The 249,611-nt window shown below is 49.1% G+C and overlaps 4 protein-coding genes and 1 long non-coding RNA gene across 16 annotated transcripts; 3 read left to right on the top strand and 2 right to left on the bottom strand.

The window, feature by feature from the left end:
- The first annotated feature begins 22,568 nt into the window (after positions 1-22,568).
- Positions 22,569-46,944, top strand: EIF4EBP2 (eukaryotic translation initiation factor 4E binding protein 2). Of its 6 annotated transcripts, none has more exons than XR_009522469.1 (5): positions 22,569-23,048; positions 38,181-38,366; positions 39,922-39,996; positions 42,866-44,148; positions 46,346-46,944. XR_009522469.1 is itself a non-coding variant. In XM_060034855.1 (4 exons), the coding sequence occupies exons 1-3, from the start codon at positions 22,904-22,906 to the stop codon at positions 39,951-39,953; spliced, it is 363 nt and encodes a 120-aa protein (XP_059890838.1). In that variant the 5' UTR covers positions 22,569-22,903; the 3' UTR covers positions 39,954-39,996; positions 46,346-46,708. The 6 variants fall into 6 exon arrangements, 3 of the variants coding, with proteins under 3 accessions (XP_059890838.1, XP_059890840.1, XP_059890837.1); XR_009522471.1 differs by having other exon boundaries at positions 42,866-43,638; positions 46,346-46,808; XR_009522470.1 differs by lacking the exon at positions 46,346-46,944 and having other exon boundaries at positions 42,866-42,907; positions 43,352-46,306.
- A 952-nt stretch (positions 46,945-47,896) lies between these two features.
- On the bottom strand, positions 47,897-56,312 carry NODAL (nodal growth differentiation factor). 2 transcript variants are annotated; one of them, XM_060034853.1, is made up of 4 exons: positions 56,117-56,312; positions 51,530-52,227; positions 49,520-49,685; positions 47,897-48,966 (listed from the first exon to the last, which is right to left on the bottom strand). In XM_060034853.1, exons 1-3 carry the CDS (start codon positions 56,310-56,312, stop codon positions 49,533-49,535), a joined length of 1,047 nt encoding a protein of 348 aa, XP_059890836.1. In that variant the 3' UTR covers positions 47,897-48,966; positions 49,520-49,532. The 2 variants fall into 2 exon arrangements, with proteins under 2 accessions (XP_059890836.1, XP_059890835.1); XM_060034852.1 differs by having other exon boundaries at positions 47,897-49,685.
- A 306-nt stretch (positions 56,313-56,618) lies between these two features.
- On the top strand, positions 56,619-67,553 carry LOC132439447 (uncharacterized). Its single transcript, XR_009522360.1, has 5 exons — positions 56,619-57,094; positions 59,065-59,292; positions 61,987-62,047; positions 65,306-65,458; positions 67,283-67,553. It is a non-coding gene; the product is annotated as an uncharacterized lncRNA (long non-coding RNA).
- A 19,648-nt stretch (positions 67,554-87,201) lies between these two features.
- Positions 87,202-227,982, top strand: PALD1 (phosphatase domain containing paladin 1). 6 transcript variants are annotated; one of them, XM_060034850.1, is made up of 21 exons: positions 88,421-88,680; positions 126,210-126,423; positions 129,431-129,533; positions 130,839-131,018; positions 132,107-132,271; positions 133,103-133,263; positions 133,461-133,536; positions 134,158-134,309; positions 134,678-134,777; positions 134,994-135,098; positions 137,022-137,117; positions 137,556-137,684; positions 138,183-138,299; positions 138,380-138,535; positions 138,848-139,030; positions 140,137-140,277; positions 140,512-140,583; positions 150,347-150,487; positions 166,866-167,021; positions 177,493-177,638; positions 227,891-227,982. In XM_060034850.1, exons 2-20 carry the CDS (start codon positions 126,239-126,241, stop codon positions 177,616-177,618), a joined length of 2,544 nt encoding a protein of 847 aa, XP_059890833.1. In that variant the 5' UTR covers positions 88,421-88,680; positions 126,210-126,238; the 3' UTR covers positions 177,619-177,638; positions 227,891-227,982. The 6 variants fall into 6 exon arrangements, with proteins under 6 accessions (XP_059890830.1, XP_059890831.1, XP_059890833.1 ...); XM_060034847.1 differs by lacking the exons at positions 88,421-88,680; positions 177,493-177,638; positions 227,891-227,982 and adding exons at positions 87,202-87,309; positions 168,997-172,989; XM_060034848.1 differs by lacking the exons at positions 88,421-88,680; positions 177,493-177,638; positions 227,891-227,982 and adding exons at positions 88,202-88,276; positions 168,997-172,989.
- PRF1 (perforin 1) lies at positions 207,096-211,741 on the bottom strand. Its single transcript, XM_060033743.1, has 3 exons — positions 211,655-211,741; positions 209,665-210,207; positions 207,096-208,718 (listed from the first exon to the last, which is right to left on the bottom strand). The coding sequence occupies exons 2-3, from the start codon at positions 210,201-210,203 to the stop codon at positions 207,590-207,592; spliced, it is 1,668 nt and encodes a 555-aa protein (XP_059889726.1). The 5' UTR covers positions 210,204-210,207; positions 211,655-211,741; the 3' UTR covers positions 207,096-207,589.
- Positions 227,983-249,611: the final 21,629 nt, after the last annotated feature.

Here is a 249,611-nt window from a genome sequence, read left to right as displayed (position 1 = left end):
ATCCTCTTAATCCTGTTGGACTAAGACCTCAAATCCTCAGAAGTTGTTGGCAAGAACCTCCCTCTGTTCTTTGCTATGTGGCCTTTCCATAGCACATCCCTCAACATAGCAGCTTGCTTTATCTAAGCAAGCCAGTAAGAGGGCAAGAGGGAGTGTCAGCAAGAGAGAGTGCTAGCAAGACAGAAGTCGCAGTCTTTCTTAACCTAATCCTGGAAGTGACATCTCATCATGTTTGCTGTTTTCTGTTCATTAGATGCAGGTCATTTGGTCCAGCCCACACTCAAAGGGAGGGGATTACATAGCGTATGAGTATCAGGGGGTTGGAAACATTGCGAGCCTTTTCAGAAACTGCCAACCACAGTGGGTAATACCAACATTTCTTATGAATAGAATAGAATAGAATACAACAGGGAGATTCACATGTGGTAAGGGTATTATTTAACAAAACTTTTGTTTCCATCTTATACATATGTATGAACGTACTGAGTCATGATATAAGTGTGGGATTTTTAAACTGTAAATCAATGTCAAAAATGCTTATGAGCCACTGTACTAGGTGATGGCTTGGTTCTCTCAGCATTTTTTTAAATTGAAGTATGGAAATAGAATTACAGATATAGAAAACAAACTTATGGTTACTAGGGAGTGAGGGGGTGTGGGTAGGGATAAATTGGAAGATTGGGATTGACATATACACACTGCTATATATAAAATACTATGCCCCAATAAAATTTTTAAAAATAAATAAATGAATAAATAAACTGAAATATAGTTGATTTACAATGTTGTGTTAGTTTCAGGTGTACAGTAAAGTGATTCAGTTATACATATATATATTCTTTTTCAGATTCTTTTCCATTATAGGTAATATATATGTATGTGTGTTATAGATGTCGAATGTAGTTCCCTGTGCTATAAAGTAGGTCCTTGTTGTTTATCTATTTTATATATAGTAGGGTGTATCTGTTAATCCTAAGCTCCAAATTTACCCCTTCCCTCCTTCAGCATTTCTTAAATTTCAGCTTTATAGAATTATATATGATATATAAAATTGTAAGATATTTAAAGCATACATCGTAGTGACTTGGTATAGATATACATTGTGAAAGGTTTCCCCCATCTAGTTAATTAACACATCCATTACCTCCCATATTTATTCTCTTCTTTTTTATGTGTGAGAACATTTAAGTTCAATTCTCTTAACAAGTTTTAATTTTACAATACAGTATTATCAACTAAAATCACGATGTTTTACATTAGATCCCCACCTTTCAACGTTTTGAGTCAATGTGCATAAATGTTCCGTGAACATTAGGTGAAATGATGGATGGACAGTTGGGCAAGTGGGTGGATGGATGAGTGAATAAATGGATTGATGGGTGGATTGCTATATGGGTAGATGGATAGATAGATGGATGTTTACTGCTCTTCCAAGGTGATTTATCAGGTCAAACTAGCCCAGAATAAATTCTCACTGATCCAAATTCCTATACCATTTACTGCAAGTTTGTTTGTTTGTTTGTTTGTTTTAATGTTCCTAAGGGGGCTATATTTTTTTAATTATTTAAAAATATTTTAATATTTATTTAGTTATTTGGCTGCTCAAGGTCTTAGCTGTTGCACGGGCATACGGGATCTTCGATGCAGCATGCAGGCTCCTTTTAGTTGTGGCATGTGGGTTCTTAGTTGTGGCATGCAGGATCTAGTTCCCTGACCAGGAATTGAACCCAGGCCCCCTGCACTGGGAGCACGGAGTCTTAATCACTGGACCACCAGGGAAGTCCCTTCTGCAAGTTTATATAGCACATATACTAACAACTAACATATAGAGATGTTTTATTCTGATATTTAACTAATTCTTCTAACAAATATTGTATTTCATGTACACTTTGCCCCAAGTACTGTACTAGGTGTTGTGGATACAGTATTTAGCAAAAGAAACACGGTCCCTGCTTTCCTGGAGTGTTTAATTTGGTATTAGAGACAGACACTAAAAGAACATACAGGGACTTCCCTGATGGCGCAGTGGTTAAGAATCCACCTGCCAATGCAGGGGACACGGGTTCGTGCCCCGGTCCAGGAAGATCCCACATGCCGCGGAGCGGCTGGGCCCGTAAGCCATGGCCGCTGAGCCTGCGCGTCCAGAGCCTATGCTCCGCAACGGGAGAGGCCACAACAGTGAGAGGCCCACGTACCGCAAAAAAAAAAAAAAAAGAAAGAGTTCAGCATGTCCAATGCTGTGTTTGAGATGTGGGAGACACGTCCACCGGGGTGTCAATAACAATGTCAACACCTGCCTCTGTTGGGTCGCCTCGTGCCAGACTGGGAGCCACACTTCACATACATCTTCTTACTGGCTCCAGAAAAGACCACTGTGCAGTAACTTCCAGTGTTATCTCCATTTTAAGGATGTGAAAATTGAGGACAGAGATGAAATGACTTGCCCAGAGTCACATGGCTTGTACCTGGCAGAGTCAGGGATTCAAACCCTGTCCACCAGACTCCATCCACAAGGGTGTCAATTCCCCAAGCTACCCCTGGGAATGAGTTGGGGGAGGAGGTAGAAGTTGGGGAGGGGCCTTTAAGGCCTACACCCCTACTTTATTCTCATATCCCCTCCCACAGTGCCCTCAGAGAAGACAGCACCCCCGGCAGGCTTGTCCCAACCTGTCTGTGGATTCAGATATGTCTGGGCCTGTCTGCCTGAGAGCTTTGTGGGCTGAGTCTCTGTGGGGCTATTGGCATAAGGGATCAGAGAGCCTCATGGGAAAGTGCTGCCCAGAAGGGAAGAGTACAGCAACATGCTTAGCCCAAGCACGATGGGTCACCCAGAAAAGAGGGACAGTTTAAAAATATTTTAAATAATGTTTTTTTCCCCCTAACTACAAAAATATTACTTGCCGAGTGCAGAAAATTTGCAAAACACTCACACACATACACAAAATACAATGGAAAAAAATCACCTATAACCCTATCTCTCAAAGAGAGATAACCTCTGTTATCATTTGGATGCATGCCCTTCCAGTTTCATATTTACATATATGATCACTTTGTACACATGGTTTAGAGCCCTGCTCATTTATTGCCATAGGAAGAATTCCTAGCAGTGAATTCCTAGCAATTAGGACAGAACAAGCATATATTTAAGTTTTTTAATGAAAATGCTATGACTCCTGGCAGGGCTGAGACTAAGCAAAGGTACCAAAGGTTCCCAAGATACAAAATTTAAGGAGGGCTCATGTGCCACAGCCGCAGAAAGCCAAACTCTGACAGCAGGTATTTGCAGCAAAGTAAGTGTTTATTTGCAGGATGCCCAGCAAGGGAGTGGGAGACAAGTCTCAGATCCACTCCAGCTTGGTCTTTGAGTTAGGGATGTTTTAAGGGGGAAGAACAAAGGGGCTGGGATTAATCACCTTGTGACATTTCTTAATCATGGTTTCGGGAATCAGGATGTCTCTGGTTTACAGTTCTTGGCCAGGTGGTCCATGGCTCAGGGGTCTGTGAGCTCATCTTGCCTTGGAGAAACAGCCTGAGTTTATACGTCAATGATTTCTACAACAGCAATTTTAGTACATTAACGATGTTATCGGCAGCAGCAATCTTAGTCATCTGACTCTGGTTAATGGGTGTTCAGTTAGCACAGGATTGAGGTTAGAGGGGACAAGAAAGGGATTGAGTTCAGAGGAGACAAGCAAGGGAATCAAGTTTTGGATAGAGAGATTAATCATAAACTCGGGAAGGGGACTCAGTTTTAGGGGGACTCAGTTTCAGTCAGTTCCGTAGCACTCTCTTTTGCATCCCGTGGCCAGGACTTGGTCCTGGTCACACCTAACTACAAGGGAGGCTGGAAAATGTAGTCCATGTCTGAGTGTTCATGTGCCCAGCTAAAGCTTGTGAATTTTATTGCTAAAAAGAAGGGGAAAATGGACACTGGGGAACGATTAGTGATCTCTGCCCAAGGGAGGGATTTGGGGTAGGGTTTCCTACATTTTAACAGGTAGAGATTAAGCCAAAGAAATAAATCTTGTTTTTCATGCTCAAACTACTGGGGTCCAGGAAAATATGATTTAAAGATTTTGTGTCCAGAGTCTAATTATGAAGGGTTGAGACTGACTGTGGAAGTATCCTCTACATGGCACAGGGCTGCAGACCCTACCTGCTTAGGAAGTGTTTATTGATCAACCATTCATTTATCAGCAGGCCAGGGAATCATTAATTCATCCATTCTCTTCATACTTTCTTGTAGATCAGCTTGTCTTGCCTCTGACTCCCCAGGATGTTGTTTGATGCTATCGGTTGCTATTCCAACATCCATGCCCTTCTTTTTTCTCATCAATAGAATCCACTTTTGTTTGGGGCAGCAATATGCCAACTACACACTCGCTTTCTGTGCCTCTCTTGAAACTAGGGGAGACCTTGTGTCATGGCCTGGTCAACAGTATCAGTTTCCTAGAGCTGCCATAACAAGGTACCATGGACTGGGTGGCTTAAACAATGGAAGTTTATTGTCTCACAGTTCTGGAGACTACAAGTCTGAAATCAAGTTGTCTGATTTCCAGAAGGAAATCTGGTTCCTTCTGAGGGCCGGGAGGGAAGGATCTACTTCCGTCTCTTTCCTTGGCCTGTAGATGGCCATCTTCTCCCAATGTATCTTTACATTGCCTTCCCTTTGTGCCTTCCCTCTGTGTCCAAGTTTCCCCTTTTTACAGGGACACCCTATTGGATTAGAACCCACCCTAATGACCTCATTTTAACTTGCTTGCCTCTTTAAAGATACAATCTTCAGGGAATTCCCTGGCAGTCCAGTGGTTAGGACTTTGCGCTTTCACTGCTGAGGGCTCAGGTTTGATCCCCGGTCGGTGAACGAAGATCCCACATACCAATGCAGTGCGGCCAAAAAAAAAAAAAAAAAAAGATACAATCATCAAATGAGGTCACATTCTGAGGTACTGGGAGTTAGGACTCCAACATATATTTTCCTGGGAGGACACAATTCCACTCATAACACTAATGAAATAAAAACAGAAGTCAGCTGGGGGTATTTGGGCAAGTGTTTACTTTCCTGATACAATGAGACAACTTTCTTCCTGCCTTGAATGTAAATGTAATAGCTGCAGCCTTGGGTGCCATCTTCTGACCATGACAGAGGGACCCTGAATCAACTCCAGCAACCTCAGAGTTCTGGGCATCTTATTACGTGGCTTTCATTCAGGCTTTTGAGGAGAGGTTTTTGGGGGGTTTTTTTGTTTGTTTTTTTGCGGTACGTGGGCCTCTCACTGTTGTGTCCTCTCCCGTTGCGGAGCACAGGCTCCAGACGCGCAGGCTCATCGGCCATGGCTCACGGGCCCAGCCGCTCCGCGGCATGTGGAATCTTCCCGGACTGGGGCACGAACCCGTGTCCCCTGCATCGGCAGGTGGACTCTCAACCACTGCGCCACCAGGGAAGCCCCAGAGGAGAGTTTTTTATTACCTGCAGCTGAATGCATTCTTAACTGGTCCACCATCTCCCTGGACTGTCTTTAGCTCATCTGCACTTGTTAGGGGACCTTCAGAATCTTATATAAGAACATCCCACTCATCTGTCTTCTGATGTCTTATTCTAAAGTTCTTGTAACTTCCAGAGCAACGGCAAGACACAGGCACACAGAGTCTTTACTGAAATGCCTGAGAAGCCTGGGCTTTGAAGAGACACGCTATTGGAATGCAGTGGACCTCATAGCTAAAGGCTGAGCCGGAGGAGAATTAGAAACAGGATGGTGATTGGGGTGAATGAGAAAGGGAAGTGAGAAAAGAGGCAAAAAGCAGATGGGTTTAGTAATGCTTCCTACTGAGGAGACTAGGGAAGGTGGATTTACTAGGATCGGTGAGAGGGGAGAACCTAGAGGAAGTCCCAAGGGAATTTCCTCCATTGCCTACATACAATAATGTAAAATCATAGGCTACATGAAAACTTGAGAATATCAGGTTCAGGTAGAGCAAACTCAGATGTTTCTGGGGTCCAGGCAGTAGCATGAGTGAGTGAAGTAGGCAGGTGGAGACTGGAAGGTGGTCCACCAGATGGGGCAGCGGTAAATCAGCATCCAGTCTTGATGATCTGCTCTGGGCCAAGAATTATTAAATTTGATTTTTCAAGAAAAGCTAGAAATCCACTTTTTATGTGGAAATCTCTAGGTTTTTAATGTGGAAAATTCATTAGGTGGTTTTGAACCATATGTGAGCCAAATAAAATACATCTGCGAGCTAGATGTGGTCAACCAGAGTGCCACGTCTGGTCCAGCCCTACCTCATACCGAAAGCAGTAGACCCCACTACAGTATCCTGCACAAGGGCTCCCCAAACCTCACCTTGAATGCCTCCAGTGACACAAGAGTTCATTAACAATCCACCAAATCCTACAATTCCAGACATCAACCCACATCTCTATTGCAGCATAAAAAAAGCATAAGACCGCTTCCTCCATGCATCCAATACCCTCTTCTCGTTGCCTGGTTAAAAAAAAAAAGTGCCATACAGAGACAACAGATACATCAGAATCTTTCAGGCCGTCCATATGGGACTAAGGCAGAAAAGAGAGAAACAGGTGGATGCACGTAAATACTTACGTCAGAAAACATAGGTCACTGTGACTGATTAGATATGAGGGGTGAGCAAAAGACAAATCGAGGTTGACCTTTAGTCTCTGGCTGGAGTGAGCCGAGGCTGATGGTGCCATGTCCCAAGAAAGGGCATGCAGGAGGTGGGAGAGGATTTGGAGCAGAGGTGGAGCAGCAGGCTCGATTTAGAGCAGCGGTCCCCAACCTTTTTGGTACCAGGGACTGGTTTCGTGGAAGACAGATTTTTCCATGGAAGGGGTGAGGGGGATGGTTCAGGCGGTAATGCGAGCAACGGGAAGCAGCAGATGAAGCTTCCCTCACTTGCCCGCCGCTCACCTCCTGCTGTGCGGCCCGGTTCCTAACAGGCCTCGGACCGGGGGTTGGGGACCCCTGATTTAGAGGATGTACAGTTAGCTGTGCTTGAAGGACCTCCATGTGGCAGTTAAAATCTGAGATGGGAGCTCAGCAAGGAATTGTGGGCTGAAGCTACAAGATATGGGAGCCATCGGCAGAAGCTGAAGCAGCAGGAGGGGGCGAGCTCACCTTAGGGCGATGTGGGGCGAAAAGGCAAGAGGACCAAGGGCAAAACCCGGGGAACATCAACATTTACATGAAGGGCAGTAGGTGGCAGATAGTAGATGAAGACCAAAATGGTGATGCCAGGAAGGGGCGACGAGAAATCCCTGAAATGCAAGGGAGGAGAAAGAGTTAAGAAAAAGAGAACAGTCAAATGAGGACCAAAAGTACCCACTGGATGTGGCATGGAAGCAGCTTCTGTGCAATGGCAGGATGGAGGCTCAACTGAAGTGGCCGAAGAGTGGATGCCTGGAAACGGAAGCGCGATCGGCAAGGGCAGACAACTCCTTCTAAAAGCTTGGATGGAAGAAAAGGAGGAAAACATGGCCTCAATAAACTGGGAAGGGCCTTAAGCCCTAGAGAGGGTAAACTTGGGCATATGTAATGTCTGACGCCAAAACATCAGGGGAGGCACAGAAAGTCCATTTGGAGAGACAGGAAAACACTGACCTGAACTCTGGAGCCCCTCAACCTTATTTTTATAGCATAAGATACAGCCTTCTAGATAACCCCATGTCTTAATTGGCTCAGGCAGCCATAACAAAACACCATATGCTGGGTGGCTTAAACAACATGAATTTATTTTCTCACAGTTCTAGAGGCTGGGAAGTTCAAGGTAAAGGGACCAGTCCATTTGGTTTCTGGTGAGATCTCTCTCCCTGACTAGCAGATGGCTACGTTCTCCCTGTATCCTCACATGGTGGAGACAGAGCTCTGGCATCTCTTCCTCTTTTTATCAAGGCACCAGCCCTACAGGATTAGGACACAACTCTTGTGAGCTCTTTTAACCTTAATTGCCTCCTTATAGGCCCATCTCCACATGTGATCACACGCGGGTTAAGCCTTCAGTAAATGAATTTGGAGGGAATATAATTCAGTGACCAGCATGCCATGTACTCACCTTTCTGTCTATTTCTGGAGCAAGCTATTTGACGTTTCGTGGGCCTCACTGAAACTGCCAAGCTGGAGCTCCCTCCACCTAACCACACCCTCCCTTTCTCCGCCTGTGTCTTCCCTTCTCTGACTCATAGGAAGGACATTGTTAAGAGAATTGCCTGATGGTCAAAATACAAGATGTTCTTCTGGAAGGAGGAAGGAGTCTGGAGCTTCCAAGAGAAACACCCTCATGCCAAGCCATGGGGTGGCTCGTGTGACTGTTGTATGGACACAGATCATTCCCACCAAGGATGCCCCCAAATACACCTGTAGCTTCAGTTGTCCAGCTAGGTCACAATAAAAGTGAGTTTTTAGGACTACAATATCCACTTTCCACCCAAGTCATTTTAGCCTCTAACCATTGAACAGTCCAGCCCCTGCCTATCCCTTCACTCCTTTTGACCCTGAATGTCCTATAAATCATTTATTTATTCAACACATACTTACTGAACACCTACATGTGCCAGGCACTGTGCTAGTCCCTGGGGAAATGAAGAGACCATGACAAGGTGCTTTCATGGCACTTACAATCTGGGGGTGGTGGTGGAGGGGGGGCAGTTATTAATTAAATAATCACACAGTTATAAATGTATAAGTCATGTGGAGGTGAGGCACACAATGGCACAAGAGCCTCTAACAAGGAGATCAGGCCTTGGCATCTTGGCTGATGAGAAAACTCATCTCGGTGGGATGGGAATGGTAAGGGATGAGTAGGAGTAAGCTAGGTGAATGTTAGAGAATAGGTTGGTTTTCTACGCTGCATATAGAAAATAGTAACACATTTACGCAGCTTTTTCTTTTTTAAACAACAAACTTAGCAACTTAAAAGAATACCTTTGTGGGAATTCCCTGGAGCCCCAATGGTTAGGACTCAGCACTCTCACTGCCAAGGGCCCAGTTTCAATCCCTGGTTGGGGAATTAAGATCCTGCAAGCTGCATGGTACAGCCAAAAAAAAAGAAGAACACCTTTGCTATCTCACAGTTTCTTTGGGTCAGGAGTCCTAGCATAGCTTAGCTGGGTCCTCTGCAAGGCTGTAATCAAGGTATGAGGCAGGGCTGTGTTCTCACATGGAGGCCTGACTAGGGAAGTTCAGAGGCTCTAGCGAGATGGAGTCTTACACAACACAATCACAAAAGCGACATTCTGTCACCTTTGCCATATTCTATTGGTTACAAGCAAGTCACAGGTCCCACCCTCACTCAAGGGTGTGAACACCAGGAGTTAGGGGTCATGGGGGGTCACCTTAAAGTCTGTACATCACAGAGAACAGCCAAAGGGAACAGCATGGGCAAAGGCCCTGTTATGGGAGTGAGCATGGTCCATTTGAGGAACAGAGCACAGAAAGGGAGAGGGAGATGAAGCCAGATCATGGAGGGCCTTATTCAGGATCCCAAGAGGTGTGGGATGTCATGGGTAGAAGGTGGTGGTACAAGACAGTATACGCTGACAGCCATTGCTACTCCAGGGCTTCTGAGCCTAACTCAGTCTGGAAAGATGAATGACCCCATCTAAATCCAGCCAGAAGACCTGGATGCAAGGAGCTGAATGCATCCCATGGACGCTCCATGAGGTTTGCCCTTGTTCACCCCTGAACCCAGAGCCATGGCCATACCAGCAGCTCAGCAGATATTTCTGAATGAATTAGTTAATGGAGATATGGAAGCCAGGTAGCTTGTCCAGAGCCTTCGTGGAGAATCAGATCCCCTAATCGAGTCAAGTCTTCCACCCTGAACTCGACAGCACCACCCAGTCACCACTAAAGGATTCCCAATGAAAACCCTGGGCTTCACCTAAGAGAGCGCGGAAGCTCCCGGGGCAAAAGCGCCTCTTGACTCAACGTGGCAAGCACCCAATCTGGGCTGCCAGGCTCTGTACGCTGTGTGCCTTGCCTTTGGGCTGTGCCTGGCACAGGGCGTGGCACACCATTCATTGTGGATGACAGTTTTAACAGTGCTCTCATTAAAAAATAAATAAAAAGTGCTGTCTCTGGTTGGAGCTCAAGCTATCTAAGCCAGCACATGCCGCTGGACGTGGTATGGCGTTAGTGAACTGCCCACTTTCACCCTGCAGGCGAGGGGTGACAGAGGAAACGTTATACCCATGAAGAATCTTCTACTAGATACTGAGATGGAGAGAGAAAGACAGGAACTGCAGGTGCTGACTTGTAGTAAACAGGCAGACAATAAACAGGCTTCAGCAGAGGACTTATGATACCTAAGTAACTTGGAACAAACTGTACCTCATTTTCTGAAGTCGGCAACTACAGACTTTCATTTTTTTTGCAACACCGCACCATGCGAGGCTTGCAGGATCTTAGTTCCCCGACCAAGGATTGAACCCCTACCCTCTGCAGTGAAGCATGGAGTCCTAACCACTGGACCCCAGGGAAGTTCCTACAACTTTTGTTGGTGTCACCTGACAAGGCGGAAATACCAAGACTGAAGCATGGCCTCTGCTTCAGTCAGACATGCTGCCCTCTACCCTCAGGGGCCCTGGCATCTTCTAGGACCCAGATTGATACCTAATCATCATTCCCATCTGCCAGACCTTGGCTGGGCCTGACACTTAATCCTCAGAAGAGCACTCTGTGAATGAGGGACTCCTCCTTTTATTCACATGAGAGAACACGTTCAGGCTCATGGTCACACAGCAAGCAGGTGGGAGAGCCAGCTTTTAAACCAAAGCACGTGTGAGGTCACAGCCTGTGCGCAGTGGACGGTTCCCAACGCAGTGAGAGGGTAGAGAATTTCCAGAGACACGTCAGGGGACCTCGGGCAAGTTAGCCTCTCTGAGGCTGCATCCTTATCTGTAAAACAGGCATAATAATACCCATCTTGTATGGAAGTTGGGAGTATTTGAGATAAGATCTCTACAAGGCCTAGAATAGCCCTTGATTCAGGCTCGCTGTCTATAAAAGTCATCGATGATTATTATTACCTTCTGAACACATTCTGCCTTTTATGTTCAGGAGCTCAAGAAATGGCTGCTGCTCATCCGTGCATGAGTTCAGCAGATGTGACAATAAAGAATGGGTCCCCAAGGGGCACCTTGCCCTCTTTATGATGCAGGAAGCCAGTGGGCACAAGAGGAAACACATAGGATGGCCAGCCAGAAGCTTAAGAAGTCATAACCTCTTTGAGTCTCAGCTGCTTTATCTGTGAAGTGTAAGAATAATGATATTGATAATAATAATGAAAATAATAAGCAGGCTGCCTCCATCACAGGGCTGTGGCTCAGCTTAAGTGAGATAATGGTCTGACAGTGCTTGTTAAAGTGGAAAAGTGTTATCTAAAGATCAGGAGCTATTATCCCTATGATGATACAGATGGAGAGTGGGTAGCCTCATTACAGAGGGCAGAAAGAGCCCCCCTCTGCCCCTGGGAAAGACAGAACCAGAGAGAACAGAGGTAGCAGTTATGTACAGGGGAGTTAGAAGGAATGAGTTTGGGGAGGCCCTGCTGGCTAAACACTGGAATAATAAGTTACAGAAGGAGCATCCCTGGGTTGGGGACACCCAGGCCACTTCCATTTTTTGAAACTCAAGTTATACTAATAAACATTAAAAACAAAAAACTAATAAACATTAAAATAAAACATTAAAATAAACTAATAAACTAGAAAGGGCTGCCCAAATGTGGTATATATTGCATGTTCAATCCCGGCAGCACATCGGGTATGGGTCCAGGGGTCACAATTGCATCAGCAGCTTTCAAATCACCAACTATCTAGATAACCTCATTCAGAGATAGATTCTGCTCCCAATTCCAACATGTGCATTTTTTCCTCACTACCAAGCAATTCTCCAAGACCAGCTGGGTGCCCTATAATTCTGACACTAAGTACGTGGAGATAGTGTCAGATGCCACAGGTTAAGGGCTCAGTCCTACAGGACTGCTCCCCTCCAACTTCAGATGCCAATCTCAAGTTCAGGTTGTCGCCTGTGCTTCTGACCGAGTGGCTATAGACAGGTGATTCCAATTACTGCCCCCCTCAGGTTCAGATTAATTTGCTAGAGCGGCTCACTCTAGAACTCAGAGAAACATTCTACTTACTAGACTACTTACTGGTTTACTATTAAAGGATATAACTCAGAACAGCCAGATAGGAAAGATGCTTAGGGCAAGGTATGCTTTTTCTGGGCGTACCACTCTCCTCAGATCTCCACATGTTCATCAACCTGGAAGTTCTTTGAACCTCCCCCCTTCCCCCATCCCCAATCTTTTTGGGTTTTTATGGAAGCTTCATTACATAGGCATGATTGATTAGATCATTGGCCATTGGTGACTGAACTCAATCTCCTGTCCCTTTTTCCTCCCCAGAGGTCAGAGGGGTGGAACTGAAAGTTCCAGCTCTCCAATTACTTGGTTGGTTCCACTGGTGACCAGCCCTCCTTCTTAGGTGACCTAAGGGCATTTCAAGAGTCACCTCAACATCACAAAAGACACCTTGATCACTCTCTTCACTTAGGAAATGCCAAGGGTCTTAGGAACTCAGTGCTAGGAACAGGGACTGAGAACAAATACGTATTTCCTGATATAAATCACAATATTACAAGAGCTAATACACAGCCTGTACATTTGAGGCCAGACAAGACCCTCCTAGTTCCCTACGGTAGGTTCTGGGAGAGGGAGCAGAGATATCTTTTTCCTTGAAATTCTCATCTGATCAACAGACTGTGGTATATCCATAAATGAAATACCACTCAGCCATAAGAAGGAATGGATTGCTGATATAGCAACACATTGTGCTGTATATAAAACAGTATACACAGTGTGCTTCCATTTATATAAAGTTTTAGAACAGGCAAAGCTAAGCTGTAGTGATAGGCAGTAGATCAGTGATTATCTAAGGCTGGGGCTTGGGGTGTGAGGTGACGACTACAAAGAGGGACAAGGGAACTTTGGGGTGTGAGGGAATGTTCTAGATCTTGATTGTGGTGGTATTTACAAAGATGGAAACATTTGTCAAAATTCGTCGACATGCACACTTGAAAGAGGTGCACATAAATTACACCATAACCCAGTTGATAAACACAAACGCTCACCTGAATAGGGCCACTGCAGAACTAACTGCCCGCAACTGTGTCTAATGTTTGTATCTCAGCTTCCACAAAGACTCCCGAAAGTCAATTCAACACCACGGACCACAGGCTGGTTCTGAGCCAGGCCCCAGACGATGCAAGGTGAGGAGGGGCCCAGTTCTCGCCTTTGAAGAGTTCACGGTCTTGCAGGGAACCAGATGCATAAGCAGGCAACATTCACGCACAAGGTTGGTACAAGTGACCTCAGTGTACACAGGGCACTATGGGAGCTCTGGGGGAGGGAATCAGCTCTGGCCGGAAGGAGGAAAGTCAAGGCAGGTCAACCCACACAGAGTATTAAATAGGAGTCTGGGTTAGGCAGGGAAGGGGAGGTGGGGAGGAGAGTATCACCGCAGGCAGAATGTTCACTCCCCTGAGCTGGGGGCCCTCTGTCCTGTTTACTGCTATATCTCCTCCCCTAGAAAGTACCTGACACTCAGTAGGTGCTCATTAAGGATCTGTTGAGTTAATGGACAATATAAACAAAGAGAGGGGAGCTCCCTGGCGGTACAGTGGTTAGGACTCGGCGCTTTCACTGCGGGGGCCCAGGTTCAGTCCCTGGCCGGGGAACTAAGATCTCACAAGCCATGCAGCATGGCCAAAAGAAAAAAAAAAAAAAAGCAAAGACAGGGTCTGCAAACTATGGCCCACAGGCCAAATCCAGCTGGCCACTTGCTTTTATAAATAAAGTCTTAACTGGATCCATGCTCATTTGTTTACATGTTGTCTCAGGCTGTTTTCTCACTACAACAATAAAAGTTGAAAACTTGTGACAGATACCATATGGCCTGTAACACCTAAAATATTTACTCTCCAATCTTTTATTGAAAAAGTTTGCTAACCCCTGAGCAAAGGCAAGGAGGCGAAGCTTTTAGAGTTAATCCCAAAGGCTAAGAGGAAGGAAATTAGGTAAGGTGAGAAAAACAATGCGAATGGATCCTTCATTGTCCAGTTACAAAATGTGTGTACACATTGACTTACCTTTTCTGGTGGATACATAGATTAATGCCCTTGACACCTGATCTAACTTCCTTTTGGTCTGCCTTCTTACACTGCAGAGGCTGGAAGGCTGAAAAACAGTATTTTTTATGTTCCCTTGCAGCAAAACCCCCCAGATGCATTTCGGAGGTTGGGGTTACACCAGTCAGATGCCTTCAGGGACTTCCCTGGCAGTCCAGTGGTTAAGACGCCATGCTCCCAATGCAGGGAGCATGGGTTTGATCCCTGGTTGGGGAACTAAGATCCTACATGCCGCGTGGCGCGGCAAAAAAAAAAAAAAAAAAATCAGACACCTTCACACAAGACTTGAGTGCTTACCTGAGTGTAGAAGGGAGAGAGGCAGTGTTGCTCTGGGCCTCCACTTAGCGGATATCGGTCTAGCAGACCGTGTGGCTTTGAAGCTGAAAGTGCGGCAGCAGCAGACTGATCTCTGAATGTGGCTAAGATGGGCCTGGCAGTTGTTTATTATTTCACAGGTCCCTGACTCTCAACCAGGTTGCAGCTCTCTTGCAGGATCAGTTCTGCAGGGTTCTGACAATCATTCCTGGAGGACTAGCCTTGAGCCCATTCTTCTAGGTTATCCAGTGTGTTTCAAGCACCTACTTCTCTGAATCAACCTTTTCTGTTACTGCAACTGACTCCGGATGGATATACTATTTAAACATTTGTGCTGTGCTCTTTAAAGGAAACCAGGTAGATTAATAAGCATATGTGTTTAGCTCTTCTTTCCCATTAGACCCCCCGCTAAAGTAAGAGCAGAGGAATTTTTTTAAAAAAGTATAAACCCATAAGGACTAAGAAGTCAGGAAAGGATATAGCAGTGGAAGAATGAAGGCAACAACATTTTGGAAGCTGGAAAGCAGAGGGGGAAGTGGTAAGTGACTTAGCAGAGTGGGAAAAGTGAAGGTGGAACAGCTAACAAGAAAAAGGCCAGTTCGCCATATGACCCAGCAATTCTATTCCTGGGTATATATCCGAAAACCCCAAAAACACTAATTTGAAAAGACACATGCACCCCAATATTTATACCAGCACTAATTTACAATTGCCAGGGTATGGAAGCAACCTAAGTCTCCATCAACAGATGAATGGATAAAGAAAATGTGATATATGTATAATCACCAGATGTGTATACACACACACACACACACACACACACACACACACACCACACAATGGAATACTACTCAGCCATAAAAAAGAATGAAATTTTGCCATTTGCAGCAACACAGATGGACTTGGAGATGAAATAAATCAGATGGAGAAAGACAAATACAATATGATATCACTTACACGTGGAATCTAAAAAATACGGCAAACTAGTGAATATAACAAAAAACAAACAGGGACTTCCCTGGTGGTGCAGTGGTTAAGGATCCGCCTGCCAATGCAGGGGACACAGGTTCGAGCCCTGGTCTGGGAAATCCCACATGCTGCGGAGCAACTAAGCCCGGGCACCACAACTGCTGAAGCCTGCGCTCTAGAGTCCGTGCTCTGCAACGAGAGAAGCCACCGCAATGAGAAGCCCGCGCACCGCAACGAAGAGTAGCCCCTACTCGCCACAACTAGAGAAAGCCCGCGCGCAGCAATGAAGACCCCATGCAGCCAAAAATAAATATAATTAATTAATTAATTAAAAAAGAAACAGGCTCACATACATAGAGAACAAACTAGTGGTTACCAGTGGGGAGAAAGAAGCGGGGAGGGACAAGATAGGGATAGGGGTTAAGGGGTACAAACTACTATGTAGAAAATATATAAGCTACTACAAGGAAGGAGATATATTATACAGCACAGGGAAGATAGCTAATATTTTATAATAACTATAAATGGAAAATAACCTTTAAAATTGTGAATCAGTATGCTGTACATCTGTAACATATATTATGCATCAACTATATTTCAATTTTAAAAAAAAAGAAAAAGTCCAGTTCATAGCACAGCACTCCAGGAGGGCTGATGAATCAGAGGCTCCAGGTACCTCTGTAGTCAGAGGTGCAAAGTAGGGCTGAAGAGATAAAAAAAAAACGAGTTCAAAATCTTTCAAAGGAGCAGCTGGAATCCTCCCAAATCTGCTCCACCATCCTGCCCAGCTAAGATGATGGGAGTGTCACCTTCCTCCCCAACGCCTGCAGGTGTTCAGCCTTCTAACGAGGCTGAACAATAGATGCAGCAGGTATCTGGGGACACCTGGGTCCCTGGAGACACCCCCCAGGTGTGGCCTGGGGAAGGTATACTGAAAGCAATGGAGTCAGTGAAAGTCTGCGTTCTGGATGGAGACCCCCACTCCTTGCCCTGCCCCAGCCTGGGTCTCAGAACCCGGCACACAGACTTCTACTCCCCAGGCAGGAGAATGGAGGACGCTTCTTGGGGAATATTGATCAGCAAAGACAAAACATCTGTAGGCACTGACATTTGGGGGTCCCCCAGTGAAATGGCTGGTCTGGATCTGATGATCTCACAGAGAACCTCATCCTGAGACAAGCCCTCCCACCCACTCCTCTCACGCAGAGCCTCCTCTAAGTATTTTAGCCCCTCACTAGAGGCTGACTATGGAAGGACAGCCAAAACTCATCAGGCATGTGAGGAATGCTTCTAACCTGAAAAACAGGGCCTTAAAAGCAGGTAGAGAAAGTAAACCCAAAGAAATAGAGACAATGCAGGTTGCAAAACTTCAAAGTTTTGAACTTTGAAGATATTAGATATCTTCAAAGATATTAGAACTTCAAAGAGTCTAATATCTGAGGGAGATAAAAGATACTGCATTGTGGTAGACTTATACTGGTGTCCCCCAATGAACTATAACTCCTGGTATGTAGGCTCTTGTCCTCTGCCACGTTGATTCTGGGCTTGGCCATGTGACTTGCTTTGGCCAGTGGGACGTTAACGAGTGTGGTGCAAGCCAGGGTTTATGAGTGCTTGCACACTGGGCTTCTCCTGCTAAAACACTTACAACCTTCTTGACTTTGGGCAAGTGTGGTGGTTTTAAAACATGTCCACAAATTATCTGATATGCTGTCCTTCAAAAGGTGGAGCCTAATTCCCCTCCCAAAAAATGTTGGCAGTACTTAGTGACTTAATTCTAATGATTAGAATGTAGCAGAAGTTACATTCCAAGCCTAGGTCATAAGATTCACTGTAGCTTACTCCTTGTTCCCTCTCTTGGTTCAATCACTCTGGGAGAAGCCAGCTGCCATGACATGGAGAGACACAAGCAACATTATGGAGAGGTCCATGTGCTGAGGACTGAGACCACCTGCCCCCAGCTATGTGAAAGAGCTAGGAAGCAAATCCTCTGGTCCCAGTCAAGCCAGCCTTCAGGTAATTACAGACCAGGAAACCATCTTCACTGCAACCTCATGAGAGGGTGGCTTTCCTGACCCTCAAAACCTAAGAGTTAACAAACGTTTGTTGTTTTAAGCCACAGTTTTTGGGGCAGTAATTTGTTATGCAGCAATACATAACTAATGCATCAAGTTATTCAACTTTTTTGAGCTTCAGTAAAACAGATATAATAATGGAGACTACTGCACAGGGTTGCTGTCAGAAAAATACAAAGCAGTGGTGCACATAAAGTGCTTAGAAGAGTGGGGTATTGTAGTCACTCTTGGACGTTGGTTGCTGTGGTTGCTATCGCTCAGCTGAATCTAAAAGGTGCTTTGCTAATCTACAGTGCTCCCACTTCCTTGAGTTCTTCATCTGGGAGTACATTTCCCCAGAGAATGTCAGCTTAGGAAGGAAGTTTTTGCCAAGACAATTCAAAGGGGAAAGAATAACCTTTTCAACAAATGGTGCCAGGTCAACTGGATAGCCACATGCAAAAGAGTGAACTTGGACCCCTACCTCATACCATATACAAAAATTTACTCAAAATGGAGCAAAGACCTAAAGAAGAGCCAAAACTATAGAACTCTTAGAAAGAAACATAGGCACAAATTTTTGTGACATTTGATTAAGCCAACAGTTTCTTTGATATGACACCAAATGCATAAGCAATCAAAGGAAAAAAATAAATTGGACTTCACTGAAAGTAAAAACTTCTGTGCTTCAAAGGATGCCATCAAGAAAGTGAAAAGACAACCCATAGAGTGGGATAAGTTATTTGCAAATCATGTATCTGATGAGGCTCCAGTTTTCAGAATGTACGAAGAACATTTAAAACTCAATAAAAAGACAACCTAACTAAAAAATGATCAAATGATTTGAATAGACATTCCTCCAAAGAAAATATACTTTGTAATAGTCAATAGGCACATGAAAAGATGCTCAATGTCATTAGCCATCAGGGAAATGCAGATGAAAGCCACAATGAGATAACACTTCATACCCACTAGGTTGGCTACAATCAAAAAGACAGATTATAACAAGTATTGGCAAGGATGTGGAGAAATTGGAACCCTTATACACTGCTGGCAGGAATGTAAAATGGTGCAGCCACTCCAAAAAACAGACTGGCAGTTCCCCAAATGATTGAACCCGGAGTTACAACACAACCCAGCAATTCCATCCTAGGTATATACCCAAGAGAACTGAAAACACATTCACACAAGAACTTGTACACAAATGTTCATAGCAGCATTATTCATAATAGCCAAAAAGCGGAAACACCCTAAATTTCCATCAACTGATAAATGGATAAACAAAATGTGGAATATTATTCAGCCATAAAATGATCCAAGTACTATATACATGCTACATACAGTTGAATCTTTTTTTTTCTTTCTTTTTTTAAATTTTACTTATTTAATTTTTGGCTGCGTTGGGTCTTCGTTGCTGTGAGAGGGCTTTCTCTAGTTGTGGCGAGCGGGGGCTACTCTTCTTTGCGGTGAGCGGGCTCCTCATTGCGGTGGCTTCTCTTGTTGCGGAGCACAGGCTCTAGGCAGGTGAGCTTCAGTAGTTATGGCACGTGGGCTCAGTAGTTGTGGCTCGCGGGCTGTAGAGCGCAGGCTCAGTAGTTGTGGTGTATGGGCCTGGTTGCTCTGTGACGTGGGGGATCTTCCCGGACCAGGGCTTGACCCTGTGTCCCGTGCACTGGCAGGCGGATTCCTAACCACTGAGCCATCAGGGAAGCCCCGGTTGAATCTTGAAAACATAGTAAGTGGAAGAAACCAGTCACAAAAGACCACATGTTATATGATTTAATTTATATGAAATATCCCAAATAGGGAAGTCTATACAAATAGAAAGTAGATTAATTGTTGCCTGGGCTGAGGAGTTTGCGAATAAACAGTGGGTGACTGCTAATACATACTGGGTGTCTTTTTTTGAGTGATAAAATGTTCCGGAATTAGACAGTGGTGATAGTCGCACAACTTTGTGCATGTACTACTAAAACCCACTGAATAGTATACCTTAAAAAGTTGGATTTTATGGTAGATTATTTTAATCTCAATAAAGCTGTTATCCAAAAATGGAGCAAGTTTTTAGAAAGGGTGTGAAAAATTAGCTGAGTGAGTTTTTTTAGGGTTTTCTAGAGGTGATGAAATCCATACCAGGTACATACACAAATGCATGTACATACACAACCAAATGCATTCACGCGCACATGCACGCACACACACATTAATTTCAAAAGAACACTGAAGCAATTTTGTGGTACTTTTGAAAACAGAACATGTGACTATGACACCTTTTTTTTTTTGGCCTTGCCTCCAGGCTTGCGGGATCCCAGTTCCCAGACCAGGGATCCAACCCAGGCAGTGAAAGCACCGACTCCTAACCACCGGACCACCAGGGAACTCCCTGACACCTTCTAACTGGGAAAGGAAGACACCAGAGGTCCCAAGAAGAAAATCCTAAACAATCTTTTTTTTTTTCGGCCACATGTAGTGCGGATCTTCGTTTTCTGACCAGGGTTTGAACCCATGCCCCCTGCAGTGGAAGAGTGAGCCATAACTGCTGGACTGCCAGGGAAGTCCCATATCACCATTAATTTCAATATGACTTTGCTAGAAGGCAATTATTTGCCAAACAGTTTATACACTTTACTCACGGGACTACTCGGTGAGGTAGCATCATTATCTCCATATTACAAATGAGGATCAGAGAGTGTAAGTACCTTGCCTGGGGTCACAGAGCATGTTAACGGGAGAGCTCCTTTCTCTACTCCAGGCTACCTATCAAAATGAATAAAAAAAAACAGTTGATACTCCCCATCCCTGAAACTTCAAAACTGTACCCTGGTGTCAACTTCGTTTACTTCTTCTCATTCTATACTACAACCCAACATCTATGTCCAACTTTTCCTACCTCCTTCACACTTTGCTCTGGCCAGAAATATCTCCCTGGTCTCCCTGAATGTCCCAAAATCTGTTACCAAAAAAGAGATCAAGGAGGGGTACATGTTGTAATCAGTGTACTTCGTAAGCTCTACACAGATGTAAACTAGCATTTCACCTTTTCCTTCCTCTAGGAAGTGCCTTCTCTTGACATATGCAAAGCTTTAGGATCTTTCAAGATTGAGCTCAGTCCTCTCCAACTCTGGGAACCTCCAGACTGCAGGGTAGGCAGGGGGCTTTTCCTAGATTCCTGGACATTCACCATAAAATCCCTTCCACCTCATGCCCTGGTCCAACCTGACCACCAACCACAATATTTGCTTTGCTGTATAAGTTCTTTTGTCTGTATTTTTGTTAAGAAGTAATAGCTGTTTTACCTGGGCTGAACACTGGGTATTAGTCTCAATTTCCTCATTCGTCAAATAGGAACGATGATAGCTATGTTTGTGGTACCCATGATTTTCTTTTCAATTCCATTTTGGGAATGATGTGGACAGAGGCAATGTTGACTAGAGCAACAGTTCTCAAAGCGTGGTCTGGAGATACCTGGGGGTCACTGAGACCCCTTCCAGGGACTTGTGAGTTTCCTATTTTTTCAACTACATACCTGTGTGAATCTGAGTTTTCTTCTTATACTTGAATCAACACAACAGATTGAACGCAGAAACAGATGTGAGGGTTTCCCTGGTTGCACAGTGGTTAAGAATTCGCCTGCCAATTGAGGGGACACGGGTTCGAGCCCTGAGCCAGGAAGATTCCACATGCCACAGAGCAGCTAAGTCCATGCGCCACAACTACTGAGCCTGCTCTCTAGAGCCCGCGAGCCACAACTACTGAGCCCGCATGCTGCAACTACTGAAACCCGCGCACCTAGAGCCCATGCTCTGCAACAAGAAAAGCCACCACAATGGGAAGCCTGTGCACCACAATGAAGAGTAGGCCACGCTCGCCACAACCAGCAACGAAGACCCAACACAGCCAAAAATAAATAATTAAATATATAAAAAAATCTTTAAAAAAAGACACAGATGTGAGATTGCAGCTGTTTCCTATTACGGATACATTAAAATGTTTGCCAAAATGTAAAAAAACCCCACTGTTTTCACTAATTTTTTAGGAAAATATAACTTTAAAAATAAAATATTATGTTTACGTGGGATGACATTATTTTATGAATTGGTAAACATTTAAAGATTGTTTTAGTTTCTAATAGAGTAATTATCAAGATATAATCCACACAAACAAAAGCTCTTTGGGATCCTCAATAATTTTTCAAGAATGTAAATTTTAACATCAAAAAGTTTGAGGATCCCTAGAGGAAAGAAAGTGTTACAGATTTGAATTTTCCAGGTACCTCGTGGTCTTAACCTTCCCCTGTGCTTCAGTTTCTTTTATCTCTAACACAATACTCACTCATGTGACATGGGCAGCTATTAATTTATTTTCTTAATGTTTATATGTTGCATTATGTCTGTATATAAGGACTGTCTGTGGAAGAATACACAATAAGCTCGTCCCAGTGGTTCACCTTCGAAAGGGGAATTGGGAAACTGGGAAAGGTGGCATCGTAAACCTTTCTGCTATGTTTTTTAATAAATGCATGCATTGCTTATTTTAATATTGAGCAATTAAAAGTAAAATAACACTTTTGTTTAGATGGTTTAGGAAACAGAAGTCGGCTCAAGGAAAGTAGTGTTGATTGACAATTAAAAAAAAAAACAACACGCGGGCTTCCCTGGCCGCGCAGTGGTTGAGAGTCCGCCTGCCGATGCAAGGGACACGGGTTCGTGCCTCATTCCGGGAAGATCCCACATGCCACGGAGCGGCTGGGCCCGTGAGCCATGGCCGCTGAGCCTGTGCTCTGCAACGCGAGAGGCCACAGCAGTGAGAGGCCCGCGTACCGCAAAAAACAAACAAAAAACACGCAAGTTTTCCGTGCCCACCGACGCGCTGCTGACAAACACTTGGCGTAGGTTCTGCCCGACTCGCGCCCAGCCCTCAGGGCTTAAGCCCCCGCCCATCAGCAGCCCCGCCTCGTCGCACAGCACCCGCCCCTCGTAACGTCACATCCGGCCGACCAGCTACCCCGAGCTCTGTCTGGCTCCCGCCTTCGCCCGCTTCCGGTCGTCGTCGTCGTCGCCGCTGCTGCCGCTGCTGCCGCTGCTGCTGCTGCTGCTGCTACTGCTGCTGCTGAGGCTGCTGGCGGAGGCCGGAGGAACGGGCGGCGGCGGCGGCGGCGGCTGAGAGGGCGGCGGCGGGAGCGGAGCGGGACAAGGGAACGAGAGGAAGCGAGCGAGGAGCGAGCGGAGCGCGCCGAGCCCCGCCCGCCCTTCCGCCCGCCGGAGCAGCCGAAGCAGCCCGGGCCCCCAGCCGCCGCCGCCGCCCGCCCGCCCGCCTGCCCACCCGCCGGACAAAGCCCGAGAGCCCGCGTCCAGAGCCATGTCCTCGTCCGCCGGCAACGGCCACCAGCCCAGCCAGAGCCGCGCCATCCCCACCCGCACCGTGCCCATCAGCGACGCCGCGCAGCTACCTCATGACTATTGCACCACGCCCGGGGGGACGCTCTTCTCCACCACGCCGGGAGGTGAGCGCCGGCCGCCCGCGCGGCCCTCACCCGAGCCTGGAGCCGGCTCCCGAGCGCGTCCGCGCCAGCCTCCGCGGTGTCCCCTCAGTTTCCCGCCACGATCCTTTAACTCAGGGCGTGTCCACGCTGGCCGCTCCGGCCACCCCGGCTCCGCCGCAGCCCCACCAAAGCCCCCGTGAGACAGCTTTCGGGAACCTTAACTTCGCGTTCTCTCTCGCCTGCAGCTCGATTCAGTGCGTGCCCACTCTGGGAAGTGGCTCTCCTGTAGCGAAAAAAAGCCCTTGTTCCCGCCTCGTGGCAGGTTTACGCACTCTGCCCAGTTTTCTGCCCCCTCTCCTCCTCCTCCGGGGCAAATTCGTCTACATTTGGCCCTGCACTCACTCCGCATTACCTCTGCCTCTTACATATTGTGTAGTTGTGCACATTGACGCTTGATTTTGGAGCCGTCTCCCGGGCCTTTGTAGAAAGGAAGTTGGGGAGAGTAAGTCGCTCCTGGGACGCTGCGATGACTTGTTTAGCTGCTTTTAGAACACCAGGAGAAGGCTGGAATGCGGAGTTTGGAAGCCTCGCTCAGTGTTATCCTGCTTTGACATCATTGTTTACTTTGCTGGACCAGGCCCCGCGGGTGGGGGGAGTCCCCAGGCTGGAGGAGGAGTGATAAAATAGTGCTCAAGTAATAGTGTTGAGGGTAGAGCGCTGGCAGCCTTGAGGGTAGAGTTTTGGCGGCGCCGCCTTTGGAGGTAGATCGAAGAGGGCGTTGTCAAGCAGGGCACCCTTGCTGGGGGGCTTGCTTGATCCTGGGGAAGGGGCAATGCAGAGCGGGGTTTCTGAACACTGTTTTTCAAAGTACGACCAGAAACTGTTTACAAGGAAGAACACTGGGGTAGAGGTGAAGAGCGTTGAATTAATTGGTCACGGGAAAAGGGAGCTCAAAGGTTGTCTTTCCCCTCACTGGGCTTTTCTCCAGAGGGAGGAGACTGGTCTGCGATCTTGAAGGACATTATGAAGGGAATGGTGCTTCATTTTTAACTTCGTAACTTTGCCTTTTGGTGACGGCCTCTGGCTAGAGGGTTGGGACTTTGCTGGCAGCCCCTACAGTCTGCAAGATTGCTAGCTTCGTTCTTGTGGGCTGGGCTCACCAGTTGTACTACAACCAATCCCCTGCAGTTAGGCCTGGGCGATCCTTTAATCGGTTGCACAATAGCAAGGCGGTAGAGTAAGAAGACGTTGCCAACAGGGGATAAAAATCTAGGAGAGAGCTCTACAGAGGAATCCAGCCAGGCCACTCTAGGGGTGGGGTGGCTGCCTTGGAAGACTTTTAAATGACCCAGGCAGGAGAAGTTCATCAATAAGTGTGGAGAACTGGGCTTAAGGACGTTATAACTTTGCAGAGGAGTGGAGTTTCTAGTGAGGTGGCTTACCTCATTGGAGAAACCTCCCTCCTCACCTGATCTGTTCAAGGCCAGACCCTGAACATGCTGAAATCTTCTGGCCTTTTAATCGTGAAAGATTTTGGCAGATCAGAATCTGCTCCAGATAGGGTTGTCTTGAACTTGAACTGACAGCTTTTAGGAAATGGATACTGTTTTCCAAGGTGATGGACAGAGATTTATAACTTCTTCCAGAATTCTTTGTGAATTCCGTAATGCCTGTGCTTCCAGCAGTTCAGAACTTATGTCATAGTAGCAACTGCACTCAGATATTATTTCTTTGAGGAAGGAACTAAACTTTTAGCTGTATATTAATCATTATTCCCCTGAAGGAAGAGCCACAGGGACACCCTTTTTGGCATATTTCAGACAGCCAAGCTACAATGCTTTTAAAGTAAGGGTATAGTCTTTAGGCGTACTTTAAAGATAGAAGCCTGGGGCTTCCCTGGTGGCAAAGTGGTTGAGAGTCCGCCTGCCGATGCAGGGGACACGGGTTCGTGCCCTGGTCCGGGAAGATCCCACATGCCACAGAGCGGCTGGGCCCGTGAGCCATGGCCGCTGAGCCTGCGCGTCCGGAGCCTGTGCTCCGCAACGGGAGAGGCCACAACAGTGAGAGGCCCGCGTACCACAAAAAAAAAAAAAAAGATAGAAGCCTGTCTCATAGTCTGGATTAGTTCCTACAGTGCTTGGAAAGATTCTGCCAGAAATACTGATTCATTTATCCTGCCTCTCTGTGTACATAGACACTACTTCTTTCTCAAATATCACTGACCCTGTCTCCAGATTCTACACTTCTTTTTTTAAATTAATATATTTATTGGCTGTGTTGGGTCTTTGCTGCTGCGGGAAGGCTTTCTCTAGTTGCAGTGAGCAGGGGCTACTCTTCGTTGCGGTGCACGGGCTTCTCATTGCGGTGGCTTCTCTTGCTGCGGAGCACAGGCTCTAGGCACACGGGCTTCAGTAGTTGTGGCGTGCGGGCTCTAGAGCACAGACTCAGTAGTTGTGGCGCACGGGCTTAGTTCCTCCGCAGCATGTGGGATCTTCCTGGATCAGGGCTCGAGCCCGTGTCCCCTGCATTGACAGGCGGATTCTTTTTTTTGCGGTACACGGGCCTCTCACTGTTGCGGCCTCTCCCGTTGCGGAGCACAGGCTCTGGACGCGCAGGCTCGGCAGCCATGGCTCACGGGCCTAGCCGCTCCGCGGCATGTGGGATCTTGCTGGACCAGGGCACGAACCCGTGTCCCCTGCATCGGCAGGCAGATTCTTAACCACTGTGCCACCAGGGAAGTCCCGGTTTCTACAGTTTTTAATTTCTGTTTTAAATACTTGTCATCTTAGCTCATCTCTTATATTGAGCCAATATTTATTGGTAGAGCACATTGTCATCTTTAAATTTTTAACACAAAGACTTACATAATGTGTTTATAAGATACAGCACTGTTGTGATTGGATTTAATCACTATTTTATAGCAATTAACTCAGTGCTGCCTAGATGTTCAGTACTTACTGATTTAGTTTTCCCCCCGCTTTGGAAAATTTCCAATTTTCTGATGGTTTGTTCATCTCTTTTGTTACATTTCCCTCTCTCCTCTCATGTAATTTTCCTTCCCTGAACCAGGGTTGTTATTTGGTCACCTCTAGGCACCTGAATTAATCCGGTTAGGTACCTTAAGTGAGTTTTGTGGGTCTAGCGAAGTGCTTTGCAGAAAAGGGGACTACAGACAAAAGTAGGAAATGCAGTCTTTGCTCTCAATGGTCTTAAAATCTTGGTGGGGGTTAGGGGTGGAAAAGCTTTTTAGTTCTAAAACAAAAACTTTTAAAGAGTCAAGTGCTAACTTATATATTTCAGACTTGAAAACATTTAGAAAAGCGATAGAAGGCTTGTATTGAAAAATCTATTTAGTAGGAAGGAAGGGGATTAGAGTTTTCTGTCTCAAACTTCTGGAAACTTTCTGGAGTGTCATACACATGTCAGAGCATTCCAGGATAACAGTTGATGTGCTGAATGTCCTAAATGATCAGACTGGGCAAGGACATTCACAGCACAGTGAACTTACCATCTCTCCCCACAGAGGATACAGCTTACCCTTGAAAAGGTTTCTCAAAATTGCATTCCTGTGGTTTGGAAAATGAGAGTTGGGTGAAAACATACTTGCTGTATTTCTCGTATTTTTAGAAGTGTACATTTTCTCATTATTAAGGAAGAGTAAAATTTTTGAGTAAATTCAAAAATGCCCTTGGATTTTATTTTGTTTTATCTGCCTGTGGAGGAATGGGGATGAATGACGTTCGTTTCTAACTTTGAGAAGCTGCTTCTGGCCTCAATGAAAGGTAAAGTTACTGAAGTCTCCTTCACTTTTGTGACATTAAGAAGGAACCTAATGCTTTCATTCTGTAACTGAGAGAAATTAAGTAACTTGTTAGTGTTATACAGCTAATAAATGTCAGTGGGTAGTCGCAAATTTAGTGTCCTGATACCTAGTCCAGTTTTTTCCTCTCTTGTCTTAAGATGTGTATTTTCCTAGGAAAGGAGGTTTACAAACATTTAAAAAGACTCTTCTACCTCTGGAATGCTAGCTAATGCGATTCTTTTTGTTATCTTATTTTTTTTAAGTTCTGAACTGTCTCCCTGTGGGAGGGTTGTGCTCTGGGGAGTGAGCAGAAACACAGAGACCTCTTTGAGCCTTTCTTTTTGCCTTTCTTTTCCTGCATAACATCCTCATCAGCTGTGGAAAAGTATGCTGTTGCCATAACAAGAGCACCAGAGGGGAACTAACTATGATGGTCTGAAATCTTGTTCATACTCTGTGCTTCCTCTCTGCCAGCTGGAGAGTTGCTGTGATTGATTGGTTCACTGAAGGCCATTGGAAGGGTCTGGGGATAAAGGAGAAGACAGGAAGAAGGGAAAAGAATCCACTTGGAGTGAGCCATAATAAAGTAAGAGTATTTGGGGGGAGTCCTGAGTGTTAATCTGATTCCTTTCTTGGGAGAAATGAATAGAGCTCTGTGTAGATATGGGGAAGGAAGGCCAGTTTCTCACTGTTATAAAATTTCTAATTCAATGACCTTGGGCTGAGTTTATTCTAGGCCAAAACTTCTGAACCAGCAAGAGTACTTATTTGGCTCTCTCGTTTCAGTTATTAACCAAAGGACTTCATGATTACATGTGAGAAGTGTGTGAAAAACATGTTGAAAGTTGTCCAGTCACTTTGCCTTGTGTTAGAGGAAGATGGCATTTACTTATCTCAGAGTAACAAAAATTAACATGTGTTGTCATTCCGGAGCAGATTTGGCTGTAGTCTCATATTCGTCAGCTGCCAAAGCATGTACTAGAAGATGTAGCTCAGTTTTGTGTTGGGTGCATGTTTGCTGATGAGGGACTGAATTCTGAGCCTGGGAAGGCAGCAGCCCTCAGCCGCAAGGCATATAGCAGCGTGATGTGTGGAGGGGAGTGCCTCTGCCTGCTCCACGTCAGTCACAGCCTGACGAGGGAAGACAGAGCTCGTCCAGGCTGATAGTGCACCACTCCCTTCTGCTCTCCGGAGGCCTGTGTGTGAACCGGGAAGGGTGGAACGTGATGAGTCTGTAAATTGGCACTACCAGGGTTGTTCCCTGGTGCAAAGACCTTGTGAGGACTAGAGTCTTAAAGATGATTTTATGGGAGGGGTCTTGCATGGTTTGGAGACAGTGTAAAGATTTGCAGGTCAAGTCCTTTCAATTTTTCGATATTGTCTTGAATAATATTCAGGCTTCATGGATTTGTATGGACAAAAAAATATTTTGGTGTGTGGACATGTCATAACTAATGACTAAGGAATGTAAGGTTTTTTATTTTTATATGGAATCAGCCAAAATAATTTTTGGAACTCAAATAGCTACAGTAGTAAATAACGTTGTAGGAGATGCTTCACTGCCAATCAGCAGTAAAGTAAAGGCTGTGATGAGAAAAAAAGATTTGCAGATCAGACAAGGTAAAGTTAATGTGGGAAAGCTAGTTCATCTGGTTGGAGAGGAAGAGAGCCTGAGCAGGACAGTAGTTTGTTGGTGAAGGATAGATCTTTTTCTTGGCTCCCAAGTGTTTCGGTGAACAGGTTAATGTGCGGGACTTCCCAGGTGGCGCAGTGGTTAAGAATCCGCCTGCCATTGCAGGAGACATGGGTTCGAGCCCTGATCCAGGAAGATCCCACATGCTGCGGAGCAGCTAAGCCCATGCGCCACAACTACTGAACCTGTGCTCTAGAGCCCATGAGCCACAACTACTGAGCCCACGTGCCTAGAGCCCGTGCTCCGCAACAAGAGAAGCCACCACAATGAGAAGCCCGCACACTGTGACGAAGAGTAGCCCCTGCTCGCTGCAGCTAGAGAAAGCCCTTGCGCAGCAATGAAGACACAATGCAGCCAAAAATAAATAAACAAAAGTTTTTTTTTAAAAAAAGATTTTTGCTTATCTATTTATAATAAAACAAAAGTCAGTTGAAACTTGCTGTCATTCAACTTATTGAATAGGTAAGGCCTAGGCTACCATTTTCAAATTTGTCTATCACAGAACTTTGTTTTGCAAAGATCCCTTAAAACCTGTGTTATAACACCCAGCAGCTATCTATCTGATGTGTGGCTCATTTTTAAAGGACCTCTTCACCTGATACTCAGGCTACAGTTTGAAGCCAGAAGCTCAGAAATTTATGAGTGTTTATATCTGAATAAATGATCTTTCAGATCCTTAGGACAAATGCCCCGACAAACTGAAGCTGTTCATTTCATTGAGTAGTTTTTAAAAGTAAAATCCTTAACAAGCAAGGATCAATTAACTGAAAAATACAATTCAATTCTTATAGATTCCTTGGGATTATCTATATACAAGATCACAGTTGCCTGTGCATAGAGATAGTTTTACTTCTTTCTTACCAATCTAGGTGCCCCATTTTGTTTTGTTTTTCTTGCCTAATTGCCCTGGCTAGAACTGGAACCTTTAGTACAGTGTTGAGCAAAAATGGCAAGAGAGTGACAACAGATTCCCTTGACTTGGTCTCAATATTAGGGGAAAACCTCCAGTCTTTCATCGTTAGGTAAGATGGTAGCTGTGGTTTTTCGTAGATACTCTTTATCAGATTCAGGAGGTTCCCTTTTATTCCTAGTCTGTTGAATGTTTTTATTATGAAAGGGTGTTGGGTTTTGTCAAATGCGTGCGTGCGTGTGTGTGTGTGTGTGTGTGTGTGTGTATATATATGTTGCATCTATTGGGATGATCATGTGATTTTTGTTTTTTATTCTATTGGTATGATGTATTATGTTAATTATTTGTAGATGTTGAACCAGCCTTGCATTCATGGGATAAGTGCCATTTGGTCATGGAATATAATCCTTTTTATCTATGTTGCTGAATTCAGTTTGCTAATGGTTGAGAATTTTTGCATCTATATTCATAAGGGATATTAGTCTGTATTTTTCTTGTGGTATCTTTGTCTGGTTTTAGTATCAGTGTAATACCTCATTCAATTTTAATTTTTTTAGAAATGGCCTGCTGTTTATAGCAGAAGTGAGCACTGGTGAAGATAGACCATTGCTCTCTAGGTTCTAAGAGGTACCTATCAGAAAGTTTGAGAGGCTTGTGGTTCATTTTAAGATGTCATAATTAATCCTTTGAGCTTGAGAAAGGTGCTCATCTCATTACCAGAGAATGTTTATGTTAGAGCCGGGCTGCTTTTACATTGAAATGAAACCACTCTCTGGTCTGATAAATTCCTAGAACCATTATGAAGAAGCAGCACTGAAAAAAAGTGACCTAGACCAGTGATCTCCAGTAGGCTTCTTTGCCTCTTATGAACTTTATTGATGAGTTCCTCACTATGAGTAAAAGTAGAAGACATTGATATGTATATATACATTGTTTTTATTTTTATTTTTTAAGTGCTCAAGAGAAGTGAACTTGGGAGGAAAACAAGAAGTGGGAATGAAAGCCAGGCTTGAATCTGAGTGCTTTCCCCATACCAAAGCAGTGAGCGAACCTTCATTAATTATTAGCATTACAGAGGCTGAACCACAACATCTGTGAAATCTAATCCAAAGAATTGATCCAGGATGCAGTCAACAGTCTGGCAGATCCAACCAGCATTTTCCTGGAATCAGAGCCAGGCATTTCTTGAGAAAATTTATTTCAAGATGAATGTTCAAGCCCAAACAGACGTGGACATATTTGATGTACTTCATTTTGATAGACTTAAAATCAGTCGGCATTTATTTGAGATTAGTTTGTGGTTTGTATACCACTTTGGACCTGGTACTAACTAAAAAGGTCATTTGTTTCAGATCATTTTGCAACCGAGACTCAAGAGAGCCCGATTTGCTTAGAGTACCTTGCTTATTTGTGTCGGTCTCCTGGCTCCTGTGTCACTGTGTGATCTTTCTTTGGATGCTAGTTTCTCCATCTGTAAAATGACAGCCTTCTGCCAGATGCTGTCTAAAGCCTCTTCTAAGCGCTGGACCTTCTGCATAGGAAGATGGTCATTATCAACTTCCCTTTCAGCCTAGGTTTGTGTTCTGCTATGGCAGTGTCCTACGTGATTGGGCAGGGAGCCATCCTTTGACATTAATATCTTGGAAATCTTTATTGGAGTTAATCAAAGGACCATAAGGATTGGCTTTTCACAAACCTTGGAAGTCTTCCGTTTGTCATAATTATTTAGCCATACTAAGTTATAATACACTCTGGCTCCAATTGTGCCTTTTTTTGATGTAAAAATTGTCCCTCTCATGGTTTTATTAGCATTTTAGGGATTTGCTGGTTGTACACAGTAAATGTGGTTTGGCCACCATCAACTTCCCTGGAGGATACTGGGTTAGGCAGCTTTTAGCCTCCTCTGGGTTATCTGGCATAGAGCTTTTAGGAGTCTCTCCTTTCATCCAGAGCCTCCATGAAGAACAGATGTTTAAAACTGTAGTTCATTGAAGAATGTTCTCTAACACAGTCAATCAAACACAGGCCTTGTTAATCACCCTCTTAAGCTGGAATAATAAAAAGCAAAGAAAACCACTGTATTTGTAAGTCCTTTCTGTATTTTCACTTCTTATTTTCCCTTATTATTGGGGGAGACGGGCTTGGGAGGAAAGAGGGAAAGCGGCAGACTACCTTTCTGAGTGTATTGGAAACACTTGCTGCTTGTTCATCTTGTATCTGTTTCTGATCTCTTGGTGGGCCCTTACATGAGGCATAGATGGAGAATGTCAGGAATTTCTAATGGAATACTGAGGTTACTTGCCAAGTGTTTTGTTGTTGATGTTGTTGTTTTCATTTCTAGATTTGAAGGATACCTTCTTCCTCATGGCTTTAGTGTCAGTCTGTTATGTATGTATGTATATTTGCAAATTATTTTTGAGTCATTTTTTTCCCCGATACCTTATAATGGGGTTTGCTTTTTTTTTTAACACTTTCTCTTGGTCTTAAAAAAAAATTTGATGGTGGGGGGTTCTTTAAGCAACAAATTTATTCTGTTACATTTCTGGAGGCTAGAAGTCTGAAATCATATATATTTCTTAATGGAAAATATACATAACATAAAATTGACCATTTTAACCATTTTTAAGGTACCGTTCCATGATTAAGTACATTCACATTGTTGTGCAACCATCACCACCATCCATCTCTAGGACTTCTTTCATCTTCCCAAACTGAAACTTCATACCCATTAAACAATAACTCCCCATTACCTGCCCACCTCCAGCCACTGGCAACCATCGTTCTATGTTCTGTCTCTATGAATTTGACTAGTCCAGGTCCCTCATACTCGTGGGGTCATAAAATATTTGTCTTTTGTGACTGACTTGTTTGACTTAGCAAAATGCCTTCAGTATTCATGCAATCACCCTTTTATTTTTCTTTTACATTTATTTTTTGTAACCATGAAAGTAAAGTTTAAAAGTCATATAGTATTAGGCTAATAACAAAAAGCAACATTCTCATGCCCCATCTCATCTCCAGTTCCACTCCCCAGAGAAACCATTTTAAACTCTTTCAGCCATTTCTTCTAGCGTTTACCTCTGGATTTCTGAATAACATGATTTAATGCTATTTCTCAGTTTTAGATATTAACAGTTTCCTACTGTGGAAGATGAGGATTTAAATTTAGGTAAATATTAAATACAGACGTGACGTGACTGACTCTATTGGTTTCCAGCCCAACAGCCGTTCACTCTTTTTCCATGCTACCCTACATTCCCTCATTTTTTTAAAGTGGTAGTGTGCCAAGTCCCAGAAGATGCACCCTGACTACTCTGTGGCTTCCCCAGTGTCTGGGCTGGCGGGCATCTGACCCAGTTCTGGCCTAAGGATTGTAAGCCGGAAGACCACTAGCGCTTTTCTGAGAAAGATTTTCCTCTTTGATGGCTAAAGTCCCCTGCGGGAAGCCCTATTTGACCCTACACTCTCCCTTCTTGCCTAGGATATTGTTAGGAGGGTGTAGGTTCATCTCAGCCTTCTTGGAGGGTTTTGTCACCAGCTATTCAAGCTTTTCAATTTGGGCAAGTTACTTATTATTTCTTTTTCTGAAGTGTCTATTTGCATGAGTGGATGCTTAATTCTAATTCTGGAAGCAGCCTTAGTTAAAAACAGTTTTATGGTCAGGACCCTGCAAAAGTAAAGTAACTACTACCCTGTCAGTTAACCATGTTACAGTGGACTTTGTCTAGGTGGTTTTATTTCAGGTTATACAGTTTCTTGGGTGTATATAGCTTAATATATGCATTAATTATCATTTAAACTAAGCTACTTGGTCTTGAAAGAGGCCCTTAGGCTTGAATGACCTTGTTTGTGTACTAACCATCTTCACAAGCATAATTTTGGGCCTTCTTCATTCACCCTCTTGTTCCCTGCCATTTGAAAATCACTAGTTTTTAGATCAAAAGATAGAGCCTTTTTTTCCCTCCTCTCTGTTCTCCATCAAAGGGACTCAGTTTTACTCTCATGTTTTCCTAGGAATGTAGCATTTAGAAAATGCTGGGTCAGGGTATTAGATTTATCCGAAAAAGTGGTCACCAAGGGATGAAGAATGTTTATAGATATCTAATGTTGACCTAGATCTAAAGATTCCTATTTGTTTTGAAATCCAAACATGAAGACTAAAGTAATATATGCAAGTGTTAAAAACAAAATAGAAAAAGAAAAATTGAACAGAAGCGCATAAAATGCAGAAATGCTAAGAGACTACTGCTTTTAACAGTTTCTGTTTATAGTGATTTTATTGGTTACACCACTGTTACTGTAAATAATATACGTATACCACAATTTCTTGATTTCTTAACATTGGATGATACTGTTGACTCCCTATTATGAAAATGAGGCATATAGGACACCTTCATTACTTTCTATCCTCTCATTTTCCCTCCTCTCTCCATTTACCAATTTTTGTAGATTGTTTTATTGTTTTGGGTTCTTCTGGGTAGTTACCTTTAAAACTGTAAATACTATAGTTAAACCTCTTGTGTTTCAATCTGATAGTTTTAACTCTCCACCATATGAGATTATACTATCTACCTGTCCTGCCTCTACTTCCCTGGTAGGTCTGCCTTTCCATTATTTTTTACAATATCAAGGTCTGTAATATTTACATACTCTTCCTTAACTATGATAATTCACTTTTATTATGGTTTGATTGTAAACATTGAAAGTCAATAAATAGCATATACGATACTATGAATTTTGTAACTTTTCAATATAAAACCAAGGAGTATGATGATTTTCATAGAAAAGGAAATGGAACACTCACTGGACAGAAAAAGTTTCCACTGTCAATGTCAAATAGATTCTTTTTTTAACACTCCATCAATTTATTAAAATCATGCTCCATTTTAATATTGTGTTATATGCAAGCTATGGATTTTTTTAACCTTCTTTAGGAATTTATGGTTAACTTTTCTCTAGTTAGTTGTGGATGCATTGGTTGATGTTGAATTGGGCTGACATAAATGTGGCCGGCAGTCGAAATTTGAATTATTGGAAGTTCTTGCTTCAGAAAATGTGTCTATGCACATGTATAAGAGACCCTGAATATTAGGTTTTTAATTGTCTTGGAATTCATATAATTTCACAGTAAACACAATATCTAAAAAAGGAAATATAAAGGGTTTTTTCCCCTGGCATTTTATTCATAGTCAGGTCTTAATGTTTTTCTTTTAATAGTTTTGGTTTTTGAATGTCAAATGCTTTTCAGTTACACCACAGAATCCTTAGTCACATGTTAATTCCCTTTTTTTGCTCTGTATCTGCTACAGTTAATTTTTTCAGCTTGCAGTGATCTAAAATTCAAACACTTAAAATACCGTGGTTTTGTACGCATATTTTCCCTGGCCATATTTAAGAACATTAACAGCATCAGTTAAGATCCTAGTTCTTCAGGGTGTCTTCTCTTCTGAATTGTTTATTTTGTGTGCATTTGAAACCAAATGTATCTTAAAAATCCACTAAACTATTAAAACAAGTGAGTTTATTAGTAAGGCTGAAAGAAACAAGATTAGTATACAAAAACCAATTGTGTTTCTGTATACTTTCAATAAACAATCCAAAAATGAAATAAAATAATTCCATTTAAAATAGCATAAAAATGATAAAATACATAGGTATAAATTTAACAAAAAAAGCACAAAACATATACTGTGGAAACTAGATAACATTGTTGAAAGAAAGAAGACCTATATAAATAGACAATCCATGTTCATGAATCAGAAGATTTAATGTTGTTAAGATGGCACTACTCCCCAAATTTATCTGTATATTCAGCACAATCCCCATCAAAATCCCAGCTGGCTTCTTTGCCGAAGTTGACAGGCTGACTCTAAAATTCATATATGGATCTTTAAGAGACCTAAAATAGCCCAAGCAATCTTGAAAAAGAAAAAGTTAGAAGACTCACACTTCCTGATTTCAGAAGTTGTTACAAATCAAGACCGTGTATTACTGCCATAAGGATACACATAGATCAGTGGAAGTCCAGAAATAAACCCTCACAATTACGGCCAATTGATTTTTTTTTTTTTAATTAATTAATTTTTGGCTGCATTGGGTCTTCATTGCTGCGCGCGGGCTTTCTCTAGTTGCGTCGAGCGGGGGCTACTTTTCGTTGCGGTGCACGGGCTTCTCATTGCGGTGGCTTCTCGTTGTGGAGCACGGGCTCTACGTGCGTGGCTCAGTAGTTGTGGCGCACGGGCTTAATTGCTCCACGGCGTGTGGGGTCTTCCCCGACCAAGGCTCGAACCCGTGTCCCCTGCATTGGCAGGATTCTTAACCGCTGCGCCCCCAGGGAACTCCCTACGTGAATGTTTATAGCAGCATTATTCAAAGTGGAAACAACCCAGATGTCCATCAGCTGGTTAATTGATAAAATGTGATTTATACATACAATGGAATATTATTTGGCAATACAAAGAAATTAAGTGCAGTTGATCCTTGAACAACGTGGGGGTTAATCCAAGTGTAACCTGTAGTTGGCTCTCTTCCTCCATGGATTCAACCAACACTGACCATATAGTACTGCAATACTTCCTGTTGAAAAACAGTTCAAACTTGCATTGTTCAAGGGTCAACTGTACTGATAAATGCTAAACATGAATGAATCTTAAAAACCTGCAAGTGAAAGAAGCAGTCATAAACGGACACATATTGCTTGATTGTATTTTATGAAATGTCTAGAATAGGCAAATCTATAGAGACAGAAAACAGATCAGTGGTTGCCTAGGCTGGAGAGGTTGGCAAAACGTGGGGAGGGACTGCTAAATGTATATGGGTTATCTTGGGGATGATGACAGTGTTCTAAAATAGTTTGTGATGGGAATTCCCTGGGGGTCCAGTGGTTAGGACCCGGCGCTTTCACTGCTGTGGCCCAGGTTCAATTCCTGGTCGGGGAACTAAGATCCTGAAAGCCTCATGGCACAGCCAAAAAAAAAAAAAAAAAAAAAAAAGATTGTGGTGATGATTGCACAATTCTATGAATATACTAAAAACTATTGAATTATACACTTTGAATGAATTGTACATGAATTATATCCCAAAGAAGTTAAAAAATGTATTTTATTGCCCCTGCAAAGTCACAGGAATTCTTCAAAGTTTCTCTTATATCTGACACATTTAGGTAGAATTTCTACTACTTATTTCCTACTTGGTTCAATTATAATTCTTTAATGTTTATGTTGTTGTTAATATATAATTTAGAAATAGAAAGCTTGCTTTTATCCTGTGCTTTTTTTTCACCACCTCGCCTCAGTTTCCAAGCTTAGTGTACTACAGAAGTGAGAATAATCTTGTTCCGACTTGCAACGTGAATATTAGTAAGAACATCTCACGGTGAAATCTCACCCTTCTGAAACCTAGCCATGGACAAAAGTGGAGGTGACACAACAAAATCCATCCACTAAAGCTCCTTCCCTTTGTTCATTGGAAAACCATCAGGCGCCTTCCCAGCCTACTTGCTCGTATTTTACATAGTGTTAAAATAAGCAGATCACCAGTTTCCAAACCCAACAGAGTAGATGTATCAAGTTAGAATGGGTGTAAAGGGTGTACTGTAGACTGAATTGTGCTCCCCCCCCATTCATATATTGAAGCACTGACCCCCACAATGTGATGATATTTAGAGATAGGGCCTTGGGAGGTAATTAGGTTTAGATGAAGTCCTGAGGGTGGGGCTCTCACAATAGGATTAGTGTCCCAAAAGAGACACCAGAGAGCTTGCTCCCCTCTCCCCCGTGGCAGGACACAATGAGAAAGAACTGTAAGGAAATACATTTCTGTGTAACACACCCAAAATGTGGTATTTGGTTAGGGCAACCAAACTAAGACATGGACAAAAGATGGTTCTTAGCCAAACAGTGAGGGAGGAGACAAGGAAACCATGGTGGGGAGGGCCATAAGCACAACCTGGCTATCTGAATCCTATTCAGTATAAGGAAAATACAGAGCACCAACTGAATAGGCGCTGAGACTTCCTATGTCACAACATAGTATAATAAATGAGTTTCATAATAATCAACCGGATTCATCAAGAAAGGGTTGGTTTTCAGTTTAAGGTGGTAAAAAGTTTTAAAATCTGTATTAGAAACATTTCCATCCAAAATAGTTCAAATTATTCATTTTTCGAAAATTGAACTAAGTTTTCTGCTTTCCAGAATGATTCATTCCTCATAATTTCAGCTTTTTGTTTGTTTGTTTGTTTTCTTTGGCTGCATTGGGTCTTCGTTGCTGCATGCGGGCTTTACTCTAGTTGTGGCGAGCAGGGGCTACTCTTCGTTGTGGTGCGTGCGCTTCTCATTTGCAGTGGCTTCTCTTGTTGCAGAGCACGGGCTCTAGGTGTGCGGGCTTCAGTAGTGGCACGTGGGCTCAGTAGTTGCGGCACATGGGTCCTAGAGTAAGCAGGCTTCAGTAGTTGCAGCACATAGGCTCAGCAGTTGTGGCTCGCAGGCTCAGTAGTTGTGGTGCACAGGCTTAGTTGCTCCGCGGCATGTGGGATCTTCCTGGACCTGGGATCGAACCTGTGTCCCCTGCATTGGCAGGCAGATTCTTAACCAGTGCGCCACCAGGGAAGTCCTGCCTTTTTGAATTGTTACTAAGTCTTATTTTTCAAAGCAAGGAAAGTGAAGGTAAATTTCTACTTTCCTTGTCCTAAAATTGTATTTGAAACAGGATACAAAACTTCTGTCTTCTTTAAACCCTGTTTTCCAGGAACTCGAATCATTTATGATCGAAAGTTTCTGTTGGATCGTCGCAACTCTCCCATGGCTCAGACCCCGCCCTGCCACCTGCCCAATATCCCAGGAGTCACCAGCCCCGGCACCTTAATTGAAGACTCCAAAATAGAAGTAAACAATTTGAACAACTTGAACAATCATGACAGGAAGCATGCAGTTGGTAAGAGAATGCTGGTATTAGGGACCAAGAGGGTAGCCCTGGGATTCAAATGTCAGTCTGCTGTGGGTTGAAAAAATGTTGATGCTTCACTTATAACTAATATTCAGTCATATGTCTCTAAGGTTCCCCACACTCCCCTCACCAAGGCTTATTGAATTGTTCTGAAAACCCTGAGTTCTAAACCATAACCGGATCTAATATAGGTGGGGGTTGGGGGGTGAGGAAGAATCCAAAATCAGGGAATGGTAAATCCCAAAGAGGACTCCTTGAACCTGGGCTTTGTTGGACTAAGGGTAACACACACACAGAGAAACAAAACAATTTAATAGCTCCCATTTCCATCACCCTCAAGAAACAGACCTTGCTTCTTACAAGAAGAACGTCATTTTTGTGGTGTAGAGCAGCGGTCCCCAACCTTTTTGGCACCAGGGACCAGTTTTGTGGAAGACGATTTTTCCATGGACTGGGATGGTTTTGGGATGATTCAAGTGCATTACATTTATTGTGCGCTTTATTTCTATTATTATTACACTGTAATATGTAATGAAATAATTATACAACTCAATCATAATGCAGAATCAGTGGGAGCCCTGAGCTCGTTTTCACTTGCCCCTCACTGATAGGGTTTTGATATGAGTCTGCAAGCAGTTGATTTATTATGGTCTCTGTGCAGTCAGACCTCTCTGCTAATGATAATCTGTATTTGCAGCCGCTCCCCAGAGCTAGCATCACTGCCTCAGCTCCACCTCAGATCTTCAGGCATTAGATTCTAATAAGGAGCGCGCAACCTAGATCCCTCGCATGCGCAGTTCACAGTAGGGTTCACACTCCTGTGAGAATCTAATGCTGCAGCTGATCTGACAGGAGGCAGAGCTCAGGCGGTAATGCGAGCAATGGGGAGCGGCTGTAAATAGAGATGAAGCTTCTTGCCCACAGTACCAGTCCGTGGCTGGGGGGTTGGGGACCCCTGGTGTAGGGAAAAGCAGTATGGTTTTTCACCCCGTTTTCCAGGACTGCCTATAATATTTCAGTAAATACTCCCCCATACTCACACACACACGTTTATTAATGAGTCCTCTCTGTGTCTGTGGAAATGGCCAGCTCCTGAAGTACACCTTGGATTGCACTCCATGACCCTTTTACACGAGCCAGCATTCTGCCTCCTCAAATTCCAAATGAGTTTTTAATGGACAAAGTGTCGATTCAGAGCAAGGCCAAAGTTCAGAGCCTCCAGAAGAATGTGCTGACTTGATAGATGGCCAGGTGCTCCCCAGGAGCTCCCGTTTGGTCAACCTCTGGACAAAGGGACACTCAGAAAGTTTTCACTTGTATCCTTTCCCCCAATTGCTCCTCCCTGTGGGTGATTTGACTGCCATTCTTGTTTTTCCCCCAGATTAAAAAGACTAGCCAAAGCAAAGCAGAATAGTTGTTTCAAGGCTGCAGGGAATGGGACAGTTTGAATTCCTTTTTGACCTTTGTGCAAAGGGAATTATAGTTAAGACTGTTTTTCTTTACCTCTTCATGCTTAACTTTTCCTGTTCTTCATTCTAACCAGGAGATGATGCTCAGTTTGAGATGGACATCTGACTGTCCTGCGAGGATCAGAAGAAAAGCGGCAACACTGAGACATGTGTGTACCTGATTTGGCCAATATGATCAACAATGCAGAGACAGAAGAGGCAGTACCAGCAATCCCTGCTGCAGTCTCCTGCTCCCCTGCTCCTTCTCCGGGTGCCAAAGGATGCAAAGATGAGCTGCATCTGACTATTTCTTCTCCCTATTTCCTGTTCCCCTTCCCAGTTAGACAGTTAGATTGAAGGCCCTTCACATATTTCTGTAGAACTAAGCAGCCCACAGACGAAAACAGTTAACCTCTGGTTCCCCCTTCCCCCCATTTTTTTTTAATCCCAAATCAAATATCAACCTACCAATAATTGGCTGGCTGGGAAGTCTGGGGAAGTGATATGGAGGTTTGATAGGTTCAGCATCATTCCTGTTCTTACCCCTCTGTCTCTCCTCCCTGTCTTGCTCATGTTTCAGTGCTGCAAAAGTCTGAGTTTGGGGTCTTGAAAACCCTCGGATGGAAATAGTAAACAGGAAGAGAGCTGCTTTCTCTTTTACCTTGAGGTGTTTGTCCTTGGGGGACAGAACGCTGTTTGTACATCTCTGGTAGCATTACCCTGGGGCACTGTTTGGAGGTCCACTTCCCCTCCTTCCTCTGGGAGGAATGTCTTCTGTCTTTAGTACTATAGTTCATCTTCCCATTTGTTTACTTATCACAATTGTGCAAACATTTCTTAACTCTACATCGGAAGGGGGTCTTCGGTCACCAGTTGTTCTTTTTCCTCCCCTTTTCCCACCCCTCCCTGCTTGCATCTTGTTGCTTGCAATCCTTTTGTACTCTGAGCTATCCACGTGATTTCTCCTGCTCCCAGAGCAGGTCCCGGAGGCTCTTTGGATAAGGCCCGATGTATTGGGTTGACCAAAAAGTTCGTTCTGGTTTTTCCATAAGATGTTACAGAAAAACCAGATCGAACTTTTTGGCCAACCCAATAGTCCTCTACAGGATGATACCCAGGAATGACCTCGGAAGACATTGAACTGTTTGAGTACCCAGGCTCAGTAGTCCTTGTTTTTCAGTCCAGTGAGCATTGTGCTACTTGTTGTCTGTGATTTTTGAGTTTGAAGTTGACTTTCAGAAACGCTCTTAGAAAAGAGCTGAACTTCTTTCCTCTGTGGACCTGCTTTGTTTGGCTGCTGAGATAGATAAGCATGGGCTTAAAAATGCGTTCCTTCCGCTTTTCTATCTTTCCCATGGTACTCTGAATTTCCCCGTCTTTCACTCCCTCCCTCCCTCCTTCCTTCCTTCCCTCCCTTATCTCTGCCAGGCCATTTTTCAGATGTACATCCGGGATACCTCAAGTGTCGGTATCTGATAATATCTGTCACTCCTCTTAACTGAGGAGTGACCTTTTATTTTTAAGATGAGTACAGACCTATTTTTAGATATGTTTTCAGTACAATTTTGAACAGCAACTTTTTAATTACACATCTTCCAGTGTTAGGAGGGTGAGGATTGTCCGTAGGCGAGTCTGCTGTTCCACGTCACCATCCCTCGTCTTCCCTCGTCCCTTACGAGCTCTTTCCTTCTCGCTCTAGTTTTGGGTGTGCATGTTTGGAGTTTGTAAGTGGGTGGATTGTGAAACTGGACCCTTCTGCCTTCCCTGGGTTGTTCATGGAACCTCATTCTTTTCCCTTACCCTTTGCTGCTTCATTCCCCATCCCGTTGTCCTGACTATTGACTGGCCCAGTAATCCTGGGAGAGTGACTCTCCTCATAGAAAGACAAGTAAAATAGCCACTGGTGTCCTGGGAATTTCTGGTTGGATTTGGTGCCCTGAACCCTCTTATTAAGAGATCAGATCCCAGGGTGAGAGTAACAGGCCAGTTGGCTAAGATAGAAAGCTGTTTTTCTTTTGAACTATGAAGAGACCCTGTTTGCGAATACATTTTAGACAGAAAGAAGGAAGGGTGTCTGAGGAACTTTGTTCTGTTTTCTGCTACAAAATGTGAAGAGTTCAAAAAGTGAAACCTTTTGTGATGGTTGATGTCTCTCAGGAATAAGCTGGATCTCCAGTTTTGGAGATGCTTTCAGTCTCAAAAATTGATGAATGGAAAAGTATTTTTTGTTTGCTTTTTAATGTATCTCTGTTTTGATTTTAATTAAACTCCAAATTTCACTTTACATACTCTTGGAACAACTTAAGGTGCATTGGTAATTTGCATGAGAAGCTTGCTCAGGACCTCATTGTCCCCTGGGAGCTTGATTCTTTGGGAGTGACGCTTTCATCCTCCTCGGGGCCCGGCCTGGGCATCCTCTGGAATCTGACTCCACTACAGCGAGTAGTCGGGCTGTCAGCAGAAGCACGTGCCCTTGTTTGCTCTTTACTGCTGCACATGAAAACTCGGCTTCCTCACTGAGAGACGGGGAGTGAATTTAAAACATGCCAGCTTGAGTAGTCTTAAGATGCCATGTTCCCCTTGTTTGCTCTCTTGAGGAATTGCTGCATGTGGCCCCCTAATCAGAGGCCATATTTCTAGTACTTCTTGGGAGTGTCAGCTGTATAATATAGCAGCTTCCCAATCCTTTAGCCATCTCTGTAACGACCTCCATACTGCTTGGTGCAATTCCTTCCTGGAGGCCACTGCTACTAGAGATACTTTGGCCTCCATAAATCGGCATTTCAAAGATAATTTCACAAGGCAATAGATGAACTTCCAACAGATGACACCTTTGTGCCATGCCTCATAGAATCATTTTCAGGGCAAGCCAGAATCCAGTAGGTGGTTTACTCCTGTATGTTTGGAAGGAATCTCACAGTTGAAGCCCTAAATGAATAATCTCTCTGGGCTTTTTCCTGGAAAGGGAACCCCCTTAGGGTAGCATTTGATTTAGGCGGTTCTTAAAATCTTATTGATTATTTGTACTTTTCTTCTTAGGAGAAAACCATGTTTCTGTACTTCTGGGGACAATCCATGTCGGTGAGAAATGACCTTGTCCAAATTCCAGCAGGAGACATGCATTGTCATGATTCTACCTCCTTCGTAGTGTGGTGCATTAAGTTCACCACTTCCTCATATTCTGTTGAAATAGCTATTGTGTTCTCAAGACCACAGTGTAGAGAAGCTGGCTTCTAGCTTCCAAGCCAAGAGTTTTGTCCCGCCATCTGCGTTAGTTATCTATTGCTGTTTAACACATTACCCCAAAACTTAACATCTTAAAAGAGCAAACATTATCTGTCAGTTTCTGTGGTTGGGACCTGGGAAGCAGCTTCACATGATGGGTCTGGCACAGGGTCATAGGAAGTTGCAGTCAAGATGTTAGTGGGGTCTGCAGTCACCTGGGGCTTGAGAATCCACTTCTGAGCTTTCTTTGTGGCTGTTGGCAAAATGCCTCAGTGTCTTTCTGTGTGGATCTCTTTTTAGGGCAGCATGAGTGTCCTCACAGCATGGCAGCTGGCTCCCCCTGAGCAAGTGATCCCAGAGAAAGAGGGCAAGGAGGAATCTGCAGTGCCTTTTATGACAGTCTCCGAAAGCACACGTCATCACGCCTTCCTATTCCGTTCCTTAGAAGCAAGCCACTAAGCCAGCCTACACTCAAGGGGAGGGGAGTTACAGCCCACCTACTGCATGGAGCGGTATCAAAGAATTTTGGGTGTACTTTAAAACCACCTCGCCCCCAATAGAGAATGAAACCAGGTCAACAAGAGGGGGTAGGTTTAAAGTAGATGATATACTGAGAGAGGTGTTGTTACTGAAAACAGTTCTCTTAAGATGTGCATCGACAAACAGATGAAAACCGGATTCTCTCCCCATGGCTACTGCCAGTTTTAAGAGGGGAGGCAAGAAATGGCAATTCCCAGGAGAATGTATCTATACATTTGCCTGGCGTATACTGCCAGCAGCCCAAGGTTGCTGCTTTGTAAGTCCTTGGCTTGGTATCTAAGACTCAATACTGCTTGCTCGGTATCTCCTTTAGCCAGGAATTGACAAAGCGAATTGGATCCTTCTATTTGAGCCACTCAAATGGACTTAATTGGAGTCAGGGCTGTTAAGCAAAGGGAGCAAACTTGAATTACATTTTGGGTTACTGGGCTGAGGAAAGCTAACCGTTCTGATTCAGGGTGACATAGCTGAGAGCATCCGGAAGCCAGGTCCCCACCAGAGTCGATGCTTGGCACCTGCTGTCACAAACTACACCAGCCGAAGCAGACTTGAGCCAGGTCTGTCACTCAAGAAGCCACTTCTCAATAAGTAGGGAACATCTGGGAATTAGAAATGTCTGGCTGTGCTTTATTGTTCTTTAAATCCACTGCAGGTTAACTCTGTGTGCCCACGTCATCCTGGGCTTCCTGATGGAAACGGGTTCTTAAAGAGAACCAGTGCTGTCTTCACCCTGAAGAAAAACTTAGATGAAGCTTGTCAGTTCAACACGTGTTTAGTGAATGTCTGCTATGTGTTTCTGGCACCTGTGCCAAGTTTTTAGAGATTTCAGGCATCTTAAGGATGCAAATTCTTGTTTGGATTTATGCTCCAACTCTTCCCAGCATTTTATCTATAGCCCTGCTTGCTTTAGAGTATGCTTGAATAAAAAAGCATTGCTGCTGAGGCAGCTATAAAAAAAAAGAAAGAAAAAGGTACTTCTTCCAGAATTAACGAACTCATCTTCAAAGCACCTTCAAATGAATTTTTTTCCGTCTGATTTTGAGGTGGAGTCAAAATAGGTGGTCTTTTATTTTTGCTGTTTGGGTTACCAGCTCTTTGGGTCTGTCAGACCTTAGGGGTATCATGTATCTTGGCTGCTTGCAGCCTGGGCCCTCAGCCCTTTACATTCCCCTCCAGAAGGGAGGCCCGGTGCTTTTCTCTCTGGGTCAAAACTTCCCCTTATCATGTTTCTGGACTACATGATAAGGGGAGCTATTTATTAATCTGCGAAACCCAATCTCTTAGCTGCCCATGATATCTAGGAGGGGGTAGTATTTGTTTTAAAGAAGCATTGTCAAAAAAAACAAAAAAGAAGCGTTGTTTCCTTGGGAGGGCAATTTCTGTCTGGACTTTGAAAGGGGGCGTAGTTACCACACATTACTATCCCCACCGCTTTACCTCTCTCCCAGCTTTTGATAAAAGATGACATCAGATCTTGAGGCAGTCGGGTCACAATTCTTTAGAATGCTTATACCCCAGGGGCGTTTCCTGTTCTAGTCATGTTTTTCCAGTTGAGTATTGGCGTTTCCCTGAGGCTTGCTCACGGACATGTCTGATTGAAGACTAAGGATGGTTGATACAGTCATTACTGTCACCTTTCCCACCCTCTGTAATTTACATTTCTTTCTCTGGGCTGGTCCTGGAAGTTGACACCTTTTGGCAAAGCTTAGATTTAGGAGAAGTATTTCAAGTCCCTGTTCAGATGATCTGTGGTTTCTCTTTGCTTCCTCTGCCTGCAGCCCTGGCAGACCATACTGTCTGGATCCCCAATGGAAAATAGTACTGAGATGAAACACATTCCTGGGGTATTTAAACTCTCTCTCTGCCACCTTTCTAAGAGTGGGAGGCTGGCAGAGAGATGCTGCAGTGCTTGATAATCATTTGGCCACGTTGAAATTTCCAAAGGGAGCTCTTGCCGGTGCTTAAACCCCAAATTCCTGAACACCTGAGATTGCATGAATCTAGCACAGAATATCCATTCTTGCCCCAATGTACCCCCTTCGTCTCCATCTTAATCTTTAAAACAAAACAAAAAACCCAAGCCCAGGCCAAGGGTCATTTTTACTTGAAACCAGGAGAGTAGGGGAGTAACACGAGAGATGAGGGGCAAGCTGTGTGGTGAGGCATCCTGCTCCTGGTGTGTGTTCCAATCACTGAGGACTGTGAGCCAGTGCCTTTCCTTCGCCTGGAGATGGAGCCCATCTCTTGCCACCTGGGTGAGGAGACCCTCTGCTACCCAGGGGCGAACCTTAAAGAGGGTGTCTTGGAGAGCCCAGAGGACACTCACGTTTTTCAGATGTCCATTTTAAGCATCTTTAAAATGTTTTATATATATTAAAAAAAAAAATGTTCTTCCCTGTCGTTGTGCCACCAGTGGCCCAGTTCCATCCATTCTGAATGGAAAAACAGAGACTGCCAGTACTTTCCTTAGTCTTCCCTTCGTCTCCCTTAATGTGGGTATCCCCTTACCCGGCCTGTCCATTTCACTGTCGTGGATGGAGAACAGAGGGCACCACGCAGTCCTGAGGCAGTCCTGTGTGACTCCGTGATCAGGTTTTTGTTTCTTGTTTTTCTAACTGTCCTTCCAAACCAGCTAGTGTTTGGAAATTAGGGGGAAAGTTAAATTCTCACCAACGGTTGCTGTTACACTTGAATCAATAAAGATCTTGAGTATCACCTTGGTGTTTTTAATTTTTTTTTTTTTTTAAATTTCAGGTGAAATCCTGTTGACACATTTTGGGCATCTTGCCTGGTGAGGAAGATGGGCAAAGGCAGTTGGCCACTTCATGTGTCAGTTCCTCTCAACATTTACGGAGCACTTTGTCCATCTGGCCCTGTATGTGCCAGGAGGTGATGTGTCCCTTCCCTAAGGAGCTTGGAGGTGAACACGTACATGCTGGGGCTGGATGTACCCAAGAAGGCCCTTCTTTAGGTACCAGCCTGGAGGAAGCCCAGACAACAGCTTTCCTGACGAGGGCTGCCTCTGCCTCTCAGGAGCACTTGTTAGAAATCCATCATATCTGATGTCTGAAAATAAACTAGACTCTGCTGCGTGAGCATCACATTCCTTGCTATTATTAATCCAGTGAGGCTCACATATTAGTATTGAGAGCAAGAATCCTGTCCTTTCAAGAATCCTGTGGACCATGTAAACAGGTCCACAGAACAAAACAGCATAGAGGTTTAGAGCACAGGCTTTGGAGTGAGACAGGCTTGAATTCCTTCTGTACCACTTAGTAGCAGCCACATTCTCTCCGACAGGATTCCCAGTCTCTGTAACCTTTGGTGTCCTTCTCTAAAATAGGGTTAAGTTAAGAAGTAGGTCTTACCTGGGTGACTGTGGGCTCAGGTGGGATCATGGCAGGCACTTAGCCCAGTGGCTGGTATGTCAAGAGCGCAATTGCAGCTCAGTTGGTGTGACCAGTAGAGGTGGGTCAACTGGGTCTGCTCTTCCCCAGAATGTGCAAGTTTGGGAGTGGAGCAGGCTTGTGTGATCCCTAGAAGGATGAAATAATCTCTTCAAGGGAAGATAATCTTGAAAGCCATTTCATATATCCTTTACTTTGCCCCAAAGGCAAATAGGGTATCGACTTGAAAGGCAATTTAGGATAGAGGGATAAGGCTTTTACTGCTAGTAAAAGGGGAGACTACATGATGGAGATTAACCCAACTGTGTTGCTGTGTGAGAGTCACAGCCCCTTCCCAGTTTCTGCTTTTATCTTTTCTCTACTCCTCCCTGTACCAGGCCCGCCCACTTCCCCAGCCAAGGAGAGTAATGCATCCAGTTTCCCCCAATCGGCTACTGACTTGGCACTGCTACAGGAACAGCGGAAGGAGACCTTTGCCTTCAGAGCAAGTTAAAATACCTCTGACTGAAAGCCCCTTCCTGGCCCTCAGGGTAGGGCAGGACTCAGTTCCCGCAGGCAGCATTTCCTCAGACTTAACACAGCCTGCACTAGCAGGTAGGTTCCAGAGCACGGAGCTGTGTTGTAGGCTCAGCCCCAAATACCTCTGGCCAGGCAGCAGAAGGCCCCTGCCGCTGACACACTGCACAGTGAGCTTTTAGCAGGGGTCAGCAAAACGTCCTTTCACTCCTTTGTGCCTGCGTCTTCTGCTTGATACGAGGTGGTGTCCTGTCATCAGTGGGGTTTGTTCTGTGAGTTGGTAGAGCTGCTAACTGTAAACACTCCCACAAGCTATAGCCACAAATAGCTTGACCTTTCGCTTTCCTGGCCCCAGCCATAGAAGAACAGTTGGGCACCCATTTAGTACAGAGGATGCTCTAAAGCCCTGGGATAGGATTTTTACTCCCAAGAACTTAAGTTTGGTAGTGGAAGTGGGGTTTCAAATGTCTGGTTCCAAAGGCTAAGGCCTTGACCCAAAGCTAAGAGCGCAAAGACCCCTAGATGGTATGAAGGATGGTGCCCCTGGGGCTCCAGAGACCAGAGCTCAGCTCTTGGCCCTGCCACTCCTAGCTGTAGCATCAGGCCGCTAGGCCTCACTGGGGTCTCATTTAAGAAAGAGGATGGTACAAAAATTGACCTCACAAGGCCTCCCCACCTCTACTGTTTCCTAAGTAGAGTCAAATGCAGAATCCTATTGCGATTCTGAATTGTGGGGAGGGCAGGTTATTTCCGCTCCAGGGAATGAGCAACTGGATCAGTTTTGTTGCTGAATCGGGGCATTGAGGTTTCTCAGGCCCAGGCCTGGCTCTAGCCTAGCCAACCCCTTCCTGGGCCAGGATTACTACCTTGACTCAACCAAGTCAAGTTTGAGTCCCCTCTAAACAAGTATTCCCATAGATTGGAATCATTTTTCCTAAGGTTGGAGCATTAGTCTATGGGCTTCTTAGGAAAGCAGGGTAAGTTTACTGTGGACTGACATTCCCAATAAAATGGTCCCCTCGCCTTGCCAAACAAAAAAAGTACAGCCCCTGTTTTGGCAGTGCTCAATGAGGCCAGCTGGCGAGAGAAAAGAAGAATCACAGAAAGGCACTAGGATCCGCCTGCTTTAATTTCACAAGATGAGGTTGAGCAGTGAATTACTCACCGGAGGTCACACAGCTTCTCAAGTGGCTGAGCTGCGACCATAACGCAAGTCTGCCACCCAGGGCAGTGTCTTCACCGCTATGGATAGGAAGCCCAGGGGCCTCAATAGCACGCATTGACAGACTGAGGTGAACTGTCGAGAGAGCTTTAGACTTGGATGGATTGTGCCCGCCAAAGCAGACTGACTTGGGGACGCCCCAGGGCTCCAGCTTCTGTAGTCCAACGTGGCCAGTTCTCTTGGACGAGTTCCTGCCTCGCCCTTCAAAGGCACCAGCTGGCCTAGGAGAACTATACAATGGCTTTATTGTATGTACAACTCATTAGCAGAGATCCACTCTGCGGGGGCTCCCTGACCCAGCCTGAGGCAACCAAAGCCAGTGGACTTTTTTAATTTTACATAGTGATACTTAATCTTCAGGCGGCAAGGGTGTGGGTGAGTGTATGTCAAAGGCCACTTTTGAGAATACACAAAAGTTAAATACAACCTTGTCCCACCTCAAAAATAAATGCACATATGCTCCAGCTCTTGCATACAATTTCCGGGGGATCATGGGTTGAAAAAAGTCAGCTAAAGGACTCTTGCCACTAGTGCTTTCACGTGCTACTGTCTGTTCAGCAAAGAGAAAACCCAGCAAGCCTGCTTCACAGGCTTCCTCCTCCCTCTCCTCTGTGCTCAACCAGACCCCACAGAGCCTTCAAGGACAGGGTGGCAGCCCTTCCTCCTTAGGTCTGGTGGACAGAGGGACTTTTCCCCCTCTTTGTTTCTCCTCATTGGATTAGATGGTTATCTTGTCTTCTAGGAGCTTCCCAACCTTCCAGGGTACAGGCAAATCCAACACACCTGCAGGAGCTCCTCAAAGGCACCCACATTCTTCCACAATCATGTCTTTATGATGGTCTAGAAGGACTCGGCCATTGTCCACGTACAGCATACTCAAGGGCTTGGTCTTCACTGGGGCACAGCAGGTGGAAGGGACTCGGTGGGGTTGGTACCGTTTCAGCAGACTCTGTGAAAGGGAGGACAGGGGTGTCAATTCACATCCCAGTGGTGAGGTCAGAATGGTGTCATTTCTGGGTAAAGGGTGAAAAAGTTACAGAGAGTTAAAATCAGTTTCTGGGGGCAAAAATAGAAAATTCTTTTCATAAAGGAATCAGAATGCCAATACATCATCAACTCTAATATCTAAAGGTACACGGGCCTCTCACCGCTGCGGCCTCTCCCGTTGCGGAGCAAGGCTCCGGACGCGCAGGCTCAGCGGCCATGGCTTACGGGCCCAGCCGCTCCGCGGCATGTGGGATCTTCCCAGACCAGGGCACTAACCCGTGTCTCCTGCATCGGCAGGCAGACTCTCAACCACTACGCCACCAGGGAAGCCCTAAAATAAATTTTTTTAAACAGCCTTTAAACAGAAGATTCTAAAAGCTGTATCTGGGTAGAGCAGTAGGTAACATATGTTCTCCTATTGTTCTAGTCTAGAGTGAATACCAACTTTAAAAATCTTCCAAGAAACTCCTGGTTTAGTTCCAGAAATATGAAGAAGAGAGTCATGCGGAAATTCTTGTGGGATTTGCTTTGTTTCCCAGAGAAGGGCAAACAGAGTCAACGGGAGAAAAGGTAACAAGCCCTTGGCATTCTGGAACTGGGCCCTGTCCCTGTGGTCCAGTGGTGGCTTTTCGGGTCAGTGTTAGATTTGGTGACTGGGACTATCTGGGTCTCTGGTTCCCTCTGATCGTGCTGCAGGTAGGCTGGTGGACAGAAGTGGGGCCTGGGAGAGACTCAGGAGGGCCTGTGCCCAGGACAGTTCCTCTAGGATACCAGCCCCCACCACTGCCTCCCTCTCACGAGCTCAGCTCACATTCTCCCCAGAGCCTCTGGACCCTGCCTGAGGCTTGGCATGGAGGATGTACTACAGGTCCAAGAGATTCTCAGTCTAGGCCTCATAGAGTGAAAATAAAAACACTTTGATCCCGTGTGACCTTTGAGAGCAGGTCAGGACCACCATATATAAGCTCTCTTCTCTGCTTTCTCCACCTCATTTTCCTTCCATTCCTCTCCCTCCACCACCTTCTAGACCATAGGCTGATTAGTGGCACCTGGTGGTAGCCTCTGGCTTTATTACTTCTGCAAAATGAGTGTCCAACTCCTGTTTTTAGGCAGCAGAAGTACAGTGGCTGGAACAGTAATATCTCTACCTTGGCCTCATAAACGCGGCCCCCATTGCATTAATGAGTTACAGACTTCTAGTAATGGTAAGACAACATTATACCTGTTACCTGCTAACTATTGATACTACACATGTGGTATGCATATCATCTCATGTAACCCTAGAAGTAAGGCATTGCTATCCCCATTTTACAGATGAGGAGACTGAGGCTCAGAGAGAGTAAGCAACTTGATCAATATCACATAGCTAATGAGTAGGATTCAAACCCAGGCCTGTCTATTCCCAAACTCCAAATTCTGAACTTCCTTTCCTAGAATGTCAGGGCAGTGGGAGGAACTGAGACCCTCCAGTCTACACACTCCACCCCTAATTTTTTTTAATTTATTTTATTTATTTATTTTTTTTCCACCCCTAATTTTATGACAGAAGGAAAAAGTACCAGGAAAGCAGTGTGTTCAGGGTCACCTGACAAGGCATGACTCCATGTAGGCTCTCTGAGGGTGTTATCATTGGTCATCTCTATATCCTTAACACCTGTCACAGAACCTGGCACATTGTAGGTGCTCAAATAACTGTGCATGAATGAACACACTAACCTAACAGCAAAGCCAGTGTCCTGATCTGGTAGTAAGGACAATTCTCCCCCACAGCTTACCACCTCCCCTCCCCAGGCCTTGGCATCACACCTGGATGTATGCGTGGTTGGTTGGATGGAACTCTTCCCCCACGGGGTTAGGACACTCGCCCTCACAGCGATAGGCATTGTACTGCTTGGGGTAGATGATCCAGGAGCCCCATCCGATCAGGTTGAAGTCCACCTGGAACTTGACCTTCCGACACAGTTGGTTTCTGTCCTGCAAGTGATATCGACGGTGCCTCCTGGCCCTCTCCCGGGAGAGCTGTCCCTCCTGGACCCGCCAGGAGCTCTCAGCTTCCCACAATAGGGTGGAGCCACCCAGCCGCTTCCGCTCCAGGGAGAGGTTGGAATAGAGCATGAGGAGCACATTGGTGACAGGTGATGTGGGGGGCCGCCGCCAGCACTCTCCAGCCAAACTGGACATCTGCTCCCTCAGCTCCCCAGGGTGCTTCAGCCACTTGGAGAGTGGCCTGGTCACCTCTAGGACCATGCTGCCTGAGGAAAAGGTAACCTGGGACAGAGTGACAGTGAACAGGTCCATTCGAAGACGTTCTGGGCAGTTGGGTGGGTCCTTATCTTCATTCAGCTTTGGCTGGTGGAAAATCTCAATTGAGAGTGGGACATCAGGAGTAAGGGCCACAGGGCTGGACAGCTGCAGCCGGAGCTCGGCCCATGCCAGATCCTCTTCTTGGCCCAGGAAGGAGAAGTCGAAAGCAAAGGTCCAGTTCTGCCCGTCCACCTCCACATCTGGGTGAGAAAAAAACAGAAGGAAGCAGGTGAGTGGGGGCCTCCTGCAGCCTCAGTTGGTGTAACAACCACCATAGCTCATGACTGAGCCCTTACCTTATATGAATCGTCACCCTAACCCTATGAGCTGGGCATGTTATTGAACCCATTTTAGAAATGAGGAAAATTGAGGCTCAGAGAAGTTAAATTACCTGCGTGAGGTGTCATTCTTGGAAGGTGGCAAAGCCAAGAATAAGCCCAACTGCAAAGCCCAACCTCCAAATCACTGTTCTGCTGCTCCCCCCTCAAGACACTCCAGAGAACAATTGGTAAAAATTGGATGAGTGCATCTCCTTCTCCCTTCTCCCCTCACACATGCAATCTAAGGACAAGCCCTGAGCTTTCTGACAGAAATCCTGGACTTCCACCCACCCTGTGGCCCGTTTGCCAGGCTTTGTCTTCTCATTGGAAAGGGTGGCCTGTTTTACAGCACAATGAGGTCGATTCACAGATCATAAGGGTTGGAGCTCCCAGGGAGGCATAGGCAACGGAAGCCAAAGACTGGTCACCCTTTCCCCCACCAATTCCTAAAGACAGAGGCAGACACTTCAAGAGTTCTTGGCAACCTTACAAATAGGTTTCTAAAGACATCCTAAGCTTGACTGTGCGCTGACCTTGCACTTTTCCACCCAGTAGTCTCTCCTACCTACCTGCAGGGCGCTCACCCTTTCCCACTCCAGGTCATCCACACACCAGGGCAGACACAGCAAGCACACACCCAAGACAATTAAACCCATCCTGAATGAAAAGGAATGGGGAAGCACATTCCATTCATTTTAGTTCTGGACTAATGTGGTCTGATGTCTGGGAATAGCACATATTGGTGGATGTTTCAGGTCAGCTAAAAGTGCTCTTTAACTTTTTTCAAGCCCAGTTTCATCTTTGCAGTGGGAATAGTAATGCCCTACCCTTCCCTGCATTGTCATGAGGACCCAGGGAAATGAAGATGTTCCAAGGTCTATTGCTAAATAAAAGGCAGAGGTTATTCATTAGAAATAAAAACAGTAACCCTTTGGTTCTTTGTCTCATAGAACATCTTTGGTCAGATAGTCAGTGGATTTCTCTGGGAAGTCCAGCTTGCATTAGAAGGGGGTAATTCCCAGCTTCAGCATCCTGAAGCTTCTCCCAGCCCATCCCTAGATGTTCTTTTTCACTTAATTTCCACTTCCCTTCTCATTAGCACCTGCAGGAGGCAATAACCGGCCCCTGACTAGCAACTCCCCAGAGGTGTGGGGAGGAGGCTGACACCACCCACTGCCCTTCGCAGCACCGCCCCGTGACATGTAGCAACTCTGCTACAGCTCCGCCTACACCAGGACTTAAAACACACTATCTCAAGTATCCACAAATGGCTTTTTAAAGGCATTCCAGCTCAGTGTTTAAGAGGAGGGACCCGGTGTCTCTGGTGATGGATCAAGTTCTGCCACTTGCTGCCACACTGGGCAGCCAGCTTTCTCTGGGCCTCAGTTTCCCTCTGGGTAAAAGGGAGATGGTAACAGTATCCACCTCACAGGGGTGTTGAGATTTACTGAGATAATGTGTGTAAAGTGCTTTGCCCAGCACAACCACCAAAGTGCAATAAACGGCCATCATCAACTGCCTCCTTATTATTACCCAAGTCAAAGTTAGAAATGCAGATGTCCAGGCAGTGAGGGACCTGGACAGGGGAACAAAGTCATCTGCTGCTAGGATGGCTGTGTGGATGCAGGGGCAGGGAGGAGGATACTCCTTCCTGCTGGAAGAGTCTGAGACCCCACTAGCCTACCTGCAGCCAAGGGCTCCCCAGGACACAGTGCTAAAAGGTTTTCTTAGATCTGGCTCTGGTTTATCTTAGAATAATGGGGAGGTCTAATCTTTGAGGGTCACCAATGCCTGATAAAAGCCAAGAATGCTCTCCCCAGAAAAACTGCATTTCCTACTAACACAATAAATGTGATTTGGGGGTGGTTATAAGAAAGGGGTTCATGGACACCCTGAAACCCATCCACAGACTGAATGCAGACTTGGCCACACGGGCCCCAGTGAAATCTCGACCCACTTCCAATTCTAAAGAAGGAAGGGCTCATGATCTTGGGTTCCTTGCCCCTCAAACAGGGTGTTGAGTTAGAGTCACGGACTCTGTAGAAAAAGAGGCTGAGTATGACACCGAGTTCCCACCCTACATTATTATAAATTATGAGGGTGATTACCATTAACTGCTTCCCTCATGCCAAGTGTTTTATAAGCCTTGTCTCCTTAAATCCTTCCTACCTTTATCACCATTTTGCAGATGAAGAAACTAAGGTCCAAGGTGAAGATGGTTAAACAGTGAAAGACACAAGACACGGATGCACACCTGATTTGGTTAGATTCCAACACCCATTTCCCCTTATCCTGTGCAGCTTACAAATAAACCTGAGATGGAAAGGTACCACACTCACCCAAATGAGGTAGAAAGAAAGCCGGGCACTTAATTTTTACAGACGGGGAGGAGACTAGAAAAGTCAGCAGATGTGCCAGGGACACATGGGGAATTGGGAAGCAGGGTTTGAGGGACCAGACCCAGTTTCCAAGACTGTCAAATCACCACAAACCTTCCAGAACTCTCTGGAAGGAGGGAGTGAATTGGAAAAGTGCGCCTCCCACTCTTTGCTTATCCACCTACCCCCCAACCCCAACTTTCTGGCAGGGCAGAGCACCCCAGTAATTTTCAAATTGCTCCGCCCCCCGTGTGTCCCTAGTCTGACTAGTCCCCATATGACCCTTCCGGAGACGGTCACTGGCCGTCTGACCCCAGACGCGGCTGGCCAGGGAGCTAGGAGCCCCCACCCCCAGATCACAAGGGGCCGGCGGGTGGCCGTCAAATCAGATTATCGGATGTGGATTTCGCCCGAACTCCGGGGAGGGCCGTCTGGCCCCGGCAGGCAGAGAGAGGTGCAGGCAGGCAGGGGCCACCCCGGGCGCTGGGATGTGGATTGCCGGGAGTAGAGGAGCCCCGCGGGAAGGGCTCCCTTTTCTCAACATCTACCTGCGCCCAGTGCCCAGAACGCACGCTGCCCCATCCTCGCGGCTGATACTCTCAAGGTCACCATGGGAGGGACCTCGCCCGCTCCAAATCTAGGCCCCGAGCCCGGTGTCGTCCGGGACACTGACACCTACCCAGCCTGGGCTGGATGACCCAAGCCTGCCGCAGTTCTCGACTTCGGGGCATTTCATCTCTAATCCATAATTTCTGAAACCTAATCCCTGATGTTACATGCTTGACACCCTATTTCGAACCTCAGTCTCAGCCAGAGACACTCCCAACGCCAGACCCCGGAACGCCTTCACCCTCACTCGCGAAAAGGAAAAAAAAAATTTTTTTTGACAAGACAAAATAATTGTAGCAATAATAACGACCATACATTACTATGCCTGGTTTTGTGCTAAGCGTTCTATGTGCGTTGTCCGTAGCCCTCGCCAGTCCAATAAGGGAGGCACTATTATCCCTATGCTACAGATGTGCAAACCGAGGCGCCCGGAGATTACAGTAGTTTAAGACGGCACAGATAAGCAGTGGCACAATCAGTCTTCCACCCTATAGTCCCGCGCTTTACCCACCCTAAACAAGACCGGAACGCAGAGGTCTCAGTCCGGGACACACGCCGGGTGCCACCAACCCTGTCTCCCGAGCCAAGGCAGACGCCGAGACACCGTCAGCCCCAGCCCCTGAACGTGCCCTTCAAGCGTGCGGATACGTTTTCAGTGGCACGTCTCCGGCATGGTGCCGCAGCCCCTGCCCCTCCAGCCCTCTCCTGGAGTCCCGGGCGGGAGCGCCCAAGGCGCGCCGGGGGTCCAGCCGAGCGGGGCGGGGCGGGGCGGGGCAGCCTACCTTGCGCCTGCAGGCTACGTATGATGTCCGCCCGGAGCAGCGGCTCGCGGTACAGGCTCAGCATATAAGCAAGAGGGGATGGCGACGAGGGCTGCCCCCACGTTCGAAGGGGCACCGGGGCTACCATCGTGGCGCCCGCCTGGAGGAGAGCCCACCAGACTTGCAGAAGGAACAAGAGCAGGCTGTGCGCGTGCATGGTGGGGTGGCGGGGGCCCAAGGCCAGCCTCCGTCCCTTATATCCTGGGCCTTCGCGGGCGCCCCGCCCCTGCCCTTCCTCCCTAGGGGAAGCTTTCAGGTCGGATAACACCCCCCAGCCCAGCCCCCGTCACCGGGGGTGGCCCCCAGAGGGACCACCTGCTGGGGGCGAGTGAGACCTGAGCCTGGTAGGGAGGAGACCTGAAAAACTGGAGGAGCTGTTAGGTCCAGGGACCGTCTAGTTTGCCCACCCTGGCACTCTGCTACTCCAGGCTTTTTTTCCAAGACACAGCTGGCTTGTCGCAGGCAAACTCCCAGGTCAGAAGGATGGCTTCCTTACTCTCCCCCACCTGGGGTCCCTGCCCTTTCCTCTTCCTCCAGGTTCCAAATAGATGTCTGGCTCAACCAGGAACAGATAGAGAATGAAAGCTGTGTCTCCTGGAGGCTCTCGGGCAGGGTGCAGCTCCACACTGGCCTGGGAGGCTTCAGCCCAGCCTGGCACCGTGCAGCCTTCCAGGACACTGTACAGATGGCCTCTGGGAGCAACCCCTGCCTTATACGGCAGGGCCTGTCTGGAGAGCTAGCCTCTGAAAAAAGACTGGGTACTGGGAATTGCTGGAACGAAAAAGATGAGTGCCAGACAAAGGTCCATGGGGACCTGCTTCAAATATTGAAGCTCTCTCCTGGAGAAAGCAGAGGACAGGAGCGGCCAGGAGGAATGACAGACTTCTCCACCCGAAAAGAAAGTGCTCAGAAGCTGGAGCCGAGGGCATAGCTCACGGGGTGAGTGGAGCGCCTGTGGTGGTATCAGGGTCTTCCTTCACAGGTTCACATCACCCCAGGGGTTTCAGGAAAAAGGTGTTGCCTGTGTCATCCATGTCCTGCAGTCCCTGCCTCCCCTGGCAGTTACCCTGGAGACCTGGGTTTCAGCTCAGGACCTCTCACTTTCCTCTCTCTGGGCCCTGCTTTCCTCACCTACACAAGAGTGGTCCTTGTCTGGGCTCTCTTCAGGTGCAAAGTCAGGTTGAAGCTGAAATTACCTTTAAAGAAATGTAAATCTCTGCCCCTTGTTCAGGCCCCAGCTATTTTCTGCAACACTGGAGGGCTCTTTATGCCCCCGCCCTCGCCCCCTGGTCCTTTCCTAGCCCTGACATAAACATTAGCAGCTGGCCAGCCTTTACCGAAACACTACGTGCCCTGCACACCTAGGCTTCTTCCACAGGATGCCTCCAGCTCCAGAGAACCACACGCTCAGCCCTGAGCAGGTGTTAGTGGAAGGAGGCCCAGCAGGCTCAGCTAGGAGCTCCAAACCCGTGTCCAGGTGGAAGCCGGCCCAGCCAGCAGGAAGGGGCCTTGCCTAGGAGAGATGTGGGTTGTAGACCTGTGCTGACCACGGGACCGGGACAATATGCTCAGCCAGACGACTGTTAGTTCCTTCTAAAGCTGGGGACTGTCTTGTTCATCGTGCTCTCCCTCCAGTACATATCATGGTTGGGACCCAAAGTATCTTAGCTGAGTAAATTAATCAATGAATGGTACTGTGTCTGGACTTGCCTGAAGATAAGTATCACCTGGGGTGTATGTTAAACTACTGATTCCTGAGTCCCAATCCAGGCCTTTAGCATTCGAATTTGGAGAGAGACCTTGGTAATCTACATATTTAACCAGTACCCCTGTGATTCTTATCAGACAACTTTGAGAACCTGGGTGAGCTAGGGTCTAGTTGCAGTTTGGAACCCACCTCTCTGCGTTCAGTTTCCTCATCTGTAAACCATGACTGGAGATACTTCCTTCCATGAAGATTAAATAAAACAAATGCTAAAATGCTTTGCAAGCGCTTAAAACCTGCTGTTTTTGTAAAGCCTTAAGCATACAGATTATTATGGGTGCTCCGTGGTTGTCATTCAACTTCCCTAGCCTGGGGGCTTGCAGCCTGGGGCTTGTCAGTCCCCGGCCCTCTGCATCAGACCCCTCCCCAGAGGCAGAAGGTGCCCTCACCCAGGTTATGAATATATAAGTAAAAAACAATGAGAGATTGTGGTCAGACAGAGGTATAGGGGTCAGCCTTCCCCCAAACCTACAGGTCCTAGAATCCAGGGGGTCCCTGTTTAAACAGGGGCATTCAGAACGTAGTAGTCTTATCCACCAGGATTGGGGAAAGAACAAAACAGATGATCTCCTTTCCGTGCTGGACCAGAAGCTTCTTGAAATTCAGCTTTATTCATTCTGTGTCCCTCGTACTATGTGGCATATAGTAGGAGCTCAGTAAATATTGCAATTAAAATGACATAATAATGCTTATTGAGCACCTAATGCAGTAGGCATTCTGGTAATCACTGCATTGATTTTATTATCATCCCCACTTCGGGGATGAGAAAACAGAGGCTCAGAGGGAACCTGGTAACTTGCTCAAGGCCACACATTTACAAGTGAAAACAGCCAGTATGTGAAGGATACTGCTTGTTACCCAAACCCATGCCTATAGCCTTGTGGCTTCCCCGTAGATGAGAGGGTCGACATGGGCCTTGTCCTAAGACTTAAAAAAAAAAACAACTCTCAAAGTCTTGCTTTTCCCAGGGTCCAGGAGCAGCAGACACAACTCATTTCTGATGTGTATTGGCCCAAAGCCCTGTGGGGACCTGCTCTCTGACCAGCAAGAGGGACTCTGTCAAAGCCCATTCATCACTGAACTTTCTCCAGCTGTGGCACTCTTCAGGACAGAGGCTAACAGTCATTCTTCTCATTTTTAAAAGGTACTTGTTCATACAGGATCTGTTTCCTGCAAGAAGGACCAGAAGTGCCTCTTCCCAGGAGGGGAATGACACCTTCTCGCTTCCCCTGCCCCAGACAGACTGACCGTCGGATTACCTGACCTGGGAGATAACCTTTCAGCGCCAACCCAGCTGGCTGGAGAGTGGGGAGCAAAGTCCCTCGAAGTTCTCGAATGCTTTCCATTGGGCCGATCTGGACCCGTCCTCCACGTGAGCAACGATATGCAGGGTTAAGTGCTGGGGCTCTGAGGTCAGGCTGCCGGAAGGCAGACTCTGGATCCTTCTCTGTCGATACCTGGGCATATTAGATCACTTACCATCTTGAAGCATTTGCTCCCTCAGCTGTAAAATGGAGATAAAGAATAGTATCGGGCTTCCCTGGTGGCGCAGTGGTTGAGAGTCTGCCTGCCGATGCAGGGGACACGGGTTCGTGCCCCGGTCCGGGAAGATCCCACATGGCGCGGAGCGGCTGGGCCCGTGAGCCATGGCCGCTGGGCCTGCGCGACCGGAGCCTGTGCTCTGCAACGGGAGAGGCCACAACAGTGAGAGGCCCGCGTACCGCAAAAAAAAAAAAAAAAAACAGAATAGTATCTACTTGACAAGAATGCTGTAAGCAGTAAATGTGTGTAAAGTAGTGCTTGGTCATTTGTTTATTCATTCATCGAACAAACCTGCTTATCTAGGAGTCTAAGGCAGGTTACTGGCAAGTGCTAGATTCTCAGGAAGTCAGGGCAGGAAGGCATTTCAGTTCCGCACATATTTAATGAGCATTTCCTATATCAGTGTAACACTGACTGTCTTCGCGTATATGTTAGCCTATAGAAGCCTATGTAATCCTGTTCATCCCTCCCTGAAGCTCTGTAAGGTATGAAAGGCATTTTAGAGATGGGGAAACTGAGGAACAGAGGAATTAAATAGCATCATTATTTTGAAGGTGGAGGGTGTCTGCTTTATCACGCTCCTCCCATGCCTGGCACAGCTCCTGGCACACAGGAACTCAGTAAGGATTTGTCAGGTGATTGAATGAAGTCCATATTCCTGAACAGGTTCCCAGCACACCTCTGCCTTTCACATGCCACTTCTCCATGCAGCCTCCTGCTGTTTCCTCTTAATCTCCCTGGTAAACTCCTTCTCACCTATCAAGACACAGCTTAAACACTGCCGCTTCCTCTACAAACCTGTCACTAGCTCCCTAGCAATTTGGCAGAGTCCTCTTCTAAGCAGAGTGCCGAGGAGCAGTTGTCCCAGCCCTCATGAGTAACTGCCGTCAGACTGTGAGCTCCCTAGAAGTGCGGACGACTCCTGTCTCCGAAGCCCCAGCCCCCGCTTCCTAGCTGACCATTGCTTGCTGTGATCCTCAGCTTGATGCAGTCCCGCAAGTGGCAGAGGCGGGACTAAGCACAGGCTTCTGGCTTCCACCTCCAGTACTTGGTGCCCTTCCTGTACCCCTCACTGCTGGTCTTGGAGGCCCCATCTAGGTGCCTCTACCGGGCACACGTGGCTCTCTCTGTGATCTGGAGATAGAGACCTCAGCCTTCCACTACAATCCCCTTGTACCCCAAAAGCACTCTGGCCCCATGGAAACACTCACCCTTCTGCAAAGTTCAGAGCTGTTCTGGCTCTGCCCAGAATGATTTTTACCTCCTCTTCATTCACACAAAATACACTATTTATCCCACAGAATCCAGCTCAAGGGTCTCCTCTTCCACGTGGTCTCCTTCCCCCTTCAGGCTCTGGTCCCTGGAGCCCCTGGGAGTTTTCCACCAGGAGCCTGCTGCTGGCTGGCTCTGTATTCCGCAGTGTTCAGCAAAGGGCCTGGCCTTGGTAGGTAGAGCTTGCAAATCTGCCTGCAGACCACCTTGACTGATCCACAGTGCTTTGTCTGCTCCCAACAGCGTTTTGAAAGGTTTTTATTTAAATCACCAATACTGAAAGTTCATAAGATTTTGCAGAAAATAGTTTGTTTTCATCATTTAAGAAATGGAAAGGGCTAGGCCCTCATTTTAACAAAGCGAGCATTCCCTTAAGCTGAATAGGATCTGCTTCCTTTAGGCAGGGTCTGTTCTCTAAGGAGCGGCGCAGTCCCCACCACTCCTTAACTTACTGCACCCATGTGCCTGGCCCTAAAGACAAATGAGTTTGAGACACTTGCTGTATATTGGATGAGAGTAAGACACTCTGGAATCAGTTTGGAAGTGCAGGCTCGAGATTAGCCCACCCCGTTGTCCTTCTCCAACTAACCCATGGATTGTGGGTACCTGGCCCAGGCTGGATGAAATAGAAATAATCTATTATTTAATAAGAACTTACCATGGGAGTTCCCTGGTGGTCCAGTGGGTAAGACTCTGCGCTCCTGATGCAGGGGACCCGGGATCGATCCCTGGTCAGAGAACTAGATCCCGCATGCATGCCACAGCTAAGAGTCCTCATGCCACAACTAAAAAGAAGATCCCATGTGCTGCAACTAAGACCCAGCACAGCCTAAATAAATAAATAGTTCAAGTCACTTATTGGGCTTCCTTGGTGATGCAGTGGTTAAGAATCTGCCTGCCAATTCAGGGGACACAGGTTCCAGCCCTGGTCTGGGAAGATCCCACATGCCGTGAAGCAACTAAGCCCACGAGCCACAACTACTGAGCCCACGTGCCACAACTACTGAAGCCCGTGCGCCTAGAGGCCGTGCAGAGAAGCCACTGCAGTGAGAAGCCCGTGCACCACAACGAAGAGTAGCCCCCACTCACCTCAACTAAAGAAAGCCTGTGCGCAGACCCAACCCAGTTAAAAATAAATAAAATTTAAAAAGTCAGTTATTAATAAGTACTTACCATAATGTGCTTGAATTATCTAAGTTACCCTTCCTATCACTCCCATGAAGCAGACTGGATATTTACTTCCATTTTACAGGTGTGAAAACTGAGGCTCTGTGGAGTTAAGCCCCTTGTCCAGGATGGAATGCTTGCAAACGGTAAGGCTGCGTTGGATACTCAGTCATTCTGACTCTGGAAGCCAGACTGGATATTGCCATGTCCCCACATGGTCGTTTATTACCTCCCTTACACGAGGGGCCTTTCCCCTGCCTAAATGGACCTCCTGCCCTCCATCAGGTCACCCTGTTCATTTCCCCCACAGCACTTCCCTGGTTGGAAATTAAGTTGTTTACTTTGGTACTGTTTGTTTATTTTTTGTCTGTTCCCCTTCCCCAGCACTGGGCTGTCAGCCAGACTCCTGTCTGTTCAGTTCACCACTGAACCCCCATTGCTTAGCACAGTTCTCAATTCTAGGACTCAGTACGTATATGTTGAAGGAATACATTTAACCCAGTCCCTGGACTGGGGGACACAGAGGTAAGAAGGCGGGGATAGGGGAGTCCCTTCTCCTCCAGTGGCCACCAAAAGGGTATGAGCCCCGCAGGTCACCAGCTTCCTCCGGTTTCAAGTTCTTCACTCTCCTGCGCACATGTGGGATACATAGTAGGTGCCAGTAAGCGCTCGGTACACCTGCTTTGGCTTGCGGATGTCTCGACACCAGCAAGGAAACGCCTTCCTGGCCCTTGTGGCTCCTCGTGAACAAGATTCACGTTATTGCACCTTCTGCGTGCATCGCTCACGCTGCCCTCTCGCCTCCATCCTCTCCCCTGATCCTTGCAGGAGCTGAGGGACCTGAGCAGGACTGGTCTCTCCCTCCCAGAGAGCGACTGGCCCGAGACGGTAGAACTGGTAAGGGCCAGGCCTGTCTGACTCTAAATCTCTTGCTCCCTCCAGCTCCCATGGCCAGACTCTCGTCCCAGCCCCTCCTGGGTGGAGCCGAGGCTCGACTTGTGCTTCCCACAGGGTCAGGAGGTGAAGGCTCAGCCTGCCCTGGGAAACAAACAGAGAGACCACCAGGAGGGTCCCTCTCTTCCCACCCAGAAGCTTCTCAGAGATTCCCGCAGCGCAGCCTGCCACCCCTGCCTTCGCCTTCCCACACCGCCCCCCACAATTTCCCTTCCACAGAGAGTCACTGGTCCTGGAGTTGAGGGGGAGTTTGATGACCCAGCTGAGTCTGGGACTGGGAGAAAGCTCTGTGCCTGTGTACATGCGTGCACGCATGCGTGCTGTGTGTGTGTGTGTGTGTGTGTGTGTGTGTGGAGGGCAAGGAAAAGAATCACTACTAAGAACAAACCCTTAGGGGAGTGCTTCCTGTGGGGGTAAGGAGTGCTTGGGGAGCGCTTACAGTGGACCAGGCACTGACTATGCTAAGAGGTTTATGTGCACTATTAGCTCAGTGTCTCCCCAAACTGCTTGACCACAATAATCCCCTGGGGCACTTATTAAAAGTAAAGGGAGGGCTTCCCTGGTGGTGCAGTGGTTGAGAGTCCGCCTGCCGATGCAGGGGACACGGGTTCGTGCCCCAGTCCGGGAAGATCCCACATGCCTCGGAGCGGCTGAGCCCATGAGCCATGGCCGCTGAGCCTGCACGTCCGGGGCCTGTGCTCCGCAACGGGAGAGGCCACAGCAGTGAGAGGCCTGCGTACTGCAAAAAAAAAAAAAAAAAAAAAAAAAAAAAAAAAAGTAAAGGGAGTCCCAAAACTCATAGTGTACTATTTTTAGTGCTCTTTTAAGCTCTAATAACCTCAAAAATATAAATGATAGAAACTTACAAAAACCATCCTTTGATAGTTTAATTTTTAAAATTCCTTTTACACCTATTTAGTTTTGTGAATTTTAAATAAATAATTAATTAATTTTTGGCTGCGTTGGGATTTCATTGCTGTGCGCTGTCTTTCTCTAGTTGCGGCCAGCAGGGGCTACTCTTCATTGCGATGTGCAATCTTCTCACTGCGGTGGTTTCTTTTGTTGTGGAGCATGGGCTCTAGGCACATAGGCTTCAGTAGTTGTGGCTCATGGGCTCTAGAGTGCAGGCTCAGTAGTTGTGGTGCATGGGCTTAGTTGCTCCATGACATGTGGAATCTTTCTGCACAAGGGCTCGAACCCGTGTCCCCTGCATTGGCAGGCGGATTCTTAACCACTGCGCCACCAGGGAAGTCCCTAGTTTTGTGAATTTTTAATAATACATTTTTAATTAAAATTTTTTGTTTTAGTAAACATTTGCTATTTTTAAAAAACATTAAAATTAAAATTTCATTATGCAAAATTCAAAACAGTGGATGATTGTATAAACAAATAATGGCATATATCTGTACATTGGAGTACTACCTGACAATAAAAAGGAATGCACTATTGATAAATATAGCAAGGATGAATCTTAAATAATGATGCTGAGATAAACAAGCAGACAAAAGACAGTATATACTCTATGATTCCAATCATATAAAATTCTAGAAAATGCAAACTAATGTTTGCAGACAAGCACATCAGTTGCAGAATGTGGATCAGTGGTTGTCTGGGAGGAGAGGGGAGAGGGAGGATTCAGCAGGAGAATTTGGGGGGTGAGAAATATGTTCATTATCTTTTTTTTTTTTTTTTTTGCAGTACGCGGGCCTCTCACTGCTGTGGCCTCTCCCGTTGCGGAGCACAGGCTCCGGACGCGCAGGCCCAGTGGCCATGGCCCAGCCGCTCCGCGGCACGTGGGATCCTCCTGGACCGGGGCACGAACCCACGTCCCCTGCATCGGCAGGCGGACTCTCAACCACTGCGCCACCAGGGAAGCCCTATGTTCATTATCTTGATTGTAGTGGCAGTTGTATACATGTGTCAAAGCTTACCAAAATGCACACTTTATTTGCAGCTGTTGTGTGTCAGTTATACTTTACTAAAGCTGTAAAAATGAACATAAATACAATAAACTTTTAAAATATAAGAATTACTGTCAAAAATTCATATAACTAAATAAACAAAAGAAATTTATTTATTATTTATATTTTTTATTTTTTTTATTTTCCCAAATTTCTTACCATTTAACAAAAGAAATTTAGATAAACTTTGTGTTCTTTGTAAGTTTGTAGCATTTATACTTCTGAAATAGAACTATATTTAATAGAATATTAAGTATATTCGACTAAATATTAAGTATATTCTAATAAATAGTATATTCTTCTGTACTTCTACTACAGCTTAAGAATGCACTAAACTTTAAGGACACCAAAGTCTCATAGGTCTATGGGCTCAGTAGGCCTGGAATGGGACCCAGGAATCCCTGCCCTTCTAGACAGCCTTGTCAGGTAAGATGGAAAACACAGCATCATCTCTTTCTCTTTTCTTCCCTCTCTTCTGTCTTTCCACAGACACACAAGGTAGATGCTTCTGCTGGCTTCTTTCTACAGCTGAGGAGTCTGAGGCTCGGAGAGGCTGGGCAACTTGCCGAAGGTCATGCAGTTAATTGATAGCAGGGCTGGGATTTGGGGCCAGGCAGTCTGACTCCAAAGCCTACACGTGGGGTAAGTCACTCGGGGGACTTGTATTTCCAACTCTCCCACCCCCACCCCGGCGCAAGCCCTGTGCCCTGTTAGTCATTGACCTCAGGGCTAGAGGGATCCCAGGCTGGTGCATCCCCCATTCACATCAAAGAACCCCAGACTTCAAAGGCAGCTTGAAGGGAGATGCACATACCTGGCTGGGTATGCAGGGAAGCCCTGGAGAGCTAATATGATTAACCAGAGACCCAGTGGGGCAGGAAGAGTTTTCATGAAGCAGATAACTCAGTGGAAGCAGTTTGAATCCATTCTCACCCACCATTCACCCTCAGAGCCTTTCATTCTATGGCTACTGGCAGAACCTCCAGACACCTGGGAATTGGGGGTGAGGGGAGGGCTGAGCCAAACCTGTGTCCATTTCATAGATGGAAAAACATGTTGAAAGCCAGCTGTTACCTTTGTGCCGGGCATAGTGCTGAGCGCTTTGGACACATGCCTTATGCACAGCTCTAAGGAGCTCCTTTCACACGTATTCTATAGGTACAATGATTCCCGTTTTACCGATGAGAAAACTGAGGGCTGGATTGCTTAAACACTTGCCCAGGGTCAAGCTGGTGCTAAACAGCTAAGCTGGATTGGAGTCCAAGTCTGTTTCGACCCTAATCATTCTGACTGTCTCCTCTGCTGTTTCAGAGCCAGAGGATCAGGGTTTTGAGGCTTGCAGGAGGCTGTGCTTCCTCAGCTCCAGTCTTGGCCACACTGGCTTCCCTCCCCCGGAGACCCCGGGCCCAGCCCCCTTCCCAGCCTACTCCTGGCTCTCTTCATTCTTGCCCTCCCCACTCCCACCCCAGCCCTCAGCTCCCCTTTTCCATCCTCCCTGTGGACTACACCCCTAAGAACCGTGTTCCTCCCCCACTGGTAAGAGGGTGCTGCCCTGCTGGGGAGTCCAGTCAAGGAAATTCGCAAAGAGCAGGGTGGGGAGGAGGAGAGGGTATTGGTCTGAATTAGTACCAGTTAGATTGGCATGCGGGAGGGAAGGGGGCGAGGACATCTAGGGCCTCCTCTCAGCTCAACCCAGACCAGCATGTGACCTTGGCCAAGCCACATGGCCTCGTTGAGACTCAGTTTCTGCATCTGGGATTGTCCCCAGCTCTGTCCCCAACTTGGCTATCCTGGACTTGGTGGAGATCTGAGACCAGTGAGTGGAGGTGTTTCCTAGCATTCAGGTCCTGCACATGTGGGCTTTGCAGCTTCTTCCTCCTCTGTTCATCCCAACCAGTTGCTGAAATGTTAACAAAATTTTTCCACTTAGTTCCTTGTATTGTGCTTTTCTGTGTACAGAATTAATGTATATTCACTGTAGAAAATTTACTGCATAACTGTACATAGAGGAAAAGAAAAATCCCCTCTAATTCTGCAATCCATATGTAACCGTGGTTAGCATTTTGGAGTATGTCCTTCCTATCCCCCTTCCCCCGGGGCATTTATGTGCATTTGCATCTTTTACTTAGAACAATCACACTGTGTGAACTGTTCTGTAAACTGCTTCTTTCATGTAACCTGAACATCTTTCCAGGCCAATAAGCACCCTTCACCACTATCTAAGAATAAATGTTGCTTATTTTAAGAGACCACCTCCTCCAGGAAGCCAACTGAGATTTCTGCAGTCCAATCAGCCCTCTCTCAGGACCCTTATATCATGCCCCCTATTACCCACCTCCTCTTAGACTATGAGCTTTTAGGGGACAGAAGTCTCCTCTGCACCCCTGCACTCAGTGCCATGTGTACAATAGGTGCTAATTAAGGGGGATGAAAAAGTACGTTTCTTATAGAGCTTGCTTTCCCCAGGCAGGTTGATTGTTGTCAGCGGGAGGTGACGGAGGCAAAGGAAAGGAACACTCATGGAAGCTGTGCCCTTCAGCGTGCATGCCTGCCTCTGGCTTTGCTCTCTTGTTTGTGGAGAGGAGTCCTAAAGGGATGTATGCAGGGCGGTGCCCAGTCCCGCCAGCCGCGTCAGGCCGCTGCGCCCGCCTTCTTGGGAAAGCGCTCGGAGGGCGACCCGGGCGACTCGGCCGCCAGCACGCAGAAGGAGCAGAGTTGGCTGTGGCGCCAGAAGAAACTGGAGGCGGCGGTGAGTGGCCTGGAGCCCCGTCGTGGGTCCCCAGCACGGCGGCGGCGGGGTGTCTCCTCCCCAGGCCCCGGTGGGTGTCAGCGCTGCAGGTCTTGCCCATGTGTCGCTGTGCCCACGACTTGGTGCTGCACCTCGGGCAGCTCCCCCGCCCTGGGGGTCTTGCCACTTGGTCCCGGACTGGAGCCCCGAGAAAGAGGGACCCTCTGGAGTGAGCACCCGACCTGGACGTAGCGGTCAGGGATCTGGGTCAGCTGGATGTGTTCCCCTCCCGTCTATCCTGTCCCCACCCTGGGCCTACTCTGTAAGCTGGGGCCTCAGGAGGATGTTATGGCGCAGGGCCATCTGCAGAGCCCCGACTTGGTGCCAGGCTGGCTCTGGGGTGCAGGTGGGATAGGTGGGGTGGGTGACCACCACCTTATTTTGCTCCCCAGCGCTTCTGCCCCTGGACTTACAGAGGGCAGAGCCCCCCACCCCTACCCCCAGGGGAGCCCAGTCCGCAATAGCGACTGTCACAGTTTGTCAGAGCTCACGCGCGACCCTTTGCACGGTTATCTCATTTAGTGCTCGCAGCTCTGCACGGTGGGTGCTGAGAGCTGATGTCAGTTGCTTCAGGCGAGGGCAGCCACAGGTGGAGTTCGTTACCTTGAGGCTAATGAAGGGTAAGTTTCACGCCCCTCCAAGGTCCCCAGCTCTAATTTGTATTTGTATTTTTGTGTTCTTTCCTTCAACCCCCCTGTTCCAACAGTATGAGGCTCGGGCCCCATAACATGTGATCTTTCCTGGGTACCTGGCCTCGTCTGCTGTCCCCTGACACACTGCCCAGGGTGGGGGATTGCCGGAGCCGGGCAGTGCAGGCCTGGCAGGGAGGGAAGGGCGTGCACACCCGTCCGGGGCCCACATGACCTCTGCACCATTCTTGGCTTCCCATGACTCCAAACAGCCTGCCAACCACCCGGCTCCCCGCCCCCCTAGGGAGCCACTTGGGCAGAGCCCTAGTGTAACCTTGGGCCCCGCTCTGGGGCTCAGTTTCCCTCATCAGAGAAAGGGGTGGTTGTTACAGGGGTGACTACAGAAGCCAGGGTGAAAGTGGAAGGGCAGCAGAAGAAAGAGGCTCTGGAAAGCTGCGGGGTCCTGCAGCCCTGCCTGTGTCCTCCGTGCTCTCCCACCCCCCATGCTCCGGACCAGTTCCCATCAGAGCACTCCCACCACGCCCTGTAAAGACAGCCCGTCTTTACAGCCACACACCCCAGTCCCCTTCCAGCTGCTCATCTTCTCGAATTGTCATCGATGGTGCTGCCTTCCCACACTCCCTGCCTCCTGGTCACTCTTCACTTCTGAGAGCGTCTCCCCCCCACCCACCATGGACACTGCCCTGGCTTGGGTTGTGGGACACTCATGTTGCCAAATTGCTTTAGTCCTGCCTGACCTCAAGGCAGCTTTTGACACAGTTGAAACACTCTCCTACCCCTTGACTTTGATGCCACCAAGCTTCCCTCCCACCCCACCCCCTGGCCACGCCTGCTCAGTCCTCTGTCCTCTTGGCCTCCTTCCCGTTCTCTAGTGCCCCCCACCCACTCAGCACTGATGGCTCCCTCCCCTCCCTCTACATCCTTCTTCTGGAGGGTCTTGCCCTCCTAAGGCTTAAACCCCACCCGATGCAGATGGTGCCCTGCCTTTCTCTATGTCTGAGTCCAGGACCCACATCCACCACCCACCTGGGCATCTCCCTTGGGCTCCCTCATGGGCTTCTCCAGCTCCCTTCCCATCCAGGACTGAGCTCTTCATGTGCTCCTCACGCAGTGCTCCCACTTCACTCAAGTCCCTACCTCTACTCAAGCCAGACACCCTGATTCCCTCCTCTCCCCGACATCCCAACATCCAATCCAACACTAGCCCCACCGATCCTGCTTTTAAAATCATTCTCTAGAATCCATCTGTCCCTCTCCATCTCCTCTGTCATCACCCTGGTCCCAGCCACCATTTGCTCTGCACTGGCCTCCTGGCTGGTCCCCACAATCCATTCCTCCCAGGAGCGGCAGCCGTGGGTGGGATTGCAGCATTTCCCTCGTTGAAACCCTCAGAGCTCCCCTTGCCTCGGGATCAAATGCAAGCTCCGGAAGCCCGGGCCCTGTGCCTCATGCCTCACTGCCCTCCACCTGCAGCAGGCTTCCACCTTCTTTCAGTTCCTGGAATCTGGTGAGCTTGTTCCCACCTCAGGGCCTTTGCCCTTGCCGTCCCCTCTGCCCAAATGCCCTTTCTCCCACTCTGCCTGGCAAACACCTACTAGCCTTCAAGTCTTTGCTTACATATAACCTCCTTGGAGAGACCTTCCCCCAGCACGCTGTTGGAAGGGGACCCCCTCACAGTCCCTCAGAGCATGTATTGTCAGCTGTGGTTACATCTTTGCTCGGGGGCTGTTGGTTCATGTTTGCCCCCCACCCCCAGCAGACTGTAAGTGCCACAAAGCCTGTTGGGTTTACTGTCTGTGTTGCTCTGCACCCCTGCACTGAGCGCGGTGCTAGGCACACGGAGAGCACCTGGGAAACACCTGTTGTGAAGGAGAGGAGTGCCCGGCTGCCCGGGCTCTCCTGCTGCCATCTGTCCAGCAGGTGGCCTCCCAGGGCAGAACTTCATCGGTCCTCTGACTCCAGGACAGCTCCCACTGCGACCCCACAGCCCCCAGTTGGAGATCCAAGCAGCAGGTGCAGGAGTCAGGCTCCCCTCTCACGTCTTCCTGCCCCACAGAGCCCTCTGTGCTCCGCTCTACTCTTTGAGACTTGGGGCTCCGCATCGTGGTTACGTGTACCGGCATCTCCTGCAGGGGACTAGAGGCAACTTGAAGCCGGAGGCCAGATCACACCTGTTTCTTTTTCCTTGGTGCCTGTGCAGAGCTCAGAAAACTGAATGACCAGTGGGAAAACCAAATGACTCAGTCCCGTGGAGAGGCTCTGCTCCTTATCATTAAGGCTTTGGTGCCTGATTGCTTGGGTTCTAATCCTCACTCTACTGCTTACTCGTTGTGAGCCTCTGGGCAAGTTACATAACCACTGTGTGCCTCATTTTCCTCCTCTGTAAAAGTGGGAATAGTTCCTGTCTCATAGGGTTGTTGTGAGACTAGAATGAGGAAATACACAAGTATCTAGCATGGTACCTGTGTGTAGTAAATACTCAGTGAATGACAGCTTTTACTACTGAACAATTCTTTACCCCCTATGGGAATCCCCATTCCAGATGTGGGAGAGACTGTCCGTGCTTGTGCATGGCGCGCACACACACACACACACACACACACACACACACACACGGAAAAACGCAGGAACAACACGTACCTCTCCCAGCTGTGGGCTCAGGCAGGCCAAGGTGCCTCCTTTGCCAGGACAAGGGAGGCCAGCAGATGCCCAATTGCCTTCCTGGCACTGTGTCTCCTGCATTCAGTGCCAGTGGCTTGGCAGGACAGTTGCCATGGCAGCAAGTGACCAGGCCTGCAGACAGGGACAGTGGCTGGCTTTTGCTGAGCTCTCTGTCTCTTTAGAAGGGGTGGTTTCCTGCCAAGGCACAGGCCCTCCTGCTGCCCAGACATTTAGCTGGCATGGGCAGCCTTGGCCACACCCAGAGCCCACCAGTCTCCCTACCCTGGGAACCGGGAGGCTGAGCCAGCCACTTACTCTGGGCGTTCCCTCAGAAGCCCTGGTGAGTTCAGATTGGGCCTGGCACCTCGTAGGCCTGTCTTGTTTGTTTTTGGGGTGAATGAAAGGACAAAAAATGAATTCCCTCTCACCACTTTGAAGAGTAAAATTTTGAGACATAATCTGACCTTCTCTAGAAATGGCCTGCTCATCCCACAAATATTTATTTAGTACCTACTGTGTACCAGCCATTGCTCTAGGTGGAGCCAAGATTTGAACCCAGCTAGACACCTTCCTGCTCTCAGGGAACTGACATCCTAGTAGGGGGAGAAAGAAAATAAACAAACAAACAGCCAGAACAAAGAAAGTATCAGATAGTGATGGGTGCTGTGTAGAGAATTAGGGTGACGGAATAGTGAGAGAATGAGGGACTGCTTCAGGTGGAGGCAGCAGGGAAGCCCTCTCCGAGGAGGTGGCAGGTAAGCAAAGACCTAAGTGGAAGGAAGGAAGATCTGGAGGAAGAGCATCTTAGGAAGAGGGATCAGCAAGTGCAAACACCCCAAGGAGGGACCACACCTGGCAAGTTTGAGGAACTGAAAGAAGTTAGGCTGGAACTTAGTGGGCAAACGGGCTGATGAAAATAATGCATAAAGTGCACTGATTTTAAAGTCATAATCTGATGAATTTTCACAGCTGTATTCGTCTATGTAACATAACCAGATCAAGATATAGAACATCCCCAGTGCCCCAGAAGTTTCCCTCAGGCCCCCTCCCAGTCAATGTCCCCCCTCACCCGGAGGTGACTACCATTCTGCCCTCAATCCTCATAGGCTAGTTTTACCTGTCCTAGGAGTTTGTCTAAATGATGGAATCTTACACTAAATTTTCATTTGGATCTAGCTCTTTTTGTCCATGATGTTGGTGAATTGGTAGTTCATTCATTTTAGTTGCTAGGAAGTATTTCATTAAGACACTACACCACAATTTGTTTTTGTTTTTTTGTAATAATTTTTTAATAGATTTTTTTTATTTATTTATTTTTGGCTGCGTTGGGTCTTCGTTGCTGTGCGCGGGCTTTCTCTAGTTGCGGTGCGTGGGCTTCTCATTGCGGTGGCTTCTCTTGTTGCGGAGCACGGGCTCTAGGCATGCGGACTTCAGTAGTTGTGGCACGCGGACTCAGTAGTTGTGGCTCGCGGGCTTAGTTGCTCCGCGGCATGTGGGATCTTCCCGGACCAGGGATTGAACCCATGTCCCCTGCATTGGCAGGCAGATTCTTAACCACTGCGCCACCAGCGAAGTCCCCTGTACCACAGTTTGTTTATCCATTCTTCTCTTGATGGACCTTTGAGTTGTTTACATATTTTGGGCTATTCTGAATAATGCTGCTAGGAACATTCTTGTAGACAGCATGCTCGAAAAGGTATTATACATGCGCTTTTAGGTATGTTATATACACCAGTGAAGGATCAGCAAGCTCTACCCTTTCCTTCTGCAGGTGGAGAAACAGGCCCAGAGAAGGGAATGGACTTGCCCCCAGGTTACCCAGGCAATGAGTGGGTGAGGGGGGATGCTGCTGACCATTTTTGCACCACTTGTGCTAAGCAGAAGGCCCTGGGTCCCTAGGAGGGAAGAGGAAAGAAAAGAAATTTTTTGAGCACCTACTATATTTCAGGCCCTTCACAGGTATTACATCATTTGTGCTAATCCTCAAAGAATACCACCAATTAGGCATTATTGTGCCCATTTTACAGATGGGGGGCCTAGTCTAAGAAGCATATTTATAGAGACGGAATCAGGACTCAGGCAGGCCTGTCTGATTCTAAAGCCTGACCCCTCCATGACATGCTGCCACCCAGGGGAGTGAAGGCTCCATGTGCCAGGGCTGCAAAGACCGAGGGTAGAACCTGTGGGGAAATGAGAAACTTGAGAGGCTCCTCACCTTAGCAGGTCCCCAGGCAGGATGGGAAGCAGCTGGGAGAAATAGCCTAGGTATTCTGTTTTAAACTGCTGCCAGACCCCAACTGGCCTGCATTTCCCTTCTGAGGACAGCTCAGGGTTGGGTCTGCTCAGTGGGCCTTGTGGTTAACTTGCTCTGTGACCTTGGGCTAGGCACTGCCTCTCGGTGCCTCCGGTACCTTCTAGCTCTGACCTGGGGTTGGGACTGGGGGTCTCCAGGCCTTCACTGGCCTGGCAGGTGCCCTTTGCTCCAGGGCTGCCACTGGGGAGGCTGGCGGGGAGAGGCGGCTTTGGAACTCCCAGGACCGCTCCATGGGGCTAGTGTGAGGTCTCCACCTCCCAGACAGTGGTCTTCCTACTCAGGGCTGGCACTTTGGCCACTTGGGACTTCTTGGTGAGGTCTTTTGTGTCGGGGGGAGGGGCAATTATTTTCTCCCTTCTGTGGGGTGTTTTTTAAAATTAATTTTTATTGGAGTATAGTTGCTTTACAATGTTGTGTTAGTGTCTACTGCACAGTAGAATGAATCAGCCACGCACATACATACAACCCCTCCTTTTTGGATTTCCCTCCCATTTAGGTTGGGTTTTTTTTTATTATTATTGTGGTAAAATATACATAACAAAGAACTGACCATTTTAACCACTTTTAAGTGTACAGTTCAGTGGCATTCGGTGCATTCACACTGTTGTGCAGCCATCGCCGCCATCCAGCTCTAGGACTTTGTCATCTTCCCCAAATGAAACGCCATAGCCATTAAACACTAACTTTTTGAATAGTGGTTTTTGGAGGCGGGGGTAGGAGGTTGCTGTCCCTGAGTGACCAGGGGGAAGCTGTGAGAGGAAGTAAGAGAATGTGGAACAAACTAGTGAAGGAAGGCAGGGATTTGTGGCAGAAACTGGGGCCCCTGAGCAGGGAGACTTAGCCCGCTCCCCTCCAAGACCCTGTCCTGGGCTGTCCTGATCCCCTGCTCCGGGCTCTGTATTTCCTTCCCACGGGCCTCTGGCTGCCTGCCCCAGCCCCGTCCTGGCCTCTCCCTCTCTCTCCCTACAGAATAGTGAGCATTTTTAACCGCTTCACTGCTTCACTGCCAGCAGCAGCTAGAGATTTGAAGGGGGGCGGCGACAGGCTGGGAGGTGCGCGCAGGCTGCAGAAGGAGACTTGTCTGCAGGTTTCTGAATGTCACATGTCAGATAGGTGTGAAGTCAGAGCCGGGAGACCAGATCCCTGGGGGTGGGGAGGTGCTGAGTGGTGAGAGAGAAGGGTTTCATTCTCTTCTCGACCCCCTTGGGAAAGAGCTCCCTGGGGGACCTGGAGGTGGAATAACAGTTAAGGCCTTTTCCGGTCTTGGAAGTTCTCACGGGTCTTGGAAGCTCCCACGGGGCTTTGAAAGCCCAGGGGTTGTTTAGCTGGAGAAGTCTGCAGGCAGGGTAGGAGACGGTATTTCTCAAATATTTGAAAGGAAGAAGTATGTACCTGTGCGCTGGTGGTCCCAGGGTGGTGGGGACAGGACCAGCTGGGGACTGAGGAGAGTGGCTGGGAAGTGGAGGTCAGATTCATGTTAGGAGGAGGAAGACAGTTCTGCAGAAAAGTCTCCCTAGGGGGTGAGCTCCCATCCCGGGGGGATTAAAGTCAGGTGGCACTTTGGCTGCACTCAAGGGCTCTGAGGTCAGAGGTGGCTGAGGGACGTGGGGCAAGTTCCTCAACCTCTCTGTGCCTCGGTTTCTTCATTCAAAAAGTGAGGATAGTAGCAGAATATGCTTTTCAAAACTGAGGAATGGGATTATGGATCTGAAGTCTAATACAGTCCCTGGCACTTACAAAGCACCCAGTAAAGATCGGACTACAGTGAGGAGCATTCTTGGGTGAGGTGGGGAGTTGGGTTAAATTCCCGCAAAGAGCCCCTCGGCCCTGAGGTTCCATGGAAGGAGAACCATGGGGTTCGTTCTGACAGTGCACCAGACTTGTCTGAAGTTTGTCACTTACCGCCAAATGGGCAATCTGTCCACCTATCCACCATAGATGGGGTACCTGTGTTTATGTGCAAGGCAAGAGTTATTTATCTCATTTTACAGATGGGGAGACTGAGGCCCAGAGAGTTTCCTTTAATTGCTCAGTGTAGACATGGTGAGGCAGGCTCTAGATTAGGGCTTGAATCTCCAGAAGCCTGGTCAGGGGCTCTGTCCAAACAATCCGTCTGGTCATGGCCTTTATCAAGCCCATGGCCTCCTGGTTTTCTGCTCAGTTAGAGGGGTTGCCTGACTGTCTTGATGGAAAAAAGGTGGGATGAGGGGTACCAGGCAAGGTTAAGGAAGCTTCTTTTCCCCAGGGCCTAAATGTGTACCCCCTTTCCCTGCTTTTGCCCCAGGAGGGGTCCATGCCCAGGGCTTCTTGTGGACCTGCTACAGTGAGCAGGGCACAGCAGGCTTTGGCGTCAGGAGAGCCTTCCGCAGAGGAGTGACATCACCACTCCAAGCCTCAGTGCTCTGGGATGTGGGAGTGGCACCTGCTTCTCAGGTTGGCTGAAGATAGCCAGCACAGTAATTTGGAGAAAGCCCTTTGTAATCCAAAAGCAGGCCTTGAGTCCGAGCTTGGTGTATGTAGGTACTCAGGACTTGAATTTCTTCCTTGTTTCCTCTGCCCGAGACCACCTCTTACGGTGGAAGCGGCTGTCCTGCAGCATCTGGAGGTTTGGCCTGGCCAATTATACAGGCATTTATTAAGCTCCTAGTATATGCTGTGCCCTCGGCTGGAGCACAGCAGTGAACAGTACATATTTCCCTGCCCTCCGGGAGCTCAGAGGTAACAGTACATATTTCCCTGCCTAGTGGTGGAGGGACACTCAAGCCAATGGATCATGCCAGGGGTGGCAGCCTTGAGGTATGCTATTCTGAGCTCCCTTGCAGAGAACTTGTGGCGGGATGCAGTTAGCTGACTGCCCTCAGCTGCCCCACCTTTGGGATCCACTGCTGCGTTCACACGGAGGCCACCACCTCTCTGGGCTCCTGGCCAGTGGCTGAGCCCAGCGCAGGTACTAGAGCTGGGCCACATCTGCCAGACGCAGGACTCCTCTAGTGGGCATTCTTTCTTCGGGTTTTCCGCTTGGCCTGGCTGAGATGTTCTCAGGGCTGCCCTGGGCCTGGGGCTCTTCCTCTCAACCCTCCTTCCTTCCCCATCCTTGCACAGGTGTCAGACCTGCAACATGGTGTGAAGGCTCTCCCCACTCATTCCTACCTCCTCGCCCCTTGTCTTTCACTGGCATTTCCCCCAATAAACCAACTGCACTGCTAACTTTGCCTTTCCAGAGAACATAACTGACACGCACAGTGGAGGGACACATACCCTGACCCAGGCCTGGTTATGCAGAGCATCGTCTCGCTGACCACACTTTAGATGACAGATGTCTTGCTCGGTCGCTGGAGCACAGGGGCAGGCTGAGCTTTTGTTGTGGGTAGAAAAGCAGATCTTTGAAGTCAGTCTGCCTGGTGTGAATCCCAGCTTGGCCCCTTACCAGCTGTGTGCCCTGGGGTGGGTTAGTGCATCTCCCTGAGCCTCATTTTCCTCATCTGCTAAGGAGGATAAGACGGCTCCTGCCTCATGGGGCAGGGGTGAGGCTTCAGTGAGTTAATGCATGTGAACTGTGGCACAGAGTAGACACTCAGTGTCTCCCTTCCCCTGTAGGAGGGAAGACCTTGCAGGGGAGGGGACGAGATGCCATCTCTGAATCTGTGCCTCTGGCCTCAGAAAGCACCCTGGATTTGGGGGGCTGTCTGTGCCCTTCTGAGTCTTGGCCAACACACTCTTAAGAGGAGTTGGCATCACCTGGTCCCCTGCCAGCCGCAGGTGGGAACACTACACCCTGGGCTGGGCTGGGGGCAGGCCAGAATCTTGGTACAGAAGCAGGCTGCTAAGAGTCGCATTGGCCCTTTGCAGAAGAGGGCCTTGGAGTCACTTGGACCAGTGGTTCCCAAACACCAGATACTTGACTATTGCCTTAGAACCACCCAGGGGGCTTTCCCAGGCTCCAGCCCTGGAGATTCCGGCTTAGGAGGGCTGGAGTGGAGCCTGGGAATCTGTGGTCGAATCCCTCCTGCTGGTGATTCAAATGCACACATAGGCCAGCTGGGAACAGTTGTCCAGTCCCGGCCCCAGGTTTACCCCTGACTGCCAGGACAGTGAATGCCTGTCTCAGACGGCCTGGGGAGGGGAGGCGCCGGGAGAGGCCTTCCCAGCCAGCAGGTCTTTAGCGGCCTGCAGTTTACGTGAACGTGCCTGGCGTGCCATTATGCTTCTGAGTTTGTTTTGGAAAGGAAGGGACTCTAATGAGCTGGGCTGTTTCTCTGTGGCTTTGAGCTGCTTCTGTCCATGGCTGGGTGCCTCCAAGACAACAAAGGGAATGGGGGGTGGTGTCTGTCCCTTCTGAGAAGCCTAGCTCTAGGCCATTAGGACAAAGAAGGAGACTGGGCCAGGAGTGAGTTCCTCGTCTCTGGGAACAGTCAAGCAGAGGCAGGGACCACTACCCCTCAGAGATTTCATACAGGGAATCCCTCTAGGTCTGCCAGGGTGCTCTGTCTGGCCTCTTAGACTTCATTTCTTTAAGATGTGTTTACTGCATCCATCACATTCTGATGGAGGTTGGGGTGAAATTGTGTAATGTCTGCGGGTTGCTTTAAAATACTCCAGAAAGAAAACCAAAAGAGAAAAAAAAGATAACAGTAGATGAAGCAAGAGTGGCAAAATCTTGATAATTGTCATATCTGATAATGGGTATATAGCATCGATTAAGCTATTCTCTACTTTTGTGCATATATAAAATGTTCAAAATAAAAATTAAAAATGACAGTTATTAGGAAATTCCCTGGCAGTCCAGTGCTTAGGACCCTTCGCTCTCACTGCCAAGGGCCAGGGTTCAGTCCCTGGTCTGGCAACTAAGATCCCACATGCCTCGTGGCATGGCGGAAAAAAAGAAAAAAAAGAGACAGTTATTCGAATATATCATAGATGCATAGGGTAAAAAAAGCCAACTGTACAAAAGGATGGTGAGTGGAGGGCAAGCCCAATTCCCCTCCCCAAGCTTCCTGCTTCCCCTCCCCAGGCCTCATTTATCCTCTGAGGGCTAAGCCCTCTTCCCAGCATCTTCTGTAGCCTTCCAGAGACTGACCGTGTGTATACAAGCCTATTAGTTGATTATTATTATTTAAAAGTAGATAACACATCCACATGGAACAAAATTCAAATGCACAAGAAGGTATGCAGTCACTGCATAACTTCATTTCCTGGAGGCAACTAAAATCACTGGTTTCTTCCCTGTTTTTCAGAGACATTTAATGTACAGTTTACCCTTGAACATCGCGGGGGTTAGGGGTGCCCACCTCCGTGCAGTCAAAAATCTGCATGTAATTTAATTTATAGCTGGCCCCTGGTGGTATCTCCCATTTCTGCATCCCCAGATTCAACCAACCGTGAATCTTGTAGTATTGTAGTAAAAAAAATTGCGTATAAGTCGCCCCCTGCAGTTCAAACCTGTGTTATTCAAGGGTCAACTGTATTCTGTGCATGTATGTATATATAAGCAACCTTCCACATCCAGTTTCCACATCAGCTGATACCCACTGTACGTACAGCTGATACAGCTGTACTATTATGTAAGGGACTGGAGCATCTGCAGATTTTGGTATCCATGGGCGTCCTGGAACCAATCCCCCAGTGGATATTGAGGGACTATATCTATACAGCTCCTAAAGTGCTAGAATATTAGAGACTGTCCTGGAATTTCCTCTCCTCCCTCCCACCTTCCCTCCTTCTTTTTTACCTCAGCTGCAGTTGAGTAAATAATTTTCCTCCATCATCATCAATGTATGTGAGGCCTTTCTCTTGCATTGTTCTCTTTGTTTCATTTCCCCTTCATCGCATTCCTTTTTCTCATAGGCACCCATGGTAGTGTGTTTGATCAGTGTTCTTGCATAACGCACATATCCTCATTTTTAAAAACTATGGTTATTTTTCTGTGTATGAGTGTTGTTACTTTACATCAATGGTGTTGTATGGCTAATCCAGCTCTATTAGTTTATCACAGGATACTGTGTTTTCAAGCTCGCTCCACATCTTTGCACGTGCACCTGGACTGTTGGGTGTACCTGTTGGATGGGATTCTGTGGTTGGAATCCATGTGACTTATCTATTCCCCTAGAGACAGATGCCAAGGCTGGCTCCAGTGCCCACTGTCACAGACTACACTGCCCTGACCGTCTCTGTCCATGTCCACTCCTGGAGTTTGCTCCCAGCTCTAGAGATCATTTTCCATCAGCCCACATACATCTGCCTCGTGTTTTAAAATAGCTGTATGGCATTTCCAGTTTCTAGATGTTCCAGAGTTTATCTAGCCAATCATCTCTCTGTCCACAGACTTTTCGGCTGTTTCCAATCTTTCACCATTGCAAACGAGGAATAACGTTGCACAGTTGTCAATCTGTCCGTGTGCAGGCACACCTCTAGGCTAACTTCCTAGAAATGGAATTGCTGAGGCGAAGAGTCGGCATTTGTCATGTGGATAGATACTGTCAAAAAGTGTGAGACCGCCCCTTTCCTATCCCTCTTCCTTTTTTTTCCTATCCCTCTTCTGGCACTAAGGTTCTTTGAGGCTCAAAGAGGTGGGTGACCTGGCTGGGATAACACAGCCAGTGAGTTTTGGCACCGAGACTAGAGCTCAGGAGGCTGAGCCTGTGCCAGTGATCTTTCCAAGGCACTTCGTTGGCTCCTGTGTGTCCCAAGCTTCGGGGAGTCTGGGATCTTCCCTGTAAGTCTGGGAGGTCTTGGCCTCTGCTGGAATGTTGTTGGTAAGCAAGCACTCCTCGCTGCCCACCCCTCTGGTGAGGGGTCAGCCCAGGAGCTCTGTTCCTGGGGACCAGGAACTTGCCATCTGAAGGCTTTGGGAAGGAGCTGTCAGGCCTCTGTAGCTCCCTTGATCCCCACCCCACCCCCTTTTCCCTTGCAGCATCTTCATAAATGGCGCTGTCAGAGTGAGACATCCTTGGGCGCCTGAGTAGTGTTGCTTAGATACAACTGGGCAACAGATCTGGGTTATTTAAGGGAGAAGGATAGTGGGAGGGAAGGGGTGACAGCCTGTTTATTCAGGGACGGATGGTCTTCCTGCTGCAGGGCTTGGCAGACCCCCTCTCAACACCCCCCATCCCACCCCGCCTCATTATTTTCAATGTCCAGGGCCTGGGGTTCTTCAGTGAGACCCAGCAGAAGGCCACTTGGAGCTCCTTTCTCATAGCAGTGGGGGCAGGGGATTCTCTGCACGTTATGAGAGGGGAGGGAGAGGAGGGAGGAGGTGAGGGCAGACAGGGACCCCTAGGAGGGGACCTTCTGATGATGCTAGCGGCCACAACTACTATTATGTTATTGAGCATCTTCTTGGACAGCTGTTTGTTAAGGGCTTTAAATTTGTTAGTTCATTTAATCTCAAAATCCTGTCAAAGTATGTGTGACTGTCCTCATTTTATAAGCACTTTTTAAAAATTTAATTTAATTTATTTTTTGGCCAGGCTGCGTGGCATGTGGGATCTTAGTCCCCAGACTAGGAATTGAACCCACGCCCCTTGCAGTGGAAGCGCAGAATCTCAATCACTGGACTGCCAGGGAGGTGCTAATCCTCGTTTTATAGATGCGGAAACAGAGGCTCAGAGAAGCTCAGAAACTTGCCTGAGGTCATGTAGCTAAGAAGTGGCAGAAACTGAATTCAAACTCAGGTCTGTCTGATGCCAAAGCCGAAACAAATCGATGTACATCCCTGAGCTGGTAGGGCCCTCACAGGACATCCATTTCCACTCTGAGCTGACCTGGGAGGTGGTGTTGGCGTCCTCGTCACTGCCCTCCCAGCGCCCTGGTCCCCACTCCACCCTGCAGGAAACACGTCTCTCTGAAAATTTACTGCTCTGCCTGCCTCACAGGTCTGGGAGCATCTAGGGCAGGGTGGGGTCTGCACCCTGAGACCTGGGTCAGGCACACAGTAGGTACTTAACGTTGCTGCTTGGAGCTCAGATGCTTGAGCAGCTCACCTGAGACAGGGATCCTCACTCACTTCCCGGCAGCCCTGCGGGGACCAGAAGACAGTGTCCTGCCTCTGAGCCTTCTCTGCTCTAACTGAACAGACCCAGACCCTTCAGCATTTCCTGGGGCTGGGCTCCAGATCTCCACCCTCTTGCTATCTTGCTGGGAGTCAGCACCCATGTTCCCGGGCAGGTGTCGTCTGATCAGCGGGAGTCCACAGAGGCGCAGGTGGGGTGGTGAAGGCTGCTGGTATCTGTCCCTGTGCAGCTCAGGACACCCACCAGAAGGAATTTAACTCTTCAGTGGCCCAGCTCTTAGAGAGGACTGGTCAAACTGGGCTGGGCTGAATTGTAGGGTGGGGTGGGAGTAGGGAGCTGTGGCTTGGGAAATGGGGAGAGACATGCCAGGTGAGCTGTGCAGAGGAAGAAACCAATACGTGCGTGGATCCTGGGCTTGTGCTGTAATCAGCGTGTCCCCTCATCATCCTCTGAACCCCAGTAAAACCTTACACTTTGCGGAACTTTATCACGACCTGCCTTCAGTCACGCTTATCCATCCAATAGCGATGACGGTAAAGGCCACTCTGCGCTACATACTTTGAAGTCATCACCCCATTTAAGTCCCACAACCACCAGCTCAGGTAAGTGAGGTAAGTGTCTTGAGTTACCTGAGGCTCAGAGACCTCCACTGTTTCTAAAGTATCCCCACTTTTCTTTACCATTCTATTATTTTCTTCATTGCATGAGTCACTCAGGAATGATGTTGCCTCTGTTATTATTTACTTGTTTATTGTATCCTTTGCCCCACCCTACTAAAATGTCAGCCCCATAAAGGGACATTGCCCCATGAGGGAACTTGTCTGCCTCATTCACTGCTCAAGGCCTAGAACAGGGCTTGGAAGATAGAAGGGGCTCTGTAAATGTTTGTTGATTGACTGACTGACAATGAATGAATGAAATATCTGTTGACTGAATGAACCAGGATTCCTTCTCCCTTTTCTCTCTTCTTCTTCTGATGGAGGGCTCTCCTTGTAGTACTTGAGGAATGTTCTGGAGATAGAATCACCCTCCTCCCACATGTCCTGGGCATTCTTCAGTCAGGCATTGAGAAGTGCTGGGGGACGGGTAGGTGGGACGTCCCCTTGCCCTCGGGGACTTCATTGTTCTTCAAGGCATTTTCAAACTGCAGGTCACAGGTAAAGTCAGTTCTGTGCACTGCAATCAGTAAAAACAGAAAGAAATAGGATAGGGGCTTCCCTGGTGGTGCAGTGGTTAAGAATCCGCCCGCCAATGCAGGGGACATGGGTTCGAGCCCTGGTCCAGGAAGATTCCACATGCCGTGGAGCAACTAAGCCCGTGTGCCACAACTACTGAGCCTGTGCGCCTAGAGCCCGTGCTCCACAACAAGAGAAGCCACCATGATGAGAAGCCCGCACACCACAACAAAAAGTAGGCACCGCAACTAGAGAAAGCCCACGTGCAGCAACGAAGACCCAACACAGCCAAAAGAATAAAAATTTAAAAAATATAAAAATAAATTTATTAAAAAAAAGAAAGAAGTAGGATAGGACAGATTAGAAAGTATCAGAGTGCATCACATGCAGTAAGGCTAAGCATTTTTTTTTTTGTATATTTATGTCTCTGTGTAGCTGGCTGTCCCAAAGTAAAATATATATATATATATATATATATAATATAGTTGATTTACAATATTGTGTTAGTTTCAGGCCGTGATAATATTGTGTTAATACAGCCAAGTGATTCAGCTAATATATAGTTTGCAGATTCTATTCCATTATAGGTTATAAGATGTTGAATATAGTTCTCTGTGCTATGCAGTAAATCCTTATTGCTTGTCTATTTTATGTATAGTAGTTTGAATCTGTTAAACCCATGTTCTTGATTTGTCTCTCCCTCCCTCCCCCTTTGGTAACCGTAAGTTTGTTTTCTATGTCTGTGATTCTGTTTCTTATATAGATTCATTTGAATCCTATTTCAGATTCCACATATAAGAGATATCATACAGTATTTGTCTTTCTCTGTCTGACTTCACTAAGTATAATATTCTCGAGGTCCATTCATGTTGCTGCAAGTGGCAATATTTCTTTTTTTATGGCTGAGTAACATTCCATTGTATAAATATACCACATCTTCTTAAGCCAAATGTCTGTTAATAGGCACTTTGGTGGTTTCCACGTCTTGGCTATTGTAAATAGTGCAGTTGTGCACATTGGGGTGTATGTATCTTTTTGAATTAGAATTTTAATTTTTCCAGATATATACCCTAAAATATATTTCTTTTTTTTAAAATATTTAGTTATGGGACTTCCCTGGTGGCGCAGTGGTTAAGAATCTGCCTGCCAACACAGGGGACATGGGTTTGATCCCTGGTCTGAGAAGATCCCACATGCCGCGGAGCAGCTAAGCCCACACGCCACTACTGAGCCTGTGCTCTAGAGCCTGCGAGCCACAACCACTGAGCCCATGCGCTGCAACTACTGAAGCCCAAGCGCCTAGAGACTGTGCTCCACAACATGAGAAGCCACCACAACGAGAAGCCCATGCACGCCGCAACTAGAGAAAAATCCCACACACAGCAATGAAGACCCAACTCAGCCAAAAAATAAATACATAAATAAATAAAATGACTAAAAATTTTATTTATTTATTTATTTGGTTGTGTGGGGTCTTTGTCGCAGCAGGCGTGCTCCTTAGTTGCAGCTTGCGAGCTCCTTAGTTGTGGCATGCAAAGTCTTAGTTGTGGCATGCATGTGGGATCTAGTTCTCTGACCAGGGATCGAACCCGGGCCCTCGGCATTAGGAAGCATGGAGTCTTATCCCCTGCACCACCAGGGAAGTTCCTAAAATGTATTTTTTACTTTGAGTTTCGTCAAAAAAGTTTGAACCTAGTGTGTGAATTTGGGAGGTGGGAGATGCTATCCTTAGACCTAGACCCAAAGGAGGGCCAACCAATGAAATTAATGATCCAGCTGATAATTATAACGTCAGTTATTGAACATGTATTCTGTGCCAGGCAGGAGTGCTCAAGTACTAGGGCCCTGCACAGAGGTGAGGGGGAAGGAGTCGAGGGCAGACAGAGATCCTTTGAGCAGGGCAGACTGCCTAGAGGCGGTAGAGCCTGAACTGAACTCAGCCTCGAAGAACCCCTCTGCCCCGGCAGGTTCAGGGCTGGGTGAGGGTGTGAGCTCAGGTGGCAATAATAGTAACAATAACGATAGCTTCGGTCAGTGAGCTCTGGCCAAGTGCCAGGCACTCCTTTAATCCTCCAGACATTTCCTGGAGGCATAAACTGCTCTTCATACCATTTTACGAATGAGGAAAAAAAGACTTGGAGAAATGTGGTGACTTTTAGGGTAAGGGTCACATAGTGGTAAAATTACTGAGGTTAGATCCAGGGCAAGTTGGCCCTACTCAGAGCCCGTGTCTTTCAGCCCTGGGCTGCACACAGCAAGGCCCGACAAGCGAGGGCTGCTGGGTCCTGGTGGTGGGGTGGTGGGCCTGGAGGGGCAGACAGCCAGAACAGGACCCTGAGGCAGCTGGGGCAGGTGGGGACGGGTCTGTGTTGGGCCTCAGAGACCACCTGGCTCACAGGGAAGACTGCAGGCTCCAAGACACCCACCATGGAGGGCCCACGTGGGTCCCAGTCTTGGCAATAACGTGGCCACGGGAAGCAGCGCCAGATCGGCTTCCTGCCCTGATGTCTATTCCCCGGGCTCAGTGTCCCCCAGCCTGTGGTGGGCTTGGCGTGCAACGAGGAGCAGAGAAGAGCAGTGGAGGCTGTTTCCCATCTTTTGTCAAGTCTCATCTTTGCTGGTTTGAGCCCAGCTCCTCTGCCTTCCGGCGAGTCGTTTCCACCTGTCAGGAAATAATTCTTGGCCTGAGCGTTCCCACGAGGGAACCGGGGATTCACACAGCTTATGGTTCTTCGCAGGGATTGAACTTGGGACTTGCTTGCCTGGGCAGAGGGGGCTGTGGATGGCCACTGGCAATTCTCTTGGAAGCGTGAGTAATGGGGTGGTTCACTACCCTTTGCAGTAGCGGCTCGCCTGATTTTGGACGGTGGTTGGTGGGTTAGTTTGTGTGTGTGCTACACATGCCCACATATACACACATGCTCACTCCTACATCCACACTCACACCCACTAGACACTCGCACAAACATGCACACTCTCATTCACCTCTGCAAACGTACATGAGCAACACAAGCACATATGTGTACTTACACGTGTTCACACACGAGCACACAGTTGTACTGCAGGGCCACCCGCGGGGCCCTGGCATTCTCTAGATGATAAGGTGGCATCTCGGGTGCTTGTGCAACTGGGATGTGGGGTGGTGGCGGTAGTTCTGGTGGAGGTGCTGGGTCAGTAGGGGTGGGTCCTGAGCCCTCTAGTTTCTGAGATCCTGTTCGGGGACCGCTGATCCTTTCTCAGTGGCTTTTGGGCTTCTGCTCTGAGCTTACAGACTTCTTGGGGAGCTTCTGCGGCAGTTTGCGCTGAGAGAGTTGGCCCAATTGATTCTTCCGTTCTGCCTGGGGTTGGAGAGAGAGGGCAGAGTGCCTTCTTTGGGGTATACCTAGGGCTGCTGTGTCCCTTCCTTCGTCTCTTCCTCAACATTCAGTCCCCTTCCCCCTTCCAGGCCGCTGGGTCCGGTGGGGGGCAGGATCTGGTCCTGCAGGTTTTCTTGTGGTGGGGGGAACCCCCAGCATTTGCTGCTCTGAGCAAGGACTTGGCAGAACTTCAGGGGCTGGGGGCGGGCTGGTGAGGCCGGACGCTGTGATCTGGATGCCATCTGTACCCTGTCTCTGAGATACCTCTAAACCCCCAACCCTCTACTTCTGGGGTCTACCAGCTGAGCCCCGAGGCTGTCTGTTGGAGCCAGAAGGGCAGTGATTCTGGTTCTTCTGGGGACATCTCTGCCCTGGGCTTTTCTGCTTGATTCAACAAGAACACCTACTGTGTGCATGGTGAACATGAATGAATGCATGAATGACCAATGTACCAGACACTGTGCTGGGGACCAAAAGACAGGTCAGACACGGACTTTTGTCCTCCAGGAGCTCAGTCTAGAGAGGCAGCTAGCCACAGATCCCAGGGAGGAAGAGTAGTGTGTGTGTGCATGTGTGTATGTGTGCATGTTTGTATATGTGTATATGTGTGTGCTCGAGCACAGTCTCAGTGCACATACGTACCCCCACCTTAGTCCTGGCTGCAAGGGGGCATTATCCTGGGTAATGCAGGATAACGAGGATGCATTCTCAGTATCCTCAGTATGGCAGGGGCTTCAGCTGGGGAATCTGACACGGGGTGGAGTGGTTTATGAGGTTGTACAAAGAGGAGGACGGAAGGGAGCAGTACCCAAAGATGGTGCCTACCATGTGCCACATGCCCCGCCAAGGCATCCCATGCCCCAGCTTCCTGGCTTGTCAACACCTCTTTGAAGGAGGACAGGCCATATTCTGGCTGAGGCACTTGAATATCAGGCAGGTTATGTCAGAGACCACACAGGCAGTAAACTACGAGCCAACTTGAGCCTAGCTCTACTGGTCTCTGAAGGTCAGGTCTGCTTCCCAAGGCCACTCCTGGGTCTTCTCCGCTCCTCTCCTCCTCGCACATCTTGGTTGTTACAGGAGGAGGCCTGGAGCTGAGGGCGAGTGTTCCCTGGGCCTCAGTTTCCTCATCCACTAAAAGAGGGATAATAAAAGTAGTTATCTCATAGAATCATCCAGTGAAGCACTTGAGACCTGGGTGCTGGAGACTTGGTAAGAGCACCACAGACAACAGCCATTCCGCTTGTCTTTATTTGTCCTTAGGGCTCCCATGGACTGCAGGGCCTGCCTGCCCCGCTCCTAGCCCAGCGCCTCTGGCCTGACTTTGGAGAGAGGCGAGGCCTGCGCTGCCTTCATCCTGGGGAGACTCGGACTTCACCGACTCCTGCTGCAGCCCTGATTGTGGGTGAGGCCGGTAGTGACAGGTGAGGAAGACCGATTTCCCCAGTGTGGAGCAGAGTGAAGGAAGAAGTGACTCACCAACCACAGCAAAGCCCATCTCCCCCAGAGGAAACAGTGGCGAGAGAGCGAATGCACTTGGGTGAGTTTGGGGGCACGCGCCAGCGGAGGGCTGGCATGGGCTGCTGGGGCATCGGGGTGCGCCTGGTTGGGCTACCGTGCCCGGTCAGTGGGATCAGTGGGAGGCGGGGATAGGGCCCCTTGGGGGTGGGGATTGTACGTATCACTGTAGGGAGCCATGGGGTGGGGGCAGAGGGACCCCTCCCCTTCCAAAGTTTCTGCCTCATTCTTCCCTTTTCGCCTCTGGGGACTGAGGGTGTCTAGGGCTTGGGAGAAGCCCACGATTGAGTGGACAGTCTGCTTTTTTTTTTTTTTTTTTTTTTTACGGTACGCGGGCCTCTCACTGTTGTAACAGGCCTCTCCCGTTGCGGAGCACAGGCTCCGGACGCGCAGGCTCAGCGGCCATGGCTCACGGGCCCAGCCGCTCCGCGGCATGTGGGATCTTCCCGGACTGGGGCACGAACCCGCGTTCTCTGCGTCGGCAGGCGGACTCTCAACCACTGTGCCACCAGGGAAGCCCGGACAGTCTGCTTTTTAAGGGCTCAACCGTTGACTCCTGTGGTGGCTGAGGTCCAGAGAGGGCAATCGCCTATCTCAGGTTGCACAGCACAGCGAGGATTCTTCCGGTGCCCAGCTGCTTGTCTCGGTCCCGCCGAGGCTTGGCCTGGCTTTAAAAAGCAGAGACTGGCGAGGGCCAGCCGATTTCCCGGGGAGCTGGAGTCTGGGAGGGGGTGTGGCGCCGAGAGCTTTTGCTTCTTTCTCCTGCCAGGGAGGCTGGATGTAGGCTTTGGGCTTCTTCCAGAACTAGACGAACTAACGACAAGGGAAGAGAAGCTGGCTTCCCAGGCCGTCTCCCCTGTCCCAAACTTTTCCTCGCAGGCGGAGGGTGGATGGGCGAAGGGAGGAAGCGGGGCCGGGAAAGGTGGGGCCAGCCGTTCCCTCCCCGCCAGGCTGCCGCGGCTCTGGAATGCCAATCGGGACGCTGCTTGGTGAGTGTGTCTTTAAATCCGAGACCCCCGCCCCCTTGGCGGCTGGGGCCGGGGCTCGGGCTGGCAGGGCGGCGGCGGGCTCGGTGATTGGCGGCCTGGCCGGATCCGCCCCTCGGCTTGGGGGTCGTGGGGCACGAGGAGCGGAGCGGCGCGGCGCGCTCGGGCTGGGGCGGGCAGCTCTCTTCGCCGGCGAGCGGGGCTCCTTCTCTCGTGGCCTCGCCTCGTCGCGCCCGCCCTGCCAGCCTCCGGAACTGCCTCTGCCCACGGATGGGCTGGGGAAGTTGGGAGGAGCCAGCCGGAGCCCGCGCCGGGCGCGACCCGCCGCTGCCTGACTCGGCGCCCGCCGTTCGGGCGCAGCGCGCCAGCCGCAGGAGCGCGGATGCCCCGGAGTCGCGGGCTGACAGGTACCGATGCGTCCGGACCCGGGCTGGCGAGGGAGGACTGATTCAGGAGTTCTCTGGGCACTCCCGGGCCGGGGCTTCTCCGACCACCCACTCCCCATCCCCCAGCTCGCACGCCTCCCTGGGCTCCGCGGAGAAGAGAGGTCCTGGGCCCCCACCCAGACCCGCGCGGGATCATTGCCTGGGAGAGAAGCGGAACCTCACATATTAAACAGTGAGGAGTTACTGAGTCGTTTTGTCTGTCCGGCTCTGGGCTACCGACTTCCTCGAGGAGGTTTCCCTCGGACTGGGGTAGATGTGAGCTGGCGACACCTCCACTCGTAATGGCTAGGCCTGGGGCAAGGCCCAAGTGCTGGGCTTCCTGTGCAGCTGCGGCGAGGCAGGACGCTTCATGATCCACACCTGGGGTCCCTGGGCTCGTCTTTAGGGGCTTGAGGCCCATGGCACCGGGAAGAGTCCAGAGAACCCAGTGGGTGCAAGCTTTGATGCTGGGCCTCATCTGGTCCTTTTCTTCTGTAGGCCTGGGTCTCCGAGGGGAGCCCCCTTTTCATCTTCAGTGGTTTTTCCTGAAGGGGCAAGAGGCCTGTCAGAAAGCAGAGTGCAGTGTGCGGGAGACTGTTGCCCTGGACTTTCGAAAGTGGCCAGGGTGGTTGGAACCTGTTCTTATCTCTTGGGGAGTCAGAAATGGAAGGAAAGCTCCCTGACTTAGGGAAGCTTCTCAGCTTCCCTACTCTCTCGACCAGAATTCCAGGCACCGACTCCTTGGCTTCCTGCAGAGCAACCTGGACCCGTGACTGAGCATTTCTTAAAAGCCAGGGAGGGTAGGAGTGGTGCAAGGTGTTGGAGGGTTCTCCCCTTAGGTGGCTCAGCCCCACGGGGGGAGACAAGACATAAACACAAAGAAAGTTCACTAAGGCAGGGTTTCAATCCCAGTCCCGGACTAATAGTAATACTAGTGGAAATACCAAGAGCATACACATGATTAATTGCTGAGTGAGTGATACGGTCTGCAGTTGCTAGGGGAGCTGGGATGCAGTTCTCAGGCAGCCGTGCAAATATGTTTAAAATGTTCTGTCTCCATACCCACCCTTTGTGATTACCGTGCTAGTGGTTAGGCCCTCTCACCACTTCCATGGACAGGGCGCAGCTGGAGCGTGCCCCAGCCCCACTCCCAGGTGTTTTTTGTTTTTCTGCTGGTGGATTTCTGAAGAAGCACATTTGGTTTCTGGGGTCAGGCTAACCATAGGACTCTCCCAGCCTCCTTGGGGCTGTTGAGGTTTAGGGTCTAGATCCAGCCTTACAGGAGGAAGTCCTCTCTTCCTTTCGGAAGAGCCTCTATCGCTGGGGGCTGGGGATGAGTTTGTCAGGCTGGAGGCCCTGAGCCAGACACTGTTTCCTGTGAGTGCAGACAGACAATCTTCCCCTCGCTGGCCATCGGGGGTTGGAGTTGGGGTGTTGGAGGTAGGCAGGCCTGGCAGGGCTGGTTTGAGGTGAGTGGTACCTGGGGCATCCTGACCTCACTTCTGAGGTTCTACTTTGTCTAGGGCTCTGTCCTCTCCCGCATCATCCCTGGCAAGTTTCTGTTTTCTGGAACACTTTGCAGAGGTGGCAGTGTGCTCGTGCCTGTGGCCTTGGGAGCTGTTCTGGGTGTGGGTGTTGCTGAACTCACCCTTTAGCCCTTGGCCGGCACTGTGAGTACTTGGGTGAACACACCCACCTGCCTCCAAACAGGTGGCACACACAGGGTCACCTGGGCACAGGTGGGGAATGCTGGCATGAGGAGAGATGTGCGTGCGTGCTCAGGTTTATAACTGTGTGGGCAAGGGCAGTGAGGAACTGGATACAGATGGACACGAAGGCAGTGGAGGTGGGCAAGCAACCCAAGGCACACGCACGTGCAGGGGCAGACAGTGTGAACACACAAGTGTGGACCACGCACAGGCCGCAGATACTCTATAGATGGACCTACGCTATCATGGAGATTTGGCTGATGGAAGTGGACAGACATATGGTGGGCTCACGGAAGCACAGACAGGGATGTGAGCTGACATTCACCAACGCGAGACATGGAGCCACATGGACGTGCCTTGAATCCTGGGCAGACATGGAGTTGGCTCTGGGCACCTGGGACACACACAGACACTTATACCTGCTGAATCTTCCGACAGCAGAGGGCAGAACACAGTCGGAGGTAGGTACCAAGATATAGTCCGAGGCAAGTGGTGCTCAGTTATCCCTGTGACTCTGCGTGGCAGCAGTGCCTGAAAGCTGACCTGTTTGGGGTGGAGGTGGTACAGGTGCTGTGTGGTGTGGCTTCATTTCTGGACTCCCGCTTTGGAGTTTGAAGACCCCAAAGGGCTCAGTATCCTCTGTTTCACCCTGAGAGTTCTTTGACCTCCCTCCTCCCTAAGTTACAGGGCTGGGTGCATGCCTTAAACACCATCAGGGACTTCTTGAACTTTGAGGCTCATCTCCCCTGGGTCTCCAGAGCTTCCTGAAGTGAGGTCGTGTGGTCAGGGTAGGGGAGGTACCTGGCTGGGGACTCTCCTTCTGAGCCCAAGCCTGAGGGTTTTTGGCAGGGAAGGGACAACCCCTGGGAAAGAGAAAGAGTAGATATGCAGTTGGGTCTTTGATGAGACCTTTGCTTTCTGGTATGGACTGCCCCTCCCCCTAACCCTTGGACAGGGAAGGCCCTCCTGCCCCCAATCTGGCTATGGCTCAACCTGGAGATTGAGAGATACAGCTCGACACTAACTCACCCTGTTACCTGGGCAAGTTACTTAATGTCTTAACTAACTCATCTTTAAAGTGAAACGTCTCGTCTTTAAAATGGTGCCAGTAACCCCTTGCCCTTGGGGTGTGGTGAGGGTTAAATGTGAGATAATCAGTGGAAAGTGTGTGGCCCAGGGTCTGGCACAGAGCGAGCACTGTCAGTGGAGCCTTGGTGACCAGCCTTCCTCTGTGGCCAGGACTCTCCAGAGCTGCTTCAGCAGCCAGGTGCCTGGCCCTGGGAAGGAAGGCTAGCAGGCCAGGCACCTCTGGTTTGAAACATGGAGGGCTTTGTCCTCACCTCCTGCCCACCAGTCGCTCCTTAGCCCTGTGGGACCTCTGCACGCCTGCAAGCAGGATGTATGAAGCTTGGGTCTGCCTCCTGCTGGGCCTCTGGGAGGGGAGCCAGTGGTTTGCTAAGAATAGCCCCAAATTATGGCTCTGCCTCCCAGCGGGCAGCCGTGCATCTTCCCAGCCTGGGCCAGGGGGCTTGCAGATGGGCCTTTTGTGTTTCCTGGAACTGGTGCTCAGCACCGGGATGAGCTTGGGAGCAGCAGGCCGGATCTGGGAGGAGGCCCTGCTGTTCTTCCTAGGTGTTTGGCTGGGACCTGGGGAAAGAGAAGGTCCGGGGAGAACTAGTCTTTAAAATCTCTGAGTTCCTCTTACACTTAGAGCTTGTCCTGACAAGTGACCCATCTTCCTACCCCTCAACAGACCTGTAGCGATTAAGAATACCGGAGGCTTCCCTGGTGGCGCAGTGGTTGAGAGTCCGCCTGCCGATGCAGGGGACACGGGTTCGTGCCCTGGTCCGGGAAGATCCCACATGCCGCGGAGCGGCTGGGCCCGTGAGCCATGGCCGCTGAGCCTGCGCGTCTGGAGCCTGTGCTCCGCAACAGGAGAGGCCACAACAGTGAGAGGCCCGCATACCGCAAAAAAAACGAATACCGGGCCCGGAACCAGACCACTATGGTCTGAATTTCGGCTTCCTCTCTTGCTAGCTGTATGGCACCAGACAATTCACTTAACCTCTCTGTGCCTGATTCCCTTGTGTAGCAGGATTAATAATAGTAACTCCCTTAAGAGAATGTCACAAGGGTGAAAGGAGGTGGCACATGGAGAGCCCTTGGGGTAGTGTGTGGCTCATAGTAGGTGCTCAGTAAACATTAGGTGCTTCTATTACCGTGGTTCCAGTTAATCTCAGCAGAGGGAGAGACCTGTGAGGCCCCAGAGGCCAGGCTGTTTGCACAGTGCCTCATGGTGGAAAGGCAACAGGATGGCTTCGTGGTTCCAATTCCTGGGCTTTCCTGCCCCCAGGTTCAGTATGAGGTGCAGGGGACCAAAGGTGAGTGAGACTCAGTCGCTGCCAGATGAGAGAGGCACATGTCTACCTTCTCCCACTGGTACCTTCCCAGGGCCTGTGCCAGCTGTGATTGGAGCCAGAGGGAGGGAAGGGCTTGCCTGGGGATGGGGTCGTGCTTCAGGTGGGCTTTGAAGGATGGCCAAGAGTTTGCAAGGATGAGAAAGGCTTCCCAAGCAGAATGAGCAGCCCATGCAGAGATGTGACACCTTGGCGTGTTTAGGGAACGTGAGAAGATCCACGGACCTGGGATGGGACCCATGCTCAGCACTCCTGGCCTGTCAGGAGAGACCTTTCTGCGACCTGCTGTCCCTCCCACACTGGGCTCAGAGGTAGCCCTGGTGTGCCTCTTAGGACATAAGCTAGAGGTCCCCCGGAATTCTGACCTCCCCCTTTCCTTTAAAGAATCACATTCACTGTCCCCCCCATTCTCCAGGGGACCTTCCCACCCTCTTATAAATGCCTGCCAGCCCTTCCTGGGACCCCTCATTATTGAGCTGGGGACTCCAGACTGCTCTCACCCCAGCATCAACATGCCTGTTTTTGCTCTTAGCTGAGATGCCTATAGGTTAACAGGTCCCCTTCCTCAGGAATGAACTGAAGCCTTTGAAACCTCTCCTAAGGAGTGAATGTCTAATAGTAGAATTAGAAGGTGTTTTATTTCCTGTAACTGACATGTGGACTGGCTTTAGCTCTGAAGGATGCCCCTGCTTGGGCTGGAGCTGGGGCACACTGATGAGGGAGAGACATGGGGCATCTGGGGTTACCTCCATGCCCATGGCAGGCAGTAGAAAGCATCTTGGAACTGGGTGTGCCGCTCCTGACCCTGCGGGCTCCCAGGGAGCTGGGCTTTCAGAAATTCCAGGAGGAGGGAGGGTGTGGTGCTGGGACAGCTGTGGGTGCACGGCTTGGCTTCTCTCCCTCGCCCATGAGAAACAGCCCCACTGCCAAGAGGCTGGGTCGGGGGCATGTCGGGGGGCGGGGGAGGAGAGAAGTGAGTGCCCTCAGGTGACCTTGGGCTTTGCCGGACTCTGCATCCTGCTGAGCCCCAGGCTCTGCCTATCTGCAGGCGGTGTGTCTTCTGTCCTGGCCCTCCCCAGAGTGGAGGACCGGGACACTGGGCATTTTTGAAGATTCTGTTTAGAAAGCACAGAGGGGAACTTCTCCCCTTTTCCTTTTCCTTTTCTTGGAACTGCAGACCCCAGAAAGGAGTTCACCCCTCTCCTGCCCGTCACAAAGTGGCTGGTGGACGTGTCCACTTTGACTGCTGCCCTCTAGTTACTGAGTCCTTCTCCTGGGTCCCTGACGTTGGTGCCGACCCCTCAACTCCCCAGGGCCCTGACTGGCAGGACCTAGAAGACCTCATCCACCCTGGATCTGATCGGAACCCTCCCTACCCCCATCCTTGCTTTAGCCTTCGTTAGACCACCCGCTTGGTGGTGCTCACTCCCTGCCCCCGTGGCAGCCCCGTCTGTTGGTGGAGCTCGCAGACTTTGGGAGTCTCCTGCAGGTGCTGTGCTGGCTTGCTCCGAGGCCTGTCGGGAAGCTCTGGTTTTCAAATGCCCCAGAGCCAAGGGCCTCTCTGGAGATCGGCCCCGGTGCCGCAGAGCCTTCCGGGGAAGTGCAGAGCAGGTCTCTCTCTTCTGCTGGGTGTAGATGCTCTGAACTGGGTCTGAGGCATCGGTGGATAAGCCCGGGACCAGCAGTTGACTGCTTCCTCTGAGCCCAGTTTTCTCATCTGCAAAATGGGCGTAATAAATTTTTACGTCTACTTAAAATTAAAAAAAAAAAATTGAGGTGAAAGTCGCTTGACGTAAAATTGACCATGTTGAAGTACACAGTCGAGTGGCATCGAGTACATTCGCAGTGTTGTGGGACCACCACTTCCATCAAGTTCCAAAACATTTTCATCACCCCAAAGGAAGACCCCTTTCTCATTAAGCACTGACTCCATTCCTTCTACCTCACTTAGAAAGGAAGTTTTATTGAGGTACACATACCATAACAGTCACCCAGCCTAGGGGGCAGCTGGCTGAGTGTCGGTGAAGGTCATGGGCGTGCAGCCCCACTCCAGTCGAGTGTGTGAACGCTTCCATCACCCAGAAGCTTTCCTGGGGCTCCCCTGCCGTCAGTAGCCACTCCCACGCCTGGTCCCAGGCCGCTTATCTCCTGTCACTCTGGTTTTGCTTTTTTCTAGATTTTCACATAAGTAGACTCAGGCAGATAATAGGTATATTTTATTTCTGCCTATTCAACTAAGCGTAATGTTCTCGAGTCTCGTCCACGTTGTCCTGTGTTCCAGGAGTGCCTTCCTTTTTCATCCCAATGTGTGCGGGGAGCATAGCTTGTTTACCGAGTTTCCAGTTGATGGATGTCTACCCTGCTTTTGAAAATGTTTTCAGTTAAAAGAAAATTAAGTAGTTATCTTTATGAAGGATTCAGGTAGTAGCTTCAGAGAGAGAGAGAGAGAGTAAAATCTGAAAGCCACTTCCCCCTCCTGACTGACTCTCTTCCCCCGAGGCATCCCTCTCAGCAATTTGTGAATATCCCACCATCTTCTTTTCTGTGCCTCTGTGTGAGTTTGTATAGTTTCGATTTGGGGATATAGATGGGATGGCACTTGGGCCACGGTTCTGGGGCCCGCTTCTTCACTTAGCCCTTGGTCTTGGGGGTGTTCCCAGCACAGCCGTCTGAGTTCTCCGTGTTCCCTGGGAGCCAGCCCTGAGCTGAGGGCCCAGAGGTGGGGGCCTGGGCCAGATGAACAGGTGTCCACTCCCTCCCCCTCCTCCGGCTCCGAGCTGGGGCTCAGTGAACCTTTGGGGAGACAGAAGGCGGCTTCCTGGAGGTGGTCAGTTCCAAGAGGTTTGTGGAGGGAGGGAGGCATTGGGACAAAAGGGGTCCGTCTGTCAGGGGTGGACGTGCACTCCTGCTGGCTTCAGCAGCGCCTCCCACCCAGCAGCTGCCGGCAGGGGCTTCCTCTTCCTGTCTCTGTAAAGTGCCGCTGGAAGGAATAGGCCCAAGGAGAGGGAGATTTGCTGGGTCGACAGAAGATGGGCCCTTGAGGCCTCCCTTCTTGTTGCCGCGGAGTTGCCCCTTGCTGAGGCTGGAGGCAAGCAGCGTGCTTGGATAGGGACCCTGTCCTGCGGGCAGGCTGTGCTGGGTGAGTGTGGGTGAAGGGTGGGGATGTTGGCTGCCTCCCCTGTATGGGGACTGCCTGTGCTCAGATGTGCTGGCTCCTGGCTCTACGCCATCCCCAGCCAGCTGGGTCACTGAGGTGCTGAATCTTTATTGTCATGCTTCTTTCCTTGAGGCTGCCTCTGATGTATACTGAATCACATTCCCTGCATACTTACTGACATTGGTTGTTTCCATTGTTTTTAAGTTTTTCCGAATTTAATAATTCAAATAGTGCCTTAATGCTGTTGTATGAAGTGGATTCCAAGAGATAGGAATCCTGTGTTGTGGTGTCTGAGGGCAGCCACCTGCTCACCCAGGGTGGGCTTGGCTTGTGACTTAGGATTTCATCTTAGCCTCTGTCTCCTGAGCCCTTGGCCACAGTGTAGGGGGAGGAAGAGTAGAGTAGGCCTGAAAGGGAAGTGGTGAATAGGTGGGTTTGTTGATTTCCCTGTGATTTTTCCAGCGTAGTGCAGCTCAAACCTGGGTAATAGGTCGACCCATCCCCCGCTTTTAAAAATAGCTTTATTGAGATTTAACTCACAAGCCATACAGTTCAGTGATGTAAAGTGTACAGTTCAATAGCTTTTAGTGTATTCAAAGAGTTGTACATCTGTCCCTATAGTCTAATTTTACAACATTTTCATTAAACCAGAAAAATACCCTGTACTCATTAGTCATCAGTCCCCACCCCACAAGTCTGCTTTCTGTCTCTATAGATTTGCTTGTTCTGGACATTTCATATGAATGGAATCATAAATATGTCTGGACTCCCTTTTCAAGGAAAGAAAAAGCCTCACCTGTTGATTTAAATTTTCATATTAGAATATAACTTAAATGTACAAATATAAAACTAGGTGTAAGTGCCTCAGACTTACATAGTTTTTACATAAGTATAAAGCAAACATGAAATAAAGCCAGAAAAAAACTAATAAAACCAGAAAGCCGGCCCATTTCAAATGAGCAATGTTAATTTAATTGGAAGGACGTGAACTGAAATGAAATTGCCGTCGTTGGGTTGATAGCAGAGAGCTGGCCCCTTCTGTTTCCCCTGCTTCTGTCACTTGTGCCTGCTGGGCTGGCTGGCTGGTTTGGGGTGATTCTGATTACAGTTGTCCCTCGGCAGCATCCTGGGTGGGGGAATTGGTTTCAGGACCCTCACGGATTCCAAAGTCAAGATGCTCAAGTCCCTTGTATAAAAACGGCACAGTATTTGCATATAACCTATACACATCCTCCCCTATCTTTTAAATCATCTCTAGATTACTTATAATACCTAGTATAATGTAAATGTTATGTTGATCGTTGTAAATACAATGTAAATGCTATGTAAATAGTTGCCAGCACACAGCAAATTCAAGTTTTGCTTTTTGGAACTTTCTGGAATTTTTTTTTTTTTTCCCAAATTTTTTCAATCTGAGGTTGGTTGAATCCAAGGATTACAGAACCCAAAGATGTGGCTGGCCGACTATACCCACCTTTGAGCCTGAACTGCCAATGAGTAATCCCCAAATGGCTGTTTTAATAGTACACTTGATAACCTGGAAAGCTGGCTCATTTGATCAAAGATACGGGTGTACTCATGGCGTTATTGAAATCTACATATAGTGGCTGTTAAGCCCACTTCTCGTGGGAATCCGGAATTTGGCACAGAGATGGGCTTTGCTCTATTCACGTGGATGCTCTCAACATGAACACAGTCCTGACTGCTAAGAGATTGGGCCTTTGAACTGGGCACATCCAGGCTGCCATGGGCTACAGGGTGGCTCAGTTCTCCACCCCACCCCCTTCTCTTCTTTGAAGCACAACCTTTGTTTGTGTTGTGCGCAGTGATGTCATTTGGCCTTCACAAAGAAGGAACTGAATCATAAACACAGGAGCAGGCCGGAGCCCCAAATTGCACAGCAGCACTTGCTTGTGAGATGGTCATTTGGATGTCCCAGGGCATGCTCTCATTATTTTAAAAAATTTTTTTATTATTATTTTTTATTTTTTAACATTTTTATTGGAGACTTTTTAAAATTGAGGTGAAATTCATATAACATAAAATTAACTGTTTCAAAGTGTGCAATTCAGTGGTATTTAGCACATTCACAAAATTGTGCAACCATCACGTCTACCTAATTCCAAAACATGGAAAAAATTTTTATTTTATTGTGGTAAGAACACTTAACATGAGAACTACCCTCTTAACAAATTTTTTTTTTTTTTTGCGGTACGCGGGCCTCACACTGTTGTGGCCTCTCCCGTTGCGGAACACAGGCTCCAACGCGCAGGCTCAGCGGCCATGGCTCACAGGCCCAGCCGCTCCGCGGCACGTGGGATCTTCCCAGACCAGGGCATGAACCCGTGTCCCCTGCATCGGCAGGCGGACTCTCAACCACTGCGCCACCAGGGAAGCCCATAATATCTTACTTTTGACTATAAGGACAATGCTGTACAGCAGATCTCTAGAGCTGATTCACCTTGCTTAACCGAAACTTTGTGCCTGTTGATTAGGAACTCCCCATTTCTCCCTTCGCCCAGCCCCTGGCAACCACCATTCCATTTATGAATTTGACTACTTTAGATCCCTCATGTAAGTGGAAGCACGCAGTATTTGTCTTTCTGTGACTGGCTTATTTCACTTAGCGTAATGTCCTCAAGGTTTGTCCATGTGCTCGCATACTGCAGAATTTCCTTCTTTTTAAAAACTGAATAATATTCCATCGTGTGTATGTACCATTCATCCATCGATGGACGTTTGGGTTGCTTCCACCTCTTGGCTGTTGTGTCTCATGCTGTAGTGAACGTGGGTACGCTAATACCTCTTTTGAGATCCTGATTTCAGTTCTTTTGGATAAATACCCAGAAGTGGGACTGCTGGATCATCTGGAAGTTCTATTTTTAATTTTTAGGAACCTGTGTGCAGTTTTCCACAGTGGCTGCACCATACTACGTTCCCACCAACAGCGTGCAAGGGTTCCAATTTCTCCACATCCTTGCCAACACTTGTCTTTTGTTTTTTTGATAATAGCCATCCTGACAGGTGTGAGGTGATATCTCATTGTGCTTTTGATCTGCATTTCCTTGATGATTAGTAACGTTCAGTATCCAAAACATACTCATCACCCCAAAGGAAACTCTGTATCTCTAAAGCCGTCACTCCTGATTCCCCCTCTCCCCAGCCCCTGGCACCACTAATCTACGCTCTTGTCTCTGTGGATTTACCTCTTTTGGGTATTTCATAGAAATGGAATCATACGATACGTGACTTTTTGTGTCTGGGCTTCTTTCACTTGGTGTAATGTTAGCGAAGTTCGACTACATTGTAGTGTGTATCGGTGCTTCATTTCTTTTTGTGGCTGAATAATAATCCACTGTGTGAATATACCACGTTCTGTTTATCCATTTATCATTTGACGGACATTTGGATTGTTCCTACCTTTTGGCTGTTGTGACTAGAACATTCATGTACCTGTTTTCAGTTCTCTTGGGTATGTACCTAGGAATGGAATTGCCGGGTCATATGATAATTCCATGGTTAACTGTTTGGGTTTGATATTCTGGAATTAGGTAATAGTGATGGTTGTACAACAATGTGAATGTATTAAATGCCACCGAATTGTGTATTTTATAAGGGTGAACTTCATGGTTATGTGAATTAAATCCCAGTGGTGAGGGGGACAGGGGAGAGCTCACGGATCCCGAAGCAGACATCCTTGGAGTCTGGATCGAGTCATATTCTCAGCTCTGGGCAACCCAGAGTCCTCGTCACCTCTTGGGATCCTGTGGGCTTCCTGGGTGGTGAGGACACTGGGCTTCAGCCCCATTGTCCCTGTTTGGGGTGGTAGGTGGGAGCTGTCTGCCTCCCAGCCTTAAATCGCCCTGGCCCTTTCTGGCTTCTAAATGAGAGGTGCTCACTGTAGAACTCAGTGCCCTCAGTTTCTCCACCTGTGATGTGGGCCCGTGAGCAGCCAGCCGTGGCCGTGGCCCGGGCTCTGTGGGCAGCAAGGCCCGTAGTGGGTCAGACGTGTGGCAGGTCAGACCTCCGATGCCACCTTCCCCTCTCTGGCTTTCGTATTGCTTTCCAGAGGGAGCCGCACAGGCCTCAGGACCGGCTCCTCTTTCTTTTCAGGTCTCCAGGGCCTGCTGCTTCCTTCTGAGCTTGCATGGAATGGAGACCATGGCTGCCCTGTCTGTCTGCTCAGCCCTCACTGCACATGCTTCCCCCTTTGTCCCATCTCAGTGGCAGCCCCGTCCCTTAGTTGTTCAGGCCAAACCTGAAGTCATCTGTAGTTCCTCTGTGTCTCTCACACCTCAGAAACGCGTCAGCAGGTCCTCTTGGCTTACCTTCAAAATGGGTCCAGGACGAGCCATGCTGCGGGCCCAAGCCGCTAGCATCACTTGCGCGGTTGCGGAAGACTCCTAACAGGCTGTTGGCTTTCGTGCTCGGCCCCCGACAGCCTCTTCTAGCACAGCAGCAGGGTGACCTTGTTGGAATGTGAAAGTCAGCCCAGGGCACTTCTCTGCCCAAGCCCCCGCTAGTAGTTCCACATTTACCTACAGAGAAGGCCAGTGTCCTTACTGTGGCCTCCATCTAGTACCCACCCGCTCGCTCTCACCCTGCTCCAGCCAAACCGGCTGCCTCACGGCTCCTGCAAAACATTGGGAACACCCCACCTCAGGGCATTTGCACAACTGGTCCCTTGACCAGGGATGCTTTTCCTCCCCAGAGCCACATAGCTTGCCGTGTAACTTCCTTCAGGTCTTTACTCAAATGTGAAGCCTCCCTTGGATACCCTACAATTCCGTGCCTCGTCTCCATAACCCTTTTCTTTCATATCAGTTATCACCTCCTGATATACCATATATTTTACTAATTTATCTAGTTTATTTCTGTGTCTCCAGCTAGCATGTATGAGGCAGGAATTTTTATTCTGTACTGTTAGCTCCTAGAACAATGCCCTGCACATAGTAGATGCCCCAGAAACGTTTGTAGAATGGCTGCATCAAGAGGGAGTGAATTGGGCCATTTTATAGATGAGGAAGCTGAGTCTCAGAAAGGTTCACTTGAACCTAGTCTCTTGACTCCCAGTGCCCTTTTGCTGAGCCATAGTTCCACCTCCTTCTCCCTATGGCCCTGTGTCTAGGGACAGCCATGCTAAACCTCGTGGGTGTGAGGCTTCCCAGCTCCCCTTAGGAAGCTCCCTTTGTTAAAATGGTAACTACGGAGTTGGCGTTCATGCAGGTGATGGGACAGCCTGCCCCGTTTGTTGAGCGCTCACTCTGTGCTAGGCGCTGGGCTCAGCAGCTTAGATGGATTCGTTTCTCAGTTAAACCTCGCCGCATCCTGAGGAGGAAGAGCTGTCATTTACCCCATTCTGTGAATTGGGTGTGGAGAGCTTTTGTGTGGAAACAGAGAGCTTTCATGTGGGCAAAAATGGAAAGGATCCATAACTTCTTAAACCGATGAGGATGTGTCTTAAGCAATTCTGGTTGCTGTAGGATGTGCTACAACCGTTTGGAAAAGTAACATGGCACTTAGTCACTCTAGTTTTTAAAATGCACGTGCCTTTTCATCTAAGCAGTCCAAATTTTGGGGGCCTGTCCTAAAGAAGTCAGGCTATCAGGACGTAAGGCTTTGTGCACCGGGATTGAGTGGCCGTGCCCCAGAGACCACACTGTCTCCTTTCACTTCTGCCTTCTCCCCACGCAGGACCCTGGCACGGGCTGTGTTCCTCTTCCTGGCCTGCTTTTCACGTGGCCCAAACCTTCCTGTTCTTTAGATGTCAGCGTAGGCCTTCCGTGACCATCATATCTACAATATAGACGGTCCCCAACTTACAGTGGTTCGACTTATGACTTTTTGATTTTAAGATGGCGTGAAAGAGACATGCAGTCAGTAGGAACCGTACTTGGAATTTTGCATTTGGATCGTTTTTTGGGCTAGTGATGTGCGGTGCGCTCCTCTCCCGTGATGCTGGGCAGCAGTAGCCACAGCTCTGTCAGCAACGCGGTCACAAGGGTAAACAACCGATACACGTATAACCATTCTGCATCCATTACAACCGTTCTTTTCACTTTTGGTATAGTATTCAATAAATTACATGAGGGATTCAACACTGTATTATAAAATAGGCTTCTTGTTAGATGATTTTGCCCAACCGTAGGCTAATGTAAGTGTTCTGAGAATGTTTAAGGTGGGCTAGCTAAGTTGTTCAGTAGGTGAGGTGTGTTAAATGCATTTTTGACTTGTGATATGTTCAATTTATGATGGGTTTATTAGGAGGTAACCCCGTCATAAGTTGAAGATCTGTATGTCCTTTTCCTACCTTCCTCATTTTCTATCTCAGCATCTCAGCCCTTGGGGCCCTCATCACAGTGTATGCAATGTGTCACTATTGTATTTCTTTTTTTAAAAAATAAATTTATTTATTTTATTCATTTTATTTTTGGCTGCCTTGGGTCTTTGTTGCTGCGTGTGGGCTTTCTCTAGTTGTGGCGAGCAGGGGCTACTCTTCGTTGTGGTGCATGGGTTTCTCATTGCTGTGGCTTCTCGTTGTGGAGCACGGGCTCTAGGCAGGCGGGCTTCAGTAGTTGTGGCACGTGGGCTCAGTAGTTGGAGCTCACGGGCTCTAGAGTGCAGGCTTAGTAGCTGTGGTGCACGGGCTTAGTTGCTCCATGGCATGTGGGATCTTCCCGGACCAGGGCTTAAACCCGTGTCCCCTGCATTGGCAGGCGGATTCTTAACCACTGCACCACCAGGGAAGCCCCACTATTGTATTTGTTTGTTGACTCCCTCCCTCTCTTCCTCTCTGTTGTGGGAACGTCTGCTCCCAGGTTCCTATCTGGTTGACATGGTTAATACTTAGTAGCTCTTTGTTGAATGAGTAGTGATACAATGAAATGACACACCACCATTTAACAGGGTTGGAGTTATATGTAATTAACTGGGAGGGGCTGTTTGTGTTGTCTTGCTAAGGAAAAAAAGCTTGTTGTAGAAGGAAGCTTAACAGGTGGGCTTGGAGGGGGATGGAACAGGCATAAACTTTTTCTTTATACATCCTTGTTTGACTTGTGGCATTAAGTACAAATTTCGTAATAAAAAATGTGGCCAACAGCAACAAAAAAAATCACAGAAGAAAAGATCATATCCAGTCAGAGGGAGCATGAGGACTTGAACCCTGGTCCTTGTGACTCCCAGCCTGTGTTCTTACCCACCACCCAACACCTTCCATAACCTTTCCACATCCAGCTTCGCAGTGTCGCCTCACTGCAGCCCTCAGAGGAGGACAGAGTATGAGTTATTAGCTGTTTGTATTTTATTTTGTAAATTGAGGTAGAATTTTCAGACAGTAAACCAGGGCGTGGTTTGATGAATTGTTACAGGTATATCAGCTGTGTAACCCATACCCAGGTCAAGATATAGAACATTATCAGTGGGCTGGGAGATTCCCTGGGGTCTTTTCCCAGTCAGTTACCAGACTCCCCCATCCTCTCAAGTGGCTGTGCTGCTGAGTGCCTTTCAAGGATGAGTCTTGCCTGTTCTTGATTGGATGTGATTGGAACCATATGGTATGAGCTATTTTTATCTGGCTTCTTCTGGCTTCTTCCTCTCAACATGAACTCTGTGATTCATATGTGATGCTACAGCCTGTCTTTTTCATTGCTGTGTGGTATTCCATTGTGTGGATGTATCACTGTGTGTGTGTGTGTGTGTGTGTATGTGTGTGTGTGTGTATATATATATATATATATTTATTTATTTATTTTTCTCCCTATAGATGGACTTTTGCCTAGTTTCCAGTTTTGGGGGTATTATGAGAAAAGCTGCTGAACACTCTTGCCTGTGGACACAAACACTAACTTCTCTAGGATGTAGATCCAGGGGTGCTTGCTGGGTGCTGGGATAGAACCCAGGAGTAGATCCAATGTAGATCCAGAAGGGGAAGTACTTGCTCAAGGTCACATGATGACTCATGGGCGAAATCAGCCTATCTACCCCACCCCCAAGCCCTCTCACCCTGCTCTTACCAACACTTTCCATCCCTGGCCTGCTTCTTCTCACCCCAGCCTTGTGGAGGGTCAGACCCCTCCTCGTACCCGAAAGAGCCTCACCGAGCGGCTTTGTCTGGGGCTGGCGCATGCCTGGCTGGGACCACCTTCTCTAGCAAGCCCTCCCAGGCCGCAGAGGCAGCCTCGTGTCTCTTTCCTCAGCTCCCTCCACTCAGTTCTGTGGCACCAGCTCCTCGGGAGGTGGTGCGTTTAGCTATTTACATACCTGTCCCACCTCTCCACCCTGAACTCTCCAAGGGTGGGGACAGAAAGGAATATGGGCGTTTTTTTTTTTATTGGAGTAAGATTGCTTTACAGTGTTGTGTTAGTTTCTGTACAATGAAGTGAATCAACTATATGTATACCTATATCTCCTCCCTCTTGGATCTCCCTCCCTCCCCCCATCTAGGTCATCACAGAGCACTGAGCTGAGCTCCCTGTGCTTATTGAGGTAAAATATACATACCATACAATTTACCCTTTTAACCATTTTTTTTTTTTTTTTTTTTTTGCGGTACGCGGGCCTCTCACTGTTGTAACAGGCCTCTCCCGTTGCGGAGCACAGGCTCCGGACGCGCAGGCTCAGCGGCCATGGCTCACGGGCCCATCCGCTCCGTGGCATGTGGGATCTTCCCGGACCGGGGCACGAACCCGTGTCCCCTGCATCGGCAGGCGGACTCTCAACCACTGCGCCACCAGGGAAGCCCAACCATTTTAAATTGTACAACTAAGTGGCATTAAGTACATTCACATTGTTGTGCAACCATCACCACCATCCAGCTCCAGAACTTTAAAATTTTCCCAAACGGAAACGTTGTGCTTATTAAATGCTAACTCCCCATCACCCCCAGCCCCTGGTAATCCCCCTTCTTCTTTCTGTCTCCGTGAATTTGACTACTCTAGGTACCTCATATAAGTGGAATCATTGTGATTGTCCTTTTGTGTCTGGCTTATGTAAACACTTAGCATAATGTCTTCAAGGTTCATCTAGGTCGTAGCATGTGTCAGAATTTCATTGCTTTTGAAGGCTGTAATTGTTCTTTGGAGTACATTTTAAAGGAACCTCAAATCTACAGGATTGAGTGAGGGGATCAACTTGTCTGTGGGAGTGGGAAATAAATAACATTTAGTCACATCTCCTAGGTGCCAGCCCTTCCCCTATGTTGTCTCATGTAATCCTCACCACCTCCTTATGAAGTAGGTACTAATATTACCCTCATTTTACCGATAAGGGTACTAGGCTCAGTAACTTGGCCAAGGTCACACAGCAAGTCATTGGTCAGCCAGGATTGGACGCTGGGTCTGCCTGCCTGCACAGCCTGTGATCCGAGTCGCCACTGCCACCCAGGGCAGTGCCCCGCTCAGGCTGAGAGTCATTTCCTCGAATTCTTCTCATCAGCTGATTGGAGCTGAGTGTGGAGCCGATGGGTGCCAGCTGGCTCCGAGGAGACAAGGGCAGTGGCTCCTCCTCCCTGGCCCAGGTCCCCCTTCCTGGGCCGTGGTTTCTGTTGAAAGCCCCTTTGTGAAGCAGCCTCCTTGGGCCGGGCAGGGGTCTGCAGGGATGTGGGCCTCAGTGCCCCCCTACCCCCACCAGCACAGGCTGGCAGGGCGGGCAGCAGCAGGATGTCACTCTTGGCAGAACTTTCTCTGAACAAATAACTACCAGGAGTTTTGGGATTGAGAGGATAGATAAACAGGAAGAGGGAGAAGTTAGAAATATTTTTCTTTCCCTCCTGTGCCCTGGAGATTTCTCCCTGCTCTCCCCTTGGCCACTGGAGGTTTGAGGTGGTGGAGCGCTTTGCCTGTCAGAAACCGCCCTGAGGCCTGGGGAGCCGTGGCTGGCGAGTTTTAGGTTTTAGGGTTTCAGGCTTTGTTTTGCCTGATGGGCTGGGATAAGCCTGGGCGCTGGGGCCACAGAGGCTCCAGTTTGAATCTTGGCTCCGCTGTTTCTTTGCCGTGTGATCTAAACTAATTAATTCAGCCTCAGTGTGGGTCAGAATGGAGAAATAACGTAGTGAATATTCATTGAATACTGGCTGTGGGTGCTCAAGTGGGCATATACAAGGATTATCATGTCAGTTAATCCTCACAGCCCTCAAAGGTGGGCAGGGTTTTTGTCTTTATTTGACAGCTGTTGAAACACAGAGAGGTTAAGTGTTTCTGTCAAGGTCACACAGCTGGTGGTGGTGGAACTTGGGCTTGAACCTAGGCAGCTGTGTACTTAGTGCCCTTCTATTTTATCAGTTTGGCATCTGGCAGAGACCTTGGCACACTGGACTGTTGGTACTCTTAATTCCTTTCCCTTCTTTTTTACAGAGAAACCAAGTTTAGTTGGGGATAATGTCATGGTGGGGTGAGGCCTGCTGAGCTCTGGGCCCCAGCAGTCCCAGAGCAATATTTAGCCCTTTCTGAGTTGGCTTCCCACAGGCTGCCTCCTCCATGCAGCCATCTTAGGTTGACACAGGGTGTTGTCATGACTCTCTCCAATTGCCCCGGCCTGGACAGCACATCTCACCCCACAGAGCAACATCCTAACTCTCTGACATGGTCCCCAAGGCACTTGGGGCTTAAACCAACCTTACCCCATCCTGTATTCTAGCCTCACAATGCCATAATAATAATACTTCCTAGGAGGCTTTGCACAGTACCAAGCATCTCTCTCTCTCTCTATGCTGTTCCCTCTGTTCAGAATGACTTTCTTTCTTTTTTTTTTAATTTATTTTATTTACTTTATTTATTTATTGGCTGTGTTGGGTCTTTGTTGCTGCGCACGGCTTTCTCTTGTTGCGGTGAGCGGGGGCTACTCTTCGTTGTGGTGCGCAGGCTTCTCATTGCAGTGGCTTCTCTTGTTGCAGAGCACGGACTCTAGGGCGCATGGGCTTCAGTGGTTGTAGCACGTGGGCTCTAGAGCGCAGACTCAGTAGTTGTGGTACACGGGCTTGGTTGCCTCGCGGCATGTGGGATCTTCCTGGACCAGGGCTCGAACCCGTGTCCCCTGCATTGGCAGGCAGATTCTTAACCACTGCGCCACTAGGGAAGCCCCCAGAATGACTTTCTTGTCTGTCAAATGTTGCTCATCATACAAGGCCCAGCTCAGTGGCCTCCTCTTCCAGGAAAAGTTCAGTGGCCTCCTCTTCCAGGAAGCCTTCTTGGAGTTCCCAACCCTGAATTAGCATCTACGTCCTCTCTGCAGCTCAGGGTAATGGGAAAAGTCCTGGAGTTCCTGCCGTGTTGTCAGCCTCTCTAAGCCTCAGTTTCCTCATCTGTGGATTGGGGATCATTGGACGAGGGAGAGGAGAAAGCCTGGATTCTCAGGCCCTGGCCTGTGTAGACTTCGCCAGGGCTGGTGAAGCTTGGCCCCTTCAGGGTTAACTCCCTGCAATGCCAGGGGCGGAAGTGAGGAGGACAGAGTGTGAAATGAAGTCACTTCCCTGCCTGGGGGTCTGCCATGTGCCTGGCCTTCTGCAGTAAATCCTGTTTCCTCCTTGGCCACTGTGTGCCCACCCACTCCTGGCTCCCATGACCCTGAAGGTCACCAGCAGGTGGGGCTCCCCATGGAATGTTGGCCTGTCGTTCATCCGGCGAGGTCACTTCCTGTCTGGATAAGCTGGCCACCTTTCCTGCCACAGCCTTCCACATGCGGGTTTCATGGGAATCATGGGTGTGGGGTCCAAGGGAGGCGTCCCGAGGTCAAGTTCAATGCCCAGCTGACACCTTTTATTCTGGGGGCACTGGGGCCCAGGGAGGGCAGGGCGCTTCTCGAGGTCAGGCCTCTGGACCACACTGCAATTGTGGGGCTTCTGTGGGTGTCCTCTGGGGTCGCAGGCCTGTAGGGTAAGGTGAGGAGGTCATTCAGCCTCCCTGGGCCTCCTTTTCTTCTTCTGTGGAACCTGGGGGAGCCTGTGTGTCAGGTCTGCCTCAAGAACTGAGCTGGTCAGCCCAGGACATTCTTGACCTCATTGAATCCTCACTTCACTGCAGGGACCCTGAGGCTCATAGAAGCTCAGGAACTGACCTGGGTCTCTGGTGGGGGATGGTGCTGGGAGCCTACCCAGGCCTCTCTGACCCCAATGTCCTGGTTTATTCCCCCGGAAGGTATTTAGCTTTTCCTCAGTGGCAACTCAGGAACATCCCCACTCCTCTGCTCTTTTCCTCTGGGATCAGGGTCTCCTTGGGCTGTAAAGTTGATGTAGAACCCTGGTCCCTGGCATCAGTGTAGTGTGCATACTGTGTAGTTCCTTTTTCCCCCTTCTTTTTTCTATAAATAGTATGTATTTATATGGGAAAATCAGAGTAAATAAAGATATGCAGGAAGATTAGAAAAATCATCTGTGATCCCACTTCTCAGTGATAATCAAGTTTATCATTAATGTTTTGAGATTTGTCCTTCCAGACATTTTTTGTGGTGTGTGTGTGTGATTGTGTGTGAGTGTTTGTGCTTGTGTACAGGAACCCTCTCTCCTTTTCAATGGGATGAAGCTGTAAATTACTGTTTAGTGTCTTTTTTTTTTTTTTTTCAAACTCAACATACAATAGATATTTTCCTATGTCAGTAAATAAACTGCTCCTTGCTTCTTTTGAAGGAAACTTTTTTTGGAAACTTTTAAGTTGAAATTTAACACACATCACAAGTATACAGCTCGATGATTGTACGAAGTGAGCACAGCCTTCGGAGCCTCACCAAGTCAAGAAACAGAATTCCTCCAGCACCTCGACCCTGTACCCCATCACTGTCCCTACCTCCTTCCTGCTCTAGACGTGACTTTGTCCCTGATTTCCAACACCATACACTACTTTGGCCTGATTTTGAGTTTTAGATAAATGCTATCATATAGTGCTTGCTTATGTTGGCGTCTTTGGCTCCACATTCTGTTAGGGACGGTCATCTGATGCTCTGTCCATTTTAATGACGATGTGATGATGTTCATGATACGTTCAACTTTGAGCACTGTTGATGTGAAAGATGTTTCCAGTCTTTGACTAATATAAACAAAGCTGTACCCAACACCTTCGTGGCTGTATCTTTGATTATTTCCTTTGACTCAGCTGATGAATTGCTGGATCAAAGTGTTGTAAATTGTTAAGATATTTTAGGAGCATTGCCAGATTGTCCTCCAGGGAGCTGTGCCAGTTTACATCCTGCCAGGTGCTTAGGAGGGAGCGCATCCCTGGCACCCATGCAGAGACCTGTTGTTTTCATCCTGCTGTGCTTATGATGCCACGAAAGGCAACACATGGCAGCTCCTTGTTCCCAATTTTTAAATTAGGTGAATATCTTTTCTCACAGTCATGGTCATTTGTATTTCTTCTTTGTTGAGTTTTTGGTTTTGTTTTTTTGGTATGCTTTACTTTAAAAAAATTTCTTTTTAAAGTTTTTGTCCATGCTGCATGGCATGCGAGATCTTAGTTCCCTGACCAGGGATCGAACCCGCGCCCCCTGCATTGGAAGCTCGGAGTCTTAACCACTGGACTGCCAGGGAAGTCCCTGGTATGCTTTACTTTTAAGACATACTTGTTTTCTCATTTAAAAAAACTTCTCTATATTAAATATGATAAATAATAAAAATAGGTTGAATTTTTTTTTTTTTTTTTTTTTTTTTTTTTTTTGCGTTACGCGGGCCTCTCACTGTTGTGGCCTCTCCTGTTGCGGAGCACAGGCTCCGGACGCGAAGGCTCAGCGGCCATGGCTCACGGGCCTAGCTGCTCCGTGGCATGTGGGATCTTCCCAGACCAGGGCACGAACCCGTGTCCCCTGCATTGGCAGGCGGACTCTCAACCACTGCGCCACCAGGGAAGCCCTGTTGAAAATATTTTTATCCAATTTGTCATTTGCCTTATAACTTTGTGGTTTTTCTGTGTTGGTTAAAAGCTGACCATTTTTTAATGTAGTCTGGTCTATTGATATATAACTTTATGTCTCCTCTAGCATTTGCATAGAAAGTTCTGTTATGCCCCAAGATTATATAAATATTTACTTATGTTCTTTCGCTTCTCTGGTTCCCATTGTAGTGTGTCATTGTTCATCCTTCTGTACTTACCTTGGGAGCATGTTGTTAGGTGAGGGACAGCTTAGAGGTTTAGAGCATGCACTCAGAGGCTTTCAGCCACCAGTGTACCCTTGAGCAGATTACAGAGACCCTCTGTGCCTCAGTGTCTGTAGCTGCAAAATGGGAATAATGCTAGGACACAATAACCAAGGGCTTATGGTGGGGGTTAAATCACGGCTATTTGCCAACTTTTTAGTCTCAATACTCCTTCCTTTACACTCTTAAAAATTGAAGACCCCAAAGAGCTCTTGTTTATGTGGGTGATATATTTATAACTTGATATTTACAATATTAGAAATTAAAACAGTATATTTAAAAGCATATATTTATACATTCATTTAAAAAATAATGATAGCAGACCCATTACATGTTAAAATAAATAAATTTTTTCCTGAAAAATAACTATGTTTTAAATACGGTAGGAAGAGTAGCATTGTTTTGCCATTTTGCAAATCTCTTTAATGTCTGGTTTAATAGAAGACAGCTAGATTCTCATATCTGTTCCTGCGTTCAATCTGTTGTGATATGTTGTTTCAATTGAAGTATAGGAAGAAAATCCAGCTTCACACAGGTAGGTTTTTGGAAAAGGGAGGAGTATTTTGTTAGCCTGTGGGTATTTTCCTTTGATACTACATAAAAGTTCAACAAGTGACAGTTTCTTAAAGGGAATGTAGACTCTGAAAACATATTAAGGAACTTTTCATATTTTGTTACATTAAAATTCATTGGACTCTATTCTCCTATGAATGGCTCTTTGACCAGGTGTGATTTTGTAACACCATATATCAGTCATTGGGAAAATATTGGTTCACTGAGTTGTTCAGATGTTCCAGATATGGCACAGTTGATTTCATCATATCCAAAAATTACATGTGTTAACCATATCATTGCAAAATGTTTGTGTTTTACGAAGCTTTTAAATTCCTGGTGGCTGATGCAAGTTTTCGAGAATTCTAATTTTTCCTTAAAAGTTCAAACTTTTATCACTGACAATAAATGCTCTCAGTTGTTTTCCTTGAAGGGACAGGCTCACTTTGTTCATTTTTGAGAAAACGTCTACCAAATATCCAATTGTGAATAACCATCATTTGTTTGTCAGCCATTCTTTCACATGAAAGTGGTGCTGCACGGACAGAGGCTGGTTCTGCGGACAGCGCAGAGCAGCTCTCAAGGGCTTGTCCTGCAGACATCTGTCGTATGCCAGCAACTAGCCCACGTGCTCTTCCCAGGTCAGCACACAGAATATTGAAGAGACATGTACTCAAGGGCTGAGAGTCAGTGAAATTAATCGGTTTCACAGCTCCATCAAGGACATTCTTAAGTGACACTGGTGTATTTTGTCACCGCAAGTGATGACCAGCCCAGTTCCGGGCTGCTGCTGGGCCTCCTGCTGAGCCTCTAGCAGTTTCAACCACCGTGGCCTTTGCTCCTCATGTTGAGAAAGGCAACGATGTCTTCTTACTGTCCTGAGAACACTTTGACCTTGTGCTTCGTTCTCTGGAGCAAGAGAGCTCTTCCTGGTCAGGGTCTTCCCTGCTCAGTAAAGTGAAGCAGAACAGCAGGGAGGTGCAGGGAGAGGGGTAGGAGGCCCCCGGTCCTGGCCCTGCTGGCCACTGTCTCTGTGACTGGGCAGGTCTCTGGCCTACTCTGTACCTTAGTTTCCTCTTCTATAGAATGAGAGGGACAGACTAGGGTCTCAGAGGTGGCTTTGACTCTAAGATACACGTTGGTGCCTAAGGGGAATTTAGACCCCGTCTTGTGTTTGCGAGTGTGTGTGTGTTTGCGAGTGTGTGTGTGTGTGTGTGTGTGTGTGTGTGTTGGGTGTTGGGGGATGAGGCCCAGGGCTGGCAGTGGGCTGGTCTGAGCCCCTACCCTGGGTACAGACTGAAAGTGTGATGCCCCCTTCCTCTCTAACCTCCTCCCCCAGCTCTCCCCTGGCCCTGGGGCAGGGGAGCCCTGGAGCATGGTGACTTCCTCTGTGTTTGTTCTGCAGCTGAGGCAGATGTTTCCTGCAGCTGGCCACTCAGCCTCCTGCCCTATTTTTAGCTCCATTGTTACCCACCCCAGGCATCTGGCTGCCAGGGGTGTGTGAGAGGCTGTGGCCCTGGAAGGGGCACTCTTCCCTGGGTTCGGCTTGTTCTCTGCCTTCTGCTGGGTCCCTGGGTTAAGCTTCCCGGTGTCTCTTGGGAACGTGAGGGTGGCTACGGGAAAAATGGAAGAGTAGATGGATGCGTGGATGATGCAGTACACAGGGCCCAGGCTGCGAACCAGAGCCCTGGCTGTGTTGTTATGTCATGTAATAAACTCTCCATGCCTCAGTTTTTCCATCTGCTAAATGGCATAATAGCTTGCACTTCTGCCTTTCTCATCGGGTCGTTCTGAAGCTGAAATGAGATAGTGGATGTGAAATTTGTTTAGTAAAATGACATTAGGAACATACAACTATTGTGGGTTCAACCCTGTGGAGGCCCCGAGGGAGCATCAGATCCAGAGTGGGGAGATGAGGCATGTACTTTCCAAACACTGGGCCAGTGGGCGCAAGGTCAGGGTTGTGCGGGGTACAGGCTGCGTTTTGGAAGGTTTGGAGGGGACGGGGACATTTCCACTGGACGTTGATGGATGGGGTGAGGGTGGGGATGGTGTTCCTGGTTGTTGGACCAGGAGGGCAGAGACATGGAGGCAGGGAAGGGCCGGATGTGTCCTGGGAGATCCAAGCAGTAAAGGGCCTTGAGCGTTTCTGGCCGGCAGCTCTGGAGCTGCTCCCCTAGGAAGGGGCCCCACGGTGGGTCTGGGGGCAAGAAGCCCAGCAACCCCCTTCCTGAGCTGGCAGCACAGCAGCTCTGCTTCTGGCTGTTTTACACACTGGGCTTCCATGAAGGATTGATTTTGTGCGAAGGATTGAGCTGCTCAAATGTTGTCCTACCCATCTTGTCCAGCTCCCTCACTTTCCAGGTGGAAATATCAAGTGTGGCCCAGAGAGGGCTGTGTTGAACTTGGGGCCTCTCAGAGAGCCTGTGTGGAGGGAAACATCTCCTGGGGCTTTTCCTACTCCACACCGTAGGGCAGCTGCGACCTGGCTTTGCCTGGAATGTCAGAGGTGTGCAGGGTAAATAGGGGATGATGAGGGTGGGAACGGGGGTCTTGAAGGCCAGGCAAGGGAGTCTGGACTGGAGGCCGCAGGGGTGGGAGGGATGGGGACAAATCCCAGAATTGGGTCATGGTTCTTCCCAGCTCCTTAAAATGATACTTTGGGTCCCTGTGGCGTTGCTGGAGGTCAGAATTGGGGTTCAAGCGCAAGTTCCCACTGGCCTTTTGGGGCCCAGTCCCTGGAAGCAGCCAGGAGAGTGTCAGCAGGGTCAGGGTCCTGGGCGTGGTGTCAGGAGGCGCTAGGTTTCTGCTGACCTTGAAAATGCCCAAATGCCCAGCTTCTTTGAGCACCATCACTGAGCACGTGAGCATGTCCATATACTTTGAACCCTGCTCTCCCCAGGGCCCTCCGCCTACTCCCAATCTGAGATGGACACGGGCTTTAGGCTCTTGCAGGCGCAGGATGAATGTCCTGCCCAGAGTTGACTGGCGCCTCCCTGGGGGTTTCTACAATCCCCTCCTGCTCATCCTTGAAAGAACCTACAGGCAGGGTCCCTCCGAGCCAGATAATGCCTTCTTGTTTTCTAGGGAGTTCCCCTGCTCAGAAAGGCCCCCGAGAGGGACACAGAGAGACTCCAGATGGGGAGACTCCTGCGATTTCTCTCTACCTTTTTGGAGGAATGGAGCCCAAGGGTCTACCTACACTGGAGAACAAACATTTAGCAGCTTGGAACCTTCTAGATTTATACAGCTGACTCGGGGAAAGCTCCCGCACCACACGGCCCGTCAGTTGATGATCCTGTGATGCGTGGGCGTCTCCTCAGCCGCACCCGTGGGCCCTGGTGGCCAGGGATAGCGTCTTCTGTATTCGTGAGCTGCCGTGGCCCCAGCAAGGGCTGGGCTCACTGGATCCTGGCATCGAGCTGCTCGAGCATGACCAGCAGTTCTGCTGTGAAAGGGGAAAGAAGGAGGTTGTGCCTTGCGGTGTATGGTCATTGAGGGCCAACCCTAAATATGACGGAGTGCATTAGTCAGGATTAGATTTGCCTGTGAATAATAGGAAGAGCCAAATAACAGTGGTTTACACGAGATGCAAGTTCATTCCTCTGTCCTGTCCGAGCCCAGAGTCTCGCGGTCCAGGCCTGGTGTGGTGGTTCGGCTCCACAGATTCCCGGGGTGTGGCTTCACATGCTGGCAGTTCAAGACGGCTCTGAACCGTCAGCCATCACGCCGATGTTCCAGGCAGCGGGATGGAGGAAGGGGGCAAAGGGGGCTCATAAGGAAGGATCTGGAATTTGCCAAGGGCACGTACTGCCCCTTATGTCCCATCGGCTAGAATTAGTCACCTGGCCCCAGGTAGCTGCAAGGGAGATAAGGAGTGTGGTCCTGGCCGTGGGCAGCCATGTGCTCAGCTAGCTGCCCTGTCCCTCCTCTGGTTTGTTTAGTGGAGACGGAGGGAGGGAGGGGATGAAGGCATTGTGGGCATTTTGATCAAACCTGAGGATGTTACCAGGCTGAGAAACTGGGCCAGCGGTTCGGGGGCAGCAGAGTCTCACCCAGGGAGATTGCTCAGGAGGAGACCAGTCCTGCCTTGGGACCAGAAAGCCACACGCCTCAGGCCAGGAAGGGAAGCAGGGGCTGAGCCTGAGGGAGAAAGGCTTTCAGGGGGCTGGAGCCAGCCCCGTGGCATGGTCAGAATGAGGGAAGTGGGCCTCCCTCTTCTCAGAGGGTCGGGGTGTGCTGAGAAAGTGCTGTCCCCAGTCCAAGATCCCATATAAGCAGAGCTTCCTATCAGGCACAGCTGATCCACCATGGGGAGCTCCAGAGATGGGGGGGTTCCCCAGGCCTGGAAGCAGGTAACTAGGGGTGCTGGAAAGGGCCCTTTTATTTCCCGAGGGTCCTGAATTCCAGGAACCCCCAGCCCCACTGGAGCACCTGGTAACAAGTTCCAGGGTCTTTGCTGGCCGCGGAGCAGGCAGGAGCCCCCTCTCTGCCCTCCGCCTGTCAGGTGAGCCGAGAGGGAGGCTTGTTGCCCCTTCACTGAGGGCGGGGCCTGCTGCGCCACCTGCAGCTTCTCCCAGCCCAGGGGTCCATCTGCAGGGTGATCCCCTGGCTCTGCTGCTGCCCCACACTGGCCCCCACTCTCCACAGCTCCTCGGCTGGCCGCCCAGTCACTCTGCCCACCTTCGTCCCACCTCCAGAGGCTCCCCCTGGTTTGCAGGCTGAAGCCCGGAACACAGGCCCAGCTCACGGAGGCAGCCCACCTGATGAACACATGGCACTATTTCCAAACATTCATCCACCTTCTGTTTTTAATTTTTAACCTTTTTTTTTTTTTTGGTTTAGAAAATCTAAAAACACTTCAGAAACATATAATGTAGCTCGTGAAGGTCTCCTGCAATCTCAGACCCCAGACAGCTTTATTTTTAAAAAATGGATCTTGTCCTAATTTTAAAAAGAAGGAGGCTAAGGGGCAGCGGTTGCAAAGGGATTGGTCTGGGTGACCACCAGAGACATGAGGTGAGGGGCTACGCGCAGAAACCAGAACTCTGCTTCTACTAAGCCAGGTAGCCTGGGGAAATTCACGTCACTGACCCTGCTTAGCTGTTTCCTCTCTGCAAAGTGGGAGCCGTAAACCCTGTCTCGCCCCCCTTGAAGGTGGTTGTCAGCAGCAAAGACAGAGAAACCACAAAGACACAAAAAGCTCCACCAGGCTGCAGGAATGGAATGATTATCATGGGAACATGGATGACCACAGGCAGAGGGTGGCCAAGGCACTGAGCCGAGGGAGCACAGGGGGACTTGGGGGAGGGTAAGGTGGGGGATGCACTGGGTGAAGAGCTGTGATCTTTGTCCAGCTTTGAAACTATTACACATAACCGCACTTAAAAACATTCCCAAAATAATCATGTTCGTTGTAGGAAGTTTAGAAGTGATGGATAAGCAAAAAAGAAAATAAATACCGTACTCAGTCCCCCAGTCAGGAATGAGTACCATTATGTTTAAACATCTTCCCCCTTTTGTACCTGCTTGTTGTTGGGTGCCATCCTTGGTCCCATCAAAAAGGAGCCGGGCAGGGTGGGAAGGTGAAGTGATGGAGCTGATTTGTTCCATCAGCAATTGTGTGTCTGGCTCCCTCAGTGGGACAGAGCCAGGAAGGACACAGCATGGCCCCTGCTGGGAACAGCATGCAGTGGAATGTCCCATTTTGTGATGCTTACAATGTGCTGTGGGAGTTGAGGGATGGGGGTGGGTGTGTAGTCAGTCAGGGAGAGCTTCCTGGAGGAGCTGGGCTTTAACTTCCAAGGGCGGGTAGAATGTGGGGGAGGAGGGCAGTCCAGGTGAGAAAGTGCGGGGTGGGAGCATCTTCCCCCCACCCTCTCGTGTGCACTGAGACCTGCTCCTTGATGCCGGGTGCTTGCTCTTCTGTCAGTCCTGAAAGCTGCAGATGCCCCCAGGTTGTCATCTGTTCATCTCAGAAATATTTCCTGAGCATCTACTGGGACCCGGTCACTGTTCTGGTGCTGGGGCCATGGCGTGGACAAATTAGGCGCCGTCCTGCTCTTGGGGAGTCGGGGAGGCTGCTGCTACAGACATAATCCCATCAATGAGGCAGCTGAAAAATAAAAGGAGGTCATAAGCTGGAGAAGAATTGAGGGGTGTGTGTGGACAGACTGCATCGCCAGGACCTCAGAGAGGCTTCTGGGGAAGGACGTTTGAGCCAAGACTAGGGGAAGGGGCAGCCACGTGAGCAAGCTGCAGAGTGCTCCAGGGGGAGGGGTAGTGGGTAAGAAGCTTTCATGAGTAGGAGAGGGTCTGGGGCGTTGGAAGGAGGAGGAGGACGTGGCCAGTGACTGGGGCATCATAGCAAAGGGAGGGATGGGGGCCTGTCCGCCGGGCTGAGGGGCTTGCATGTTACAGTGTGATGGAAGGAAATGACATGACCTCCACCCGAGCGCCCTCTGCCCGTGATCGTCCGTGTTCCCGTGATAATCCTTCCATTCCTACAGTCTGGTGGGGCTTTTTGTGTCTTTGTGGTTTTTCCGTCTCTGCAACTGACAACAGCCCTCGAGGGAGGCGACACAGGGTTTATGGCTCCCACTTTGCAGAAGAGGAAACAGCTAAGCAGGGCCAACGATGTGATTTAGGACTTCAGAGATGCTTCTGGCTGCTGCATGGAGGATGGATTGCAGGGGTCATCCATCCTTCCGGAGGGAAGGAGAGAGACTCCTGGAGGCTGCTGCAGTCACTCTAGGCAGGGGCCAGTGACCAGTGGTGGCAGAGCAGTTGGACCGACTAGGGGTGCGAACCCGTTCATCTGTGGGTGGGCTTTCAGAGCAGGCAGAGGACTTGCCCAAGGCCCCAGAGCAGAGCTAGGCTCTATTGGTTCTTGATTAAGACCAGAAGCAGACGGAAATCTTCCTAGGTGGCTCACCGGGCAGAGTGAAACGGAGGGACTTGGAATTCTGTGTTACTACAGTAGGACAGCTGCTGCGGCCCAGCCCCACTCGGCCCTGTTGTTTGCCCGGGATGAGAGCCAGGGGATTGCTGAGCCCACTTATTCCCTCAGACCATTCCTTTTATAGGCAGTGTCTGGGCACGGCCCTGGCCCTGGCCTGGGAGTGTCTGGGAGGTTTAGATCTGGTACCAGTCAGTGGTTGCAGAGGGGGGATGTGGAGAAGGTGGGGAGAGAGTGCAGGCAGAGTGGGGCCTGGGGGGATATGAAGGGCTGCTGGTGAGTCGCGCCCTCGCTGTGTTTGGGCTGGGTGGGTGTTGCCTTAAACACACATTCACTTGTTTCATTCCTGTACGATCCAATTAGGGAGGTAGATTTATGGTCCCCAGTTTATAGTTGGGGAAACCGAGACTCAGAGAAGTTAAGCATGTGCCACAGGACTAATACGTGGTAGAGATGAGAAGATCGGGATCAGCCAGATTTCGGCCCCAGAGTCCATGAAACCACTGGATCCCCCAGCTAGGTGTGAGGGTGTTGGGGAGTTCTCACTTTCTATCTGTTAAATGGAAATGCTGCCACTGCCTTCCTGGGGTTTCCTCACTCCTCAAACAGAGGGTTTTAAGTATTGGGCTCAGCTCTGAGGACCCTGAGCTGCCGAGGGCGGCCCTCAAGGACCACGGAGGACTTGACACTCAGCATCACTGTCTGACAGGAGTACAGGTTTCCCCGCTATCCGAAGGTAGAGCGTTCCTGTGGAAGCTTTGTTAGCTGAAATGGCATCCAGCGGAGAAACAGTTACCTTAGGACAAGTGCACTGGCTAACAATGCACAAAATAAGTTGGATAAAGCACAGATGCTCACCGACGCAGTTCAAACCTCTGGGCTTGCCGCTGAGATGTTGAGAGTGGTTCCTGGGAAGGAGCTTGGCGAGGGGTGCGTGGCCCCTGTAACGGCTCCTGCAAAACAAACGCTCAACACTAGTTTTCTTTCCCCCCTTTTTTTTTTGTGGTAAAAGCAAAATCCTCTTCAGATTTCTCTTGGTGAGCAGAAACAGTTACTAATGTAGGTCTTTCATAAAAGCAAAGTGGCATAAAGCAAACTTTCAAAAAATGGGGGATGCCTGTATAAAGTGAGCCACGTGTTTTTTTAATTGAAGTATAGTTGGTTTGCAATGTTGTGTTAGTTTCACCACGTGTCATTTTAACTGGCCACATAAAAAAGTAAAAAAGAAATAGGTGAACTTAATTTTAGTAACATGTATTATTTAATCCCAGTATATCAAAATATGATCATTTTGACATATAATCAACATAATAAATTGTTAATGAGATATTTCACTTTGTTTTGTACTGCGTCTTTGAATCCAGTGTGTGTTTTACACTTGCAGCACACCCCAGTGTGGATCAGCCACGTTGCACGGGCTCAGCAGCCAGTGCAGTGGTGGTTACTGTATCGCACAGCCCAGCTCCAGAGTCTGATTGATCCCTGCCCCCACCTCTGCAGTGCATGATAACAGCTGATTTTTAAGGAGGACTCACTGATCAGGCCCTGTTCTGAGGACTTTTATAGTTACACAGTGGACCCTTGAACAACACAGGTTTGAACTGTGCGGGTCCACTTATACGTGATTGTTTTTCAATAGATAGCTACTGCATGATCTGTGGTTGGTTGGATCCAGGTACACGGAACTGCGGGTACGGATCTTAGACTCCCCGGAGGGTCAACGCCCCTAACCCCCGTGTTGTTGAAGGGTCAGCTGTGTTGTTGAACCTTCATAGCAAGCCCTCAGGGGAGGTACTCCTGTTGTCCCCATTTCATTGATGTGGCAACTGAAGTCCAGCGAGGTAGCTTGGCTGAGGTTGCACAGTGGGTGAGTTGTGGAGCTAAGGAGGAAGGTGTGACGAGGGGGGCGAGCTCCTTTTGTTTTTAACAGATTTATTTAGGCCAACTTCATAGACAGAATTCACCCTTTTTTTTTTTTTTTTTTTGCGGTACGCGGGCCTCTCACTGCTGTGGCCTCTCCCGTTGCGGAGCACAAGCTCCGGACGCACAGACTCAGCGGCCATGGCTCATGGGCCCAGCCGCTCTGCGACATGTGGGATCCTCCCGGATCGGGGCACGAACCCGTGTCCTCTGCATTGGCAGGGGGACTCTCAACCACTGCGCCACCAGGGAAGCCCAGAATTCACCCATTTTAAGTGTACGGTTCACCACTGGCAAATGTATGTAGTTGTGTAATCACCACATTCAATACATAGAGCAATTCTGTCCCCTAAAGGTGCCCTCGAGCCCCTGTGCGGTCGACTCCCCTGTCCCTGACAGCGATTGATCTGTTTTCTGCCCCTGTAGTTTTGCCTTTTCTCAGATGTCGTATAAATGGAACCATACAGTTTGAAGTGTCCAGGGCCTGCTTGTTTCTCTTACTATGATGTTTCTGAGGTTCATCCCATGTCATGTGTATATCAGTAACTTGTTCCTTTTTTATTGCCGAGTAGTATTTCATTGTATAAATGTGCACGTTTTTCACATTGTTTTCATCTGTTCACCAGTTGATGGACATGTGAGTTGATTTCAGTTTGGGGCTACAGTGAATAATGCTGCTGTGTACAAACCTTTTTCTGGACATGGTTTCATTTCTCTTGGGTAGTTAGTTGCCTGAGAGTAGAATTGCTGAGTCATATGGTAATTGTGTGTTTAAATTTGTAAGAAACCACAAAGCTGTCTTCCAAAGTGGCTGTGCGATGTTACACGTAAGCACCGGGTCTCCAGTTCCTCCACAACCTTACCAACACTTGATGTTGTTGGTCTTTTAAAATTTGTCATTCTATGGGACTTTCCTGGCAGTCTAGTGATTAAGACTCCGTGCTTCTACTGCAGGGGGTACGGGTTCAATCCCTGGTCAGGGAACTAAGATCCCATATGCTGCGCGGTGCAGCCAGAAAGAGAAAAACAAAATTGTCATTCTAGTGCATTTTGCTGATGACATAAGATGCTGAACATCTTTTATATGCTTATTTGGCATCCGTATGTACCTTTAAATCTTTTGCCATTGTAAATTGGATTTTTGGTTAACTTAATATTGAGTTGTAAGAGTTGGCATCTCTTTTTTTGGTCGGGATTAAATGAGATAATATACGTCAAATGCTTTGCAATCAGAGGTGCACCCACTGGCCCTCCTGGCGTCCCTCTGGGTCAACACTCAGGGTCACTGGCTATCTCAGGCATCCTGTTTAGACCCTCCCCTTCCTGCTCACCCAAGGTAGGCATAGGAATCACATACTTGACCAACACCCCCTGATTTGGCCAGCGGTACAATGTCTGCTCAAATCAATCTTCCTGCACTCTCAGCAAAAGCTTCCCCTTGCCTCAGGCCAGAGTCAGCATGGCCTAGCCAGGGGGCCTGGAGTTGGGAGGCAGGAGCCCTGCGTCCCAGTTTCGTCCTTATGACCTCTTCCCTTATGACTTGGAGCTCAATCACTTTCCCTCTCTGGACCTCAGTTTCCTCATCTGTAGAAAGAGAAGGTTGGACTAGGTGACCTCCAGGGGTGTAGCCAGCTCTGAATCTCTGCTTTTGGGGGCCTTGGTGACAGCCATTTGTGGAAGTTCCTGTGATCACAGCATTCCCTAAGGCAGGACTTGGGATTTTGCAAGAGGGTCTGGCAGGCAGGAATGGCTGGAGAAAGGGATGGGGCAGGGTGGTGGCTGGGTCAGGAGCAGATGTCCAGCTTTCTGCTTCAGTTGGAGGAGCCAGACTCTGCTTTGGAAAAGCCACCATTCATCGTTTCCAAGTCCATAGGGTTTGACAAGCTGGAGGCCATGGCTGCTGTTCCATGACCAGGACAGAAGACGTGGGAGACGGGGGACTGTGAGCTTTGGATCAGAGATGGGGAAACTGACACCAGCATGGTGATGGAATCATCACTCACTTCTACCAAGAATCATGTGAAAAGAAATGGACTTGGGTTCCTGTGATGTTTAGGTCCAGGGCCTTAGGAGTCAGCTGTTGAACCTCTTGTCTGTCATCCCCAATCTAGGACCCAGGATGGTTGTCTGCAGCATCCCCTTGGCTTGAATACAGCCGTTGACGAGAGGCTCACTGCTCCGGCAAGCTGGATGTTTGTGCTGTAGCATCGGGCAGTTAGTTGATGACTTGGAGCTAAGATTCCAGCTCCTGAAGTTTGGTTCTTCTTGGAGAAATGAGGTCACCTCTCTGTGAAAGATTCCGTAGGGTGGTTGCTTTTCTCTCGGGACTGACTGCTGTGTGGTTGCCCAGAGGCAGGAGGGTGGCATGTCCATGTGTGGAACTTTCTCAAATGCTGTTGTAACTGCAGCCCAGATGATTCTGTGGCTTCTTAGCTGGTCACTGAGGCCTTTTGTGGGTGAAATGGAGTCTGCAGTCCTCGCTCCCTGCATGGGAGACTGTGCGTCTCTCTTCCCCTCTAGGAGGTCATGTCTGGGTGCCCTGGCAGAGAGTGGAGTGGATGGGGGTCCCTAAGGTCCCTGAGTGGCGGTCAAGCAGGTCCAAGAGGGAGGGGAGAGTGTGTGGGGTGTTCTTGCTGTCAGGGTCAGCTGTGAAGAGGCAGGGAGGCAAGCTTATGCTGCCACTTAGCAAAGGCCAGCCGTCCTCACCTGAAATGGACACAGTGAGGCCTGAACCTTATAGGGTTGTGTGCAGGGGGCACCATATGTTGTAAAGCACCCAGCATGGTGCCTGGCACTTAGTAGGTGCTTTGAAATGTTAACACACACAGAGGCAAAGGAGAGACGTGGAAGGGGCCTGTATTTGGTGGGGCTTGGTGTTCCCTTAAAGCAGTGGTTCCCTTTTTTATTTGCCAAGAGCCCCTGTAGCAGGATGGCAGAAGCTCACAGATCCCTTCTTGGAATGATGTTTTTAAATGCACAAATTAAATAGTTGGGATTACAGAGGGAGTAAATTTTATTGAGAGTGCTATCAAAATACTAAAACACAAACTTGTGATGTAGTAATACGTGTCCTTAGATACTCTTGCGTTAACCAGATAATCCATTAAGTGAGTTAAGGTTAAATTTTATTTTTTTAAAGACACACCAGCGTCAAGGCTGCTGTTGCTTGGCTTTGATGGGGACATTCATCTGGGGTGTGCCTTTGAGGGCATGTGGCCAGCATGATGGACATGCAGGCATTTGCGATTGGTTCGATGGTCCCAAGTGTGGAGAACCCCGTTTTGCAAATGGCACGGCAGCTTCTTTCCAGCTGGCTTCGTAAGGTGAGGCTAGGCTTCTCGCTGGGATCGTCACATTCTCCACGCTTGTTGAGAGAAAGGCGGTTGTGAGAATCTGGATCCCGCTCTGGGGGATCAAGACCACGAGGCGCAGAGTTGCCCAGAGTTGGCCGGTCCTGTCACCCGAGACCTGGGGGGCAGGGGACCCAGGTCTGATAATTACAGTGGTGTGAAGGGAGTGATGAGCGCAAGCCACGTTTCCAGATACCTGCACGGCTGCTGTGTGATGTGAACACGTCTCTGAGCTTAGTGATGAGTATGTCCTGGGCTTTGCGACACAGCAGGAGTGGCCTTCACGTGTGGTTAAGGAGATGTTAGCTTTTAGTTAGAAGTTAGGAAAATAAGGCCTAATTGTTTGCAAAACCATCCAGGCTCATAGACACTCCCCCACCATCTTACTATCTAGCCTCATCCTGGTCTACCCCGATTCTCCCCCCAGTGGAGGTTTGAGCACTAGGGATCCCACCTACATGTGTGCCCTTGCTGACCCCTGGCCCTGGCAGTGGACAGCAGTGGTATCACCACTAGGACTGCCTAGATCCATGTGGAAGGGGCCTTCCGACTGTTCCATCCTTCGCCGTCACTCTATGGCTGGGGCTGCTGAGGCCCAGACGGGAGAAGTAAGGTGCCCAAGGCCCCACAGCACGTGGCTAACAGGATGAAGGGTCCTTTGCTGGCGAGGCTCACTCTAGGTGGGGTGGAGAGGCTTCAGGGGGAGAGTTGCAGAGTGAGAAGCCTGGGAATCCCAGGGTTTCCCCCTCCTCTAGACATTTTGGAGACAGGTCAACTTTCAGACGATACGGTCTTTCCCCCAAGCCTGCAGCTGTGCACATCTGTATTGTCTCCAGGCTGTCCTTATAGGGGCTGGCTGGGGCCTGTCACCGCCTGTGGAGCCCTCGAGAGAGGAAGAAGGCAGGAGCTGGAGCTTTGGGGGAGGCGAGGGGCAGGCGCGATGGAGGTGCCAGTCCTGGCCCAGCCCCGTGGGAGCAGGGCCCGGCCTTGGCCTGGCAGCTGTAGGCAGCTGTTGCCTCCTGCAGGCCCTTCCCATGTCCTGTCCGTCACTCCCTCCTTTGGGACAGCCTCCCTGTTCTTGGAGGAGGCTCTTCCCACCCATGCCTCCTTGGCCCAGGCTGCTGAAGAGGGGTCTAGGGAAAGTTGGTGAGCCATGTTGGGGGCCTGCTGTGGCAGGCGAAGCGGAGAGAAGGTTCTGGCTCTGCTGATGGTCAGCTGGGGGTCCGCTGTGGAGCCCCTCACCCGCTCTGAGCGCCTCTGTTTCTGTTTGGAAACAGAGGCTCATTCCTTCCACCTTCTACCAAGAAAAAAAAAAAAGAGAGTGAGAGATTGGACCGGGTGTGGAGAGTCATGATGAGGCTCTTACAAAAACGTTCGGTTAGCGTGTTAGCAGAGCTGTCACACAGCTGCTGGGAGTTGTCAAGGGTGACACGGCTGGGCCGTAGAGAGGTGGGGAACCCTTTCCAGACTGGAGAGGGAGAGGGGGTGGTTTGGCGTGCTGCGAGGGATGGAATGAGTAGCCATTCTGTCTAGGTGGCTCTGGGAAGGCGGAGCCTGAGGGCACAGCCGGGGGAGGCCCTGGGAGCGCCCTCCTTGGGACCAGGAGCTCTGACTCGGGATCTGGGAGGGGAGAGGGCGCAGTGAGCTCAGCCTTCAGACTGACCTGCTGCCCCGGTTTCATGCTGACCCCTGACCCCACCATCCACTGCCTGAGGTGCCGCTGCTGCTTATGAGAGGGCGTGGGCGGAGCGTGGATGGTGGGGGACAGGTAGTCCCCGCTGCCTGAGGGGGGACAGCCCATGCCAGGCTGAGGGCAGCTTGGGGAGCGGAGGGGAGTCGTCAGGTTCTAAAGACTGCTTATGGCCTCTGTGTCTTCAGAGGGGAAGTATCTCAGGGTGCGGGTCGGGGGTGGGGGCTGGCCGGGCAGGTCGCTCCCTCCCCCTCCAGATCCTGGTCCGTCAGCGCCACATGAGGCCAGCTGCTGCTGGGCTCTCAGAAAGTTCTTTGAGCCTCTGTCTCCCACGTCTCTCACCCCCTCTCTTGGGTCTGTGTGGAATTCCCAGCCCCTTCCCTTCCCAGCGGGCCTGGTTCTTGGATGCCTGAGCCAGTCCTCCCCACACCCTCTACCAGCTCTTAGCAGCTCTCCTGGCCTGCTTCCCCAGCCATTCTTTTTATTTGTTTTAAATAGATGTTATTACCCAGTGTTCAGAGGAGAAAAATCAGAAAACGCAGATAAGGAAAAAGGAGAAAATAAAAATTGTCTATAATCTCATCACCAGGTGTTGACTCGGTTAGCATCTTCATGTGCCTCCTCCCGGATTTTTCTCCTGCTACATGTTCATGCATTAAAATGAGATTATAGCCTGTACTTGCTTTGCAGCCTGCTTCTTCTATTCCTGGTTGCTAGATATCTTTCCACAGCAGTCAGTAAGGTATTTTTAAGGCTGTTTAACATTCCACCTTAGAGATACCCCGTAATTTATTCAGCAAATCCCGTTGCAGGCTGTTCCCAGTGTTTTGTTACTATAAGTAACATTGCGATCAACAAAACACCCTTGTAGCCCACTCAGTTATGTGCATCCTTAACTATCAATATTTCCCTAGGAGAGAGGCCTGTGAGAGGAATTGGGAGTCCTCGAGGATGCCTGGCATGCCGGATGCTGGGCAAAAGCTTCGGCTGTTGAGATGTTGATGGTGTTGAGGTTATTGATGGAGAGTTCAGGGGCCTGGTGCTTTTGTTGAACCCTTGATCTTCTGAGAACTCACCCAATCTGGACTTCCCTGGCCTCGTTTTGTGACATTCACGGCTAGAATATCCTCCTGCGTCCTGTTCCCATCCAAATCCTTCAAATCTGTCTCCAGACTTCCCTCTGCCTCTGGTTCTGGTTCTGGTTCTGATTGTCCCTCTGGTGAAGGCCTCCTCCCTCTCCCAGTCTACAGGGCGTGGCCTCCATGTGGCCTGACTCAATTACTTGGAGCCCTAGGTCCTGCCCTGATGGAGATGGTTAACCCCTTCCTAACTGTCTTATCTTCACTAGGGGAGTATAAGCTGTAAGGGGTCAGGGGGCTACATCTTCTTGACTCTCCATGTCCATAACTCCCCCAAGGCAGCAGCAGGGGGCCAGGCACACAGTAGGTGCTCCGCGAACCTGTGCTTTGCTGGGCACCGGCTTGGAGGCAGCAAACCCACCCTCTGTCTCCAGCTGCACGGTGAGCTGGCCCTCTCATGGGCCTCAGACTGTGTATCTGTTCACAGGGTAGGGATGGTGGGTGGGCTGGGTCCCTTCCTGCTGTGGCTTTTCCTACCCCCTCCGTGACCTCTTACCCCACAGGTCTTGGGTCCTGAGGCTGCCGGCAGACTATGGGTACAACGGCCAGCACAGCCCAGCAGACAGTCTCAGCCAGCGCCCCCTTTGAGGGCCTCCAGAACGGTGGCACGATGGATGGTCGGCACTCGCTCAGTGTCCACTCCTTCCAGACCACGGGCTTGCACAACAGTAAGGCCAAGTCCATCATCCCCAACAAGGTGGCCCCCGTCGTGATCACGTGAGTGGCAGGACGAGTGTGACCGTGTCCCCGGAAGACATGTCTGGGGGGAGCTGCCTGGAGGGGTGGTGGCATACAGCACTTCAGAGTCTCCAAACTGCTTTCGTAGATGAAGATACTGAGGCCCAGAGAGGTTAAGCAGTTTGTCTGGAGTCACACAGGAAGTGGGTGGCAGAGCCAGCGTCTGTCGCGGGTCTCTTAGCCCATATTACTTGCCATGTCACAGTGCCAGGGAGTGTGGAGAGGGAAGAGTGGCTGGGGGAGGGGGGGACACCCTTTTGAGAGTAATTTTTGGCTGATATTTTCAAAGGAAGTTTATATTCTTAGATGCATAAAATGTCGATTCTTTTCACCCCCCACAACCTGTAATTATGGTTCGAAACTGAGGTTAACACCGGGCCATTAAAGGGCCTTGGGCTGAAAAAGCTGGAAGCTGTTGGTCAACTCTCCTAATTAGGCCCTTCAAGGACATTCCCAGAGGGGGCTGAGGGTTTGTTCTGGCCCCATATTTTGAGAGACCTGGACACACTGCATGCGTCATGTGGGCCCAGGGAAGGAGTGGGTGCTGGGAGCCTGAGGCCAGGGAGACAGAAGGGGCATTGGATGCGTCTCCTGGTGAGTCAGGAAGCCTTGTCTTACATCATATCTGCCCACCGAGCTTCCCTGCCTCTGGACCCCTCCAGGATGGAGGAAGTGGGACATGACGAGCTAAGAATTAAATGTGTTCCACGCAGAGATGTTTGGCAGAGAGTTCGCAGATGGGGCCTTCTGTATAAGGAAACCTGAGGAGTGGGAATGATAAATCCGGCCTGTTGCCTTTGGGGCCTGACAGGAAAATTGTAGGCATAATACGTTACTGTGCTCATGATAAGGGGAGGAAAAGAGATGTTAAATAAAAGGGACTTGAGGGCTTTCCTGGTGGCTCAGTGGTTAAGAATCTGCCTGCCAATGCAGGGGACATGGGTTCGAGTCCTGGTCCGGGAAGATCCCACATGCCGCGGAGCAACTAAGCCCGTGCGCCACAGCTACTGAGCCTGCGCTCTAGAGCCCACGAGCCACAAGTACTGAAGCCCATGTACCACAACTACTGAAGCCCGTGCACCTGGAGCCTGTGCTCCACAACAAGAGAAGCCACCGCAATGAGAAGCCCGCGGACCACAACAAAGAGCAGCCCCCGCTCGCCACAAGGAGAGAAAGTCTGCACGAAGCAATGAAGACCCAACACAGCCAGCAATAAAAAAAAAGAAAATAAATTTATTAAAAAAAGAAAAAAGGGACTTGATATATAGTCTTTTGACTAGCAGATGACAAAACTAGGTTCGGGTCTTGAGCACAGTGTTGGAACCTCGTGTCCTGGGCCTGGCTCTGCCTCTGTCCTGCTCCGTGACCGTGGGCAGATACTTTTCCCTCTCGGGGCCTCAGTTTCCTTATCAGGATATGTGGGGATGACATTCAAAATATTTAAGCGTGGTGTGGCTCAGGACAGTCACCGGTCTGCTGCAAAACTCCTCTGTAGTGAGACTGTGTGCTCCCTGGAGCCAGCCGTGACCCAGTGATCCTTGGGTTGTAGCTTGTTTGAGGTTCAAGGGACCTTAGAAGATCATCCAGTACAGCGGCTGGCAAACCATATCCTTCAGGCCCATCTCCTGTTTCGGTAAATAAGAGTTCAATAAGTGTTCGTCGGGACACTGCCATTCCCGCTCATTTGCGTATTGTCAGCAGACGCTTAAGGCTGCAACGGCAGAGTTGAGTAGTTGCAGCTGACTGCGTGGCCCACAAAGCCTAAAGTATTTACTATCTGGTCCTTTATAGGAAAGGTTTGCTCACTCCTGATCTGATAGCTATTAGATCAGATGTGAAAACTGATCCTGACACAGAAACTGAGTCTCAGGAGGCAGAAGGGTTTGCTCGCCACGGGTCCCGTGTGATGGAGGCAGAGCTGGCCGGGGAGCCCAGGTCTGTGGACTCCTGTCTAGTGCTCCCCACCCCAGTCATTCCCCCACCCTGCCTTTCCTTTTGTAAAGAGGCTCAGACCCCAGATCATGAGCTCTGGGAGGCTGTGTCTTATTCATTGTTATAATCAGCACAGAACCTTGTTGGGTCTTGAGTGCACAGCGCTCCGCCTGGTTTAGCATCTACAGAAAGCTGTGGGTTTTGTTTGAAATGGCCCTGTGTGGAGGCAGAACTACTGCTAGTAATTGTAGTTAGATTACTAAATGATCACAGTCTTTGAGGCACTGGGCTAAGCACTTACTTCATTAGCGCATTGTCTTCTCACAGCAGCCCTTAGGAGGTTGCAATTACTGGAAGCGGAGCTATAGAGCAAGTAATTCCAAAGCCATGGAGTTACTGAGCGGTGGAGTTGGAGTCATACCCAGGCCACGTGGCCCCAAAGCCTGGGTCCTGAACCACTGCACTGTGCTAGGGGGTTGTCAGTGTGGGGTTGTTCTCAGAGACAATCTGATGGAGGGACCGTCTGGGATGGTCCTTGTTAAGCCTTGTTTAAGGAGGTCTTAAACAAGACAGAAGCTTCTGTCTACACAAAAGTCCAGGAGGTGCTCCAGGCTGACGTGGCTGCTCCATGATCAGTCAGGCTCCTCTTCTCTTGTTGCCCCACCATCATCAGCATCTACTTCCTGCCATCATTTCTGCATGCTAGACAGGGAGAAGGAGGGAAGGGTAGAGGGCACACATCTTCTCTTTAAGGGGATGGCCCAGAAGTTGCACACATCACTTCTCCTCACATCCCATTGGCCCAAACTGAATCACATGATCACACTAGCTGCAAGGGAGGCTGGAACATGTAGTCTTCAGCTGGATGTCCCAGTCACAATTCCAGGGTACTGTAGCTGAGGAAGAAGGAGAGAGTGGCTATTGGGGGACAGTGGGCAGCCTCTATCATAAATGCGTGGGTGGGACGGGGTGGCCCTGCCGTAGGCCTGGTGAGGGTGGAGCGGATACTGGCCGCGGAGGTTGCCTGACTCAGTCTCCATTCTGCCCCTGGCAGGTACAACTGCAAGGAGGAGTTCCAGATCCACGATGAGCTGCTCAAAGCCCATTACACGCTGGGCCGGCTCTCAGATGCCACCCCAGAGCACTACCTGGTGCAGGTGAGGTTGGGCCTGCCCCTCTCTCCCCCTTGCGGCCTCTCCCACCCTCTTGCCCTCCTTCCTCACAGGCTCCCTCCCTAATCTCCTCCTGCTTTCCACACTGTCCCCCTTCTCTGCTTCACTGCCTCACCCCACCCTCTGGGGTCCTGATCCCACTTCCTCTCACCCCCTGGTTTCCTGGGCCCCGTTCCTCCTGCCCTGTGGAGCCCCCTGCTCTTCTGTCCCCATCTGTCCCCTGCCTGGCCCCCAGCCTGCCCACACCTCTCTCTCGGAGCACCAGGGAGAACAGAGAAGGGAGCCTGAAGGACCTGGGACCCCAGACGGCTCCCTGCAGGCTCTCCATCCCATTCTCTTTTGAAGTTTCAGGACTTCTCTGGAATGTAGAGAGATGTACATGTACATGTACATCTATCTATCTGTCTTTGTATCTTTTTTTTTTTTTTGCCTTAAATATCCCCTGGAAAGTAAAGTCTACAAGGGCAGATGACTTTTCATGTGTCTTGTTCACTGCTGTAGCCCCAGGCCCTAGAACAGTGCTTGGGTATAATGTAGGTGCTCAATAAATAGTGAATGAATGAATGAATGATAATCATGATGATTAAACTGTATTTGTTGAGAGAGGGTCCGGGTAGGAGGTGGCAGTGGACGGGTAGATGGGTGAACAGGTGGATGAGATGACCTCATGGTTCCTTTTTGCCCAGGAATGTGTCTTCTGGTTCCTCCTGCTTTCACCTGATCCCTGAGTAGTGTTTTCCTCTTTTCTCTGTAGTCACTGCCTCCCCAGCTGGGGAGGGGAGAAACCTGCCCATTCCCAGAGCCGCAGGCCTCTAGGAAGTGGCTAGCAGTTTTCTCCTGGTTGGTTCTTGGTGCCCCAGCTGTGACTCCCTACTCGAGCCCCTTTTCCATGAGCTTCCTCTGGGTAGGAGAGATGTTTGCTGTGTGCCCGGGGAGCTGCAGGCCCACCCTAGAGGCAGCTTTGGTCTTCTGTTTCTTGTCCCTGGAGTACCTCTCCCTGCTCTCCTTCTTCAAGGCCAGGCTCAGATGCCACTTCCTGCATGAAGCCTTTTTGGATTCCCCCTCAGGAGGAGTTGCCTTTCCTTTTCCCACACTGTACGACACTCCTCCTGGCATCACGGATAGTCATGTATTTTGTCTACTTTTTCCACGAGTCAGCAGACAACTCGAGGACCATGTCCCCCGCCCCCTCTCCCTGCTCCCTATCCCCTGGGGCCTGGGACAGAGCCCTGTTTGTAGAAGACATCCCTGAGTCATCTGAGTGACCCCCTGTGGCTCTCCCCCTGCCAGGGCCGCTACTTCCTGGTGCGGGATGTTGCAGAGAAGATGGACGTGCTGGGCACTTTGCAGAGCTGTGGGGCCCCCAACTTCCGGCAGGTGCGGGGCGGGCTCACCGTGTTCGGCATGGGGCAGCCCAGCCTCTCAGGATTCAGGCGGGTGCTTCAGAAACTCCAGAAGGACGGACACAGGGTAAGCATGGCCATTTCCCATGCAGGGGCTAGCCCCCAAATCTGGGGAAAGGGGTTCCAGGAGGGGCAACTTCAGAGGCTCTGGAGGGGCCTGGCCATATCATAAGGAGGGTGACTGGTGACCAGGACCAGGCCCTGCCAGGCCTTCAGTGCCATTATGGTCACTGTGGTCAGCATGACTGGGAAATTCTGGGTGAATGTTTATTGCAGTGTCCTGTGTGGACATGGGAGTCCCAAGGTCAGAAGCCCCTTATACACCCCACAGGATGATGATCACAGCTAACACTTACGTCCCCATGTCAGTCCTATGAGGCAGTTATTCTCCCATTTTACAGAGGAGGAAACTGAGGCCCAGAGAGGATAAGTGACACAGCCCCTGAGTGGTGTCCCACGACACAAACCTAGACCCCTGGACTCCACGCGCCTGCTTTACATGCCTCCTCTCTCCTGCCTGATGTGGAGGTGGGGTTTTGAGTGTCTCCAGGACAGAGGATGAGTGTCCACTGTGATTGCAGGCTTACGGCAGGCAGCCGAGTGTGATTTGACCTGGGTTAAGATGGAGAGTCCTTAGTGAACCAGAGTGGGGAGGGGGTGTTAGCTGAGCACGGATCCCACCTTCCCAGCAAGTTCTGCAGGGCGGGGCCTGCCCACACATCTCCCTCTGTCTGTACGGTGCTCAATGAATGCATGATTACGTGGTGGTGGTGGGCATTGGCTTCTTCAGCTGATGTTTATCAAGCGCTTGATTTACCTAGGGCTCTGCGCTAGGAATTGTGGGGACACGACAATGACAAGGACACGATTCTACCCGCAAGGAACCTGTAGTCCACAAAGGGAGAAAGATGTATTCACTGATAACGTTAATCCAGGGCAGGAGTTAACACCACGAGATTCAGATCAAGGGCTCTTGGCCCTGAGAGGAGGGGGGTCAGGAGCCGGTGGCCTTGGGACTGAGGTTTGCTTCTGGGGTAGGATTCAGGTTGCAGGGGCAGAGTGGGGCGATGGGCCCGGGATGAGGGGGAGCGGCTAGCTCGGAGGCCCCGAGGTGGGGGAGCGGTGACGCTTCCTTCCTTCTTGGGTTCCCGGCAGGAGTGCGTCATCTTCTGCGTGCGGGAGGAGCCCGTGCTGTTTCTGCGTGCTGATGAGGACTTTGTGCCCTACACGCCTCGAGACAAGCAGAGTCTTCATGAGAACCTCCAGGGCCTCGGACCCGGGGTCCAGGTGGAGCGCTTGGAGCTGGCCATCCGGAAGGAGGTGAGGGCCAGCGGTGCAGGTGGGAGGCCGCCCCCCTGGTAGGCTTTGGACAGCTGGGTTGAGCCCCAGCCCCGCTTTGCTCTCACTGGCACACACGCGCTCACTTTTCTGCCCTGCTTGGGTGAATGGCTGCTGCAACGCTGGCCCCGGGCAGCCTGGGGAAGGACTTCTCTTCTCGGCTCTGCTTGCCTCTGCCCCTTTCCCACCCTGCTTTTCTCCTCCAAACTCAGCACCATTATTTAGAAAAGGGTCTGGTGGAGGGGAAAGAGCACTAGACTGAAAGCCCCAGGACAAGTTCAGCCTCCTGTGAGCTGTGAGGCCTGGGCTGGGTCACTTCTCTCCATGCACCTCTGTTTCTGAGGTTCTTCTGTCCTCCTCCTTCACAGCTGGGAGGTTTGTCAGGGTCTCTGAGGCTGTTGATGCGCCCAGAGGTGTGTAAAGAGTGTGTGGGGGTCATGGCATCCCCTACCTCCCCTGGGACATCCCGGGCGGAACGGAGGCCGCAGCTCAGGCTTTCTCCCCTCTAGCTCCCAGCTGACCGACCTTCCTCCTGTCCTTCAGTCTGGCGGTTTAGCCAATTCCTGCTGCCCACCGGGCCAAGCCCTTCCAGCCTGGCCCCAGTGTGGGCCATGTCAACTCAGGCATGGGTGGCTGCCCTCGGGCCAGCGGCCACCCTGGTCCCGTCAGGGCTCCCAGGGCACAGAGAGGACCTCTGGTGTGTAGTTCTCCCTGGAGGGAAAGCAGCTTGTCCATGGCCTCGGTGTGGCCTAGGCACTCCAGAGCTCAGCCAGGAAAGTCCATCATGGCCCTCTGACCCCCGACCTCCTCTAGATCCACGACTTTGCCCAGCTGAGCGAGAACAAGTACTACGTGTACCACAACACTGAAGACCTGCGGGGGGAGCCCCACGCCGTGGCCGTCAAGGGCGAGGACGATGTGCACGTGACCCAGGAGGTGTACAAGCGGCCTCTCTTCCTGCGGCCCACCTACAGGTACCGAGGGCCTGCACAGGCCCCCAGTGTGCTGGGTGTGGGTGCTCTCTGGGCCTGCTCTCCAGCTGCGGCCTCAGTCTCACCATCTGCAGGTTGGGCTGAGTTCCCCACGCCTGTGTCTCCCATGGGAATATGGGGGTGAGGGGATGTCCGGCGTGTGTGGCCTGCCTGATGGGCCGCTCCCCCTCACCCGGCAGGTACCACCGTCTGCCCCTGCCAGAGCAAGGAGCCCCCCTGGAAGCCCAGTTTGATGCCTTTATCAGTGTCCTCCGGGTAAGTGGGGGCAAGAGGGGTGCTGGGAGCATGGAGGGTGGGCAGGTGCTTGGAGAGTGGGTCTGTGTCAAGGCTCCGTCTCCATGGAGATGCCCTGGTGGGTGTGGCTTCTGGAGGAAGGCTGAGGGCGTGAGTGTGTGGGCTGTGTGTGTGTCTGGTGTGGGTGTGTATTTGTACATTCTCTAATGACAGAGCCCAGCGCTGACCATCTGGAGGACTGGACTCTGGCTGTGGCTTGGCTGCTAACTTGCTGTGTGATCCTGGACAGATCTCCTAACTTCTAGGCCTCAAGTTCCTCATTTCTATATTGGAACTAAAAATTCTTACCTTCCAGGCTTCAGCTGATATCTCCTGAGTACCGGTGTTTCTGTCCCAACCCCCTTGGGAGGTCACCTTATTTAATTTGCCTCTCACAGCAGAGTAACTGTGGCCCTGTCCCCTCTGAGTAGTTCTCAGCTCCAGGGCCCTGGGAAGGAGGCAGGGCCTGTGCTCCTGGGGCAGGTGGAGCAGATCGGGCCGTGGGGCTGGGCGGCCCATGTCATGATCCCCCAGCCCCGATTTGGTCCTCAGCCGCGGGCCTTCTGGTCACGCTGTTACCTGCTCTTCGTGGCCCTTCCCCAGGAGACCCCCAGCCTGCTGCTGCTCCGAGAGGCCCACGGGCCTCCCCCTGCTCTCCTCTTCAGCTGCCAGACGGGCGTGGGCAGGACCAACCTGGGCATGGTTCTGGGCACCCTCATCCTGCTTCACCACAGTGGGACTGCCTCGAGGCCGGAGTGAGTGGCTCGTGGGACCCAGTGCCCCAGGGGACTGTGGGGATAAGGAGAGGGGAGGGCAGGGCTGCCCCACGTTGCCGGGGACACGTCAGAAGCCCAGAGCTACAGCTGGAAGTTGGGCAGCTGGGGTTCACTTCCCAGTTTGCTGCAAACTTCACTGGCTGACCTGGAGAAAGTCACTTGGCCTTTCTGGGCCCCAGTTTCCCCAGTGGAACAAACGCCTCTTGTCTCCCCAACTGATTTGGAAGGAAAACTTGGAGCATGTAGTCCGGTGCCTCTCATCGGCCAGGTGAATGGGAGGGTGTCGACAGCGGGGTGTCCTCCAGGCCTGTGGGAGTGCTGATGAGGGTACTGCCCCTCCCTGTCAGGGCTGCCCCTACGAAGACCAAGCCACTGCCCATGGAGCAGCTCCAGGTGGTCCAGAGCTTTCTCCACGTGGTGCCCCAGGGGAGGAGGATGGTGGAGGAGGTGAGCGAGGGGGCTGGGCAAGGAGCTGGGGGCGGGGCCGTGGAGGGGCACTCGTTCCCCTCACGGGGGGGCCTCTTCCTCCCCTGCCCGCTCCTTCCCTTCCCGGCCAGTCATTCTCCTTCCCCCTCTCTTCTCTTCTACCTCCTGCCATCTTTCCATGGCCCTGCTCCATCCCTGCTGCCGTCCCCTCTTCCCTGCCCTGGTCTCTGGCACCAGGTGGACAGAGCCATCACCGCCTGTGCAGAGTTGCATGACCTGAAGGAAGTAGTCTTGGAACACCGGAGGGAGCTGGAAGGCAGCCCGCCGGAGACCCCGGCTCAGGTGAGGCACCGAGAGCCGCTGCTTTTGCCTGAGCCCGGCAGCCTTGTTTGGTTGGGCCTGTTGACTGGCCCCCTTCAGACTGGCTTTTCCTAATTGCTGCTTCTCCCATGAGCAGAGCAGTTTTCAGAGGAAGGGGAGATGGGGAGCTGGGCCTGCAGGAAGAGAGGAAGTTTACTTTCCCTGACCAGGACCCCTTGCTGCAGAATAAACAGGATGGAGGAAGGGGCTGCTGGCAAGGTGCTGGGGGCCTCTGGCTCCAGATACTTCCCAGGCTGCTCCCGGCTCCCCCTGCAAATAAAAACCCTCGCTGTTCTTTGGGAAGGCCAAGGTTTGGTCCAGCCGCTGATTCTGCAAGAGTGACGGGCTCTGGGCTGTCTCAGCGGGCCTGTCCCTGTGCTCTGGGGAGAGGAGGTTGGCTTGTTCGCACACAGCGCGTGGAAAGAATCTAAAGCCCGCAGAGTCTTTTTCTTCTTTAACACTTAAAAAAGTGTTTTAAAAGCAATTTTATATCATAGAAAATTGAGAAATCAGAGAAGGAATAAAACTGCCTGTCATCCAAGCCCAGCTGCCGTGAGCATTTTGGCTGCCTTCCTTCAGTTTTCGTATCTCTGATGTTCTTTTGTAGGTTGCCTAGGGCACGTCTATGTCCTGCTTATTTCATGTAACCCCGTCCCTTCCATGTCATACCTGCTTATCGTTGTTGAGGTTTACTGGCTGTGGAACCAAAGCCATCGTGAGGCTCAGCCATCATTGGCCCGATAGGTTAGGAGCAGAGCTCTGGCCCGATTGCCTGAGTTCTTTCTGTTCCTGGCTCTGCCACCTAGAGGCGTGTGGACCTGGGCAACCTGCTTCACTGCTCTGTGCCTCAGTTTCCCCACTCGTAAAATGAGGCCACTCACAATAACTACCCCATAGGGTTGTTGTGACGATTAGGTGAGCTCAGGTCATAAGGCCTCAGAAGGGCACCTGGCAGAGCAGGTGTTCCTCCTGGCCGTCACCTGCTGTGATCGTCAGGCCCCATCTAGTTGCGCAGTGGGGTCAAAGTAAGTACTTCGCACTGAACTACTTCGTGAAGATGAGGCTTTTGTGTATTTAGGATTTTTCCCCTTATAAGGTCTAGATTAGGGGTTGACAGACGATGGCCCACGGGCCAAATCCAACCCACCACCTGTTTTGATAAATAAGTTTTGTTGGAACGAGGTCTTGCCCATCCATTTATGTACCGTCTCTGGCTCTCTTATGCTGCCGTGGCAGAGTCCAGCTGTTGCAAGGCAGATCGTGTAGCCCACAAGCCTAGAAAATTTACTGTCTGGCCTTTTATAGAAGTAAAAGTTTGCTGACCTCTGGCCTGGATTCCCAAAGATGGGGTTAAATTTCATCCAAGGGCATGACCTTTTTTTCGGGCCTGTACGAATCTCACTTGCCCTCCAGAAGGTGGTGCTGACTTAGCAGGAGAAGCCTGAGATCCGAAGGTGAAGAGAGGGACCCTTGGAATTTTCTGTGACAGCCCCCTGCCCAGAGGACGCTGGGGTGGGGAGGGTCGCTGCTCTTAAGCGAGGGCCTCTGGTTCAGGGAAGGGTGTTTATACACTTGCTGCTTCAACACGGATTGTGGGCGACCCTGCATGGTGGGTGGCATTGGAGCAAAGCGGCGAGGCCCAGCCTGTCTCTGGGCACAGAGCCTCACCGAGAGCTGGAGTGCCTCCTGGGGTCACCAGTAGCTCTTCCTGCGCCATGGATAAACCACAGCAAATGGGATAGGGTTGGAAGAACTTCCAACCTGGCGAAACAGGGTTATGAAGGGTGGGGGTAGATTGTCTAATGGGAATTTCTGAGGCTTAACTCCTGCCTTCTGGTGTGGGGATGGGTGGCTTAGCAGCCCCATCTTTACTGCCCGCCCTCCTTCCTGGTCCCTTCCTCTCAGGAAAGCGGCAGCCAGCGCGGTGTCCGGCAGAGGGCGCTGCGGAGCCTGGAGCGATACTTCTACCTGGTCCTGTTTAACTACTATCTCCATGAGCAGGTGGGGTAGGGGGATGAGCGGACCCATCCCCCTTTCTCCTGGGGCCCCTCCAGACTCCCCACCCAGTGACTGGCATGGGGTTGATGGGGACCCCTGTGGAGCCGGGGAGGGGAGTGGGGACATGTGTGTTGGTTCCAGAGGAAGGCGGGTTTGGGAGAGGCAAGGAGAGACCCAGATAGAGGAATGGTCCCCGAGCAGGTCAGGCAAAGGGAGGCCCCACTTCTCTTTCCTCTGGGCCCATCTCTGTACCCTTAGCCAGGGCATCGGGGCCTGGAGGGATCTCGCTTCGGATATGCTGGTCCTCTCTCCCCAGCCCCTCATCCCTGCCCTGGGCCGTGATGGGTATCTCTTGGGGTCCCCCGACCAGAGGGCAGGCAGGGAGAGTTTGGGATGGCCATGTGACCCTGAACTCCCGTCTCTCCCTGCCTCGGGCTGCAGTACCCGTTGGCTTTTGCCCTCAGTTTCAGCCGCTGGCTGTGTGCCCGTCCCGAACTGTACCGCCTGCCTGTGACACTAAGCTCAGCGGGGCCTGTGGCCCCTGGGGACCTCATCACCACCGGCTCCCTGGTGAGTGTGCCTGGCTGGCTGGGGAAGTGGGCGTGGGTGTGGGCTGGCCCCGGGGTTGATTACAGCCTTGGTTCCTGTGGGGTTGGGCTAAGCATTTCCCTCACAGGAAGCAAAGGGTGGATGGTCCGTGCGGTGATGGGATCCTCCTGTGAACAAAATGGGGCCATTCTCAGGCCCTAAGAAGCATTTGCAGCTCTGGCTACGTTCCAGTACCCACTCCTCATTCTCAACGCCAAGCACTCTGGGCTGGGAGTCAGGAGACCTGGTTCTGGTATCTTTGCCACCAGCCTCTCATCTTTGAGCCTCAGCTTCCTAATCTGGAGAGTGGGCACCATTGCACTTGCCCTTGCCAGGGTGGTTCTGAGGCTCCAAGTGTGCAAAAGTGCTTTCTAAACTGTCAAGTGCTGGTCTCACCCCCCACTCCCCATGCCCACCTGGGGCCAGGTTCTGAACCTCAGTCGGCCGCTGAGGGTCCCAGGCTTGCTTCTCTCCCAACAGGGGGCAGATGACCTCGTCTCCCCGGATGCACTCAGCACCGTCAGAGAGATGGACGTGGCCAACTTTCGGCGGGTGCCCCGTTTGCCCATCTATGGCACGGCCCAGCCCAGTGCCAAGGTGACCAGCCAGGGGGCCCACTTGCGGGGTGAGGAGAAGGGGGTTTGAGCTCTTGCACTGACGGCCATCTGTCCCCCCAGGCCCTGGGGAGTATCTTGGCCTACTTGACCGACACTAAGAGGAAGCTGCAGCAGGTCGTGTGGGTCAACCTGAGAGAGGAGGCTGTGCTGGAGTGTGACGGGCGCACCCACAGCCTGCGATGGCCTGGGCCCCCCACGGCCCCTAGCCAGGTGGAGGTGAGGCCCTCCTGCCTTGTACGCACCCCTGCCTTGGAGGCATTCTGGGGACTTGGCCTGAAAGGGTCTTCAGAAGCTTCTGTGCTCCTTTTGTACAGATGAAGAAACTGAGGCCCCGAGAGGAGCGGTCTCAGGGAGTGGCTGACTCAGGACTCCCTTGCAGCCCCGGGTCTGGTTATAAACCTTGAGGCTTGAGAAGGGGGAGGGATGGGCCCGGAAGCCAGGACTATCCTGGCCGCAGAGGTGCTGGTCTTTCAGGGCTGGCCTGGGGGCTGCCGCGTGGCCTGAGCCCTCCGTCCCACCCTCCCCTAGAACCTGGAGACCCAGCTGAAGGCCCACCTGAGCATGCCTCCCGCAGGCACCCAGGGCCCACGGACCCGCAGGTTCCAGACATGCCTCACGACGCAGGAGGTCTTCAGCCAGCACCGCGGGGCCTGCCCCGGCCTTACCTACCACCGCGTCCCCATGCCAGACTTCTGTGCCCCCCGCGAGGAGGTGAGGGGGCTGCGTGGCTGAGGCCTCTGGGGAGGGAGAGGATGCCCCCCCTGCCTCCCTCGGGCCTGGGCCTTGGCTGTGGGCACAGCTCCCCAGAGGGACTAAGAGCTTGTTCTGCAGGGTTTCAGGTCGGCCTAGGCGGTTTATTCACATGCCTGCCAAGCTTCGTGTTTGCGTGTGCGCGCGTGCCTGTTTGTGTGTATTATGTGTTGTAGGTGTGTGTGGGGTGGGTGAGCATGTCTGTGTTCAGAGTGGGTGTGGTTGTGGAGAGTGTGTGTGGTGTGTTTGTGTCTATGGAGGCTGTGCTGTGCCACTTGTCTTTACTGGGGGACGCGTGGAGAGCGTGTCTGGTGGGGAGCTGTGTGGTGTGTGTGTAGGGGGTTTGTGGAGGAGGGTGCTGGGGAATGCTGTGTGTGACTGAGGGAGTTCTGTCTGCATGTGATATCTGTAGGTTTATGCCTGTGAATGTCTGTACGGTCTGTGGGTCTTTAAGGTTTGTGTGGTGTGTGTGCCTGGCGTGTGTTGTGTGGGGGTCGCTGTGTGCCTGTGTGATGTGTCAGTTCTTTGGGTGATGCGCCTGTGTCTGTCTGTCTGTGAGACGGGTGGTGACGGGGCTTGTATGGCCCCCTCACTTTGCTCTGTGGGTCTGGCTGCCCGTAGTTTGTTGCCCTCTGGTGGTCTCACGCTGCAGTGATTGGCTGAGGTTGGGACTGCCCTCAAACTGGGATCTGGGTTGGGTCCACCTCAGGTGGGCAGTAGGGCGGGGGGGGGGGGTCCACGTGCAGCCCCGGGGGCGCAGCACATAGGAATGTGCTTGTTCTACCTGGCAGATGGTGGGCACCAGGAACCTCAGGTGTGTGCCCGTGTCTGCTCATACGTCCAGTGCCTGGTTACATGGGAGTGTGGCTGTTTACGTGCACGTGGTCTTGTGTGTACTGCAGTGAGCTGAGCGTATGTGCATACAAGGTTGTGAGCCTGACACAGCCAGGCTCCGGGCAGACACTCCCAGGACAGCTGCCATGGTTGCCATTTGGAGGGATGGGCCATCTTGGGAGTCTGTGCAGCTGGGAGTACCCACTGACTCAGACCTTGGTCTCCCTGTGCAGGATTTCGACCGGCTGCTGGGGACCCTGCAGGCTGCCCTCGCCAAGGACCCGGGTTCCGGCTTCGTGTTCAGCTGCCTCAGCGGCCAGGGCCGGACCACGACCGCCATGGTGGTGGCCGTGCTAGCCTTCTGGCACATCCGAGTATGTGTGGCCTCCTGTGTGAGGACAGGGCTCTGCCCAGGCAGGGTGGGCATTTGGTCCCTGGGGACCCTGGCTGTGGCAGGAAGGTGTGGTCCCAGAGCCCCCTCTCATCAGCCCTGGGCAGACGGCGCGTGGGCTGGCAGACCCCCGGCACGGGCTCCAGCTGTGGGCAGAGCTGGGGGAGGGTGTGGTCTGGTAGCCATGCTTCCGGTCCCAGCAGCTGTCCTCCCTTAGGGCTTCCCTGAGGTGGGCGAGGAGGAGCTCGTGAGCGTGCCCGATGCCAAGTTCACCAAGGGCGAGTTTGAGGTGAGCATGCCCCGTGGGGTCTCCAGGGGACACCTGGGGGAGGGGAGGGGTGAGTCTTGCTGGCAGGTTGAGGGGAGATCTTCAAAGCTCCTCCTAAGGCCATTACCTTATTCTACCTCATCGTATCAGTCCTTCCCTGTCCCCATTTCACAGATGAGCAAACAGGGCACAGGGTAGCTTGGCTCTGGGCCCCGGCAGATGGTGTTTGGAGAAGAGGGGGCGGATCCCCCCCACTCCTCCTGGCCCTGCTGCTGGGCTCCTGGCCACCATCTTGTCTGGGTAACACTGACGACCACCTCACGGGCACCTGGGACCCAGCTGCGGTTGGTGACCCTGGTGCCGGGCCCCGGACCACCCCGCCCCACCCCCATTTCAACTCAGGGCACTGGATGGACAGTGCTAACATCTCACATTTAGCCATCCATGTATTGCACCTCATGTGCCTCATGTCATGTTCCCTGACACCCTGTAAGTAGGTGGCAGTGTCTCCGTCTTACACATGGGGCAAGTGGAACTCAGAGTTGGCACGTGGCTGCCCGGTGTCGGTGTTGTGGTCGGCTCCTGCCTACCTGGCCGGCCTGGCCAGTGCCCCTTCCCTGCCCTCCCTACTGTCCTGACACCCTGGCCTCCATGCAGCTCCTCAAACTCACCAAGCGCTTTCAGCTTCTGGGCCTTTGCATGTGCTTTTCCCTTGCCCTGGACCACTTCTCTCTTCCTTCTTCTGGCTGATTCACTGATTCTTTTCTTTTTAATTTCTTATTGTGGTAAAACGTACATAACACAAAATTTACCATTTTAACCATTTTGCAGTGTACAGCTCTGTGGCATTAAGTACATTCACATTATTGTGCAACCATCACCACCATCTCCAGAACTTTTTCCTTAGGCCAAATTGACCCTATCCATTAAACACTAACTGCCCATCTCCCCTCCCCCAGCCCCTGGCAGCCACCATTCCACTTTCTATCTCTATGAATTTGACTATTTTATATACCTCATGTGAGGAGAATCATACAGTATTTGTCCTTTTGTGACTGGCTTATTGCACTTAGCATAATAGCATCCAGTTTCATCCGTAGTGTAGCATGTGTCACAATTTGCATTTTTAAAAGGCTGAGTAGCATTCCATTGTAAGTATCGACCACATTTTGTTTATCCATTCATCTGTCCGTGGGCACTTACGTTGTCTTCACCTTTGGGCTACTGTGAATCGCGCTGCTGTGAACATGGGTGTACACATATCTGTTTGAGTCTTTGCTTTCAATTCCAGAAGTGGAATCACTGGATCAACTGGTAATTCACTGTTTAAATTTTGAGGAACTGCCATATTGTTTTCCACAGCAGCTGCACCATATACATTCCTGCCAGCAAAGCACAAGGGTTCCAATTCCTCCACATTCTTGCCAACACTTGTTGTTTTCTGTTTTTTTTTTGATAATAGCCTTCCTAGTAGGTATGAAGTGACATCTCACTGTGGTGTTGATTTGAATTTCCCCACCGACTAGTGATGTTGAACATTGTTTCATTTGTTTTATGGCCATTTTTGTATCTTTCTTGGAGAAATTCCTATCTGAATTCTTTGCCCATTTTTGATTTGGGTTGTTTTGTTATTGTTGAGTTGTAGGAACTCTTTATATATTCTGGATATCAATCCCTTGTTAGATACGTGATAGTTCGGTGGGTTGCCTTTTTACTCTATTGATAGTGTCCTTTCATGCAAAAATTTTTAATTTTGATGAAAATCAATTTGTCTGTTTTTTCTTGTTTCCTGTGCTTTTGGTGTCATATCCAAGAAGTCATTGCTAAATGCAACGTTATGAAGCTTTTCTGCTAAGAATTTTATGGTTTTAGCTCTTACATTGAGGTCTTTGATCCATTTTGAATTAATTTTATTTCTTTAGTTTAATTTTATTTTTTTATATAGCAGGTTCTTATTAGTTATCCATTTTATACATATTAGTGTATATATGTCAATCCCAATCTCCCAATTCATCACACCACCACCCCACCGCCACCACTTTCCCTCCTTGGTGTCCATACGTTTGTTCTCTCCATCTGTGTCTCTATGTCTGCCCTGCAAACCGGTTCATCTGTGCCATTTTTCTAGGTCCACATATATGTGTTAATATTACAATATTTGTTTTTCTCTTTCTGACTTACTTCACTCTGTATGACAGTCTCTAGATCCATCCACGTCTCTACAAATGACCCAATTTCGGTCCTTTTTATGGTTGAGTAATATTTCATTGAATATATGTACCACATCTTCTTTATCCATTTGTCTGTCGGTGGGCATTTAGGTTGCTTCCATGGCCTGGCTATTGTAAATAGTGCTGCAGTGAACATTGGGGTGCATGTGTCTTTTTTTCATTTTTTATTTGTAGTACGCGGGCCTCTCACTGTTGTGGCCTGTCCTGTTGTGGAGCACAGGCTCCGGACGTGCAGGCTCAGCGGCCATGGCTCATGGGCCCAGCCGCTCCGCGGCATGTGGGATCTTCCCGGACCGGGGCACGAACCCGTGTCCCCTGCATCGGCAGGCGGACTCTCAGCCACTGCGCCACCAGGGAAGCCCCCATGTGTCTTTTTGAATTATGGTTTTCTCTGGGTATATGCCCAGTAGTGGGATTGCTAGGTCATATGTTAATTCTATTTTTAGTTTTTTAAGGAACCTCCATACTGTTCTCCATAGCGGCGGTATCAATTTACATTCCCACCAACAGTGCAAGAGGGTTCCCTTTTGTCCACACCCTCTCCAGCATTTGTTGTTTGTAGATTTTCTGATGTTGCCCATTCTAACTGGTGTGAGGTGATACCTCATTGTAGTTTTGATTTGCATTTCTCTAATAATTAGTGATGTTGAGCAGCTTTTCATGTGCTTCTTGGCCACCTGTATGTCTTCTTTGGAGAAATGTCTATTTAGGTCTTCTGCCCATTTTTGGATTAGGTTGTTTGTTTTCTTAATATTGAGCTGCGTGAGCTATTTATATATTTTGGAGATTAATCCTTTGTCTGTTGATTCGTTTGCAAATATTTTCTCCCATTCTGAGGGTTGTCTTTTCATCTTGTTTGCAGTTTCCGTTGCTTTGCAAAAGCTTTTAAGTTTCATTAGGTCCCATTTGTTTATTTTTGTTTTTATTTCCATTACTCTACGAGGTGGATCAAAAAAGATCTTGCTGTGATTTACGTCACAGAGTGTTCTTACTATGTTTTCCTCTAAGACTTTTATAGTGTCCAGTCTTAACATTTAGGTCCATTTTGAGTTTATTTTTGTGTATGGTATTAGGGAGTGTTCTAATTTCATTCTTTTACATGTAGCTGTCCAGTTTTCCCAGCACCAGTTATTGAAGAGACTGTCTTTTCTCCATTGTATGTCCTTGCCTCCTTTGTCATAGATTAGTTGACCATAGGTGCATGGATTTATCTCTGGGCTTTCTATCCAGTTCCATTGATCTATAGTTCTGTTTTTGTGCCATACCATTATTGTCTTGATTAGTGTAGCTTTGTAGTATAGTCTGAAGTCAGGGAGTCTGATTCCTCCAGCTCCGTTTTTTTCCCTCAAGACTGCTTTGGCTATTTGGGGTCTTTTGTGTCTCCATACAGATTTTAAGATTTTTTGTTCTAGTTCTGTAAAAAAATGCCATTGGTAATTTGACAGGGATTGCATTGAATCTATAGATTGCTTTGGGTAGTATAGTCATTTTCACAATATTGACTCTTCCAATCCAAAAACATGGTATCATCTTTAATTTCTTTCATCAGTGTCTTATAGTTTTCTGCATACAGGTCTTTTGTCTCCTTAGGTAGGTTTACTCCTAGGTATTTTTTTCCTTTTGCTGCAATGGTATATGAGAGTGTTTCCTTAATTTCTCTTTCAGATTTTTCATCATTAGTGTACAGGAATGCACGAGATTTCTGTGCGTTAATTTTGTATCCTGCAACCTTACCAAATTCATTGATTGGGTCTAGTAGTTTTCTGGTGGCATCTTTAGGATTCTCTATGTATAGTATCATGTCATCTGCAAACAGTGACAGTTTTACTTCTTCTTTTCCACTTGTATTCCCTTTGTTTCTTTTTCTTCTCTGATTGCCATGGCTAGGATTTCTAAAACTATGTTGAGTAATAGCAGCGAGAATGGACATCCTTGTCTTGTTCCTGATCTTAGAGGAGATGCTTTCAGGTTTTCACCATTGAGAATGATGTTTGCTGTGGGTTTGTCGTATATGGCCTTTATTATGTTGAGGTAGGTTCCCTCTATGCCCACTTTCTGGACAGCTTTTATCGTAAATGAGTGTTGAATTTTGTTAAAAGCTTTTTCTGCATCTACTGAGATGATCATATGGTTTTTATTCTTCAGTTTGTTAATATGGTGTATCACATTGATTGATTTGCATATATTGAAGAGTCCTTGCATCCCTGGGATAAATCCCACTTGATCATGGTGTATGATCCTTTTAATATGTTGTTGGATTCTGTTTGCTAGTATTTTGTTGAGGATTTTTGCATCTATATTCATCAGTGATATTGGTCTGTAATTTTTTTGTATTATCTTTGTCTGGTTTTGGTATCAGGGTGATGGTGGCCTCATAGAATGAGTTTGGGAGTGTTCCTTCCTCTGCAATGTTTTGAAAGAGTTTGAGAAGGACGGGTGTTAGCGCTTCTCTAAATGTTTGACAGAATTCGCCTGTGAAGCTATCTGGTCCTGGGCTCTTGTTTGTTGGAAGATTTTTAATCACAGTTTCAATTTCAGTGTTTGTGATTGGCCTGTTCATATTTTCTGTCTCTTCCTGGTTCAGTCTCAGAACGTTGTGCTTTTCTAAGAATTTGTCCATTTCTTCCAGGTTGTCCATTTTGTTGGCATAGAGTCGCTTGTAGTAGGATGCTTTGTATTTCTCTTGTGTCTGTTTTAACTTCTCCTATTTCATTTCTAATTTTATTGATTTGAGTCCTCTCCCTCCTTTTCTTGATGAGTCTGGCTAATGGTTTATCAATTTTGTTTATCTTCTCAAAGAACCAGCTTTTAGTTTTATTGATCTTTGCTATTGTTTTCTTTGTTTCTATTTCATTTATTTCTGTTCTGATCTTTATGATTTCTTTCCTTCTACTAACTTTGAGTTTTATTTGTTCTTCTTTCTCTAGTTCCTTTAGGTGTAAGGTTAGATTGTTTATTTGAGATTTTTCTTGTTTCTTTTTCCCTCTTAGAACTGCTTTTGCTGCATCCCATAGGTCCCGTAGGTTTTGGATCATCATGTTTTCGTTGTAATTTGTCTCTAGGTATTTTTTGATTTCCTGTTTGATTTCTTCAGTGATTCTATTTAGTAACGTATTGTTTAGCCTCCATGTGTTTGTGTTTTTTATGTTTTTTTCCCTGTAATTGATTTCTAATCTCATAGCATTGTGGTCAGAAAAGATGCTTGATATGATTTCAATTATCTTAAATTTACTGAGGCTTGATTTGTGACCCAAGATGTGATCTGTCTTGGAGAATGTTCCGTGTACACTTGAGAAGAAAGTGTAATCTGTTTTTGGATGGAATGTCCTATAGATATCAGTTAAATCTATCTGGTCTGTTGTGTCATTTAAAGCTTGTGTTTCCTTATTAATTTTCTGTTTGGATGATCTGTCCATTGGTGTAAGTGAGGTGTTAAAGTCCCCCACTATTATTGTGTTACTGTAGATTTCCTCTTTTAGAGCTGTTAGCAGTTACCTTATGTATTGAGGTGCTCCTATGTTGGGTGCATATATATTTATAATTGTTATATCTTCTTCTTGGATTGATCCCTTGATCATTATGTAGTGTCCTTCCTTGCCTCTTGTAACGTTCTTTTTTTTAAAGTCTTTTATCTGATATGAGTATTGCTACTCCAGCTCTCTTTTGATTTCCATTTGAAGGAATATCTTTTTCCATCCTCTCACTTTCAGTCTGTATGTGTCCCTAGGTTTGAAGTGGGTCTCTTGTAGACAGCATATATATGGGTCATGTTTTTGTATCCATTCTGTGAGCCTGTGTCTTTTGGTTGGACATTTTATCCATTCACGTTTAAGGTAATTATCGATACGTATGTTCCTATTACCATTTTCTTAATTGTTTTGGGTTTTTTTTTTTTTTTTTTTTGGTGGTACGTGGGCCTCTCACCTCTGTGGCCTCTCCTGTTGCGGGGCACAGGCTCCGGACGCGCAGGCTCAGCGGCCATGGCTCACGGGCCCAGCCGCTCCGCGGCATGTGGGATCCTCCCAGACCGGGGCACGAACCCGTGTCCCCTGCATCAGCAGGCGGACACTCAACCACTGCGCCACCAGGGAAGCCCATTGGGTTTGTTTTTGTAGGTCCTTTTCTTCTCCGTGTTTCCCACTTAGAGAAGTTCCTTTAGCATTTGTTGTAGAGCTGGTGTGGTGGTGCTGAATTCTCTTAGCTTTTGCTTATCTGTAAAGTTTTTGATTTCTCCATTGAATCTGAATGAGATCCTTGCCCGGTAGAGTAATCTTGGTTGTAGGTTCTTCCCTTTCATCCCTTTAAATGTGTCATGCCACTCCCTTCTGGCTTGTAGAGTTTCTGCTGAGAAATCAGCTGTTAACCTTATGGGAGTTCCCTTGTATGTTATTTGTCTTTTTTCCCTTGCTCCTTTCAATAATTTTTCTTTGTCTTTAATTTTTGTCAGTTTGATTACTACTGTGTGTCTCGGTGTGTTTCTCCTTGGGTTTATCCTGCCTGGGACTCTCTGCGCTTTGTGGATTTGGGTGGCTATTTCCTTTCCCATGTTAGCCATGTTTTTGACTATAATTTCTTCAGATATTTTCTCGGGTCCTTTCTCTCTCTCTTCTCCTCCTGGGACCCCTATAATGCGAATGTTGTTGCGTTTAATGTTGTCCCAGAGGTCTCTTAGGCTGTCTTCATTTCTTTTGATTCTTTTTTCATTATTCTGTTCCACGGCAGTGAATTCCACCATTCTGTCTTCCAGGTCACTTGTCCGTTCTTCTGCCTCAGTTATTCTGCTATTGATTCCTTCTAGTGTATTTTTCATTTCAGTTATTGTATTTTCATCTCTGTTTGTTTGTTCTTTAATTCTTCTAGGTCTTTGTTAAACATTTCTTGCATCTTCTTGATCTTTGCCTCCGTTCTTTTTCCGAGGTCCTGGATCATCTTCACTATCATTGTTCTGAATACTTTTTCTGGAAGGTTGCCTATCTCTACTTCATTTAGTTGTTTTTCTGGGGTTTTATCTTGTTCCTTCATCTGGAACGCAGCCCTCTGCCTTTTGTTCTTGTCTATCTTTCTGTCTGAATTAATTTTTGTATATGGTATAAGGTAAGGGTCCAAGTTCATTCTTTTGCATGTGGATATCCAGTTTTCCCAGCACCATTTGTTGAAAAGAATGTCCCTTCCCCATCGAATGGTTTTGCAAAAATCATTTGACCGTATACACGAGGGTTTATTTCCAAGTCTACACGTCGGTCCCTCAGATGTGATAGTTAGAACTCTCTCTACTCACACCCAGTCCTGTGCCAGGAGCTCTGTGTGTGCTCCCTTCTTCACCCTTCACAGGTTAGGTGCCCTTACTACTCCCAGTTGATAGATGAGGAAACTGAGGTGCTGGGAGCCAAGCTCATCACCCCAGAACCACGTCAGAGAGGTGATGGGGTCAGGGCACAAGCCAGGTAGTTGACCTCTGAATCTGTGTTCTAAAGTTACATCATGTGACCCAAGGATGCCCCTGTATCCCCATCCTTAGCCACCCCAAGACATGCTCATGTCTAGACCAGCTTCCTTTGTAAGTAATTCAGGCCTGTGGAGCCCACAGTCCAGTGGGGAACATTCAATAGACTGTGAAGAGTGCTGAAATAGACATTGGTTCTGAGCGCCAAAGGTGCAGCTGGGGGAGCCCAAGAGGGCTTCGTGGAGGAGGTGACATTTGAGTGCATTTTAGAAAGATGAGTGAGTCTCCTGGGGCTGGGGGGAGGGATAGTGTGCAGAGGGGATCAAACGTGCAAAGGAGGGAGTCTGGAAGGGGCAGGACCTGTGGAAGGCTGCAGTTGGCCAGAATGGAAGGAGGCAGGGCTGAGGTGGGGGCCCTGACTGTGAGGACCCTGGAAGACCACACTGTGTGTTTGACCTTAACCTTGGGGCCAGCAGAGAAGTAGGGGAGGTCGTGATCAGATTCTCATTCTGGAGGCCAGTGTGTGGAGGAGGGTGTGGAGAGGAGAGCCTGGGGCCTGAGTGAGGCGGGGGCCGCCTGGTGAACAGGAGTCCAGTCACTATTGGCTGGTCTTGGGGGCCATTGGTTGTGAGGCAAAGAGGGAAGACACCCAGGATGACCTCAGGTTTCTGGCTGGCGCTGGTGACAGCTGAGGAGATGAAGAATTCAAGGGGAGGAGCAATTTAGGGGGAGAGGCTAGGAGTTTGGTTTGTTGCATTTGAAAAAGCTGTAGCCCTCTGCCTGGGGAACTGCCCCTGGGCCATCCTGGGGACCTACCTGTGGTCCACACTCCTCTCAAATGAGATGTCCGACCCAGAGCTTGGGATCTGGGTGTGGCCTGAGCCGGATTAGCCGAGGGTCCTCCCAGGTGATGGCTCCTCTTTTCCCACTGGGCTGTAGCTCCACCGCTGCCGGCGTGCTGGCCCTGGGCCAGTTCCTTCTGAGAAACGCAGGGGTGAGGGAGCACCCTGCCTGCCACGATCCCGCTAGGGCCCAGTTGTGGAGATGGGTCAGATTGAGAGAAGAGCTGAGCTGGGTAGGGTTTTGGTCTCTTCTTCTTTTAGCATCGTCTGCGGGGCACCTCCTAGGTGGAAAAGCTATTGCTCTCGGGGATTAGGGAGCTTCTTGTCTGGTGGGGAGCAGACGTGAACAAGTGGGGACACGGATGGGATGGATGAGTAGGTAGACGTCGACTTCGGGGCTGTGAAAGGACCGAGCGGGCTGTTGGGGTGACTGAGGAGGCTCCAGGAAGGCGTTGGAGCCCTGGGGGGGGTGGGTTATGAGGGAGGCTGGGAGGCAGGTGGGGTCAGGCACTGGGGGACCTTGTAGACGTGGGGAAGCTTTCGGTTTTTATGTTGAGTGCCAGGGAGCCAGGAAGAGACTGAATCCCAGGAATTACACAAACAGGACATGCTCACACTTACACTTTCCTATGGCCTCTCTGGCTGCCAGCGAGGAGAAGGAGGGCCTGCTGCAGTGGGGGTGGGAGGTGCTGGAGGCTTGGGTTGGTGCTGGCGCAGGGGTTGCAGGGTAGGCACATCCAGAGGGGGGTCCGCAGGGGCATGGTCGGGAGGGTGACTATGAGGAGAAGCCCTGCCCTGCGGAGTGATCTTAACGGGCCTCAGTTTCCCCAAGTAAAGGGGGGCTTACTTCAGATGAGCGGTGTCCACACTGGGTTCCCCAGAGCTGGGTGTTTCCGAGGTGTCTGGGGGCTGCTGCCAGGTGGAGGGAGAGCCAGCGAGGCCCCAGCTTAGGCCTGTCCTGTATCCCCGCCTCGCCCCGCCAGCCCCAGTTACATGACAGCTATCTGTTTTATGGGTTAGAGTCCTGGATAAGGCTTCGTTTGAAGCAAGGTTCCTGCTGCTTAAAAAATAAGCACCTCTGGAGCTCTGGCCTCCGAGATACGGAGGAATGCCCTTGTTCCCCGCCCCCATCTGAGAAGCAAGGAGTGGTCAGGGCCTGGGCCTTGAGCCCAGTACGGCCCTTGGTGTGGGTGAACCTGTTGCCGGGGCTAGAGGGGCCCCCCCCCACCTTGGTCTTCTCTCTGCTCATTCCCCTCCTCTGGTCCCAGGTGGTGATGAAGGTGGTGCAGCTGCTGCCTGATGGGCACCGCGTGAAGAAGGAGGTGGACGCGGCCCTGGACACGGTCAGTGAGACCATGACGCCCATGCACTACCACCTGCGGGAGATCATCATCTGCACCTACCGCCAGGTGAGCCTCGGCCCTGGCCCGGGTGCCGTCCCCACGTGCACAGCCCAGGAGGCGGCCACCGTGGGTGTGAGGGCTGGGGGCCCCACGGGACCCGCAGGGGCTCTCGGTCGCTTCTTTACCTTCTGGAAGCGGAGGTGATCCCTGACATGGAAGTACGGCCAGCCCCGGCTCGTCCCGGCTGCGCTCTAGAGCGCTCGGTGGGGTGTGTGGGGGGGTGAGGTTCAGGGTATTTAGCAGCTGCTGCGGCTCTGGGACCCGTCAAGGATGTGACCGGTCAGAGGAGCACCCTGTCCTAGATCCCTGTGGTGCCAGGCATTCACTCTCCGGCTTCTGGGCCCTGGGGGCCCTGGGGACCCTGGGCAAGAGGCAGGTTGGTAGATGGGTCCTGGAGAGTGGCTGTTTAATATCCGACGGGGAAGCCGTTCAGTGTTTTCACAGCTGATGCTGCCTGAGGGACTGGGCATTCAATAATACAAACCCAAAGTTTTCTAAAGAAGTCCAGATTTCATATAAACATTCAGATTTTTAGCCTATCTAGAAAAAATGTGCCCTCCAGTCGGCTGTGGTTCCCCGTGCTCTGTCACATGGGGCCCAGCTGGTGCGGCCATGTAACCCGCCGGGCCGCTCTGGGCATCAGACTCTGTGGCCTCTGGCCTCTGTGTGGAGCACGCTGACCTGTTCTTGTTCTTCTCTGGCCCAGTGAACTTGCTTGGCTGCTGGAGAAGAAGAGGGTGCTGGAGTGGGAGGGAGCAGCTGTGGGGGAAGCCGAGGAGACTGAGCCTGAAGTGAGGGAGCACCCCTCTGGGTGCCGACCTTGTGCTCTCTGCTGTGGGCAGCAGTCCCCAAGGTCAGCTTCTGCCTGTGGCCCCTGCAGGGAAGAGGCAGCTCCAATCCAGCCCCACGCGCAGCCTGCATCTGGCACATGTGAATGGCTGATCCAGGCCAACCTTTGCTTAGGGTCATCGATCAGACCATGGTTGGGAAAAAGGGTGTTGGGCTAGAGACAGGCCATCTGGGGTCAGGCTGTGCCCAAGGTCAGAGGTCACTTGGAAGGGCCGCCGAATTTGGGGTGGGGAAAGGGGTTAAGGAGTTTCAGAAAATGGACTTTGCTGAGCTTTGGAAGATGGGCTCATTTTCCCCAGGGCCAGCAGCTCCATTGTATATCCCCTTTGGAGTTGCCTGTGGGTGTCACTCATGGTGGTCTCGTATTCTGCCACCAGGTGGCAGCAGTGAACTGAGAGCCTGAGCTCCTCCTTTCAGGACACCCTGAGAGGGCGGAGAACTGACGCTTCCATTTCTCTCTGTAGCTGGAGACCCAAGTAGTTGAAAAAGGATGCCTAGCCCTGCTTCAGAGCACCCATAGGCCCTCTCCCCACACTGACCACACTCTGTCAGAGTCCCCTTCTCCACGGCCCCTTCCTTCCGGCCCTGCTAGCCCTTCACTGCCTTTAGGCAATTTAGGGACCGCCCCCGCCAAAGGTGATAGGCCCTCCCCTCCTCTGAGCTCTGCAGCCGTGGATGTTCACTGTGGGGCACACCGAGGGTGCAGCAGGGAGCATCATGGGGACGTGAGCCTTGGGAAGAGAGGAGGGGTCCCACAGAGCTGGCCTTGAACAATCCCGAGGTAATGAGAGCCAGGCGAAGGCACTTCAGGCGGGAGGGAGCGCCTGGGCGAAGACCAGGAGGCTGAAAGGTGCGAAGCGAGTTCAGAAGCAGTGAAGGTGCTTCGGTGCCCGCGAACACAGTTGTGTTGGAAGTTGTCAGAGATGAGGCTGGGTGGGTGAGTTAGCTGTACTCTGCTGGCAGCGGGAGGGAAGGGTGGTGTGGTTGGGGCTATGTTCAGCAGTAGATGCTCTGGCTGCCTTTGGGGTGTGGGGTGTTTTAATGGAAGCAGAGCCAGCGGAGGACTCTCGCCCCCTCCCCGCCAGGCCAGCCCCCTCATCTCCGTTCCAAAGGCTAGGATGGTGCTAACCTCTGCAGTGGGAGGAGGGGAATCCCTGAGCCCCATTCCTGGGCTTCCTGGTGTTGGTGATGGAGGGATAAGGGTCCGGGGCAGAAGCAAGATGTAAAGTCATTCCCCAATGTGGCCACCAGGTGGCACCAGCGAGCTAGGGTCAAACTCTCAAAAGAGCTGAAGAGGAGGGGGGCCTGAGACACCCTCTAATCCAGTTCTTCTCACCCTGACTGCGCAGTCAATTCACCTCGGAGCTTTAAAACAGGCCATGCCTGAGCTCCATCCGCAGAGAATCTGATTTAGTTGGTCTGTTATGGGGGCCGGGGCATGGAGTTTTCCTTAAAGTAACTTAGGTGATTCCAAAGTACAGTCAAGGTTAAGTACCACGTACTCTAAGCAGGGGTCCCCAACTTTAGTGAGGTTCAGGATCACCTGGAGGACTTGTTAAAACGCATATTGCTGGGCCCACCCCCCGGCTTTTGATTCTGTAGGTCTGGGCGTCTAGCAAGCTCCTACATGATGCTGGTGCCCCTGGGCGGGGCCCGCACTGCGGGTTCTGCCGCTGGAGTGTCTGGCCGTCTTGCTCGCTCCTTTTATAGCAGCTTTATTGAGATGTAACTCACACACCACACAAGTCACTTATTTAAAGTGTGCAAGGCAATGGTTTTTAGTATATTCACAGAGTTGTGTAACCATCGTTACCACATCAACTTTAGAACATTTTCATCATCCCAAAAAGAAACCTCTTGTACCCACTAGTAGTTGCTCCCCATTTCCCCCTCCCCAAGCCCTGGGCAACCGCCGACCTACTTCCTGTCTCTGGGGATTCGCCTATTCTGGACGTTTCATATAAATGGCATTATACGATATTTGGACCTTTGTGACTGGCTTCTTTTACTTAGCATAGTATTTTTGAGGTTTATCTATATTGTAGCGTGTATCAGTATTTCACTCCTTTTTATGACTGAATACTGTTCTGTTGTGTGGATAGATCACATTTTGCTTATCTCTTCATCAGTTAACGGACATTGGGTTGTTTCCGTTTTCTCGCTATTTTGAATATAGAGCTGCTATGAGCATTCATGTATAAGTATTTGTGTGGACGTGTTTTCAATATACACAGGAGTGGAATTGCTGGGTCATATTATAACTTTAGGTTTAATCTTTTGGGGAACTGCCAGACCGTTTTCCAAAGTGGCCGCGCCATTTTATATTCCCATCAGCAGTGTGTGAAGATTCCAATTTCTCCACATCCTCGCTAACACTGGTGATTGTCCTTTTTAAAAATTTTTATTTATTTTTTTGGCCAGGCTGCGTGGCTTGTGGGATCTTAGGTCCCTGACCAGGGATTGAACCCACACCCTCGGCAGTGAAAGTGCAGAGTCCTAACCACTGGACCACCAGGGAAGTCCCTGGTGGTTGTCCTTTTTGACTTTAGCCATCCATTATAGCTGTAGCCCAGATGATTCTGTGGCTTCTTAGCTGGTCACTGAGAACTTTTGTGGGTGAAATGGGGCCTGGAGTCCTCACTCCCTGCATGGGAGACTGTGCATCTTTCTGCCCTTCTAGGAGGTCGTGTCTGGGTGCAGTGGCTTCTCTTGTTGCGGAGCACAGGCTCTAGGCACGCGGGCTTCAGTAGTTGTGGCTTGTGGGCTCTAGAGCTCAGGCTCAGTAGTTGTGGCGCATGGGCTTAGTTGCTCCGTGGCATGTGGGATCTTCCCGGACCAGGGCTCGAACCCATGTCCCCTGCATTGGCAGGAGGGTTCTTAACCACTCTGCCACCAGGGAGGTCCCAGGGATTGCCATCTTAACAATAGTCACTCTTCTGATCCATGAAGAAATGAGGTATGTTTCCATTTATATTGGTCTTCTTTAATTTCTTACATGATGTTTTGTAGTTTCTGGAGTGTAAGTTTTGTACTTGTCTTATTAAATTTATTCCTAAGTATTTTGTTATTTTTATGCTATTATAAATGGAATTGATTTCTTAGTTTTATTTTTTTAGTTTGTTCATTGCTACTGTATAGAAATACAACTGATATTTGTATGTGGGTCTTCTATCTTGCAACCTTGTAGAACTCGTTTATTAGTTCTAATACTTTTACTTTTTTAGTGAATTCCGTAGAATTTTCTGTATACAAGGTCATGTCATCTGCAAGTAGAGATATTTTATTTTTGTCTTTCCAATATGCATGTCTTTTATTTGATTTTCTTGTCTGATTGCCCTGGCAAAATCTTCCTGTACAATGTCGACTAGAAGTGGCAAGAGCAGACATCTTTGTCTTGTTCCTGATCTTAAGAGGAAAGCTTTCAGTCTCTCACCATTAAGTGTGATATCAGCTGTGGGTTTGTCACAGATATCCTTTGAGGAAGTTCTCTTCCATTCTTGGTTTATTGTGTTTTTTAATGAAGAGATGTTAAATATTGTCAAATGCTTTTTCTCTATCCATTGAGATGATTCTCTGGTTTTTGCCCTTTATTCTGTTGGTATAGTATATTGTTGGAATTGATTTTTGGAAATTAAACCAAGCTTGCATCCCTGGGATAAATCCTACTTGGTCTTGGTGTACGATCTTCTTTACATGTTGCTACGTTTGGTTTGTGGAGGATTTTTGCATCAAATTCATAAAAGCTATTGATCTGTAGAGTTCTTTTCTTATGATGTGTTTGGTTTGGCATCAGGGTAATATTGGCCTCATACAGTGTTACCCTGTCACGGGGAGACAAAAACCTAGGGAGGGAGAGAGGGTATCACAAGTGTGTTAGTCAGCTTGGGCTGGCATACCAGACCACCACAGACTGCGTGGCTTAACCAACAGAAATTTATTTTCTCACAGTTCTGGAGGCTGGCAAGTCCAAGATCAAGGTTCTGGCTGATTGAGTTTCTAGTGAGGGCTCTCATCCTGGCTTATATACAGCCGCCTTCTCACTGTGTCCTCTCATGGCCTCTGTGTGTGTGTGTGTGTGTGTGTGTGTTTTGTGTGTACGGAGAGAAGGGAAGGGAGGGAGGGGGCTCTCTGGTATTTCTTCTTATAAGGACACTAATCTCAGAGGTCGTCTAATCATAGACGCCTTCCAGCCTGGAGGTGCTGTTAGAGAACAAAGAAAGAATCCAAAGAGCGTATTCCTAGCCCAGGTTTCACAGACCAGTGTTAACAAAGGGAAGGATCTTTCAAGGGTTGCCAACATGTAGCCTTGTTAAATGTGTTCATTTTAAAGGAAGGAAGGAAGTAAAGAAGCAAAAATTTAAAAAACCCAACTACCATCTAACATGGTTGGCATTTTAGAAAAGAAAGGTTATTTTAGTACCAGAAAAGTAGGGTGGGTGTTCTCAGAATAGAGGACAGTCCTTGAAAAGATTTATATTTCTAAATTCCTGCGGAGTTGTGAGACTGGTCATAGACCTAGATTTGGGAATTGCGACGAGGCCACTGTTTACTTTAGTCAGAAAGGCAGAATGCCTCCTTCAGGGTCACCCTACACTCGCCCAGGCCTGACTGGACCCAGAGCCCCTGTCCTGCCTGAGGTCAGGGTGATCTGAGCGGTCCCAGCTGCCTCCAGATTTGAAGGGGCATCTGGCCAGCTAGGTGTGTGTGTGTGGACCCTGGAATGGATTTAATTATGACTGTCAATCCCCGTGTGGATGGGAAGGAAGCAGGTTAGATTGTCCTGGGTTGACTGGTGGAAGGAACGAGGATATGGGCGCTGGAAGGCGCTGGGTTCCTACAGGGCCATCTTCATCCTCTCCGACTACCTTTGTCCCCGCGCCTACAGGCTGGATTAATGGTGCTTCCTCGCAGCGCTGTGTGTGGGAAGGACACAGTAAATGTTCGAAAATGGGAGGTCCCAAGGATCATTGTAGGGCACAGTGCCCTGTGATGTTCTTCCTAGCTGCAAACCCCCTGAACAGACTCTCAGATTTTAGTGCCAAGGGGACTTAGAGAGCATGTGACCTTTCTGTTTACAGATGAGCAGGAGAGCGGACTGCCCAGGGCCCCACGTGAGTTGATGGCAGATCAGGGATGAGAGGCAAAGATCCTCACTCCCAGCCCCGAGCCCCTCCCCTGACCACGATGCCCTTGACCCCAGGTCTCAGTCCACGTTGCCCTGGTGGGCTGTGGTGGGCTTGCTGAGGCTCCAGAGGCAGCTGCTTCCTCTACCCTTTCCCTCTGACGGACTGACTCCTCTGGAAATTGGCAGCCATGTCTCACCCCTGGTACCTGGCTGTTTATTTAGACCCCTGCCCTCTGGTTTCAAGCCGGAAGCCCCTGGCTGCTCTCCGGTGGAGCCTGCAGTTGTCTGCTCAGAGCAGGCCAGGTGCTGCATGTGCAGTGACTCTCGTTCGCCTGGTTGGACACCCAGGACCTCTGAATGGAAATGGACCTCAGCCCAGGCTCAGGTTGGGGGTGTATCGCCTACGTGGGCTCCATTTGCCTGGGAACATTCCAGGTCCTGTCCACATTCTGCCCATCAGAAGCTTTCCTCCCAGGATCCCACAGCCTTGGGGTTCTGAGACTGTCAGCAGCACGCACTCCTCAGCTTCCTGCCCTGCACCCCAGATCCCCCAAACAGTGCCTTTCCCTTCCCTGGCCCCGCCAGGTCCAGCAGTCAGCTTACACCTTAATCACAAGCAATTAAGAAAACGGCTCCTGGAACCTGGCGAGTGACTTCTGCCAGCTGTAAACCTATTTCAGGGCCCTTGGTGGAGAAGAGCGGGAGAACGTGGGGGTTGCTGCTCTGTCGTGGAGCAGAAAGGAGGGCTCAGAGTGTGTGTAAGTCTCCGTCTGCACGGCGAAGTCACACAACAGCGACGAGGACTCTTTGCAGCTTGTTTGTGGTTTTGGAAATGATAGTAGCCCATTACCCAGCCTCCCAGGGACGGTTTCAGTTTTGCCTTCTCTTCCTGTTGTTCTCTGGGCCGGTGATGGTACCGTGAGCCTCACAGCACATGCTGCTCTTTCTGGTCTTTGTGCCTGTGCGCTCACTTCCTCTCACGGGGTGATCACGCTGTGTACACAAGCTGGCCTGCTCATTCACCTGGATGACGTTCTTCCACTTAAGCATGTGCTCCGTCAGCACATGCTTGCTGAGCGCCTGTCCTGTGTCTGGGGATGGAGCCGTGAGTGAAGCTTCACTGAGCTTAGATCCTAGTAGAATGAGGAGAGGCTCATTAATACATGGCTTGAGCTCGTGGACCCTTTAGCCTGTCTGTTGAAGAGCCTCTACATCATCCTGTGTAATGTCGGCATGATACCTGGTTGAGTGGATGTACTGCGGCATCGCCTGCTCTTCCTGTGGAGGTGGCCCGTGAGATTACTTCCTGTTGTTCTCTGGGCTGGTGATGGTACCGTGAGCCTCACAGCACATGCTGCTCTGCCATCCATGTGGCTTGTTTCTGAGGCTGATTCTTAGAAGTAGGATTATTGACTGAGTTGAAAAATAGGAACTTATTTTTTTAAATTATTTTGGAAAATTTCAAACAGAACAATTCAAAGTAGGGAGAATAATTTTCACAGACCCTTGTGTGGCCACCTCCCAGCTTCAGGAATCAGGGCCAGTCTTATTTCATCTGAAGCCCTACCAGTGCCACCCACTACCCCAACTGGATTATTTTGAAACAAGTCCCAGACCTCATATTACTTCCTCTATAAATATTTCAGCATATCCATCAAAGAAGGGATCTTTTAAAAAAGACCATCATAGGGACTTCCCTGGTGGTCCAGGAGTTAGGACGCTGTGCTTCCACTGCAGGGGTCACGGGTTCGATCCCTGGTTGGGCAACTAAGATCCCGCAAGCTGCGGCGTGGCCAAAAAAAAAAAAAAAAAAAAAGACCATCATAACGCCATTATCACACCTAAAACGACTGTGATTTCTCATCCTCCAATACCTAGTCAGTGTTAGATTTTCTTACTGATCTCACGATGTATTTCTGCAGTTGGAGCAGGGCCCAAACAAGATCCACGGGTGGCATTTGGCTCATGAGGCCCTTACGTCTCAATGAATCTAGAACATTTCTCCTCCTTTCCTCCCCTGAAGTGAGCGTGACGAGGTAACCAGGTTATCTTCCCGGGCGTCCCACAGTCTGGAGCTTGCCGATTGCACCTGTGGGTTTAGTTGAGCCTGTGTCGCAGTTCCCGTGCTTCCTGTCAATGGGTAGCGCAGAGGCGTGATCGGACTTGGCTGGGTATTTGGCCGGTACAGTCGCGGGTGGTGCCGTGTGCTGCCGCGGGGGCCTGGAAGGTCCTGTGGCCTCTGCTGTGACCTGGCGGCTGCTGGCGGTCATCCCCTGGATTCCTTATTTCCTTGGGGGTTTGCAAAATGCTGATACACCGGCTCCCTCGTTCCCTCTGCATTAATTAACTGCTGTACTTCCAGAAAGAGCCGTCCCCGAGATGCAGTGAGGGCAGGAAGGCAGGCCCTTGGATTTACCCGTCCCCAGGGGAGGTTTGGGAGACACTTCTCTGTAGCCGAGTGGAGGTACTCAGTAAGCCCTAACGTTCCTCCAGACTCGGATGGCACTGGAGTCTGTGGTGAGGGCCTGGGGGTGACTGGGTGGGGTGGGCCGGGAGAGGGCAGAGGGAGGGGCTCATGAGGGGAGGCTGGGAGTCGCTGGAGGCCAGGGGGCCAAGGACACATGGGGCCTGGGTGGTGTCCACGCCAGGCTCAGAACCAGCCTGGGAGGGGCCCACGCCAGGCCGACTGTATACATTTTCACATCCACAGTCTGGCTCGGTCCTCCCTGTGTGCCTGTGCCTGACCAAGTCAGCTTGTAACGTTGCCTCCATTTGAGGAAGGGAGGCCCTGGGCTTGTCCGAGGGCACACAGCTGGTAGATGATGGCAGGAGGAGAGCACGACTCCAGCCCCCGACTCCCAGATCAGACCCTCTCCACTGTACCACACTGCCGCCCAGGGAAGAGGGGGCAGTTTCACCTCCCTTGCCCATCTGCAGCCCCACTGGGGGAAAGCATAAGGCCTGGAAGCCATGGTCCTTGTCCTTGTATTCCCCGCCTAAGTAAGGGGAGGAGCCCAGCGGACAAGAAGACATCCCACACTTGGGTCTTGGCTGTAGAAGGGCATGGGGCCAAACCTGCGCACACATTTTCCGTGGAGACAGACCTTCCCCGGTGTAGCAGTCTGGACGCCTCTCTTTGCCGAGGCCTGTCTCAGGCCGCCTGGCCTCTGGGGGCTGCAGCCCATGATGCCTCCTCCATTCCTATAGAGGCAGTGAGTTTGGCTCAGGGCCTGATCACCCCATGTGTGTGAGGGGGCCACAGTGCTCAGGGTATTTTTAAAAATGCCTCAATAGGAAAAAAGAAAGAGAAAATCCTTTGAACTAAGCCACTCCATGAGTTTGGAATAGAGGTGAGAAGACTGGGCCCCCGACTGAGGAGAATCCAGGGGGCCCCCAGCCCACAGGGGTGACACCATCGGGTGAATGAGTGTGTTTCTTGCTGGGCCTGGAAAGGGAAAATATTTGTGACAGAAACCAAGGTCAGGGCTCCTGAAGGAAGTCCTGTTAGAATCATTAATGCCAAGGGCATTTTTCCTTAGCCTTGGCTAGTGACATTAATTCTGTGTTAGTTCTGTGTTTGAGACAGTCTGATGTGTCTCCCGTCTGTCCCTTCGGAGGAGTTTGAGGAAAATCTGAGGTGAAGGTACCACACGGAGAGAAGTAAAACGTCCTTTGGTCTCAAATCGAGATTTATTTTATAGACTGTGATGCTTTAACTTTGAGCCGCGCTTTTTGAGTTTTCTAAGAACTTCCCTCTCTTTCCTCTGATCCTCAGAGCAGCTGGTGAGGAGGTGAGGGTGTGTTTTATTAGACCCATTTTCCTGAGGAAGACACTGAGGCCTAATGAAGTTTTGTGACCAGCTGGAGGCAGGGTTAGCACCAGTCTCCTAACTCCTTGGCCTGCATTCCTTTCCTTCACTGTGATGGCCATGACCCAGGGGACAGTTCTCTTGTGGCAGAAAAAAAAGGGCTGGCAAGGAAGCCACCAGCCCTTCCTGGTTGCACTGCCCTGGGTTGGTGCAGAGTTGCTAAGAGGTCAGAGAGATCCAGCTCAGCACCGCAAGGGCGAAGATTATTTCTTCTTTTAAAATAAATTTATTTATTTATTTATTTTTGGCTGCATTGGGTCTTCTTTGCTGTGCGGGCTTTCTCTAGTTGCAGCGAGTGGGGGCTACTCTTCATTGCAGTGCGCGGGCTTCTCACCGTGGTGGCTTCTCTTGTTGTGGAGCACGGGCTCTAGGTGCTCCCGCTAGGAGCACGGGCTTCAGTAGTTGTGGCACGCAGTCTCAGTAGTTGTGGCTCGCGGGCTCTAGAGCACAGGCTCAGTAGTTGTGGCGCACGGGCTTAGTTGCTCTGCGGCATGTGGGATCTTCCCGGTGCAGGGATTGAACACGTGTCCCCTGCATTGGGAGGTAGATTCTTAACCACTGCACCACCAGGGAAGTCCCGAAGAGTATTTCTTAAGAGAAATGTAGAGAGAGAGAGCTCTGGCCCTGAGCCCCAAGTCGGTCTCTCTCTGTCTCTCCAAGACTCCGGCATGGCCAAAGTTGTTCCCTGGAGACCTCATCCTGGTAGGTAAAGTGTCTCAGGCCCTGCAATTAGAGCAACCCTGGAATGCTGTGAACTGTCGCGTAAAATATGATGGAAGGAAAGGGTTGCTTCCCAAGGCTCTTTCACACCAGGCCAAAATAGAGCCAGTGGATTGGTGAGCAGCTTTCATTCAGATGGAGTGTGTGGGTGTGGGTCTGTGTGTGTAAGTGTGAGTGTGAGAGTGTGTGAGTGTGTGAGTAGGCTCATGTTCTCAGTAGTTGAGACCTCCCTTGCTTTCCCTTCGTTCCCATCAGACGGCTGAGCTGGAACCACTTCCACCCTCCGGGTGACTATGCTGGTTTGTTCAACGGCATCCGTCAGGGGAACACTGACAGGGTGCCAGGCGTGGTTTCTGAATGTGCGCCATCAGGCTTGGGATTTTCAGTGGTTTGGGAGGGGTTCAGATCTCAACCCCACCCCTCCCTGCCTCCCCCCTCTCCCCCGCACCCTCTCCGTCTCCTGAGACCCTGCCTCTGTGCTCATTGCTGTCATTGTCAAGTTCGTGGTTGTCACTAAAGGTGCCTCTTTCTGCTGCTCATCTCTGTTCCACGTACAAGGGCTCATCCCTGAAACCCTGACTCAGACCCTGCCTGGCACAAGTAGGGCTTCACAGATGTCTGCCTGTGAGCGGATGGAAAGCGGACAGTTGCGTAAGTCATTGTGTGATTAAATAGGAAGGCCGCCCCTTCTACCACCACTGTATCTTTTGGTTCTTTGTCCACATCGTTGGTCTCCAGGAGAGGGCGCTCTTCTCCAAGCAACCAGAAGAGCCCTGGGAGGGGGTCGGAAACCCTGGTTCTAGCCCAGGCTCTGCTAGTAACTTCTGGCACAACCTTGGGCAAATCACTTTGACCTGCCTGGGCCTCTGCTTTTCCATCTGTCACCCGGGGTCACTACTGCTGCCCCACCTGCCTTGAGGGGTGGCGGTGAGCACCTGCCTGGGTACCGGTGAGGTGGGAGTGGGGTGTACAGTGGCCGGGACACCAGGCTGACTACCTTGGTTATGTGTAGGGACAGTGGGATCCTGAGGCCAGGACCGTGTCTGGTCAGCACTGAATCCCAGAACCTGGTCTAAGGGTGACTGGTGTTTGTTGAACGAACATCAGAGAAGCACATGGTGCCAGGTTTAGCCCCTTCATGCTTTGAAAGTGCTGATCAAAATATGACATCTTTGGAAAATCAGTTACCCGCCTCTGGGGCAAGGGCCTCTTTCTCCCTTCTGGAGACTAGGCGTGGAAAGCATCCTTGGGCGTGAGGCCCTTCAAGCCCACGCAGGCCTGAGGATGGAGTCTGCAGGGACTCATGCAAAGCCCCCAAGGAGAGGGGTGGCGTTCAATTTTGAGAAGAAGGGTGGGGTCTGAGCTCTGGGGCCCTGCCCCTTAGAAACTGACCATCTTTGAGGGCTTTGGGCCGCCCGCCCAGTCTGGACCCCGCCTCAGCTGGAGGGCGGTGGTCGCCAGGCCATGCTTGTTCCTGGGGAGCGGGTGGGGAGAGGGCAGCAGGGAGGTTCCAGTAATGACTGCAGGGTCACTCTGGTGCCGCACGGGGAATAGACAGCAGGGGCGGGGTTGAGGGCGGTGGCAGGGAGGCCAGTCAGATGCCGTCACTGAGATGAGGTGGCTTGACTGGGGCGTGAGAGGGGGCAGCTTCTGGGGGTGTGTTGACATAGAGTTGACAGGATTCCCTGATTGGCTGGATGTGGGGCTGAGAAAGGGAGAAGTGGAGGAGGGATGTCGGTTTGGGCCTTAGCAGCAGGAGTCGCCTGTGAGATGGCGAGCTTGTGGGCAGGGCAGGTTTGGGGAGCGGTCCCGAGGCCCGTGTGGAGTGTGCTGTGGAATTTGAGGAGCCCGAACCTTGTCCACGTGGAGCTCTTGAGCAGTGGTTACACGTCTGAGTCCGGAGCCCCCGGCACAGGTGCACACGTGGGGGTCCCCAGGGAATCTGGAAGCTCAGTCCTAGATGACACTGAGAGTATGACACTGAAAGGGCGACATGACCCAGGGAGTGAGTGCCCGTTGACCAGCTGAGCACCCTCTGCACGCTGGGTCCTAGTCAGACGCTCAGGGCAGCGGGAGGGAGGTGGAGATGGAAACCTGGCTGTAATCTGGTGCCTGCCGCCCCGGCATATCGCTGTCTTGAGGAGGCCAGTCATGCCTTGGAGAAGCAATTAGAAGCCTTCGCGATGGAACGTAATGCAGTAGTTAGTGAACTGGTGCAGAGCAGAGGAGGCTGGGAAGCGCGCGGTGGGGCTGGATGCTTCAGAGCCTCGGGAGGCAGTGGCTTGTCCAGGGCCTGGAGGGACAGCTGAATGCGGCCAGCCCCGGCGGAGGGGAGGGCATTCCAGGCAGGAGGAAGAGAGAGGGTAAAGGTACGGAAGCAAGAGTGAGGCAGGGAGCACTTGGACTTGACTGTGGTGGAAAGGCCTAGGGTGTTAGGAGAGCTGGGGTTTTGGAGTTCATGTCCCAGCTTGGAGCTCTGTGACCTTGCTGAGCCCCGTCTGCACCATGAAGTGTCCCTCTTGCTTCATGGGTTTGCTGGAGGGCATATTAGAATCTCCTCATCAGATCTGCGTGCGTTGTGCTCGGCCTGGCACCTGCATGCAGGGGGCCTGGGCACACCCGGGGAGGCTTTCCAGCCCTGCCTCCACGGGCCTCTCCCATGTGGCCCAGCAAGGAGCAGCGCACCTCGGGGCCCGCGTTGATGCTGGGCAGACAGGAAGCTTGAGAGGCCTGATGAACCCAGGGCCCTGGCCACTTTCCCTGGGCCCCGTCTGTTTTAGCGCTTAGCCCCCAGTGGACGAGGAAGCCCTGTCCGCTCCACCACAGCTAATGACAGCCTGGCCTGCCAGGCCATCTAAAAACAGCTCCACTATTTTTATCTACTGGAGGTGGCTGGCCTGTCCTCTTCCCCAGACAGTGCCAACCTGGGGTGACTTTAAGGAAACCAGGGCTTTGCTAGGAAGATGGGTCATTGTCTCAAATCATGGACTACGGTCGGGCAGGAAGCGCCCACGGAACCTTCCGGTGGGTGTCCGGCGTCACCTTGACCCAGTGGTCTGAATTTAGAGATAATTCCACCCTACCTTGCCAGTAGGGTCTCGGAAGGAATCACTTGACCTCTCCACCCAAGGTGTTCCTCAGAATCCTTGCTGGAATCTCTGGGGGCAGCAGGCTTCTGTCCCCTCTGGAGCAGGGGCACCAAGAGGATAGAGCCGCCGCGGCTCTGCGCCCGGGGCCAAGTCCCGAGCTGAGGCCTCTTCACACCCAACAGGAAGTTACTTCTGAGCTCTTGAAAGTAGTTTAAAATGACTCTGCCTGGTGGCACTGTGGGTGAATTCCTTTCCTTCTTTCTAAGAAAATGTGTTTAACTAGGCTCCCAGCCTTTGGATGGAGACTGGGGAGCAGCGTAAGGGATCGGGTGGTGAATGCCCAGCGCCGCGCGGCATGAAATAGTCACCCTTAGAGACAGGCAGAGTCATGCTGTATTGGCCGCAGTTTGTATTTAGGTAAAATCTTCTTTTTTTTTTTTTGGTCCACTGCCTAATTTCTAAGCAAAACTGCTTTTCTTTGAGCAGTTGGTTGGTTGAGCCATCCTTAAAACAGTAGACGTCCTGCCCCTACCGGCCCCAGTCAACTTCCCGCACCCGTGGCCTTGGGGCCATTCCTACCCTCACATCTAGAAGCCCTCGCTGGCCCCTTTGTCTGTAGGGTCAGGGCTTGCCTGGCTCTGGGCCCCCTGCTGCTACAAACCCCTCCCCCTCTGCCTCACTCTTTGACCCTTTCCTCCCCCTCTCAGGGCACCTCAAATCCTCCTCGTCTTGGAGGCCCTCCCTCGTCCACTACCTGCCTTGCCTCGATCCCGTGGTCCGGCTGCACTGGGTGCTTGGCAGTTGTCCCCTGTCTCCCCCAGACCACGAGTGTCTGCGGGCAGGGCCTGTGTGTGCCCCACCTTTGTGCCATGGCTGTGGCCCCCGTTCTGTGAATGGCTGGACCCGTGTGGCCCCCCAGGGTTTATAGGTGCTTCCTCATGCCATACTTTACTGAGCGATGTGACCTCCAGCAACGTGGGGCTGAGAGTTTAAATGGCAGAGCTGGGACCAGAGCCCAGTCTTGTCTCCCAGGGAGTAAGGCCCTGGCTGCGGTCCCCTTGCCCCAGCTGGGCCCTGTTCGCTGTCCCCAAGGTTCCAGAGCTCCTTCTGGACGGGGTGGTGGGCCAACCGCCCACTCCCACGACCCTGGGGGCAAAGACGGCAGAGGCCTCAGAGGCTGAGTCACCCGAGGCAGAAGTGGGAGGTGCGGGACTCCAGGTCCCACAAGCAAGCCGGCTCCAGCTCGCGGTTCTTAGGGCTGTGGGTCGTGTCGTGTCTGGGGCGGGGGCCTACCCAGGAACCTTCCTGAAGCGGCCTGGAGGAGACTCGTGTAGGCTGACGTGTGCCTACGTGGGAGGGCTTCCAGCTGTGGCCCAGTTGTTGGGAGGCTGCCCTTCCTGGTTCCCAGAGGCCCGGGGGCTGGCTGTCCCTCCCCCGGGTGTTCCCGCTGCCTGAAGGTATGGCCGCTGTGCCACATCCTCTTCTTGGAGCAGAGAGAGCTGCCGTGGGCTCTGGCTGGAGGCCAGGGTGGGGGTGGTGTGGGTGAGCAGGGGGAGGGTGCAAGTGCAAGGTGAGGTGTGGCGTTCAGTTCCCCGGGCTCCCCGCTAGGGTGACGGTCCCTCTGCGGTGGGTTGGAGGAGCACGCTCAGATATGGTGGCAGCCACCCGGCAGGGGGAGAGCTGGCTCTGTGTGTCCTGGGCCTTGTCCCCCCGCCTTCCCACTGGGCCCGACACGGAGGAGGACCTGGAGGGGACCCCATGTAAGGCCTCTTCCTTCTGAGCGTTAGTCTCCCGCGAGTCTTCCGTTAACAGGTCCCTCCTATTCTCAAAGCTTCAGTGGCTCCCCGGTGCGAAAGCCACAGAGCTCAACCCTGGCTCCCTAGAATGGCCCCGGGGACTTTTCACTGTCCCTGTGCCCAGGCCCACCCCCTGGAGGTTCCCGTCTGATTGGTCTGGGGTGGGGCCCAGGCATCTGCACGCCAGGGTTGGGAAGCTGGCTTAGAGGGTAGACTTCTTGGCGCCAGGGTGGCTTCCACAGTTGGGGGCCAACCCAGTTCCCGTCTTGTCCCTTCACACCCTTGTTCCAGCCAGGCCAGCCCCTTCCCGGTCCCCCTACCTGCTGGGCACCATCCTCACCTCTGGCCGCCCCGTCTGGTGTTCACTGTCTTTATCCGAGTCCACGCAGGCCCTCAAGGCCCAGCTGCATCCTGTGCTCTCTGGGAAGCTACCTTTAGTCACTCGGCTGTTCCTTCCCTCCCTAGCATGGCCTGTTCTCCTAGAAGGTGCTCAGGATTGCCGTTCAAAAGACCGATGCCCCACCCTCCATCCCAGCCTGTCCCTCCCTGAGCTCCCGTCCCTGTTGCTGACCCTGCTTCTGTGGTCTTTCTGTGTCTGTCCCCAGCCTTGGAGAGTGTGTGTGTTGTGTGGGAGTGTGTCTGTATGTGTGTAAGTATGTCGGCGTGTGTGTGTATGGTTTGTGTGTGAGTGTGGAGTGTGTGTATGCAGTGTGTGTGTGTGTATGTGACTGTGTTGTGTGTGGGGTGTGTGTGACCGAGGGCATGTGTGTGAGGTGTGTGTGAGTGTGTATATGTGTGTGTGTGGGGGGGCTGTGTACGATTGTGAGAGTCTGTGAGTGTGTGAGTCGGGTGTATGTGTGTAGAGCGTGTGTGGAGTATCCCCGGCTGGGGGTGAGCACCCACTCTGACTCCCGCCCCGTGCCGTCTGTCCTCTAGGCGAAAGCGGCCAAGTCAGAGCGGGAGGCCCGGAGGCTGCAGCTGCGGAGCCTGCAGTACCTGGAACGCTACGTCTGCCTGGTGCTCTTCAACGCGTACCTCCACCTGGAGAAGGCTGGCTCCTGGCAGAGGCCCTTCAGCACCTGGATGCGGGAGGTGAGGGCGGGGGCGGGGGCCGGGACCGCCCTGTGCGTCTTCCCCGGGCCCAGGGACAGGCGGGCAGGGTTGAGCGGGCAGAGTTCTCATCTCACTGTACAGGACGCTTCCCTGTGCCTGAGATCGTGTCTCGTTCAGCTCTGGGTTCCCAGCACGGCCTCCGCGCTCAGCAGGCAGTGAGTGGATGGGTGAGGCGGGGGAGGGAGGAGACGAGGCGCCTGGGGACACAGCAGGGCGGGTGCTGGGCTGAGCCCCTGCTCCCTGCCTGCGTCCCCCAGGCCAGCGTCACCTGGGTGCTACACGCCTGCCCACTGTTGTGCCCTACTGGCTTCCCGCTGTGGCTCGGCCCCTGCTGCCTTGCAACCGTGACCTCGGACAAGTTAGTTAGCCCCTCTGAGCTGCTGTCCTCGGCGTTACAGCGTCAGCACCACCTCAGGAGGCTGTGGTGGGGATTCCGTGAGATGCATACAGTGCCATCTGCCAGAGCTCGTGTGAGCGGGTCTGCCTTACGTGGCGACTGTATGCTCCCATTCTACAGAGGAGGAGACTGAGCGCAGAGAGGTTAGGTGCCGTGTTGACGGTCAGCGTTAGAGCAGGTTGTTTGGCGCCAAAGCCCACCATGTCTGGCCTAAGACGCTGCCCTCTCTTGCCGCCTCCACCCTCCCTCTCTGCTTGCCTCTTCCTGTTTCTTCCCCCAGCTCGGCTGCTTTTAGAGGAAGAGCCGCTGCCTCGGCACCTCTAGGGCAGGAGAAAGGCCTCCTTCCCTCCTTGGCAGAGGGGCCTGTAATTACCTCTCCACCGGGACACTGGCCCCTACTGACCTCACCAGACTGTCCTGGCAGTTCTAATCTGGACTCAGGGCTGGAATTAGCTCCCGTGGGGCAGGTGTGCAGGAGGATGGGAGGCTGTGCTGGGTATAGGAAGGGTAGGGGGGCTTAGGTCTGTGTGCACGTGGGGTCAGAGCTGTGAGGGAACAGAGGCAGGGAGGCCACCACGGGGCCTGGTGGCGGGAGTGGTGGCTGCCGGGCGTTTCTGCTGAAGGTGAGCCTTCCGGGTGGTCCTGATAGGGCATGGGTCACACCAAGGCCACCTTGGGGCTACCCTCTTGAGCAGGCCTTGGGCTCAGCTTCCTCTTGGAGGTGGAGATGAAGGTGGTGGGGAACCTAGGACACTTCTGCTTGGGTTCTGCTCAGAGAGCTGAAATCGGGGGGACCAGGGGCTGGGGAGCTCGCTGGCTGAACCTGGGTAGTGGGTGTTTGGGGACATCAAGGAGGGCGAGAACTGCTGGTCCAGCCCCTAGCGTGGGTTCCAGCCTCGGGATGAACAGAGGGCAGGGGCCTCTGTTTGGAGTGGAGCCTGCATCCTCTCCATCCCCCGGGGCGGTGGGGAGAGAAGGAGGCTGGTCGTTGAGTGGTTTGAGTCTAGTGCCAGGGTCTGGGTCATAGGGCTGTGTGGAGAGTGTCCAGGGAGGCCCCAGTTAACCCGCCTGAGCTGAGGCCCTTGGTGGGCCTGCCTGCTCCACAGCTGGAACTCACGGCCAAAGGGCCCCTGCTGGCTGCTGCACCCACACTGCCTTCCCCAGCGCGCCCTGAGGGCCTGGCTGTAATACCGGGAGCAGCTGGCCTCTGCTCCCGAGGTCCCCATGGGAGCGTCGGGGCTACGCAGGCGTGGGGCGTGCTTGGCCTCCCGTGCTGCTCTCCGCTTGTTCACTACCTGCCGGGCGCTTTCTGTGCAGTGCCGCCCTCCACACTGTGCAGTCCTATTATAAGGGAGTGGAAGCACAGAGCAGTTAATAGTAATCGAGACGCAAACTTGTGCAGGTCACTGAGCTGGGGGGAGGCAGCGCTGGGCCCCAGACTCGCCTGTATCTGTGGAGCCCAGTGAGGGGAGGATGGTGTGACAGAGGGGGATGGGGGACCTGAATGATTACCCCCCTTCCCTGGAGCTCTGCCCCCATCTCTGCTGTCCTCCCCAGGTGGCAGCAAAGGCCGGCATCTACGAGATCCTCAACCAGCTGGGCTTCCCCGAGCTTGAGAGCATGGAGGACCAGCCCTTCTCGAGGCTGCGCTGCCGGTGGCAGGAGCAGAGCCACAGCCCTGAGCCCTCCTCTGCAGGGGACGTCCTGTAGGAATGGGACTTCCTGTAGGACGCGCTCCCCCTGCCCCTGCTACCGTCGCCTCCCATGGGGCCACCTCCTACCCTCGCAGGCTGGGGGTGCCGGTGCTGCTCACTGACAGCGGCCCTGAGAAATGATTCCTCAGCTTAGCAGCGAGACCGGCATGGCTGGGGCCCCTTCTCTGGAAGAGCTTTTATAGGACAGTTGGTGCACAGTGATGCTTCGTGAATGGCAGGGCGGGGAGGGTCTGCAGGAAGGCCGGCGTGGCATCACGTCTGCAAGGAGCTCACTCCCCAAGTTGCCAAGCGAAGCCCCTCGCCGCTTCGCCCTCCCCTCTCCCCCAAGCGGCTCCGACGGGCCCTGGCGGAGCGGCCCTGGCCAGTGTTGGCTTCCCTCTTGCCCTCTCTCGTGGCTCTCCCACGCAGCTTCTCCCGTTTTGCTGCCTGAGCACCGCCCTGGGGGCCCCGGGCTCCCTGGGGAGTGGACTGTGTGCGGGCTGATTTGTTAGCTTAAGGGCAGCTTTACCCAGTTTTCTTGCCTCTCATGCCTTGTCTCAACCTGGAGACTTGAAGGACAACCACGTGCCCGGTGTGTCCCGCAGGGGCCTCTGCCTCTCCTTCCTTTGCCCTCTCCCCTCCTCTGGGCTGGCAGGACTTTGGAGGTTTCCAGGGAGCTGAAAATGAAATGGAGTCCCTCTCGGGGGAAGAAAGAGCTTCCAGAAGGTGCATGCAGCCCTGTGGAAGAGGCCAGCTCCATTTCTCTGGAACCATGGGCGGGAGGTCTAGGGAAGCACTGCCTCCCTGCCCCGCCATCCAGAGTGGCCTGTGCCCCGACCTGCTGTGGCAGGAGCCCCGGAGACTGCCGGGTGGCCCTGAGTGAGCAGTGGGGCATGTGAGAGTGGGCCAAGGATGGCGTGAGGGGGCACGTGGATTCCAGGCCATCATTGCTGAGCATCCTTCCAGTGGGGGCAGAAGGGGCCAAGTGCTGCTGAGTTAGCAGCTGCCGGGACCAGCTCTGTGCAGACAGTGGGAGGGTTGCTCGGAGAGGCAGGCGGTGTTGAGCTGAGTCTGCGGCTCTCCCTCTTGGGGCTGGTGTCCCCCGAAGCACAGGGGCTGAGTGGTGTGGACGCTGTCCTCCTGGCCTGGCTCGTTGGGGCCAGGGAGGTCTCTCTTGGTTGGACACCGGCACTTGTGCAGAGAAACAGGTGATGTGTCACCGGTCATGGTGTTTTGAAAAGGGGGAAGAGGCCAGAGTTGTTCACATCTACCTAGTGTTGGAAAATTTATGACCATTTTGGCTGAATTCTTTTGCAAATCTACTGTATGTCTGTTCACTACCTTTCCAGATTTGTTGTTGTTTTTGGTTTTATTTTTGCATGTAGTAAAAAGTGTTAATTTTGTTGCAGACAAGGTCTAGATGAGGGGTCAGAGATCAGGGCTGAACTGGGAGGGATCCTTTGCATTCTCACGGTTGGCCCTGCCTTTCAGCTGTGCTGGGACTACTGGCTGGTCACATCACCTCTCTGCCTCAGTTTCCCTATCTGTAAAATGGGAGAATAATACTTGCCTACGTACCTCACAGGGGTGTTGTGAGGATTCATTTGTGATTTTTTTTTTTTTTTTTTTTTGTACAGAGCTTTTGAGCATTAAAAGTGGCTAAATGTGAAGTGCGCTTGGCTACCTATGTCTTCAGCGTGGGTCAGGTGTTACAGAACTGTTGCAAGCTGGGGTCCCTGCTACTTCAGAGTAAGGGTGGGAGGGCAGGGAGAGCCAAGAGCACCTGCCCGTAGTGCACCGGATTCTCAGAGAAGGTGGATTTTCCTGGATGTCTCTCTTCTTCCTTCACATCCCCAACTATGTTTGACCATCTCACTCTGGATGCCCACGGCTGACGTGCTGAGCCCCTTCTTGAAGAAGGCAACATAACAGACTAATTCACGCTAAAGTGTGAAGGACTGTTATATCCAGGGAAATGGAACAAAATGGAATTTCAAGGGCTATGAAGGAGGGTGGTCCTCCACCTCTATTTCCTTTTCTTATCCCTGCAGGCTCCCCTTGGTCCCTTTAGGCCCCTGAAGGCTTGAACACACTTGTGTTGAGAAATTGGCGTGTAAAGAGGCAGTAGGGAGAGTGAGGCAGAGAGAGTGCTGACCTGAGCCTTCTCTCTAAGCTCTTCCAGGATTAGGGGAATCAGACCCTCTGGGTTGTAGTTCCAAGGTCAGCTGGGGGTGGTGAGAATGGAACCCAGAGCTCCGACCGCATAGGGTTGGTGACCTCCCCAGCCTTGGAGGGGAGGCCTCCTGGGGTTATTTCCCAGCACAGCAGAGTCCAGGCATGCTCTGTGTGGCTTCTGGATGTGAGTGCAGTGGTGTATACACCAGTGTGCACGTGTGTCCGTATGTGCGGTGGTTCAGCACTTCTCTGCCAGGGATGAGGGGATTGTAAAACTATGATCAGTAGAAGGATCTCCTGGGACCCTGATGGAGGTGCGGCAGGGTCTTGGGACGACCAGGACTGGAAACTGGAATACTGTCCAGCGAGCCCTGGATGCCCTCTGCAGCATCACCGGGGGTGCGCCGCTCCAATCCCCCCTCAGGAGAACCCGCTGCAAGAGCAGATGGCACAACTCCAGCCACTGCAGCTTCGATCCAACACACACCAAGGCCGCGCTCTGTCTCCAGCCCTTTCCCCGCTCGGGCTCTCCCAGACGATGACTGAGGCCGGCAGGGCTCTCGAGCCACTAGCCACGCTGTTTCTACCCGTGGCAGCCTTGCCCGGGGCCTCCCCATTGGTCTGGCTGGGGGTTCCCCAGACCCACCCTGCAGCGTGGGGCTCTCGCTCCCTCTCTCCTTTCACGGGCGTCAGACCCGCATCGTGGTCTTCCTGCCTTCTGCCACCTCCTCCTTTATCCTTCACGGGTTTCCACAAATCTCTTGCACATCTGATCCCATCGTGGTGTCTGCCACTCTGAGGACCTGAATGACACACCCTCACCCTCTCCTTGGCCTCTCTGGGCAGCTTCCTTGTCCCTCTTGCTGGTTAAGGCGGCCTTCTCTGGCACTGCGTAGGGACACCATCAGCCCGGTTTCCAGCTTCATATGTTACAGTTCCAGCCAGACTCAGTTGTCTTTCTCTCTCTCGCACCGCCCTGCCCTTCCATCTCGAGTGTGGGGCTGCGGGGCCTGTGGACTGGGGCCCGTGTGGAAGGAAATCGTTGCCCACCTTCTCTGTGGATGGGGTGGGGTGGGGAAGGCAGGGCTGAGGCGCTTGGAGTTATCTGGGTGGACACCCTTAAATCTGCGAATGGCAGTGCCAACCTCTGATTATTTCCTAAATAAAGGGAATATTTCCTAAGTAAACCGTTATAAAGGTTTTCAGTTTGTTCTCCAGAAATGTCCTACTGGATAGTCTCAAATAGCAATTAATGAGCTCACTGTTTATCATGCCTGGCCAGCGCCGCCTAGTCCACTTTTTAAAAACTTCTCGCTACTTTTGTGGCTCACAATAGAATCTCATATGTGTTTAATTTTATTTACTTATTTTTTATTGAAGTATAGTTGCTGTACAGTATATGTTACAGGTATGTAATATAGTGATTCACAATTTTTAAAGGTAATACTCCATTTATAGTTCTTATAAAATATTAGCTATATTCTCCATGTTGTACAGTATATCCTTGTAGCTTATTTTACACCTAATAGTTTGTACCTTTTACTTCCCTACCCCTGTATTACCCATCCCCCCTTCCCTCTCCCCACTGGTAACCAATAACTTGTTCTCTGTATCTGTGAGTCCGCTTCTTTTTGGTTGTATTCACTGGTTGGTTGTATTTTTCAGAGTCCACATATAAGTGATATCCTATAGTATTTGTCTTTCTCTGACTTATTTCACAAAGCATGATATTCTCTAGGTCCATTCTTGTTTCTGCAAATGGCAGAATTTCATTCTTTTTTTAAGGCTGAGTAATATGTGTGTGTGTGTGTGTGTGTGTGTGTGTGTGTGTGTATACACACACACACACACACACACACACACACATATATAATACCACATCTTCTTTATCTGTGTGTCTGCTGATGGGCAATGGGTTGCTTCCATGTCTTGGCTATTGTAAATAGTGCTGCTGTGAACATTGGGGTGCATCTTTTGAATTAGTGTTTTTGTTTTTTTCTGGATATACCGGAGTGGAATTGCTGGATCATAGGACAGTTCTCTTTCTAGTTTTTTGAGGACCCTCCAAACTGTTATTGAAGAGACTGTCTTTTCTCTGTTGTATATTCTTGCCTCCGTTGTCAAAGATTAATTGACCATAAGTGCATGGGTTTATTTCTGGGCTCTCTATTCTGTTCCATTGATCTATGTGCCAAGAGAGTGTCTGACTCCAAGCCCGTGCTCATTTCAAAGGTGGATGTCGGTGCCAGCTCTGGGTACTGGAATCCTCTGACATTTTCAGTGATGGGGAGAGAGATGTCAGTCCTTCTGGAAGTGTGCCTTTGCTGGGGTGGGTTGGGAGCAGGGTGAGGGGAAAGCATGATTACTTTGAAAACCCTCCTACAAGGTCTTGTGGTTCTTACACTCAGCGCTTTTCAAACCCCTGTGTTCTTTCAAGAGGTTCCCCTCAACACCCACAAGAAGTACGTGTTTCCTATGCATCACTCTGGTAGATTATCTATGATGGGGGCTTTTGAGTTTCATTTTGCGCCTCCCCTTAGTATATTCTTTCTTTTCCTACCATCTGCCCACCTCACCCTGAATTAAAACATCAATAGTTTATGAAAACACACATTTCCCCATTCCCACTCCAACATTTAAGTCACCAGTCTTTTAATTTTTGCCCATCTGATTAGGAAAGAGTCTTTTGTTTTTATTTTAATATGATTTTCCCAATTACTAATGAGATGAAACATCTTTTTATAGGTTTATTGGCCATTTGGATTTGCTCTCTTATATGTTTGCTTATTTTTCTACTGGGTTCTCTTTCAAACTAATAGGTGTAAAAATTTTAATACAGTCTGTTTCATTTGTAGGTAGATAGATATACAGCCAGTTCTTTCTTCCAGTTTATCCGTAATTGTTTTGGAGTTTATTTTGTCAGATTTTTGCCTTTTATATTTTGTGTCTTGTGTCAGCAGACCTTCTCTACCCAAGGTTACTTATCTACTTCCTGGTTTTTTTTGATTGCTTGTACAGTATTGTCCTTTATGTTTCTTTCTTTAATTCACCTGGAATAAATGTTTGTGAATGACATGTGGTAGAGAATATAATTTATTTTTTTCCAAATGTGGATCCAGTTGGCCTATGTTATTTATCGAGTAGCCAAGTTTCTCTACTTCTTGAACTGCAACCCTTGTCATATGTTAGGTCCCTGTGTGTACATGGGTCCGTACAGTAGACATGTGATTGCCATTGCCTCTAGCATCCATTCATCTTCCAACAACCATCTCTGACTTTCCATCCTAAGTTTAAAAACTCTCGAGTGGATTTTTAATTTTTTAAATCTTTATTACTCTTTTCTGGACTTTTAGTTTTCCTTGGGTCAATTTTGGTAAAATACCAACATTTTCCCAGGATAACACATGGGCATCTGTCAAGATTTTCAAATTTATTAATGTAAAATCATATGTAATATTCTCTCTTTTCTTTTGGCCGCACCCAGCGGCATGCAGGATCTTAGTTCCCCGACCAGGGATCAAACCCACACACCCGCTGCATTGGAAAGGCGGAGTCCTAACCACTGGGACTCCAGGGAAAACCTTGTAATATTCTCTTAAGTATGTAGAAGGTTCCTGTGCATCTGTGCCTGTCTTCTTTCTCAATCTTAATGAATATCTTACATGTTTTCCTTGGTCACATTTGCAAGTTTTTCTGTTTGTTATCTTCAGATAACCTATTTTTGTTCTTATAAATGTAAACATTGAGAATCTGTGATCACATAAACTAGTAGAGGTGACTTTTTGCTATAGTACTGCTGTTTGATTCTATGAACCGCTTCTGAGTAATATGCCAAAAATCACATCATGATCTCTCATCAAAGCATTAAAAAGTTTTTTTTCTATTAGCTGTCAGTCAAATGGGTACTCGTGTAATTTTGTTATAAGCTTTGAGAATTGGAAAACACTGGAATTGCAAAAGGATGTATTACCTGGATATTGGAGTCATTAACTCTCTCACTTTCTGGAAAATATGCCCCCAAATGTTTGTTAAGATTTGTCAAGTGACTACTAATTATATCTCTTACTCTTTCACTCAGAGGTACCCTGTAAAAACTAACATGCACAAAAATAGATGAGGAAAATATTGTTCATTTTAACTCTCCTTTTCCAATACAAACTTTTCTTTTTTTTTACAGTTCCAAAAAGTTTTTTAAAAACAACTTTATTGAGGTATAATTGATATACAATAAACTGTACATATTTGAAGTGTATAATTTGTTAAGTTTTGACATAGGTATACACCTGTGAAATTATCGTAATCAAGATAATGACCATATCCATCATCTCTGAAAGTTTGCTTATATCGCTTTATAATTGCTCCTTCCTGACCTTCCCTCCCCCATCCCTCTCCGCAGGGACACTTTGATCTGCTTTTTGTCATCCTAGATTCGTTTGCATTTTCTAGGGTTTTATATAAATGGAACCATCAGTGTGTACTCTTTATTTTCTGGCTTCTTTCACTCAGCATATTTATTTCCAGGTCATCCATGTTTAACGTACATCAGTTGGTCATTCCTTTGTATTGCTGAGTGGTATTCCATCGTACGGCTGTACCCTCCGTTGGTTAATCCAAATTGTTACTGGATATTTGGGTTGTTTCCAAGTTTTGGCTATTCCAAACAGAACTGTTATGAACATGTACAAGTCTTCATATGGACATATGTTTTCATTTCTTTTGGATAAATACCTAGGAGGAGAATGGCTGCACAGTGTGGTATGTGTGTGTTTAAAATTTTAAGAAACTGCCCAACTATTTTCCAGATGGTTTCATCCCCACCAGCAGCTTACGGGAGTTCTAGTCCCTCCACATTCTTAACCAGCCTTGGAATTGTCGATCTTTTTTGACTTTAGCCATTCTAATTGGTGTGTAGTGGATGTATTTCCTACCACCAACCCTCCCAGGTCACATTTTTAATTGATAAGATTTCCAATTCAATATTTTTTAGGGCAAGCCTAAAAGTGTTAGAAGGCTCATCTCTTTGAAGATATTAATTATTTGAGGGCTTATTCAGTTCTGTTTCCGTGGATGTTAGTTTAGTTCTTCTCTTTACTGAGTTTGGTGTTTGTTTTTCATGTTGCTGGTTCTCCTCAGTGGTTGGTGGATTTGGTTGTGCGCTCAACTTTGTCTTGAGATTTCAGGTTATCCTGTTGGTAAGGCTTGTGACTATTGCACATAGCCTGGACTGGTGACTCCTGGGAAGGGATGGGACCTGCTGGCGACAGCGTGTGCCGGTGGCTGCCCTTCTGGATGAGGGTGCCCCCTCGCCGCTAGGTGGATAGCAGCCCTAGGATGCTGCCCCGAGTGCCCCACTCGCTGCTACTACCTGGCAGACTCCACTGCTACCCAGACTTGACCTGTGCTGCTGAGGGGGGCACGGGGAGAGCCAAATTCTCCAGCTGCTTCTGCTGGAATTCTCCAGCCTTGTCCTGATAGGGGTCCAGGCTTCCTCCTGCCTCCTGGCTTGGCATCTGTGAGCTGAAAGCTTCCTTAAAGCTGGTCCCTCCTCTCTCAGAGGCTTTCAGCTGCGTGGCTTGTGGGCTGTCATTTCCCCTGTCCATCCAGTTCCATCAGTCTCTGTCTTTCAGGGATTCCGCACAATTTCTGACCTCTTGTTTTTCTAGCTCTGGCATAGAATTTAAAAAATAAATACTTTTAATGACATTTTGAGGGCTGTGGGTTGGGAAGGGGAAACTAGAGCATATGCTTAATCATAATTTGTATATGAAAATAGCTCATACTATGCACTAGGCCCTGTAGCAGTTAGGATCCTGGCAAAGAATGGATGGCAGCCTTAGCTCCAAGTTCAAAGACAATTTAATGAAAGGACCATTTGCAGATGTGTGGGCAGGGTTAAGGGAACCAGCTTGGAATGGTGAGAGGCACTCAGGAACTAGTTACAGGGGGAAGCAGTAACCTCCCCTAGATTTGAGGGGGCAAGGGGACAGCACAGTGTTACCTGAGCCTGCCACAGGTATCTTCAGGGGACTCTGGGGACCATCCAGCAGAAACTTGAGTTGAGAAGGGGGTAACTGTGGCCAGAGCAGCATCACTGAGCCTGGGGCTGAGGGAGGAGGAGCAAATGCCTTGACTCCTCCCTCGTCTTGTCCTCTGATCTCCCGTCAGTGCCTCCCTTTGATTGCAGGAGGTGCCAGCAACATGGTCCACGGGGTGGGTCCGCCTCTGGAGATGGGGAACGGAGAGAGGGACAGACGGGATAACCAGCACAGCCTTCTCCCAGGCGCTGCACGGATGCCATCACCTCCAGTAGTTCCACGACAGCCCGACGAGGTAGGCCTGTTCTTATTTTACAAAGGAGGAAGCCCAGGTACCTTGATCCAGTGACACCTCCAGAATTTCCCTCTGTTCCTCCCTCTGCCTGGCGTGCCTTCCCTCCCTTCCTAGCCCACTGCTCCTGTGCTTCAAGTTCAGCTTGATTCAGGTCTCCTCACCACTGCGATCTAAGTGTCCTGAAGATACTTAGAGAAAGGGTTCTGACTTCTCAAGATGCTGTGCCCACATGTCCTCCAGCATTTCATTATGAAAATTTCAAAACTACAGGAAGGTTGGAAGTATTGTATGAAGAACAGCCCCATACTCCGGGGTCCACTTCTCAAAAACACTTTCACACTGTTGTCCATCGACTTCTCTAGACCTCCACTAACTTGTAATTCCTTAAAGGAAGGGCTACCAGTGATCAGTCTTTGCATCTCAGGGTCTGTGGTGGCCTGGCACACAGAATGCAGTCAGTAAATGTTTGATGACTTGATAATTCACAAGGCATTTGGTGTTTCCCAGGAGAGGGGAAGGAGAGTTTGATTTCTTGAGTGCCTGTGGGTGGTTTTCGTACATTGTGTGGGGCGTTGCGTTCATTATTTCACCAAAGCCTTGCAAGTCAGATGAGGCTGGGATTATGATCTCTCTTTTACAAGACCAAGAGAAGTTTCACAATTTACTCAAGGCTCACATTGTATCCCTAAGGGATCTGGGATTCAGATCGTCAAGCTGCCCTCAAACCCATGCTGGTGACCCAGTGCCTTCTCTGTAGACTGGAGGCTACTGGGTGCTGGGGACTGTGCTTTATGCATTTCTGAATGTCCCAGGATCTCGCAACTAGCAGGTACAGTAAATATTTTTGGCAAGAATGAATGAATGAGCCTTTAGTGAGTATTTCCATACTACTGGAATATGGCATTCACTGCTGGAAATTCATTCACTACGGGCATATGATACCCGAAGGGAGCTCGTACACCTCTGCACTAAGCAAAGGAGGGATCTGAGGCTGGAAGGGCAGTGACATCCAAGGTCGTGCAGGGAGCCAAGGGCAGACTCCGTGTGCTGACTTCCTGCCCAGTGCTCTTTCTTTTCCCTTCCTCTTCAGATCCATCCGAGCATCCGGATTGGTACCAGTCACTAACCCAGAGCCTGGAGACCCACACAAACCGCGTTTCCTAAGGCTGTGTGGGTGGGTGCCTGCCCAGGCACTAGCTCGTGGTGCCCGTCTTCCTTCTTCTTCACTGAGGGTGCCATGGGCTTCAGACGCTTGAAGTTGTGTGTGAAATTGTGTTTATATACTCTGCTCAGGAGAGCATCCAGTGTTTGCATCAGGCTCTCAAAACAAATAGAAAATCTGTGACCCCCCCCCCAAAGCGGGTGAGGGCTCCTTTACGTGTTCTCTCCAGTGGTTCCCCAAATTCTTGATTGTGCAGACAGACAGAATTTCTTTTTTTTTTTTTTTTTTTTTTTTTTGGTGGTACGCGGGCCTCTCACTGCTGTGGCCTCTCCCACTGCGGAGCACAGGCTCCGGACGCGTAGGCTCAGCGGCCGTGGCTCACAGGCCCAGCCGCTCCGCGGCATGTGGGATCCTCCCGGACCGGGGCACGAATCCGTGTCCCCTGCGTCGGCAGGTGGACTCTCAACCACTGCACCACCAGGGAAGCCCACAAGCAGAATTTTTAAAAGAATATTAGGATGCAGATTTTTGCGAAGTTGGCCCATTAAAAAGAAATGAACCCCCCTTACAATGCTATCGTATCATAAAAGGATATTTTTAACCCCTCCAAACAAGAAGGACAAATTCTCTGGGGGATAAAAGTGACAGGCTTTCCAGTTAGGTGAAATAGCTTTAACATGCTACACGGTCCTTATTTTGCTCACTTTGCTCTCGACTGAAAATGTTAGTGTGGACCAGCCCTTGGGAGCCTTGCTCTCCACGGAGAAGCTTCTGCTTAGAGCTGTGTCCTGTGTGAGAACTCTCTGTGGAGAGCGCTCTTGAAAGGTGCCCCCTGTGGAGGTGGCTGCGCGTGGGTTCTGTTGGATCCCTGGGTGCCATTTCCACCAGGGTGGCTGCCAGTAACTGGGCATGAACTTTGGTCACATGGGGAGGTTATACCATTGTCCATTGGCTTAAGTTTCCTCACGAGGGTTTTGGGCGAGAATCTGAAGAATCCAGGCTCTGAGTGGCCAAAGCAGCCTGCCGTCCCCAACTCCCATGGAAAGGAAGCACTGCGTGGTGGGCGTCTGTGGGAGCCCTGGGGGTGCAGGGCTGTGGGGACCATGAAGGCACTGGGTGGAGGGGAGCTGTGGCCGTGTGAGATGACCCCACTCCCTTTGGGTTGCCCGGATCCCTGCGTCCCTCTCTCCTGCCAATGCAGGAGACAGGCCCTTGTCCTTCCTGCCTTGGCTTCCCCCGTCAGGGCACTGGCTGGCATCCTCTCTGGCTAGACCCACCCTCTCCTTGCCTGAGGACAGGAGGATCGCAGCTCTGTAAAGAGGTTTGCCAGGGAAGGTTTGCTGAGGAGGGGCGTTGGCCCCAGCAGGGAGTGGGTCTCTGGGTAGGGAGGTGAGAGCAGCAGACCAGCACAGCAGGCTGTGGCTGGCGTGTCTTTGTGGTTCTGCACACAGTAACATCTCCTTGAGTGTTTCTTGAGTGACAAGTACTTCTGAGCATCTAACATGTACCTGACAAATTGCTGCAACTCTCCCAGCCCCAGTTTCTACATCTCTAAAAGGAGCTGACAATGCTCTCCCGCCCCAGACCCCATCCTGCAGTGCAGGCAGGATTCCCCAGCTGTCTACAGGATCTGGGGCAGGACAGGCATCAACCCATTAAGTGGGGCCCCTTCCCGATGCCGTTACACCTGGCGTGTTTGTAGGTGCTTCCGCATCCGGTCCTTTACCACAGAGGAGCCCACGTGTGATCTTAAACTCTGAGGTGTTAGTGTGTCCAGGCGATGTGAGGAACAGAGGACTCGGAGGGGACCCATTTGCTCTAGGTCACGTAGCAAACAAGGGCATAGCCCACTGCACACATCTGGTCTGGGAGGGCTGTGGGAATGCTCTTCACTCCAGATGGTACCAATAAAGGCCCTTTTGCTCAGTTTGTTGATACAACAAAACAATAAACAAACAACTGCTTTTTGGAAACAGTTGGGGGACATAATTATGGAAGAATTGACCAGAACGTCTACATCACTGAACCTTTTCAAGGAAAGCCCTAGTATTATTTTCAGATACACTATAGATGAAAACCAGGAGTAAGGCACCTTCTGGGCCCAGTGGCGGCGCCTGCAGCACCTGCTTACATACCAGATCAGAAGCATGAGGGATTGCTCATGGTTTATAAGCTAATTTGCACGGTTTGCTTAATAAGCACATTTGCGTGGTCTTAATGGTTTCCAAAGGACTTGAAAGCAGTTTGGGTTCTTCACAAAGTTATAGAATCCCCTGCCATGTCATTTGCCCTGTGAACTGGTTCAGCAAACCATACTTCTGTTTTGTTTTTGAAATGAGAAACAGATGTTTTTGTTTAGGCTGCCGGCTCCAGCTTAAACACAGGCTTTCTGTCTCTCCTCTTCCCAGTTTGCTCTTTAAGGGGCAGGGAGGGGTTCTGGCCAGGCTGGAGTCCTGTCCCCGGGCCCCTCCCCTGAGCTGCCTCCAGCAACGGGCTGCTCCCTTAGCAGCCAGCCTCCTGAGAGAGGAGAGGGCCCTTGGGGACGGAAGGGAGCGGCTGCTAAGGAGTGGGTCCTTCGGGGCCAGTCTGCATGGCCTTGAGCCAGTGCCCCTCCTGTCCTGCCTGTGGGGTCCTTGCCTGGCAGCTGAGGGGGTTAGAGTGACAGAGAAGCGTGCTGCCTGACACCAGTAAATGTGTCAGGGATGCCCAGTAAATGTGTGCCCTCTACTTTCCCTTCAGGCTCCCTGGAATTCCCAGCCAGCCTTCCCCACCCTCTTCTGGTCCAGAGGGTGGGCATGGGAGCTGGGCTCAGTGAGTGTCCCAAGTGCACCCCTCGTTCTAGTCCCTGGAGAACGATGTACAACCTGCAGGAGTCATTTCCCAATGTTGAGGAGGACAGAGCGGGACAGCCAGGGTGGGCTAGGAGCCTCCAGTGCAAGGTGGACCAGAGTGGAGGAGCGAGGAACCAGAGGGGAGGGAGCCCTAGTGAGAGCCCTGTGGCCTGGCCAGGACAGGAAGAGTGACTGAGGGCGCCTGGGCACCGCCCCAGTTCTGCAGTAGCTGAAGGGTGGATGCCCAGGGAAGACAGGTGGGGTGGGGTGTGGACTGGAGGCAGGAGCAGGACATACCCGGGGCCATTGGCAGCAGAACCCCTGGTTCGAATCTTACCTTTCCCAGCACTGAGTAACTGGGAGACTTTGGACTAGTCATCAAACCTTTCTTAGCCTCAGTTTCCTCACTTACAAAGTAGGGCTCTTAGGAAAAGTAAATGAAATCATGCATATTTACACAGGGCATGTCTCACAGTAGGCACTTAAGAAATGGGTGATAAAGGTAAAAACAAACTAGAAACCTTGAGATCTCATCCTCCTTTTGGCATCTATCATGAGTTTGTGCACCTGTGCCTGAGGGCAGGGCCACCTTGGTTGGCTCTGGTTGGAAGTCCCTTCCTCCCAAATAGTGGCTCCCCACACTGGGTCTCAAACTGTTTCAAGGTGAAAGGGGGAAGAGTTGGCCTTTCTGGGTGGGGGCAGGGCCGTGGGGGGCAGTGGGGAGGCAGGAGCTGAGGCCTTCCCTGCAGCCTAGCCTCGGCTCTTCTTCCCAGCTCCAGTGCTTGCTCTCCCACCGTCCCCAGTCTCCTTGTCTCCCCCTCACCCAACAAGCTCATCGTCCTGTGAGGCAGGGAGAAATGCATGCCAACATTCATTCATTCAACAGTGTTTCTGGAGCACCTGCTACGTGCCAGGTCTTGCTAGGGGCATGGAGGCCGTGATGATCAAGACAGAATGGGACAGTTCCAGGCAAGAGAATCCTGAGGCCTAGTGACGGTGCCCACCTATTTGGCTTTCTTCACTGCCCCCCACCCCACCCCAGGGCCACTGCTGTAGCGGGGAGCTCTAGGGGGAGGGCGGAGTGGTGGGCAGGGCTAGTTCCTTGGGGCCTAGAGGGCTTGGAGTCGCCATGGCCCTGTCATAAGTGTGAGGTTGGTCTCTCCAGTTCTGGAGAGCTGGGCTGCATCTTGTTTAAGTCCTGATTTGACAGGTAGGAAGATAGGCACAGGAAGGTCAAGGCAGAGGCTAGCCTAGAAGCCAGTGGCAGGCTGCAGGAAACAATTTAGTGGTTTCTCAAGAGGTTATACATAGAACTACCGTATGACCCAGAAATTCCACTCCTTGGTGTTTATCTAAAAGAAGTGCAAGCAGGGACTCAAGCAGAAACGTGTGCCCCAATGTTCATAGCAGCAGCATTTACCATAGTCAAAAGGTAGAAACAATGCAAGTGTCCATCTATGGACGAATGGATAAACAAAGTGATATATCCATACAGTGGAATATTATTCAGCCATAGAATGAATAAAGTCCTGACACATCCGACAACATGAATGGACCGTGAAAACATTATGTGGAGTGAAAGAAGCGAGACACATAGGACAAATACTGTTACGATTCCACTCTCCTACCTAGAGTAGGCAAATTCAGAGACAGAAAATAGAATAGAGGTTACCAGAGGCTGGGTGGGGGGTGTTTATTGTTAATGGGTACAGAGTTTTTGTTGGAGAAGATGAAAAAGATTCAGGTGTAGTTAGGGGTGATGCTTACACAACACTGTGAATGTATTTAATATTACTGAGCTGTATGCTTTCAAATGGTTAAAATGATAAATATTATGCTCTGTATGTTTTTATCAAATTAAAAAAAGGCGAGTGGCAGATGACATGAGGAGATTGCTCTTCCTGAGAACACCCCCCTAAAGCGGGTCCTCTTCAGCCACTTGAGGGCTTTGTGTTGAGATGGCTGGGGAGACTATGCAGACAAGACACTAGGGGAGAAGGTGCAAAATACACTCTCGACACCTCAGGGGTCACCCCGTGGGACGGCTGGAGAAACAAGCTCCTCGGCTTTTTGGGAGACCTCATTTCTAAAGCAGGGATGAGTACATCCCCCACATAGGGCTGCTGGGACGACGCATGTAAAGCCTTCCAAACACTGCAGTAAGCACTCAAGAAATGTTATTTCTTAGTATTTCACTTGTGATGTTAGTGAGAGAAAAGTAAGGGGAGTGAAGAGACAAAGGAGAGGCAGTGAGGTCTCTGAATTACTGCAACTTGGAAAAATGCCTTATGAAATGAAGTCTCATGAAGCCCCACATTCCCGAGAGACAGGGATCTGGTGGAGGTGGGAATGACGTCCTCACTGACTGCCTCCCAGTGGAGGCAGGACCTTGGGTGAAGGTCCCAGCCCTCCAGGCGATGACTCCTGTGAATAAAAAGGACAGGGAGATGGGGGGACCTTCAAGATGGCGGAGGAGTGAGGCATGGAGATCGCCTTCCTCCCCACAGATATATCAGAAATACGTCTACATGTGGAACAACAACTACAGAACACCTAGTGAATGCTGGCAGAAGACCTCAGACCTCCCAAAAGGCAAGAAACTCCCCACGTACCTGGGTAGGGCAAAAGAAAAAAGAAAAAACAGAGACAAAAGAATAGGGATGGGACCTGCACCAGTGGGAGGGAGCTGTGAAGGAGGAAAAGTTTCCACACACTAGGAAGCCCCTTCGCGGGCGGAGACTGTGGGGGGGCGGAGGGGGGAGCTTCGGAGCCGCGGAGGAGAGCACAGCAACAGTGGTGCAGAGGGCAGAGTGGAGAGCTTCCTGCACAGAGGATCGGTGCCGACCAGCACTCACCAGCCCGAGAGGCTTGTCTGCTCACCCGCCGGGGTGGGGGGGGGGGCGGGGCTGCGAGCTGAGGCTCGGGCTTCGGAGGTCAGATCCCAGGAGGGAGGGGCCTGGGGTTGGCCACGTGAACACAGCCTGAAGGGGGCTAGTGCGCCCCAGCTAGCCGGGAGGGAGTCTGGGAAAAAGTCTGCACCTGCCTAAGAGGTGCACGAGGAGAGGTTTTAGGGTGCACGAGGAGAGGTGATTCCTTCCCTGTCTGCCCACAGAAGGCAGAGCACCGCCTAAAAGAGCTTCAGAGACAGGCGCGAGCCGCAGCTATCAGTGCAGACACAAGAGATGGGCATGAAACGCTAAGGCTGCTGCTTCAGCCAAGAAGCCTGCGTGTAAGCACAGGTCACTATCCACACCTTCCCTCCTGGGAGCCTGTGCAGCCCGCCACTGACAGGGTCCTGTGATCCAGGGACAACTTCCCCGGGAGAACACACGGCGTGCCTCAGGCTGTTGCAATGTCACACTGGCCTCTCGCACCACAGGCTGGCCCCGCATTCCGAACCCCTCCCGCCCCCTGGCCTGAGTGAGCCAGAGCCCCCTAATCAGCTGCTCCTTCAACCCCTCCTGTCTGAGCGAAGAACAGACACCGGAGGGCAACCTGCATGCAGAGGCGGGGCCAAATCCAAAGCTGGGACCTGGGAGCTGTGCAAACAAAGAAGAGAAAGGGAAACTTCTTCCAGCAGCCTCAGGAGCAGTGGATTAAATCTCCACAATCAACTTGATGTACCCTGCATCTGTGGAATACCTGAATAGACAACAAATCATCCCAAAACTGAGGTGGTAGACTTTGGAAGCAACTGTAGACTTGGAGTTCGCTGTCTGCGACGGACTAGTTTCTGATTTTTTTGTGTGTGTGTGTGGTATGCAGTCCTCTCACTGTTGCAGCCTCTCCCGTTGCAGAGCACAGGCTCTGGCCGTGCAGGCTCAGCGGCCATGGCTCACGGGACCAGCCGCTCCGCGGCATGTGGGATCTTCCCGGACCAGGGCATGAACCCGTATCCCCTGCATCGGCAGGCAGACTCTCAACCACTGCACCACCAGGGAAACCCTAGTTTCTGATTTTTATGTTTATCGTAGTATAGTTTTTAGTGCTTGTTATCACTGGTGGATTTGTTTATTGGTTTGGTTGCTCTTTTTTTTTATTTTTAAATTTTTTTATTTTAATAATATATTTTAAATTTTTATTTTAATAACTTTATTTCATTTTATTTTATTTTTTCTTCCTTTTCTTCTGAACTGTGTGGCTGACAGGGTCTTGGTACTCCAGCCAGGTGTCAGGCCTGAGCCTCAGAGGTGGGAGAGCCCAGTTCAGGACACTGGTCCACCAGTGACCTCCCGGCCCCACGTAATATCAATCAACAAGAGCTGTCCCAGAGATCTCTGTCTCAACGCTAAGGCCCAGCTCCACTCAACAGCCAGAAAGCTCCAGAGCTGGACACCCCATGCCAAACAACTAGCAAGACAGGAACACAACCCCACCCATTAGCAGAGAGGCTGCCTAAAATCATACTAAGTTCACAGACACCCCGAAACACACCACTGGACGCATTCCTGCCTACCAGAAAGACAAGATCCAGCCTCATCCACCACAACACAAGCACCAGTCCCCTCCACCAGGAAGCCTACACAAGCCACTGAACCAATGTTACCCACTGGTGACAGACACCATAAACTATGGGAATTATGAACCTGCAGCCTGCAAAAAGGAGACCCCAAACACAGTAAATTAAGCCAAATGAGAAGACAGAGAAATACGCAGCAGATGAAGGAGCAAGGCAAACAAATGAAGAGGAAATAGGCAGTCTACCTGAAAAAGAATTCAGAGTAATGATAGAAAAGATGATCCAAATCTTGGAAATAGAATGGAGAAAATACAAGAAGCATTAAACAAGGACCTAGAAGAAATAAAGAGCAAATAAACAATGACAAACAACACAATAAATGAAATTAAAAATTCTCTAGAAAGAATCAATAGCAGAATAACTGAGGCAGAAGAACGGATAAGTGACCTGGAAGATAAAATAGTGGAAATAACTACTGCAGAGCAGAATAAAGAAAAAAGAATGAAAAGAATTGAGGACAGTCTCAGACACCTCAGGGACAACATTAAACACACCAACATTCAATTATAGGGGTCCCAGAAGAAGAAGACAAAAAGAAAGGGACTGAGAAAATATTTGAAGAGATTATAGCTGAAAACTTCCCTAATATGGGAAAGGAAATAGTTAATCAAGTCCAGGAAGCACAGAGAGTCCCATACAGGATAAATCCAAGGAGAAACACGCCAAGACACATAGTAATCAAACTAACAAAAATTAAATACAAAGAAAAAGTATTAAAAGCAGCAAGGGAAAACAAACAAATAACATAGAAGGGAAACCCCATAAGGTTAACAGCTGATCTTTCAGCAGATACTCTGCAAGCCAGAAGGGAGAGTCATTTAAAGGGATGAAAGGGAAAAACCTACAATGAAGATTATGCTATCCAGCACGGATCTCATTCAGATTCGATGGAGAAATTAAAACCTTTACAGACAAGCAAAAGCTAAGAGAATTCAGCACCACCAAACCAGCTTTACAATAAATGCTAAAGGAACTTCTCTAGGCAGGAAACACAAGAGAAGGAAGAGACCTACAAAAACAAACCCAAAGCAATTAAGAAAATGGTAATAGGAGCATACATATCAATAATTACCTTAAATGTAAATGGATTAAATACTCCAACCAAATGACACAGACTGGCTGAATGGATACAAAAACAAGATCCATATATATGCTGTCTAAAGGGACCCACTTCAGACCTAGGGACACACACAGATTAAAAGTGAGGTGATGGAAAAAGATATTCCATGCAAATGGAAATGAAAAGAAAGCTGGAGTAGCAATTCTCATATCAGACAAAATAGACTTTAAAATGAAGACTATTACAAGAGGCAAAGAAGGATACTACATAAGGATCAAGGGATCAATCCAAGAAGAACATATACCAATTGTAAATATTTACGCACCCAACATAGGAGCACCTCAATACATAAGGCAAATGGTAACAGCCACAAAAGGGGAAATCGACAGTAACACAAGCATAGTAGGGGACTTTAACACCCCTCTTTCACCAATGCACAGATCATCAAGATGAAAATAAACAGGGAAACACAAGCATTAAATGACACATTAAACAAGATGGACTTAATTGATATTTATAGGACATTCCATCTGAAAACAACAGAATACAATTTCTTCTCAAGTGCTGATGGAACATTCTCCAGGATAGATCACATGTTGGGTCACAAAGCAAGCCTTGGTAAATTTAAGGAAATGAAATATTATCAAGTATCTTTTCCGACCACAATGCTATGAGACTAGATATCAATTACAGGAAAAAATCTGTAAAAAATACAAATACATGGAGGTTAAACAATACAATACTTAATAACCAAGAGATCACTGAAGAAATCAAAGAGGAAATCAAAAAATACCTAGAAACAAATGACAACGAAAATACGACAAACCAAACCTACGGGATGCAGCAAAAGCTGCATAATAACCAAGAGATCACTGAAGAAATCAAAGAGGAAATCAAAAAATACCTAGAAACAAATGACAACGAAAATACGACAAACCAAAACCTACGGGATGCAGCAAAAGCAGTTCTAAGAAGGAAGTTTATAGCAATACAATCCTACCTCAAGAAACAAGAAAAAAATAAACAACCTAACCTTACACCTAAACCAATTAGAGAAAGAAGGACAAAAAAGCCCCAAAGTTAGCAGAAGGAAAGAAATCATACAGATCAGATCAGAAATAAATAAAAAGAAATGAAGGAAACAATAGCAAAGATCAATAAAACTAAAAGCTGGTTCTTTGAGAAGATAAACAAAATTGATAAACATTTAGCGAGACTCATCAAGAAAAAAATGGAGAAGACTCAAATCAACAGAATTAGAAATGAAAAAGGAGATGTAACAACTGACACTGCAGAAATACAGAGGATCATGAGAGATTACTACAAGCAAATATGTACCAATAAAATGGACAACCTGGAAGAAATGGACACATTCTCAGAGAAGCGTAACCTCCGAGACTTAAGCAGGAAGAAATAGAAAATATAAGCAGACCAATCACAAGCATTGAAATTGAGACTGTTTTAAAAATCTTCCAAAAAACAAAAGCCCAGGACCAGATGGCTTCACAGGCAAATTCTATCAAACATTTAGAGAAGACCTAACACCTATCATTCTCAAACTCTTCCAAAATATAGCAGAGGGAGGACCACTCCCAAACTCATTCTACGAGGCCACCATCACCCTGATACCAAAACCAGACAAAGATGTCACAAAAAAAGAAAACTACAGGCCAATATCACTGATGAAAATACATGCAAAAATCCTCAACAAAATACTAGCAAACAGAATCCAACAGCACATTAAAAGGATCATACACCATGATCAAGTGGGGATTATCCCAGGAATGCAAAGATTCTTCAATATATACAAGTCAGTCAATGTGATACACCGTATTAATAAATTGAAGGGTAAAAACCATATGATCATCTCAATAGATGCAGAAAAAGCTTTTGACAAGATTCAACACCCACTTTTGACAAAAACCCTCCAGAAAGTAGGCATAGAGGGAACTTACCTCAACATAATAAAGGCCGTATATGACAAACCCACAACCAACATCGTTCTCAATGGTGAAAAACTGAAACCATTTCCACTAAGATCAGGCACAAGACAAGGTTACCCACTCTCACCGCTGTTATTCAACATAGTTTTGGAAGTTTTAGCCACAGCAATCAGAGAAGAAAAATAAATAAAAGGAATCCAAATTGGAAAAGAAGAAGTAAAGCTGTCACTGTTTGCAGATGACATGATACTATACATAGAGAATCCTAAAGATGCTACCAGAAAACTACTAGAGCTAATCAATGAATCTGGTAAAGTAGCAGGATACGAAATTAATGCACAGAAATCTCTTGCATTCCTATACACTAATGATGAAAAATCTGAAAGAGAAATTAAGGAACCACTCCCATATACCACTGCAAGAAAAAGAATAAAATACCTAGGAATAAACCTACCTAAGGAGACAAAAGGCCTATTTGCAGAAAAGTATAAGACACTGATGAAAGAAATTAAAGATGATACAAACAGATGGAGAAATATACCACGTTTTTGGATTGGAAGAATCAACATTGTGAAAAGGAGTATACTCCCCAAAGCAGTCTACAGATCATGCAATCCCTATCAAACTACCAATGGCATTTTTCACAGAACTAGAACAAGAAATTTCACAATCTGTATGGAAACAGAAAAGACCCCGAATAGCCAAAGCAATCTAGAGAAAGAAAAACAGAACTGGAGGAATCAGGGTCCCTGACTTCAGACTAAAGTAATCTGTACTGTGCTAAAAAGCTACAGTAATCAAGGCAATATGGTACTGGCACAAAAACAGAAATATAGATCAGTGGAACAGGATAGAAACAGAACAGGATAGAAAGCCCAGAGATAAGTCCATGCACATATGGTCACCTTATAAAGGAGGTCACCTGATAAAGGAGGCAAGAATATACAATGGAGAAAAGACAGCCTCTTCCATAAGTAGTGCTGGGAAAACTGGACAGCTACATGGAAAAGAATGAAGTTAGAACACTCCCTAACACCATACCCAAAAATAAGTTCAAAATGGATTAAAGACCTAAATGTAAGGCCAGACACTATAAAACTCTTAGAGGAAAACATAGGCAGAACACTCTATGACATAAATCACAGCAAGAGCTTTTTTGACCCACCTCCTAGAGAAATGGAAATAGAAACAAAAGTAAACAAAGGGAACTTAATGAAACTTAAAAGCTTTTGCACAGCAAAGGAAACCGTAAATGAGACAAAAACACAGCCCTCAGAACGGGAGGAAATATTTGCAAACGAAGCAACTGACAAAGGCTTAACGTATAAAATATACTAGTAGCTCATGCATCTCACCATGAAAAAAACAAACAACCCACTCCAAAAATGGGCAGAAGACCTAAATAGACATTTCTCCAAAGAAGATATACAGATGGCCAACAAACACGTGAAAGGATGCTCAACATCACTGATCTTTAGAGAAATTCAAACCAAAACTACAATGAGGTATCACCTCACACCGGTCAGAATGGCCATCATCAAAAAATCTACAAACAATAAATGCTGGAGAGGGTGTGGAGAAAAGGGAACCCTCTTGCACTGTTGGTGGGAATGTAAATTGATACAGCCACTATGGAGAACAGTTTGGAGGTTCCTTAAAAAACTAAAAATAGAACTACCATATGACCCAGCAATCCCAGTACTGGGCAGATACCCAGAGAAAACCATAATTCAAAAAGAGTCATGTACCACAATGTTCATTGTGCCTCTATTTACAATAGCCAGGTCATGGAAGCAACCTAAATGCCCATAGACAGACAAATGGATGAAGAAGATGTGGTACATATATACCAATGGAATATTACTCAGCCATAAAAAGGAACGAAATTGGGTCATTTGTAGAGACATGGATGAATCTAGAGACTGTCATACAGAGTGAAGTAAGTCAGAAAGAGAAAAACAAATATTGTATTTTAACGCATATATGTGGAACCTAGAAAAATGGTACAGATGGACCTGTTTGCAGAGCAGAAATTGAGACACAGATGTAGAGAACAATGCCATGGACACCAAGAGGGGAAAGTGGTGGGGGGCGGGTGGTGGTGTGATGAACTGGGAGATTGGGATTGACATATACACACTAATATGTATAAAAGGGATAACTAATAAGAACCTGCTGTATAAAAAAATAAGTAAAATAAAATTCAAAACTTCAAAAAAAAGGTATGCATGTATGCAATGGAGTATTACTCAGCCATAAAAAGAAATGAAATTGAGTTATTTGTAGTGAGGTTGGTGGACCTAGAGTCTGTCATACAGAGTGAAGTGTGTCAGAAAGAGAAAAACAAATACTGTACGCTAACACATATATATATGGAATCTAAAACAAAATAATAATGGTTCTGAAGAACCTAGGGGCAGGAGAGCAGTAAAGATGCAGATGTAGAGAATGGACTTGAGGACATGTGGAGGGGCAAGGGAAAGCTGGGACGAAGTGAGAGAGTGGCATGGACATACATACACTACCAGATGTAAAATAGCTAGCTAGTGGAAGCAGCCGCATAGCACAGGGAGATCAGCTCGGTGCTTTGTGACCACCTAGAGGGGTGGGATAGGGAGGGTGGGAGGGAGACGCAAGAGGGAGGGGATATATATATACATATAGCTGATTCACTTTGTTATACAGAAGAAACTAACACATTATAAAGCAATTATACTCCAATAAAGATGTTTAAAAAAAAGGAGATGGAGACAAAGATGTTTTCCTTTCATGCTGGTTGATCTCATGGGGTGTTTGGGTTTCCCAGGGGAAAAGTCAGTGTCCTGCCAGCAGGTTGACGTCATGGCCCTTTTCAGAAGAAGCAGGGAACCAGCTGTTGTGGAGACTAACTGTGAGCCCAGATGTGCAGTTGAGCCCCAGAGTAAACAAATTGCCGTTATAGCCTGTAAAGCAATAGCAGCTGTTCTAGTTCTGGCCAGCCGGCGTTGCGTATCTGGCTTTTGGGAAGAGAAGGGCTCATGGAGCAGGACGTCTTCCAAGCATTGGGAGGGTGGTGCTTCTGGGGTTTGCCCACCCAGCAGATTCGGGGTGACAGGGCTGTCGAATCCTTTGGCTGTGTCCATCCACTGAGTGTCAGGGACCAGCCGGCTTGAGGAATCAGGGCCCAGTCCCTCTCAGCTGAAAGAGCATGCAGACGTCATTGTTCTAGCTCCTCCTTTTACAGCCCGGGGTCTGCAGGGAGTTTTATGTGATTGGGATGTACGAAAGAGAACTGGTTGGGGTTTGAGCTCAGTCTTGGATCAAAGTCAAGGTTCATGTGGTAAGTCTCTGTGGCTAGTCTGGGGTGAGCGTGTGGCCATGGTCATTTCATCTGCTGCCTGGGTCGGCTGTCAGTCCTTAGCTGCTCTTGAGGGTCCTGTCTGTGACGGAAGTTGGTCTCTTTCCGTGTGGCAGTAACCCTAACCACCCCATGAGAATCTCACCAGTGACCCTGGTCTTAGCTGTACCAGACCAACCTGCCACCCCATCACCCCCTCCCTAAAAGATAAAAGCCAGGCAGATGCCCAGTCTGCCCCTGCCTGGTGTTTGGCCGCCTGGGCTGTGAAGTCTTGGCTGGAAAGGACCTTGTCTGGCAGGTGGTGGGTGGGGGAGGGGAGCCCCATGAGCAGGTTAGGGTGGTAGGCCTGGCCCTTTTGGGGTCACAACTTGCCTAGGCCAAGTGGATACCAGCTGTGCCCAGAGAAAGAGCTGCCCCAGCTGGAACTGATTCAGTTGGTGACTGAGCCCATTGTGAAACAAGAGGGCTTTCAGATTTACTCATTTATTTATTCATTTATTTAGCAAACAGATTTTTATTAATTAATTAATTTATGGCTGTGTTGGGTCTTCGTTGCTGTGCATGGGCTTTCTCTAGTTGCAGCGAGTGGGGGCTACTCTTCATTGTGGTGCACGGGCTTCTCATTGACGTGGCTTCTCTTGTTGCGGAGCATGGGCTCTAGGCTCTCAGGCTTCAGTAGTTGTGGCACATGGGCTCAGTAGTTGTGGCACACAGGCTTAGTTGCTCCACGGCATGTGGGAATCTTCCCGGACCAGGGCTCAAACCCGTGTCCCCTGCATTGGCAGGCGGATTCTTAACCACTGTGCCACCAGGGAAGCCCTAGCAAACAGATTTTTTAAAAAAAATTATTTATTTATTTAATTTTGAATGTGTTGGGTCTTCGTTTCTGTGTGTGGGCTTTCTCTAGTTGCGGCGAGCGGGGGCCACTCTTCATCGTGGCGCGGGCCTCTTACCGTCACGGCCTCTATTGTTGCGGAGCACAAACTCCAGGCGCGCAGGCTTAGTAGTTGTGGCTCACGGGTTGCTCCGTGGCATGTGGGATCTTCCCAGACCAGGGCTTGAACCCGTGTTCCCTGCATTGGCAGGCAGATTCTCAACCACTGTGCCACCAGGGAAGCCCATAGCAAACAGATTTTGATTGAGTTTCTGCTGTGGTCATAGCACAGGCTACAAACACATTTCAACAACTCTTATAAGAAATTATCTTTGGTTTCTGGTTTATAATTTTAGATGTATACACTTAAACTGAAATTATACTACTTAAATTGGTCAAATAGATCTTCAAACTAAAGAACAACAGCAGAATAATTTGGAACTGTCAGGGAGAAAGAATCAGGCAGTTTGAAAACTAAGAGTTACAGACATTCCACTGGAACCCTGAAAACTGAACATGTTAATTTATCAATTATTTATTCATTTGATTGAACTGCTAAATTATATTAGACTATAATTTACATACTTAAAGTCTTCACAGTAAGAAATACTTGGGATTTAGAAATCCATTATTATGCATAAATGCATATTGAGAAGATTTCAATTATACTGAAACTGTTTGACCCTCAATTCAAAGTGTTCTACTGGTATTTTGCAAATTGAATCCCCATATAAAGCTCAGTAGTTTCTTGTTATCTGAGTTTGAATATACAGCTTTAGATACATCATATGTTCATTCTACTTTCCCATTGTATTTTTTTTTTTTTTTTTGCGGTACGCGTGCCTCTCACTGCTGTGGCCTCTCCTGTTGCGGGGCACAGGCTCCGGAAGTGAAGGCCCAGCAGCCATGGCCCATGGGCCCAGCTGCTCCGCGGCATGTGGGATCCTCCCAGACCAGGGCACGAACCTGCGTCCCCTGCATTGGCAGGCGGACTCTCAACCACTGCGCCACCAGGGAAGCCCAGTATTTTTTTTAAAAACATCTTTATTGGAGTATAATTGCTTTACAATGGTGTGTTAGTTTCTGCTTTATAGCAAAATGAATTAGCTATACATATACATACATCCCCATATCTCCTCCCTCCTGCGTCTCCCTCCCACCCTCCCTATCCCACCCCTCTAGGTGGTCACAAAGCACCGAGCTGATCTCCCTGTGCTATGCAGCTGCTTCCCACTAGCTATCTATTTTACATTTGGTAGTGTATGTGTGTCCATGGCACTCTCACACTTCGTCCCAGCTTACCCTTCCCCCTCCCCGTGTCCTCAAGTCCATTCTCTACATCTGCGTCTTTCTTCCTGTCCTGCCCCTAGGTTCTTCATAACCATTTAAAAATTTTTTTTAGATTCCATATATAGGTGTTAGCATGCGGTATTTGTTTTTCTCTTTCTGATTTATTTCACTCTGTATGACACACTCTAGGTCTATCCACCTCACTACAAATAACTCAATTTCGTTTCTTTTTATGGCTGAGTAATATTCCATTGTATATATGTGCCATATCTTCTTTATCCATTCATCTGTCTGTGGACACCTAGGTTGCTTCCATGTCCTGGCTATTGTAAATAGAGCTGCAGTGAACATTGGGGTACATGACTCCTTTTGAATTATGGTTTTCTTAGGGTATATGCCCAGTAGTGGGATTGCTGGGTCGTATGGTAGTTCTATTTTTAGTTTTTTAAGGAACCTCCATACTGTTCTCCATAGTGGCTGTATCAATTTACATTCCCACCAACAGTGCAAGAGGGTTCCCTTTTCTCCACACCCTCTCCAGCATTTATTGTTTGTAGATTTTTTGATGATGGCCATTCTGACTGGTGTGAGGTGATACCTCATTGTAGTTTTGGTTTGCATTTCTCTAAAGATCAGTGATGTTGAGCATCCTTTCATGTGTTTGTTGGCAATCTGTATATCTTCTTTGGAGAAATGTCTGTTTAGGTCTACTGCCCATTTTTGGATTGGGTTGTTTGTTTTTTTGATATTGAGCTGCATGAGCTACTTGTATATTTTGGAGATTAATCCTTTGTCAGTTGCTCCATTTGAAAATACTTTCTCCCATTATGAGGGTTGTCTTTTCATCTCGTTTATGGTTTCCTTTGCTGTGCAAAAGCTTTTAAGTTTCATTAGGTCCCACTTGTTTATTTTTGTTTTTATTTCCATTTCTCTAAGAGGTGGGTCAAAAGAATCTTGCTGTGATTTATGTCATAGAGTGTTCTTCCTATGTTTTCCTCTAAGGGTTTTATAGTGTCTGGCCTTACATTTAGGTCTTTAATCCATTTTGAGTTTATTTTTGTGTATGGTGTTAGGGAGTGTTCTAATTTCATTCTTTTACATGTAGCTGTCCAGTTTTCCCAGTACCACTTATTGAAGAGGCTGTCTTTTCTCCATTGTAAATTCTTGCCTCCTTTATCAAAGATAAGGTGACCGTATGTGCATGGGTTTATCTCTGGGCCATCTATCCTGCTCCATTGATCTATATTTCTGTTTTTGTGCCAGTGCCATACTGTCTTAATTACTGTAGATTTTTAGTATAGTCTGAAGTCCGGGAGCCTGATTTCTCCAGCTCCATCTTTCTTTCTCAAGATTGCTTTGGCTATTCGGGGTCTTTTCTGTTTCCATACAAATTGTGAAATTTTTTGTTCTAGTTCTGTGAAAAATGCCATTGGTACTTTGATAGGGACTTCATGAATCTGTAGATTGCTTTGGGTAGTATAGTCCTTTTCACAATATTGATTCTTCCAATCCAAAAACGTGGTATATCTGTCCATCTGTTTGTATCATCTTTAATTTCTTTCATCAGTGTCTTATACTTCTCTGCATATAGGCCTTTTGTCTCCTTAGGTAGGTTTATTCCTAGGTATTTTATTCTTTTTCTTGCAGTGGTATATGGGAGTGGTTCCTTAATTTCTCTTTCAGATTTTTCATCATTAGTGTATAGGAATGCAAGAGATTTCTGTGCATTAATTTTGTATCCTGCTACTTTACCAGATTCATTGATTAGCTCTAGTAGTTTTCTGGTAGCCTCTTTAGGATTCTCTGTGTATAGTATCATGTCATCTGCAAACAGTGACAGCTTTGCTTCTTCTTTTCCGATTTGGATTCCTTTTATTTCTTTTTCTTCTCTGATTGCTGTGGCTAAAACTTCCAAAACTATGTTGAATAAGAGTGGTGAGAGTGGGCAACCTTGTCTTGTGCCTGATCTTAGTGGAAGTGGTTTCAGTTTTTCACCACTGAGAACAATGTTGGCTGTGGGATTGTCATATATAGCCTTTATTATGTTGAGGGAAGTTCCCTCTATGCCTACTTTCTGGAGGGTTTTTGTCATAAGTGGGTGTTGAATCTTGTCAAAAGCTTTTTCTGCATCTATTGAGATGATCATATGGTTTTTACCCTTCAATTTATTAATACGGTGTATCACATTGACTGACTTGTATATATTGAAGAATCTTTGCATTCCTGGGATAAATCCTACTTGATCATGGTGTATGATCCTTTTAATGTGCTGTTGGATTCTGTTTGCTAGTATTTTGTTGAGGATTTTTGCATGTATTTTCATCAGTGATATTGGCCTGTAGTTTTCTTTTTTTGTGACATCTTTGTCTGGTTTTGGTATCAGGGTGATGGTGGCCTCGTAGAATGAGTTTGGGAGTGGTCCTCCCTCTGCTATATTTTGGAAGAGTTTGAGAATGATAGGTGTTAGGTCTTCTCTAAATGTTTGATAGAATTTGCTTGTGAAGCCATCTGGTCCTGGGGTTTTGTCTGTTGGGATATTTTTAATCACAGTCTCAATTTCAGTGCTTGTAATTGGTCTGTTTATATTTTCTGTTTCTTCCTGCTTCAGCCTCAGAAGGTTGTGCTTCTCTGAGAATGTGTCCATTTCTTCCAGGTTGTCCATTTTATTGGCATATAGTTGCTTGTAGTAATCTCTCATGATCGTTTGTATTTCTGCAGTGTGAGTTGTTACTTCTCTTTTGTATTTCTAACTCTGTTGATTTGAGTCTTCTCCATTTTTTTCTTGATGAGTCTCGCTAATGGCTTATCAATTTTTATATCTTCTCATAGAACCAGCTTTTAGTTTTATTGATCTTTGCTACTGTTTCCTTCATTTCTTTTTATTTATTTCTGATCTGATCTTTATGATTTCTTTCCTTCTGCTAACTTTGGAGCTTTTTTGTTCTACTTTCTCTAATTGGTTTAGGTGTAAGGTTAGGTTGTTTATTTGAGATTTTTCTTGTTTCTTGAGGTAGGATTGTATTGCTATAAACTTCCATCTTAGAACTGCTTTTGCTGCATCCCATAGGTTTTGGTTCGTCATGTTTTCGTTGTCATTTGTTTCTAGGTATTTTTTGATTTCCTCTTTGATTTCTTCAGTGATCTCTTGGTTATTAAGTATTGTATTGTTTAACCTCCATGTATTTGTATTTTTTACAGATTTTTTTCCTGTAATTGATATTTAGTCTCATAGCATTGTGGTCGGAAAAGATACTTGATACGATTTCATTTTCTTAAATTTACCAAGGCTTGATTTGTGACCCAACATGTGATCTATCCTGGAGAATGTTCCATGAGCACTTGAGAAGAAAGTGTATTCTGTTGTTTTCGGATGGAATGTCCTATAATTATCAATTAAGTCCATCTTGTTTAATGTGTCAGTTAACGCTTGTGTTTCCCTGTTTATTTTCATCTTGATGATCTGTGCATTGGTGAAAGAGGGGTGTTAAAGTCCCCTACTATGCTTGTGTTACTGTCGATTTCCCCTTTTGTGGCTGTTACCATTTGCCTTATGTATTGAGGTGCTCCTATGTTGGGTGCGTAAATATTTACAATTGGTATATGTTCTTGGATTCATCCCTTGATCCGTATGTAGTTTCCTTCTTTGCCTCTTGTAATAGTTTTTAAAGTCTATTTTGTCTGATATGAGAATTGCTACTCCAGCTTTCTTTTGATTTCCATTTGCATGGAATATCTTTTTCCATCACCTCACTTTTAGTCTGTGTGTGTCCCTAGGTCTGAAGTGGGTCTCTTGTAGACAGCATATATATGGATCTTGTTTTTGTATCCATTCAGCCAGTCTGTGTCATTTGGTTGGAGTATTTAATCCATTTACATTTAAGGTAATTATTGATATGTATGCTCCTATAACCATTTTCTTAATTGTTTTGGGTTTGTTTTTGTAGGTCTCTTCCTTCTCTTGTGTTTCCTGCCTAGAGAAGTTCCTTTAGCATTTATTGTAAAGCTGATTTGGTGGTGCTGAATTCTCTTAGCTTTTGCTTGTCTGTAAAGGTTTTAATTTCTCCATCGAATCTGAATGAGATCCTTGCTGAGTAGCATAATCTTGTTTGTAGGTTTTTCCCTTTCATCACTTTAAATATGTCCTGCCTCTCCCTTCTGGCTTGCAGAGTATCTGCTGAAAGATCAGCTGTTAACCTTATGGGGTTTCCCTTCTATGTTATTTGTTTGTTTTCCCTTGCTGCTTTTAATACTTTTTCTTTGTATTTAATTTTTGTTAGTTTGATTACTATGTGTCTTGGCGTGTTTCTCCTTGGATTTATCCGTATGGGACTCTCTGTGCTTCCTGGACTTGATTAACTATTTCCTTTTCCATATTAGGGAAGTTTTCAGCTATAATCTCTTCAAATATTTTCTCAGTCCCTTTCTTTTTCTCTTCTTCTTCTGGAGCCCCTATAATTGAATGTTGGTGTGTTTAATGTTGTCCCTGAGGTGTCTGAGACTGTCCTCAATTCTTTTCATTCTTTTTTCTTTATTCTGCTCTGCAGTAGTTATTTCCACTATTTTATCTTCCAGGTCACTTATCCGTTCTTCTGCCTCAGTTATTCTGCTATTGATTCTTTCTAGAGAATTTTTAATTTCGTTTATTGTGTTGTTTGTCATTGTTTATTTGCTCTTTAGTTCTTCTAGGTCCTTGTTTAATGCTTCTTGTATTTTCTCCATTCTATTTCCAAGATTTGGATCATCTTTTCTATCATTACTCTGAATTCTTTTTCAGGTAGACTGCCTATTTCCTCTTCATTTGTTTGGTCTGTTGGGTTTTTGCCTTGCTGCTTCATCTGCTGTGTGTTTCTCTGTCTTCTGATTTTGCTTAACTTACTGTGTTTGGGGTCTCCTTTTCGCAGGCTGCAGGTTCGTAGTTCCCATTGTTTTTGGTGTCTGTCCCCAGTGGCTAAGGTTGGTTCAGTGGGTTGTGTAGGCTTCCTGGTGGAGGGGACTGGTGCTTGTGTTGTGGTGGATGAGGCTGGATCTTGTCTTTCTGGTGGCAGATTCATGTCTGGTGGTGTGTTTTGGGGTGTCTGTGACCTTATTATGATTTTAGGCAGCCTCTCTGCTAATGGGTGAGGTTGTGTTCCTGTCTTGCTAGTTGTTTGGCATAGGATGTCCAGCACTGGAATATGCTGGTTGTTGAGTGGAGCTGGGTGTTTGCGTTGAGATGGAGATCTCTGACAGAGCTCTCGCTGTTTAATATTACATGGTGCCGGGAGGTCTCTGATGGACCAGTGTTCTGAACTCGGCTCTCCCACCTCAGAGGCACAGGCCTGACACCCAGCCGGAGCACCAAGACTGTGTCAGCCACACGGTTCAGAAGAAAAGGGAGAAATACAATAAATAAACAAATAAAATAAAATAAATTTATTAAAATAAAAAACAATTATTAAAAAAATGAAAAAGTAATAAAAAAAAAAGAAAAATGAATGGAGCATCCAAACCAAAAACCAAATCCACCAATGATAACAAGCACTAAAAACTATACTAAAAAACCCCAAAAAGCAAAACATCAACAAAAAGAAAACGGACGGACAGAACCCTAGGACAGATGGCCAAAGGAAGGCTATACAGATAAAATCACATAAAGAAGCATACACATACACACTCACAAAAAGAGAAAAAGGGGCTTCCCTGGTGGCGCAGTGGTTGAGAGTCCGCCTGCCGATGCAGGGGACGCGGGTTCGTGCCCTTGTCCGGGAGGATCCCACATGCCGCGGAGCGGCTGGGCCCGTGGGCCATGGCCGCTGAGCCTGTGCGTCCGGAGCCTGTGCTGCACAACGGAGAGGCCACAACAGTGAGAGTTCCGCGTACCGCAAAAAAAAAATAAAATAAAAAAATAAAAAAAGAGAAAAAGGAAAAAATATTTATATATCGTTGCTCCCAAAGTCCACCTCCTCAATTTTGGGAAGATTTGTTGTCTATTCAGGTATTCCACAGATGCAGGGTTCATAAAGTTGATTGTGGAGATTCAATCCGCTGCTCCCAAGGCTGCTGGGAGCAATTCCCCTTTCTCTTCTTTGTTCTCACAGCTCCTGGGGTTCAGCTTTGGATGTGACCCTGCCTCTGCGTGTAAGTCGCCTGAGGGCGTCTGTTCCCGCCCAGACAGGGCGGGGTTAAAGGAGCAGGTGGTTCGGGGGCTCTGGCTCACTCAGGCAGGGGGGAGGGAGGGGTGTGGAGTGCGGGCCGAGCCTTCGGTGGCAGAGGCCAGCGTGACGTTGCACCAGCCTGAGGTGTGCCGTGTGTTCTCCCGTGGAAGTTGTCCCTGGATCACTGGACCCTGGCAGTGTCGGGGTGCACAGGCTCCTGGGAGGAGAGGTGTGGATCGTGACCTGTAATTGCACACAGGCTTCTTGGTGGCAGCAGCAGCAGCCTTAGCGTCTCCTGCCCGTCTCTGGGGTCCACGCTGATAGCCGCGGCTCGCGCCCGTCTCTGAAGCTCCATTAGGTGGTGCTTTGAATCCCTTCTCCTCGCGCAACCCGGAACAATGGTCTCTTGCCTCTTACGCAGGTGCAGACTTTTTCCCGGACTCCCTCCTGGCTAGCTGGGGCACACGAGCCCCCTTCAGGCTGTGTTCACGCAGCCAACCCCAGTCCTCGCCCTGGGATCCGACCTCCGAAGCCCGAGCCTCAGCTCTCAGCCCCGCCCGCCCCAGCGGGTGAGCAGACAAGCCTCTCGGGCTGGTGAGTGCCGGTCGGCACCGATCCTCTGTGCGGGAATCTCTCTGCTTTGCCCTCTGCACCCCTGTGGCTGCGCTCTCCTCTGTGGCTCCGAAACTTAACCCGCCACCCGCCGTCTCCACCCGCGAAGGGGCTTCCTGGTGTGTAGAAACCTTTCCTCCTTCACGGCTCCCTTCCAGAGGTGCATGTCCTGTCCCTATTCTTTGTTCTCTTCTTTCTTTTGCCCTACCCAGGTACGTGGGGAGTTTCTTGCCTTTTGGGAGGTCTGAGGTCTTCTGCCAGCGTTCGGTAGGTGTTCTGTAGTTGTTCCAAATGTACATGTATTTCTGATGTACTTGTGGGGAGGAAGGCGATCTCCATGTCTCACTCCTCCACCATCTTGAAGGTCTCCGTCCCATGAGAGATTCTTGCTTCTACTGTCAGTAACAGAGAGGAGGGTGGCTGACCCAGTCCCATGTCCACCTTGACCCAGGCAGTGTGTGGCCCTTCTGTGGCTCCTTCACACAAAGAGGAGTGAGGGATAGCCGTTGCCAGGGCTGGAATCAGCTTGGTGGTGCTTCAGTCCAACCAAGTCAGAGACGGGACCAGAGATCTAGACACAGAATCCCCGATCCACGACCAGGGCTGGACGTTATAAAGAGGTCGGTTTCTGTGTCACATGATGGTTCATGGTTAGAACCTTCTTCCTTCTGTGTAGAACAGCTACCTTTGGAGGTAATGAGTTCTCTGTCTCTGGGATAGTTCAAGCAGAGGCTGGAAGATTCTTTGGTAGGTTTTATTCATTCATTCATTTATCCATCTAATCACCCATCCAATATTTTTCAAGGATCAAACTTATGTTAGGTGCTGGACTAGTTGATTCAACTGTGAATAAGATAGAAATGGCCCTTGGCCTCACAGCACTGTGATGGGGAAATAATGAGGACTATGGGAGCAGGGTACGGGGGGCCATGACCTAGACCTGCAAGCCAGGGAAGACTTCCCAGAGGAAGCCACCTTTGAAGCTGAAGCCTGAAAGCTGAGGAGGACTTAGTCCGAGTAGAGGAGAAAACTTGCAGAAAGAGGAGGCAGCACGTGTGAAGAGCTAGAGAGAGCGTGGCCAACAGAGGAATGAACATGCTCAGTGAGGCAGGGCTTGGGCGGTGGACGGGGTAGGGGGCGGGAAAGGCAGAGTTGAGAGTGAGGTCAGCGTGTGAATCACACTAGGGGCTTTGGACTGTATCCCAAGAGCCACAAGGAACCAGTGAAGAGTTTCAAGCGAGGCAGTGATGTGGTCAGATGTGCATCGTAGCTGGTTTCCCCAGAGACAGACCTTAAGACAGGCATTTGCAAACAGGTAGTTTGTGTGGGAGGTGATTCCAGATAATACCAGTAGGGAAGTGGGGAATTGAGACAGGGAAGGGAGACAGCCAAGAGAGCACTTGGGGTCAAGCAGGTCACCATTGTGGGTACTGGGGCTTAACCCTGTTGGGAAACTCTGGGAGCCATTGCAGAATATGCCCCTCAGAGTGACCCCCCAGCGCCCAGGCAGAGGGAGCTGGGCTACTTATACACCACTTCCCATTAGCCACCGGTTGAGGGCTCTTCTGGGCTGGGTCGGGCATGGACACTGTTCCCCAGTACTTCTGGCCTCCCCGTGGGACCCTCAGGCAGAGATGGAGGGCCAGCATGGAGCGGGGCTGAGGGGGTATGGGGAGGGTGCCAGCACCACTGTGGCTGTGAGTTGGAGGGACAGTGAGGGGGAGACAGGAGCCTAGTGATCAGTGAGGAGGCCACAGGAAGACTCGTCCAACCAAGAGATGTTGATGGCCTGGGCCAGAGAGGCTGTGGTTATGAGCAGAAGAGGCTGAACTGGCTGGCCTTGGTGACAGATGTGGGGGAATGAAGATCACTGCAGAGAGGACTCACAGCCTATCAAAGCTGCAAGGGGCCCCCTGCACCTCCCCCCAGGCTCTCTACCCCCCCAGACTGCTGTCCTCCAGCAGATCCTCCAACGCTCACACATGTCAGAGACACTGACGCCGCCACCACAGCAGCTGGGGGCCACACCTCGGAGACCACGAAGTGTGTTTGAAGGGAGATGAAGGAGCTGTGGCAACTGCTTAAAAAACAAAAACCGGGCTGTTGTCAACCCCAGCCCGAAGTCTTGGAAGAGATCACTTGGGCGGGGAGAGAGAGAGAGGAAAAAACAAGCAATCCAGCCCAGCCCGCAGCCTGAGTGCCGCCCTGCTCCCTGAATCTCCTCCGGGCCCACATCATCTTCCCATCAGACACAGGCCACAAGAAGACAGATGCTCTGCATGGCTTGTTCACTGGCGCCAGGACCTGGTTGACAGAAGGTGATCAGTAACCATCGGTGAATGATGGAACCCACGAAAGGTCCCTGCCCTTCTGTGCTCCATACCCTCCATGCTCCATTCTGTGCTCAAATGCCCCCAGGGAAGTGCTGGGGGCAATTGAATGGTGGCTCTAAGGACAGGGCCTGCCAGGGTGGGGTGGGAGGATGGTTGGGAAAGGGGATGGGGGTGTTGAAGCAGCAAGGGGAAAGATGGAATGGTGTCATCACCAGCGTTATTAGTTGCCAGAAATAGAAGCCAAGTCTGGATGAAATAAGTAGAAAAATAATTCAGCCCTAACCAGTGACGCATGGGAAGTGCTGTATGGACGCCCAGCTCCCTCCATCCCAGCTGGGATAACTCTTCATTGGCTCTGGTTGCCCATATGGTGACTTGCTGGATAAAGCCCCTTTTATGGGTCACCCTCCCTCCCCTGGCCTACTTCCCCTCTCCCCTAGTGAGCTTCCTGGGGTCGCTTCCAACATAATTACCAGTACTCTAATCTGGTCTCAGCCTCAGCTTCTGAAGGGACCCCATGCCTGGGCAGCTGCATCTGACTGGCAGGTCCAGTCACATGTCATTTCCTAGTTGCAGGGGAGGTTGGAGAAGCAAGAATAGGGCATTTTCAGCTTCTGAGGGGAGGTGGCTCTGCTTCTCAGCAGACTCACTGGTGCCGTGTCATCAGCACCCCTATAGGAAGCTGTCCTAATCTGTTCAGGCTGCTATAACAAAATACTCCAAACTGGGTGGTTCTTTTTTGTCTTGTTTTTTTTTTGCGGTACGCGGGCCTCTCACTGCTGTGGCCTCTCCCATCGCGGAGCACAGGCTCTGGACGCGCAGGCTCAGTGGCCATGGCTCACACGCCCAGCCGCTCCGCGGCATGTGGGATCTTCCCGGACCGGGGCACGAACCCGTGTCCCCTGCATCGGCAGGCGGACTCTCAACCGCTGCGCCACCAGGGAAGCCCCAAACTGCATGGTTTTTAAACAACAGAAATTTATTTCTTATAGTTCTAGAGGCTGGAAGTCCAAGACCAAGGTGCTGGCAGATTCAGGGGGCCTGCTTTCTGGTTCATAGAAGGCATTTTCTCACTGTGTCCTCACATAGGGGAAGGGACCAGGGATCTCTCTGGGGCCTCTTTTCTAAGGGCAGTAACCTACATGATGAGGGCACCCCCCTCATGACCTAATCACCTCCTAACACAATCACCCTGAGGATTACTACTTCAATACATGAATTGTGGGGAGACACGAACACTTAGACCACAGCCTAAACGGCATATTCAAATTATGGTAATTTGAGGAGGGTTTTTATTTATTTATTTTTATAAAGAGCCTGTTTACAAAGGTGTGGGGGCTGTAGGGAAGCAGAAGGGGGAGCACAATAGCTCGGGATTAGCAGTGGTGAAGCGGTTACCATCCCTAGGTCTGAAGGGATGAGAGGAGGGAGCAATGGCTGGAACCCAGAAAGAGGGAGACATGCAGAGACTTCCCAGAGAGGAGCAGTGATACAGGGACACAGTCAACCCAAGGTCACCTCACTGAGAGGCACTGAGGGGAGTCCCTGGCCTGTCACTGTGCTCTCCCCTTCTCCCTGCCTCCCATATCCTGCTCACTGACAGGCGGGCTCAGATCGGCCAGCCTCCGGGCCAGAGCTGGGTGGGGCAGGGTACGGATGAGACCTGAGGGCAGATGGAAGACACCAGGCACAGCAGGGAACATCCCGAACGAACAAGGGGCCCCAAGTGTGGCGAAATGTCAGCGAAATGTCAATGAAAATACCTCATTAGGGCTGAGAGCTCCATAGCTGCCCCTCAACATCAGCCATTCCTTTTCCTCGGTAATACCACCCATTTCCCCCAAGGGCCCTCCTGTCGGGGTCCCACTGGTCTCTCCAGAGCTGTGCTCAGAGTGGAGTGCCCACGACTCACGGAGACCTGGCTCGGCCACTAACCTCGGCAACCACGGTCAAATCCCTTCTTCTGAGCCTCAGTTTCCTTAAATGCAAAACCAGGAGGGTTACCAGATGAACTTCCAGGACTGCTTCTGTAGCACTGACCTTCTAGAAAGGCTCATGGCCCCCTTCCAAACAGTCCTGGGAAGGGAGTAAAACACGGATTGTCCTTTTGGGGAAACCAAGGCTCAGGGAGACTTGCTGGAGGTCACTGACCACGTGGGGACTAGAACAAGCTGCCATCTCTTGTCAGAGTTGTTTCCGGAGCCAGGCCTGCCCTGGCCCTGCTTTCCTTGAGGGTACGGCCCGTACCCGTGTTTATTTTCAATGAGTGCAGCAGGCAGCATGAAGCTGCGTGGTTTCTCTTGTGCTCTTGTTTGTGCATGTGGCTGTGAAGGGAGAGGTGTAAGAATGGTGGTTTCAACCAGGCTTCCAGAGCTTGGCAATCCCCCCGCCCAACTTGGGGATTCAGGGTCAGTGCAATGTCACTGCTGGGCTTTTGAGCCTATGGGTCCACGCGGACCTCAAAGGGCTTAATTTGTAGGGAGCTTCAAAGAGAGTCAGGAGGGCTGTGTCAGCAACTCTGAACCCCACTGACAACGGCCCTTCACAGCCGAATCCTACCAGGTCTAGGAGGCTACCCTGAATCTTGCCACCCACCCCATGGGCCTGTGTTCTGAGGCCTGTGTCCCAGGCACATGAAACAAGGACCAGTTCATTTTATATCACAGCCTGAGGCTCTGGGGATTCCTGCATGCCAAGCCCAGGAGGCCCTCAGACGCTACCTGGTTGAAACCACTGCCTTCTCTCCTCGAACCGTGGGACGGGGAGAGCTGTTAGTCTGCCAGATGGGTTCTGCTGAAATTAGAGTTTCCAAACTGGTTGCTCCGGATCAGTCATGGCCTGCATACATGTCCTCTTTGGTTTGTACTGTGCTTGCCCATATAGGTTTATTTTTACAAAGTGAAATGAATTGCTAACACTTGTAAGTCACGCTGGGATTTCTGGTTACTTTAAGAAATTAGAAAACCTGGCAGCACTGGGCTCACATTCCTGCCTGGGAATGTTTGGCTGGTGCAGAGCTGTCCATCCCCCCACCCCCTCCCTGGATAAGACGTGCCCTTTGGTTCACCAGAATCCTCACCATTCCCTCTTGTTTCTCGGCTCAGAGCTGAATGCCCATTGGCATTGATCACTGTTTATGCTGCTGTTACTCAAATCAGAGAGTTATGAGGAAAGTAAAATATTTTGGGTCCCCCCATTTCCCGCCAAAGTGGAAAAATAGTTTATTTACATTATTTGCCTACCCCTGGGGTCAACCACCCGTTCTGTTGGGTAGGGTTGCTAATGTAGAAGTTTATCTCCAAGGCTGTGTTTGGTCTCCATCCTCTCCTCTGCCACAAGCAACACCATCACGCTCACCGTCACATCACATTTATTGGTCCTCTGTCAGGCTGTGTACACAATGAGACAGGTCAAAAGAGCTCTGGATTTGTCTGAGAGGCAAAGCTTGGTGGGCAAAGGAAACAGAGCAAACAGAGCAGCGGGGGCCAAAGGGGTTAGATCTAATATGATGAAGAATTCACCACGCTAGAAGAGGGGCTGTAAGGGAATGGTACAAATGACACCAGGCAGCCTGGTGGGAACAGCCTCCTGGCCTTCTGCCCGGCTCCTGACCTGAGCTGGGACCTGTGTAGCAGTGGCCCAACTCCAGCTCATTTCTGGGGCTTGAGAATATCGAAGAGCTAAGGTAGTTTGGACAGGGCGACTCAGGGCTGGCCTGTAAATTCAGCCACCGCACTGAAAAAAAAAAAAGCCTCAGTTTTCCAACTATCTAATGGGGATATGGAGATAGGTCCTCTGGGTCCCTTCGTGAGACCCCTCCAGTTGGGCACACTGGTCCTCTCAGGGCCCACTGCTCTCACCACACTGGCCCACTCCGGTTTCCTGGAGGCTCCGCCAGAAGCCCTTGGGGCGCATACTCCAGGCATGTCCCCCCTGCCAGGTGGGGCAAGCACTTAGCGTGGTAGGAGAATCTCAGGTGACCATGCTTCAGACAGCACTTCACCTCGTGTGAGCCAGACTTTGGAGTCTGGTCACAGGTACCGAGAAGGTCGTCGTCCCAGCCATAGTCTGCATCCCAGACCTGCACCCTCAGGGGGCCCCCTGTGGTCAGAACCACATCCCCGAAGTCCAGCCGTGTCATCCACCTGGGGTGGTTATTGTTCTGCACCGTGTCGGTCCTCAGCTCCTGGCCGCCGAAGAAGACCTTCAGGTAGGCGTCCGTGGCAGTGGCCAAGTCTCCCCACAGACCCGTCGCCACGAAGTTCATGACCTCCAGGTGGGCTAGGCCCCTCTTCCTGGGACAGCAGTCCTGGTTGATGGCCGCCGAGCCATGGCACAGGCACTGGCACGGGTCCTTAGGGTTCTTGCGCTGCCCCGGGGGGCACGGGCGGCTGCAGTCCCTCCAGCGTGCCCTGTCCGTCACGTACTTGCTCACAGCCTGCCTGAGCGCCTCCCGCTGCGGGTCCTGGCTGTCCAGGAGCATGTGGAGCGGCTCTAGTGTGTAGTCCACCAGGCCGGGGCTGTCCTGCAACGAGGCCACCCAGGCTGAGAACTGCTCGGGCCCGGCCTGGTTCCCGAACAGCAGGTCATGCATGGACGTGTGGTGGCCGCCAACGACCTCAGAGCAGCGTTCCCGGTAGGCCTGGTGGAAGGAGGTCCCCATCTTGTGCTGTTTCTTCTTCTCCTCACACTTCTTGAATGCCAACGAGGCACTGGTGTGGCTTTTTATGCTGACCTCGGCCTCGACGGCCAGGCAGTCCTCAACCTCCTGGGCCGTGAGCCCTTCCAGGGCCAGCTCGCAGGTGCGCAGGGCGGTGAGGGCCGAGATGCGGCCGCCCAGCTCCATGGACCGGATGAAGTGGGTACCATAGCTGGAGATGAGCCTCCGGTAGTCAGGCTCGGTGGAGATGTTGAAGTGGGGGGGCAGGGTCTTGAGGGCCCTCTTGAACTCAGGGTGCAGTGGGGGAGCGTGCACCAGGTGGAAACTGAGGGGAGAGAAAAACATCAGGTGGACCCAGTGGTGGGTAGTGTTTTCCCCTGGATAACTCCTGTGAGATTGCCCAAGCTCCCATTAAATGGCGGAACTAGGACTTGGACCCAGGCGGCCTGGCTCCAAAGCTCAAGCTCTGAACCGCCAAGCCAGCAGGGAACCCCCCCCCCCCCCGCCTGTTGCCCCTTGGTGACCTAGGGACTTCGTGTAGGTATTTTTGTCTCTCTTTTTCAAAAAAAGTTTTTTCTCTTCTTTTTCTTTTTCTTTTCTAATTTTACAAGCGATGGTGAGACACTGATGGTTTCTCTCTGGCTTTGGAACCTAGTCCTGTGGCCTTTGTCTGTCTGTCCCCTGGGTTGGGCCTTGTATACCTGGGCTCCTGACAACTCTGGCCGCGCAGGCAGGAGCGCCCTGTCTCACTGTGTGGGAAACACCGCCTCCCGTGAGAGAAGTCAGGGTGGGTGACTCTGGGTCCCATGAGTTTCTTCGGGTGAGTAGGTCCCTGAGGGCTCAGGGCATGGCTGCTCTTGTTCAACCTGTAGCCCGAGTTCTTAGCACGGAGCTTGGCAAGGCAGAAGTGAAGAGCGCTTGAACGGATGAAAGAGGCCCAGGGATAGGAGGGCCCCAGCCAGGCCTCCTGCCCGCAGGAAGCTAGCACTGCCCGGGGAAGTGGCGCTTGGGTGCTCAGTAGACCAGACCGGCACCACCTGGGGCTCTGAGCATAGCCTTGCTGGCTTGCCCTCCACCTGTTCTCTCCCTGGGTTCTTCCAGATCAGGGCCTCAGGGAAGGGGGTACGTGGGAACCAAGACTGCCATCTCCTCCTGGCGGAAGCGGCCTCCAGCTCCCCACGCTGCCATTCCAGGGCTCCCAGACCACCCCGAGTTTCCCACGCCTTTTCCAAGTCCCGTCCACCCTCCACTCCCCCAACCCCGGCGCTCACCTGTAGAAGCGACACTCCACTGAGTCCAGGCTGAAGCGGTACTGGTCCTGGTGAGTCTTCTGGGCCGCGAAGTTGGCTTCCTGGGAGTGCGAGCCCGCCATGGTCACGCGCGTGTTGATGCTGGGCTTGGGAGTCACGTCCAGCCCCACCCGCCAGTCGTTACGGATGGTGTTGGCCGCCGCCCCAGCCACCTCCTCGGTGGAGCGACCCTCACCCTTGACCACTTTGCGGTTGCAGCCCGAGCCCTGGGCGCGCCAGTCGGTGAGCGCCAGGGGCAGTCGCTGGACGGCGCCCTGCTGCAGGGCGTTGCGGCAGAGGGTGCAGGTGCCGTCGGACCGCAGGAAGCGCTGTGTGTCCACCGGGAAGGAGCCTGAGCGCCGGAGGCTGGTCACATCCACGCCCTCCCCTGCCAGCCAGGAGCCGGGCACGAACTTGAGGTTGCGCCGGCACTCAGAGCGTGCGGCCGTGTAGCAGGGGGCAGGGGTGGGTGCGGGCAGAAGCAGGAGGAGGACGCTGGGGAGGAGCGCTCGGGAGGCCATGGAGCTGTGGAGACAGAGGGCAGAAGCTGTGGGCAGGGACATGGAGGAGGGCCGACCCCTCCAACTGGAGCTTATCAGGCCTTATGGGATGGGGAGGGAATGAGATATCTCCTAAGTCATTGGATGTCAGAGCTGGCATGGCCTTTACAAACCTGGTCCACCCCCTACATTGTACAGATGGACCCAAAGAGGGGAGTGGACTTGCCCAAGGTCACACAGCCAGGAGGAGACCCTTGCTAGGATTTCACTATTTAGGCCAAATGGGAATCCAGATGGATGGTTTTGTCCCCAGGACCACAGGTCCTGCTGGTGGAGAGGGGGCTCTGCGTGCAGAGGAGGGGACGGAGAGTAGCCATAGAAGATTTGGGGAGGGATCTGGGGAATCTGGGAATGCTAGGGAAGCCTGGATTCTGGAGAGGCATCATTGTGGACCCAAGAACAAGCCATGCTTTCTTTTCCCACCTCACCTCTCTCATTATCTCCCCCCACCCCCATTAAGCCCTTAACAGAATTGGAAAAGAAATGAGGTCGTGCATCACCCTCATTCTCCCCATTTCCCCTTTGGGGCCCTCTCTCTGAGCTCACGGAGGAACATCAGCCTGAATTCTAGAATAAAAGCGGCCTATGCGCCTGTGCCCCTAGATCCTGTGTGGGGAGGGGCCGTTCAGTTCGCTCGTCTCCTCTTTGGCATTCCCTGCCACGCTCCTCGGGATTCTGGCCGCGTCTGCAAGCTGCCTGCTGCCGACTCTCGGACAGTGCTTAGCTGAAAGGTTCTTCCTCACTTTGAGGCGGCTCTGAAGCTTCGCTGGGCCTGCTTATGATCTGGAATCTCCTCTCTCTACCCCGTCCAGACTGAGCTCCTCAGAGGCCTCTCCACTCTGGCACCTGCCAAGGACGGACAGCGGCTTGTCTGAGGCCCGGGGGATTACGGAGAGCAGGAACTTCCCCTGTATCCCAGCTGGAACCTTCCGTGCCTTACCTAAAGGAGTGGCTTGAACGGTGGAATTCTAGGCAAAATGGCAGGCCCCAGGGAGGTAACCAGGAGAAGGGGAGTCTGCTGAAGGCCCTCCGATCATCTTGCTTAGGCAGCCAGCATAGTTCATAACCTTAGTCTAAAGAACTCAGTCTCCATCCTGACCCTCGTCATGTTGTTTCCCGGGGAGCCCGTTTCCAGCTTTCTTAGTTTTAACTGTCAGCCTTTGAAGGGGCCTTAAAGACTGTGTACTCCAACCTCTTCATTTTGTATAAGAGAAAACTGAAGCCCAGGGTGGGCATGAGGCTGCCCAGCAAGTTAGTGACACGGCACAGTCTGGACCCAAGTCTTTTGCCTCATGGGCTACAGCATTTCCTCCTCCATCAGCCTCTTCCCCAGACAGAGCAGCCCTACTCTTGTGCCCCTCTGTCCCCACTCAGCGGCTCCCAGCCTCCCTGACGCCCTGCTTCCTCCCTACCTGGAGTCCTGTTTTGAGATGCTCCTACGAGAGAGACACCCTCTCTCCCCACGGGAGGCTCCTGAAATGGTGGTGCAGCCCCCCAGGCCACAGTTCACAGCTCATCACAGCTCATCACGCAGGCCACAGTTCACATCACTTCTGCTTCCTGCCCCGCCCCCCAGCTCTAGTCATTGGTCCCCTTTGCTCTGCCTCGCCCACCAGCACCCACCCTGCCCTCACCTTCTCATCCGGCCTGCTGACAGCCCTCAGGAAGCAAGCCGAGAGGGCCAGAGGCTCCTCTGTCAAGCAGAGCCACCTGGGGCATGGGAACCCCGGGGCCAACAGGTGAGGTGTAGTGGGTGGAGCGAGAACACAGCGGGCTGAGAGCTTCGAGATTCAGCTCTGGTGCTGCTGACGGGCCAGCAGGGACAGCTTCCCTGCTTCTCCCCGCAGCATCGCATGTGTGGGCCGTCAGAGGCAGCACAGAGTAGGAGCTCGGGAGCCAGTCCGCCTGGACTTGGGCCAGCTCGGGTGCGCGCTAACCGTGTGGCCTGATCAGTTTCTTTAGCCGCTCTGTGCCTCAGTTTCCTCATCTCAACCCCATGGGTTGTGAAGAACTGGGGAGTTTCTACGTGTGAAGTGCTCAGCACAGTGCCTGGCCCTCTGTGAGTGTTAAAGCACGTGACCATTCCCTCCTCCCGGGGCAGTGGGGAGAAAATAAATGTTGTTCACATCTGCTTGCCCACTTCCTGCCCACACGTGCACCCCAGCCCAGGCCAGGTTCTGGGCCCCAAACGCAGACCTCAGGACAGGGTCTCCTGTTCCTCACTTTGTGAGGGGAACCAGTGGCCGTGCTGGTCTCCAGCCTCCTCCCTAGCCCTGGTCTGTGATTGACCCCATAGTGCAGGTGGGCGGGCAGCTGTGTGACACTGCGAGGAAGAGAGACTTGGGTGAGGCCAGAGGCCTGGGGCCTTCTCCAACCTTTGTCTTACATGAGGTTTCCATGGGTTGAGTGACTCACAGGACAACTTCTGGGGGGGCAAAGTCATACTGGTCTGAGGTGGAGATAGCTGGGTAAGTGGGGAACCGTTCTTGTGAGTTCACCCTCTAACTGCGTTAGCGACAGGAAAAAGTAGCCACAGGCCTCAGACCACATGTGACACCATGGGATGGCTCATCCCTTGAGTTTATGTCCCCCACTGTGTCCCCTGCTCTTACGGGAACTGGGGTTTAAACTGTCTTCTCGAAACCCAGCCCCATCTCCTCCCCACAATGTCCCCCTCCCTGTCCTAGAATTTGCGGCCTCCTGACCCCCTTCTAGCTCCCGCCCGCGGCCTAAGTCAGATATCCAGGCTGTGAGGAGTTTGGTTTTGACCGTGCTCAGAAGACCAGTTTGAGAGGCGTGGAACCCTGCAGAAAATCTGTAGGAAGAGAAAGGTGAGGTAGGGGAGACAGGTTGTAATCCCAGCTTCGATGCAAACTTGCTTTGTGACTCTTGGCAGTGGAGTTTTAACCCCTTTCTAGGTTCGTTTCCTCATCTCTAAAACCAAAGGGAGGACTTCGGGATTTCTAAGGATCCTAATGCTGAAATGTGCATTTAGTAGTTTTCACTCGGCGTATGAAGTGGCGAATGTCCAAGAGATGCTGGTGGGGGGTGGTCCATGAAAGAGCAGTGATGACGTTGAAGTTTACAACTACTGATTTTGGCCTGTGTAGCTGATGACAGCTGTCCTCTCCGACTGAAACTTAGCACTTGAAATGTGTTTTAATCACAGTTTTTCCACAGAGACGTAAGATGCAATTTTCAGACACCATCTGTAGGGTTTATTATTAACAACTTTGTTGAAATATAATTCACATACCATACAATTCACCCATTTAAAGTGTACAGTTCAGTGGGTTTTAGTATATTCGCAGAGTTGTGCAACCGTCACCACAATCAATTTTAGAACGTTTTCATCACTCCCGCAAAGAAACCGTGTACCCGTTAGCAGTCACTGCTCCTTCCCCCGACGCCAATCTACTTTCTGTCTCTATGGATTTTCCTGTTAATTGAATCATACAAGATGTGACTTTTTGTATCTGGCTTATTCCACGTAACATAATCTTGTCAAGGTTCATCCAAGCTGTAGTATGTATCAATGCCGTATTCCTTCTATGGCTGAATAATATTCCATTGTATGGACGTACCACATTTGTTTATCCATTTATCAGTTGATGGACATTTTGGTTGTTTTCACTTTCTGGCTATTGTGAATAATGCTGCTATGAACATTTGTGTACAGATTCTTTGTGTGTACATATGTTTTCATTTCTCTTGGATCTATATGTAGGAGTGGAATTGGCGGGTCTACAGTAACTCTTTAGGAACTGTTTTCCTACGTGGCTGCATCGTTTTACATTGCCACCAGCAGTGTATGAGAGTTCCAAGTTCTCCGCATCCTTGTTATTATCTGACTTTTTGATTATAGCCATTCTTATGTGTGTGAAGTGTTGTCTCATTGTGGTTTTGATGTGATTCCCCAGTGGCTAATGATGTTGAGCATCTTTTCATTTGCTTATTGGTCACTTGTATATCTTTTTTGGAGCAATGTCTATTTGAATCCCTTGCCCATTTTTGAATTGGGCTATTTGTCTTCTTCTTATTGATTTATAATAGTTCTTTATTTCAGATTCTAGACCCTTATCAGGTATATGATTTGCAAATGTTTTCTCCTATTCTCTGAGTTGTTTTTTCACTCACTTGATGGTGTCCTTCGAAGCATGAATGATGTTAATTTTGATGAAGCCCAATTTATCTATTTTTTTTCTTTTGTTGGTTATACTTTTAGTGTCCTATCTAAAAGTCTTTGCTTAACCCAAGGTCATGAAAAACCCTATATTTTCTTCTAAGAGTCTTATAGGTAGCTCTTACATTTAGGCCTGTGATCTACTTGGCGTTTATATTGTGTATGGAAAGGGGTCCACCTTCATTCTTATGCACGTGGATATAGTTTTGATATATATTTTTTTGAGGTTACAAAATGTTTACTCTTGACAGAAAAGCTCCATGGATACTCTACACAGAATGCATGAGAAAGACACTGATCCTGAGGACATCTACTTATATAAACTATACCTACTGCAAACACGAACTGTAATGAAAGGAAGGAGGTCCTTTAACAAATCCTGTGTTTAGATTGTACTTACTGTGCATATTTTAGAGATCCAAAATGCAGTCCCAGGCGTTGTTCCCTTCGTCCTGTGATCGTTCTTTGTTCCCTTTTCTTTACAGATTTGTGAAACTTTGGGATTCTTCCTCGCCCCTCAAATGAGTTATCCATAGTTATTCTCGAGTTATCACCTTCAGTCACATGAAATAAGTTGAAGAGTTTTTCCACTTTCTCCATGCTGTGGCAGAGTTTGTAGAAGGCTCAGTTTTTGTAATTGGGTAGATTTGTAACTGCAGGGCCCATGCCTTCAATAGCTCTGTTCAGGTTCTCCAGCTGTTTTTCTGGTATCGGTTTTGGCAAGTTACATTTTTCTAGGAAACCTTCTTGTTTGTAAAATTTCACACTTGTGGTCATGAAGTTATTTACAACAGTCTCTCTCTTTCTCTTAAAAGTTTTTTTTTCTTAATCGGTAGTGATACCCCTTTTTTAGATTATAATTTTTATTATGGTTTTTCTCTTTTTTCCAGATCATTCTTGTTAACGATTTTTATGTAGTTTTGTTACTTTTCTCAAAGAATCTGCTCTTGGCTTTACTCATCCTCTACATTGTATCATTATTTTCCATTTTGTTCATTTCATTCTTATATTTTTATTTCCTTCCTTTTTCCTGTATTCTTTGGGTTTCTTCTATTGTTCTTTTTCTAATGTCTTGAGATGAATCCTTAGTTCATTAACTTTCACTCTTCTTTTTTGAACTGATGTATAACTGATGTATAACATTATTATTAGTTTCTGGTGTACAACATAACAATTTGATGTTTGTATATATTGTGAAATTATTACTACAAAAAGTCTAGTTAACATCCATCGCCTTACTTAGTTACAAAATCTTTTCTTTTACTCGTGGTGAGAACTTCAAAGATCTCTTCTCTTAACAGCTTTCAAATATGCAATACAGTATGATTAGCTGTAGTCACCATGCTGTAGATTACATCCCCATGACTTATTTGTGGCTGGAAGTCTGTACCTTTTGGCCTCCTTCACCCATCTCACTGACCCCCAACCCCTGCCAATTTGTTCTCTGTATTTATGAGTTTGGCTTTTAACGAGAAGAGTCCATATATGAATAAGATCATATGGTATTTGTCTTTCTCTGTCTGACTTATTTCACTTACCATAACATCCTTAAGGTCCATCCATGCTGTTGCAAATGGCAAGATTTCCTTCTTCTTTATGGCTGAATAATAATTATAAATATATATATATATATGTTTGTATATCTATCATCTATCTATAATTTTCTTAATTTTCTTTATCCATTCATCCATCAATGGACACTTAGGTTGTTTCTGCATCTTGGCTCTTGTAAATAATGCTGCAATGAACATGGGGGTGCAGATACCTATTCAAGTTAGTGTTTTTGTTTTCTTTGGACAAATACACAGAAGTGGAATTACTGGATTAGACTTTCTTCTTTTTTAATGTAAGCATTTAAGCTTCTCCATTTCTCTAACAATCTTTCTAACTGCATCTCTAAAGTTTTGGTATGAAGTATTTTCATTATTGCCTAGTTTCTTCATATTTTCTAAATTTCCTTATGATTTTGCTTTGACCTGTGAGTTATTTTTTTTTTATTTTTATTTTTTGCGGTACGCGGGCCTCTCACTGTTGTGGCCTCTCCCGTTGCGGAGCACAGGCTCCGGACACGCAGGCTCAGCGGCCATGGCTCACGGGCCCAGCCGCTCCGCGGCATGTGGGATCTTCCCGGACCGGGACATGAACCCGCATCCCCTGCATCGGCAGGCGGACTCTCAACCACTGCGCCACCAGGGAAGCCCTTGAGTTATTTTTTTAAGTGTGCTTTTTACATTTTGAAGAAAATGGAGTTTTATTTAGTTATTTAATTTTTGGCTGTGTTGGGTCTTTGTTGCTGCACGCGGGCTTTCTAGTTGCGGTGAGCAGGGGCTACTCTTCATTGCAGTGCGCGGGCTTCTCATTGTGATGGCTTCTCTTGTTGCAGAGCATGGGCTCCTGGCACACAGGCTTCAGTAGTTGTAGCGCACGGGCTTATTTGCTCTGCGGCATGTGGGATCATCCCAGACCAGGGCTGAACCCGTGTCCCCTGCATTGGCAGGTGGATTCTTAACCACTGCACCACCAGGGAAGTCCGAAAATGGAGTTTTAAATACTATCTTTCGGTTATTGATTTCTAACATAGTTGCATTGTAGTCAGAACATGTTACCTATATGACAGCCATTCTTTGATGGTTGTTGAAATTTTCTCTGTGGTCTACTAAATGTTAAGTTTTTGTAAACGTTCCTATGTATTTGAGAAGAATATCTGTTTGCTAATTTTTGGTTGCAGGGTTCTATGTTCAAATCTATGGTTTGTCGATATATTAATTACTGAGAGAATCATTAAAATCTCCCACTGTGAAGACATTGAACATCTGTAGATTTCTCCCTGCAGCTAGAGTTCTGTCAACTTTTGCTTTAGGTTTTGAGGCTGTTTTATGAAATAAGTGTAGTATCATTTTGCCTTCTTGGTGAATTGAACTGTTTGTGTGGTGACCCTTTTAATTTCAAGTAACGTTTTTAGCCACAGTATCAATTTTGTCTCATATTAATAGAGCTATCCCAACTTTTTTTTACTATTGCTATTTTAGACTGTGGTAGATTACACATAACATAAAATTTACTATCTTAATCATTTTTAACTGTACCGACTTTCTTTTTTTTTTGCGGTACGCGGGCCTCTCACTGTTGTGGGCTCTCCCGTTGCGGAGCACAGGCTCCGGACACGCAGGCTCAGCGGCCATGGCTCACGGGCCCAGCCGCTCCGCGGCATGTGGGATCTTCCCAGACCAGGGCACGAACCCACGTCCCCTGCTTCAGCAGGTGGACTCTCAACCGCTGTGCCACCAGGGAAGCCCCCGACTTTCTTTTGATTAGTACTCACTGTGGGGATCTATCTTACTTTCAAACTCCTTGTGTTCTTATGTTTTAAGTGGGTCTCTGTTAAACATAATTAGATTTTGTTTTGTCATCCAATCTGAGTAACTACATAACCGCATTAAGTCCATTTACATTTATTGTGATTATTGTTCTGTTAGAGTTTATTTCTGCCATCATGTGTTATGTTTTTTCATTGTCCTGCTTCTTCTTTGCTTCCCTTTCTTCACTCCTTTCCTGCCTTCTTTTATGATAGATTGACTAAACTTTTTAAAAAGTACATTCTTTTCCCTCTCATGGCTTAGATCTTAGAATCTTTCTGATTCTTTAGTGGTTACCCATAAAAATGCTAACATGCATTCTTCTCAAGATCTAACATTCTTTACTGTTATTCTCCTTTCCAGGGATACTTAGTATGCTGTATCTAAAATCACCCTTTCTCTTTCTGAGGGTTATTTTTTCTGGTATTTTAGTTCCAGCTTACTTTTCCTCTACTAAATTAGTCATTGGTACTATTACTTGATACAGTCAATGTTTGTTTATATTTACCTACACATTTATCAATTTCTTTTCTCATTATTCTCTGGGCTTCCTTTGGGGATAATTCTCCTTTTTCTTAAAGTGCACGCATTAGAAGGGCGTCAGTGGGTGTCTCTGGTGGCACACACTCTCAGTTTCTGTTTGCCTGAAACGTCTTTGTTGCGCCCTTGTTTTTGAATCATAATTTTAGCTGACTGACACTTTGAAGTTATTGCTGGTTGACATCTCTCAACACTTTGAAGTTACTTCACTGTTTCTGGCTTCCATTGTTGCTGTTGTTTAATTGTCATTACTTTTATAGAGAATTTGTGGTTTGGGGTTGGGGAAGCACTGTTTTTAAGATCTTTTCATTTTTGATTTTCTGAAATTGTACAACAAAGTATGTATCCAGATATGAATTGCTTTTATCTTGTTTGGGATTTGTTCTTCCTGTACCTGAGGATTCACATCTTTCATCATTCTGGAAAATGATGAAAACATCTTGGCCATTATCCCTTCATATATTCCATCTCCCTCATTCTCTCTCTCTCTCTCTCTTTTTTTTTTTTTTTTGCGGTATGCGGGCCTCTCACTGTTGTGGCCTCTCCCGTTGCGGAGCAAAGGCTCCGGACGCGCAGGCTCAGCGGCCATGGCTCACGGGCCCAACTGCTTCGCGGCATGTGGGATCTTCCCAGACCGGGGCACAAACCCGTGTCCCTTGCATCGGCAGGCGGACTCTCAACCACTGTGCCACCAGGGAAGCCTCCATTCTCTCTATTTTTGACTTTTGCAATTAGCAATATAATAGGCCTTCTCACTCTCTCTTCCTGGTCTGTTATACTCTTTCTTGTCTACTTTTTGTCTCTCTGTACTGTGTTCTCATTATTTTTCTCTAGTTCTTTGTTTCAGTTCACTGATTCTTGCTTTAGCTTTGTCTAATGTACTATTTAATCCATCCATTGAGTTTTTAAATTAGGTAATACATTTACCAAGATTCAAAAATCAAAACAATATAAAAAGATATATAGTGATTAAACTCCTTCCTGCTTCTTTACCCACCTGCCCCCGCTCTAACTTACCTCCACAGGTGCCACTTTTTTCCTTTTCTTTTTTCTTATTTTTAGTTTCTTTGGTGTCTTCTCAGAATTTTTTCACACTGATACAAGCAAATACTAGTAGAAATGTTTTCTTATTTTCTCCCTTTCTCACACAAAAGGAAGCATGTCATATGTCTTGCTTTGTACTTTGATTTTGTTATTAAATAGTATAGTTTGGAGATATTTACATATCAGCACATAGTTTCCTCATTCTTTTATTTTTAAACACTTGCATAGTATTTTATTATATGGATGAACAATAACTTATTTGACCAGCCTCCTATTGATGGACACTTGAGTTGTTTACAGTCTTTTTCTCTTACAAACAATGCTGCAGTGAATAACCTTGTACATATCTTATTTTGGATATGTGCAGGTGTATCTGTGTATAAATTTCCAGAGGTTGAATTGCTGGGTCAGAACCTTATATATGTTCAATTTTGTTATAAACTACATGTATACATGCACACATGCATACACATATACACATATATATATACACATATGTTACACATATACATATAGAATATATATATACATACATATGTACATATATACATATATGTACCCTCCATAGGGCTGGCATCAGTTTTCACTCCTACAGCAATGCATGAGTGGACCTGTTTTCCTTAGCCTTATCTACGGAGTATGTGGTCAAACTTCCAGATTTTTGTCTAGTTCATTTTTACTTTCAATGATTTATTATTTACTTATAAACTCTCTGTTTCATTCTGTTCCAACTTTTGTGTTTATGTTTTCTATTCCTTTAAAAAAGTTTAGAAACATTCAAACATACTCATTTAAAATTTTATGTCTAGTCATGCCAATACCTGTAACCCTTGGTGTATCAAATCCTTTATGTTGTTATATCAGCTGACTCCCCCCTCTTAGTGGCTTGTATCCTTGAGCGTTTTGCTTGTAAGTTTAGATTGTGAGCTCATGCTTGATTGCCTTTATTTGTGGGAATCCCACAAAGCCTGGGTTGAGAAATTCCTCTAAAGTAGGTTTGCTTTGGTTTTATGAGGCACCTCCCAGTGTTACCAACCCATCTATTTGTATTAATTTTTTGGCTTGGCATATTCTAACCCATACATGTGGTGTAAATTTGAACCTCAAATGAAGGGGGAGGGGGAGGTCTGTGGTTATGATGTTTTAGGAGAGATTTTGTCCTTCCACTCAGATTTGAGAGTGAGACAAACAAATATCTTTCTTGACTCCCTTTCCCAGTAAATACTTTCTTTTTCTAGTCTCCCCTTTCATTGACATTATTAACCCTTTGAGCATTTATTTAGGTTTATGTGGGATGATCTCAGCTTCACTTCCCCTACCCCACCCCCGTCCTTAAGACATGATTGCCTTTTACTCCTCTGGTCATTATAACTTGGGCTCTGGTTTTCCTGGATAGACACATGCCCTCAGGGCATCCATGGCTGCTCTGCCTGCTTTCCTCCCTAGTTATTACTTCTTTGGTTTTGGCTCCTTGGGATTTCTCTTACTTATTTTAAATCTCATCTATGTTTTCTGATACATGTCACTATATTTAATTTGACCTTTCTAGGTGTTTTGCAGCAGGGGAGATTTTAAGGATAATTATTCTATAGTATTTGATCTCACAAATATTATTCATTCAATAAATGTTTTATTCATATTTATTCAAATATTCCTATTATTCAAATAAAATAGCACCTACTATGTGCTAGACTATTTTATTCTATTTTTTCCCAAAAGATTCAAAAGCCTCTGATAAGTATAGCAACCACCAGCGAATTCATACACCATTAAATTAATGGAAAGTTTTTCCTGTTTTAACAAAGAGATCTAAGCATGGTGGATGCTGACATTTTCATGTGAAATCAACCCAACTTGGACAGCACTGAGAGGGTATTTGTAACACCCTTGCTTTGAGGTTCACCCCACCACATTAATATCTACTGAGAAGTCTCTATTAATAAAACAGGAATCTAGAATGCTAATGTGTGTATCATAGAAATGAGTAGTAGAAGTAGAATCTCCTGCTTTTTTTTTTATCAATAGAGATGATGAGGGTTGCTGTAAGGATATATTACTGTGGGAATCTTTCAGAGTGCTGGAACTACAAAGACATCAGGCTCCTCCCTCTCTCCTGTCCTTTCTGTATTTCTCTTTCAGACTTTGCAGTCTTTCATCTCCTCTTCTTTCTCTGCTCCGTTCTTCACTTTTCACTAGGTGCCTTCTTGGGTCACTCATGTGCTTCAATGGTCCCTTCATGGCTGTTTAAACATGGCAGCCCAGCCTTCCCAGTTGGCTCCCATGGCTCACTCTTTTGATTTTGTATAGCATGGACTTTACAGTTTACAAAGACTGTCACATACGTTATTGAATGTACCCCTAACAATGTTGTGACATAAGCAGAATGTTGTTATTCCTAATTATTTTATTTAATGAAAGACTGAGACCCAGCAAGAAGTACTTGCCCAGCATTACACAGCCAACAACTGACAGAGCAGGGACCAAACCCAGGTTTTATGGCTCAAGGCTGGGTCTTTCTCAGAAGCCCAGTTCACATACAGCTGCCTAGTAAGTCCGCATCCAAGTGAAATTCCAACGTCTGGAAAAATTGGATTTCTAACTGACCAGTGAGCTCCCAATTTTCTGATATTTCTATTAAAGAACAGTAGGTCTGGGATTTCTCTGTGAGAGTGGTGGCCTCAGATTATAGAGTTTAGAAAATTGATGTGGGTTTTGTGAATGTCTTGAGGGCCATGCTTGGGCATGTCTGGGAGTTTTGTAATGGGTTACTAGTGGCCAAGGGCTTGTGAAAATTTAAACGTCTCACTGAGCTTAAAGCTGAATGGAAAAAAAAAACAAACAAAGAAGCTCTGAGTAAGAGTCTGACTAATGGCTCTTTGGAAGAAATAGAGCAGTGTAGGAGACTTTTCCATGTGCCTTTCAGCTAGAAAAGTTTTGTCTTAAAACCCTGAAGCCTTATGCATTTGACTAGCACAAAGTACTGTGCACATTCATCTGTTGTAACTCACCCATGAAGTCTTTACTGACCACCTACTATATGCTAGGTGCTGATGATTACAGAGCCACACAACATAGGATTCTATCTTTAATGGGGACTACAGTCCGGAGAAGTTTTAGCACCGTGGCTGAGTTTATAGTCTTGGGAGCCAGACTGCCTGGTCAAAATCACTGCTGTATCCCAACTAACAATCAACCTTGGATAAGTATCTAATCTCTTTAAGCCTCAGTGTCCTCATATGTAAAATAAGGCCAATAATTGTACCTATCCCACTATGCCTGTAACTCCAAGTATTGCTGTGGAGATTAAAAGGTAATGTATGTACAGGGCTTAGCACAGAGTAAGAGATCTAAATAAAAGGTAGGTCATTGGCATAAAATTTTAAAGGGGGTTTGGGATATGTAGCTTAGAAATGAGGAGCTTCAGTGGTCCAGAGTAGTGGTTTTAGGCTCAGTTAACCCACTGATGTCACAGGACTCAGACGCTCTTGACGGATTGGTAGGTGGCAGACATGGCGCATTGGTAGGTGGCAGACATGGTTTTCAGGGGGCAGGATAGCAGGAGCAATGGCATGGAGGCAGGAAAGAGAGAGACCCACATCAAGGAAATAGCTTGTGTTTATGAGTAGGACTAGTATGTAGGAAAAATGGGTAGGTATTAATGATTATAATTATTATAAATATCCCATATTTAACACTATCTGCCAGGCACCTTGAGAAGTGCTTTAAAATTATGATGTAAATTAATCCTCCCAGTAGCACATGAAATCTCCCCATGAAACGTTGAAAGTTGCCAGCCAAATATCCGTTTTAGGACAAAGCCCTACAATGAGGAGAAATGGCTGGGAGTGGAATCCAAACCAAACAGGACAGTGAGGAACCAAGTAAAGAGAAGATCCAGATGAAAGTAGGGGAGTGTAACAGGAAGCAGTTCTCAAGCTCCTCCGAAGCCACATCTTAAAGCCATTTTCCAGTACAACAGAAGGGGGAGCCCTAGAGCCATGAATCTTGGCCAAGAAATCTGCCCATTCTTCCTATTCAGGAGTACAGGGAAACCTACCTCACTTAAACACGGGCAACAGAAAAGAGTTGAGGGAAGGAAGCCAGCCCCACTCAGTGTTCTAATAAGAAAAGGGACTAATGAGCATAAACAGGTCCTCAGACAATGAGGTTCTCTGGAAAGGCATGCCTACAAAACAAATGACATTTTTACTTTAATATTTCAAAATGAGCTAAAAGAATTTTTTTGAAAAATGACTGAAGGTATGAAATTAAAGCATAACACAGGATCATAAAAATTCATAAATGAGGGCCTTCCCTGGTGGCGCAGTGGTTGAGAGTCCGCCTGCTGATGCAGGGGACACGGGTTCGTGCCCCGATCCGGGAAGATCCCACATGCCGCGGAGCGGCTGGGCCCGTGAGCCATGGCCGCTGAGCCTGCGCGTCCGGAGCCTGTGCTCCGCAATGGGAGAGGCCACAACAGTGAGAGGCCCACGTACCGCAAAAAAAAAAAAAAAAAAAAATTCATAAATGAGATAATTGGACAAAAGGAAGAATTGAAAAGAGTTCACATAGAATTTAGTAAGGAGAAACTATTTTTCTTTTCTAAAAAGAAAAACCATCTCAGAAATGAAAACTAGAGTGAATACCAGAGTGAATAAATAACACAAATAATATCATAAGGGAAATAGAAGATGAAAAGAAGGAAAAAGAAATAAAAATAAACTGGAGAATGGGGGGAGAAAAGATATGAGAGAAAATGATAGGTATGGAAGAGAAGATCCAGCCTGTATGTAAAAGAGCATCTTCTTTTAAGGGCACATTGAACATTTCTCTAAATTGTTTATCTATTGGGCCATAAAATAAGTCTCAAAAGTGGAATCAACTTCAATGGATTGAAAGTTTACAGAGAATGCTCTGTTATCTAATGGATTTAGCTAGAAATCAAGAACAAGAACAAAAGAAAATCCCAAGATGTTTGGAAATCAGCCAATATCTTTCAATATGACCCTAAGACAAAGAGTAAATTAGAAAATACTTTGAACTGGATGATAATAAAAATATAAAATGCTAAAATATGTGGGATGTGACAAAAGTCAAGCTTCGAGGGAAATTTATAGTCATAAATGCATATATTAGAAAAGGAGAAAGATTTACTATCAATAATTAAAGTATCTATCTCAAGATGCAAAAAAGGGCAACAGATTAAATCCGAACAGTGTAGGAAGGAAATAATAAAGAGAAGAAATTAATGAAACAGAAAGCAGATATACCATAAAGAAAAATCAATAGCCATAGTTGTTTTTTTTAAGTGACAAATAAAATTTATTAACCTTTAGCAAGACATATAGAAAAAGAGAGAGAAGGCACAAATTGAAAAGATCAGGGAAAAAAAAAAAAGATCAGGAATGAAAAAGGTGATATCAGTACAGAGCCTACAAACATTAAAAAGATCATAAGATATTATGGACAATTTCATGCCAATAATTTTGACAATTTAGGTAAAATCAATATTTTCTTAAAACCATAGCTTACCGAAACTAACATGGAAAGAAATAAAAAATGAGAATAAGCCCATACCTAAAAATAAATGCTTTTCCTTTTTAAAATTAAGATTTGTGTACCATAAAAGTCACCCTTTTAAAGTGTAAAATTCAGTGGCATTAAGTACATGCATAGTGTAGTGCAACCATTACCACTATCAGTTCTAGAACATTTTCCTTACCCCCAAAAGAAGCCCATATCTAGCAACTAATCCACTTTCTCTCTCTGTGGGTTTGCCTATTCTGGAAATTTCATATACATGGAATCATATGATATATATATGTGACCTTGTGTGTCTGGATGCCTTCACTTAGCATAAGGCTTTCAAAATTTATCCATGTTGTAGCATTTATCAGTACTCTATTCTTTTCATCTCTGAATAATATTCCATTGTATAGTTATACCACATTTTGTTTACCAATTATCAGGTGATGGGTTGTTTCCACTTTCTGACTATCATGCACAACGGAGCTATGAGTATTCATATACAAGTTTTTGCGCGGACATACATTTTCATTTCTTTGAGGTATATACCTAGGAGTGGAATTGCTGGGTCACGTGGTGACTCTAGGTTTAACTTTTTGAGAAATTGCCATCTGCACGTGGGAAGTGGCATCTCGTTGTGGTTCTGATTTGCATTTCCCTAAGAACTAATGATGTTGAACATCTTTTCATGTGTTTATTGGTCATTTTGTATATCTTCTGTGGAATAATGTCTATTCAGGTACTTTGCCCATTTAAAAATTGAGTTATTTGTCTTACTGTTGAGTTGTAAATTTCTTTTATATATTCTGGATATTAGACCCTTTTCAGATATATGATTTGCAAAAATTTACCCCTGCTCTGTGGGTTGTCTTTTTCACTTTCTTTTTTTTTTTTTTGCAGTATGCGGGCCTCTCACTGTTGTGGCCTCTCCCGTTGTGGAGCACAGGCTCCAGACGCACAGGCCCAGCGGCCATGGCTCACGGGCCCAGCGGCCATGGCTCACGGGCCCAGCCGCTCTGCGGCATGTGGGATCTTCCCAGAGTGGGGCACGAACCCGTGTCCCCTGCATTGGCAGGCGGACTCTCAACCACTGCGCCACCAGGGAAGCCCTTTTTCACTTTCTTGATATTGTTCTTTGAAGCACAGAAGTTTTTAATTTTGATAAATTTCAGTTTATTTATTTTTTTCTTTTGTTGCTTATGTTTTTGGTGTCAAATCTAAGAAACAATAGCCTAACACAAGGCAGGATTGCCTAATCCATGAGGATTTATACCTAAATTTTCTTCTACGAGTTTTGTAATATTAGATTTTAGGTTTAGGTCTTTGATCCACTTTTTTATCAGGTGATAAATTAATTTTTTAAAAATATCCTAAGAAAATCTCCAATATTAGAAAGAAAAACACAACTGCTATCAATGATAAACATTATCATGAGAAGACATTAGTATGGATATGGAAAATCTACTCCTAAAGCATACAGAGTACAGTCTGAGTGAAGTTGTAATGGTGGAATAAATAGAACTCCTGCTTGCTATTACTTTTTCCTTTCAACTTTATTGAGAAATAATTGACATATCTTGTAAGTTTAAGGTGTAGGTACCACGATTTGACTTACCTATGTTGTGAAATGATTACCACAGTAAGTTTAGTTCACATCCTTTGATCCATTTTAATTTTATATATGATGTGAAGTGAAGGTCCCACTTCATTAGTTTTCCCTGTATGTATAGCAAGTATGTATTCCCAGACCATTTGTTGAAAAGACTAATTTTTCCCCACTGAATTGTCTTGGTACACTTGTTGAAAATCAATTGGCTATAAAAGCATGTGTTTAGGGAATTCCCTGGCAGTCCTGTGGTTAGGACTCCGGGCTTTCATTGACGAGGGTGTGGGTTCAATCCCAGATCAGGGAACTAAGATCCTGCGTGCCGCAGAGCGTGGCCAAAAAGGCATGCATTTATTTCTGGGTCCTCAGTTTTATTTCACTGATATACCTCTATCTATGCCACACATAAGAACCTTATGAAGGTCATTCTGAAGGGGCAAGACCTCCAGTTACCAGGAGTGTTTTATTTCCACCATCAAGCTTCTATTCTGTCTGCATGCACTGGCCTTGGAGTCAACTTATCCTCTCCTGTGGCTTCCATTGCCACCCCAGAGGCTGATGATACTCGGATTTCTCCCCAGCCCAGGGATCTGGGGTGGGTTCCATGGGCTGAGTTCCAGAAACCTCAAACCTTTGTTCCAAGAAACTCTTCCCTTTCCCTTCTGAACTTCTCTTCCCCATTTCAGGGGGTGATTCCCACCTGCTCCCAGTCACCAAGGCAAGAACCAGTGGGATCATCTTTATTTGCTCCTCGTCCCTCCAGCCCCTTCCCTCAATCCATCAACAGCTGTGTATATTCATCCAACCTCTTGGGTTTGCGTACCCTTTCCTAGACCTGCAGCCGGTAGGGTCAGGCCTCCTCATGTCACCCATGGCCTGTTGCACAGACCCTCATGTGCTCAGATCCTCTCCTGTAGAACAGGTTCATTCCCTGTCCAACCACCTTCCGTGCCTCCCTATCAACTAAGGGATAAACATCCAACTTGGGAAGGGAGCCAAGTAGGAGCTAGGCATCTGGAGGGTATAGAATCATGCGAGCAAAGGAGCTGGCAGTGAGGGGAGGGTGCATGCTGTGGATATTGGAGGATTAAAGTTCAAATTTAAAAGTATTGTTTTGAGCATCTATTGGGGCAGACACTGTGTTAAGCACTTAATGTGCATTATCTCATTTAATCCTTACGCAAGGTCACGTAGTAGGCAGCAGAGCTGGGCTTTGAACCCAGGTGGGCTCAGTCCAGAACTCCTGCACTTAACCACCAGATGGCTTCTTTGCAATGTTGCCAGCAGCCAGTCCTGCACAGGGGGTAAAGTGCCAAGGAGGAGAGCAATCCTTGCCTGAACAATCTCTCGCCCTCTTCCCCCGCATTTTCTTGTCCTGCTTCTCATTTTGCAGATGAGGAAAGTGAGGCTGAGCGGTCCCTCAGCCAGTGGGAAGCAGAGCTGGGACTGACACAGACCATCCGACCCCAGAGCTTCCTGGGAGTGTGATCCAACATGACGAACGTGGCACTGACCGAGGAGTGGGGAGGCCTGGCTTCCAGGTTGGTGCACTTGTTTATGCATGAACTGGAGGCGATGGGAAAGTGTCCTGAGTGTCCGCCTCTCCATCCGTGCCCAGACTAGCCCTGCCTACTGTTGCGAGGCCCAAGGAGCTAGAGCCGGTCAAGTGTTCTAGGGACCAGAAGCACGCTGTGCGTGAAGAAAGGCCAGTGAGCAAACCTCAGGGGTCCTTACTGCTGTCCAGTGAGGCTGAGGGAGGAGCGTGTCTGGGTGCCCGGAGAAAAGACTAGACCATGAGGGAGGAGGGTCAGGCTTGAGCTGAAGGTGAGAAAACAACTGTTAATGAGTCATCCTTAACAGAATCATCCTGTTATGAAATGAGCATCCTTCAGAGGTAGTGAGCTCCCAACACTGGGGAGGGGCAAGCAGCTGCTGGAGGGTATGCACTGGGGGAGACAGGAGATGAGTCATCTCGGTTCTGAGACCAGTTCATATGGAGATTCTATCTTTCGGAGAGGCTGTGCTTCTCAATGCAAATGGAGTTCTGAGAGTAGACCCTACTATATTTGAAAGTTTATTGTCAACAAGTGGGGAAAATGCTATTTTAGGTTGACCAGCAGATTTTAAAAATTGAAGAATAGTTGATTTACAGTGTTTCAGGTGCACAGCAAGGTGATTTAGTTATACATATATTTTTTTTTCAGATTCTTTTACATTATGGGTTATTACAAGATATTGAACTTAGTTCCCTGTGCTATACAGGAGGTCCTTATTGTTTATCTATTTTATATATGGCGGTGTGTATGTGTTAATCCCAAACTCCTAATTTATCTTCCCCCCTTACCCCTTTCCCCTTTGGTAACCATAAGTTTTTATTTTCTATGTGTGTGTGAGTCCATTTCTGTTTTGTAAATAAGTTCATTTGTATCATTTTTTTTTAGATTCCACATATAAGTGATATCATATGATGTTTGTGTTTCTCTGTCTGACTTCACTTAGTACGATAATCTTTAGGTCCATCCACGTTGCTGCAAACTGCATTATTGTATTCTTTTTTATGGCTGAGTAATATTCCATTGCCTATAGGTACCACATCTTCTTTATCCATTCCTCTGTCAATGGACATTTAGGTTGCTTCCATGTCTTGGCTGTCGTAAATAGTGCTGCAATGAACATTGAGGTACACGTATCTTTTTGAATTACAGTTTCCATCTTTTCAGGATATGGACCCAGGAGTGGGGTTGCAGGATCATATGGTAACTCCATTTTTAGTTTTTTAAACAATGTCTGTACTGTTTTCCATAGTGGCTGCACCAATTTACATTCCCACCAACAGTGTAGGAGGGTTCCCTTTTCTCCACACCCCCTCCAGCATTTATTATTTGTAGACTTTTGGATGATAGCTGTTCTGATCGGTGTGTACCAGCAGATTTTTTTGTTTGTCTTCATTTGGTTTGGGGAAGAGCTAAAAGATAGAATTTATCTTTGGGTTAAAGATGGAGCTTTGGTTAAAAATAAAAACCACTTTTGGGCTTCCCTGGTGGTGCAGTGGTTGAGAGTCCGCCTGCCGATGAAGGGGACATGGGTTTGTGCCCGGGTCCGGGAAGATCCCACATGCCATGGCTGCTGAGCCTGCGCGTCCAGAGCCTGTGCTCCGCAACGGGAGAGGCCACAACAGTGAGAGGCCTGCGTACCGCAAAAAAAACAAAAAACAAAAAATCCACTTTAAAATGGGCCTTTGGAGAAGAGGAAGAGAATAGACCAGATCCTGAGGGACCTTGGGGTCAGGCCTGTGGGTCTGAGGTGGGCGGTGAGGGACAGAATTGTCTTCCCTGTGACTGGGTCCCACAAGAGTCTTCAGGGCCTGGCCTCTGGGGGTGGAGTGGGGAGTGTGATTGTCTCCTGTCCCACCCAGGGTGGGTAACATGCAACATGTCAGCAAGCGGAGGACATCTGGGGATAGCGAGTCAGGAGCCTCTGTGGAGGTGGGCCGCCAGCAGACCCCACGGGCTTCAGATCCAGGGTCCCGCTGAAAGCGTTCTTTGCTGTGGCATAAGGCCCTCTTGAGGATTATAGGAAGGTTTTTGTTGAATGTCATATTCCAGTGGCTGGTACACCTCTTTCTTCAGTTTCCACCAAGAGAGAAATACACTCACGACAGGCATTTTTGTTGTTCCTTGGAACCCCAGAGCAGCTTACTAATCTCAGAGGGACCCGGAACTTTTCCATGAGTAGACCCACCCGGAGAGGGTTATCAGGACTGAGGTGGGTGACAGCGAGGCCAGGACAGCTCTGTTTGGTTCCCAGTGCAGGATGGGTAGGATGGAAGGAAGGCCCCTAAGTGGTCTCAGGAGATTTGGGGTTAGAGCAAAGTCAAGTTCATTGCAGCCCCTTCGCTCCCTGGACAGCAAGGGGCTCTGAGCAGGACAGGCTGGGGCTGAGAGCCACCCAAAGCCCACATCACAGGATCCAGGTAATTAGCAGCAGGCTGTCCTCCTTCTCAGAGCCCAGCAGCTCTAAGAATAAACCCCATGGTTCTCCGTGCCCGGCACAGCATTGGAGGGACCAGTTACGGGTTGTATAAGGATTCGTGAATTCATTGCCCAGCCAGGGCATCTGGGGAAGACACCTTTACAGAGCACCTGGTGGAATAAAAAGCAGGGGAGATCCCATCCCCATCCTACCTCCTCCCAGTAGCCCTTGATCTGCCCCGTCAGCCACCTCCTATCCCTTTATTTCCCTGGACGAAGGGCCTCAGCAGAGCTATGTCCCTTGCATTTCAGCTTCCTGGGAACCCAGATGTCTCGGTTGCTCTTGGGGAAGGCAGCAGGCCCAGCCTTTGGGTGGGATGAGCCTTCCCCGCAAGCCCACTGCAGTTCCTGAGAGCTCCCCCAAGGCTTCCTGAGGGCTGTAGCGCAGGCATCCGGCTCCTCTCAGGCGTGGGGCGCCAGTCACCTTGCACACGAACTCCAGGGTCCCTTCACTGAGGGAACAGGTGTCTTTGACCTCCGACTTCCGTGCAGTAAGCTTGGGGTCACAAGAGCCAAGGTAGTCATCGTCCCAGCCAGAGTCCTGCACCCTCAGGTCCCCCCATCCCGTGGGCAGGGCGTGTCGTCCACCTGGGGTGATCGTTGTACCACACCATGCCGGTCCTCAACTCCTGGCCGCCAAAAAAGACCTTCAGGTACGTGTCCGTGGCAGTGGTCCAGTCTCCCCACAGACCTGTCACCAGGAAGTTCATGACCCCCAGGCGGGCCAGCCCCTTCTGCTGGGACCGCAGTCCTGGTTGGTGGCCGCCGAGCCATGGCACAGGCACTGGCACAGGTCACAGGGGCTCTTTCACTGTCCCTCCAAGGAGCCAGGAAGAACCTTGTGGAAGCCACATAGAAAGTGGATGTGGATGAGCCTATAGGTCTGATTTTGTTTAATGTTGCCCCCGATTATGAAAGCAATACTTACTCACGTTGAAAGTTTGGAAAGTACAGAAAAATCATTTAAATAACATAGTAAATGCTCTCTCAGCCTAATTCTCCATCAGTATCACCAACCACATCACTGACCCCCCTGTTAGTAAACTAGCACTGCTGGATCCATCCTATCCTGGGAAGGCTCCCGTGAGGCATCCTGAGTGTCCTCTGCTCATCCCCCTGTCTCCGTCTCTATGCTTCTCATTGCAAATAGAACATTGCTTCTTCTTCCTCCTTCCCAGCATTACATTCTCCTTGACCTTTCCCCCACCCAGCAGGCCTCACTCCTGCAAGAAGCAACACTCCACCAAGTTTGTGCTGAAGCTGTACTGGTTCTGGAACACTGGCCAACTTCCTTGGGAGTGCGGGAGAGCTGGATTTGGCCCTGGCCAGGTAACACTGGGAGCTGGAGCTGTAGGTGGGCCAGTTGGTGGGGGCCAAGGGCAGGTGCTGGAGAGAGCCCCACTGCAGGCATCGTGTCAGAGGGTGCAAGTGCCGTTGGGCCACAGAAAGTGCTATGTGTCCTCCAGGAAGGATCCCAGGTGCCGTAGGCTGGTCACATCCATGGGTCCCCCGCCGGCCACAAGCAGGGCAAATGGGCCGCAGTAGGAGGAGGATGCCTGGGAGGAGCTATGGAGACAGGAGCATCAGCTCACGTGGAGCTGAGCCCGAGAAGGAAGTATAAGAGCATATAAGTATATAAGTATAAGGTCTCTGCAGCTTCTCACCTCCTTCCCTCCTCAGCCTCTCCACACACCGCTGACTCAGCCACACCTGCCCTCTTTCTAGCACCTCCACCTCCAGCACGGGCAGGTCTCCTTGGCAACAGTGGAGTGAGTGTGGGGTGTGAAGCAGGAGCTGAGAATGGCTTCTCTGAGGGTACTCAGGGGCTCTCTGGAAGGGAATAGGCCCCATTCTGAAGCCAGTGGCTCCTGGTCACTGTTAACTGAACTGGACTTGGGTCTGCTCGCCCGACATGAAGCAAAACCAATCTGCTGACCCTGGGTTGCGGTGAAGGAAAGTACAGTGTTTGTTGCAGAGTGCCAAGCAAGGAGAATGGGCAGCTAATGCTCCAAAGACCCAACTACCTGATGGCTTTCAGGCAAGGGTTTCTACAGGCACATTAGGGGTGAGGGTTGCAGGGTGTGTGATCAGCTTGTGGACATTCTCTGATTGGTTGGTGGTGAGATAACAGGGTGGTATTTCAGGAATCTCAATCATCAGTTTTCTCGTTCCAACCTGTCTGGTGGTCATCACGCAGTTAACTTCTTCTACCTGGTGGGGGGGCGGGTCTTAGTTTCTGCAAAACAACTCAAGGATATGTGTTAGGATATTATCTATAGCCCTTGAGGAGGAACTAAGTGTCCTTGACTTTGTTTTAAGGCTAAGCTATTATTATTTTGTTTTGTTTCACTGCTTTCCTTTGTTTTCCTCTAATTATTAACTGATTACGTTTGCTCTTTGGAACTCGGGGAATTCCTAGGAGGCTAAAACTTTTCAAAATATAAACAAGAAGGGGGGGGGCATGGGAGGTCTGACCCAGGAAGGTGCCCTCAGGGCCTGCTCGATTTCATGACCAACCATCGCAGTTTGCCTAACAGGGACTTTGAATGCTACAACTGGAAAAGTCCTGGGCAAACCAGGATCAGTTGCTCACCCTTGTCACGCACCCAGCCAATGCTTAATCTGATCTGTGAGAAATAGGACAGAGGACCTCTAGATGCTGTAGACACACCCGGCTCTGGCCCCACTGTGGTCCCTACATCTTCGGGACCTTGGGTGTTCTGTTGAATGGGTTCCAGTGCTGGCTCTGTGACCATGGGCCAGAGCCTCTGTTTTCACATCTATAAACAGGAGTATTGATACCCACTTGTCCAGCGAAGCACACAGGATCGTTGTGGATATGAAAGGACCTAGTGGGGACCTCTGACAGGCGGCTGCTGGCATTGTGGTCATCTTCACCCCTGTTCTCATTCTAGTGTAGGGAGCTTAGAAAACTGAGCCCAGCCTGTGGTCACCATGTCCTTACCCTGCTGCAGCTCTATGTACTTGCTCTGCTTCCAGGCCTTTCTGATGGAAGCACGTTTCTGGGCCATTTAATCATTGCCTCTCTCACCTGCACAGCTTAGTATAGTTTAAAAGGGCTTTCACATCCATGCACAGTCTTATTTGGTAATTTCTCAATTTCTCATTTACAGAGCACAGAATATACCAAAGCCCCCAGACCTGTGTGTCTGAGTATTTTGTCATCCTCATTTAGAGCAAGAATACTAAATGCAGTCAGAATAACAGCTGACATTTGTCAAGTTCTTACGATGTGCCAGGCCCTCTGCTAAGTACTTTGTATACAGTAACAGTCTGATAAACCAGCTCTGTGATTTTCCCACTATACAGATGGGGAAACTGAGACTTGGTGGGGCGGTTGTTTAAGAAACATTCTGTAAATCACAGAGCTGGTAAGTGGCGAGCCAGCATTGCTTATTTTCCTTAAGCCCTTTGGGATCCTGCAAACCAGGAGCAGTGCATGGAATCCCCCTGCCACAGTATCTACTGCCCGAGTTGGGGGTATCAGGCTGCTGAGGTTGGAGAGACGATGGAAAGAAGGAGGTAGAGTTGGTCGATAGGGCACCCCCTGTTGGTGTGGGTGCACAGGGCAGGATGTTGGGGAACTGGGTTGGAATATTAGAGCTTGTGTTCTCCTGCAGTGTGACTTTGGCCAATTCACCTACACTTTCTGCCTTCAGTTTTCCCACCAGAGAAATTGTTGGCATACTAGTTGTCATCATTCACAGCATTGCTACTTTGTGATAGCTTAGCCTTTCCCATGGGTTATCGGGTTAATCTTTGCAAGATTCCTCATGAGTGGGTACCATTTTCTTTTCATTTTACGGAGAAGGAAAGTGAGACACTTGAGTGGTGAAGTGACTTGGACCAGGTCACTCAGGTGGTTGGTTAGGCTTGGACGTGGACTTGAACCTGGTGTACTGGGCTTGAACCTGGGCTAGTCTGGTTCCAGAGCCCAGAGCTTTAACCTCTGGGCTGAATTTGTAGAGCCCTCAGGTTCCTACCATCTGGATGAGATCTGGGTTCCACTGGGACTTTCTGTCTTGTTAGGGTCGGGGAAGTAACATGGATCAAGCAGGAAGAAATCCCAAGGGTAGGGGTCCTCTGTGGGCAGTCACATCTGAGTCAGAGGCTGCACCCCGGGGGGACCTCCTTATCAGTTTGATGTGGTCCTGGAAGTCCCCACCCTGTCCCCAGCCTCCTTCCCTCTCCTGGACTCCAGTTACCTGGCTCTACCACCAGCCCTCCCCTGTGTTGTCTTGGATTCTGCTTCTAGATGCTCTAGTCCAAGGCAGAGCTCAGCCAAGGGCAGAAAAGGATGTGGCTCAGAGCTCGCCCTTGTGTTTATGGAGGCGGGTAGCCTCTCCTGCTTAGCTTACAGGCTTGCATTGCCCCCACAGTAGCTTTTGGGAGATGTCTATGGCTTTCTGTACAGAACTATCTCTTTGAGGATTTTTGCATAACAAATGGCCCTGCAAGGTGAAGATCTTATCTCTCCCCAGGGCAGAGGGCAGATTTTTTTTGCTGTGCCCCCAGGGCAATGATTGGGCAGGCTTGCTAGTAGCCCCTTATAAGATTGGAATTTCCTAAACTCAGGGCTCCTCAGCTGTGACCCAAACCCACCGAGGGCATGGCATCCACCCAGGCCCGCCTCCAACTTGGTGGAACTTGGGGGCAAGGGAATGTGAAGCTCATGCAGCTAGGAATGCTGTGAGCCAAAAGGTCCTTGATCTCTGGCCCGGGAGTTTCGTGTCTTCTGTCAGGGAACTGGGGATTGGCGTACAAGGGGGGTGACATCTCAGGGCCTTCGCAGCTTCACAGGTTTGGTGACAAGGATGGGTGCTGATGGAGACGTATCTTTCTGGAAGAGGAGAGGATAAGAGCCCGACAGAGGCAGCTGTAGTGGGGGGAGATAATACCCCACGGACATGGTAGCAAAGGCTCTCACCCAAGGGGTTTTTGGGGCATAAATGTTCCCCACTGTCCTTCCTGGTAATGAGGCTGTGGGGCTCGAGGGAGGAGGGAAGTGCGCTGCCCGCCTGTCACTTCGGCTGCTGTTTGCACTGCTGCAGCCAGGAGGAGGAGGAAGGACCAGGCATCCCCGAGGCTGACAGACAGTGCTGGGTGGATCCAATCTGAGCCCAGGCTGTTGCAGTGCTGCTTGAAACCCAGAGCGCAGGATGGACCGCAGCTGTGGACATTTCTTCCGGTGACGGCTAAATCCACCTGCTTTCTGGGCCATTTGCCCCTTGACAGCGGTGCGCCTTCCAAAAGCCGCTCCCTCGGGACTGAGGGAGGCCCCCCCCCCCCCATAAGGCAGTTAGGTCACCGGGTGTGGCTGCCTCCAGAGAGGGCTCATCTCTCAGCTGCTCTCCGGGCCATGGGGCTGCAGGGGTATGTGGACCTACTTTGATCACTCAGTGGAGGTCGCTTGCTTCCGAGTAGGAGGAAGCTTCCCCTGGGCCAGCTGGAGCGGACTCAGGGAAGCACACGGCTCAGGAGCCCTGGTTCTGCAGCTTGTACTGTGCAGTCTTAGCCTATTTCACATGTGGGTCTTCACTGTGTACCTCAGTTCTCCCTGCACTTTGCTCTCTCCATGACCTCGTGTTCTGCAGCTCTCTACCGCTCTGCCCGAGGCTCAGCTCCACTGACCCTAAGTAACCATTCGGTGACTGAATCAGGGGCCCTGGGAGGGATTTCTGCCCTGCTTCCCACCCACACAAGCCTCCCAGTTTCCAAGGCTGACTTGGCTAATTGATCTGGAGGCCTGTGGAGCGTGAATGTGCACGGCTGGCTGCAGGGCTCAGCTGGCCTCAGCTGCTCGGAGTTATAAAAAGAACAGAAGTGCTGGTGGCGGTTGGGTGACTAATGGTGACCACTGGGGGTGTTGCCATCAGCTGTTGGGTGAGATGGTGTGTATCCAGCCTCACTGAGTTCCCAAGGCCTGAGTATCCCTGGAGCCTGATAGCCTTTCTCACCTTCCAGCTGGGCCTGCGGGGACTGTTTCTATCAAGAGCTTGATCAGTGCACAGAACTCAGTCAGGCACAGAACTTGATCAGTACCCTGCAGTCTCCTGAGAGCTGGCTGTGGACCCAGCCCAGCTCCAGGCACCGTGGGGAGCCACGTGCTATGAGGAACCATTAGGAAGCTAACAATCTGGTGACAAATGCTGTGCTTGCAGACCCTCCAGGAGCTTGGAGAGCGTGGATTTTGGAGTCTATGAGCCGACTCTAAGTCCCAACTCTGCTGCTTACTTGGGCTGGTTACTAACTTCTCTGGACCTCAGTTTGTCTCATCTGTAAATGGGGACAATCCCTAACCCACGGGGGTTAAATGAATCAAGATGGTAAAATCAATTTTAACTTGACATTGGGTCCTAAGGGAAGGAGACGTTGTCCTTGGCTGGGTCACACTTAGGACATCCAACCCTCCCTGCCCCCGCCCCTGGCCGAAGGCTGAGCTGGCCTAGACCAGCCCTAACAGCAGTCTGTGGTACCTGCACTTCGCTCCACAGATGTACCATTATCACTATTATTTAGTAACAGGAGATAGGAGAGGTTCTCTCCTTGGTGACTTTTTTTTTTTTTTTGCGGTACGCGGGCCTCTCACTGTTGTGGCCTCTCCTGTTGCGGAGCACAGGCTCTGGACGCGCAGGCCCAGCGGCCGTGGCTCACGGGCCCAGCCGCTCCGCGGCATGTGGGATCTTCCCGGACCGGGGCACGAACCCGTGTCCCCTGCATCGGCAGGCGGACTCCCAACCACCGCGCCACCAGGGAAGCCCCCTTGGTGACTTTTTACTTAAGCCCGGGTTGGTAAACTATGGTGGTGATGGTCATCTTGGGCACGCTGTAGGAGCTGGCGGGCTTTTCTTTGCGATTAGCTCCCTGCCAATGGGAGCCTGACCTGCAGCTCCCCACACTGGTGCCAGCGTAGACATTTTCTATCCTAATCTAATACCTAATCCACACGCCCTTCATGGCAATGAGTTCAAACTCTTAGAGGAATCATTGAGACCCCTGGAGAGAGTGGCTCACCCAGTATGGAGGGCTGAGGGGAGGGTACCTTGATGCTGGTCCATGAAACACACATCCATTGAGCACCTACTGGGTGCCAAGCTCTGGTGAGACAAAACCTGAGCCAAGAATGGCCCCTGTCCTTAAGAAGTTGATAAGAAATGCTTCAACAGGAAATATGTGTCTTTCTCCAGACCACAACAGGAATCTCCTAACACTGCAGCAGACTTAAGAAACCACAAATGATTAATTGATGCATTCATTCGTTGATTCATCCAACATTTACAAAGCATTTACTGTGTTCCAGACTATATGCTAGGCAGTAAGTAAAGGTGGAATGAGATCTTTAGTTCACAGTTATTAAACAGATGGATGATTTCAGCACAGGAAGTCCTACGGACTTGTCCAAGGTATAGACGTGGAGCAGAAGAGGGTGTGATTGGATGATTTGCTGGCTGGGAGAGTGGGAGTAGTTCTATGTCTCGGAGCGTTTCATGGAGGAGGTGACCACTGACAAAGGATTTGAAGGAAGGGTATTGGCCTGCTGGATGGAGGCGTGGGGCAGAGGCACCCGGGCTGAGGGGTGCAAAGCCCTGGGGGCTGAGTCATGGATGGTCGGGGCTTAGAGGCACCACAGAGATGATCTCATCTACCCACTCCTGGTGCAGAGGGCAGCAGGGACTGCCCAGAACTACCCAGTCAGTCAGCAGCAGAGTTCTGACCAGAGCCTGGCCTCCTCACTTCCCAACCAAGTTTTTTTTCTTGCTGAGCAAATGCTAGACATGACACGAAACATCATCTTCCCACTTGAATCACAAGCAGGTATGCATTCAGGTCATCTGAATTTAGCTCAAAGTTTGTAAATGGAGAGCAGAGCTGGAGGAGCTGACTGGGGTCAGAGCTGGGGTCTCTGCAGTGCTTTCCGTCGTGCCCAGTACATAGTTGATGCTCAATAAACGTCTGCAGCCTTCTCCATGGCTGGATGGCGGGTGACAGCCTCTCCCTCTTTGGGAGGTTGCACACATGACAGTTTTTGACTCGCGATGACTTGAAGCTAGGGCTTATGAAAGCTCTGTGCGCTGGAAGGCAAGAATTTCACAGGCAAAGCGTGAGCACCTGGGTTGCCCTCAGTTTGAAAAGGGGCAGGTCATCCTGGAAATGAGTGAACGTAGATTCACCTCCAACCACTCTGCCTTTTGAGTGGTGCAGAGGGCAGGGTCTTCTAAGTCACTCAGGGCTTTCAGTTTTAGGGGCTAAGAAGGAAGCGGAAGTGCCAATAATATTATGCCTTCTCTGTGCTGGTTCTTAAAGAGCTTTCAGACATGGCTGGTGCGGTTAGTGTCTGTTCTTGATGGGAGGCAGATATTTGTAGTCTCATTATCCAGATTTAGAAAACTAAGGCTCAGAGAGGGGCACAGCCCAGGGCAACCTATTGGAGCAAAGTTGGCCTTGAGTAAAGAGAAGTCACCACCACCTGAATTGCATTTCAGAGACTCAATTTCACCACCAGACTGCTACTCCACCGTGTTGACAATATATAGAAACAAAGTAGTATTCTCTGTCCTTCTGAAGTATATCAAATATATATATAAGGCAGATATCTTTTTCTGGAAGATGTATTATTTGTTTATTTATTGGCTGCGTTGTGTCTTAGTTGTGGCACGTGGGATCTTCATTGAGGCATGCGGGATCTTTCATTGCTGCATGTGGGTTTTTCTCTTCTCTAGTTGTGGCACGCGGGTTCCAGAGTGCGTGGGCTCTGTAGTTTGCGGCATGCGGGCTCTGTAGTTTGCGGCACGCGGGCTCTCTAGTTGAGGTGCGGGAGCTCAGTGGTTGTGGCACGCGGGCTCAGTTGCCCCATGGCATGTGAGATCTTAGTTCCCTGACCAGGGATCGAACCCGTGTCCCCTGCATTGGAAGGCGGATTCTTTACCACTGGGCAACCAGGGGAGTCCCAAAGGTATATATCTTTATATTATAGTTTATATCGATACATAATTATATAACACATTATATAGTTACTAAAGTATGTATTGTATTATATATTAAATATGTTATATATTTATATACCATTATATATTATATATTATACATTTATTTATATACATTATATATAATATTTATAATATACATTTTATAGTATGTATTATATAAATTATATATTTAAATATAAACTATAACACAAAGATCTACCTCTTAATATATGTATATCTGCTGTATTTCAGAAAGACAGACAATCCCGTGATAAGCACCCCCTCCCACTATATCTTAACATTTTCACCCCTTCAGGCTCTAAATCCTCAAGTACCCAGTACCACAGCGTGAGTGAGGAATTTGAGAGCAGTTTTTACATCTCACTAGCTTTCCAAATCCTAACACTGCTCCTGCCCACTCATAGAAGCTTCTGGTGGCTGCTGGAGCCCTCTGGATGGGCCAGAGCCCTGGACATGGCCTTTCAGGCACCTCAGGGTCGGATCCCTGCCCACTTCTCTCCACCAGCCACAGGGCATGTCCTCCAGGAAGCATCTTCCATCGGTTCACCTATAGCTTTGGAGTCCCTGCTCTGTGCCCTCAAGCACCTGTGCCTACACCCCTCCCAGCAGGTCACCCCCCCAACAGAGCCCCCTTGTCTGTGACCCTCACTATGTTGCAGAAAATAGAGTGAGGCTCAAGAGGATGGTCACGTCCCAGGTCTCAGACAAGTCCCTGGGACAGCCACCAAGCGTGGGTCCTTGGCTTTGCTCAGGAAAGAATTCAAGAACGAGCCGTAGTAAAGTGAAGGAAGGTTTATTTAGGGAGATACACACTCCATGGACAGAGTGTGGGCCATCTCAGAAGGCGAGAGTGGCACCAGGGTATGGGGTTGTCAGTGTTTATAGGGGTGGGTAATTTCATAGGCTAATGAGTGGGGGGAGTATTCCAGCTATTTTGGGGAAGGGGTGGAGATTTCCAGAAATTGGGCCACCACCCACTTTTTGACCTTTATGGCCGGCCTTGGGACTGTCACGGCGCCTGTGGGTGTGTCATTTAGCTTGCTGATGTGTTACAGTGAGCGTATACTGAGGCTCAAGATCTAGTGGAAGTCGAATCATCTGCCATCTTGGACCTATTTGGTTCTTTTTTTTTTTTTTTTAAATAAATTTATTTATTTATTTTTGGCTGCGTTCGGTCTTCATTGCTGCACACGGGCTTTCTTTCGTTGCGTCGAGCAGGAGTCACTCTTCATTGCAGTGCGTGGGCTTCTCATTGCGGTGGCTTCTCTTGTTGCAGGGCATGGGCTCTAGGCACACAGGCTTCCCACATAGTAACCATTCACTGCCCTCCCTCCTTTTTCATAGAAACATGATTTGTTCATCTTCTTCAGAGCAGCTATGGCTGCATAGGAGGGCCTTGGCCCTTGTTGGGGACTGGCTGAGGAATGGGCTGAGGGCAATTCTGGACTCTGAGGGCAAACTGCTGCAAGGGGGCCTCTGGAAGCCTTTACCTTGTTCGTCAAAAGGGGCACGAGAAAATGCAGAATTCTGTAGGACAAATGTCCTGGTTTCTTCAATCAAAAAATGGAGAGGAAAAAAAGAGGAGGAAATTGTTTAGATTAGGGGTCAGCAAACCTTCTCTGGAAAGACCAAGTAATAAATATTTCAGTCTTTGCGGGCCATGCTGGCTCTGGAGAAACTGCTCCACTCTCTTTGTAGCAAGAAATGAGCCAAAGAACATGTAAACAGGTGGATGTGGGTGGGAGTGTTTACAGGGCGGTGGCGGGATTTGGCCCTAGGTGTAGTTTGCCCACCCCTGGTTTAGATGAAAAGACTCTTCTGTGACACATCAGCCAAATGCAATGTGTGGACTTTGTTTGGACCCTGATTCGAGCAAACCAAGTCTTAAAAACAAAACTAAACAAAACAAAAAAAGTCGTGCCAGTTGGGGCAGTTTTAACAATGATGGGATATAAGATGATCTGAAGGAATTGTGGTTACGTGTGTTGTTAGGTGTGACAGAGACATTATGGTTTTTGTTGTTGATGTTGTTTTGTTTTTAAAGAAGAGAGAGTCTTTATCTATTAACTACTGATACTAAATGGGAGATAATGCCTGAGATTTGCTTTCAAATAACCCAGGGTGTGGAGGGGAGGAAGTAAAGAAAACGTGATTGGCCAGGGGCTGCTAATGATTGAAGCTGGGTTATGGGTGAAAGTGGGGAGAGGCGGGCCTTCATACTATTCTGTCATCTTTTGTGTATGTTTGAAAATTTGCATAGTAAAATTTTTTTACAGTGGGGACAAGAAAGAACTCCCTCTCCCATTGCCTCTGGTGATCTTCGCATCTGGTGAACACATGTTGCCTGGCACTAATGCAGCCAGCTTGTGACTCAGAAGGGACAAGCCTGAGGACGAGACTAACCGCCGAACATGGCAGAGTGGAAAGAGGAAGGAGCTGGGGTGTCGGATGATTCTTTTGGGTTGCCAAATTAACCAGGCCGGAATGGGCCTGCTCCAGTATTCCATATTACATGGGGTACTAAATTAAGCTATATTTAATTTTGTTGTTGTTACATGTAACTCAACTGATCTGGAGAAAGGAACAGAATGGAGGCCTGGCTCTTCTCTGCTGCAGGGTGCCACCATGGCATTTGAGGGGACACCAGGATTGGAAGAAAGGCTTGTGAGAAATGGGTCCTTGCCAAATCTCTCCGAGTCCTTCTGTCATACCCAAGGGGCTCCAGGAAATGGGAGTGGTCTCTGCTTTCTGCCTAGTGATGCCGAAAACTTGGCCTCTGTGCACTGGTGCCAAATCAAATCTCAGAGACAGAGTTTTGGGTGAAGTAGAAAAGAATAGGTTTATTGCTTTGACAGGCAAAGGGGGACACAGCGGGCTCATGCCCTCAAAATCTGTGTGTCCCAACCTGGGGGATTTGGTGCGGAGTTTTATAGCACTGGTTCAAAGGTGGGGTCGCTGCTAAGGATCAGGGTGTGTGCAGGGCCTGCGCTCCTTTAATCTGAACTCAGGTGGTCTCCTGATGAGCGTCTGTGGTTCTCGAGGTAATCAAACTGTGGCCTCTCTGGAATGACGAATGCTTCATCAAGTACTGTAGTTAACATCTTCCATTTGTTGGGGGTTTTAGTTCTGCAGAAGAGCTCAAAGATATTGTTACGTGTATCCTTTGAGGTGGAACCAGGACCCTGCCACAAGGCTGCACTATTGTTTCTTTCTTTTTTTCTTTAATAAATATATTTTTTAAAATTAATTAATTTTATTTTTTGGCTGCGTTGGGTCTTTGTTGCAGTGCGCAGGCTTTCTCTAGTTGCGGCGAGTGGGGGCTACTCTTCCTTGCGGTGCCTGGGCTTCTCATTGCGGTGGCTTCTCTTGTTGCAGAGCACGGGCTCTAGGCATGTGGGCTTCAGTAGTTGTGGCACGTGGGCTCAGTAGTTGTGGCTCGTGGGCTCTAGAGCACAGGCTCAGTAGTTGTGGTGCATGGGCTTAGTTGCTCTGCAGCATGTGGGATCTTCCCGGACTAGGGCTTAAACTCATGTCCCCTGCATTGGCAGGCGGATTCTTAACACCGCGCCACCAGGGAAGCCCTGCACTATTGTTTCTTGATTGCTCCTTCCTTGTCTCTGCATCCCCTCACTTCCCTGATTAGCAACCTGTTGAACCTGCCCTTTGGAACTCAGGGAAGGTCACGGAGGCTGAAGCCTATTCCCTACAAACAAGAAACAGGGGACACAGGGTCCTGCTCGGTTTCACTACCTCTCTTGAACCCCAAAGGGCCAGTGTCAGGGGCTGCACTGGACTTTGGCTAGAGGGATGCTGGTATTGTAATTGTAGACCGACAGTTTGGGGAGAGGAAATGGCAGAAGGAGAGTTCCTGAAGGACAGCTGGCCTTTCTGGCATCCTTCCTTACAAGGCCAGGGAGACCTCCTCTCCCTGAACCCTCAACACACAGTAACCACGACCACAGAAGGTCTACACACAGGGCACGACAGCATTGTTTCTAACTGATCTCATGGTTCAGCTGGTCTCGGGGGTATCAGCTGTTCTGTAATGCATGACAAATCACTGTGGTTAACTTAGCCCATCCGGGTCTCCTAGATACGGTCATTAGACATTTGCCAAAAAATGTGCAGAGGGAATGCTGGGGGAAAAAGGGAGAAGGGTGATGTGGAGAAGGGCCTGGTTCCTCTGTATGTCCCGGAGCTCTGCCAAGGACTCAGAGTTCACATAAACTCAAGCTCAGGTTTTGGCGACGGGATGGGAGGTGGGGGGGGGCAGCCATCAATAAGGAACAGGTCACAAATCCTCAGTGAGTTTGTTCTCCGTCCCACTCTTGCCCCTATTTTCAAGGCTATGCTTACAATAATGATTCTTAAATAGGAACATGCATCAGAATGCCCTGGAGGACTTGTTAAAATACAGATTACTGGGCCCCTCCTCTGAGTTCCTGATTAAGCAGGCCTGGGGTGGGGCCTGAGAATCTGCATTGATGACAGACACTGAAGTGATGCCGATATTCTGTTGCTCCGGGAAACCCTGATTTGAGAACCACTGGCCTAGGACTTCTTGGCAGGACAGTGGCTCTCAGGTATCAGGAAGAAGAGATCCAAACTTTTCTTCATCTTCACTTTGGGCTGAGGTGGGAACCAATGATGAACGGCCAGAGGGGCCTGGTCCTGGGTGGGAGGAGCCTAGAGTGGTGATGCTCTAAGATCACCTGACCAGGAACCGGGAGTCTTGGGGTATTATTTTGCTCCTGAGTGATCTCACTGTGTGGCCTTGAAAAGGTCACCTCTGCTCTCCGGGCCTCAGTTTAGCCCTTTGTAAAACGAGCACATGGCACTTGTCTGTATGTGTTATAGTTTTCACAACAAAAAGGTTTTTTGAAAATAAAAGGAAGACAAAATGAACCAGGTGACGTCTAAGGGGACGAGGGTCGGGGAATCTCATGCAGGCACCACGTGTACTCAGAAGCTTGTGGGCTGGAATCCAACTTGGGAGTGAATATCCCTGATGTTAAGTAGCTGCAAGTACTGCCTGGGGCAATCGCCCAACCTTGCAGAGCCTGGAAGGGGGATGAGGATACTCATGCCTAGGGCTGTTGTGGGAACTGATGCAGATATGCAAAGTGCCTGGTCAGCAGGTGGCTGCTGTGGTGATTGCTTTGTTATTTTCAGTATCTCTTCAAGGGTTGGGGGGGACACAAAGGCGACTCTTCTCCCCCATCTCTGCCTGACTGTGGAGCCTGGTGACCTTCTTGTTGATGGTGGAATCAGAACTTGCAAGTATATGTCTCAGGCTTTCCCCTGGAACGATTATTCTGATAAATGCTTAACTCCCCAAATTTTCTTTCTTCCTTTCTTTCTTCCTCACTCCCTCCCTCCCTTCCTTCCTTCTTTCTTTTTTTAAATTTTTATTGGAGTGTAGTTGATTTACAATGTTTTGTTAGTTTCTGCTGTACAGCAAAGTGAATAGTTATGCATATAGATATATCCACTCTTTTCTGGTCATTACAGAGTATTCAGAAGAGTTCCCTGTGCTATACAGTAGGTCCTTATTAGTTATCTATCCTTATCTATCTATATATAGTAGTGTGTATATGTCAATCCCAGTCTCCCAATTTATCCCTCCTCTCCACCCTTTCCCCCTTGGTAATCATAAGGTTGTTTTCTACATCTGTGACTCTATTTCTGTTTTGTAAATAAGTTCATTTGTATCATTTTTTTAGATTCCACATAAGCAATAGCATATGATATTTGTCTTTCTCTGTCTGACTTACTTCACTCAGTATGACGGTGTCTAGGTCCATCCATTTTGCTGCAGATGACATTATTTCGTTCTGATTTGTGGCTGAGTAATATTCCATTGTATATATGTACCACATCTTCTTTATCCATTCATCTGTCAATGGACACTTAGGTTGCTTCCAGTTCCTGGCTATTGTAAATAGTGCTGCAGTGAACACTGGAGTGCATGTGTCTTTTTGAATTATGGTTATCTCAGGGTATATGTCCAGTAGTAGGATTGCTGGGTCATATGGTAATTCTATTTTTAGTTTTTTAAGGAAGCTCCATAATGTTCTCCATAATGGTTGTACCCAATTTTTTTCTTATTTTTTAACAGCTTTATTGAGATGTAATTCACATACCATAAAATTCATTCTTCCAAAGTGTACAATTCAGTGTTTTTAGTATAGTCACATATATACTAAATATATGCAGTCATCACTACTATCTGAATTTAGATCGAAGCCCCACAGCCATTAGCACTCACTCCCTATTCCTTTCCTCCCCAAGCCGTGGCAGCCAGTAACCTAATTAGTATCTCTATAGATCTAGCTATGCTAGGCAGTTTTTATAAATGGTTAACTCCCCAAATTTTCCATGAACTGTTCCTTCTCCAGCTTCCATTCATTTGATTATTAATTTAACTAATATTTATTGAGGGCCCACTAGGTGCCAAACACAGGACAGGCACTGGGGATACAATTTGGAAAAAAATCCAGACAAGGTCCCTGCTCCCTGTGGAACGTGTGGTCCAGGGAGGGAAGCAGATGTTAATCTGTGAATCACACAAAATCAGGTGAAACTCAACAGTGAGAAGTACTGTGAAGGAGATGGACAGAGATGGTGTCCCTGGTTGGGCGGGCCAGACAGGCTTCAGGTAGTGACGACTAGAAGGCTGTCCAAAGGGTGAGCAGGGATTGACTGGGCAAAGAGGCAGGATAGAGCATTCAGGGCAGAGTGGACAGCCTGTGCAAAGGCCCTGAGGCAAGATGAGCATGGTGCCTACAAGGAGCTAGCCTGGAGGGCTGTGAGTGGGGGGACACGGAGGCAGGAAGGACAGCAGGACCACCCTGTGCAGAGCCTCATAGGCTGTGTTAGGGAGTCTGGTCTTTATCCCAAGAGTAACAGAGCCTTTGGAGGTTTTATAGCAAAGACACATGATCTAAGATGTGATTCAAATATGTCCTCGGATGCAGTTGGAGAAGAGGTGTCAGGGGCCAGAGCTGGGGGGAGGATCTGTTAGGACAAACTTATGGCAGTGGCCATTGAAGGGACGCTGGTGACCTGGTGGGGCAGGGGACGCATTTGAGATGGAAGTAGCTGTATTGGGGGGTCCTTTGGAGTTGAGCGCATAGGGCTTGGAGGTGAGCTGGTGACTAGGGTGGCCTGGCTGTCTGGCTTCCTAACTGGGTGGATGGTGTGGCTGTCACCGAGCTAGGGGGGAATTCCCTTTCTCCTCGCCTGAGTACGTCAGAGCCCAGAGGGCCACTGGTCCCACCAGGAGACACAAGAAAGGGCCGCTCTGTGTGTGTTTCAGGGTGACATGTAAAGCACAGCAGCTGGCACTCAACAAATGACAGCCACCTGCTGGGCCCCCAAGCTGTGACAAGCCTATGCCACTAGTGTGCCGTGTCCCCCATCCACATCCTGCCAGGGACTTCCGGGCTTCTTGCTGCGCAGACCTGTCTCAGGCTGAGGCTCTTGCTTCCTTAGGGGCGTCTGTGACGCCCCCTGAGGTGGGGAGATTTTGCTGTCTCAACCTCAAACCCCCTCTTCCTCCTCTTGGAAGGTGGAGCAGGGGAGGGAAAGAGCTGGTACCTGGGAGAGAGGCTGTGCTCCTGCAGGTGAGAGAGCAGGTACCTGGGTTTAGTCTCACTGTAAACTAGCTGTGTGACCAGAGGCGAGCCCCCTCCCTCTAGACGGAACCTGTAAAATGGGGTTGGGGCACTGGCTTGGAGACTGTCTTAGGGCACCTCCAGCTCCAGTCTCTAGGGTTTTGTCTGTGCTCAAAGGAGAATGTGCCAGTGGTTGGGGCTGTCTTCCTCCTCAGGGGGCGCTCGCGGGTGACCCTCCTCCCGCATCCACATCCGGTGAGCACTTCTCCGTCCCTGTCTCTCCTGGTTGTCAGGCTTTCTCTTGCACCTGTCATGTCTTCCAGGTGGTTGCCGACTGTGTGCAGTGCAAGCTGTTTGCAATCTCCCCATCTCCTGCCAGGGCTTTGGACGGGAGGAGTGTTGGACAAGTGTCGGAGGGCTGTGAGCAAGAGAAACATCCAAGCAGAATCTCAGGTGAGAGACTGGGAACCCAGAACCTGCCGTCCTTGGAGGGTTCCAGCAGATGCCAGGAGATTTCTTTGCTTTGGCTCCGATCATCTCCAGAAACAGGGCCGGCCACGCAGCCATTTCCTCCACCTTCTGGCCCAGGCTCTGAGCTCTGCTCCCATGTCCCCTCTTCCTAACAAAGGCTTCCTCAGTAGAAAAGAGCTTGGACATACAATATTTGCCAACAAAAGCAACCATTGTAGCCCCAGGGAAGGGGGTTGGGGTAGAGAGCCAGGGAAAGGTTTTGCTCTCTGCTTGCCGAGACTGGCTCCAGGGAAGGCCTCAGCCCACAGTTCATGAGTCAGGCTGCTGGGGTCCCAGCTGTAGTCTCTCCCTCTTGACTTACCAAGTCTAAGGCAGGAAGTATGGGGTGGAGTCCAGGGAGAGCACTGCAAGCTCCTCTGGGATGGCCCTGCAGAGGGAGAAAATTAGCAGTCACATGCCACGACTTTTCCCTTCTGTCGCCACAGGGCCCCCACTCTGCAGCTGGGAAAACTGAGCCCCTGAGAAGGGAGGCAGGCCATTTAATCCTGAGCTCATCCGGCGGGTTTGCGGAGGGCCAGAATGGAGACGGTTCACTGCCTCTCCTGCAAGTTCCCACTGACACGTGGACACCTCACACTCTTGCTTCATCAGCCCTCACACACAAAACCACAGTCTGGCCCTTGACTTCACGGATCTTAAAGAACCAGAAAGAGGAGAAAGAGAACTCTGTTCTTCCCAAACTTAATATAGATCTGTTTGCTGGTGCCATTTCAAATAACTTGATGCTCTGATGTTGCTTGGAATAGAACACACTCTGCATTTCCACAGGACTTTAAAGTTTACGTCTGTGACTCCTGTGATCCTCACCATTTCCCCTTTGACAGATGAGGTACTGCAGCCCAAAGGGGGAAATGACTTGCCCTTGGTCACTTGGTCTGTACTGGCAGTCTAGCCTACAACAGCCTTCTGACCCCTACCCTTGTCTCTCTCTCCTGCTCAGCACTAGATTCTGGGTCCTGATGCCAGCTCTGCTGCAAATGAGCTGTGTGACCTGGGACATGTCACTTCAGCTCTCTGAACCTCCTTCATAAATGTACTGGCCCTCCAAAACCCTGACATCATTTCATTCATTCCACAAGTGCTGCTTTCCAGGAGGCCTGAGTCAGGTCCTGGAGCCGTGAGGATGAAGATTCCAGCTCTCTGCCCACAAAGTGGGACCATATTCAGAGCCCAGGGAGGGTGTGGACTGGGAAACCTCACATGGGGAGAAGAGGGCAGGAACCCAAGTTCTCTTTCAGGGGACCCAGGGATTCCCAAGAGAAGTCTGGTCAGAGAATTTGCATCCACAAGTTGGCCACCCTTTAAGAAAGCCCTACAACAAAATGTCTGAACTCAAAAGAAAGATTAGGGGTCTTTATACACTTTACAGAAGGGTTCTTTACTCTGCAGTTCTTAAAAACAAAACAAACCAAAAATAACAAAACTCCTTTCTCCACTTCCCACCTCTGGATTTACAGTGCATTCGAAAATTGTTAGGAACACATTCACAGAGTAAAGCAGGAAAGGAAAGCAGGAGTTGGCCTGTTTGCCTGACTACTGAACGGGTCTCAGCAGCATTGCAAAACCAGCAGCCACTCTTATCTCTTAGACTCAGTTTTTCCCACCTTAGGCTGTGTGGTGGATACATTGGTGCCAGGTGTGGAAGCAGAGAATGGTTATTTATTGAACCTTACTATGTGCTATAATTAACACCCATTTCGCAGACGAGGAAACCGAGGCTCAGAGCTAGGATTTCAATCAGGTCTGGCTGACTGTAACGCCAGGGCTCTCGGCTCACCTTGCTCAGCCCTGCTCTTGACTAAGACACAGATCAGTCACTGCACTTGGGGGCCCAGGGAGCTGTAGTCTGCAAAATGGGTAGATTCAAGGGGCGGAAGATTACTGGGGGCATCAAGACCATTATGAGAGAAAGGAGACACTCTCTTGGG

This window comes from Delphinus delphis, chromosome 16, assembly GCF_949987515.2.
Source record: "Delphinus delphis chromosome 16, mDelDel1.2, whole genome shotgun sequence".
NCBI classification, from domain to species: domain Eukaryota; kingdom Metazoa; phylum Chordata; class Mammalia; order Artiodactyla; family Delphinidae; genus Delphinus; species Delphinus delphis.
Note: the sequence above shows the minus strand (reverse complement) of the source record. Positions and strands in the feature narration are given on the sequence as shown.

What these genes read in the sequence shown, in the direction of transcription:
- EIF4EBP2 (XM_060034855.1), top strand. Translation starts at nt 22,904, where the DNA reads ATGTCCTCGTCCGCCGGCAACGGCCACCAGCCCAGCCAGAGCCGCGCC. An exon ending in CTTCTCCACCACGCCGGGAG is followed by an intron (nt 23,049 to 38,180) that starts GTGAGCGCCGGC and finishes CCTGTTTTCCAG; the next exon opens with GAACTCGAATCATTTATGAT. An exon ending in TGACAGGAAGCATGCAGTTG is followed by an intron (nt 38,367 to 39,921) that starts GTAAGAGAATGC and finishes CATTCTAACCAG; the next exon opens with GAGATGATGCTCAGTTTGAG.
- NODAL (XM_060034852.1), bottom strand. Translation starts at nt 56,312, where the DNA reads ATGCACGCGCACAGCCTGCTCTTGTTCCTTCTGCAAGTCTGGTGGGCT. An exon ending in ACGTAGCCTGCAGGCGCAAG is followed by an intron (nt 52,228 to 56,116) that starts GTAGGCTGCCCC and finishes TTTCTCACCCAG; the next exon opens with ATGTGGAGGTGGACGGGCAG. An exon ending in CCAACCACGCATACATCCAG is followed by an intron (nt 49,686 to 51,529) that starts GTGTGATGCCAA and finishes TCCCTTTCACAG; the next exon opens with AGTCTGCTGAAACGGTACCA.
- PALD1 (XM_060034847.1), top strand. Translation starts at nt 126,239, where the DNA reads ATGGGTACAACGGCCAGCACAGCCCAGCAGACAGTCTCAGCCAGCGCC. An exon ending in TCATCACCACCGGCTCCCTG is followed by an intron (nt 137,685 to 138,182) that starts GTGAGTGTGCCT and finishes CTCTCCCAACAG; the next exon opens with GGGGCAGATGACCTCGTCTC. An exon ending in TAGCCTTCTGGCACATCCGA is followed by an intron (nt 140,278 to 140,511) that starts GTATGTGTGGCC and finishes GTCCTCCCTTAG; the next exon opens with GGCTTCCCTGAGGTGGGCGA.
- PRF1 (XM_060033743.1), bottom strand. Translation starts at nt 210,203, where the DNA reads ATGGCCTCCCGAGCGCTCCTCCCCAGCGTCCTCCTCCTGCTTCTGCCC. An exon ending in GTGGAGTGTCGCTTCTACAG is followed by an intron (nt 208,719 to 209,664) that starts GTGAGCGCCGGG and finishes CTCTCCCCTCAG; the next exon opens with TTTCCACCTGGTGCACGCTC.